The sequence below is a fragment of the Rousettus aegyptiacus genome, unplaced genomic scaffold (assembly GCF_014176215.1).
Source record: "Rousettus aegyptiacus isolate mRouAeg1 unplaced genomic scaffold, mRouAeg1.p scaffold_m13_p_11, whole genome shotgun sequence".
Taxonomy (NCBI): Eukaryota; Metazoa; Chordata; class Mammalia; order Chiroptera; family Pteropodidae; genus Rousettus; species Rousettus aegyptiacus.
The window spans coordinates 11,565,925-11,822,241 of record NW_023416286.1 but is presented as its reverse complement, the minus strand read 5'-3'; the positions used below and the strand labels follow the sequence as shown (position 1 = coordinate 11,822,241).

Below are 256,317 nucleotides of genomic sequence, written 5' to 3'. Positions count from 1 at the left end.
TAGAATATCATCGAAATTTTAAGCACAAACTTTACAAGCTAGGAGGGAATGGAAACAAATATTTAAACTATTAAAAGAGAGAAATTACCAGCTAAGAATAATATATCCAGCAACATTCTCCTTTAGATATGAAGGAGAAATAAAGACATTTTCAGACATACAAAAGCTAAGGGAATTTTCCACCAGAAGGCTTACCCTACAGGATATATTGAAGAGGGGGGTAATTCTACCTGACACAAAAGGACAAAAATATAAAACTGTGAGTAGGATGACTAACAGGCAGACAGAAACAAGAAAGTGCAACCCTTATGAAGAACAGGGTAAGCTTAAATATTATGGTTAAATAATGGTTAAAGGTCAAAAAAACACTTTAAAAGGAGACAACAACAGCTACTGAAACTTAAAAATAAACATAGAGTAGAAATAGAAATAATTTGAGACAACAAAAACAAAAAAGGGGAGGAAGTCAAGATCTGAATCTGCAAAGGAGAATGGAGATAAGGCACACACAGAAGAAAAAGGACTACATACTTTCCTTTACATGAATTTAATGGTATCCACACGCACAAAAAATCCAGAACTGAGACACATAACATAAAACAAGAAGGAACAAAGAGAAAAAACACAAGAAAAAAGAAACAATGTAGGCACTGAACTACTAGAAAATAAAAGATAAAGTGGCTATAGAAAAACTTCATATCTCAATAATCACTCTAAACATAAATGAAGTAAACTCACCAATAAAAAGGCGCAGAGTAGCAAATCGAATCAAAAAAACATATGCTGCCTTCAAGAGACACATCTCGGCTGCAAGAACAAATATAGACTCAAAGTGAAAGGTTAGAAAAATGATATTCCAAACAAATGGGAGCCAGAAAAACATTGGTGTAGCCATACTTATATCTGATGGAATAGACTTCAAGATTAAAAAGGTGAGGAATTTTCAACTAAGGAGAGACAATGATGGACACTTCATAACGATAAAGGGAACCATACATCAAGCTTAAATGACCATATTACCTAAAGTATTATGCAGATTTAATGCAATCCCCATCAAAATCCAATCAGCATTTTTAAAATAAATAGAACAAAAAAATCATCAGATTTGTATGGAAGCACACACACACAAAAACGAATTACCAAAGCCATCCTGAGAAAAAGAACGAAACTGGAAGCATCATTCTGCCTGACTTCAAGTTATACTACAAAGCTACAATAATCAAAACAGTGTGGTATTTGCAGAGAAATAGACACATAGACCAATGGAAAAGAATTAAAGAGTCCAGAAGTAAACCTATGTTTATGCGGGCAAAAATATTTTGACAAAAAAAGCCAAAAACATACTGTGGAGAAAGGAAAACCTCTTCAATAAATGGTGCTGGGAAAACTGAAAAGCCACCTGCAAAAGAATGAAACTAGACTATTGTGCATCACTACACACCAAAATTAACTCAAAATGGACCAAGGACCTGAATATAAGACATGAAACAATAAAATGCATAGAAGAAAACATAAGAATTAAACTCAAGGACCTTGGACTTATAGAAGATTTTATTAATTTAATCTCAAAGACAAAAGAAGTAAAAGCAAAATAAATGAATGGGACTACATCAAACTAAAAAGCTGCTACATAGCAAAAGAAAAGATCAACAAGGTAAAGAGACAACCATCTCAATGGAAAAATATATTTGCAAGCAATGCCTCCAATAAGAACCTAATATCCAAAATATATTTTAAAAAACTCATACAAATCAATAACAACAAACAAAACAAACATTCCAATCAAAAATGGTCAGAGGGTCTGAACACACACTTCTCCCTAGAGAACATACAAATGGCCAACAAATATATGAAAAGATGCTCAACATTGCTAGCTACTAGAGAAATGCAAATCAAAACCACAATGAGATATCATCTCACACCTGTCAGAATGGCTATAATCAACAGGAGAAGTAATAACAAATGTTGAAGAGGATGTGGAGAAAAAGGAGCCCTCATACACTGCTGGTGAGACTGCAAATTGGTACAACCACTGTGGAAAACAGTATGGAGGTTTCTCAAAAAACTAAGACTTGATGTACCTATGATCTAGCTATCCCTCTACTGGATATTTACCCCCAAAGACTTCAAAACTTATATACAAAAAGATATTTGCACACCGATGTTCATAGCAGGATTATTCATGGTGGCCAGGACATGGAAGTGACCAAAGTGTCCTATGGTAGATGATTGGCTAAAGAAGCTGTGGTACATACATACAATGGAATATTACTCAGCCATAAGAAGAGTTGAAATACTGCCATTTGCGACGATGTGGGCGGACCCTGAGATAATCATGCTAAGCAAAATAAGTCAGATGGGAAACGTTGAAAATCACATAATATCACTTATATGTGGGATATAAATCTAAAAGCAACAAATGAACAGGACAAACAAACAGAGACTCATGGACATGGACTATAGACTAGTGATTACCAGAAGGGAGGAGGAGGGGGAAAAGGAAAAAATTGAAAAATAAAATGTTAAAACGTATATATATAAAAGCTGGAAAAAATATAAATAAAGGAAAAAAAGAAAAAGAAAAAACTACCTCAGACTGGTATAGGAAGGGCAGAGACTCAGAATGGGTTGGTTCACACTTATGTGAGGCAGTTAAAAATTAGGAGTGCTTTCTTGGTTGCATGGACATAGAAAACATAAAAAAGAACTATTCAGAAATCAAGAATACAACCACTGAAGTGAAGAATACATTATAGGAAATTGACAGCATATTAGATGAAGCAGAAGATTGAATCAATGATTTAGAAGATAATGTAGCAGAAAACATCTAATGAGAACAATAACAGGAAAAAGAATCTAAAAAAATGAGGAGAGTTGAAGGGACCTCTTGGACAACATCAAACATACCAAGATGTGTATCATAGGGGTACCAGAAGGAGAAGAGAGAGAGCAAGGAACAGAAAATTTATTTTAAGAAATAATGAAAAACTTTCCTAACCTGGTGAAAGAAATATACACACAAGCCAAAGAAATACAGAGAATCCCAAACAAGATGAACCCAAATAAGCCCACACCAAGACACATTATAATTAAAATATCAAAGTTTAAAGACAAAGAGAGAATCTTAAAAGCAACAAGAGAAAAGCAGCTAGCTACTTAAAAAAGGAACTCCCATAAGATTGTCAGATGATTTCTCACCAGAAAATTTACAGACCGGAAAGGATTAGCATGAAATATTCAAAGTGATAAAAAGTAAAACTATCATTTAGCATTAAAGGACAGATAAAGATCTTCCTAGACAAAAAAACAAAAAAGCTAAAGTTGCTCATCAACACCAAGCCAGTATTACAGGAAATGATAAAGGGACTTCTTTAGGAAGAAAAAAATAAAAAATATTAATTATAAAATGGCAATAAGTATATATCTGTTAATAACTACTTTGAATAGAAATGGATTAAATGCTCCAATCAAAAGAAAATAAGATACTTCCATATACTGCCTACAAGAGACTTACTTCAGATCAAAAAGATACACAATGCCTGGGGGTGAGGGGATGAAATGATATTTTGTGAAAATGGAAACAAATAGACAAAAAAAGGTGGGGTGGCTATACTTTTACCAAACAAAATAGACTTCAAAATCAAAGCTAAACCAAGGGAGAAAGAATCCCACTTCTGGGCATTAATCTGAAGACACCCCAAACACTACTTTGAAGTGACATGGAATCTATATGTTCATCATCATAGCATTACTTACAGTAGCCAAAGTATAGAAGCAACCTAAATGCTCAATAGAAGGTTGGATGAAGAAAAGGCAATACAGATATACAATGAAACATTACTCAGCCAGAAAAAATGAAAATTTTTGCAACAACGTGAATCGACTTATAGGGTATTATGCTAAGTGAAATAAGCCAGAGAGAAGGATCAATATTGTATAATTTCCCTTATATGTGGAATCTAAGTAACAAAATAAATGAATAAACAAAATGAAAACAAACTCATAGGTACAGAGAAAAAAACTGGTAATCGCCAGATGAAAGGAGGAGTTGGGGTACTGAGTGAGAAAGGTAAAGATATTAAGAAGTACGAATTTGCAGATACAAAATAGTTTTAAGGATGTAATGTACTGCATAAGCGATATAATAAATAATATTATAATAACTATGTACAGTACCGGGTGGGCGCAGATCAGGGGAATCACTGAAAATTATATAAATATCTGAACACTATGCTGTACACTTGAAACTTAGATAAAATAATATTGAATGAATGCTAATTGAAAATTTTTAAAAATATGAATAATAAAATGGCAGTGCCTACATATCTATCAACAATTACTTTAAATATAAATGGATTAAGTTCTCTAATCAAAAGAATGGATAAGAAAACAAGAACTTTCCATAAACTGCCTATGAGACACTAACTTTAGATCAAAAGACACAGAGACATAAAGCAAAAGGATGGAAAAAGATATTTCATGACAATGGAAACAAACAAAAAAGCTGGAGTAGCAATACTTATACCAGACAATATAGACTTAAAATGAAGGCTATAACAAGAAGCAAAGAAGGACCCAGAAATCTCACTTCTGGGTATTTATCTGAAGAAACCAGTTACTACTTTGAAGGGATATATGCATTCATATGTTTATTGCAGCATTATTTACAATAGTCAAGATATAGAGGCAGCCTGGGTCCATCAATGGATGAATAGATAAAGAATAGGTGGTACATATATACAATGGAATATTACTCAACCATAATGTATTCTGTAGAATGAAATCTGCAACAACATGGATGAACCCAGAGGATATAGTCCTGAGTGGAGTAAGTTAGAAATGCCATGATTACACTTATATGTGGAATCTAAAGAATGAAATAAACAAACATACCAAATAGAAATAAACTCATAGATACAGAGAACATTTTGATGTTGCCAGATGGGAGGGGGTTAGGGAGCTGGGTTAAAGAAGAGAAAGAAGGGATTAAGAAGTACAAATTTATAGTTAATATAGTCATGGAGATGCATAGTATAAAGAATATAGTCAATAATATGGTTTCAGATCAGAACTGGATTTATGGGCTTGATCACTTCCTAAGTTATATAAATATTTAATCCTTGTGTTGTACACTTGAACCTGATATAATTTTGTATGTCAATCACAAGTGGAAAATTCCAATTCCAGTGATTCACCAGTGTTAATAAATAAGGTGCAAACCCTTTATTCTGACATTAAAATTTTCCTTTTAGTGCATTATAATATAAAAATGCTATGAACACTTCTAGAATTTTCTAATTGAGCAAACAAATAGGTGGCAGGGTATGTGTGTGTTTACTTTTCTTTGCTTCATATTTCTTTCCAGGTTCCCGACATACCCCAGACCTCTCACTCATGGAAGAGGAGGAGGAGCGAATAAATCAAGTGGCAGATTTGGGAGCTATAGCTCAGCCTGTTCCTCTTCCCTTTCTATCCTGGGTCTGCCTTCTTGCTGAGAACATGCCCTGTAGGCACCTTTTAACCTTGACCAGTAGGCTTACTGTGGAGGGCCTGCCTACTGTGAAGGGCAAGGGAGTGCTGGGGTTATTCAGGTTGAGGAAACCAATCTAGTTCTGGAGTTTGTTATCAGGAGTTCCGTTGCTGCTATACACTTGAAGTAGTTGAAAAACAAACTTAGAACATTTTGAAGCTAAGGCTTAATTATGTTTTGGGTCTTACATGCAAGTCTTTTATTTATTTATTTTTTATTGTGTAAGATAGTGGTCTAGTTTCTTTTCTTATCTTCCTTCCTTCCTTCCTTCCTTCCTTCCTTCCTTCCTTCCTTCCTTCCTTCCTTCCTTCCTTCCTTCCTTCCTTCCTTCCTTCCTTTCTCTTCTTTCTTTCTTTCTTTCTTTCGTTCATTCGTTCGTTCGTTCGTTCTTTCTTTCTTTCTTTCTTTCTTTTTCTTCTTTCTTTCCACTTATTCGTATCTTCTTTATTTTCTTTTATGAGTATCTTATAGTGTTTAGTGCACAGATCTTTCATTTTCTTGGTTAAGTTTATTCCTCGGTATCTTGTTCTTTTTGATACAATCGTAAGTGAAATTACTTTTTTAACTTCTCTTCTTGATAGTTTGTTATTAGTGCATAGAAATATAACTGATTTTTATATATTGGTGTTTTATCCTGCAAGTTTACTAAAATTCATTTATTATCCATGGGGTAGGTAGTTGGGAAGGGAAGATGGATGTGAATTGAAATCTGTGAAGCTAAACTGAAGCCCATGAGGAAGAACTAGAATTTTCATTGGTCACTTACTGCTTCCAAGCCTCCACCCTTGATGATGGGAGTGTCCTGTAGGAGAGTCTGCTGCCCTTTGTCAGGGAGCTAAACATGTATCTGACTCAGAAGCTGGAGAAGCTGAAGGATGCAGTAGGAACCCTATAGCATTGGCAAGCTACTGCTTTCATAAACAAGATAAGATAGTGTAGCTGAGTGCCTTGTGCCCTGCCCCAACCTTTTGAACATAAAAAGATGGCCCCCTACTTCATATTTGCCTTACACATTTCTAGGAAAATGTCTCTTGTTGTCTATGTCAACACAGAATGAGGCAGGGAAGGGAATCTAGAAAATACAGTTTCAGCTGACCTATCCACTACACTTTCTTATCCTCAAAAAATTAAGCACTTTCACTTAATTAACATTATTATTAGATGATGTATCTTTCCACTATCTTCATCTCCAATTAAAATGGTTTGAGACATTACACCTAATATGTCTGATCCAGTCTGCACTTTGTCATGGGCTTCAGAATGCTTAACACGATCTATTTACTCAGTGACTCTGCATTTTTCTATGTGAGGGACTTTTATTTTGAAGGAGAAAACTCTAGAGGCAGCTGTGTGCCAAGATCTTCGGTCCAAATTCTGCAGAAATCCAAATCAGAGCCAGGATTCTGGGATCTATGTTACACACAAGGTATTAGAATGTTGCAACGATGCCCCTCAAATTGCTAATGCTTCCCCTTTTTCATATCCTTGGGTAGTCTATTCCCACATTGACTCTGACACTGGCTGTGCAACTTGCTATGTCCAACAAGATGAGTGAGAACAAATATGACACAAAAAATCCTTTGAATTAGCTTTTTATACTGCAATGAAAATATTGCTAGACTATAATGTTAAATAAACAAGGCAAGGTGAGCAGTATGCTACTAATTGTGAAACAAGGAGGCAAATATTATATTAATTCCTATACACATAAACATGTTAGAAAGATGCATAAGCAAATTAAAATTTAAATATTTTATAAATCACTCCTTCTTGCAACTCATATTTCTTTTTTTTGAAAAATATCCTTTGTATGTTTTTTAGTGAAAATAAGTTGAAAACTTTCTTAGGTGTTGTTTTTCTGAAAATGTCTTTGTTTCGCTTTTATTATTAAAATATGATTTAATTGAGTATATATTTTAAATTGCAATTATTTTCTCTCTGAACTTTGAAAATATTATTTCACTATTTTCTGGATTCTGTTATTGCTGTTGAGAAGTCAGTTGTCAACCTACTTATTTTTTTGTAACTAATTTGTCTTTTCTCTCTGCTTGCTTTGCCTTCAGTATTCTGCAGTTTCCCTATGAAATGTCTGAATATAGAGTTCCTTGATTTGTCTTGCCAGAGAATCATTGTGCTTCCTGAACCTAAGGATTTATATCTTTCATCAACTTTGAAAAAGTTTCATTCATAACCCTTCAAGCACATACTACACACAATGTCTTTTCAGTTAATAATTTTTGTCTTGATAACTCTAGAAAATTTATACCACTTTTCAGACAATCCCTCTTTTTTTGTGGTATCACGTATTTTTTTACCCAAAAGCACACTAAATAAATACATTATAGGAAGTTATGTTTTAAATTTCTCTTTTAGGCAAAACATACTAATCAATTGGCTTGACGCAATGGTTTCTAATCTAGAATACCATATAAACAAATCTGAATCACACTCTTAAAGTGATAAGATCTTCTGTGACTCTCCAGTTTGCTGTACATGTAACTATTTTCATGTTTTGGAGCACTACTCAGTTTACCCATAATTTTGCATTACAGGTGTTTTATGGTGCTATATTCAGTGCAAGATAATTATGAACTTTTTCAAAGGTAAAGAAAACAATGCAGAAAGAATAAGGTCCCATGTGAACGTGACTTTTTTGCACCCCTCCACCATCAACTACCATCTTCTCAAAAGTCTTTTCCTTTTAGCAAATACAATAAAACTTTCATTACATTAAAGTTCATGTACAACTGTTGTTTATTTTTAAATTAGCATTTATCATGTGTATAAATTTGTCTTCACTGGTCAACTAACATAAGTAATTATGTGAAAGCTGCTTGGATACCTTCATTTAGAGTGAAATGCATCATAATATTATCCATAAACAGTAATGAAATAATTTTCATTTAATGACTTCACATTAAACATCAGCATTTTCAGTAATAAGTTACCTTCATTAAGTGAAAGATAAAAGAGCTTCCTTCCTTCATTTTTTCTATTCTTCCTAATTTTAACTAAATGTAAGTTAAACCTTCACATTCTGTATTCTACATGTAAATCAAATTTTCTTATTATTTATCTCTTTGTCTCTGTGTTGCTAGCTAAATAATTTATTGAATTTTGTCTTCTAGTTCACTAATTCTTTTTCAGATACAGATACTTAGGTATTCTGCCCTAGTCATTAAGTTTTTGAAATTTTATAATTATATTTTTGATTTCTAGATATGCTATATAATTCTTCAAAAAAATTTTTGATTTTTTTTTTGGTAATGTCTTGTTCCTTCCTCATGTTTTCAGTTTCATCTTTTATTTCCATAAGCATCTATTCTAAAACTCATAATTCTTTTGGTTGAAGTTCTTGGTGTCTATTCCGTTGTTTGTGGTTATTTCTGAGCACCACCCCAGAATTTGAGTTTTCAACATCTTTGGATTATGACTCATGTGTGAAGAGCCAGGCCTTTATTTTAGGAAATTTTCTTGTGTTTTTCAAAAAGACTTGCTTTGTCCAGGTGTTCTGAGGTACTACCCATCAAGGACTACTTTAAGCTTTTGTCTTGGGGGTTCCCAAATCACACAGGTAGTAGATGTTTAAATCCTAAATCCCTACGAAGGCAAGTTTAAGATTATAACTTTGCATAAAAGATATTTCCCCCATTTCAGCCTACAAGACATACAAATTTCCACATCATCTTCCATTGCTGATGGACAGTTTTTTCTTCCCTTTGCTTGAGGATATGACCCTTTGATATCTCTTTAATTTCTATTAAATCTCAATTCTACCTCCCATATTCCATAATGCATGGGTCTGAAACATTATCTTCTGCCCCTTGCATTGGCACAATTCAAACTTTTTTGGTTACATCAAGGGGACTATAGTTTCTGCTTAATTTTGGGGATCTTTGAAAGTTTCTCTTACTTTCTTGGAAGGTCAGCTATGCATTCAAAAGAGTAGTAGCTATGTTTTATACAGCATATCTAGATGTTTGCATTGAAATTTTAAAAAAGGAAATCTAGTCCACTATGTCGCTTATTGTTTCTGTTTGATCGCTTTTGACTTTTGTCAGTATTAACAGTTATAAGTTCATCTTTGCCCTCTCTTACCTTATTTATATCGGTAATCTTCTCTCTCCTCATTTTAATTTTATTTTCCTTCATATTCTGAGAGGCTTTCTTGATTATGTTTTACACATAACTTACTTAATTTTCTGCAATGTAAATACCAAACTATATTATCCTGAGAGTGGATCTAATATAAAGACTTTATTCCAAGTTTTCTGAGTTTTCCCCATTGCTCCCTGCTCCATTTTTGGAGAGGATGTATTCTCTATATATCAAGAATATCAAGCAGAGTTTTAGCTAAATTAATATCTTTTCCTCTAGAGAACTATTTCGGTAGGTGTGCTCTTTCATTAAATTTTCAAGGACACTAGTTCCTGTCCTTCCAGCCCTAGAAAATTTTTATAGGTATGTTTGTTGGCCAACAGACAATGTGGATTTAAATCTTGTGTGTGTGTGTGTGTGTGTGTGTGTGTGTGTGCACGTGTGTGTCCGTGAGCCCTAAGTTGCTGACAGATTTCCTCTCTCAAATCTATACCCTATGATCAGATTGACGTATACAAACCCTGGTGCCTAACAAGCATTTATCTTTGTTGATATGAGGAACTGTAATGAGTTCTTTTCCTGAACCGCACGCTATTATATTATAGAACCATGTTAGAATGTTAGAGGTAGAACCTTACTAGAGCTTTTACTTGATAAACATTTGCCTGCGACAATGATTCCCAAAGTGTGATCTTTCTACCATCAGCAAGCACATCATCAGGGAATTTGTTGGAATTGAAAATTCTCTGTAGAATTAGTAAATAGCTCTGGAAGTGAGACTTAGCAATCTATGCTTTAATCATTTGTCCAGGGAATTATTACTCTTGCTGAAGTCTGAGAACCATTGGCCTGCATTACTCTTATTGAGGAAGCTAAACCCAGTATGGAACCTTGCAGCAGTCTGACAATGCTTCCTAGCTGAGCCACTTGCTGGTTTCACATACAAAAGCAAGTAGAAAGAAAGGAGATTTGGGGACTGGAAGTTGGGGCTGGAGGCTGGATTAGAAGATAAACTGTGGAGGTTGATGAATGGTTAGTGACATCCCTGTATCCTAGAAGTAGGGATAGATGATGGAGATAATACAGTCTTTTCTTGCCATTCTGTCTTTAATGTCCCATTGCAGAGTACCAGGCACATGTAGAAATTCACCAAGTAATTCACTTATTAATAAGTATTTATTGAGTATCTATTGTATGCCAAACACTGTGGGGCATTAAGGATGTAATAGTTAACAACAAATATGTCATCATAGACCTTAAATTTTAGCAAGAGTGGCATATTTCTGAGAATAGACTTGTGTGAAGAATATATAAAAAACTATTCCAATGTAATAATAAGATCACTGACACAACTAAAAGTGGGCATAATATTTGAATGGACACTTTATCAAAGAGGATACATGAATGCCCATTAAACAAATGAAAAGATGCTCGACATCACCAGTCATCAGAGAAACACAAATTAAAATCATAGGCAGTAACGCTCACATTCATTAGTATGGCTAAAATTAAAAAGACAGATGATACTAAGTATTGGCAAGAAAGTGAAGTAACTAGAACATTTACCATTCACTCATCGCTGCTGGTACAGGCACTTTGGAAAATAGTTTTGTCATCTCTTATAAAGTTAAATATACACTTACTACACAACTCAGGAAATCCATTCTTGTTTGTCTATCTCAGAGAAATGAAAACATATGACCACATAAATACTTATACATGAATGTTCATAGTGGGCTCATTCATACTAGTCTCACAGTGATCACAATCCAAATGTCCATCAACTGGTGAATGGATAAACAGATTGTGGTATTTCCATGTAATGGAATACTACTTAGAAATAAAAAGGAATGAACTACCAATATATGCAACAACATGGATAAATCTCAAAAATATCATGCTAAATAAAAGAAGCCAGACACAAAAAACTATATGCTATATGATTTCACTTGCATAAAATTCTGGATTAGGCAAAACTATAAGGACAGAAAGAAGAACAGTGGTTGTCTGGGGCCAGAGATAGGGAAGAGAATTGGTTGTAAAAGGGCATGAAAGATTTTGGATAAATGGTAAAAATGTTCTATATTTTTGATGTAATAGTGGTTACATGACTACATATTTGTCAATGGTCAATGAACTGTACTTTTCAAATGGGGGTATTTTATTTACAATAAATTAAGCCTAGTGAAACTAATTGCACATATATTTATATACATATATCTATAATTATCATACATATATACTAATTTTAAAAAGAATGATAAACACATAATTTGGGAAATGCAAAAATTTATGGGACATGAAAAGGAAGTAAGGTAGATAGACTAAAAGGGGACAACAAAGATAATGCAGTAATATGGAAATTAAGGGAGAAAAGAATCTGCAGAATGAGAAGGGAGTCTCAAATGCTTTAGAGAGGTCACTGGAAAGGATTTTAACAATCTGGATGCCAGGCAAGAACAGGTTGTGCTCTTTTCTCTGAAATGTCTGTCTATAAGAACTGTATAGATGGAGAAGAGATGATGACCATTCTGGGCATTTGAGAAAAAAGCCTGCCTGAGGATGAAGCTAAATGCAGGGCTAAAGAGACAGAGGTAGAGTCCAGATGGTTTGAATTCCTGAATCCAACTGGCCAAATGTGCCTCTTGATTTTTTATTTTTGTGAACCAATAAAGTCCATTTTTGTTTTAGCTGGTTTGAGTTAAGTTCCTATCACTTAAATATAATGGAGCCTGATGAGTACATATTTTGACTCCCTTCTTAATGTCAGTCGTATCTTTTAGTGAAGGCTCGCAGTGCATAGAGAGGGCTAGGAACTGGGAATATAGCTGAGAGGAGCTTTTCCACTTCTCTGACAATTTTCCAAGAATCTTCAATATCATAAGCCCAAACTATGTATCAGCAATATCTATCTATAAAAGGAAAGCCATCTGCACTTTTGGGACAAACTCTCCATGGTAATATTTATATCTTTTTAACTAGATGTTTTAAAAAATTACCCTTGAAAAAAGTTAATGGGCCAAATTTTGAGAGTGTTAAGATTGAAAGAATCTCTTTGAAAAAAGCATGGGTTTGCACTACAGAAAACAAATCAACGCAATAATTGCAGGCATCTAGATGTTCCAAATATAAAATAACTTAATAATTCAGTAAGTTGCAGTGTGCACTATTTAATTTTTGATGGCTGGAGAGATGCTTTTAAGTTTGGGGTAATTCATTTTGTTTCCTATCTTGATTGTTGATATCTTCTGGTCCTCCCAAAAGACTCGTTAGAGGAGAAGTAAAATGATTATTTCAAGGATCTGAAGCCTCCTTACAAGCTGAGTCAGGTGTACATGACTGCTGTGGGGTTTTGGTAGAAATCCAGATGTGAGTAGGTGAGTGTAGGTGGGGAGAGCTGAAAGGTGTGGAATATGGTCATTACTAATCCTTGGTGCTGGTAAGAACAATGACCTATTATAGAGGACAGAGGAGAGAGCATGCTTGAAAATTTAGGCTATTAGTTATAGAGATAAACTTCCTCCAAGAAGTGTAACACCAGAAAACATGAAAATTGAATATTTGAAATACATGGAAAAAATGGCCTAAATGGAGGATGACATGGTCTTCTATATCATGTCAGGGGTTCACCTCCTTGTGAGCCATGGTGCTTTGTGTGTGCCATTCTCATTTTCAGTAGGTTATCATTAATTTAGAATATGATCTGCATATCGAGGGGAATAGGCTAAAACTAAATTAAAGTGCCTGGAAGACAACTGCCTGATTGAAAAGATATGGTTTATAACTATGTCAACATGAATATTCTTATTTTTTTGTCATCTACTCCTGGGGGAGAAGCAGCCATCTTAATGCCTAAATGATCAGGCTTTTTGCATTTCATAATAGTAAAACAAGGATACACTCTCTCAACAACTTTTATGTTTCTGTGTTTATTCTAGAACACAGCAAGATTTTTCTCCCTTCTCCTGTAGGTCATTCAGATACATCTGGGTTGTATCATCCTTTGGAGATTTATGCTCCATTCTCTCTACACAATGAGAGGCCTCAACTTGCCCTGGAAAGTTTTTGTTCTTTAAAGCCAGATAGTTTGATGCATATTGAAAAATGAAACATTAGAAATGATAGAACTAGAAAATTATTATACTCTAGTATATAATAATTGATTTAGGCAAGAATTATCATTGGGTACTAAAACTATTGGGAGAAAAATTGTTGGAAAACAAAATTGTCACAGTCTCAAAATATCCTCCCACAGATTATTTTTAAAAAACTGCTTTATTAAAGTATGATTGACATATAAAATTGTGTACATATTTAATATATACGACTTTATGAATTTAGAGACAAATATACACTCCTGAAACCATTACCAACATCTATGCCATGAAGATAGCCATTACTTCCAATAATTTCTTCCCACTCTATGTATTTTTGTTGTTTTTGTATGTGAGCATGATAAGAACACTTAACATAAGTTCTACCCTCTTAGTAAATTTTTAAGTATACATGCCATATTGTTGACTATAAGCTCTGTGCTGTGCAAATGTCTAGAACTATTCATCCTCTATAGTTAGAACTTCGTGCTCTTTTGACTAATGCCTCCTGGTACCTTCCAACCTCCTCCCAGATTCTGGTAACCACCATTCCACTCTCCACTTCTATGAGTTTGACAACTTATTATGTACCTTCCAAGGTTTTTAACTTAATGTGTTACTACAAAGATTTTCAGATCTTTAATCAAGCAGCTTGTTAATACTGTCATACCAAAATATTATGTTGCATTGTTTAAAATGTTTAAATTGAACACATTAAAAGGAAATTTTTTTAAAAAGGTGAGCTACTGTGGAAAATAATTTGGTGGTTTCTCAAACCCAAAGGGTTACTGTGAGGATAAAGTCAATTAACAAAAGTATAAGGGCTATAGCTATACTTATTACAAAGCAAACATTCAATACATGTTAGCAATCATTTCTCTCACTTAAATAAAATTCAAATCCTATGTCAGTTGCTTTAGAGTATTATCTATTTATGGTATTATCCATGCAGTTCATTTTTACTTCATGCCTCACCATCTTATATTAATGATTTCACACATAAAACTGTTTTTAAAGACGTTCACATTTTCTGACAATTTTTTTGTGTCTGTGTTTTCACTCCTATGATTCACAAGTATGAATAAGGAGTGCTGTAAGCAATTCAGATAAAATTACTTTCTTGGACTGGAATCAGCATTCTTTTGTAATTTTGTTCAGATTATAAAAGAGTAATGGAGTTGGCTTTTCCTCACAAGTGTGAAAACTTGCTACTATTCAAAAATTATTCATGTATTAAGATTTTTGGAGTTAGAAGGAACTTAGGAATGGTATAAAAGGTTTCAGAATAGCAAAACATGAAAAAAGTTCAATCTCACTCACAATAAAATTTATATGGTCACCATCAAAAATTCTAGGCTAAAGATATATAAGATGTTCCTATCTCTACAGAAAGTTTTCTATCTATTCCTTGATTCAATAAATAAAATTGTTTGAATCTTTAGTAGGAATAATAAATAAGTATTTGTGACTCACAATTTTAGTTTATAAAATACTACTGAGCAGACTTTACCTGAGAAGAAATTCTGGGATTATTACATGGAGCTGTGATTTTATCTTTCGTACCTGTTATAAATAGTAAAAGCAAAGTATCAGCTGTAACATGTGCTGGGGAGTGTGTTCTTGTTTATGAATAACCACTCTATTTGGACCTTTTTTGCTCTACTTACCATATTCTATAACATAGGGTTTTATAATTTCAAAAGCATTTCGACATGTCTCATTTAATTATCATAAAATTCTTCTGAAGTGTATATTATGTATCTCCATTGGATGGCTGAGAAAATTGAGGTAATCCGGTTAGGTGTCTTGTTCAATATTATAAAATAATAAATAGAATAGGAAGGGCTCACTTCTAGGCCTTCTTAATCCATCTCCAAGACTCCATTTTCCCAATGCCTCTCAGATATTATTGCCTTTTTACACTAAGGACATTTTGATATGCTCCCTTCAGTGTCAAGCTCAGTGCTTTGCCCAGGCAAATATAGCCGATAAATATGAAGGTGTAGATGAAGGAAGAAAAATGGTGGAGGAGACTTCTGAAGATTCTGGAAGAAGGGGACTTGATTAGAAAAAGCAATGGGACTTGTAGTGAGAACTCTTTCTGTAGCCTTTTTGCACTAAAATTAAAAAAAAATTTTGGAATGAAGGAAAAAAGCAAATACCTCTTCTAATAATATCACCTCTCCATCTAGCTATCCTTTCAGCTATTCACTGTCTTCTCCACCCCCATCAATTACTGTTTCTTGGCTTCTGTACATCTAAATAGGATGCCTCATATATTTTCCACAAACATCAAAGAATCCAAGTTTGCAAATAAAAACCACGGCTAGCCTCAGGTGGAATTATATGCAAAATTTCATCTGTGTATACAAATTGGCAGGGAAGGGATTCATATTTTATCAGATTATTTAAGGAGTTTATGGACATAAAAAGGTTAAGAATCATTGTCTTAGAAACATAGAAACCTTAGTCTACATTTGTAATGGGTACTACCTGTATAACATTCTTCATGGATACTACCTCCCTATGCTTCCTATGAACTAGGTAAACTTGTCACAGAGCACTTTTAATATGAGGTACTTATTGACAGGAAAATAATGAATAACCATAGAAATATGTAAAACAACAAACACTAAAACAGAAGCTTTACTGCTAAATCTCCAATTAGCTAGAAAACACAACAATTAAGGTAATTCATTACCTAAGCATCTTCTTTAAAATTTTTTTGTATTAGGTCATAACATATTGTACACTTGTTTCTGTTAAAAATTGTATAACTTAATCTCTGATTTTGACCTATACAAATATATTCACACTTTTGATAAACAGCATTAACTTTTTAAAAATACAGGATGAACTAGTATGAAGCATGATCAATTTCTTTTCTTTTCTTCCCTTTTTTTTTGATGAGAAGAAGACTCCATATGTAAATGAGAATCAATTTAAACTTGCCTCTGTTCTTTTATTCATTTGCTACAGGAAAGCGTCCAAAGAGATTTGCAGTAGGAGAATGCGTAAGCCTGTGATTTTATGCATTTTCCCAGCACACATCACCCCACCCCCAACACCCACACACTATACACTGAAAAGATGTGCATAGCCCAGGGCTTTGTGGTCCTCAGGTCAGCTTCAAAGGAAGTCAGTAATGGAGATATGTAATTAATGTTTCTCTGCATTTTATTGGCACAGGGAGACTGGGATGGCAGATATGCTTTTTATAAGTTCTTTGACAAAATTAGAAAAATCATACATTTCCATTCTTAAATGCCTTTAATAACAACCATAATGATGAAAATGGCCGAACACACATGTTACACTGCACTGCAATGGGTTCAACTTTTTTGGTGACTGGATATCAGGAAAATCAGGGTCGTAGTTAGGGCTTTATTAATATCCCATTAGACTCATTATGTTTCATGTCCCTCACTCCCATGATGATTTCTTCATTCTTGGCTGTGGATCTTAATCCTTACTCTGACTCTATAAATGTGTATAATAAACACCTGAGAACTGATCTTGGCATCCTATTGGTTTAAGAATAAATACAGAGAGACAAGAAAAAATGGTGTAGATGATAGAAACTTTGTTCATCCCTCTTGCAACCAAATCAAAGTTGTGACAGAAACATGAAGCAAACAGTAAGGAAAGTTGCCTGGGCTCTACATGAACAAAAGCACTACAACTAGGGAGATAAATAATTAATCACTCTGCAACAGTAGAAGGTAGGAAGGCGTGAAGATGTGAGGCTGCTCGGTCCTGAGTGGCAGAATGGAACAGAGGCTTCAGCAGCTGCAGAAACCTCTTAAAGGGACTGTGTCTTCAAATGGACTTTTGCAGTAATGGAGGAACCTCACCAGCTGTAGGTTGGCTGCATGGCAGATACCAGGAACTTATAGAGAGACAATGAGTTGTCCGAGTGAGGGCTGGAGGTGAGGCTCTCTCCTGAGCAGAAGTGCTAGGCGGTATGCACTATTCCTCTTTTGAGCCTGCCCCCCCCCTTGATCCCCGCTCCCCTTTGTGTGCATGCAGTGCCACCATAGCTGAGACATAATCAAACTGGATAACAGAAGTCGATCTGCCCAGAGGATTCCTGGAAACTCCATTTCCCCCAACTCACAGCCCCATTCAAGCCACATCCAGGTATATTCTCAGTGAGTCTGGTGCTCCTTGCTGAGCAGTGTCAAGACTCACACTGGTGGCAGCTGGCCTCAGTTTCTGGTGTGGCCAACTATAAGCACAGCATCTGTGGATTACTTGCTGAATTTTAACAGGAGGCCACAGAAGGGCAAGGGCTGGGGCTATATTTGGCCTGCAGCTGTACCCATCTCAGGACATGCCACTGGACACCTACTATACAACGCCATGCTAATAAGATCAAGAGACTTAGGAGCTTTGCTTAATACATAGAAACAGACACCGAAAGACAGCCAAAATGGGAAAGACAAAGAAGCAGAAACCATATGAGAGAGTAAAACAGAGATTCTGAAATAATGGAGTCGAGCAATCTAACAGATAGATACAGATTATAAAAATGTTCAAGTGAACTTAGGGGAAGTGTAGATGAATTCAGTGAGAACTTTAACAAAGAGATAAAAAACATAAAAATGGAAATAGAAATTATAAAAATGAACCAGTAAGAAGTAAAGAGCACATTATCTGAGATGAGGAGAATATTAGAGGGAATCAACAGAGTAGACGAAAAAGAAGATTGAACCACTGATACAGAAGATGGGGAAGCCAAGGACACTCAATCATAATGGAAAGAAAAAGGAAGCCAAGACTATAATAATAATTTAAAGAGCCTATGGGACACAATTAAATGTGAAAATATCCATGTAATAAGGGTACTTGAAGGAAAACAAGAAGTTGAAGAGCAATCTGAAGAAATAATGATGGAAAACTTCCTTAACCTGAAGAAGAAAATAGACATACAGCCCAGGATGCTCAGAGAGTCCCCAAAAAAGATAAACCCAAAGAGGATTATAATTATTATAATTGTAATGCATAACAATTAAATTATACATTATAATTATAATTAAAATGTATTATGATTAAAATGCCAAAGTAAAACACAAAGAGAGAATCTTAAAAGCAGCAGGAGAAAAGCAGTTAGTTACCTACAAGGGAGCACCCATAAGACTGGCAGACGATTTCTTGAAAGAAACTATGCAGGACAGAAGGGCTTGGCACAAAATAGTAAACATGATGAAAACTCAGTATTTACAACAAGCATGTTTTATCCAGCAAAGCTATCATTTAGAGTTGAAGGACAGATAAATAGCTTCACAGACAAAAATAAGCTAAGGGAATTTATTAACACCAAACCAGTATTACAGGAAATGTGGAGGGATTTTTTAAGAAGAAAGAACATGTATCAAAAACATGAATAAAAAATGATAATAACTATAATCCTATCAGTGAGTATCTCAGATGGAAAAGAATTGTGTTCCAATCAAAAGATAAAGTGTCTGAATGAATAAGAAAACAAGATTCCTACATATGCTGCCTGCAAGAAATTCACTTCAGATTAAAAGACAAACACAGACTAAAAGGAAGGGGATGGAAAAAGATATTGCCTTGATGGACCTAGAGGATATTGCACTGAATGAATAAGTCAGAGAAAGACAAATATTGCATGATTTCACATATATGTGTAACTAAAGAACAAAATAAACAACAACAAAAATGGAAATAAACTCATCGAGGGTTAATAGATGGGAAGGAAATGGGGGGACCGCAAAGAAGGGCAAAAGGATTAAGAAGTGCAAATGGATAGTTATAAAATAGACACGGAGATAAAAAGTGTTGCATAAGGAAAAGAGTTAATGATGTTGTAATTAATATGTAAGGGGGAAGAGAGGTACTAGATACAGTGGGATGATCACTCTATGAGTTATATAGATCTCTAATCACTATGCAGTACAACTGAAACTAATATATTATTGTATGCCAACTATAGTTGAAAAAAACTCATTGAATTTTACAATGTAAATACAAACAACTAATTGTCTAACATATTTCAATAAAGCCAGAAAAAAAAATTGAGCACTCGCAGGTCGTTGACTGCCTTTTTCTTTTAAAGGGTGAAATCTTAACTGCTTTGAAATGCCAGTGGATAAATGGAGTAGGCTTGATGTTATGTTCTTCAGAGTGTGATCTCATCAAGTAATGCAGTGCCATTTGGCTTCTCCTGACCATAATGCAGAAGAAATGGGTCATTATTTTGTGAAAAAAAAATGTAATGGGAAATAAGACTTTGTGATTATACTTAAAATATACGGAAAAGGCTAAAACATAGACTTTCTACCCTCTCCAGTGGCCATTCTATTCCTCACCATGCTTTATATGCTGTTTTCTCTCTGTCAACTGTTACATTATAGCCTGAGACCTAGCAATAGCTTGACAAAGGAGTCCTCACAATTGAAGCTTTCAGATTTTTGAAGAAAATTTGCTCTGCAGTAAGGTAAGTAAAGTCTCTTTATTTCATGATTGCTGTGTTTTCCTTCCTACAGTAAATCTTATTGAAAAGAGGGTACACAATCTATATAATGTATCTGAATGATTAGTAAAGTAATTGCTGCTGACTTACATTCTCTCCTACTCCCACAACTGCATGGTTACATGTGATTTTCAGGTATTCTCAATAATGAGAAAAGTTTCAGGAATGGAATGAGGGAAAAATCTGTTTTGAAATGTAAAATTTAAACCTTTGAAACATATCCAAGGAAGAGAAAAGAATTTCTAGTCCCAAGTCATAATGAACACCATTTCAGTATATCTCCTTGCAACTTGGAATCAAGATTTACACATGTGCTTGAGAGAAAGTATAATCAGGTACTTGTAAGTTGATATTAGATGTGACCATTAACTTAAACTCTCCATGTGTTAACAAGAGCAGAAGGAGTGTGATGCAGTGGAAAGAACCGTGGACCAACATTACAGGCTCAAGCCTTATCTTTCTAACTATTCAGCATTGGGAAAGTCACTTAAAATCAATCCATTGACCAACTCACTCATTTATTCAGTAGACACCTATTTTACATCAGCATTGTGCTATGTCCCTGAGTCCTCATCTGCAAGAGAGGGACAATAATCTGAGAATCAAGTGAGGTAATATGTGTGACAACATTGTTTACAGTTGAATGCCATTTATTTTGAATCATACAGTGAAAATACAATTAAAAGAAATAAAAATAAAAATACTTTTAAAGAGATATAATTGACTACTATAATGTAGCATTATCATGAAATGATATCTAATATTATTTATAAGGAAATATTAATATAGAATATAATTTTAAAGAAACAATTGCTTTCTGAGGTGATAGCTCCTTCTTTGGAAGCTAGACATATTTATAGCAGGGCAATTCACATTGATGAAACTGGGTGCTATTTTCTGAAACTGTGATGGTTCAGCTTCTGCTACAGTGATAGATAGCCAGAAGCCATCTTGGCTAGCAGCTAATGAATGTCTTTCCTTGGAATCCTAATTTGACTAAGGGGATAACTATGTGTATCCAAAATATTTGAAAATTTACTTCAGGAAACTCAATTGAAGCTTATCAGGTTACACAGAGGTAACAGTAGTGATCTTTGGAAGAAAAATATTCCAGAACAGACTCTGTCTTGCTTCACTCTCTTGGGCTGGGTTTGGCCTCATATCTGATTTCCAAATGGGGTGGAATTGTTCACTGACTTAAGTACACTGGACAGAAACAGGAGTCTATTGATCATTTAGGGAACTATTTAATGTCATAGTTTTATTTAATCAGGGCACAAGCGATTGCTTTTTGAACAGTGTTTTGGCAGGTAGAAAATAAAAATCTGTTCAAAAAGACTCCTGTTCTGAATTTTGAATTATGAAAAAGCTCCAGAACAGAGATTTGAAACTAACTCCAAAAGCCAGTAGTCCTGCCTGAAGATACCTGAATATAAAGACAGGCTTATAGGAAGTGGGACTGGCACCTACATCCATTCACCCCCAAAGGATGTTCGCACATGGTCTTGCTCAAAGGAGAAGCATAGTTCAGGCAGGACACAGCTGTGAAAGGATCAGAAGGAAAGGTCTACTTTGCCTTGTGAGCATAGTGCTAGCTCAAGTTAAGTCACAGTGTAGATTAGAGAATGTTTTTATGTCAACTATTTCCCTTTTTCACAACAACCCTATGTTGTAAATCAGGTATGTTTTCTTAATCTTTATTTTACAGGGGAATAAATTGAACTTCCTATTAAGTAAATGCTAAACTTTACACAGCTATTAAGTGGTGGGGAAGGGCTTGCTCTATGGTCAATTGGTGCTCAACTGTCTTTTAATCAACACAATCATGTGTTGGAAATGAAAGAAGGAAGCAACTCCATTCCCTTAGGGAGGAGCTCAGAGATGTTAGACATAGAAGCAGAGGCTTATAGGAGGAGAAGAGGTAGTGATCAGAAATGAATTCACCACCATAGAGAATTAGTTACTGATGGTGAGTGATTTGGTCTTGATAACCATGGGTTGGAATGATACAGATACACCTCTGAAATGAAACATCCATACCCCTTCTATTATACCTCTTCTTCTACAAAGGACTTAGTAGGTAGTATGTTCAGTCTAATCAGGGCTATACTAAGGATTATTTTTGGGAAAAGAAGCTCAGCCTAGACCTCAAAAGGGGCGACAAGATACCAAAGACTTGGAACTGAACAAATGAACCATGTGAGCATTTTTTTAATGAAAAAGAAACAATAGAAATGTCCTCTTCCTCAAACTGCATTGTTTTAGAGTATGGAAAGATGCTCATCAACTTTTCTAAGCCTTATAGTGGGAGGTATGAAACCAATGTACAGGCAGACAGCTAGAAATTCTAAATAGAATAGAACAAAAGAACGTGTTATAATGAACCTGTTGATGGGATGATGTATCAGACAACACGATACATTTTTTATATCAAATTTCTAGTCTTCTTTATGTGTGGTTATATTTTCTGTTCCTTTAGCTCAGGAGTTGGCAGAATCTATTTTGTCTTAAAAATATAATTGTGAAATCACCACTTTTCATCTATTGTGTTGTGCTAAACATCTTAAGGGGCAGACTCAGACTATACCATAGTGTTAAAATTAATACCAAAATTGCCCACTTTGTAAAACTCCTAAATTTGTGGCTCATTCTTAGATTTCTCATATTGAGAAATAACTTTATTGGGTGGTCAAATGTCTTGAAAATTTCAGTCCAGGTTTGACACTGAGGAGTTTAAAAATCACACCAGAAATTGGTCACATTTATTTCTCTTGAAATATAAGTTTCAATGCTTTTCCCAGACAGCTGACCTTGACCCAGGAAGGAACATTTCAGGATGAATTTTTACTAGAAATAATTTGCTTCTGGAGATGATGATGCTCATGAAGTCCCAACCCCTGCCTCTTATCATATCTTTATATTTCATACTGTGGCCAGCTTTGTGACATATATGTAGAAGATAAATGTTGTAGGTGTTGGACATGACCATAGTCATCATTTAATCCAACCCTTTCAATTTGAGGAAATAAGTCCCCAAACGTGCCTTCACTTATGAAGAGCTAATTTGGTGGAGAGCTAGTGATGTTGAGCATCTTTTCATTCACTTATTTATCATTTGTATGTCTTCTTTGGAGAAATGTTTATCCAAGTCCTTTACTCATTTTTAAATTGGGTTGTTTGTTTTTAGTTATTGTTAGTTGCAGGAGTATTTAAAAATATATTTTGGATATTAATCTCTTATCAAATATACCATTTGCAAATATTTTTTCCATTCTGTAGGTTGTCTTTATACTCTTTTGAGTGCACAAAAGTTTGTAATTTTAGTGAAGTTCAATTTATCTATTTTTTCTTTTGTTGCCTGTGTGTTAGGTGTCATATCCAAGAAATCATTGCTAAATAGCCATGTACTCTTAATTAATATAATGCATTTGTTTTTATTATACACATGAATCATGTATCAAACAGAAACAAAATTTAAAAAGGATGAGGCAAATATGAAATAATCATATTTCATATATCATTGAAAATATGTAATCGAATATGCTACATTGTTTTTAAAATTTTTGGTTATAAGTTCTAGTTCTAAAAATTCAGTTTCTTTCCATAATTGGCTCTAATGGTGGTTGTAGTGGAAAAGATCCCTCACAAAGACACAAATACCCACACTGAAGATGAGTATTGTTAATTGTGCTTGCTAGATCATGATTCTAGTTTTTCAATTTTATTCACCAATTGTGCAAAGATTTTTGTTAGAAATCATCCACCAGAACTCCATCTTCCCTGATATCAATCAGTTGTTTGTGCAAAGTCATCAATGAGTACTGAATTTTGTGTATTTTTATAAATGAATGTAGATTAACTGAAATTCCACATATGAACAATTTAAAAACAGGTTTGAAATATTTATTTTCAATTTTTAAAAAGTGAACACATTAGTGAATTGTTATAGGTGGCGTACATTGTTTTTAGTTTTATGATCATATAATGACAAAAATAATTTCAACATTCATTTAAAAAATATTCTCCTCAGAGTATATTTCTTTCAAGGAATAGTTATTTTTCTCATTATCAAAATCAAAATTATCAAAATGGCAGCTTTATTTTAAAGGAAGTGATTAAGGCTGTTTATGTCTTTGAAAATGTCTTCCAAACAACATATCCTGACAGCTACTTGTCAACCCAGAAAAAGAGAGCAAATTCGGAGCGTGGTGTTCTATATAATAAAGATGTGTAATACTTTTAAAAGATTCAAGAAATCTTTTATGTGTTTTGCCACAAATAGCCAAAAAATCCATCTGTATCTCTGAAAAGATTACTGTGATTATTCCCATGTCATTACAGGCTATTGTGAAAGAGCCTAAAATATTTTAAAGGTTTGACTTCATAGCTACACTTTTGACATCTCCAGCACTTGGCACACTTCTTGCTTCAACTTCTTTGTTGTAACATCTTGCTTATGAATTATGCGGTGTAGGATTTCATATGTGGAAATATCTCTGTGACTTTATCAGAATATTTTTATTCCTCTTAAAGTATCCATTCCATTAAGCATAATTCTTCATAACTCATTGTTTTTATTAAAGAAGTTACTGTTGAGAATATACCACCTTTAGTAGATGTTTTCATAAAGTTGTTTTAGTAAAGTTCATAAGAAAATGAGTTATTTTTATATTTCTCTTATGATCCAGACTGGTAATATCATAGTTGACTTGTTAGCAATATTTTAACTGTTTTCCATCTGTATAGAAAACCTTCTTTACTATATATTTTAATATTTATTTTTTTACATCTTCAGCAACGTTTCCTGAAAATCCACCAATTATATTTGCTGATGAATGCATTTCAACTTGTCTTCAGGTTTATTTCCTTATATTTCAAGCAGTTTTACTGTAACAGGAAGAATAAATATTTATCCAATAATACGTGGCCTTTTTATTTTTAATTTTTCAGTATTAAGCAAGCCAAAAAGAAGCTTCTAAACATTCTCATTAATTTTAGTGATGTTTGGGGAAATACTGGATTAACTATTATCTGACTTTACTCATGGCGTGGTTGGGAGTTCACCAAAGGGAGTAGGTAGAAGAGTGCTCTCCAGGCAGAGAAAAGAACAGATGCAGACATATGATGCTGTAAAAACAGTGTGCAGCCTGGACACCTGCCAATAAGTCTGCTTGGTTTGCCAAAGTTGAGTGTAGGGGACCATCAGGTGATGAGATTGAAGATGTCAGCAAGAGCCAGATCTAAGGTTTTCTTTAGGTACAATAAGCAATGAAATGAGACAGCTTAGGTTCTTTACCAAACAAAACTCCCAGCAAGGGTTAAATTATAATGCTTTTCTGGGAAGGGTAAATGACAGGGAAAGTAAAATGAGTCATAGAAGGAAAGAAGATAACACTAGGTCTTACATTATGAAGCTGGTTTCATTGTTTCTCAGCCACATAAAATATCTCAAATAGGCTGTACCAAAAGACTGTACTGCAAAGAAGTCCACCAGGGGGTATATGGAGAAGAAATTTATCTGTGAGCATCCTTCCTTTTTCTTGTCTCCCACTGAACAAATTTCATCTATGGAGTGTTAATTCCCTGTACTTCTGGACTGCATCACCTGGCACTTTCTGGAGAGTCTGATTCCACACCATGTAGTGTGGCACTTCATCAGAATCTGGGAGTATGAGGAGGACCAGAGACTCCAGGTGTTTGACTCAAGGAGCAGGACTGTGTGAGCCTACATGGAATTGGTCATTGTGGCAGTGGTTGAGACAGAACAAATGGCCGAGGGCAAATTAACAGATGAGAATGGGACAATCTGAGGCAGTACATAAAGTTTGCCCAATATAGACCACCTCTTGTGCACTTCAGATTTTCTTGTGACTTTCCTTTATTTGTGGCTCCCTTAGTACAATGTAGGGCTTCCACTGTTGTGAGACCAAGTTGTCCTCATAGATTCCCCGAGAGTGAAGGAATGAGTCAATCATTCAGAGTCCTTTTCAAGATGGTGTCTAGTCATGATTTTCAGAACCACTTAGGCAAGTGGGCTAGTGTAATAGGCCATAGTCTCTGTATTGGGGCTGGTCCTGAGTCTCTAACTGATATTTACCATCTCGTTTCTCTGTCACACATTCTATATTTCCCTTACCGTTGGCTAACTTTTGCCTGGTCTAAGTTGCTTTGCTGATGAAGTGACCCAGAACTTCAAGTGGCCTGACCCTTTGTTTGCTCTGTACTTTTTAGATCATGGTTGCTGCATTTTCTCATTAACTTTCATCAGTGGTCATGACAGTACTGAGAGAGACCTGGTGAATTCCCTGGGTTTCAGACATTATCTCCTATGACTCCATTTTGTGGAGGGTCAACACCAACTCCTTAATTATGTCACTCAGACAGTAAATCATTCCCTTGCCTGTTGGATTATTGGCAGAAAGCCACAAGGTGACCAGGTGTTAGTTATAACTTTAAGTTTAATGGAACTCTTATTATATACTTTGGCGGAAGTGTTTCTTCCCCGGGAACTAAGACCTCTAATTGAGCAAGATCTTAGATTGCAGGGAATAGAAGCACAAATACTATAAGTGGGTCCTTGTTTTTGATGGTGAGGGGTACACTTCTACTTAATTTGGTTCCAAGACCCATGTATTTTTATGATTGGAGGCATAGTGCTATATGTCAGCTATTGATTTGTCCCTTATATATAATTTCTTGGAAGACAGCAACCAAACCCTGCAAAATGTTCAACCCATAGCTTAGTCTATGAAAGGTTGTTTATCGTTCTGTTGTCTGACTGTTTCTAGGTAGGGAGAGATACCTAGTATTATCAGTGAGTTCCCTGGTGACAAACTAATTATGCACCTCCTTCGATATAAAAAAGGCCCATGTTAGAACAAATATTGTGTAGAATACTTGTTGAAGGATAAAGTGTTGTCTCAGAGCTTTGTTCGTGATACTGATAGAGGCACTACAGGTAGGAAGGGCAACCCCATATCCGGAGTATGTATCTATATTGATATGGGTTAATACTTATTGTCTTCTCCGATATAGAAAGCATCTGATATAATTGACTTGCCACTATGTAGGTCTTGGATGACATCTCAAAGAATGGTGATGTGCTGAGGGCTTCAGTCTCTGCTGCTAGCACATTGGCTACTCAGACACAGCTGTAGGTCAGTTGGCCATGATGACAAGAGGCCCTTGTTATTAGGATCATACATGGTCTTCTGATATCCTGGCCTTTCCACTCATTGGTCCATTGCAGAAGCACTAGGCTGGTCAAGGAAACTATTCAGTGTTATCCTATGAGACCATCTTTCAGGGTCACCCACAAGTTGGGCTATAATGTGGCAATAGCCCATTTCCAGCTATACCAACATAGCACTGGAATGAATCTGTAAGCCAGTCCTGTTTTTTCATCTTCTGCGAGTCAATCAATGGAAATCCATGGATTAAAGGAGAGGCATTGATGCAGTAGAAGTAGGTAGCAAGACAATCTGGGATAGTAGCTAATGATAATTTACTCATAATTTTGGATCTACTCCAGGCCCATCCTAAATGTGTCACTTCCATCATACAGTGTATTGCTGATATGTCTGTCCAACAGTATGATTTGCTAAGAACATTCTGTGCTGTACAGAGGCCACACTTCTTTCTGTCTTCCCCAAAGATTGATTATAGCAGAGATATTAAGGCAGATACATTCTTAGGAGAAAGGGGACTCCTCTAATTAGTGATTTTTAGCTTGAGGGCTCCCTAATAGTCCTGCCAAAATATCATTAGAACTGCACTGCAGTCTAAGATGCTTCCATCCAAACTTCCATCTATTATCTCCAATTATGATCAGATATGCATTGCATGTCTAATTGCATCTCTGCATTTGCTCTTCAGAGGACCTGGACTAACATGTGATACTTCTGAGCCTGGAAATGGTGGAGAGAGTTAGAAGCTCCAGGTCTTGGCTTCAGGCAGACGATCTCCATAGAAATGCACTGAGATGCTGGAAGTAGCTGTGGGTGAGGCAGAGACCTGGGAGACAGGGAGGATGAAAGACCTAAGGAGATGCATAAGGTATGTTTGATATGAAGGGTTTTCAACAACAGATTGAAACTTGAAACTTTAGCCAATCACTCTGGCAGTAGTAAAATGAAAGAGAGCAATTATAAGGACAGGGAAACTGGTTAAGAGACAATATTCCATAAAGTAGAACTCTGACATTGAGATTGGAAAGAAAGGGACAGGTAAGATGGGGGAAAGTCCATAGGACTTAATACTATTGAAGTTGGACATTGGAGAGAGGGAGGAGACAAAGGTAATTTCTTGGTTACCATTTAGAATAACTGAGAGGAATAAGACATACAGAAGGAAAACTTTTTAAAATAAATAAATAAATAAAACCTTTCTTGTCATATTGAGTTTGAGGTGTCTATTCAAAATCTATGTGAACTGTGGAATAAATAGACTTGAAGCTCAGGAGCTGGAGAGAGAATTTTGAACAGCAGATACAGACTTTGGAATTCTTAGCCTTAACGGGAAGCTGTGAACAAGGATGAAATTGCCCAGGCAGAATGTGAAGAGAAGGGGCCTCATGATGGAAGTCTGGGGCTCACAAAAATTTAATGGGAGGATTGGTGAAGAGGAAACCAGGGAATAGTGGAACTGAGATAGAGCAAAAGAACTGAAGTCCTAGAGGCCAAGGGAGTTGAGAACCTCAAAAGGAGAGGGAGTCGTCAATGGCACTGGGCACTATAGCAGTCAAACAAGGCAAGCTGAAATAGAGCCACTGTGCCGTCATTAGTGATCTTAGAAAGAGGAATATCATAGCTGAATCCAGACAGAAGCCAAATTATAATGGGTTTGAGAATAAAAGGGAAATAGAAAAGTGAAGTCATGAAATTGTGCTACTTTTTCAGTGAGTTGATTCATGAAGCAGATAGGCAGAATTCAAAGAGGACATTTTGAATTAACTCCTTGTTTAAGATGGCAGAGATATGTATATGCATGTAGACCAATGTAAAAGAGCCAGCAGAAAGGGAGGTGGAAGTTACAAGAGTGAGAAGAGAGTGATCTCAGATCCAAATCGATTCTGTTTAATGAGGATTTCTTAGATGAAGAGAGAGAGAAAAACAGAAATTTCTTTTGAATGAGCTCCTTGATGTAAGTAAAGGAACTGACTCGGAGCATTCATAGTCTCTGCTGAGCATAAATGAACTAATCAGGTTAAATCCTCATAACTCATTCATAAAAAAAATTCCTGCAACAGTTCTATCTTATTTCCATCCAAATCTCAGTGTAAGTATTTCAAACAATTGGACATTTTACTAATCAGAGAAAAAGGTGATTCAAAAACTCACTGTTAGGAGAGCTTTAGTCTAATCTCCCCTGTGTCACATTTCATTACAACAGATGTGTCTCATTCCAGGTTTTATTTACATAGCATGCAGACATATTTCATTACAGATAATTAATCTTAAAAGAATTAGCTTTTAAAACTCAAGTTTTAAGTTTTCTATTATTTCATCAACATGTTAAGGGAAAATATGCCCCTTCTCCATTAGGTTCGGTGATTTTATTTCTGTTCAAGTTCTTTGTCCTTCTCAGGTTTTCCAGTAAAGAGGATGCACTGAGGGAGCTCAGAAGAGCTATTGTTCCAGCATTCTAAGCCTGCTGGTGCTCTTTTCTTTGAAGATAATTGAATCACCAAATTTAATGAAATGTCCTTGAAATACCAGGAAACAGATTTTCTGTGGAGTCTATGAATACAAATATTAACAAAATACATTTTATAATCAACATGAAATAGCTTGGATTTTTTTCAGCTTGGCTGTTTCTTCACTGAGAAGCATGCAAAAATTAAGTATTGCATATTGACAAAATATATGATACATGGGGACCTTGCTGTAAAAGAACACATTGCAATATGAAAATCTAAATAATATAAACTTGTCTTGAATATTTTCTGAGAGATTTTGCTTAATAAATATACACTGGAAAGTTCTTAGCCATTCCATTTTACAGTGTATTTTTGATGTTACTCTAAGGAGTTACAGTAACAACAGTAAAATACTATACTATGTTAGTGAAAACTTCTTTCCCAATGCTGGGATTAGAAATGTCTAGATATATCATCATGTATTGAAGATCCTAGAGTAGGAAGAGGTAAAAACAAGTTGCCTATATCTGAATTACACTGAAGTTCTCAACTTCTAATGAACCTCAGAATCATCTGCAACACTAGTCCATAAACAAGCAGTAGCAGCTCTACTACTTCCAGATTCTAATTAGACTGGTCTAGGGTGGAGTCTACATTTCCAATAAGCCCCATAGACCACACTTTTGGGTGGCACTATTTATTAGTGTGAAAGTTGACTTCTCAGTGTCAACAATGGAGGCCCTAAGATTTAGAATAATATTTTGAAATATTTAAACAAAGAATTGTTTATCTGATAATATATACCTAGTTAAAATTTTATTTAGGACTAAAGGCAAAATAAAGACATTTTCAACAAATACACATTGAGTTTATTACCAACAGACCCTCATTAAAGTAACTTCTAAAGGACTTACTTTAGGAAGAAGAAAAAGGAAACCAAAGATATTTCTGAGATGCAAGAAGGAATGATGAGCAAAGGTCAACATATGGGTTAATCTAAAATGTTGAGTCTATGAAAAACATTAATTTTACAGGTGAAACAATTAACCTATTCACGGACAAGAAAAAGCTGAGAATTCATCACCATCAAACCAGTATTACAAGAAATGTTAAAGGGACTTCTTTAAGAAAAAGAAAAAAATATAAATAAGACATTTTTGCAAATAAATAAGTTCTCACTGACAAAGGCAAAACATATAATAAAAGCAGTGGATAAATCAACACTAAAGCTAGTACAAAGGACAAAAGGCAAAGGAAGAAGATTTACAACAGAAAATTAAGGGATACACACAAACACACACAAAAGAAGTAAAAAGTAATAACAAAGACATAAACATGGATGGGGTGAGTAAAAATTGTAGTAATTTTAGAACATGTTCGAACTTAAGTGACTATATATAGACTGCTATAAACATAGCTTGGTATATATGAAGCATATGGTAATCACAAACTGAAAATCTACAGGAGAAATATAAGAAATAAAGAAAAAGGAATTTAAGCACAACACTACACAAAGTCATCAACATACACGAGAAGAGATCAAGAGAATAAGAAGCAGAAGTACTACAAAAACGATCAGAAAATAGTTAATAGATTGGCAATAACTATGTACCCATCAAAATTACTTTAAATGTAAATGGATTAAATAATCCAATCAAAAGTCAAATTGATGAAGAAGGAGTGGTACACATATACAATGGAATACTACATGGCCATAAAAAGGGTAGAATCTTACCATTTGCTAACACATGGATGTATCTAGAAGGTATGCTAAGTGAAATAAGTCAGACAGAGAAAGACAAATAGCATATGATTTAACTTATATGTGGAATCTAAAAAACAAAATAAATGAACAAATAGAACAGAAACAAACTTATAGATACAGAAAACAGACTGATGGTTGCCAGATGGGAGGGAGGTCGGGGGGCCTGGGTAAAAAAGGTAAATGAATGAAGAAGTACAAATTGGCAGCTACAAAATAATCACAAGTATATACAGTACAGCTTAGGAACTATAAATAATATTATAATAACTATGTATGTTGTCAGGTGGTTACTAGACTTACCCGGGTGATCACTTTGTAAGTTACATAAATTTCGAACCACTATTCTGTACACCTAAAATATTATGCTGAAACTAACATAATATTGAATGTCAGCTGTAATTAAAAAATAAAAAATAAAATATTTACAAAATTAAGATAGAAGTGGGGTAAAATATCTGATAACCAGAGTGATTTTAGTTAAAACTTTCTAAGATCTTGTATTTGTTCAAGGAGGGTAAAGATACTAACTTTCATTTAAAGTTACATATAAATATCAAGTTATTGAGGGTTATCAGTAAAAGAGAAAATAAAATATAATAAAAATACAGTGAATAGCTTTTAAAATTTTAAAAGAAAATTAGGTAAATTTAGAAAATGAAATCAATTAAAAATAAGGGAAGGAGAGAAAAGGCATAAAAATAGTAGGACAAATAGACAACATAAAATAGGACAATAGAAATATTTTCAAGTATATAGCAATAAAAATAGATGTAAATAGATGTGAACTTGCCAGTTAAAAGAGAGTATCAAATTAGATTAAAAAATAAATTAAGAGTTTTCACTAAGGGCTGCAGCTGGGACAGATCGTGCAAGGCCAGATAGTCATGGTGTGGAGAGCAGCCCTCAATGGCCATGCAGGAACATTGCTGATAGATATGTCACTAGGGGTCATGCTGCTGCTTTGCTCATGACAGGAAGGTGTCCCAGGTCTGCAGTTATTTCCAGGGAGGCTTTTGCTTTCATGGAGATCGATGCATGTGTCAGGACCCACAGCCCCTGGTCACCTGGAGTTTGCTGCCGCCCTGCCAAGGCCCTGGCTGGGGCTGCCACATAGGGTCTCTGGGCCCACTACTTGCCCTCTGTGGCTGTGGGTTGGGGCTGGGCTTGGGCCTGCAGGGGTTGGGTAGCAGGGCGAGGAGATTGGTGGCCGTTCCTGGAAGTCCTGGAAGTCCCGTCCCACTTGTCTGCTGACAGCAATCATAGTTATTTCCAGGGGTCTCAGCCTAAGCCAGACCATGCCCAGAAGGTCACGGTTCCACTTCAGAGCCTGAACCTTGAAAAGAAGTAGGACAGTCAGGATGTCGTGTGTGACATCTGCATGAGCAAGGTATGGGACAAACCAGAAGCCAAGTAGATCTTTAGCATCCTGCCTAACTGCACCCTTGCCCACTGCCTGGCTTCCTGTGCACTTGGCAGAAAAGCCTGCAAGACTTCCCACTGGATGTCATCAAAGCCTGTCCCCAGTTTCATGGCCATTCCAACTACATCATTGCCCACAAATCCTAGGTGAGCAAGGGGACTGAGAAAGAAAAATTCATCAGGAACTTCAAAGCTTGGATCAGCCAGATTTGATTTTGGTTCTTCATGCAGGGGAATGGCCACTGCCCCTTCAAGTATGACTGCATTTACCTGTACCAGCTACCAGCTAAGGCCCCAAGGTTTTTTCTCACCTGGCCAAAGAATGTGCAGCTGGCCTATCGGAGTAAGATGCTGGAATCGACAGTGTTCTTAGGAGGTGTCTGCTGGGAGGACAAAGAATAATTCACAGACTGTGCCTTGGCCATAGCCTTCTGGGGTTCAGAACTCCTACTGAATTGTAACAGTACTTACCATGGCCTCCTGCAACCAGGATCAGTGTGTAGAAGATGGGCCAGGGGTCAGGGGTTGCTAGATTGTAGTCTTTTCTCTTTTGAGCTTGGTGGGGGATGAAAGTGAAAAGCCCTCCATCACCATGAACTGTAGCAGTGACACAGCCTGGGAGCCTGTAGTCATGGGGCTGGGTGGTGGAATCTCAGGAAGGAGGAAGGGTTCTCATTCTCTTACCAGGGCCTTGGTTTTTAACTTTGCTCTTTTGTAGAAGGATTCTGAAAGACAACCAATAAAATGCACCTAAGCAATCAAGGAAAAATCAGTTTTAGGCTGTTAATCAGAAACACATCTGAAAATAATAAGGATACAAAAAATAAAAGAATGGAAAAATGTATTCAGTATATTAATTTCCTAGGGTTGCTGTAACAAATCACCACAAAGTGACTTAAAACAACATAAATTGATTCTCTCACAGTTCTAGGGGCCAGAAGTCCAGAACCAAGTGTCAGCAAGGTTAATTCCTTCTGCAGGCTTCTTCTTATGATTGCCAAAAATTCTTAGCATTTCTTGGCTTGTAGACATATCACTCCAATTTCTGCCTCCATCTTCATATTGCCCTCCCCCATGTCTCTATGTCTAACCTCCCTCTCTTTCCTCTTATAAGGACACCAGTCATTGGATTTATGGTCTACTTTATACCCAGGATGATATTTTCCTGAGAGCCTTAACTTAATTACATTGGTAAAGACCCTACTTCCAAGTGAAGTCACAGTCACAAGTACCATGGATTAAAACTTGGTCATATCTTTTGCGGGGCAGTATTCAATCCATTGCAGTCTGTAGTCTGATTCCCCAAATCACATCTGTCCCATGTGTAAAATACATTCCAATTAGAATCTCATATAAATATCATCAGCTCCAAAGTTCATAAAGATAGATGCTCCTTTGTGCAGGATCTCTCCCTAAGTCTCTTCATCTGGCTGTTGGTGTTGAATCAATTTTTTGCATGCACAATTGATCAGGTGAGACCTTCTGGGGGTGGTGATAATGAGCAATTCACCATCTTACCCTTAAAGCACAGGCGTGAACTATTAACAGGCAACATAGCTGTTAAGAAAGCCTGCAGTTTTGGAGGAGGATAGAGACTCTGTTCATCCCTCTGGCGACCAAATCAAGGTTGTGACAAAAACAAGAAACAGCAGCAAAGAAAAGTTGCCTGAGATCTAGAAGAACAACCCATACAACTAGGGAGAAATCCAAGAAAGCACCCTGAAATGGCAGAAGGTAAAACAGGGTGAGGATGTAGGGCTACCCAGTCCCCAGTGGTGAGTGAAACAGAGGCTGTGGCAGCGGTAGTGGCAGATGTCTTTTGAAGGGGCTGGGTCCATGAGCAGATTTTCCCAGTGATGGACCTGCTTGCTCTGAGCATCAGTGCCTATTTGGCTGTGTTCAGGGGGCACCAGGGACTTAGAGGGAGACATTGTTGGAGCGAGGGCCAAGGCGAGACTCTCTCTGTACAGAAGTGCCAGTGGTATCCATTGTTCTTCTGTTGAGCCCTCCCCCTTCCCAGTGGGTGGACGCAGCATCACAATAGCCATGAAGTCATCAAACTGCATAACAGAGGTCACTCCGCCCAGAGGATTACCTGAAACCCCGCCTCCCCCAACTTGTAGCTCCACCCAAGCCACATCCAGGTCTATCCTCAGCAAGTCAGGTGCTCCTTGCTGAGCAGTGCCTAGACTCACACTGGAGGCAGTTTCTGGCATGGCCTTTTGAGGCAACTATAAGCATAGGATCTGTGGATTGCTTGCTGAATCTTAACAGGTGGCCCCAGAGGGGTAGAGGCTTGGGCTAAATTTGGCCTAGAGCCGAACTCCTCTCAGGACTGTGCCACTGGACACCTACTTCATAAATCCACTCTAATAAGACTGAGAGACTTAGGAGCTTTGCTTGGTACATAGAAACAGACACAGAAAGGCAGCCAGAATGGGAAGACCAAGAAGCAGAAACCAAATGAAAGAACAGAACAGGGATCCAGATATAATGTAGTCAAGTAATCTGACAGATGCAGAGTTCAAAACACTGGTTATAAAGATGCTCAATGGACTTTTGGAAAGTGTAAAGAACTCCAACAAAGAAATAAAAATGGAAATGGAAATTATAAAAGAGAATCAGTTTGAAATAGTGAACATATCTGAGATGAAAAGTATATTAAATGGAATAAACAAAGTGAATAAAGAAGAGTATCAAATGCCTTATTTAGAGGATGGGAAAGCCAAAGAAAGGCAATCAGAATGGCAAGAGATAAGATGCTAAGACTTTAAAAATAATTTAAGGAGAATATGGGACACTATTAAGGCTCCAAATATTTGTCTGATCAGTGTGTAACAGAAGAAAATTGAGATGTTGAACAGCTATTTGAAGAAATGATGGAAAACTTTCCTAATTTAATGAAAGAAATGGACAAAAAACTCCAGAAAGCTCAGAGAACTCCCAAAACCAGGGATTCAAAGAGGCCCATGCCAAGACATATCATAATTAAAATGCCAAAGGTTAAATACAAAGAAAGAATGTTAAAAGCAATAAGAGAAAAAGAAGTAATTACTTATAAGGGAACACCCATAAGACTAGCAGCTGATTTCTCTAAAGAAACTATGCCAGGCAGAAGGGCTTGGCAAATAATATTCAACAGGATGAAGACCCAGGATCTACAACCAAGAACACTTTATTCAGCAAAGCTATCATTTAGAGTTGAAGGACAGATTAAGAGCTTCCTAGACAAAAATAAAATAAAGGAATTTATCACCACCAAGCCAGTATTACAGGAAATGTTGGAGGGACTTCTTTAAGAAGAAAAAATATGTATCAAAAACAGGAGTAAAGAATGGTAACTACATTCCTATCAACAAGTACCTCAAATGGAAAAGAATTAAGTGCTCCAACCAAAAGATAGAGTGGTTGAATGGATAAGAAAACAAGACAGCTACATATGAAAAGGAAGGAGATGAAAAAAGATATTGCTTTGATGGAACTAGAAGATATTTAAATGGAGAAAGATAAACACTATATGATTTCACTAATATTCAGAACAAACTAATAAAAAGCAGACTCACAAATATAGTGGACAATTTGGTGACAGACAGAGGGGAGGAGGGTTTGGGAAGCTGGAAGAATGGGGTGAAGTACAAATTAGTAGCTGACGAATGGTCACAGGGATGGGAAGCATGGCATAGGGAATGCAGTTAGCATTATATGTTGGCTAGGTGGAGGGTAAGGAGAGGGAGGGAGCAATTGATGGGATTGTTTTACGAACTACATAGATGTCTAACCAACGTACTTTATACTTGAAACTAATTAAAATAAATACAAATTTAAAAAAAAGAAATATCATTAACTCAAACAGAGCCAAATCTCATCATCTAAACGATATAATTTAGGTGTGGGTTTGAGTCTCAGGATCCTGAGTTAAAATTCCTGAGTCATAATTCCTCTCTATCTGTGAACTAGAAAACACATTATCTGCTTCTAAAATACAATGGTGGGACAGGCATAAGATAGTTCCCAAATCCAAAATGGAGAAACTGGAAAGGAAAAAGGGATCACTAGTTCCAAGTAAGTTCAAAACCCAGGAGGGCAAGTTCCATTAGATTTTTAGCCTGAGAGTGCTTTCTGTGGCTTGAAGCTCCACTTTCTGGTCTCAGAGAGGCTTCATGAACCCTTGCTACTCTGTCTTCTGTGTCTGTATCTGACCTTTGAGCTTGGAGTCATTCTTCCTTTTTCTTAAGTGGTAGAAGATGTTTGTAGCTGTGTAACTCTGTCAATCTATTTCCTAGAGTTTTGGAGTCTGATAACCTTTTTTCATTTAATCCAGTCCTGTTCTTTTTTAGTTCAAGTTGACAATCTTTTGGGCCTCTAGTATGTGTCACAAGGAATAATATCATTAATGAGAGGGTCCATTACAGATCTTTTCTAGGTAACCTTATCTATATCTGGCTTCTGTTGAGATGGTTGATTGGATCCATGAGTTACATGCCTTGTCTCTCCAGCAAGATTGTCAATCCACACATTGGCACCCCCTCCCAAACTTATATTCAATTAATAATATGTCCTTATAGCACATAAAGTAAAATCTTGACAGAATTTCCAAGAGAAATGAATCAATTTGCTATTAGAGTGGAGTATCTTAATAAGTTTCTAACAGTAATTTATAGATGAATCAGAAAAAAAATGTAAGTATAAAAAAGATCTTAACAACAAAAATAACAAGCTAGAATTAATAAATAGATATAAACTCTTGAAAACAAAAGTTAAAGGGCATGCATTTTTCTTAAATGGAACAGTAATGAATATTTCACATAGTCAAAATATATAAAAATTTAAAATAAATAAAAACTTTGGGGTATATCATATAATTTTATAATATACATTAGAATTTTTATAATTACTTATCATAATATTCAGGAGATGGAAACCTTGTCTATGCTTATAACCATTAAAGAAATAGACAGTAAAATTTTACCTACCAAATAAAACCAGAGAGTTTTATATGTGAAATCTTTCACCATATTCAAAGAATACATAATTCAAGAAACAAATACCTTCTTCACAGTTTTAAAAAAGAGGAGAAATTCCTCAAATACTTTATGGAGCCAGTAAAACCTTGATACTCAATCCAAAAATTATATGTTATAGACCAATCTTACTCCTGAACATAAATGTGAAAATTTTAAATAAAATAATATCAAGTAGAATCATGCAATGTGTTTAAAAGTAATACCTAGTAACTAAGTTTATACCATCCTTGCAGAAATTTTTGCAAGGATATTTCTATATAAGAAAATATATTACTCTAATTTACTATATTAAGATTGATGAAGAAAACATATGATATCAATAGATTTCAAAAATGCATAAAGTTTACCATACTTTCAAACTAAATCTTGTGGCAAACTAGGAATAGACAGGAAATTCATTAACCTGGTAAAATGTGTCTACTAAAAACCTTCAGGAAATATCCTTACTGGTAAACCATTAGAAATAAGACCTTTAAAATCAGGATGCTTGTTATAACAGCATCTTTTCAACATTGAATTGAGGTGCCAGTTAATATATAAAAGATATAAAGATAAGAAAGAATAAAGTAATTACAGATAATGATTGTCTACAGTAATAAAGAGAAAATAAAGGTACAGGATTATAATTAACATGAGAAATCAGTAAGTTCACTAAATACACATATGAAATGAACACACATACATATACAATATAAAAATAAATTGTATTCTATACACCAAAAATAATATTTAAAATATGGTTAAATAAAATATGCCATTTAAATAGCAACAAAATATGAAGAATAAGAAGTAAATTAGACAAAACATGACCATGACCTTAGAGTGTTTTACTAAGGCATAGTGTACTTGCTTATGTTAAGATTTGTAATATATAATTCATAATTGTCTTCTAACTGCTTTGTTGAAGTTTGGTTGCCTATCCAAGTAAACTTTTCTCCACATTAGGAACTGTGCCTTCCACTTGCCACACTATCTTATTCAGTGATGTGCAATACAAAGACATTAAAAAAAATCAAGTTATTATTTTGAGACATTTCAAGTATGTTATTCCAATTGAGTTTGTGTATGTATGATGAAAAATAGTGGAACAAAAACAATGTTCTTGGCGCAATCTTTCTATTATATTATTTAAGAATTATTCAGAAAGATAGTCATACCTCTGCACACCACTCAAAGCTATCTGAAAAAAAGGTTAATATAAATACATCAGTTAACATAGATATAGTGTCCAGATTGGCAAAAAATTGAACACTTGCACAATTATGGAACCTGGAATATAAAACAAAACCCCTCCCCCAAACTCTCCCACATATAACCTTTAATAATAAGCTTTTTTGATAATCTCTAGGCTTTTTACAAGGTCTAAAGCTTTGTCTATGTATTTAATGGTCTTATTTCTTCTTTAAACAGCTTTGGGAATAGAGGTAGTATTAAAAATGAAGCTCCTTCAACTGATAATGGGCAATTAGTAGTTTTGGTTTATGTTTGATTTTTGCTACTCCTTCAACTGATAATGGGCAATTAGTAGTTTTGGTTTATGTTTGATTTTTGCTGAGCTGTTCTCCAGTCATCTTAAATAGAACTTTAAATTTTATGAAAGTAACAAATGAGATAATTACTTTAGTACTTTGGTGTGACTGCTCAGGATCGTTAATTGGAAATATAAACATTATTAGTCTAGAGAAAGGAAGTGAGATTTATTTTCTTCTTATAGTCTTCTCTTGTTTATTTCCATGAGATTTTGAAATTTTCTTGGTGAGGATGGTTCAGATGTTTTGGGGTTCCATCCCAGACTTGCAGTGTTCAATTTTCTCTTGTTGTTGGAGCTGACCTAAAAGGCACGATGATGTTAAGGGGATGTGACTGCCACACTGTGAGACTGGATAAAGGGCGTGTTTGTGTGAAGATAGTTACATCTGTGGCCCCCTGGTGAAATTATCCATCCTGGAGAACAGCAGCAGCCCCGCAGTGCCCAGTAGATTCTTGCCAGCTTGGGGGCCTTCAGAGGCAGATAGGCTTTGAAGGCACAGCAACCTTCAAACTGGCATAGTGACCTTGCCTGGCTGGGTTTCTCCCAGGAAGAGGCAATTGTGGTGAAGGAGCAGAGGAACTTGGCCAGTTACTGCTGATTAATAAATACATCCTTGCTCCTTTTTCCTTTTTTTTTTTTTTTTCGGTATCCACTGCAATGTGAACAATAGCTTACATATTCTTTACTCAAAATTTAAGATTATTTGGAAAGCAAATAAATAGTTTGAGTAGCCTCTTGGGTAATTTGAATAAAATTTAGTGCCTGAAAGATTCTTTAAAATGGAAATGGAAAATTGTTATTCACTTCTGATCAGTTTTCATTTTCACTTTTTTCACTTCAATTACTGAGCTTCCTTTCTCTGAAATCAAGAGTGTAAAACAGAACTTAATTATTCATTTTTAACTGTAGGAACATTTATTATTCAAAGAGCGGCTAGCAATCCAGAATAGATGTTATTTTGTTCATATTTTAAAGGGTTAATCAGAACAATTTATTCCAATGGGAATATTTTGTACGAAATGCCTCTAGATTAAAGATAAACAGCTGAGAAAATAAAGATTTAAAGTGAATCTATAACAGAGGAAGATGGCTAAATCTTTTGAAATCTTTAATGGCATGATCCCTATTGAGTAAATTAATCAAATTAACATAAATAGAAACAATCTTTGCACTCATACAGTATTTTATTTTCCAAGATTTTTTTTTTTTTTTTGCTTTATCCCTTAAATAAGTGATTCATCTAAGGTCAGTACTCTTAAGCTTATCTCATCTTTTAAAAAATTACCTAACCCCTTTTACGTGCTTTCCTAGAAGTGCTCTTCTTTATAAAATGAGACTTTTTGGATCTGTAGATTTAAAATAAAGAACTATATCTACCTTAAGGAGTAAAAGAATTATCTTTTTCCCTTTAGGTCTCTGTAGCCTTGTTTATAAAGTTTGTTTGCTAAAGAAGTTTAGGAAATTATTATTTCTGAAAGTCTTTAAAAGTAGGAGAGATCTTCATGTCTTTAATGATTTTAATATGGTTCTGCTGAAAGAGAAATGTAAAAGGTGGACACAAAGGTGTCTTTGGAAAAGAGATGATGAAAATTAGCTGTAGAGATCTCATCTCATGTTAGGCATATCTGTAGGTGGAAGTGTCCTACATACATACAGAAATCAGAACCAGAGCTTGGTAGAGAGGTCAAGACTTACACATAAGACTAAGTCATGCAAGCATGATGGTTAAATTTGTGAAAGTGAAATATCCAATAAAAGAGGACCAAGAACATATCTAGGGTGAAGGAGGAGGAGGAGAGGAGAGAAGAAATTCATCTGGTAGTCAGAAAGAATGCACTTGAAAATGTAGGAGGAATGCCAGGGAGTTGTAATGTCCTGAAAGACTAGAAAGGGAGCATTTTAAGAACTAGCAAAGGCCAGCTATGTTGGACGGAACCAGAAAAGAAGGCCACTGAATTTGGTGTCTTAATTTTTTTTTTTTTTTGGTTAGATAACCTTGGGAGAACTAGAGTAACAGTGAAGAAGGTGAAAGAGGAAGCTAAAGTGGGTAGTGGGAAAATGCCTTAATAACAAAATAGAGGCAATATGAATTATTGCTCACTGGAATTGTTGGGTGTGAATGTGATAAATATGATGCTAACTAGAAGAACACCAAAGTAAAGTGACTTCGGGTAGGAAGGAGCATATGTATATATCTGTAGACACAGTGGAAGATCCCAAAAGAGAGAGAAAAGGGTGATATAGTTTTACAAGAAGAATTCAGAAAACAAAGTACCTGAACTGGCTGGAAGGAATGGGATCCTCCTAAGTAAACCACAGAAATCAGAACCTTAGGAATTAAGAAGCTTCATTTTTTTTCATTAAAGCTTTAGAAGCAAAGAATTCATCCTTGATGGCCTTGGCTTTTCTCATTAAAGTAGAGGAGGAAATTAATTCTGGCATTGAAGATATTTTATCAGGAGGTGGGAGGTGAGGCTAGGGAAAGCAATAGAAGGAGGTGAAATTTGGGTCATGCCTCTTAGGTAGCATCATATGTTTAGCTATTTTAGAGCTAACGATCATCAGTGATTTGCTGATCATCGAGGTATTTCTCTACAGCCCCTTCTGACTTCCTTCTTTGAAGTTACTTCAAGATTATTTATCATTTATTAGGTAGATAAGGATCAGAGAAAGAGCATTCAAGAAAAGGTATTAGTATCACTAAAACAGTTGATAAATTAAAGCAAATAGGCCACTATGGCTGAACTATAGGATGTTAGGTTGAATGAATGATTAAAGGTGAGAACAGAAAAGTAATTTGAGAGCTCAATTTGGAAGGGAAAGGTCACATATTGGATGTCATTCTCAATAGGGACTGCATGTGGATTTCTTTTCTACAGGTACAGTGTACAATATTGATAGGGTTGATGATGCATAACAAGGTAGGTTCCTTCAGGTGTTTGAGTTGGGAATGGGAGTTTCTTGGTGTAGACGTAGGGTAGAGGTAGTAAGTACTCTTAGCAACTGAGAGTCACTCTCTCTACCTCAATAATATTGGGCTTGTTTTCCAGGGGAATCTGTTTTTTTTTTTTTTTTTTTGGAACTATGGACCATGACTTCTATCACCTCATTGCTGTAGTCAAATTAACACCACCAAATAAGTTTAACAAAGTGGTCACTGAGGGCAATAGTAGGCTCTGTATCAAAGGCAAAGGAGTGGGTGACATCGGTTAGAGGTGTAGGAGATCATTTAGTCTCCAGTTTTGCCTGGGACCTTCCAACACCTGCTTCATCGCATTCTTGATATCATTTTATTTAGCAGGTTTTTCTAGATAACAGTGCAGATCTACAGCAGACTCTTGGCAATGCTATTGGTTGCAAGAAGGATACTCTGGGCAGCACCATGATCACCAATCATAATTTGCCAGAGGGGCCACCTGCAGTCTCTGAGTGGCACTGATATTATGGATTCTGATTATAAGTTCCTCCATGATGTGAGCATTTCATGGATGATCTTGGATAGAACAGCCACATGTTTGGTGGTTTAGATGGTGATGCTGACAATTTTGAGAGAGTTCTCATGTTTCTCATGATTTACTCCCATAGTACTCATGGAGGACCAACAGAAGGGGCAGAAATGAGGACTTTTATAGTTTGACCTTCAAGTGAACCTCAGCCTTTGAAAAGAGAGTGAAGACAACAGAGAACTCCACACCAATAACACCCCCATTTGATGACAGAGGTGAAGCCTAAGAGACATTTTTAATGTAGTCTGCTAATTAGGACATTACTAATAACTAATGTGTTCCACAAAGTTGCTGATGATGGTGACTTCATTCATACGTGATGGATGAGGAGGAGAGTTTGCTTAGAGGGGCACGTATGGAGTTGGGCATGTGGCTGAGGCACAAATGTACAGGATATCACTTGGTAAGATTGTTCTGGCCAAGCTTTTTGTAGATGAATAGTTCAAGGGCCTAACAAGAAGCTCAAGTTCACATCACGATAGGCCTATAGAAACTCTGAGAGCACCAGCCAGAACCAGATCACCCATTCCAACTCTATTGACTTACAATATTTTTTCTGCCTAGTCCCATTCCTCTTCAAACTTGCTTATCCCAACCAAATAGCCTAATTAAAATCAAGGAGGATCATTGGTGCCGACTTATGCATTATGTACTTGGAATTATAGCTATATGCCTTCATCCTTCCTGGTCATTGCTTAACTGGAATGAACAATTCTCAATAGCAACCTGATTATTATTTAGGTAAGCAAATGCTGTTCCTGAGCATTTAAAGGAATATAAATAATGGAGGTGACAGCCCCACCATAAGCTGTCTCACAAAATAGAGATCACATAATGAGGTTCTAACCAATAGATTATACTTCATATATTTGATGGAAAAAAATAAAGATTTATGTCTAGTATTTAACATTATCCTTTCAGTAGTGAATTCCCATACCATCTTTTTGTTTAAGTTTAAAAAGTTAGTACGAAATTTTTTCAATTTTAAAATCAGACTGATTCTCTAGGAGTTTTGTCAGGTTGCAGTAAGATTTGTACTTTATATCCTAAGTTGGGTGAGAAGTGATGCAGAAAGAGAACATCCTCACATTTAGTCATTAAAAAATACAGTCTTTGGCTTAATCCTTGTAAACAGGTTTCCTGGAACAACACCTAAATGTTACCCAAAGCTTAGATAAAACAAGATATGATTTTGATTAGGTATAACGCATTAGTGAAATGTTAGTTTGTGTTATTTTTAAATGAAATTGGAAATACATGATGGCTGGTAAATTGCCTCTCATTAAAAGATCACAGAATAAAACTACAAGTCCTCTCTAGGTATTTATTTCTGAATTTGTATACTTTTGATGTACTTATCAACCACACTTATGTTTTTTGAGGAAAGGTAAGCAGTTTCAGAGAATGAAACAAATTATAAACCAATTAAACTTTGCTAATAGGCAAAATTCCCCTTTGCATTTTTCCAATGCTCTTCTTTGAGTTTCATAGTTATGTGGCTCTACCATTCTCCTCATCTCATCAGCCTTTCTTTATTGAAGATTTTGACACTTAACTCACAGGAGTCATGACTTCCCAAACTCCTACCATAATCACAGACAACATTAACTCTGATGAGCATTCCATCAAGTTTTAACTTCACCTCCTTAACTTAGAAAACTTAACTTCCATTCTATAGGAGCAAGCCATCTTCAACCTCATTCTCACCAAGAACAGAAACTCCAGTGTAAAAATAAGTTTCTTACTCATCCAACTTTCACCCAACTAAATGTTGCTGGATAAATCAAAAGTTGTTGTTACTACATATTTTTGGTCCTCAAATCTCGAGACCCTCAAAGAAAACTTTGGTGCTTCTCTAGGAAGCACCATCTCGCTTTGTACTCAGGGATTATTCATTTTTCCTTAGGTCCCAACCTCCCTGCCGCCATCTTCTTAATCAGCAGATGACACTGTGTCATGTTTATAGTGAAAAACTAAAGCATTTAGGCATGAACATTTTCATTCTTATTCTTCAGGGTCTGTATTTTTTCCTACTGTACCACTTGGCTGACATACACAATAAGATCTCAACTGGAATAAGGGAATTACATTAAACTGATGTAGAACCAGGGTCATTATGTCAAAATATTGGGAAAAATCTTTTTTACAGTTACTTTTATTTGGTTTTATAGCGACAAGCTTTTCAGTTCCAGATAATGTGGAATAACCCAGTTCTAAGTATGCTGAACCCAATGATATTATCAACAGTGTCTCATTCATGTTTCATAGACATTTATGGAATGAGTGAATTAGGTAAATTAATGAATAAATGTGGTGAACAAGTGAATAAATAAATGAAGAAGTATAAGAAAGTTTTTCTGCTCAGAAGGAGCTTATAATCTAATTTAAAATCATCTGAGTGAGGCATTATAGAATTAAAGTTTGAACTGTGTGGAATGGAAAATTAGAGACAAGGTGTTAATTGTATAGTCCAGGCAGGGTAACTGAGATGGAAAGTTAAAAAAAAGTTAATGCAAGAGAGATCGCAATTCTCAGCATGGCATGATCTATATTCATATATATCTCAGTAAAGAAAGAAAGAATGAAGGACTTCTTTAATTGCTTGGGGGTAAGAATATTGTACCATGAGATTTAAGGCAACATAGAAAGAAAAAGGGAATCCTTTCAAGGTAGAAGGACCAAAGGGAAATCATAAGTAAAGGCAATGAAAGGGGCCAGTGAAAATTGCATCTGGGGAATGACAAGAGGACCAGTTTAAGTGGAACATTAAATGTGATTGGCAAGGGTGTGTGTGTGTCTGTGGAGGGGCACAGTTCCTTGGAAAAGCTGTGCACAGAAATTTTAACTTATGGATTAGTTTGTCAGAAATTTATTAATATCTTTGGGAACCACTTTGAAGCAAATCCTATCATGATGCACTCATATTGGAAGAAACACTTTTGCTTACAATTCTATGCTAGGTACATGTGAAAATAAGTTCATTCACTCTTGCCCAATCGTTAGTAAAGAATCGGCATCCTTAAATATTATTCAACACACTTGCTAATTGTCTGCCTGATGGAGGTTAATGCCCTACATGTTTTGGAATATATAAAGATGTATTTTAAAAATTTTTGTAGTGGGGAAGGGAAGGAATGCATAAGCAGCTTGTAACACAAACACCTGACTTATGAGTATTTCATGTTTATAAGTTATGACCACTAGGGGGTGAATTCCTTTCTGAGTATAAAACTAGTTGTCAAAGGGAAGGAAAAAAGTGCTTCCATTAGAGCCAAAGGAAAAACCCCTGATCTGTTTTCCAGAGTCAGGAAAGGTATTGATAGTTTCTCCTTTTGCCCATGGTAGGTTTAAATAGGTTTCTAACATTAACCGTATTCCTCCATGGAGATAGTACCATAAATAAATAATGGTTAGGTTTTGCAGAATGATTCCAAATGCATATATTTTAACTAATCCTTGATGTAGTTAGAAAAAACAAGGCCCTCCTATATGTATAATAAATATTATTTATATGTTTTTATGGAAAATATCCCAAGTACAAACATCTGGGACTCAACCTGTTTGTATGAATGACTGCCTATTACTTCAAAGCATTATACAAATGACAAATGAACAGAGGTATGTATTTGCTCTCAATACTTTCCTATCTTCTGAAATGTTGAATTACTTATTAAAAACAATAAGGATTTACTAATACAGTTCAAGATAATCTATTTTTGCTTTTATAAAAGAATAACCATTCAGCTTTATTTGTGCATGTAGATAAAAAAAAAAGACCAGCCTCCCTTCCTTCACCACCATCTCCAAGCACTTAATCACCATTGTTTGGGAGTAAACTATGAAAATTGCAAGTCAGGTTAGAAATGAGCTGTGCTGTGCTTTCAAACAGCTTCGGGTTCTACAAATACCCTCAACTGCAAACACAAAGGCATGTTCATTGCACATTAATCTTTTTAACCTGATTTGTTCCCAAAGCTATCATAGGTAGAAATTCCTGTCATTAACATTACGTTCAAATGGGAAAGACAGACGCGATTAGCAAGACCCTTTACTCATTTTGCAGCAGTGCACTGACATCACAGTCAAATGTGACCAAGGTCCTTGGCTCTCTTTCTCCCTGGAGACTCAGTCCCTTCAGATTTCAAGATCAGTTGGGTGCCTGCTACTTCCTCTGTTCAGAGGCAGTAATGAGCATTTTAAGCCACTGATGAGCATTCTTTCCCTGGTTACACCAGTAGAAGAAACACAGTTCTTACCAAAAAAGTTTAACAACCACTAATCTAAGACAACTTATTTCTCATCTTTTTTTTGTTTTTCTTATTGATTTGACATCTGATTAAGAGTATCAACTCCATGATTAGAAACACAGGAGCTGAAAGCCTGATTATTTGCTGTGTAGTTGGGGCCTGTGGAGTTCTTTTTTCTTTATTATACAATTTTTTCATTTGTTAAATGGGGTTATAACTAATTATAACCTACAGGACAGGTGGAATGTTAAATGAGATATAACAGTGACTCTTAAATTGGAGAGTGCATCAGAATCATGGGAGGGTTTGTTAAACAGAGACCACTGGGTCCCACTCCAAGAGTGCGATGTAGCTTGTCACTACGAGCTTTCATCATGCTACTCAGAACAGCAAGCAATTACAGCAAGCAATTTAAAACTTATAAGTTGTTTATTTCTGGAATTTTCTATTTAATATTTTCTGACTGGAGTTGACCACAAGTAACTGAAACCATGGAAAGCGAAACTGCAGCTAAGGAGGAACTGCAGATGTGGTCCTAAAACGCTTTACATAAATTATAATTTTATAAACCAAATCACAAATGTCAATTTTCACAAATTGCACTGTTATTCTAATTTTTAAATGATCTTTAATTAGCGATGGCTACAAATTTAGCCACTCTACTCGTTAATTATTAATCTCATTTTCTTGCTGCTTCTTAATAAATCTCTTTAGTTAAATAGTAAACAACTATTTTAGTTGTAACAAATATTTTAATCTACCCAAAGGGATATTATTATAATATTTCAGTAAAGCTAAGAGATGTCTATAATGGGAATTGAATCCTTTATTTCATGTTTGGATGTCAAAATATTACGTTCGTATATGTAATCACTTTGCTCAGAAACCTTTAATAGGAACATGATTGCCTAGATTTGCTTAGATTTAACCTACTTCTTAATCTCACTGCTTTCCTGAAGACCATCAAATTCAACCATACCAGTGTTCTCATTTCCTCTCCTTCTTAATCCTCCAGTCAGGGGTGCTTTCTCCATCTTTTCTGGAACAAATCCTATTCTTCCTTCTAGGTCCATCTACATCCCAGCTCTTCCCCTCTTGATCTCATAGTAGCCATTTCAGCTTCAGGTTGGATTTTTCCCTTCTTTAACCTCACAAGGCCCTCAGTTATGCCACCTTAAAGTATTTGTTTGGAAATTTGTGCTCATATTATTCATTTAGTTATTAACTACACAAATATTTGTTGAGACCTGTGAGTCCCAGGCCTTGCTGGTCCCAGGTCTGGCTATGATCCAGGCTCATGGCTAGGAATAGAATCCCAGATTTAGAATGTGATATTAGTGTAGTAGGGGGCCTGTATCTAAAATATGTAAACATAATTCAGCTTATTGTATCACGCATGTGTGGCTGAATGCCACTATTGTACTCTGATATATACAGAGCTATGAAGTCCCCTAGGGAGCAGAATGGGAGCACAAGAAGGGGAGCAGAAGAGCTGAAGCAGAAGCACACTCCCCACAATAAAGTAAATACCTGCTGTTTCATTCTAATGTTGGCCCCTGTGCATTCTTCCAACTGGGCGTCTCACCACCAAAACCTTCCCTTCTCTATCAGTTTGGCACTGACAAGACCCCACTATGTACCAGGCACTGTGTTAGGGCTGAGGGTATGAACAAGATCATTTGCCCTCATTGAATTTGCAGGCTAGTTGTGGAGAAAATCATTAAATAACATCAGCCAGAAATAAATATCACAAATATTTGTATGATCACAATTATGACAGATGTAAGGAAGGAATGCACAGAATTACATAGACTAGAAATGAGGAATCTTAGAGAGACACAGAATAAACCACTGCATCCACCACAACATTTACTTGGGGAAAGAGGTATTTGAGAGTTAATGGTAGCTTGGAGTTTGCCAGGTCAGAGAGCTGGGAAAGCTATTGAATGTATAAACAATGACCAGGGCAAAGTCTGAGAGGTAGGAAGATGCTAGACTACCTGAAGTGATAGGAAAAATTTATGAACTCTTTGAGGCACAGTCTCTTCCTTAAATTGCTTTGTATACCTCTACCACACACATCTCTATTCACAATGGGTACATACTTGCAATCGACATTGTGATGTTGGTGAGTTACACCAGAATTTCTTGATCTAAGAATCGAGATGTAATTTTTTATCCTGATCACTTTTCAATCCTGGAAATAAGAAGACAATTTGTGATAATTTTTAAAAACATCTTGCCATCTCTTAACTAGTCACTCTTCAGCTTAAAGCATAGCAAAGGAATTTCTTGAGAATCTATGCCCAAAGTAATCACCTCTTTGTGTGAAAGCCTAACTATGTCATATAAATAGATTTTAAAAATAATTCTGAGAGAAGAAAGCGCATTATTTGTAAATGGTTACCAAATAGGATGCATTTTCTTGATTCATCAAATTTAGCAACAGCATTGTTCTAAAAGTTAGTGAGAAAAAAAAGCACTCCCGAGATTACGTTTGAAGATGCACAATATGTCCTACTAATAGTGATTATGTTAGAAAAGAGAATCCATATTTATTTGTGAATATTTTCCAAGGCTATCTCTAGGGATAGGTAGTGTTCAAGACAAAACCATAAGGTGCTGAAGTACCACTACTACATGCTTACTGCCATTAGAATTTCTTTATACTTTAAAGAGATTACTTAGATTCTTTATGTTGAGTTGGTTCAGAGAAAGAAATTAAACCCAGTTTTACAACCAGCGTTTTCGTTTAGTTGCCCATATTTCACTGTACTTCTTTACATGTTTCTTAAACCCTTTGATAACTACTCTGGGCAGTTAAGTAAGAATCCCCCACTATCTCAAAGCAAGGCATCATTTTCTCCTGCCATTGTCAATGAGGTTCACTCAGGCAAGAAGTTAGTTTAATTTTGTGCCATCTCAGAAAGAATTCCTAATTTGTGTTGAAAACGTTAAATGGATCTCTTAGATGGTTTTGCTCATGGAGAAGAAACACTTTCATGGATCCATAAGAGTTTTCTCTTGGGGCCCGTGAGTTCTGAGAGGTTTCAAGAGTGATAATAAATGAGCCATGAAGTTTCCTTCTTCCTTTTTACACTTTGGAGTCATCTTTGATTCCTCCCCATCCCTTTGCATTTATCAGCAGGTCCTGTCAATTCTGTCTCTAAAACATATCTCACATCTATCCATTGCTTCAATCTAAGTCCAGGCCTCTATCATCTTTTGTCTTGACTATTATAATAACCTCTCAGCTTGTCTCTCTATGTCTGCTCTTGACCAAAGGACAATTCCTATTTAATATTTTCAATACATTTCATCTTACTTCGAATAAATTCTAAGGCTGTAAATCCTAATGAAACTTAACTATTGATATGGTCTGGCTCCTGCCTCTCTCTCTCTAACCTCATTTTGTGTCACTCTCTTCTTTTGATGGAGGACAGGGTAAATCTCCCCAAGTGGAGATTCAGGTCCCGCACCAGGAGAGAAGGAATTCTAAACTGAGCACAGGAAAGAATTCAAGTGCACGCCAGAGTCAGAGTCAAAAGGAAAGTTTATTAGAGAAGGGATAATATTATATAGTGAGAGTGTGGTCTCTTATCAGAGACAAAGAGTGCCAGAGTTGAGAGAAACAGAAAAGACAGTGACAGAAAGAAAAAAAAAAAAAAAACAGACCAAAAGACAAAGACTGAGACCTCAAGTGTTCAGGCAATTCAGTTTATATATAATTCTTAGTTTCTATGAATTACAGTTTAAAGATTTTGTTTAACTGTTTTTCTTTGATAGTATGGGTAATACAGTGTGAAAGATAAGGGTATACAGCATGAAAGGCATGCTAACTTTTGTTTTATAGGTTCCCCATGGTTTTGGCTGTAGTGAATGAATGTAGCATACAACTTAAAGACCCTATTTTCCCTTCACAGTATGGGTAAATGGATTGTTAGTGATACCAGCAGGAATCTTCCTTTGTTCTGCAGGTTTCTTCATGGTATGGCCATAGAGTTGATCTTCACATTGCAGACTTTGAATATAGCTTGATTTAACATTTAGTTCTTAAGCTGGAGCCTCCTAGGTCTTTCTATTCCTCGAATATGCTAAGCTCTTGCAACGCTCACCACATGCTCTTCCCTCTGCCTGAAACACTTTTCTCCTTCATCTGGCTGGCTCCTTTCCTTTTTGATTGCTTTAATATTTCCTCCTTAAAGAAGACTTTCATGACATTCTGTCCAAAATACAACTCCAACCAATTTATAGATTTTGTCTGTTCACATTTATTTTTAGTTTGTCTCCCCATTAGAACCTAAGCTCTATGTGGGCACAGACATTCCTATTTTGCTTATCTTTATATTTCCATAGCACAAGGTCTCACATGAAAGGCCTGTAATTATTTGTTAAAGATGCGGAAATCCTCTGTCAGTTTCCACACATTGGGAGGGTGTCAGATGCTTACCTCTGAGAAACTCTGGCAGGACCTGCCTGCCTAAAAGTATCTATTCCATTACATCTATTATGGTTATGTTGTCCCTTTTACACAACTGGAAATGCTTCTTCATCAGCACTACTTCTTTTCAGAAGCATTGCCTTTGGGAGCTCATTGTTATAAAGCAAAATGATCTCAGAAGAGGTAGGATCTTACATGAGTTCTGTTACCTTCCTGCATTTGTCTATTAGCAGAGGTTAAGTTAGTTTACTGAGCTAGCTAACTTTTCTCCTTGGAAAGCCCAGAGTGTCTAGGGCAAAAATGTACCTGCAGGACAGGTAAGATCTGCAAGAGGGGGTGGAAGAATAGGACTGCGCCTGAGTGCTATGAGAAGCCCAGGAACAGTTTGGTAAGGATAAACATACTGAAAAGGGATGACAAACTTCTTCAGATTCACATTTGACATTGAGACAGCCTTATTCACCAATCCTCCCATCTCTGATTGGAATGTGACAAGGAAACTCCTTTTGACAGTTAAGAAATGGCAAATAGCTTTAGCTTCAATTTGCCTCTACAGAGAAGAATCTTGAAGCTCTTTTTCCTGGGGAGACAAAGAACCAAAATGTACTTAGCCTTATCCAACTGTCCTCCACAGTCCTCTCTTAATGACTGGCAGTGATACAAAGGTAATTTTAACCCAGGCTTATAGTTTTTCTGCTTTAAACTAGAAAATGAGGTTTTAAAAGTGGGAGCTTTTGTTAGAGAACGGATAACATTCCATAGTTACTTTTTGGTTTTTAGATGTTCACTAACCTTGGCCATTTTTACCATGGCTAACATTTTCTAATCCTAGACATGTTCCCCTCTTCTAAGGCCTTTTACCTCAGGGGAAAAAAAGTCCCATAAGAACCAAATGGAAGAAGGTTATAGTCAGGGACTCATGAAGGGAACATTCTAATGAATTTGGGCATGATGAGTTTGCACACATGTAACTGAAGCCATTTAAAGCTTGATTAGAATATATTCGCTGAAAGATGTAAACTTTATAGGTGGCCAAGGTGAACCTGAATGAAGTTAGAATTCAAGGGCTTTAAACTTTGGCACTGTAATTGGGGACACTCCACTGGACATTTCAACCTTGAGGTCTCCCATCAGTGAAGCTGCCCTTAAGAAATGTCTCTGTAATGAGCCTGAGTCCTGACATTGAATTCAGATGCACAGGGCATCTCATATTTCTGTTATTCCGTGTGTCACATCTGGTATAGTGCTTTGTTCACCAGTGCCTTTAACAAATCTTGCGCTTGTTTACTTGGAGTATAGGGTACCTATAAGGTAACCCCTGGTGCATAAGATCTGGTTCAAAGCTTTGTAGTTTTCTGGTCTCCAGTTTATGTTATTGGGCCCTGCTGCAAACCAGAGGATGGACTCCTGGGCTCATCCCAGGTTTGCCATTTCTTGTTACCCTACTCTGTGAAAATCTATCCATCTGGCATTTTGTTCCTCCTTGCTAGGTTAGAACAGCTGAATCCCTCCCTGGACCATTGGTTCCCTTGGGAAATGAATGACAGTTAAGGAAGTGAAGCCGTGGTAGCTCTCCTGGTGTCCAGGTGGTGAGCTCTATAGAGGTCCGCCCCTACTTTGGCTGTAACCTGCAGGTCCATGCCAGGAAGAGCATGACCATCTCAAACACACTCATGGAAGTTCCACAAAGTTCTACTAAAGAAATCTATAGAAACCTTGCCCTTACTCTGACTAACATGGTACTCTGAAAACATAGATGGTGATGAATTTGGTGTGGTACCTTTAAGGAATGTGCTCAGACAAGAACTGGTATATTAAGTATTCACAGCTTAATTTTCCAAACAGCCAAGTCTCAGCTACTCTGTGAATTCAAGCCACCATCCTCATTGCTCATCAGTTCCCTTGTTTTACCCTTCCACTCAAATACCCCATTCTGTCTTCTCTACATTTAATCTCTGTTTTTCTCCTGAATATAATTTTTTCTTTTCCCTCGACTCTGCGTTCACAGATAACTCTCAGCATAAACTCCATCTAATTCTACCTTATGTGTTTAATATTATCAATTCCCTTTTGGTAAATTATCTTTAAGCTAATTGTTTTTTTCATTGCTTTATTTTCCATTTTGCTTTTTAAGCAAGAAGATGAGGTAATAACGGTTGCATGGACTGCTAAAGTATAATTTTTGCCATAAACTAAGACAAGGTGGGAGTGGAGGGAACAACTTTTCACCTTAACATAGGCTTATGAGGACAGGCTTAGAGGCTTTTAAAAATGCTTAAGCCTATCATCCTGTAACTTATAAAAATCCTAGGCTTAAATCTTCACCTTTCTCTTCAGGATAACAGTGAACACAGTCCCAATGACAGCTCAGAATTGCTAGAAGATTAATATTAATAATAATGAATCAGGCACTAAATGAAGACCACTACTCTGTGATTAAACTTATAAAGTAACTTGGCTTTCTATAATTTGTATAAACACTGCGTAATACAGGGGAGAAAAATGTGGCAGAAAGGTTTACCTAATGAAGAGGTTCTCAGTATAAAAACATAAGGTTTAAATCAAGAAAATCCTTAAAAATAATTGACTTGCATTATGAATCTCACAGAGCAAGGTTAATCTAAGAATCTATAATTGTCATTAGAATTTGAAGTATGCCATATGGGATTTCTAAACACTCAAAAACTGAAAAATTTCCACAAACAGGACTTTGATATTTTTATGTCAGTGTGTAAGTCATTGTAGTAAAAAATATTTATAATGTCTTTACTGGACTCTAAACATGACTCCTTGAGCTCTGGTTAAACAAGGATGTATAAGGCGTACTTCTTGGAAGAGGACAGACATGTAAGCAAGTAATGACAGTATACAGGGTAATGAGTGCTTTGGGAGGTCTAGGGGAAAGCAGCAAATTTTAGTTTGAGGTTAAAGAGGACTTTAAAGAAGAAGTTACATTTAAGCTAGTTCATCAGGTATATGAAGTGGATGAAGATTATTCCAAGCAAAAAGAACAGAGACACAGAAATGCAAAAGAGTTTGGAATGGCAAGAGGGCAGAGCATGTGTGAGGTAAGGTAGAAGTAGAGTAGAGTAGAAGGTATAGATAGAGAGAGGCCAGCTTATAAAGGGCTTGATTAGTTTTCCAAAGGAATCTAAACTTGATCCCTCAGATAAAGGGATTCACCAATTTTAGAAATGTCACTAGGAGTAGTCTCAACTGGAGAAGAGTAAGACTGATGCCATGAAAACTAACTAGAATATTGTACTAGTCCAAGATAGAGATACTAGGGACATGAATTAAGTAATGGAAGTGGCAGGAAAAGAGAAAAAAATATTAGAACGGTTTTTAAGAAATAAGCAGACAACTTGGTGATTGATTGGAAAAAGAATATGAGAAAGGAGGAGGAGTGTAGAATGGCATTTTTATCTACTTCCTTGATGTAACTCTGCATCCTGGTGTGGGGGAGGAAAAATATTTTTCCTTCTACCCTTCTAAGTTCTCTTGGCTGGTCTCATAATCAAATTGACATGAGACAGATTAACGTGAAAAAAATGTATTATGTATGTACATTTGGGTGTTCCATAAAAATATGAGACCCTAGGACAGATTGAGCAGTTGAGGTGTACATGTCATCTGGAGCTAAGGAGGAAGGAGTGGGGTTATGGTTTAGGATTTAAAAGGGCAGGAATGCAATTCCCATGGAGATAGAAAAGCAAATGTTGATGGGCCATCTTTAACAATGAGACACAGAGAGAGCTTTTATCAATTGGGCCTTTCTAGGTTCCTCTCTAACTATCACATACTAGTTTATATTAAACTATAGTTATCTATGACAATAGTTGCCTTCTGGAGCAGGTCTTCTATCTAAATCCTTTTAGGTAGTTTGAGAGGGTGGAGGGGGGGGGAGATCAAAGGCTTTTTCTGAGTCTTGCTTCTCTTAAAAATAACCAGAATGAGACAGTAAGTAAAATAAAATGACATAGATGATAGAGGCTCTGTTCATCTCTCTGGCAACCAAATTAAACTTGTGACAGAAACAAGGAGCAAACAGCAAGGAAAATCACCTGGGATATAGAAGAACAAGCCATACAACTAGGGAGAAATGTAAGAAAGCATCCTACAACAGCAGAAGGTAGGACAGGTCGAGGATGCGAGCCTGCTGGGTCTCAGCAGCTGAGTGGGACCCAGGTGGTAGCAGTGGCAGTGGCAGAAGCCTCTTAAAGGGGCTGCATCCACGAGCAGACTTTCACAGTGATGGATCTACTCATTCTGAGCACCAGCACCAGTTCAGCTGCACACAAGAGGCACCAGGGACTTACAGGGGAACACTGAGTTGTCGGAGTGAGGGCTGAGGGGAGACTCGCTCTGTACAGAAGTTCTGGTGGTATCCATTGTTCCTCTGTTGAGCCCTCCCCCATCCCAGTATGTGGAGCGAGCCTGCCATAGCTGAGATGTCATCGAGCTGGATAACAGAGGATGTTCCTCCCAGAGGATTCCCTGAAACTCGGCATCCCCCAACTAGTGGTCCCACACAAGCCACATTCAGTTATGTCCTCGGCAACTCTGGTGCTCCTTGCTGAGTCAACTTCAAAACTTACACTGGTGGCCTCAGTTTCTAGTGTGGTTTCTTGAGGCAACTATAAGCAGATAATCTGTGGATTGCTTAATGAAATTTAATGGGTGGCCCCAGAGAGGCAGAGGCTGTGCTAAATTTGACCTGCAGCTGAACCTGTCTTAGGACTGTGCCACTGGACACCTACCACACAAAGCCACATGAATAAGACCAGGAGACTTAAGAGTTTTGCTTAGTACATAGAAACAGACATGGAAAGGCAGCCAAAATAGGAAGACAAAGAAGCAGAAACCATATGAGAGAACAGAACCGAGATCCAGAAATAATGGAGTCAAGCAATCTAATAGATGCAGAGTTCAAAACACTGGTTACAAGGATGCGTAATGAACTTTTGGGAAGGGTAGATGAATTCAGTGAGAACTTCAATAGAGAGATAAAAAACATAAAAATAGAAATTATAAAAGGGAACCAGTCAGAAATGAAGAACACATTATCTGAGATGAGAAGTATATTAAATGGAATAAACAAAATGAATAAAGAGGAGGATCAAATGACCTGTATAGAGGATGGGAAAACCAAGAACACTCAATCAGAATGGCAAGACAAAAGAAGCCAAGACTATAATAATAATTTAAGGAGACTATGGAACATTATTAAATGTAAAAATATTCATGTCTTATGTGTACTGGAAAAAAAAAAAAGATGTTGAAGAGCTATTTGAAGAAATACTGATGGAACACTTCCCTCACCTGGTGAAGGAAATAGACATACAACCCCAGGAAGCTCAGAGAGTCCCCAAAACCAGGAACCCAAAGAGGCCTACACACCAAGACACATCATAATTAAAATGCCAAAGGTTAAATACAAAGAGAGAATCTTAAAAGCAGCAAGAGAAAAACACTTAGTTACCTACAAGGGAGTACCTATAAGACTAGCAGCTGATTTCTCAAAACAAAATTATGCAGCACAGAAGGGCTGGACACAAAATGTTCAACATGAAGAATACCCAGGATCTATAACCAAGAATACTTTATCCAGCAAAGCTATCATTCAGAGTTGAAGGACAGATAAAGAGCTTCCCAGACAAAAATAAGCTAAAGGAATTTATCACCACCAAGCCAGTATTACAAGAAATGTTGGAGAGACTTCCTTAAGAAGAAAGAACATGTATCAAAAACAGGAATAAAGAATGGTAATAACTACATTCCTATCAACAAGTACCTCAAATGGAAAAGAATTAAGTACTCACACCAAAGATAGAGTGGCTGAATAGATAAGGAAATAAGACCCTACATATGCTGCCTACAAGAGACTCACTTCAGATTAAAAGACACACACACAGACTAAAAGGAAGGGGAGGGAAAAAGATATTGCTTTGATGGACCTAGAGAGTATTGTGATGAATGAAATGGGTTCAATAGAGAAAGACAAATATGGTATGATTTCACCTACATATGGAATCTAAAGAACAAAATCAATGACAACAACAACAAAAGTGGAAATAAACTCATATATACATGGAATATTTTGAGGGATACTATATGGAAGGGAGTTGGGGGAGAAAAAAGAGGGCAAAGGGATTGAGAGATGTAGGTGGCTGGTTGCAGAGTAGATATGGGGATGTAGAGTACAGCATTGGGAAGATGGTTAATAATGTTGCAATTAATGTGTGGTGGGAGGAGGGATGCTAGATTTGGTGGGGTGATCACTTTGTAAGTTGCTGTATGCTGATTGACATGCTGTATGGTTGAGGCTCGCGTGTTATATGCCAACTATAACTAAAAAAAGATCTCATGGAATTGAACAATGTAAATGCAGGCAACTAGTTGTCTATTATAGTTCAATAAAGATGGGGGAAAATGTTTTAAAAATTTTTTTTAAATGCCTGTTAAATCTAGGATGACAGACATATTGTCTTCCCCATGTAGTACTGCTGCCGGTGGTTTAGACTTCAGGACTTGGTCCTTTCTGGCTAGCAAATGGCTCAATAACCCCTTTCTTTCAGAGAATTCTAGCCCATTAAATGTTTTCTTTAACAGAACTCTCAGGGAACTTCCAGTAGCTTAGTATATATGGAGAGCAGGGTTGTGTGGAGGGGTGACAGTGACAAGAAAGGAAGGACTGGATCATCACAATGAAGAATCCAGATTTCAGAATGAAGGCAATGTGTATATGTGCTTGTACTGTTTTATATACGTGTGTGCATGTGTTGTGTGTGTGTGATCACTGAAAGATTTTCAGTACTAAAAGAATTTTAAGCAAATAAAGATTAGATTTGTTTTTAGAAAGATCGGGCTAATGATCATGTTGAAGATGGATTAGAATAGGAAGGAAACAAGCCCTAATACAGTTAGGGAGACCAATTTAGAGGTCATTAGTAAATTCAGGCTAGAAATGAGGAATGCCTGAATAAATTGAAGGCACTGGTAATAGAGATATAACAGGAAGCAAAATCAGGAGCTATTTCATTGGTTTTTGTTGATGGTTCAAACTCTCAAGCCTTCAAGCCTCTTTTTCCATTTATCCCTTAGTTACTCAAGGTTAGAAGTCCAAACAAACTCTTACACCTCAAAACCCAGCCCAGGTGATTGGTTTGCCCATCTGTGATGTTGCTTAAGCAGCTGCTCACAGGAACCAGGCCTCCTGTAGTTAATGGTATAAGTCATTCCCTGAGCACCTGCTGTGCTAGGCTTTGTGCAGAGGGGCATGGAAGTGAGTGAGACATACCGCTCATCCTCTGCAAGCTGAGTGAGAGAGGAAGACAGGCAATCGAACTTAGAAACTCCATAAAGAAAGTTATTTGTGACTTCAAGGAATCAAAGAAGTGCTGTTGCAATGCAATATGAAGAAGAGATGCCAAACTGCTTGGCTTAACAGAAAGAAAGACGTTTGAGCTGGGTCTGGAAGGGTGAATGTGTGGTTTCCAGGGAGCGCAGAGATAGCATTCAACAAAGACATGCATAGTCAGCTATGAAATTATTTTTCTTTTCGAAATATAGCTTAGGTCCACAGCTATACTTTGTTACCAAAATTCAGCCTTCTGATTAGGCAGGAAGGAAATGATTTCAGTTTGAAAGCAGAGACATAAATAATCTTGGAAAACCAAAAATATAAATGCTATTTATTTCTGGTTCTTCCGTTAATATATAATTAACGTTTAGAATAAAAATCCAGTGGGAAGCTGATTCTAATATTTGAAATGATTGAAGAAACAGATTGAGGAGTCTACAAAAAGCCTGGATCTCCTTTGAGCATATGATGAACAGGACTTTAATAGTTAAAGAATCTCAAGTTCCATTTCTTTCTACATCAGCCGTGTCTCTCCTAAATGAGTCAGAAGTATTTAAACAGGCACTAAATGTATGTCGCCCTGAAAAGGTGACTTTTGAAGTCATGGAAAGGCTTTCAGGCAGTGTGAGTGCATGAATTTAGTCCAGACTAGCAGATGAAATAAAGGAGTTGGGGATAACTGAAGCTTAAAGTTTCCACAGCCATAGCTTCCATACATTTCTTCTTTTAAGCTTTTTATCACACTTAAAAGAGCACATGGATTCCAAACCAACTGCACGTATCTTGAGAAAGCAGTGAAAAACTGCCAGAGGCAAACATTAAATTTTGGTTAACACTGAATGAAGTTATAGAAGCTTCTTTCTGACTCAACCAGTTATAGAGTTGTACTTGCTAAAGATGTAATGTGAGAATTGGGTTTGTAGAAAGAAGATTAGTAACTGTTTCTTCAGTTTCTTACATTGAAGTGGAGATAAACCACTTTGGCCTCAAAACTAACAGATAGGTTCATACTCTATAACCAAGGGCTTAGTATTCATGTCTTCTACCTGCTTTGCCCTTCCATGGATTATGTAGAGAATACTGAAACAAATTTAAGGTATATTTCCAAAGGGGCCACGAGGAACAAAGAACAATTAATTATACCTTACCCCTCTAAAATGTTACCTAGTTTTAACAGTCTGCCATTGGCAGAAGGAGTACTCAACAGGGACTGGTAGAGTAAGAGAACTCTCTGGAAGGCATAGAGCTCTCCCTGGCCCTGGAGGGATGGAGAAGGAGTTGGAAGAGAGAAGGAAGGCATTCCAGCTGGTAGGGGAATAGGGACAGGATAAGGGCCGGCATCAGAGCAGAGGTGAGAATGGCCTGTACAGAAAGGAGGTGGTTGTGTCCATGAGGTGGGTTCCTTGGAACACGTGAGTATAAACAAGTGGGAACAGAGCCCAGTTCTGAAGGTTTTAAAAGTTGTACAAAGGGATTAAGATGAGGTAAAAGGCAGTGGGAACCATAGTAAGTAAGGTATGTGTTTGAACGATTTATCTGGCAGTGTAGTAGAGAATGAATTCGACATGGAAGAAAAGTTTGGAATTGTAGCATTTTTCCAAGTTGTTCAATTCCAGTTGGCCATGTGGTGACAATCAAAATGGAGAGGGAAAGAAATTATTTTATTACCTCTTATTTATACAAATATCACTCTTTGAGGAAAACCCTGGTGGTGGTGGTGGGGGGGGGATTTGAAAAAAATGGTGTCTGATTAGGAATCTAGGAAAATAGCTAAACAAGTTTAACCATTGAACAATTTGGGAAATGTCACTATTCTTTAGTGTTCAATAATTATACTTTGTTACCTATACTTTGTTAAGGAGCAGATGTGTCCTTTGAAAATGGCTGGCTTTGCATTCTTGTCAGTGGAAGCTTAGGCAGCAATGTGATATTTCAACTGAAATATAGAAACTGATGTGCGTAGAAATGCAGACTTTCTAAGTCAGAGAAGGAAACTTAAATCCAGAGGAAATGAGATGTCTGGAGTTTCTGTGACAGCCGCGTCATGCAGAATCTGCTCTTATCTGGGGGCGATATCTAAATTCTCTACACATTAACATTTTTTGATGTAGCCATAGGATAATAGGCCTGTATAATTATACTTTAAAAAGAATTTCCTAACATTTCTTCTCTTTTCTTCCTATGTCCTTTACACTCACCCATTGGATTAACACCAAATTAGAAGAGCAAGTTTCCACTTTTCATTCTTATTTTTATATATCACACATTTTAGTTACCCATGAATGTATCTTATGTTGAAGCAGCATTAGAATTTTCATCATATTTGAAAATAACCTAATTTCTGTGATGCTCAGTAATCAACTTCCTTTTTCAGGCATAATATTAAACTATTGGCAGTGAAAGCTCATGCCATTCTCAGTGAAAAGTCAAGAGAAGGACATCTTAGCATTTCTAAAACAAATCATTGTTGATGGCCAAAGTTCACCTTAGTTTAGTAGACACTACCTTTTAAATACAATTTTATAACTATAAAATTAAGGAACCCTGATTAACTATATTTTGATAATACCATGAATATAATTTCATTCTTTTCATCTACAACATTTGAGTGGCTCCTCCTCTATTGTGAACAACATGTTCAGTGTTGGTGATCTCATTTGACAGGAAAAGGGGGCCCTCCTCTTGTCCATGGCTGATCTGAACCGTCTGCACTCTGGGTCTCCTTTCCTCCCACTTTCTCTGGGTCTTTTTTTTTAAAAAAATTATTATTATTTTATTCTTTATTTTTTTTTAATGAAGTTTATTGGGGTAACATTGGTTAATACAATTATATAATTTTCAGGTATACATTATTATTTGACATCTATATATTCTATTGTGTGATTACCACCCAAAGTCCAATTTCCTTCAGCTACCATATATTTGATCCCCTTTACCCACCTCCCCTGCCCCCTACATCCCCATATTTGACCGCCGTAACCCCGTCTGCCTCCCCTCCTCCCCCACTGCACTAGTAACCATTAGTCTATAGTCCATGTCCATGAGTCTCTGTTTGTTTGTACTGCTCATTTGTTGCTTTTAGGTTTATATTCCACATATAAGTGATATTGTGTGATTTTCTACTTTTTCTGTCTGACTTATTTCACTTAGCATAATTATCTCGAGGTCCATCCATGTTCTCGCAAATGGCAGTATTTCATCTCTTCTTATGGCTGAGTAGTATTCCATTGTATATACATACCACAGCTTCTTTAGCCAAACATCTATTGTAGGGCACTTCAGTTGTTTCCATGTCCTGGCCACTGTGAACAATGCTGCTATGAACATTGGTGTGAAAATATCTTTTCGGAAATGAGTTTTGATTATTGTCACTTTGTGGTATAATTTGAAGTCGGGCAGACTGACGCCTCCAGCCGCATTCTTTTTTCTAAGGATGGCTTTGGAAATTTGGGGTCTTTTGTGCTTCTATACAAATATGATGATTTTTTGTTCTATTTCTTTAAAAAATGCTGATGGAATTTCGATGGGGATTGCATTAAATCTGTATATGCTTTGGGTAATATGGTCATTTTAACTATGTTGATTCTTCCAATCTAAGAACACAAAATATCTTTTAATTTCTTTGTATATTCTTCGATTTTTTAAATAGGGTCTTGTAGTTTTCATTATCTATGTCCTTCACATGTTTTTTTACATTTATTCCTAGGCATTTTATTCTTTTTGTTGCAATTGTAAAAGGAATTATTTTTCCACTTCTTTTTCTGACGCTTCATTATTAGAGTATAGGAACGCTATGGATTTTTGAATGTTGATTTTATATCCAGAGACTTTACTGTATTTGCTTATTGTTTCTAGTAGTGTTCTTGTGAAGTCTTTAGGGTTTTCTACATAGAGAATCATATCCTCTGCAAACGGTGACAGTTTGACTTCTTCATTTCCTGTTTGGATGCCTTTTTTGTCTTTCTCTTGCCTGATTGCACTCGCTAGGACCTTCAATGTTATACTGAATAACAGTGGGGATAGTGGACAGCCTTGCCTTGTTCCTGATCTTAGAGGGAAGGTTTTTAGTTTTTCACCATTAAGTATAATTTTGGTTGAGGGTTTGTCATAGATGGCTTTTATTATGTTAAGGTACTTTCCTTCTATACAGATTTTGTTAAGTGTTTTGATTATAAATGGATGCTGTACCTTGTCGAAGGCTTTTTCTGCATCTATCGATATGACCATATAATACTTAGGTTTTAATTTGTTTATGTGGTGTATCACATTAATTGATTTGCGTATGTTGAACCATCCCTATGACCCTGTGATGAAGCCCACTTGATTGTGGTGTATAAATTTTTTAATATGTTGTTGCATTCGGTTCACTAGTATCTTATTTAGGATTTTTGCTTCTGTGTTCATGAGAGATACTGGTCTGTAGTTTTCTTATTTTGTGTTATATTTACCAGGTTTTGGTATCAGAGTAATATTTGCTTCATAAAATGAGTTGGGAAGTATTGCCTCTTCTTTAATTTTTTGGAAAAGTTTGAGGAGAAAAGGTATTAAATCTTCTTCAATGATTAGCAGAATTCACTGGTGAAGCCATCTGGTCCTGGACTTTTACTTTTTGGGAGGTTTTGATGATTGTTTCAATTTCCATATTGCTGATCGGTCTATTTAGATTTTCCAGATCTTCTTGAAGATTGTATTTTTCTAAGTACTGGTTTATTTCTTCTAGGTTATTATATGTGGTGTTATATACTTTTTTCATAGTATTCTTGCATGATCCTTTGTATTTCTGCGATGTCAGTCATAATTTCCCCTCTCTCATCCCTGATTTTGTTTATTTGTGTTCTTTCTCTTTTTTCTTTAGTGAATCTAGCCAGGGATTTGTCAATTTTATTAACCTTCTCAAAGAACCAGCTCTGTGTTGCATTTATTTTTTCTATTTTTTTTGTTTTCAATTTCATTTATTTCTGACCTAATTTTGATTATTTCTTTCCTTCTACTGTATTTAGGCTTCATTTGTTCTTCCTTTTCTAATTTTTTAAGATGAAGCATTAGGTTGTTTATTTGGGCTCATTCTTATTTTTGGAGTTAGGCCTGTAATGATATCAACTTTCCTCTTATGACTGCTTTTGATGTGTTTCTCTGGTATCTTCTAAGGGTCAATTAACTAAACTAATGACTAATTGAGTCATTCAGCAAACATTTCTGAGACTCTATACACAGCCCTCTGCTAGGTCTGGAGGTAAAGAGGTACAAAGAGAAACTCGGACTAGCCATGGTGGATGGAATTTGGCATTCGGTGGGGGAAGACTGTCCCATCTCTGGTCCATCTTCTATCTCTCTACTCCACCAGACTTCTCCTAAGCCCCACACAACCCAAGCCCTCACACACACAAAGTAAAAGGTGCTGCGGTTCTCCCTTACACCCACTTCTGCTTTGCAGTCTTTAGTCGTCACACCGTGTTCTCCTGCTCCTTCTCTTGCTTTTCGGACAGCTCCTTCTTCATCATTTCGTGGACTTCTTTAATGTGCATTTTTGTTGTTGTTGTTATTGTTGTTATTGGTTTACCCCAAACTTCAATCATCATCTTTTTCTCTTCTGGATTTGTATTTAATCCCTAGGGCTTTCATTCAGGCCTCAGCACTTTCCAAGTGCCCAAAGGAACGACTTACAGAGATGTTGAAATCAGAATCTCGGAATTCATTACCTCTGACCATGCAAACTTACTTCCCACCTTCCTAGTACTTCTCTCAGTTGATGATATCACCTCAGTTACATGGTCTACTCCTTCTCTGACTCTTAGCTCTTATCATATTGCTTTGCAGCAAGTTACTACCAGTATAATCTTGGAATTGACCTCTCTGAACCTCTCTTTCTTGCTCTGACAAACAGCTAATAATTCCAACCACCTAGAGTTATCGTAAAGATTAAGTGAAATTATATATAACATTTTACGTCATGCCTGACACAGAGCAGACACTCTGATGTGTTTGTTTCTTCTTTTTCATTTTTCCTTCTCCTTCTTTTCTTCTCTCCCACCAGACAGTGAGCAACCTGACAACAAGGTCTGTGTCTTCCTTCTTTTCTATGCAGAGTAACTGTTTAGTGAATCACAGAACCTATATGATGCAGATCCTCTAAATCTGTATTTGAGGCTGCCAACATTTCAGGTTTCTGTATTCTTAGTGTCAGGAAGTACAAAGAAGTGTAAATTTAGGATAAAGTCTATACAGTGATTGCAGGAAATATTCATTAAGGGTTTTACATTGGGTGTGTTTTCACAAACCATCTAAAACCTTTATTAATGTATTCAGAACACAATCGGCAGTCTACAAAGTTAAGAGTTTTCATGCCCTTAATTTTAATGGAGACTTATGTTTTCATCAAATTTGCATTACATCAGATGCCAAGGGATAAATTACTTTTGGTAAAATACCATCTTTATCCTGTGATGGTGGGGCAGGGGGGTGAGGGAGGTATCAAAGCCCTGAGTACTAGTAGCACACTTCCTTTGTGAAGAATTATTTGTTGTAGCTTAACATTCACTATGACACCATGGCCAAGCATGGCTGAACTGTGGTCTCTCCCTGAAGAAAAATAACTCTAGATACCTGCAGCTTATAAGCAGACACCTTCCAATTATGCAGAGATTTGTTTAAATTTTTTTTTTAAAAAAAATTTAATTGTTGTGTGGTGTGTAGCGGCTAATTGCATTCAGTCTGCTTTGAGCAAAAAGATCTCTTTTAAGAGGGCAGGTTGCAAGCTGCTGAGTCACAGAGCTTCCTTTGACTAAGAGAAAATGAGTTCAAGGGAGCATTAGTGGTAGCTGGGGGCACACACGGCCCATAGTAAGGGCATGGACAATGGCAGCGACCCTTCCGGGTCCTGCAGCATACATTCTGCTGCTACCAGCTACCTTTCCAGAACTTCTTGCTTGCGTTGTAGCTGCTGCACCCGCTGAGCTTGGTCCTGAACCTCTAGACTGGCCTGCCACAGCACCACCAGAAACATCCAGGCCACCCCACCTGCTGCTTCCAGTAAGCAGTCAGGACATTCGGCTCCAACATTTCCAGGGCTTTCTGGATGTTCTCCTGATGTGGCTTCACTCCATCCCAATCGTCTGGGGGCTTTAATGTAGCCAGACACACAGTTACAGGATACCACTGGGAGGCGGGGGGTGGGCCACATGTCCTCCACCCCGGTATCCTCCACTTGGGAACTGTCTGGAGTGCTGGGTAGTGTACACACCTCATCCTGCTGATTTCATCAAGTGTCAATGCTAAGCTGATCGAAAAGGGAAGGTTTCAGTGGTGAGATACCCAGTCGAAAGAATGCACAAGAGGCCGACATGAGAATGAAATGGCAGGCACAAGCTTTATTGTGGGGAGTGCAGTTTTACTGCAGGGAGTGCAGTTCTATTGTGGGGACGGCGCTTCTGCTTCTGCTCCTCTTCTGCTCCCCTTTGGCTCCCCAGGGGACTGTCTGGCTCCAAATATATCAGAGTACAATAGTGGCATTCAGCCACACACACATGATACAATAAGCTGAATTATGTTTATGTATTTTAGGCACAAGCACCCTATTATATTAATGTAACATTCTAGATCCAGGGTCCTATTCCTAGCCATGAGTCTGGTTCATAGCCAGACCCAGGACCAGTCAGGCCTGGGACCCACACCAGGGAGTTCCATTCAGAGAATACAGAGTACATTATAAAAAAAGGAACACCTTTAAAAATACTACTCTTTGTCCTGTTCATTTGTTGCTTTTAGATTTACATCCCACATATAAGTGATATCATGTGGTTTTCAGCTTTTTCTGTCTGGTTTATTTCGCTCAGCATGATTATCTTGAGGTCCATCCATGTTGTCGCAAATGTCAGTATTTCATCTCTTCTTATGGCTGAGTAATACTCCACTGTATATGTACCACATCTTCTTCATCCATCATCTATCATAGGACACTTCAGTCACTTCCATGTCCTGGCCACTGCGAATACGCTATTATGAACATTGGTGTGGAAATATCTTTTTGGATATGAGTTTTCAAGTCTTTGAGGTAAATACACAGTACAGAAATTGCTAGACCATATGGTAGATCAATTCTTAGTGTTTTGTGGAACCTCCATATTGTGTACCATAGTGGTTATACCAATTTGCAGTCCAACGAGCAGTGTATGAGGGTTCCTTTTACTCTGCATCCTCTCCAACATTTCTTATTATTTGTCCTGTTGACTCATGGATATGGACAATAGTCTAGTGGTTAGCAGAGAGTGGGGGGGGGCGGGGGGAGGTAAATGGGATAAAGGGGGTCAAATATGTGGTGACAGAAAGAAATCTAACTGTGGGTAGTGAATACACAAATGCAATATATATATAGATGCCTTACTGTTAAAATGTACAACTGAAACTTACTGGATTTCATTAACCAATGTCACCATAAAAATTATATTAATTTAAAAATAAAAATAAAAATGCTACTCTTCATACATGATGACATTCTTTAACTAAGTTTTTGTGTCAAATTGAGATACTAAGTGTGTCATTAACATAGGAAGAAAGAGTGATAACAAGATTGGAATGAAAATATGACTGTATTTTAGTTATATTTTGGAACAGAGGTAGTACTGAGAGTAAGAAAAAGTCACGCCATCGCCAAAGCAAATCTGATCATTCTAAATGGTTTTTGAAAAATTTATATCAGATAGTGAGGTCTGTCACAAATGATTAGACCATGAACATTGATTTCATAAATCAATTTCCTCCTTTAGTATTTTCTCATGGCAATGTAATTGAAAACCAGATTTTATGGAGAAACTTTCAAAGTTTGCTAGGATCACGAGTCAGAACAGTTTGAAGGAGCCCAGGATACAGAAGAACAAGCCACAGGTGTCACTGATTCTGAGCACGGCGCAGACAAGACCCTAAGTAAGAGCGCCGCCCACTCCTGCAAAGAGCTAGAGAAGTCAGTAGAATCCCTGGAGAAGAGGAATGAACCTTGGAGGTTAATGGAGGACGGCATCAGAAGGAAAAGGGAGAGAGGATGTAGTGGAACACATTATTCTCACAAGTTGAAGGGAACACAAACCAGGAAGCAGCAAAACCTCCCAAGTGGAAAAAGAATTCAGGCAGAACTATGGTTTTCATTCAGCCTCATAAAGAGTGTAGGATAAATTGTCTGCAGGGGCACTGAAGCAAAGAGTACAAATAAGCTTGAAACACTTTGATATTTATATGAAACAGCTGATTGAGAGCTGCACTATCACTGACAGAAAGAGATTTAAAGTCCTAAAGATGCCAGGTTTACTGAATTGAATAAGATTCTCCTTTCTGTTCAGCAATTTATTGTTAATTGGCTTATTACTACTTTCCTCATGTCCTCATGAACAGTCTCATGGCATATGGTATGTCCTGCTTTATAAACTACTTCTCAATTCAAAAACTCAGTGATGCAAACTGTGGTCACATCTATTCAGTCTGACTTCTTTCACTCACTTTTCTAAGCAAAATATTTGCTGTAGCGTCTGATGAAATAGGCATATGGGAAGATCCTTAGGAGGCCTTCGATTCAAGTTGTTCCCATCGAATGTTTAGATGATGCCAGTAAAATCATTGTGGATCAGTTCTCCTCACAAGTTTAGGGGTTCTAATGCCATCCTTCCTCCAGGAGTAGAAGGAATTTGCTCCTGCATGACCGGTCTGTCCTTTACTCTCTAACTCATTATACAAACATTACTAAGCCACGCCATGTGCTAAGAACTGGAAAAAATAAGACTTTAAAGTTTGCAAGCACTTTTGTGTATATTATTATTCCAACTTTAAAATAAACTCACGAAGTAGATGATCATGTCATTTCCATGCTAATGAGTGCTCGGCGGCCACCCCGAGTTACAGGACACTGCCCAAACCTAATGTAGCACACACAGCCTGGTTTAAGCCTCATCTCTGGAATAGCCCTAAGAGCAATTTTTTTGTTGTGGGGCTGTCAGCTGGAAGTTCGCACCTCAGATCCTCGGAGATGGAGGTGTGTGTGGTAAGGTGGAGAGGAGGAACGGCCTTCTCGGGCAGGGCCACTTGTCTTTGGTTTTGGATTTCAAGGTCCCTCTTTCCACCTTGTGAAAGTGCCCCAGGAAGTATAGAGTTACAGGCTCTGAGACGCAGGTCAGACACTAGGAGACCAGATGCTGCCCCTGGAGCAGAGGGCTGTGACACTTTGGAAGGTGGTCCTGTACTTATCTGCCTTCCCATCTGCATGTGAGGTGTCAGGGACTCAGAACCCTCCGTGACTCCTCACACACACTGAGCCCCCTTAAACCTCCACCCCTTTGGACTTGCTGCTGCTCCGGGAGTATCTTCCTCAGTGCCCAGCCACATGGCAAACAGCTGGCTCAAACATCCACTTGGGAATAGGCTTCTTTGTGGGTCTGCTATACCTTATTCTGGCCTCCATTAGAGCTAATTTTACAGCTAGTAAGTTCTAATAGCAGTATGTTCTCACTTCTAGCCATTTGGCTGAGGGTAAGTTGACATCAAAGTATGCATTCGTTTCCATTAAGTATAAAAAAATCACCAAAAATTTGGAATTGGATAGCAAAAGCAAATGGTTAATATTATTTTTAACTCACCAACCCTTGTTCTCATACACGTATCCACTGCATGAGTAAGCAGGGTGCCCAGACCACCTCAGTACATGGAAAACAGAGGAGGAAGAGATCTGTTCTGTGTGTGAGGAATCGTTTTTTTCTGTTCCTTTTTTTCCAAGGTAAATCTGTGAAAACTGTTTTGATCAGTGGTTTTATTTTGGCTAACTCTGGGTGATTGAAATAATGGAAGTTTAATAACTCTTTTTACACTGTAATCTTCAGATGATCATCCTTTGTGGAAATTTTCATTTTGGGGAAGGATGGCACAAAAAGATTCTCTTTGCAACTCAAATCCCATCTTCTCAGAAAGGTCTCCCTTTTCACCCATCTAAAGTTTTGGTCACACTTAATTTTTCTATCCTTTTTCCTTACTTTACTTTTTTTCCTGTGTACTTAAATTGTCCAACCTACTATATATGTTGCTTATTTATCTTGTTATTGTCTGTCTCTTCCACTAAACTTCTAGAAGGATTTTTATCTTTTTTGTTTACTGCTAAATCCCAGGAGCAAAGAAGAATGGCACATAGGTGGTTAGTAAGTATTTGCTACACAAATGAACAGCCCTTTTTTGCATCTAAATGAATGTGCCCCATGGAGGGGCACTGTGTGCATCTTTCCTGTGTCACCCATGCTCCCAGGCTACCCATGGAACTGGGAGGTCCCCGTGTCCACACCTAGAAGCAGGACCCCCACCCAGAGTTCGCAGCTTCAGCCTGGGCGTGGCAATGAGAAGGGAGGTTGTGTGGGACCTGTGCCTGTAGTTAGGTAAGAGAACAACAGCCTGTGCTTTTTTCTACACTTTTTGCCAAGTGCATATTATACCGATCTGAAACATATTACAAAGTTTAATATTTAGTTATAAATTTATTCTTCAACCTACCTTTATGAGTAAATATTTTCCCAAATGTATCTATTATAAACTACTATTTCTGAATAAAAGGAAGAAAGGAGTAAAGCATTGTAGTTAAGTTGTAGAAATTAGAGCCTGATTTTTCTGGGCTGGAGTTCTGATTCTGCAATTCACTAGCTTTGTGACCTTCCCTGCTCTCCTCTTCTGTAAAATGGGAATAATAATAGTGCCTGCCTCATGGAGGACTACGAAAGAGTACACGAAGTGCTTAAAAGAGAGCCTGACACATAATAGCAACTACAGAAGTGTTGGCAATTAAGAGCATTTATCATTATTATTATTCCATCTTGAGTAATTGTCTAGCTAAACCAGTTTGGTTTTATTACTAGTAGTATGTTTTATATTATTACAACTAATAATAATGAATCTGGCATTTTACTAATTAGAACTCCCTCTGGACTGGCATTTGTGCATATAGAGCAAAAAAAGATATTTATAATAGTAAGTCTGAGTCACTGGGAGATCTTAAATTTGCTTCTAAATTATCGAAGTTGCTACAGCTTTGGGGTTGAGTGGATTTTATTGTGAAGAAACTATAAACTACTTTTTTGAAACAATGTCCTCCATAAATAGCAACCTGCAAAACTCCTTCAGTGAGTTTACATTCTTGAGTGCTAGGGATAAGTAGGTACTGGAGACCACAGGTACTGCCCAGTTGGGCCAACTCTGGATGATTTGGGCAAATATACAGGGGCCTCAATGTTGTCTGACTGCTCCAGGCACCGTCTCATCCCAGCGCAACTTTCTTGGGCTCATTTCAAGTTTGACTGTAACCCAGAACCCTCCAGCATGTTTGTTATGCATCATAAGTCAGAAGGTGCTCACTGTCCATCTTTGTTCTTGATTTGTCTCTTCATCATTATTACTTGCATGATAACTTGACTTTGCCTTTGTCATCAACACCTGCAGCGCTTGGAAATGGGATAGGCAAGAAGTTTACAACAGAACAGTAAGGGCCAAATACATGAGAGATTAAGTTAGCAGTGTGAAAGGAAAAAGAATGGAAGAGGAATAAAGTTAACAAAGGCAGGGTGAGTAATGGTAGGCAGAAATAAAGGGAAAAATTTGAACCCTCAGGAGCCAAAAGTTCTAAATACTGATATTTGCATATGCAATATTACTCACCACGTGTTAAGCAACGTGGTGTTAGACGGTTTATGTTCCATTTCTCATATAATCCTCACAACCTGTAAGGAAGTTACTATTCTCTTCCAATTACTAAGATCTGGAGGTTCAGAGAAGTTACCTAAGGTGAGAGAGGTAATATTTAAGGCTTAGATATTTGAGCAAAGCTCTCTCTGAATCCAAACTCTGTGTTCTGTGGCACGTGGAATCAGTTAAACAGCGTAGGCAGAAAACTGAAAAGAAACTTCCCAAACATGTCACTATTCTCAAGAGGTAGAATCATAAGGAATGAGCCATATAGTGCATAAAGAATAGCTTTTTAGAAATGGAAATTTAAATAGAGCAAAATTTTAAATGCTGTAACTCCTGCAGTATTGGAGTTTTATTGGAACATTAGTCACACATGATGTTAAAAATACTGGAGTAAGAACACACGAACTGAAAAATGATAGAAAGACTTTAAAAAGGGATAAATGGGGACAAGTAAGGAGAGGAGAGAAGGGGAATTTAAGACGGGCGTGTATGTGTGTGTGAGAGAGAGCAAGAGCAAGAGAGAGAGAGGAGAGAGAAGAAAGAGTGAGAGAGGAGAGAGAGAGAAAGAAAGAGAAAGAGAAGAAAGACAGAGAGGGAGAGAAAGAGAGAGAGGGAGGTGAGTGGGTGGTGGAAAGGAGGGGAGGAGACAGGCAGTTGTGTGGTAATGATCATTGTAGCTAAAACCGTTTCCATGGCTAGAAGATGAATTTGTAGCTGGGAATTTGTAGCTGGGAGAACAACTTTTCACCCACTCCCTTACTCCACCCAGGGTGGATCTGAATAGAACATTTTGTCCATCTCTGGTCTATTCCACAAAGCATCTAGAGTAAGTGGTCGTTCTCAAACATAAATTCAATTATTTAACTTTTCTGCTTTAAAGCCCTTTGATGGAGTCCCAGGACACTCAGAATAAAACCCAAACTCCAACTCTAATATACTAGGCTCACAAAATCTTCCCCTGCCACCTCTCCGACTTCACCTCTGCTGCCAGCACAGCTGAGACTTGTCCTGTCACAGGATCTTTGCACATGCTAATCCCATTAAGAGAATCTCTTTTCAACATGTGTCAATACTTATGCATGATCATGCCAGAAAGGCCCTCTCTGCCCACCATATCTTAAGTGAGTTTCCTTTGTTGTCTATTATTTCACCATTTTAGTCTTTTTAAAGTGCTTATTGCAGTTGTAACCATGCATATTGTTTGTTCATTGATTTTTGTGGCTATTTTCTTCACTAGATTGTAAGCTTCATGAGGGCAGGTACTATATCTGTTTGCTATCTAGTGATAAAGGACTTATTTAATAAACGCCTGATGAAAATAGAGTCTGCTTATGTTTTCAGGGTGGCACACACCCTACCTCAGAATTGACCTGATCTAAGAAAAAGAAAAGCAGTTAGCACTTGCAAGGCTTTGATGAGGTCTCTGGATGGTCAGATGTGACAACAGGGGTCAGTGAACTCTGTCGCAATAAAAAGAGTATTACTAGGAATTGTCTCTTGCAAAATGTAGATATTTAGGCAAGGTTTCGAAGTGCGAGGGTGAACAGGGAGAACAAGTGTGTCTGCCTCACCATCAAAGGTGGGGTTAAATTGAAGTAAGCGGACTTTGAAAATTGAGTCGCTATCTTTGAATATTGAGGACTTTTTTTCTTGGCTTGTGTTTGCTGTTGTTTTTGTTCTCTTTTGTGTATGCTTGTGAGTTTCTGTATGTGCGCACACAAACACACGGGATCATGAGAGCCACTTGCCTACCGGACAACCAGGAAGAAAGAGAAGCACAACTGGGCTCTCACGAACAGAGAGGCTCTGAGGAGAGCTGGTCCTGGGCTCTCACAGCTGCCTCCCTCCCCCACCCACAAACTCACCCTTCCACATGCTCCCTTGGGCCATTCTACACTAACTCAGGCTCTGAGAAATGTGGTACAGAAGGCTTGGGCCCTATGTGTTTTCCCAACTGGGACAGATCCTAGAAGACAGAATGGTCTAAAGGAAAGTGGGGCCTGCCATGGGTTTGAAGTGGGAGCCCTGTGGGGAAGGCAGACCTCAGGCAGGGCAGCAAGTGTAGAAACTGGTGTTGCTTCTGATGATGCTTCATTTTCTAGTTGTGCTGTTGTTTTTTTTTTTAGGTTGTGAAAATAGTCTAGATATATACAGTGTAAAATATTTTCTCTCATTCTATAAATCCCATCAGGTACCCCCGATCCTCCAACCTAGTCTGTTATATGTGCATAATCTTGTGAAAGTGATGTTGTGGGGGCAAAGAGATATGACCTTCTCCACATCCCTCCTCCGCTGAGCTCAGTGTGATGGTGCAGATTTCCACTGAGGCGGGCGACCTGGAGTTCAGACCTGAGCAGGAAAGTGAGTTGGTTCTATGAGCTGTGTGTGTGGAGGGACATGTAGCTTGGAGAAATGGCAGTTATTTAGGCAGTGGACAAGAGGTAAGATCCCCTGTCCTCCATTCCTGAGGTTGGATCTGTGGCCTGGGAACATGAATATTTCCCAAGCTTTCGGGTGATTGTTTTAACCAGGGTAGTGTGGGACTCACTGCCCCAGAGAGAGGGGATTCTAATAGGGGAGAGGCTAATACTTGGGCCACACATTACTGACCTCACTTCAGAGAGGATGTGCAGAAAAAGGGTGATGGAAAAAGCTTCCTAAGGAGAGAAGATTGTGGAGCATGTCACCGAAGAAGATGAGAAGAACCAGGCTTTCAATGGGCTCTACTTCTTTATTTATAAGCCAGTCTTCTAACCTTTCTGTACTTCTTAAACAACATAAATTCATCTCAAGTTGCACAACCTGTTATCCTGGCAAGTTTGTCATCATATACCCTATTTTCATCTTCGAATGTTGCTGCTAATTCAGCTTAACCTTGAGAGCAAGAACCATCGCATCAGGGGTCGGAGGGGGTGTGTCTGCAGATTTTTAATAATAATTTTATTTTCAGAAGGCTTTATATCTCTTCTAGAGAGTATAAAATCCTTACTTAGAACAGATAATACTCAGATTGTCCTGTTGTGTGGCAAACTCATTTCTTTATTTTTAAATATCACTTCATCCATGTCCTTTCTTCCTCAGTAATCAAAATAACACAAGATGAATCAAAGAGGAAAAGTGATAATATAAATGCCTCTTTAATCCTGTTAGCTTTCACACAACTTTTAATTGGTTATTGTGAATATATACACGTGTATATATATATTCTGAGAATGCATTATGTGTACACACACACACGTTCAGAGTGCCGATAATGATCTAAAATAGCAGAGTTTTTCTAGTCCAGCATTTATACTACATAACACTCCAACACACTACTATGCTTTAAATGGCAGTAGAGGTAAATTTTTCACTAATTATACATTTTAGGGTAGTGACCATCTGCAGTTTTTATAGTGTTTGTGGGCATTATTGATATAGAAGTAGTTCAATGTGGTTTGATTTAAGTGAGACTTAGGGATTAAGAAAAAGGAACCTGATCATCATCACCAGGCCTCGTCTCTCCTAGCGTTTTAAAGTGACAAAGATAAACCTTGTGAAAATGGTGGATTCTTTACCTCATTCCAGTTAGTGGGCAGTGCTGCCAGCCATCAGTCCAAACGGAGTGTGAAGCTCCACCCCAAAAGACCAGCAGATGATCAGGACAAGATAACCTGGTTGCCGTGGGAAGTCACGGCGACGCCGATGCAGGCTGAAACCAGTTCAGCGTTTATGCGGAGGGGGGCATTTCTTTTTCAAATTAAAATTCTTATTTTGCGAAGTTGTAGTTTGCTTTTTTTATTCCTCTCCCCCATGGGCAGCCTGATTTTCTCCACATTCCATGCCTGTGCCCACGTGTGCGCCTCCAAGTCAGAGTGCGTGGCCGACCACAGTACGGTAGCTCCCAGAATCACCAGGCTCCCAGGAGCTACACAGCTTGAGTATAATTTTTAATACAAACCCATGTCCTAGAATTGCAATGCAGAGTATTATCTTCACATACAACAATTATCAGATACATGTAACATTCACAGTGTATATAATAACATATATTAGCAATGTAGTCTCTAAGTTTTGTAACCTAATGAGAGTAAACAAACATCTGACATCTCAGAGCCTTAATATAATTCTGCACTAAAATTATAAAGACTGTGAAACTGAATAAAGAAACATACATGACTGCTAATAGTATACTTAGCTCAGTAAACTTATACTTAGCCAGGAGTTATTGTATAAAACACAACTAAATGAATATTCTCCATATAATTAATTCACATTGATGGAAATTATAGGCATAAAATAAAAACTTCTTGGTGCCTTTTCTGGTTCTTCTCTTAGCAATAGTAACATCAATTACCACAATGAATTCTGCAACTCTAGAACATTATAACATAAGTGGGAAAAATACCTCAGGAGCAAGAAATACATTACAAACTGCATCACAATTAAAAGTTGAACTCTTCCAAAATTTTTCCAAATACAACCTAATTCATCAATAAATGTGATTCTCATTTGTCAATATGACATTAAATAAAACATTTAGCATACTTTTTTCTCTAGTTTTAGAAATATTATACATCAAATCTAAATTGACTCTTTTTTTTTTTCTATTTGGTGTTCCTACTTTATCTTTTAAATATGGAAAATATCTTCTAAATAGCTCAGACTTAATTTTGCTAGTTCCTGCTGACTCAGTTGGTTTCACAGTTTTGTAAGGGAAATGAAACGCAGAGTCCGCAGACAGCACCCACTGCGAGGCCCTCAGGGAACTGCCCCGGTTGTCCAATGGCTGGAATGAACTGATCCACCTTCAAGAAGCCAGCTCCTGATTCGTTAGGTGGTTTGTGTGAAATTATACACCTTGAGGTTTGCACACATTTTTGTCCTCATCAGCTTCTACATTCATAAATGAAAAGCCTCACGAATGGAAAAAGAAATCGCGAAGAAACAGTTCTAACTGGTTGAAAAAAACTAAAAGGTCATTTCTCTCATGAGGCAACTGCTTTATGTGACACTTCCCATAAGGGAAGACCTAAGCTGCAGCAGCGTTCAAGGATTCTTCCATTCTCATCACGATGAAAGGTTTGAAAAAGTAGACCTTTGAGAGGAAATACTACAGACTTCCAAATTGGTGAAGGAACTCCCCGCGTCGCTTGGATACTCGGGGTAGGAGGAACTGGAGGAGATGATATTTTTGAGCCTCTGGAGGGCAATGATTAAAAGCAGAAGTAGAAACGCTAAAAGGCTGAGGAATATGGACACATAGATGTAGACATTTGATAGGTGGCCTGAGGATGGGTCCACCGATGTGGACAGGGATGTGGGAAATAGCTCGAGGAAAGTGCCATTCTCCACATTTCCCGAAAACACAGATGAAGAGTCAGGTTCAGACATCTTTATGAGCGTCAGAGAATGAAAAAGTATATTGCAAGTCAAAGTTTCACACATGGGTTAAAAAAGGACAGAGTCAGCATTTTTCCCCCCTGTATAAGATCAGCAAAAATTTCAGGCAGTTAAATCAGTGGAACAAAAATTCTTGGTTTTCAAACAAAGGTAGCAGGAGATTAGATGTTCATTGATGCTGCAAAACACAAAAACAAAACAAAACAAAAAAAAAACAACTGAGTGCATTATTCAGAAAATATTACATTTAAATCTCATTGCTAGTCTTCATTTCAGAAGGTTTAATTATAAAACCCACAAGGGAGGAAAAAGAATGAAATAACTGCCTCAGGAACAAGTAATGTTTGTGTCTTTACACTATAAATGATGATACAAAAATGAACTTTTATTTTATCTCCATAGTACCCTACGTGCCAGGTTTCTTCAAGGAACTAAAGATAAGATAAAAAGGAAAATACATTTCTGATGTGCTCCATCTGCTGCGACTTCGACAGATGCTCCAAGTGGATGCTTTGAGAATAGGACCAAAAACGTTAGCTCCGAACCTCCCTCCTCCAGTAAATGAATTCTGTGCACCCTCCAGCCCACTAGCACAATCCCCAACCAGAGCTTTCCTCTATCCTGCTTTGGGGAATCATTGCACATATAACTCTGACTTTTTTGTTTTACACAAACCAATAATATAGTCATTTATCATCATTATCAAATATTATGTACTGTATATTATTGTATCATTGTATCATGCTATCATTTACTTGTTTGTTTGTTTGTTTCTATTATGGTGACATTGGTTAACAAAATCCAGTAAATTTCAGGTGTACAATTCAACAATGAGGCATATATACATTGCATTGTGTGTTCACCGCCCATAGTTATATTTCTTCTGTCGCCACATATTTGAGCTCTTTTACCCCATTTACCTCCCTGTCCCCTTCCCCCACTACCCTCTGGTAACCACTAGTCTATTGTCCATGTCTACGAGTTTCTGTTTGTCCTGTTTGTTTGTTGCTTTCGGGTTTACATACCACATATAAATGATATCATGGGGTTTTTAACTTTTTCTGTCTGCCTTATTTTGCTTAGCATGATTATCTTTAGGTCTATCCATGTTGTCACAAATGGCAGTATTTCATCTCTTCTTATGGCTGAGTAATATTCCACTGTATATGTGTACCATAGCTTCTTTATCCAATCATCCACTGTAGGACACTTTGATTGCTTCTATATCCTGGTCACCATGGGAACTTTTATTTTTGCCGAACATTTATAATTTGCTGATTTATTCGTAAAATTGTGCCTTCTTGAGATCAGGGGCCATTTCTATGTATTTATTTTCTTTTAGATACCTACATTCTTTGCAATGCATAGTTTAGTCATTGAATAAGAAAGTTTAGATTAACTTAGAACAAAGGTTAGATTCCCTCTGGATGGTAGAAAGAGCACTAGGTTTACTCACAAGACTCTTAAGTTTGAGGTCTAAATTCTCCTTTATTTTTGAGAAGTTGGGAAAATTTCCTACAGTTGCTCAGCTTCATTTTTCTCATCTGTAAAATGTACGACACCTGCCTTATGTCCTCACTGTGTTATGCAGGTATCATGATAACAGGCATGGAAGTAATGGAAGTACTTAGTGAATTATAAAGGGTTGGGTCGAAATGTGTGTGTGTGTGTGTGTGTGCATGTAAGAGGTGTACAGAAGGAACAATATTCTCCCAGCCAGGAGCAAATTGGACTGAGACAGGCAGGTAGCAATTGAGACAGAGCATGACTCCTCAGGCTCTTGGTGTGCATTCAGCTTGTTACAAACACCCTCTCCTCCATGACTGAAGAAGTCACAGCTGGTTTCTGACTGGGCCCCTATGTGGATGAGGGAAGCCTGAGGATGATTTCTCCCCATAAATGACTCTCTTTCTTCAAGTCCAGAAAAGATGCTCTTTCTAGCTCTTTATAGCATTAGATCATTTTGTTGTAAACTTCTAAATCTCTTTGCATCAGATGTAGTGAAATACAAATGTGGAAACAGCTACTCTGCCCTGGCTTTCTCTTTTCCTAAACTCTGCTCTGTATTCTATCTTGAAAACTTGCCTTTCCCTCTGCTCTCCAAATCTAATTAGATTCGAGGGGCTGACATTGGCTACTGTGGCCAGGGCTGAGCATCACAAGTGATTCCTGGAAAAGAGGGGACACTTCTGAGAGGGCTATCCCTGTCAGGTGTCACACAGGCTCATGATCTCAGTAGGTCACAGGCAGTGTCTTATGTGTAGTTACTAAAATAATTTGACTCTAACTCCTCATTAGGCTTTGCCTGGTGATTTTAATTTCATTAGTCTGCTACAGGCTCCCAACAAGCCTTTAAAAAGAAAGAGAATCACAGTGGAATTGCAAATGCTTTACACTGATTTGGCAATTTTGCCTTTTTATGGCACGTAAGTGTTCATCTTTAGGGAAAAGAGAAATCTAAGAGGCAGCATGAAATATAGGAAAGAAAAGTAGGTAGAACGCTCATGGACTGATTTGAAATATTCCAGACGTTCTGGTAAAACCTCCTAAATCTATGTGAGGAAACTGAGAAAGCTCATGGATTTGACAAAAGAAAGATATCTAATTAGAAAGCAAGCCAGGACTAGGTTTCCACACATCCTCACCCCTTATACCATCTGGTCTTAATTTTCCTGTCTTTCTGGTAGTAAGAATTTTGCATCCTCTTTTCCCAGCATGGGCAAAGAAAAAAGGTGTAGGGATGATGCATTTTGTGTGTCTCTCATACAAACTACTTTGTAAGGCAGGTAGAGCAGAAATTATTCCCATTTTGCCAATGAGAAAACTGAGTTGTAGAAATATTGTGATTTACTCAGGGGTACACAGCTGGACAGTGACAGAGAAGTGACTAGAACCCATGCCTGAACTGTGTTCTTACTTTTTCAACTATGACAGGAAGAGAAAAATTATGAGACTTGGGTAATTAGTTCCTATCTGCCATGTACTTCTGACAAGTTTACCTTGATATTTCAGTTTTCCCATTTGTAAAATGATGCTCATATTTTCTACCTCTACAGGAGATCCTGAGTTAAGATGTGATAACATTTTTATAATCGTACTTAGAAAATTGTAAAAGGCTATCCCAGGTAAAGCACTGGTAGAAAGAGAGTTCTCCCTGAGTGCCCAGGAAGACCAGAGGAACTTGCCAGTCCTACGATTTGAACCTGTGCGAATGTGTGCAGGTCATAGGTTCAGCTGCAAGTGGCTAATTTTTCTAAAGCCCTATTTGATATCCAAATCGGTATCATTTTCTGGGAGTGGGCTGGAGGCACAGATGATGTCATTCTGCAGCAGAGCTCACAGCTGGCTACCAGGACACTTGTTAAAACTGAGGTATCTCTTTACAGTATAAATATTCCAAAAGTACTTATACATTCTGCAACTCACCTTCTTTCACACAAAAAGCCCACTGTGTACCCGATGTCTATGGGATAGTTAATTGGCAATGAAGCCAAGATTTGGGGAAAGCTTCTAATCTTCTCCGTGGCCTTGGAAGAATGGTAAAATGAATAAATGAAACCTTGTGTCCTTATTTGACATTTCACAATTAAACATCTTCTTTAAATACCCCCCAATATTTCAGATTTAATATTATTTCCAGAATACTTTTTAATAACACGACAGACATACATATTTCATTTCATTGTTCTGCTCCAAAACAACAGAGTATATGCACTGTTAGAGATAATTTTAATTTGATGACATTGATTCTCATTTTCCTATTGAAATTTTAAAAATTGATAAATCTTTCTCTCTGGTAAATGTCTTGACTGTCCATGTACAATGCTCGGATGAACCAAATTGTACATGTTTAGGTGTCATGATAGTGTGAATGAAGCTCAAGGTGGCATCGAGGAAATGAAATCAAACAAGCGTGTTTTAAGATGATACTTCTTGGTCTGTTTCCCGCAAACACTCTTTGTTTCTTTTCTTGAAAGAACAGACTTCATCTCAAAGCATAACTTTGACCTGCCTTGGAGAAATGCCAGTAGATTCTCATTTCAGGCATGTAGGGATTGTGATACTTTCATTCCGACCCATTCTTAGAAAGTGATTTTTAAGAAAGAAAAACAAGATGGCTGGATCACAATACTGTAAATGATCTGTAGAAATGTTTAGGTCCATAGTTAGCCAGGTTTCCGTTTGCCTCTTGGAATAAAAAACTGTGCAGGGAAGAAATCTACAAAAGGCAGTCACCTACCAAAGTGAGGAAGAATGGACTTGTAATGTCGCCATGAGCCCAGTGGGGGTAGGGGATGAAGGGACAGCACAGATAAGGCAGACCTGGGGGTCTCTGGTTCTGTGTCACTCAGTGCCATGTCTCTGGAAGAATAAAAGCACTCCTTCCTGTGGGGTGATTATGAGAATTGTAGTTTTGGAAGGACAAAACTCTAGTGTGTACCTTCACAACTTGTAAAAGAAAGAAGAGCTGACAGGCCCTCATCTCTAAATCCTCTCACGTAAGCATCACAAGTCCATTGCGGCCAGCCTATGGGCAGAAGCCTGGCGTGGACCTCTGCAATATGAGTACAGTGGTGTATAAAACAGCCTACAGTCAGCCTCAAATCTAGCACAGCAATTTCTGAGTTTCTGACCTATATTCAAATACATTTCTGTGTGAATAACAACTATTCTTAAGGCTTTTTGTTGTGGAAAACTGGGACAAGCTGCTTTGTTCCCTTGCAGACATTAAAGAATAACCTAGCTATTATGTCAAATTAACGTTTTATCATCAAGCCCTGCTGTGTCATTCTCCAGAAGGTAGTCTTCCCAAACCATTATTAACAATTTGATAAAGAATTAACATGACATGGTAAAATGTTTCCTTTTTTTTCAGTAAACAAATGTCGAAAAGTTTAATACTATAATGTAATGGTTTTAGATGATAAACTGGATCTTTCTCTATAGAACACATAGAAACTACCATTTCCAGAATTAGGAAGGGACCTTCTCATATCTGAGCAAAGCTGTTTTTAGTTCTATTTAGAAAAACCTGTTTTATATAAGACCCTGAGCCTTTTCTTTACAATTTGCATGATTATCTTTCAATGCTTTCTCTTTGCCTAGTGTTGACAATCCATACTTCCCACCCACTCTTCTCTAAATGTAAATCTTCACTTGTAAACATTTACCTTTACACTTGCAATAATGAAAATAAAGTGTATTATCTTACATGCTATCTTTATTTAAAGTTGATTCAGTGCCGCAGGCCACAGACCTCAGGCTGTTTGACACAGTCACAGCCGAAAGTGGGGCTTCCCTTGCAAAGCAAGCGATGCTAGAGTCATCTGTGCTTGTTGCTTTCTTCTGTATTGTTTATGTTGAAAATTTATGCATTGCTTTTGATTACTGTTCTGTCCTTGGGAGTGGAGGGGAGTGTTAGAGGAAAAGGCAACTTTTCCGAGAATGGGGCACAAAGAAATATGAGTAAGAAGGAATTAATTAAACAACTTGATCAAAGGAGAAAGCAAGATTTGTTTTCTGAGCAGGCCATTGTGTCAGCGCTCAAGTGGAGGGCCCCTTATGAGAAAGAAGTCTATGGGAAAATTACACCCCTCTCCCTTACCTACTTTACCTTATACAGGAGCCTATATAGATAGAGTTAGAATGGTAGATGTAAAAGGAAAACGAGTGCGATATTATGATCTATCTTTTATGATGAGACTCGCCAGGCAGTGCCCTGCTAGTTGCCTCCTTACCAAGGATCAGCGTAATAGTCTTAAGAGACAGCTAAATCAACATTATAGGAAAATAAAATGTAAATACTGCCTTTATGATTATAAGACATAAGAGGAAAAAGTCTGTCTCTTACTTTGCTCTGTTTTGCCTCACACACTAACCACAAGAAAGTATTATGATAGGTCATAAGGGTAAGAAAATGAAAAACATTATAGGTTAAAAATTAAATATAAGGTTGTGGCTGTGTCCATGGGAACATGGGCTGTCACCCATAGGAACATAACATTCTAACAATAAGCTTTCTGCTTCTGTACCCCCGCTCTCACACCCAACCTGTAGGTCGACAGGTAGTGAATAGAAGAAAGATAGACCTTTGTGTTTAGACAGAATTAAGACTGGGATTTTGGGCTTAAAAACCTGTACCTCTACATTTCAGTGTGATAAAAAATAAAACTGCCTTGCATCAAGGCTCTCTCCTTGTCATTTTTCCTTCACCGACTCCATGTTTCCTTCAGCCCTGGAATTGGCTGGAGCTGGCCTCTGGCAATTCAGCCATCCATATATTTGCCTATTTGAGAACTGCTGTTACTTATCAAAATAATGCTTTGGGAGAATAGAATTTCGTGTGAAAATTAGTAGAATCTCACTGTGTATCAGCCCAATAAAAACAAAACAAAGTAAAAAAAAAAAAAAACAAATTGAGTCTATCTGCTACCAAATATTGACTTAGATGACAATCTTATGAGAAGAAATGTGGAAAAATGTAGATTCTGAATAATGCACTGGAATTCATGGACCTGAACTATATGATGTAAGGCAAAAAATTAACATTAACAGTCTGCTTTACCCACTGATCAAATAAATCTTCAGGAAATGCAACCAGAACTTTTCATAGTACTTTGGTGAAAATTAAAGAAATGACAAAGTAGCACTTGGCCTCAGAAATTTATTTTAAAATCAATTTCTAGGGAAGGTCATTAGGTTGCTTTGGATTCAGTCCAATCTTCTCCATCTCTGTACTTTAGTGATGACTTTTTTCTATCTGAATTAGCCTCCAGCCCAGCAAAGTAACTTCCTCAGCAAAGCAATTAAATTATACTCAGAACATTTTTATGTTAGACAAATTCTTTTGTTCAAATTCTTTAAAAACTAGTCACCCGCACAAGGCATAATTTACAGAATATTCAGAATATACTGTTGTTGATATATAAAAACAGTGTCGATTGAGTGAAGTTAAAAAAAAAAAACACAAGAAAGTGTTTCAAAAGGGGATATGAACATAATTGTTTTGATCATCTATCTTGTACAGTCTCCAAAGTAATTATAGAAATGAGTTCTCGTGCATTTATTTGGCACTGTTTTCCTGGAGAAATCAAACTACTGTATTATTCTTAATAAATTTTTGCTATATTTATATTCTATGTGAAAGTTTTATGTCCAAATCTCTGGCTTAGTAAGAACAATTATTTTTAAATGATACTCTCTTAGAATAAGATAGTTTAAGTAAATAATTTTCCAGAGAAAAAGTCAAATATAAAACCTCTTCTAAGAATAGCATTTTCATGATTCTTTAATGGTGTTAAGACCCTAGAACTGGCGGGGGAGTGTGGGAGCGGGCAGAGGGGGGGTGGGGAGAGGGGGCTCTGTATTTTGAAGAGACTAGACTCCTCTTAGCTAACACATTCGCCTAAGTCAAAATGAGAAAAGTAGCAACTTGAAGGTTGAAGAAAACATACCCTGGCTAAGTAGTAGCAAAACAATAAAAGCCACTTTTAGGGAGGAGAGAAGGTCATTGGCTAAACACTTGATTTAAAGAAAAGGCAAACAGCCAGAGAAATAGCGACTTGAAGATCATAGGCAAGTGATGAATTAGTGGGAAGAAAGAGGGTAGGAAGATTGGCCTTTGGAGATGCTACAGTATTTTTACGAAGGCTTACGGGTTCATTTCTCTCCCTCCACTCAGCTTTGACCTCCAACATAAGTGTATTAAGAAAAATACTTTTAATTCTTGGAGTAGCTAAAATTGGTTAAATCATAGGATTAGTATACAAAAGGTTTGCTTATTTTTAATCAGACTAGACATATTTTTAATAATTCCCATTAAACCATGCTTCGGTAGAATGCTGTTTTCTCCTTTTCTATTGTTTCTCATTCTCTACAGTTAACGTAATTTGTATCTAATATATTTTTTGTCCAATCAGGAAACGCTCGTAACAGTCTCCTTATAGAGTATGATAGTTGGAAAGATTTTGTTCCTATAAACTTAAGTTCATTATTGTCTATTTTTTTTTTTTTTTTGTAAACCTTTACAGAAAGACAACAAGGTGTCCCCACTCCAGGGGTGCTGCTAAAACTGCTCTAAGGGAATGTGGAAAAGCCTGGAAATTTGGCTTCTCTGTAACCATTTCATGAAGTCCACTCTAAATGTAAGTAGATTCGTCAGAAGTGGGTATCCATGGGCCATCGATGCCACTAGGTATAATAAGAAGAAAATGTGAGATTGTATCACTTCCTATCAAAGCCACTCTTTCTTTTATTTTTTGTTTCTACTGCTACTTCCCTTTTTAAATACATATATTCCTCAGTTCATGGGTTATTGTCATCATTGATCCCTCCTTCTCTCCATTCCTCAAATCGTTTTCTTCCATCTCCCATAGGCCTCCAAGCTAATGTGTTTAATGAGGACCTCTCTGTTTGTACATGTTTCTGTAAATGCCTTTTGGGGGAGTGGGGGGGAGGTACATTTTCTTGTAAATTCTCATCTGTCTCATAAATTTTCAATTTACAAGAATGGGTAAAATATTTCATTCATTCATAAGTTAAACCCCAAACTTCATTTCTACTTAAAATATCTTGATAATTGATGTATAGGGAAGAGAGAAATATAAATTATTTAATGCATCCAATTCTCTATTTTTTCACATAAGAATGCTGCAAAGACTAATAACCATAAAATTGCATATGCAGGTACAATTTGAAAAAAATGACATAGGTTGTCTGAAAAGAACTGCATTATTAGCAAATTAATTAAACAAGTCACTATATCTACCTCCATTGATAACTGCAGACATATATTCATTTAAACTAAGATGCTTTATATCCTATTCCTTAAAAATAGATTGAAATATCACAAGTATGTATGAATGTGTTAAGTCCTGCATTTCCCAGCAGGGACTCAAGCTCACAGAATCTTCTACATGATGGCATTTTTAATAAATGCATAGCATTTATTTGAATTAATAAACCATCATCCCTCATAATACAAGTACAAATATAACCTTTGTTGATTACAAAGTGTGTAAATTGCCCATCCCTTCTGGATATTAACTCAATGTTTAACATAACATATATGTAAGAATTTTGCTAAATAAGTTCTCTTATTCTTCTGGTTCTCTATGGCTGACAGTCAAAGCATGATGATGCTTTTCACAGTAAAAAGGGCATTTAAAAATAATAATGCTTAGTAATTGGCAGGCTAAATTTTGGATACATCAAGTTTTTATCATTTTATATTATTTAGTAGTCAGCTGAATACTCAGGACAAAAAGCAGGATGCAGATTTCAAGATTTATCCCCTAATGCAATGCAAGCTCCCTGGACCAGAAAAAGAAAAAGAAAAAAGAAAAAAGAATAAAGAATAAAACAGCTTTGTTATAAATGACTTTAGTAGAACTGGAGAAATTTGAATATAGACTGTAAATTAAATAATTGTTTTATATCAATATTAAATTTCCTAAGTGTGATATAGGAGAATGTTCTTGTTAATCGGAAATGTATGTTGGAGTTTATAGCCATAAAATGTCATAATATCAGCAACTAACCCTCAAATGGTTCAGCCAAAATAAAAAAAAAAAAACTAGTACTCTGTTATCTTCAGGCAATATGTTCCAAGACCCCCCAGTGGATGCCTAAAAGTACAGATACTAGCAAACTCTATATGTACTACAGTTTTTCCTATACGCACATGCCTTTGGCTTAAAGGAAATACTTTATTGCTTCTCTTTGGCATATCGAATTAACAGCATCACTACTTTTGCACTTTGGGGCCATCATTAAGTAAAATAGGGCTGATTTAAACACAAACACTGCTATCACTTATATGTGGGATATAAACCTAAAAGCAACAAGTGAACAGGACAAATAAATAGAGACTTATGAACATGGACAATAGCCTGTGGTTACCAGAGGGGAAGAGGGATGGCGGAAGGGAATGTAGACAGGATAAAAGGGGTCAAATATGTGGAGACAGAAAGAAAAATAACTATGGGAGGCAAACACACTGGGTAAGTATATATGTGCCTTTACCATTAAAATGTACAGCTGAAACTTATTAGATTTCATTAACCAATGTCACCATAAAAAAAATAAATTAATTTAAAATAAATAAATAAACACGAGCAGTGTGATAACCAAGACAGCTACTAGGTGACTAAAAGGCAAGGAGTATGGAGACACTGGGCAAAGGGGGTGATTTACTTTCCAGATGGGACAAAGAGGGAAGATGTGAGATTCATCATGCTACTCAGACTGGTGTGCACTTTAAAACTCATAAATTGTTTATTTCTGGAATTTTTCATTTAAGATTTTCAGACCATGGTTGATAGTGGGTAACCGAAACCACAGAAAGTGAACCTATGATTAAGGGGGACTACTGTGCACACACATCCATACACATAAAGATGATACAGTAAATATGTCAAAATGTTAACAATTGGTTAGTCTAGTTAAAGGATATATAGTTGTTCATTGTTATTATTCTTACAGCTTTTCAGTAGGTTTGGAATTTTTCAATATACAAGTTGAAAAAATGATTTGTCCCCAAGGAAATTAGAAAATACACTTGGTAAAATATGCAAGCAGTAACCCAAAATGTTAGGTGCTTCAAAAAAGATCAATGAGAGAAGCCCAATTTTTCAATGGGCATTGGAAAAGTACAAATAGTTGCTGCCATCATCAGCTCATGATGCCCACTGATACACACAGGTCCTGGAGGTGAAGCATCAGAGAATGAGTTAGAGGAAGTTTAATATGCCCAGACAGCTGGACCCATGGTGGCAGGAGATGCTGCCTGACGACCTCATTCAGGACTCCTGCCACCGCCAACTGGTCTGAATCCCCATCTGGGCCTCTAGTGTCATGAAATCCAATGATGTTCATTTTTCATCATCAGTCATCTTCAGAGGCAGCCAAGGACATCATTCCTGCTATTTAAATACCCAAAGGTAAGGGCTTTGGAGACACCTTGAGTCAAGAGAAAGTCATTTTCTTTCTTTCTTTAAGTTGAGGTTTAATTGACATGTAACATTTTATTAGTTTCAGGTTAAACAGGTTCAGATGCCAATTCCAATACTAGGGGGCAGTTCTCCACACCAAGTGATTCTCAGGACAGCTGGGTATCCTACAATTTAACTCAATTCTGATACTATCTGGAGAGAGCATCAGATTCCACAGATTAAAGGCTTAATCCTACAATACTGTCCCCCAGCCCCAAATTCAGCTGCTGGTCGCAAGCCCACATTGTTACCTGTACTTCTGACCTATAAAGAGGCTGTAAGTTAGAGGTTCCCAAACCCCCTCCTTGGGTTAAATTAATTTGCTAGAGCAGCTTACATAACTAAGAGAAGCATGTTACTAGATTACAGGTTTATTATAAAAGGATATAACCCAGGAACAGCCTGATGGAAGAAATGCATAGAGCAAGGCATGGGGAAAGGGCACGGAAGCTTCCACTCCTTCTCCAGGTATGCCACTCTGCCACTTTCCAAGCACCTCCATGTGTTCATCAACCCTGGAAGCTTTCTGAACCTGACCTTTGTTTTTATGGAGGCTGCATTACATAGGCATGATGGATTATTAAATCACTGGTCCTTGGGGATTGATTCAATCTCTAGCTCCTCTTCCCTCCCAGGAGGTCAGGAGGTATGACTGTAAGTTCCAGTCCTCTGATCACATGGTTAGTTCCCCTGGCAACCAGTCCCTATCCTTAGGCAGTCCAAACATTGCTCATTAACATAACAAAAGAAACCTTTCCGGCTTTCTTCTAGTCCTAGGGTTTTATGAGCTCTGCGCCAGGAATAGGGATTAAGACCAAATACATATTTAATTATAAATCACAGTATCACACAGGTATACAACATAATGATTTCATATTTGTACATATTGCAAAACGATCACCACAATAATTTCAGTTAACATCCATCACCACAAAATTACAATTTTTTTTCTTGTGATAAGAAATTTTAAGATCTACTCTCTTAGCCACTTTAAAATATAGAATATGGTATTATTAACTATAGTTACCATGCTGTACATTACACCCCCATGACTTATTTATTTTATACATAACTGGGAGTTTGTACCTTTGACTACCTTCACCCACCTCGTCCTCCACCTCATTTCTACCAACCACCAATCTTTTCACTGTATCTATGAGTTGGGAATGGGTTATGTTGTTTTTTAGATTCCACAAGTAAGTGAGATCTGTCTGACTTATTTCACTTAGCATAATGCCCTCAGGTCCAAGAGAGTAGTTTTCTAATGAGGACCAAGGAGTAGTAGACTCTTGAGAGGTACACTGAGAGCCCATAACAGCCAATGAGGTCCAGGTTTCACATAGGGACTATAGGAAAACAGTAGTAAATAAGCTAAGCACAGCTGGAAACTTTACTTAGGAAGCAAGTGTCAAACAGGCTTCAAACTCCAAGTTCTCCAGCTTAAGGAGTGCACTTGCCTTGCAATTCCTAAAGTAGCAACCACCTCCCTGATCACCCTACTTTGGGTGAGTCCTCCAGTGTGGTGAGAGGCGAAACCTGACCACAAGAACTCTCACAGTCCAGGGTCAGTATCTTTTGATATAGAGACCAATAAACAATTTAGAAATTGAATATAGTCACTGCAAAATGCAGCTGCAAATGAAAAAAATAGGGAGCATTGATATTAACAGTGCTTTTTGCCAGTCATCACCAATCGTATGACTGAGGATATAGGTAGATACCCTGAAATGATGAATACCAGATGAGTCAGGTTTAGACAAAGGTTATGTAAAACATTAATCCTACAAGGAGACAAAGTGCTCTCCCATGGCCCTGAAGTTATTCGCCCACCAGGATTCCCAGGTACACCAGGGAGGGCAGGAGACAGAAAAGTGACAGAAAAGCGGAAAGCACGTTCCCATGTGGGGATTTTGACAGTCCTGCTCATCCTGGGTATGAATCGAGTAGCAGAGTTTGTCTTAATGCGTGCTCTCTGTCTCTGACTCTGTCTCTGTCTCAGGCGGCACAGTGAACTCAGAAGTCTGGCTAACGAAGAGAATGTGTACATGTTCCTTGTAACATGGAACAAAATGATATGGCAGGTTATCAAGTGTGGGAGAAAATCAAGTCCTCATCAACTTGTTGTCATTTTAGATAATGAATCAAGACCAGAAACTGTTAAAAACAATATGGAAACAATAAATAAGTATAGGCTCAAATTTTCCCAGAATGTATTTCATCTAAAAAATGCAAGGAGGCAAAACTGAAAAATAATGAGGAATTATTTGTAGAAAACAGATCACTGCACTGGTGACCTATATAAAATAGCTTTACATTCTTTTAAAAATATAAATAAATATGGTTTCATTCAATGAAATCATGAGTATCTTTTATACAAGCTTTAACTGACCTTGACTTTGTCCTTTATCAAGATCAAGCTCTTCACCTTACCCTTTAGGTAGTGTGCTCTGCGTTTTATTCAATTGTAGAAATGGCCTTGGTCAGAAATGCACATTCACACATCTCTCACCACACTTGCATCTACTTTTAGTTCTCCTTTATTTTAGTGGGGTAGGCTGGGATGTAGTGGGAACACCAGACCAGAATAATGGCAAGAAGTAGAGAGGTGGGCAAGAGAGTGATGGGAGCATCCCCAAGTCATTGTGGAATGGGAACACATCTTCAGAACATGATAGGTAAGGGAGGGCAGACTCAGGATGCTTGTGCAGGAGAAAAGATGTCCAGCAAGCCAGTTTGGGGAAATAATAACAACAACATGAAAGAGAGTAGCCAATATTTATTAAATAAAAGCATATACTTGTCTTGTATGTGCTTGTGTGGGTGTGCAAGCATGACACTTGTGTATTTTCTCTAATCTTCAAAGCTCTTTAAGGTAGTTATTATTATCCCACACCTGTCTTTAACAGATGAGAAAATTAAAGATCAGAATTTAAAAGTTTGTCCAAGTTAGAGGCAGGGCTGGAATTTAAATATATTATTTCTTTGTCTCCAAATTCTGCCTTCCTTATATTCCTTCTCTCTGGGGAGGCCTAGGGTAAAAGAGGGATAATTTCCAGTCTTGAGGTCATTAGTGCTGTTCACGTGTTTCTGCTGTTCCTTCCTCCTTCAGGCATGGTGTGGGACTGCATGATGTCATCCCCTCTAAATTTAGGGCGGCCATATAATTCATTTTGGCCAGTGAAGTGTGGGAAAAATGACGAGTCATTTCTGGATAGAAAATGTAAGACCTGGTGTGAGATTTACCTCATCCTTCCCCTCTGCTGCAGGAACCATACAAGTATGGGGCAGCTTCTGTCACCCTGGTTCCTAGGTAACCAATGTAAGTCCCATCACTCTTGTTAGCCTTATTAATACTTATTGTAAATAATGAATAAACTTTTGTTGTTTTAAACCACAGAAATTTCTGGCTTATTTGTTATTGTAGCATAATCTAACTCTACTGACTGACATAAGATCTTACCATACTATGACAGCAAGAAATTAACTGTAAAGAAGTCAAATTCTAAATATAACTGAGAATTACATAAATTGCATATGCAATATGTTAAAACCCCTTATAGCACTGGTGAGAATGAATTGTACAGGATGTTTTAGTTCACTTTAATTTCACACGAGAGTGAGATTTAAAGATATCAGAGTTACATGGACAATGGACTAGTGGTTGCCAGAGGGTAGAGAGGAGGGGGAGGGGAGAGGTAAATGGGTAGGGGGAATTTAAATCATTTCTTCAATTAAAAAAATATCGTGAGTATTTAGTGAATCCTAAGAAAGTGATAGGCAGTATTGAGCCTCTCTTTCTACTTTAAAACTTAACATCCTAATTTCCCAACATAGTTGAATTTTAGAGACTAAGGCACAAATGATATATTTTATGCTTACATATTGTTCAAAATAAAGGAAAGGGTGCTTTAGGAAAAAAAAATAAATAGAAAGTGCCATATCAAAAAAAAAAAAAAAGAAAAGAAAGAAAGAAAGAAAGAAAAGAAAAGAAAGAAAGGTATGAGAATTAGCTACTAGTATAGTCAAAAAATATATTCCCTAACAAGCTGGAGCATAATGAGGACAGTCCTGACTAGCTGTCACTTAAACATGCATAAGTGGTTTCGAGTGAGAGTAGTTGAGAGATAGTGAAGATATTAAGACTAACTCATGACCCAAATGGAAAAAAACAACTCATTATACAAATAATGGGACAGTAGTATCACCTTTGGTTAAGAAAAACTATATACTCTGGTGCATTTAATTATTGATTCAACAAATAGTTATTGATTATATGCTATGAAAAGGAAGATGATTAAAATTATCATTATATGTATGAGCCTAATGTACAAATAATTTTCATCATGATCACCTTGCGTAAGAAATCTAAAAGACCTTTTATATATTATCTGTCTTATATGTTCCTTATTATCTGGTCACACGCTGTGTTTCATCTCCATTTTTCCATTGTTTCTAAGATTGGTGTTCCAGGCACATCAAACTGTTCTCAATTTCCCGAAGTTTTAAAAATTCCTTATGTTTAATCCTTATATTTCTTCTACATGTCCTCTCCCAAACTCTACCCCAAATCCAATTTGTTAATTCTTCAAGACACCTCAAGATTTCCCTCCTCTATCTCATCTAGTTACAACATAAATCCCCACCTACTTTCTTTACGCAAATTTCTTGCTTCTTCCTCTGCATTCTCATTGTAATTTCTATACCTTTTTACACCAGCACTTTTCACATTTTGTTATACTAATTATATTTGTTTACTTGTTGGTCAGCTTTGATAGACTGTGAACTTCCAGAATAGAGGGCTCATGTTTCACTTATCTTTATATCTGTGAACCAGGATAGTGTCTGGCATAAAGATACGGATTTGTTGAGTGGTTGTATGAATAAAAGAGTAAAGGAATGAAGAAACGTGAAGCTTGGAGAGTTTGTTCATATTTGTTCTGTTTTTAGATGCATGAAAATACTTATTGAATGAATAAATAATCTTGTAAAAATTATATCAATTACTCAAAGGGTAAATACTCAGTAGTAAAAAATAATGAGGCACACTCCCTAAATTTTATAAATATTTAAGTTATGGCAATAAAATTAATAGTTGCAGTTTCCAGAGCAAACTCTGATCATACTTTAATATCAAGCAATTGTGTCTTTCAACAATATTCGACAAAGATTTTATTTAGTTGTGTCTACTGGGATAACTGACGAAAGGATGGAGAAATATGCTATAAATACTGAAATTCATTATTGTGAACATAGCTAGGGGGTTGTATCAAATGTATTTCGAAGAGCACATTAAAAATCAAAAGAATTTACCCTAGTGAGTTAATGAAGATCTGCATGAATGTGAAGCAGCTGCATTTTTAATTTAAAGTGTTTAATTTAAAGTGTTCTTTAAGTTAAACTCCATGATAATCCCATCATTTGCAAATTACCGAGTTCCGTATAATCACAACCCTTGCCACTGTACTCATCTGTGGAGATAAAAAGGGTCAAGGACAATACCCACTTTCTGATTATTGTAGGGGAGGGCTATTATAATTTACTAAATTCAGGACTATCATATGCCATGGTACTCTGTTAGTCATCCTATCTCAAGGTTAAAACTACCCTCCTCTACAAATGAAAACAAAACAAAACAAAACAAAAGTTCAATGGAAAATTTGCACAGAAAGAGAAATGTTTATATTTTTATAAAAATTTCAATTTAACTACAAAGCCCCACATTGGAGATCAATGCTCCTGAAAGTGGTCACTTGGTTTCCTTAAAAATATGCAGCTTATGAGTCTTTGGGTTAAGGAATTTGCAAAGCACTTCTTTCTTCTTCATCAAGAAGGTCTTGCTACAAAACAGAGCTAAACTAAAAAGTGTGCTTAGTACCTTATTTGATGTATACTCTGGCTCGAGTTCCATATCTCATGGTGAATGAGTAATTAACAATTAATTCAAGGGCTAGCATTGGAGCATGAAACATATCTTGAGTAGCATTTTACCTGGATCACAGTCATGATGATGTGAGCAGTGACATCCTAAGGAGTATTGTGCTAAGAAACTAATCCAGACCTCAAGCTTCTTAGAGAAATAAAAGGAATAAAAACACATGGGCACAAAAAAGCACATATTTTCTCTTGTCATTCATTGTGGAACTAACTTAAAACATGTATGGTGTATCTAATTTATTCCTTCTTTCCTTATGGTCTCTTGCAATATTGACTTTCCTCTATAAAAAACAGAAACAAACTAAACAATACCAAAAAAAAAACAACCCACAAGCAACAACAACAAAAAGAAATCATTGTTCATAAACTTGGAGCGCTGGAAGTCTTTAAAAATCAGGAAACTGAGGTCTCCAAAAGTTAAGTGAAATTTGAAGGTCATTGTTTATACTCCCTCCAATAAAGGATGGAGGAAGGAGATAGCTGGTGACAGAAGGCACGAATTGGAAGCCCAGGGCCCCTTTTCCAACTCCAGATCTGCTCTATACTCAGAGCTGAGCTGGGTAGCCAATAAGAGGACGTCTGATGAAAAACAAATATTTAATTTCTTTTGTTATCTAGAGATTAATTCATCATAAGAATCAAAATATGTGTCTCTAGGATCCAATGGATAGATTTGAGGCCAAAACTGATAGAGATAATAAAGAGATAAAGGTACAGAACGAAGGATCTTAGAAACTCATTTGTTTGAACCAGGACAGCTTTGTTGGCAAGGAGTCTTTTTAAAGGTCTAAAATCCCACCAGTCAATCAATATTACATTGTCAATCTTAAAGGCATCGTGGCCTTAATTCAGCATTTGACTCATGGAAACAGAAGTCAACAAGCTTGACAAGAACTTTCTCATGAGAAATTGCTAGAATGATAGGTAGCCCAAAGAGCATGAGGGATGTGAAGGAGGGTATTGGCAAATGTATGTATATATATTTATTGACCTGCATTCCATTTACATGGGTGTGTTCAAATTGAACACATAAATCACAAATTATTTAGTGTAGCTAAATAATTTAGCTTGTGTAGCTTTCTATATGAATGTTAAACATCAATAAAAAGTTTTCTTAAGGACACACAAAAAAAACCATGTGAGTAATGTCTACTACTTGTTGAATAAATTGAGTGCTTCCTTTTTAATCCCAAAATATATGGCGTTATTAGGCTAACAATGTAAATAATAAATTATGAAAATTTATCCTATGGGGAAAAAAATCAGACAAGTTTAAAAGATGTATACACAAAAATGTATTATATAGCTAAACATTGGAGCCACTGAGATGTCCATGAGTCAAAGACTGGTTAAACAAATGATTTAAGAGGCATACAAGAAGGATTCTGATGTAGTAAAAGAGTATATTTTCTAACATGGAAAGATGTTAGTCTTATATGACTAAGTCAAAAAGTAAGTTTTAGAATTGTGCATTGTATGATTCCATTTTTTTTGTAAAGCCACAACTTCTAGCACTACTACTACTACTATGCATACATACACAATTTTAGAGGCGTGCAAAAGCAAACCAAAACTAAACTAAACAAGAGGTCATGCACCACTATTAACATATGTTTTTGTTAATGGGTGATGTTGTGGTATGTTCATGTTCTATTTTGTGCATATCTATATTTGAATTTTGATATGAAGAACATGTATTATAATCAGAAAATAAAGGCATTTTCATTAATAGAATTAAAATTTATTTATAGCATATGCAGTGAAAATGTAACTGATTTTTAAGCTTAGAAGTCTTTCTCCTTTTTCTCCTCATTATCTTCCCCCTCCTTTTTCTGTACTGTATATACTTAACACATCTTTTGAAATGGTTCTTGTGCCTTTCCTTTCAAAGTTTAAGACTCAGGATGAGGCCAGAAAGTCAATCTGCCCAATAGGGCTTAATTGCACTCTGTGCTCCAGTCATATTTTACCAGATGTTGTGAATGGTCTAGTTAAGAAATGAGAAGAATAGTTCTCTCTGTGATCATCCTGGTCATAGAGAAACTAAAAGCGAATAAGAACCAAACCAGTTTAATTGTTAACAGTTGATAGATTACCTGGCACTTCTAACCAGTACCAGACTACTGCGGCAAATTAGTCAGAAAAGCTGCTATTTTGGTTTCCCTGAATGAATGATTTTAGTGTTTTTATTGTGGTCGAAGTCATCTTCCTGTCTTTCTAAATTTGGAACAGTATTTTGTTGTTTCCTATCAAAAACTGTATTCATGTTTGTTACATTAAGCTACTCTTTTTAACAGCTATTACAGGCTTATTTTTAGACCCTTTCTCTATTGTAACAATCTCAGCATCAACAATCAAGCTCATAATACAAACCGTAAATCTCAATGGACAGATTTCCCATCTTAATGTAACTTAATAGATGAAAATCTAGAAGTTAGGAACTCAGAAAACATTAATGACAGTCTATCCTCTTACTAATATGAATTCAGAGCTTTGAAGTATCAGCACTATTTTGGCCGGATTGTGCCATTTTATGCGTAGCGATACTGTTAAATTGTCTATGGTTACTTGACTACTCAGTGTCTCCATTTTTTGTTGTTATTCTTGCCAAAACTTAGTATAGGCTAACCAACAACTATTTCCTGGTTTCAACTGTGAACATGAGCATGGATCTTATTGATAACGAGCTCTCGAAGGAGGTATTCTGTATCATGAGACTGAGAACGATATTCCCATTAACACATATGCCCCAAATCCAAATCAGAACTGAAGGGCTCCCAGAATGTGGCTCAGTAGCCTGCTCCTCTGAACCTGAAATGGTCAGTGAATGCACAGGTGGACTTGCTGAGTTCTACTTTCAAAGTTGGACCACATGTGTGTCTCATGGACTCTGCACCTAAGTCCCTGGCTTGATGTCTCTAGGTACATCTGTTAGCTCAAAGAAATTCTGCCAACTCACGCACTTAGTCTGAGCTTCTTCTTTGCTGGGTTCCCTATTCCAATAACTACCTTAAATCTTTAATATTATTTTTATTTTTATCTGTCATGAATAGAATGAAAGTCTATGAAAATTAAGCCCGTGATACTTTATATTAACATAGTATAATATTGTATTATAATAATACAATATGCTTCACACATATCTATTTGAAGAAAATGACATTTTTCTTCAACACTACTTTTCAGCACTAGTTTCATTTAACAAATGTTTACTGAATGGCACATGGATGCCAAAAGCCAGGCAAGCAGGACCTACACAGTGCTCGATGTCAAGGGCCCTTCGGAAATGTATTTCTCCAGGTTATTAAATGGCCATTTTAAAAGCCTAGATGAGCAAAACACAAAAATTAAGGCATAATTTTAGTTTTTGCTTCTTCCTAATAACTAATTACATGTAAAAATGCTTACAGAAACTCTACAAAGTTAAAAGTAAGAAATTAAAATATAAGTCCAGGGAGAAGCATATTCTTGGAGAGGGATATTATCAAAAGGGCTGAGAGTTGATCTGGAATAGAGGCCAATTTAAAGAATTTTGCTTGTGATGAGTTCTTCTTTCATTCTTAGAATAAATGTATGACTGCACATTCACTTAATGACTAGTATGATTAATCATTCTCACCAATCAGCTCTGTTATCCTTCATCTGTCCCCATTAAAAAAGAAAAAGAAGGAACTAGAGAAGCCTGCAAATAACCACCTGAATGATTTGATGCCACAAGTCATCATATCATTAGTTATCTCTTAACCCTTGGCAAGCCTGTGCACATCATGGACATCCCGTAAAATGTGCGGAAATGATGAGCACACCGCGGGGAGAACGTAGTGGTGATGTTACCTTACGTGAGTCTTCTTTAACGAGAGAGATAAAGGAGTTTTGAGCTCTTCAAAGCACTTTTCCTTATGTAGGAAAATAAAAAATAATAACTGTGGCAAATAAATAATAAGTTTCAAACACAAAAACACAGAAATAGAATATCCCATCATTCTGGGGAATTTAGTATCTCCAGAATATTTCTGAGGTTGGCAGATGGTCCCCCATCCTCACAATGTCCAGCATGTTAAAGGGAGAAGGACATGTCCTGGTGAGTGGTGCCAGTGTAACCCAGTTGCAAAGCAGTCTCACTAACACACACTTCAAAACTGCATTTGCATTAGAGATTAACTGTATGCTGATTATAAAGTGTGTACCTATGTGATGGTGTGTGTGGCGGGGGGGGGGGGCAAAATGCCTCTGTACTTAGCAAAATGAGGCATTTTAGTTACAAAATATGTTTAAAAACCCGTAGGTGCTAGATCGCAAATAAGCAAAGACACTCAGACTAATTGTATAATTTACGCTAGTTAAATATTATCTTTTTCTTTTTTTAAGGAGGGTGCATTGGGCTGCAAGACTACATTAAGGGGCAAACCTTTGAAGAAAAGAGTATTACTTAGCTTGACTCTTTTCCTGTTAATAGGCTGTCGTCTAACAATGAATCTGGAAACTCTGAAATGCAAAGTACCTGAGGTCAAACATCCTGGGGAGTGGTCCTTGGGCATGGGCCCGGGACGGAATCGCTGTCCCTTTGCATCTGCAATGTGGCCCTAACCAAGGGCGATGGCTTTGACACGTCCAGAGCCATCGGATCCCATTACCTGCCACAAAGAACCACCTAAGTACTTTCGTTAGTGGAACATTTCAGAAGGAAATTTAACGAGTAGAAGAATGAAGGATATTAATAAAGAGACCCTGTCAATGCAGTGTGACACAAGACCCCACGGAGGGCGGGCGTCAGGCATCTGGCGGCGTAAGAGTACAGGTACAGTCGTCAAACCTGGTCCTCAGCAAGATGTTTCTGTGAATGAACGGGTACTTCTGCAAGCCCGGGGAGGGCACGTTGTACACCTCGCTCCTGAGTCAGAACTTCAACAATCCACACACTTCGACAGGGAAACGCAAGATTACAACAATGTCTCATCAGACCAGGGGTAGGGAAAGGAAGCTAGTGCGACTCCTCAACAGGTTCCTGGGAACTCGGGGAACGGCCGCTGGGGAACCCGAGTGTTCAGAGCCAGGCAGAACTACCCCAGATTTGGAGCCACCGAAGACAGGTGAAAAAGCTCACGAGAGCACCGTAAGGGGTAAAGCGGGCTGTGGGCGCGTGCAGTGTCCCAAGGAAGGGACCGAGAACCCTATTGAGCCAGATAGGTGTAAAGCACACACGAGAATGACCGCACACACCACAAAGGGGGGGGGGGGTGGAACAAAAAAGAATGCACCTAGAAACGCCCTCTGCAAAACGTAGAACTGTCTACGTGAAGGAGTCGGTCTGTGCAGCGGCGGGCGTGAGGGCAGGTCTTCCCGGTTCCCTGCGTCTGCGACAGAAGCGGGTCATTGCCGGGCCAAGGACATTGCCCGGCCCCGCTAAGTTACTGTGAGAATCGGGAAAGCCAGGCTGCGGAGGTTGCTCGGGGCCGTAAGGACGCGGCCGGCCGCGAAGTGGGTGGATTCAGGGTGTCCAGGAAGGGGCCGAAACCTCTGGGAGCCCGGGAGAGACTGGGAGGCGGCTCCAGAGGGAGCGGAGCCTTGGGACCCGAGGCCACTCCAGGCTGGGAGTGAGGACGCCCCTGGCAGGGGCGAGCACCCCTCCAGCGCCCTGCGCATCCCCGGCTCCCCACTCCTCTGCCTTGGCTCGCGAGGGGCGTCGGGAGCGGTCACTGACCTGCGGGCCCGGACGCGCCCACCTCCCCAGCCTCGCTCCAGCGCTCGGGGTGCGGCTTTGGCCGCGCTGACCTCTTCGCGGGCGCCGCTGGTCCGGCGATGGGCGCAGGCGAAGCCGTCTGCGGTGATCTGGGGCGCGCTGCCGGGGCGCACCGGAGCGGCTGCGCAGCGCGAGTGAGCCCGGACCCGCGTGTCGCCAGGACCGCGCGTCTTCCCTCCGCCCCTCCGGCCCGCACAACCAATGGAGACGAGCCAGGCCCACTTCTCGCCGCCCCCCAGCCGCTGCTCGGGAGGGCGCCTGGCACTGGGACAGCCCCGGCTCTGGCGAGGGAGGAGCTCGCGCGAACGCTGGAGAATCCTGGGGGACGAGGAGGCGTTTGCCCAGGGAGCCCCATCTGGGAGGCAGGTGTGGTGCCATTAACTTGTATGTGCAACGGGGAAAGGTGGGGTGTGTGTGCAGTTTCATTGGAACCTGTCTCTGTGGGCAAAAGAATCTCCTTTCTGCTGAGTTTCTTCCCCCTTACATCTTTTAGGAGTCTCGCGCAGCACCCACAAACAGCGAGCCGCAGTGCATCGGTGCGAGCCCAGCTCTGAGCCGCGGCGGGGGCATCGCCTCAGCCTATGGATGAGCTTCGCCTCAGACATCTCTCCATCAGTGCTTCTCTTCTTTTCCCTCTGAACATTTTGCCCGATCATCATATGAGTGGAACAGGATCGCAGTTGTTAACATTGCCCGGGAGACAGACAATCACAAAACTCCCTTCTGGGTAATTGGTTTACACAGTCATAGATCTTCAAAGAAGTCTGGAAAGGGAGCCTTTCAGTGATATGACTAATTTTGGTTGCCAATCAGGCCTGTAACCTTCACCCAACGACTCTGCATTCCTGTTTTTCAACAGGAAAATGAGAAGTCTCTTCCATTCTGACATTCAACAACCCAGATGGCAGTCTGGCCTGTGTGGCTGCGAGGAGCTGATTCCTCGTCTTTGTCTAGCTCCCTTTTCCCAAGGCCCTCTCTGCTCTTCCCTGCTATATTCACCCTGTAAGTGCCCACCTGTGGCCATGAAAGCAAATCATGAAAATTAACATAGAAGGATGCTGCCCAAGTCTCAGTGACCATTAAACTCACACAGATAGTGCCACCTGTCATAGCCCAGCTCCTGAAATTGTGTTACTTGTGCCCATGTTCAGTAGTTCTCCAGGTGGAGACAGAAGCCGGCATCTGGCTTAACTCGGAAACCCTCTTGGTAAATGAGCAAAGGCTCTATATCTCTCCCCCTTTCTTTGCCAGAGGACTAGTGAGTGTATCTTAATCTTTTCTATGTGAATCTTTCTGTATGTGATCTAAAATGCGGGTGGAATGAGACGAATTGTCAAGAAGGTAGGTTCAGAGACCTGCTTCCCTCCCAACACACTTCCATTTGCATTCTGTACTTCACCCTTCACATGCCGCTTTCATGAGTTTTGTTACACCATCTACTGCCTGCTCTATTATGTACTTATTAATGTTTTGCCTTAGATTTTTACTTAGCCTCACAGTAAGCAGTAATATCCATGAAATCCTTGGCTTGTTATGTACCAATTGTATTTCCATATAAAATAAGCAAGTAATAAGTAATTGGTAAGGTTTTTCTTGACATTTCCTGAGCTTATTTTCTAGTGTTGCTGTAACGACTTACCACAAACTGTTACAAAACTGATATAGGAGGCAAAGCTTCTCTTGTCTTTATTATTATTTTTTAAATTTCAAAGACAAATGATCTCTAATGTGTTAATTGTCAAATTTACTTTCATAGGAAATCTTCAAAAGTAGGTCAGGTACCACTTCAGTTCTTGGGATTTTACAGGCACAATTTGGGGACATATTTCTAGCTTCTAGTGAATATGATCCGTCTCTGTCTTACTTAAGGAGAAATGGATTGTTTAAAAAGTGTGGGATTTGGAATCAGATGGAGAGTCATTAAATTCTGATGCTGTCACTTATTATCTGTGTGACTGAAGCCAGTCACTTAACCTCTCTGAGCCTCATTTTTCTTAGTATACAATGGAAATAATATTAGGTTGTTGTCAGGGTTAAATACACACACACACACACACACACACACACACACACACACACACACACACACAGAGTTCCTAGCATCCTAGCAGTTATCTTGTATGTTTAAGTGCTTAAAAATATTACCTCCATCTTTCCTTCTTTGCTGCCACCAAAGCAGCATTCAGCATTATTTTGCCCATTCTCTAATTTCCTTCAAGATGATCACAAAACATGTTTGTTTGTTTGTTTTTTCCAGTACTCCCTGGACTAATTCTCTTCTGCCTTTACTTAATTCCTTCCGTTTTGATGTTCCTTTCCCAAACTCTTCTTCTCTCTCTCATGCTGCAATTTCTCTTCTGTCCAGTTTTCACATTCCACCTGCCACAATTTCAGGGACCTGTGCTCTGTAAAGGAACTGAGGTAATTCTGAGAAGAGTGTAGGTCATATAACTTTTACTTATGATGTCAATAGCCCTTTTCATTTGTTTGTTTGTTTTAAATTCACGGTCTTCTCAAAAATAGAGTAATTTATGTTATCTAATGTTATGGAAAAATTCTTGGACAACAAGTCCTACTAAATTCAACAGACATTTCTGGAGTATCTGCTATATACCAAGGAGTGCCCCAGGCACTGGGGGGATAAAAATAATGATAAAGTATCTGCCCTAAAATACTTAGAGTCCAACTAGGCATACAGACATATAAATACCTACTTTGCATATAAACATGCCTTATGTGCTTCAAGCAAATAGTGCACATGAAAAAATTCTCTGTACTTTTTTTTTTTTTTTTTGCTTAGGAGATTGTCTGGGTCTCCAATCAAAATGCCCACTCTGCCCACAGTCCCCTGCCGAGTGAAGGTGTTCCCCGCCCCCACCCCCTACTTTTCTGAGCAGAGCGCATGGGCTCAGGATGGCCTTGTAATCCAAAGTCAACCACCCTGGATTATGTAATGGACGTCTGCATTCTTTTATTAGCTGCTCATCATCTAGCCCTTTTACTATATTGGAGGAATTCTCCATTGGTTGAGACCTGGTGGGAAGCAAAGCCTGTTTCCCATTGATAACATCTCAAAGGCCACATGTATATTTTTTCCCACTCTCTTTGTCCATACCCCAACCCCAACTGTAGCTAGGGTGAGAGCATGTGACCTATCCTTGGCCAAAGAATATATCTCCCTTAGACCTGGAATTAGAACTTGGCCATACAGAGGAGCTGAGAGGAGAAGAGCTCTTTGCAGCAGAGATTGAAACAACATTCAATTTCCAAGGCCAGCAGAGACAAGAGGACAAACAGCAATACCTGGTTGTTAGTGCCCAGGTGTAAGTTACAGGTTATAGTTCATACTGTTTAGTAGTGACACTAGGGTCTGCTCTCAGCTAAGTTGGAGGTATAATTTGGCTGTGATTCTGGCTGCTCAGCCTCCCTTTGTTGCTGTTTATTTTCTGAGCATTTCTCTGACCCACTATTCTTTCGATAAATTCCTTTTTGTTTAAACCAGCCAAATTGATTCTTAGCGACTAAGAATACTTTGTTTGAGGCCTGGTATAAAAGCTCAACCTCAAGAAGAAGAACGCTAATTAACTGATCCAGGTAACCTTTCCTATGATATTCGAACTGGAAATATTTGAGTGGGTCAGTTGGAATCCAGAACAGAAGCTAAAAACACACATGCAGGGACTATGAGATTGCAGGGGTTATGTATAGGCTGCAGTAGTGAGTGAGCAGAAGTTATGAATAAGCAGAAGTTATGAGTTAGCAGAAATCAAAACACATACAAAGGAGAGGGAGAGGAGGTTGTCTGACAGCAGCAAAAAAGCAGAAGCCAAGAAGAACTGAGTCCTCATGGTGACGAGGCAATGGATGAACCAACCCTTCTTTCCAGGGTACTCCAAACTAACCCATTCCCTAGATATGCCTTGAATTCCAAACTATTTTCCAATTTCTAAACTACATGTTTATTTCTATGAAGCTGATTAACCTTGGCTATTCCTAGGTTTCTTAGAAATTCCAGTTGCTCCCATTTTGATGTATATCTTTATAATAACTTTACTATTTTTTGAGGTAACCAGGATAAGACCCTGTTCTTTAGATCAAAGGATCCCAAAGATTACGGTGATGATATATATGGCCAGGACTCAGGAAACAATTGTCAGATGGTGTAGTTCAGCGGTTGCTGACCTGCCTCTCTAAAAATGTCCTTTCTTTTCTTATCTTTCTTCAAATTCCGAGCAGGAGAACCTTCCTCTTGGCTGGAAAATTGATGGTTTATAAGAAGCCTCTGTTTAAAATATGTCTATTTTGGGGAGGGGAAAGAAGAGTCAAAGGTGTTTTTCTCTGCATTAGCCATTAGCACTTGAATAGATCACATGAGTTTGTTCTTAACTTTAAACTCTTTAGAGGTCTGGTACTTAGGATGAGCTAGTTACAGAGCAGAAAAATTGGGCATAGAGGAGAGGAAAGCAGAGAGTAGATAGTGGGAAATGGCAATGAGAGTCTCTGGGACATTCTAAGGGATTGTCTCATAGAATGTTCCCATGAAAGAAGGTCCTGGTGGCAGCCAGTGTAAAGAGTGCCAGGGGGCAGTGGTGCCAAATGGCAGCCATACAAGAAGGTGGAGACCAACACCAAACATTCTCACTTCACAATCTGCCTTCTGCCAGCTCCAGAGTATGACCTGGCATAATTTCCATTACCCTTCAGCTCTTATAGGAGATGGGGCTGGGGTACAGTGGCAGAGGAAGCTGGTCATCGCATCTGCCCACTTTGAGATTCTGCTCAAAAATCACACCCTCATTAATTGGGAATCCATGGACTTCGTTTTATCTCCTGTAAGATCTAGTGCCTTCTCAGGGCTTGTGAAAAAGGAAATATCTATATGTTTTACTAGGGAGAAAAAAAGTGATTTTGTTAATGACACAAAAAGGAATGAATTTATACATGCGGTTGTGTTCGAAGGGAGAGAACATGCATTGAAACTGCCTTATTAAAGGAGAAGTCTAAAGTTAACACTAAAGAGTTTATTTATTTTCTAAAAATCTAAAATGTGTGTGATTTTTTAAAATAGTGGGTAGAAGTGTTCTTGGAATAGCAGTGGGTCACATCAGAGTGCAAGTAGGAGGAAAATATCAATGCCACAAACATCTTTTCACAGGGTACACACCTCAGCTGCTGGGTGCTATACTTGCCCATTGGCTCTGTCTGTGTGGCCAAATGACTTACTGTGGATTATAACTCGATGATGAGCAATGTAAAGAGCAGATGGGGAGTTTAATGCATCCCCCACATCTCTGTCTTGTGACTGGCTGAAGTCCATGTGCAATTTTGAAAAGGATGTTTGAAAAGGATATTCATTATTTTAAAATGCTCTGTGGGAGCTCTGCAGTTCATTATATGTGACTTAGGTAGGTATTTCTCAAAGACAGGTTTTCCTTGATATGGTTTACAATTTCCTAACAGCAAAAGGGAAACTTGGGATATTAAAAGCTAACTTTGGAGCAATTATCAAGAAAATGGGGAGAGCTAAAGGCATCTGAAATATTTAGGCTGAATTCTACCCTAAATATTCTGGTACTGGGAATTCCAGTATCTGCCAATAGCTTTACTCTCCATTCCTCAGTGTAATCCTCAAATACCATTGGGAATATCTATTCAGGGATGAGCCTTTAGATAACTAAAAATCTATTTGCTCTTGTGGAAAAACAGTTTAAAACCTAGCATTATAATAGTTTAACAATACTAGAGTTGATTATTTGTGAGAAAATGGAAAATAGTTACTAAAATGTTTCTGAGCCAAAACATCTGTTATATTCTTTGCTTTATTTTGTGGCTTTACATGAAAGGACCCCTCAGCAGTGCTGCATGTGCATGGTGCTGACTGACAAGAGGAGAGTTGATGTGTAGGCATCGCCTCCCCACATGTCCAGGTGAAAATGAATCAACTATCAGGAATCTGGCCAAATTTGCATCTTTAGAAAATGTGCTCTGGAATCAAGAAAAGAAGAAAACAGAATTGGAACTTGATTCTTTCAGTACAGTAAAAACGAGCAGAGTAATGTGAGCAGAGTGAGAGAGCATGAGACTCCTACAGACCCTGCCCGTGGACAGGAGGGCCAAGCAGCGGGCCCAAGAGGTTACTTTCACAGAGTGAACTATTTTTTATATGTTAAAAATGTCTTTTAGAAAAGCTCAAAAAGGGGTATGTATGCAAAGTACATGTAATTAAAATGTTCTGAGAAATAGTGCTACAAAAACTATAACTATACTCTTTTTCACTTCTGGCCTTGATATGCGAGGCAAATAAGGAGAGAAAATTTTGCTTGAATAGCTCCTTGCAGTCCAAACTTCACAAATGCATTCAATTAGTCAATATATATTTATTCAGCATCTCCCCTCCTCCCTGTGATGAGAATTTGTACACAGTTGTGAACAAGGTAGACTTCAGCAGGAGGAGACTTGGTCATCATGAGGATGTCTGAGAAGACAGACCTTCCAGAACACGCTGCTGGTAGGGGTACTTAGCTGCCACACCACCCAAACAGTATGCAAACTCTCCCATCTTGCCTTTTCTCTCGTGTTCTCTCCTTTTAAACACAAATTTTGTTTTCTATTCTTGTTCTTGTTCACTGCATTTTCCATTTCTTACTTCACTATGAGCTTCCACTTCAACTTCATCAAACCCTTCCATCCAGCGGCCCAATCACTTTTCATAATTGCTCATCCTCCTCTGCCCTTACTTCCCTCCTCAGCTGTCAGAGAGTCCACACTTCACCACTTAAGTGGTCTTCAAACTAGGTGCCAATAAGGTGCAGGGAGGTTTTCCAAGGGAGAGCTTGTGTAGAAGATAATTTTTTAAACTATGTTTAAAATTTTTATTTTTTAATTAGAATTTAATTCAATATTATTTTATATCAGGCATAGAGCATAGTGGCTCTACATATATAGATATATAAACTTTATGTGTTTTACAAGGTGATTCCCCCAATTAGTCTAGTACCCACCTGGCACTAAACATAGTTATTACGATATATATATATATATATATATATTTTTCCATATGTTGTACTTCACATCCCCATCACTATTTTGTAACTACCAATTTGTACTTCTTAATTGTTTCACCTTTTTCATCTAGTTCTCTAACCCCCTTCCCATCTGGTAATTACCAGTTTGGTATTTGTATCTAAGAGTTTGTTTTCATTTTCTTGGTATTTGTATCTAAGAGTCTGTTTTCATTTTCTTGGTCTGTTCCTTAGATTCCACATATAAGTGAAATCATATAGTGTTTGCCTTTCTCTGTCTGACTGATTTCATTTAGCATAAATACCCTCTATGTCCAACCATGTCATTGCAAATGGTAAGATTTCATTTTTTTTTATGACTGAGTAATGTTCCATTATATATAGGGACCTCTTCTTTATTTAATTGTGTATTGATGGGCACTTAGGTTGCTTCCATTTCCTGGCTATTGTAAACAATGCTGCAACGAATGTAAGGGTGCATATATCTTTTTGAATTGGAATTTTGGATTTCTTCAGATAAATACCCAGTAGTAGAATTGCTGGGCCATAAGGTAGTTCTATTTTTAATTTTTTGAGGAACCTCTATACTGTTTTCCACAGTGGCTGTACCAAATTGCTATCTCAACAATAATGCACGAGGGTTCCCTTTTCTCCATCTCCTTGCCAACACTTGTTTTTTAAAATTTACTGATGATAGCCATTCTGACAGATGTGAGGTGATAATTTGCATTTCTCTGATCAGTAATCTTGAGCATCTTTTCATATGTCTATTGCCATCTACATGTCCTCTTTGTAGAAATGCCTATTAGGTCCTTCGCTCAGTTTTTGATTGGATTGTTTGTTTGTTTGGTGTTGAGTTGTATGAGTTTTCTATAAATTTTGGATATTAACCCCTTATCAGATGTATCATAGGCAAATATCTTTTCCCATTAAGTATGTTGTCTTTTCATTTTGTTGATGGTTTCTTTTCTGTAGTCCCATTTGTTTATTTTTTCTTTTGTTTCCCTTTCCAAGGAGATATATTAGGAAAAAATATTACAAAGAGCAATGTCAGGAGTTTACTGCCTATGTTTTCTTCTAGGAGTTTTATGGTATCAGGTCTTACATTCGAGATGATCCAGTTTCATTTGTTTTTACATAAGTCCATGCAGTTTTCACAATACCATTTGTTAAAAAGACCATTTTTACCCCATTGTAGATTCTTGCCTCTATTAATCATAGATTAAATGACCATATAGGTGTGTATTTACATCTGGGCTCTCCATTCTGATCTATGTGTCTGTTTTTATGCCAGTACCATGCTATTTTGATTACTATAGATTTGTAGTATAGTTTGATATGAGGTAGTGTGATACCTCCAAATTTGTTCTTCTTTCTCAAGATTACCATGGCTATTCAAGGTCTTTTATGGTTCCGTATACATTTTAGAATTATTTGTTCTTGTTTTCTGAGAAATACCATTGGTATTTTGATAGAGATTGCATTGAATCTGTAGATTGCTTTGGATAGTATGAATATTTTAACATTGTTAATTTTTCCTACCCATGAGCACAGTATATACTTCCATTTACTTGTATCTTCTTTAATGATTTATAATTTTCTAAGAAGAGGTCTTCTACCTCCTTGGTTAAATTTATTTTTAGGTATTTTTTTATTTGGATGCAATTGTAAATGAGATTGTTTTCCTAATTTCTCTTTCTGTTGGTTCATTATTGATGTATAGAAATATAATCAATATATGAATATTAATTTTGTGTCATGTGACATTACTGAATTTATTTATCAGTTCTAACATTTTTGTGTGTGTGGAATCTTTAGGGTTCTCTCTATATAGTTCATGTCATCTGGAAATAATGACAGTTTTACTCCTTCCTTTCCAATTTAGATGCTGTTGTTTCTCTTTCTTGTCTGATTGCTGTGGCTGGGACTTCTAATACTATGATTAATAAAGTGGTGAAAATGGGCATCCTTCTCTTGTTTCTGATCTTAAGGAAAACTCTTAAGTCTTTCTCCATTGAGTTAGCTATGGTTTTGTCACGTATGATCCTTTTTATGTTGAGGTACATTCCCTCTATTCCCACTTTGCTGAATGTTTTTGGCATAAATGGATTCTGGATTTTTTCCAAAGCTTTTTCTGAATCTATTGATATGATAATGATTTTTATCCTTCAATTTGTTAATTGATTTGCAGATACTGAAACAATCTTGCATCTCAGGAATAAATCCAACTTGATCACGATGCATAATCTTTTTAATGTATTGTTGAATTTTGTTTGCTAATATTTTGTTGATTTTTGCATCTATATTCATCAGGGATATTGGCTTATAATTTTTTTTTGGTAATGTCTTTGTCTGATTTTGGAATCAGAGTAATGGTGGCCTTGTAGAAGGAGCTTGGGAGGCATTCCTCCTCTTGAATTCTAGGAATAATTTGAGAAGAATAAGTGTTAATTCTTCTTTAAATGTTTGGTAAAATTCACTTGCGAAGCTATGTGGTTCAGGACTTTTGTTTTTGGAATTTTTGATTATTGATTCAATTTTGTTGGTGGTAATTGGTTGGGTAGGATTTTCTGTTTCTTGACTCAGTTTTGGGAGATTGTATGTTTCTAGAAATGTATCCATTTATTCTAGGTTGTCTGTTTTGTTGGCATATAATTGCTCATGGTATTTTATTATAATCCTTTGTAGTTCTGTGGAGTTGCTTGTCACTTTTCTTCTTTCATTTCTGATTTTATTTACTTGGGTCTTCTCTCATTTTTCTTGATGAGTCTGGTTAAAGGCTTATCAATTTTGTTCATCTTTTCGAAGAAACAGCTGCTGATTTCATTGATCTTTGTATTGTGTTTTTAGACTTTATTTTGTTTCTTTTCACTCTAAATTTTATTATTTCCTTTTTTCTACTCAGTTTGGCCTTTGTTTGCTGTTCTTTTCTAGTTCCTTTAGGTGTGAGCTTAGACAATTTATTTGAATTTTCCTTGCTTCTCAAGGTAGGCCTGTATTGCTATGAATTTCCCTCCTAGGCCTGCTTTTATTGTGTTCCGTCAATTTTGAGTTGTATTTTATTTTCGTTTGACTCTCTCTATCTTTTGATTTTTTCCTTGATTTAATTATTAACCTACTCATTGTTCAGTAGCATGTTGCTCAGCCTCCATGTGTTTGTGTATTTTTCAGTTTTTTTCTTGTAATTGATTTCTAGTTCATATCATTTGGAGAAGATATTTGATATGATTTCAATCTTCTTAAATTTACTGAGACTTGTTTTGTGGGCTAACATGTGGTCTATCCTGGAAAATGTTCCTTGTGTATTTGAGAAGAATGTATATTCTGCTGCTTTGGTATGAAATGCTCTGAAAATATCAATTAAATCCATCTGGTCTAGTGTGTCATTTAAGGTAGCTGTTTCCTTGTTAATTTTCTGTCTAGAAGATCTGCCCATTGGTGTCAATGGGGTGTTAAAGTACCCTACTATGACTGTTAAACTACTGTTCTCTTCCTTTATGTCTGTCATTGTTTGCTTTATATATTTAGATGCTTCTATGTTGGATGCATAATGTTTACTAGAGTTCTCTCCTCTCATTGGATTAATCCCTTTATCATTATAGCCTATGTTTTAATTTGTCTGTTATATTTTGTCTGATATAAATATTGTTACCTCAGCTTTTTCATTTCCATTTGCACAAAATATCTTTTTCTATCCCTTTACTTTGAGTCTGTGTGTGTGTTCTGATCTGAAGTGCACCTCTTGTAGACAGCATATGTATGGTTCTTGTTTTCTTATCCATTCGGTGACACTATATTTTTTGATTGGAGCATTCACTCCATTTACATTTAAAGTGATTATTAATAAGTACATAATTATTGACATTTTATTACATTTGTGTTATTTTTCCCTATCTTTTTCTTAAAAAATGTCCTCAACATTTCTTGTAATTCTGGCTTGGTGGTGATGAATTTCTTTAGCTTTTACCTGTCTGGAAAACTATCTTGCCTTTATTTTAATTGATAGCCTTGCAGCATATAGCAGTCTTGGTTGTGTCCTTACTTTTAATCACTTCGAATATTTCCTGCTAATCCCTTCTGGCCTGCAAAGTGCCTGTTGGGAAATTACCTCATATTCTTATGGTTGTACCCTTCTAAGTAACTTGCTACCTTTCTCTTGCCGGTTTTAGGATTCTCTCTTTGTCTTTAACCTTTGGCATTTTGATTATGATTTGTTTCAGTATGAGTCTATCTGGGTTCATCTCGTTTGGGGATCTTTAGGCTTCTTGCACTTGTATGTCTATTTCCTTCATCAGGTTATGGACATTTTCAGTCATTATTTCCTCAAAGAGGTTCTCAATACCTTGCTCACTCTCTTTTCTCCTTCTAGTGCTCTTATGATGTGAATATTGGTATGCTTGATATTGTCTCAAAGGTCCCTTAAACTATCTTTTATTTTTAGATTCTTTTTCTTGTTACTGTTCTGATCAAGTGTTTTCTGTTACCTTATCTTCCAAATTGCTGAATCAATTCTATTTCATCCAATCTATTGTTGATTTCTTCTAGTATATTCTTCATTTCAGTTATTGTATTCTTCATTTCTGACTGGTTCTTTTTTTATGGGTTCTATGTCTTTTTAAGCTTATTATCTCTTTGTTGAAGTTCTCACTGAGCTCATCTATTCTTCAAAGTTTACTTAACATCCTTATAACCAGCATTTTTAACTCTGTATCTGATAGATTGCTTGTTCCCATTTTATTCATTCTTTTTCTGATATTTTCTCCTGTTCTTTCACTTGGACATGTTCTTTTGTTTTCTCATTTTTGGCTGCCTTCTGTGTTTGTTTCTATGTATTATGTAGATCTGCTACATCTCCCCATCTTAGCCAGGTGGCCTTATGTAGTAGGTGTCCTGTGTGGCCTAGTGATGCAGTCTCTCTGATCACCTACATCAGGTGCTCCAGGAGTGGCCCTTATGTTGTCGTTTGTGTCCTTCTATTGTAGTTGAGCCTTACTGTTTTTAACATGTCAGTAAGTAGGATTGATTCTTAGGCTGACTGGCCATGAGGATTGGCCATGCCCACAATGTATGAGCTGTTGTGTTGCAGCTCACCCTACCAAGTGCAGTTTGCGCCAGCAGGATCATGTGCCTGTTGAGACCATTCATTAAGTGTACAGCTTGTGGGGCTAATCAGGTGGTGCTTTATTGAGGTCTAATGCTAGCTTTTGAGTGTGTTAGTTTTGGGATTCCTTAGGAGAGACTCTCATGCAGGCCAACATCAGCTGCTATCTGTGATTATCCCAGAACTACCTACTAGGAGCTACAAAGCTATCTATGTTTAGTTATTGACTGAGCTGGACCTGGAGGTATGTGGGAGAGGCGAGGTGGGGAATTGAGGCCTTCTGCGATCAGTAGGGCCTGGGGCAGCTTAGCAAAAGGCCTAAGGTGACCCAAGGCCTGAGCCTACTTGCTGGCTACCCATAACACTCAGTAACTGAAGGAGCCTGGGGTTATCTGGATCGGATGAGGCGTGGTCTCAGGGAGTCACCAGGTGGGGTAAGTGGTGTTCCCCAGGTTGGTGCTGATTTATATATGTTGGCAGTGCTGAGACTGTGGCCACTTGTGAAAGTCTTAGCTCACATTGAGGCCAGCCACTGCCCACCCAAGGCCTACAGATTCCCAAGATTTGTTCAAGAAATACTGCGGCTCTGGCTAGAGTTGGTTGCCTGCCTCTGAAATTTTCTCCTGAGATACGTGAGTGAAGCCTGTTGACTGCTGCCAAGGAACCTCTTATTGAGAGCTAGGCAGGGGGGAGGCTGGTTGCCAGTAAGCACCCAAAATTGCCACTGGGCAATTTGCGAGTTTGGTGTGGCAGGGTCTCCAGGTGTCACCAGTATGGAGTGAGCCAATCTCACTGGGCCAAGGCAGATTCAGTTTTGGCCATATGGGGGAAGGCTCAATACAGGTAAGATGATGCTCGCCCACAGGCTGCACAGCAGGAGGACTCAACCAAGAGAAAATGAAATGATGTCTGTCCTTCCAGCCCCTGCCCTGCAGCCACTTTCAACTCAATCTTTCCCTGTATGTCTCTGGCACCTCCTGAGCCTCTGTTCCTCTGTGGAGCCCAGGGTTGTTGCCTGTGAGCAAGTAAGTCTGGCCATGGACCCTTTAAGGGGATGTCTGGGTTTCCAGGTTCCTTCCATCTCACCTGGGCAGCAGGAATCCTCACTATTTTGACTGCTTTTCCTGGCTTTGAAACCCTGGAATGGGGAGCTCAGGTGTGGGGCTAGGGCCCCTCGCTCCTTTGGTGGGTGATGGGGTTCCACAGCTGAGATATTCCTCCCATTGCTCAATCGTCACATAGGTGTGGGACCAGCTTATTTTTCATTTCCACCTCTCCTGCTAGTCTCCATGTGGCCTCCTCCTTTTATCCCCAGTTATAGGAATTGTATCCAGCTAGTCTTCAGATCATTATCCTGGTTGACTGTTTCATAATTTAGTTACAATTTTAATGTAGTCATAGGAGGAGGCATGCACAGTACTTACCTACCTCACCATCTTGAATGGAATCTTGCAAAAGATAATTTTAAAGATACATTCATAAGAATTATTTTTCTTAAATTGATCCATCTGAGAGCTCATATGCATTTATAATACCTTTTCTCTTACTGCATGTGAGAAGGGCATATGCCTCACTGATTCCAAATTTTAATATAATATATTCAACTGAGTTGTAAAACCTCAGGCTGCCCAGTAAGTAATAAATCAAAATATTAATTTTGGGAAATCAAAAAAATAATTAATTAAATCCTTAAGGTTTTTCTGGATTTCCTGTCTTATTTATGTATTTCGGTTAAGGGGAAACAGTATATTTGATCCATTTCAGGATGTTTTGAATGCAGATATCAGAAAGAATGGTGTGGTGGCATTGATGACAATTTTTGTTTAATGACTTTGCCTCTTTTTTTTTCCAATCTATTATCAGTGAATATTTCAGTCTAAGGGGATAATCCTAAAGAAATGCTGAAAGTTAAAAATATTTTTTATACATTAATTTTTTTTACCTTAGCTATTCAAGATACTTATCTCTAGTGCTTTTTTTGAGAATTAAATTTTAAATCTTAGAACAATTTAGATTTATAAAAATATTGTAGATAGTATAGAGTTTCTACATCCCCAAACCCAGTTTCCCCAGGTCGTACCATCTTACATTACATGGTATGTTTGTCACAATAATGAATCCATATTAATACAATATGATTAACTAAAATCTATATTTTATTTAGATTTTAAAATATTTTTACCTAATCTTTTTCAGTTTTGGTATCCCACATTACATTTAGTCATCATGTCTCCTTAGTCTTCTCTTGGCTATGATAGTTTCTCCAACAACTTTCTTGGTTTTAATGACTTTGATGATTTTAAGGCGACTAGGGAGGTATTTTGCAGACTATCTTTCCATTGGGATTTGTCTGACATTTTTTTCTCATGATTAGACTGGAATTATAGGTTTTGGGGAAGAAGGCTAAGGAGGTAAAGTGCCGTTTTCATTCCACGATATCCAGGGCACATACTATCAAGATGACTTATCACTGTTGATGTTGACCTTGATCACAGCTAAGGAAGTGTTTGTCATATTTCTTCTCCGTAAAGCTACTCTTTTCCCCACTTCTAGGACTTTATTAGCTGAAATAAAAAGAATCTTTGAATTTCCCAAGTAGATTAGGTTCATGATGTCGATTCTTACAAATATTAGTGAAATGCTTTTTAATGTATTTAAGGTAAAAAAAAAATCTGATTTATGTTTGTGTGCATTATTTAATAAGATGGTTAAAAACAAATTTTTACCAAATCACGAAATATATATTCTGATTACTGTTAATGCTCATCTTATTTCAGCTTATAATTTTGTTTTACATTCAGATAAGTCTCAATAAGGCTTTTTTGGTATACTTCCAAAAAATAGAGAAAATAAATGATATAATAATCATATAAATTTCTTTGCAATTAGGGGATTTCTAATTTTTTTGCTTTTAATAAATTGAGTGGTCAGCTGCTGGATTATTAACATATTTCTTATGATAGATATTTATGTGACTTTGGCTTTCAACCAGAAGGAGTCCAGAGAATTGAGTAACATTGCTATAAAACTTGTGCATATACATCTACTTAGTTATGAGGAAAAGTTTTCTCAGCACATATGTATAATAAAGAAAAATAAGAATGTCAATATTTTCTATATGTTAATCTAGACATAAGTAACATTAACCTATGGACAAAATAATTAATTGGAAAAAAATGTTCTCATTTACCTTAATAAGGGAAGAATGTTCAATAGAATGCTAGTTTGTATATTTAATAGTTATCAAATTTTAAAATACATTTATATTTTAGTAAAAATTCTCAATTGTGAATATTATTTTAGTCAAATATATCTTAATAATTGTTTAATAGTAATCTAAAAGAAAAAATTTAACACTCAGAGACTTATGCTCATAGAAAATATAAAAATTATATTAAACTTCAGCTTATATAATGTTTGTTGCAGAGAAATGTGTGAAGGTGATAAATAAACTCGTGAGTACAAAAATATATTATAAAATTCAGTTGTCATGGAGAGTAAGTGGAACGAAAGTAGAGGTTCAAGTAGAAATGAAAATATATAAAATTTCAATATAAGGAGCACTTTTAAATGTATTTTTAAATGGATTATTTAATACCAAATTTATATGGCATTAAAATTCATCACTTAATGTTAGAGACTAAATGTTTGTGTCCCCTCTAAATTCATAAGTAAAGATTATTACTCAATATAATGGCATTTGGAATGGGGCCTTTGAGAGGTGCTTAGGTCATGCGGTTAGTGCTCTCATGAGAGGGATTTGTGCCTTTGTGAGTGATCCCAGAGAGCTCCCTAGCCACTCCCCACTGAAGACACAACAAGAAGGCCCTCTATAGACCAGAAAGTGGGCCCTCGACAAACACAAAATCTACTGGTGCCTTGAATTTGAACGTCCTAACTTCCAGAACTGTGAGAAATAAATTCCTGTTGCTTATAAGCTATCTAATCTATAGTATTCTGTTATAGCATTCCCAATGGACTAAGGCAGTTAACATTTTTCAAAAAGTGACACATCAAAATGTACTATATATCAAAAAATATATCACATTTAAGCTCGAAATGAGAAATTTAAATGTTACCTTAAAAATATGTGGAGGGTTCATAATTTTTTGAAACTATTTTTAGGGAGGATACATGTCAAAGATTTTGAAGTCCATGTGACACTGTAATCACTCTTTTCCAAACATCTTTAAGTCTTTTGTCTCTCTCTGCTATCATTGCACTCATCAGGCATAGGTCCAACCCTGGTTAAACCCAATTATCTACTGATTCCATATCTACACTCAAGCAGCTCCATGTTTCTGGAGAGAAACATAAGCCCATGCTGACTAGTTTCATGTTCAGTCTATGATTACCACACTCAAAAGGGTATACCACACCACCTAGCAATCCTACTAGTTGGGCATGTTCAAATTCTCACTTCCAAGCATTGGTTTCACACCTTCTTTTTCCTCTCAAAGTTCTTATACCACTTCCTCCACATCTCAAGTAGCAACTTATAACTTTATCTCATACATCCTTGAGAAAATAGTTGAAATAAAATAAGAACTTCCTCATCTTCCTTCCAGCAACCTGCATTTGCACCCATGCTTTGCCTCTCTTCTCATTACTGTGGGTGAAGTCCTTTCTGTGGAAGTCCAACACTTCCTCCTATGCTCTGGATCCCATCCTCTCTCAGCTTCTTGAAAGCATTGTTTTTGCAGTTATTGCCTCTCATCTCATCATGTGTCCTCAAGGATATCCCTTTATGGAACATCATTTCCATCAGCTTCATAACCTGCTTTCATATATCCTGTCTTAACAAACCCTCCCTTAACCCTATATTCCTATCTCACTCTATTCATCTCTCTACTTCCCTTCATAATTAAACTTCAGAAAAGAGCTCTCTAGAGTTTTACTTTCTCACCTTACATTCTTGAGCCAGTCCACTCCAAATAGACTTCCTTCACATCACTCCATGGAGATGTATTTCATCAGAGACAACAATGGTTTCCATACTGTCAAATCCAATGTTTATAAATAATAATTTTGACTTAAATTATTTTCTCCGATTCTAGCATATCTGCACAAAGATTGGCTTAATACAATTCCTTCTACCCTTCTACTTTGAAGATTTCTATATCTTTACATTTTAGGTATTATTCTTGTAACATCTTTTGTCTAGTTGATAATCTTCACCATTCAACTGATGAGTTTAGTGCATTTACATTTAACATGATTATTAATATATTTGGCATTTTTTCCAAATATATCAAATGTGTGTTTAATGTCATTTACTTTTTTCTCCTTGTTTAACTTCTTTTAGAATGATTTTTTAAATGATATTCATCCACTACTATTTAAAAGATATATATTCTCAATTTCTAGTCTTTCAGATGTTATTCTTAAAATTTTAAGCTGCATATTTGACCGAAGGTCTAAAATTATTCAATATCTTTACCCTTTTTCTGAATATTTTAGATGACTTGAGCTTTGATTGCCCAGTATCTTATATTTAATTTTTTTCAACTTTAGTTTGTTTTTAACACTCAGTTTACATAGTTCTTCACAGTTTCATGCAGTCAATTTTTTCATTTTACTTATGTTTACCAACTTCTTTGCTTATAATTCTTTCTTCTATTTCAGTTACTCTTTTCAGAGGCAGTATTTTTTTTTCAATTTTATGAATGTATGGATTTAATTGCATCTTTCAAAAATATATGTTGAAATATATATGTTGAAATCCTAACCCCTACTACCTGCAAATGTGACCTTATTTGGAAATAGTTTGTTGCAGAAGAAATTAAGATTTAAGTTAAGATGGGATTTCTGGTCAAGATGGCAGAGTAGGTAAATATTCTGCTTGCCTCCTCTCATGACCACATCAAAATTAAAACTAAACTACAGAAAGATAATCATTGAGAATCACCTGAAGTCTAACTGAACAGAAGTCCTACAACTAAGGATATATAGATAAGCCACCTCAAGACTGGTAGGACAGGCTCAAGATGCAGAACAGGCTTGTCCCACACCCAGTTAAAAATCAGGAGAGATATTTTGGCTATGACTGTTCCCTCAGAGGACTGAGGGGTCATAGCCTTAAACCAGGCTCCCAGGCCAATGATTCTAGTGCCAGAAAGAGAAATCCCCATGACTCCTGGCTGTGAAAACAAGTAGAGATAGTGGCTGAGTGATACAGAAGGCACCTGGAATCCCAAGCAGTCCTCTTAAAGGGCCCATGCACAGACTTGCTGATGAAATCACTCATTCTGAGCTTCAGTACTTGAGAAGGAGCTATAAAGGAGCCAGGGACATCCAGGGAGGCAATGAATAGCCTGGCTTTAGGATGATAGCTGTAGGGGAAACTTGTTCCCAGACAGTTCTGGAAAAGGCCGTTGTTTCTTTGTTTATTCCTTCCCTCTCCCAGCATGCAGACTCCAACTGGGAGCCATGTCTGAGTGTCCATTGACCTGGCTAATCCTGTTCACCCTGCCCTGGTGATTCTGCTCCCTGAAAAAAGATATTCCTTGGAATTTCACTGGGAAAAATGAGTAGAAAGAGTGCCTATCGAAGACCATTGTTGTAATACAGGAGTAAGCAAACTTATTCTTAAATAACCAAATACTACCTGTTTTAAGCTTTTCAGGTTTTATGCCATGCAGTTTCTGTAACAACTCTTCAACTCTACTATTTTAGCCATAAACAGCCATAGACAATATGTAAACAGATAAGACCGTCCATGTTCCAATAAGATTTATTATGAAAGAAGAGAGCAGGCCAGATTCAGCCAACTTATGTAATCTAGAACCAGTGACCCACAAGAAGCCTGAGAGTGTACTGAGCAGTAAGTAAGTAGTCAAATCTCGAAGTCACCTAAAGAGAAGTCTTACTTTACATTGTCAGAATCCAGATGTCTAGCCTGATTCTTTGACCTTCCAGCCAAGGCTACAGTTCTAAAATCTTCTGGTGTTCTCACAACATGGCAGTTGGTTTCCCCCAGGCTCTCTGAGAGAGCAAGGAAATAACTACAATGCCTATATCATCTGTTGTAAGTAACACATTGTGACTTTGTCACATTCTAGTTACACACTAGAAGTGAGTCATTAAGTCTTGCTTTCAGAATACACCTTTTGAGAGAAGGATTGTCAGAGAATCTATGTACATATTTTAAAGCCACTATCAGTCTGTTGTGACATGTTGTTTTGGTTGAGATGTATTAAGAAACCTCTGCTTCACACAGATATGTACTTGGAAAGGAGGATATTTTAATAGTCTTCTTAGATAGTTGTAGCTATTCTTAGATCTTACACTAAATGATGATTTCTTAAAGGTGAGTTGCATTGTGAAATCTGAAACCATATAATGAATTTTCGAATTCCCTTACATTAAAATTTATTGGTCTATCTTGTATGATTTTGTAACATGATGCATGTCACTGAATCATGCAAATCTTTCAAATGTTGGCATATTTCATTATACAATATCAAATATTATATTTGTTAATATCACTACTAATCTCATCAGAAGTCTTGGAGCATTGGAAAGCTGTCAAGCTTAAACAATTTTTCTAAAATTCTAATTTTTCCTGCAAAGCTTGCATTTTTTTCATTGACAACAAGACTGTCAGTTGTTTTCTTTGAAGAGATAGTCTCACTCGGGTCACTGTTGAGAGAACGTCTGCCAAATATCCAAGTCTTAATAAATACCATTCTTCATCAATTCAAGTAAAAATGGAATTCTCTAAAAAAAGTGGCTGGTTCAGCTCACAAGTCAAATAATCTTTCAAGTGCTCATCCTTGAGACAACCATCATACCTCAGTTTGCAGTAGTTGTACTTTTTGCACACTTCCCATTTCATCAGGCAGAATATTAAAAAGATGTATACTCAAGGGCTGATATTTAATAAAATTAATAGTTTTTATTGCTTCATAACAGACATTAAAAGTAAAACTTTTCTCTGGCTTTTTTTCCAGCCAGTGAGTGGAAGTGAAGTACAGTGTATATTATACTAGTGCAATGATTTACCATGAAATAAGTACATTATGCTAGTACAGTTTGGGGCCATGGCCTTGATTTATGCTAAGCCACCAACAGTTTTACCTAACATTGGTTTTGCACTGTCAATATAAAGCAATACAGTGAAAAAGACAAAGAATGCCTTAGTATTATTATAAAAGTGGTTTTGAGTTTTTGATACTCTGAAAGCATCTCAGAGGCCCTCAGAAGTTTATGGCCTTTGACTGGGGTACTGCTGTCCTAAGGCACTAACTGGTACTCAATTTCTCCTGAGAAACTCAATTAATCTTCTCACAAGTTTTAACCTTGATCTTTTTTCCTCTGTCTCTACTTTCTCCCTACCCCTCTCACCTTCCCCATCTCCCACCACCAAATGATTACTACAGTAAGGTTAGTCATCTTTCGCCTCACATAATGACCATCTTTTTGTTGTGATGGTGAGAAATTTTAAGATCTATTCAGCAAATTTCAAGTATACATTTCAATAATATTAACTATAGTTGCCATGCTATACATTAGATCTCTGAACTTATTCATATTATAACTGAAATTTTGACCAACATCTCCTCATTTCCCCTACCCTGCAGCCCTCAGTCTAATTTTTGTTTATATGAGTTTGGTGTTTTTACATACCACATTAAGTGAGGTCATACAGTATTTATCCCTTATTGTCTGACCATTTCACTTAGCATAATGACCTCGAATTTCATTCATGTAGTCACAAATGGTGGAATTTCCTTCTCTTTTTTTGTGGCTGAATAATATTCCAGTGTGTGTGTGTTTGTGTTTGTGTGTGTGTGTGTGTGTGTGTGTGTGTAATATTTTCTTTATCCATTCATTCGTTCACAGGCATTTAGGTTATTTCCATGTCTTGGCTGTTGTGAATAATGTCACAGTGAACATGGGAGTGCAGACATCTCAAGATACTAATTTCACTTCCTTTGGAAATATACCCTGATGTAGGATTGCTGTGTGATATGGTAATACTATTTTTTAATTATCTGAGGAAAATTTATACTGTTTTCCGTAGTGGCCGTAAAAGTTTATAGTCCCACTAATAGTGCATGAGAGTTCCCTTTGCTTTACATTCTCACCAGCACTTATTATTTCTTGTCTTTTTGATACTCGCCATTCTAACGAGTGTGAGATGATATCTCATTGTGGTTTTGATTTGCATTTCTTTGATGTTTAGTTTTATTGAGCACTTTTTTACTTACCTGTTGGCCAGTTGTATGTCTTCTTTAGCAAAATATATATTTAGATCTTTTGCTCATTTTAAAATATGATTTTTCATTTACTACGAGTTGTATAAGTCTCTTGTATATTTTGGATATTAACCCATTATCAGATATATGGTTCGCATATATTTTCTACCATTTCATAGGTTGTCTTTACATTTTGTTGATTGTTTCTTTTGCTCTGCGGAAGCGTTTTAGTTTGATGTAGTCCCACATATTTACTTTCTCTTTTGTTGCTTGTACTTGTGATGTCATATTTAAAAAACCGTTTCCAAGTCCATTGTCAAAGACCTTTGTCCCTATGTTTTCTTCTAAAAGTTTTACAGTTTTGAGTCATGTTTAAGTACTCAATTCGTATCAAGTTATGTTTTTTGTGAGTAATGTGAGATATGGGTCCAGTTTGTTTTCTTTTTCATGTGCGAGTGTGTTAATTGATATGTCCACCTTCACCCAATTTTATTAAGATATAATTAACATATTACAATGTATTAGTTTATGATGTATGACATAATGATTTGATCTATGTATATATTGAGAAGTAATTACCACAATAAGTTTAGTTAACATCTATCACCTCTCATAGTTACAAATTTTTTTCTTGTGATGAGAACTTTTAAGATTTACTCTCTCAGCAACTTTCAAATATGCAGTACAATATTGTCAACTGTGGTCATCATGTTGTACATTACATCCCCAGAACTTATTTATCTTATAACTGGAAATTTGTATCTTTTGACCACTGTCACCCATTTTTTTCCATTCAGTTTTATTGTTTTGAGTGTGGATATCCAGTTTTCCATAAACTACATATTGAAGAGATTATCCTTTTCCCATTGGGCATTCTTGTCTATGTGACAAATATTACTTGACTATATTTGCTTGGGTTTATTTCTGGGCTCTCAATTCTGCTCCATTGGTCTATGTGTGTGTTTTAATGCTAATACCATACTGTTTTGATTATTATGGCTTTGTAGTATAATTTGAAATAAACAAGTGTGATATCTCCAGCTTTGTTCTTTCTCGAGACTACTTTGGCTATTTGGGGTCTTGTGTTCTTCCATATGAATTTTAGGATTGCTTTTTCTATTTCTGTGAAATATTGGAATTTTGATAAGTATAGCATTGAATCTGTAGACAATTTAGTATAATATGAACATTTTAATAATATTAACTTTTTTGATCCATGAATAAAAGATATCCTTTTTTATTTGTATATTTTTCAATTTCTTTCATCAGTGCCTAAGAGTTTTTTAGTGTATAGATCTTTTACTTCCTTGGTTAAATTTATTCCTAAGTATCTTACTGTTTTTAATGCCATTGTAAGTGGGATTATTTTCTTTATTCCTTTTTCAGATACTTCATTATTAATGTATAAAAACACAACTTATTTTATATTGATTTTGTATTCTGCAGCTTTACTAAATTTATTAATTCTAACAAGTTTTTGGTGTAGTCTTTAGGATTTACTATATATAAGATCATGTCATGTGCAAACAGAGACTATTTCTGATTTGGATGTATTTAATTAATTTTTTTTTCCCCCAACTGCTGATCAAAGCATTGAGTAACTAAGTGGATAAAAACTATATACTGCCTACAAGAAACTCACTTCAGCTTTAAAAACACACATAGGTTCAAAATGAAGGGATAAAAAAGACGTTCTACACAAATGGAAACCAAAAGGGAGCAGGAGTAGCTATATGTATATTATTCTGATATTAAAAAAAGAGACTAATAAAAGACAAAGAAGGTCATTATATAATTAAAAAGGGACCAAATCATCAAGAGGATAAAACAATTGTAAATATATATGCACCCATTGTTGGAGTACTTAAATATTTTAAGCAAGTACTAAAAATCTGAAAAGAATAATAGACAAAATATAATAATAGTAGGAGACTTTAATACCCTACTTTCAACATGAGAAGATCATCCAGGCAGAAAATCAATACGGAAACATTGGACTTGAACTAAACTTTCAACCAAGTGGATCTAACAGACAAATACAGAACATTCCACCCAACAGCTCTGGAAAACACATTCTTCTCAAGTGCACATGGAACATTCTCCAGGATAGATTATGTGATAGTCACAATACAAGTATTAACAACGTCAAGAAATTTGAAATCATACCAAGTATCTTTTCTGATCACAATGACATCAACTAAAATCGGTACTTGGAGAAAACCTGGAAATTCACAAGTATGTGGAAATTAAAATACACACTTCTGAACAACCAATGGGCCAAAGAAGAAGTGAAAAGGAAAATTGAAAATATCTTGAAACAAATTAAAATTGAAAACACAGCATACCAAAACTTGTGGTGTGCAGCAAAAGCAGTTCTAAAAGGGAAGTTTGTAGTAATAATTCCTACCTTAATAAAAAATATTTCAAATAAACAATCAAACTATACTCCTTAAGGAACTGGAAAAAAAAGAATGAACTAAACTCTAAGTTAGCAGAAGGAAGAAGATACCAAAGATTGCAGCAGAAATAAATCAAATAGAGGCTAGAAAAATGATAGAAAGGGTCAATGAAACTAAGAGTTGGTTTTTGTAAAGATAAATAAATTGAAAAACCTTGAACTAGACTTACTAGTAAAAAAGAGAGGACTCAAAAATATAAAATAAACTAAAGGGGAGACTTACAACTGACACTCAAAAATATAAAGGATCGTAAGAGGCTATTAGGAACAATTATATACCAAAAAATGGACAACCTAGAAGAATAGATAAATTCCCAGACACATACAGCCTACTGAGACTGAATCATGAAGAAAATTTGAACAGACTAATAATGAGTGAGAGATTGAATCAGTAATCAAAAATTTCCCAATAAAGAAAAGCTCAAGACCAGATGACTTTACTGGCGAATTCTACCAAACATTTAAAGAAAAATTAATGCCAGTTATTCTCAAACTCTTCCAAAAACATTGAATAGGAAAGAACACTTCTAAACTCATTTAATGAGGCCAGCATTACTCTAATATCAAAGCCAGATAAGGGGGGGGGGTGGAGAAAAAATCACCACAAAGTACTGACTATCATTCTACAGGCCACAACCTCCTTCTTAAAATTCTGTCTTTTTTGTGAGCTCCTCTACCTTTGTCCATCCCTTTGATGTTGGCAGAGACAGGGGCTTTATGCTTGGTATTAGTGTCTTCTCAATCTGTACACTCTTCCTGTGGTGTGTGTGTGGTTCATTCACATTACATGATTTAAACTACCATTACTAAGATGATGACTTATTAATTTTTATTTATATCCCTGACCTATGACCTAAATTAATTTTCCATATACAACTGTCTAGATGTCCTACATTTGACTTCCAAGTCAAAATGTTCCAAATTAAATTCATCATCTGCACTACGGGACTGCTTTTCTCCTGTTTAGATATCTAAAATCATGTTTATTAAGACACGATCTGGGTATTATTTATCAGTAATTATTCATTTTAATTATTTTCTATGCTCTGGGTATTATTTATCAGTAATTATTCATTTTAATTATTTTCTATGCTTTGCCCTATATTTCAGGGGCTGGAAACCTGGGAAATGCAGGTAGAATTATGGATGCAACTCATTTTCTATCAACGAAATGATCCTGCAGGCACTTGGGAGGGAAAAGGGAGGAAGAACCTTTCTTCCTTTAGCAGCAATGGTGGCTGATGTGTGGCTCTAGGAAGATATGAGTTTTGTGATGATTTGGTTCCACATTCCACTACCAACCATGGGTTTGGGAGCTGCATAGCACCTGTAACATTGACAGTACTGGTCTGCGGCTTGGGGGTTGGGGACCCCTGCTCTAAATTATCAAAATTAATTTAGTAAGACATAAATCTAAAAATATTCATAGATTTTCTTCCTCTTACTCTCCAATCCCTTCTCTCCTCTCTTCAAACACTAACTTGTTGATTTTCTCTATGAGATTCTCATTCCTTTTTAATCCTATTTCACTGCCTTGGTTTGGGTTCTAATGATCTTTCTCCTGGATTATTGTAGTTTAGTTTCCTAAATAGAATGTCTGCCTCCTTTCTGATCTATTCAATCCACCTTTCATGATCCTGTGTGGAATTAAAGTTTTAAAACAAAACCAATTTAACATTTTCTACCTAAAATCCTTTGGATGCCATTAAATGATGTCCAAACCTTTTCACCAATGACAATAACCCATTATGTTCCATCCTCTCTATCACTACTGCCTTGTCTGCTGCACGTCTACCTTCTCTTGGCCCCCAAACCCACACTACATTCTCCTTGTCTGTCTTACCTACTAAAGTAGGGTAGGTGCTGTGTCTTCTTTGTCTTCTTCTCATCTTTGAGCCTAACTCAATTCCTGGCACCTAATAAAGACCAATATATACTTAATAAAAATAATGGATGAAGAAAAACTTACCATCGTTGGAAACCAAAAAATTTTTCAGACTTTTGTAAAAAAATACTGAAAGGGGCTGAAAGAAATTTATTTCATATTAGAAACTATAATGATTTCATTAAAATAATGGAGAAACAAAGGTATCCTGGCTTAGTTCACCAAAGCTTGTTTTGGTTATTTTCTTAGGCAAGGCACTCTGCTTTCTTAATTTTTCAGCTTATTTTTCTTTCTCTTTCTAGCTGCTGACCTATAGAGTACTTTAAATATCACATTGCAGAGGGTTACATTGGAACAGTACTGGCAGCAGTTTGTTCTCTGACCACATCCCTTCTTACTGAATCATTGTTCAAGATGTTGTCTCTGTTTACTTATTTCTTACCCACTATACAGCATTAAGGAAATGAAATTGTCTTTTGCCGCAAAACAAAAATGTATACTCCATAAGAATAAATGTCAGCCCTTGCTTCTTTAACCTAGAATAACACAGAGTACTGTAACCCATTAAAGTAAATATTTGTTTAGCAGGTAGGATGTTTGAAAGTGGAAAGGTCCAAAAAAATGAAGCAAAAAAATTGCCTGAAATGGGATAGATGTGCTCTATAAGGAAAGCATGAGTCAAAGTCACAAAGGTATTTCCTACCGTGGTTAGTGTTCCAAGAACGGTTGCTGAAGTCAGGTGCCTGGGCTTGAATCCCATTTCCACCACCTACTGATGCATCAACTTGGTAAGTTAACTTCCTCAAGTTTGTTCTCTCTTCTGTAAAATAATAGTACTTGCCTCATAGGGTTGTTATGAAGATTAATTATGATGTAATACAAATAAAGCACACAGAACAGTATCTGACAAAGAAGTCAATAAATCTTAGCCTTATTATTGTTTTTACTTGAGCTTGTATCTGTTAGCATTGAGTTTGACTGTGAGTAATAAAGAGCCACGACAGGAGTGGTTTGCATAAGACAGCAGCTTGTTTCTCTTTCACATTGAGCTCCCCAAGTAGAAAACCCAGAGTTGGTCCTCAAAGTCCTTGGGGACCCAGGCTTCTTCCAGTTTACTGCTCTGCCATTCCTAAAGTATGAACTTTATCCTCATGTTCCAAGATGGTGCCAAGCACTCCAGTCAAGTTCTCAGCAGCAAGATAGAGGAAAGGATAAAGAAAAAAAGGGCAAATTATGGCATGTCCTACTAGCTGTCTTTTAAGGAAGCATCACAGGAGATCCTGGAGGCATTTTTGTCCATAATATATCAAAGACTGACCACGATCATACAACTTTATTTTAGACTTCTAATTTTTAAAGCATTAGAAGAGTTTAGCCTATAGTCTACTGTGGCTCACTATGATCATGGAATCCATTTCCGTTATATTTCAACAATGCTGATGAGCTAAAACATAAAATAGTATTACTAAATTGAATATTATTCAGTGTTTTGCATCAAGCTACCTTTGAAACATCATTGTTTCAGTGTTTGGATGTAAACGAAGTGTTCAGATTTTAAACTCTGCTTTCTAAAATGTGATTTTCTTTCCCCTTTCAAAGCCATTGCCAAGTTTAGCCCATAGGGTGAGAGTTACATTGTAGGCTGATTGCATAACAAATGCTTCTATCAGAAGTGCTTTGGGCAGAAGTGGCCAGAAAGGGAGTGTGACAGAAGAACAAAGTGATGTGTCAGAAAGATTAGTTTTGCTCCAGGAGTCACATGAATAATAGATGCAATGTAATGCAGAATGAAACATGGTAAAAAAAAATTAAAAACTCACTGAAATAACAGCAACTCAAGGTCACAGATCATGCTGGGTATGTACAGTGAGATGAATTACCACCATAGCGAAATCTAAAATGTGGATTCTGTGTTCCCCTTCTCTGGTAAATGATATTATCAGCTATTAATTAGCACAGCCTGTAGGATCACAGGATATAAGGTAATAATTGGATTATAATATCTCTTGGTCTATGGCATGTTATCTTTTAAAACTGATCAAAATGTTAATCCAAGGACATCTTATGCAATATTTCCAATAATAATAAAACCTCTGCTGATTCAGATTTCTAAATCCTAGAGCTACTGTTTTCCCATTGCAATCAGTAGATTACAGTCTTACAGAGTTGATGCAGAATTAGGTACATTTGGGAACTAAATACAAATTTGTTGACAGCATAATGGGACTAATTTTGAAAAGCAAATATATTAGTATTAAATATCAATTATAAGTGATATTTAGGATTTAGGAACACAAAATAATTATTCTAAAAAACACAGAATTATGTTCTTGGGTTGAGATGGTTTTTTTTGATCAGTTCTCCTAGATGTTATAAGAAAGAAATGGGTTGATGGCAGTTGACAGGATAACGGTTTTGTGAATACAAACTCACTACTCCTTTGGTTCATTTGAAGCAAGAGAGTAAATGAACACCATTTTGTTTTTATGTAATGTTTAATGAGTATTAATGGGCTTCCTTTGATTACCTAATATAATCAACTATAAAGCTTATAAATTTAAATGTGGCAGGCGCTTTCAGTTGCCTGCTAAATATTTCCACATTTAATCTTTGCTGCCAGAACCTGGGTTTTATTAAGAGCAGGAAAATTTGCCTAAATACTTACTTCCAAAGCCTCATTTACAGTTAGAAGTATGTTTTGGTTGTGGTCAGTGAAGCAAAGGTGGAATTTGGCTGAGCTTTCTAAGAAAGCATTTTCTCTCCTGATAAAAATGAACAGATATAGCTAGTATTGCTTGTTCCCTTTCTGCCTTCCTCCTTATTCGAAGGTGTAGGGTAAGAAAAAGTAATTTTCCTTTTACCTTTCTAAGTTCCTTTGTCTGGTCTAATAATCAAATTAGCATGAGACAGATAAACAAGAGAAAATGACCAAATTTATTATGTATGTATATACAAGGATTTCCTAAGACTGTGGGACCCGAAGACTCATTGGGAAGTTGAGGCTTATATGCCCTTCTAGTCTAAGGAGAGGGAGGCAGGGTCTGGAACTTCAGAGGGAAACTAGGCGATTTGCAGGTAGATGAGAAAGAGAAAACATCTAGGAAACAAATTCTTGCCAGGTCCACCCCAAAACAATAGGACACAGAAAGGGGTCTAACAAACAGATTTTGCTTCCTTCCCGTTTGCCACATTCAGTTTATATTTTGCTAAGGTGATAGATCCTTTAAGCAGGTTTTTCTACCTGAATTTCTTTAGGGAGGCAAGATGGGAGGTTCAAAAGTTCTGAGTCTTTTGTTTCTTTAAAAAAAAAAACAGTTTAAAATAATCAATATCCCAAAAAGCATATTTTAGGGTAGCAAATTCTGCTTCTAAACAAAGACATGATGTCTGGAACTGCAGCAACTGTCTTGCAACATTGAGGTGAAATGCATAAGGGAAAAGCCTAGAAAATAGCCGACTCTGGGTGTGATGCCTCTAAGTACTGACAATGCCAGCAGCCTACTGCCTCCAAACTTCTTATGAGTGAATCCCACTTATTTAAGTCACTGGAATTGGATTTTCTTATACTTACAGCCAAGTGCATGTCTAATCAAAGCTAGGTCCTTACAGAACTTTTTGTTAATTGGCATTGTCATAGGAATAATCTAGATTAATTGATCATATAAGTGAAGATTTATTTCTGGACTCTCTATTCCATTCCACTGATATATATGTGTGTGTTTTTATGCCAGTACAATATTGTTTTGATTATTGTAGCTTTGTAGCATAGCTTGATATCAGAGACCTTGGTACTTCCCACTTAGTTTTGTCTCAAGATTTCTTTGGCTCTTCTTGGTCTTTCGTGGTTCCTTATAAATTTTAGGATTAATTGTTCTAATTCTGAGATTATTTGAGATTTTTCTTTTTTCTTAAGGTAGGTCTGCATAGCTCTGAATTTCCTTTAGAACTTTTGTTCCACATCTCATAAATTTTGAAAAGTTGTTTTATAATTTTTATCTGTTTCAAAATTGTTCTGACTTTCTGTTTGAATTCCTTTTTGATCCACTGGTTATTTTGTAGCGTGCTGTTTAGTCTCCATGTATTTGGGTTTTTCCAGTTTTCTTCCTATAGTTAATTTTTAGTTTCATGCCTTATAATTGGAAAAGATACTTGATATGATTTCAGTCTTCTTGAATTTATTGAGACTTGTTTTGTGGTCTATCCTGGAGAATCTTCCATGTGTACTTGGAAAAAATATATTCTGAAGTTTTTGAATGAAATGTTCTCTAAATGTCTATTAAGTCTATATGATCTAATGTGACATTTAAGGCCATTATTTCCTTATTAATTTCCTGTCTAAATGATCTATGCATTGATGTGAGTGGGGTATTATGATCCCCTACTGTTATTGTATTACTGTGGATTTCTTGTTTTATGTTCATTAATAATTGTTCTATATATTGAGGTACTCCTATGTTATGCGAATAGATATTTATGATTGTTATATCCTCTTTTTGAACTGAACCCTTTATAATTATGTACTATTCTTTTCCATTTTTACATGTTGTTTTAAAGTCTCTTTTGTCTGATATGAATATTGCTACCCCAGTTTTTTATTTCTATTTGCATAAAATATCCTTTTCCATCCCTCTACTTTCTGTCTGTATGTGTCTTTTGATTTCAAGTGAGCTTTTTTTAAGTAGTATGTAGATGGATTATGTTTTTTAATTGATTCAACCACCCTCTGTCTTTTATTGGAGCATTTAATTCATTCATATTTAAAGTAATTATTGATCAGCATGTACTTACTGCCATTTAAAAAAATTTCTTTGTCATTTTTATAGTTCTCCTCCATTCCTTTCTTTTTCTCTTGATCTCTTCCCTTGTAGTTTGCTGGTTTTCTTTAGTGTTTTGTTTGTTTTTTCTTTATTCTTTGTATATCTTGTTTTTGGTTACCATGAGGTTTGTGTATATCATTTTATATCTATAGCGGTCTATTTTAAACTGATAGGGATTTTAAATATATTTTATGAAAACTACATTTTTATACCCCACTCCATGCTTTACATTATTGAGTAATGTTGTAGATCTTTTTATGTTGTATATCTCCTAATTTATTGTGGTTTGATTTGAATTCGATTCTTTTTTCTTTTGATCTTTGCAGAAGCTTTTTAAATGTCTTTTAAAAATATTTGATTCACTGTGTTTATTAAATATTTGGCTTTACCTGTGGGATTTGTCTTAATTTATGACAAAAGAGGCAAGAATACATAGTAGCATATGGATGGTCTCTTTAATAAGTGGTGTTGGGAAACTGGATAGATACATGCAAAAAAGTGAAATTGAACCATTTTCTTACAGCATATAAACTCAAAATGAATTAGAGACTTAAATGTAAGACTTGAAAATGTAAAACTTCTAGAAGAAAACACATACAGTAAACTCTTCGACATTGCTCTTAGAAATATCTTTTTGGATATGTCTCCTTGGGCAAGAGCAGCAGAAGAAAAAATAAACAAATGAGACTACATTAAACTAAAAAGGTTTTATTCAGTGAAAGAAGCTATCAATAAAATAAAAAGACAACCTACTGAATGGGAGAAGATATTTGCAAATGATATACCCCAAATCTATAAAGCTTAACATCCAAAATTTATAAAGAACTCATACAACTTAACAGCCTCCCCTCCTCTCAACAAAAACCCATTGAAAAAATGAACAGAGAACTTGAATAGGCATTTCTCTAAAGAGGACGTAGAGATGGCAACAGACATATGAAAAGATGCTCAACATTACTAATCATCAGGAAAACGTTAATTAAAACTAAAATGAGATATCACTTCATACCTATGAGAATGACTATCATCAATAAATCAACAAACAACAAGTGCTGGCAAGGATGTGGAGAAGAGAACCCTTGTACACTCTTGATAGGATTAGAACTTAGTGCGGCTGCTATAGAAAACAGTATGGAGATGCCTCTAAAAATTAAAAGTAGAGCAGCCATATGGTCCAGCAATTCCACTTCTGGGTGTTTATCCAAAGAAAACAAGAACTGGTTTTTGGAACCCCAATTGATGCTTAAACATTTCCACTGGGTATCCATCCATAAATCCATATAAGTGCCTCTATCATGGCAGTTATCACACTGTATGGTGGGAATTAATGTTATTCATTAATTTTAACCAGTTTCATTTGAGGACATTCATAGTATCATTTAAAAAGTTTAACTTAAAAAAATTAATTTCAATTTGTATTAAAGTTTTACACATACATTCCTTTTCAATTATTATTTATTAAATTTGTGGTGACCTTGATTAATAAAATAATATAGATTTCAAGTGTATAATTCAATAACACATGTATAATTCAATAATACATTATATATATGTATATATACATATATAAATATATATACATACATATATATAATATTGTGTATTCACCACCCAAAGTCAAATCTCTTTCTGTCACCATATATTTGACTCCCTTTATCTCCCTTCCCTCTAGTAACCACTAATTGTTGTCCGTGTCCATGAGTCTCTCTTTCTTTGCCTTGTTCATGTGTTGCCTTCAGTTTTATATCCTGTGCATGAGCGGAATCATATGGTTCTCAACATTTTCCATCTGACTTATTTGCTTAGCATGATAATCTCAATATCCATCCATGTTGTCGCAAATGGCGGCATTTCATCTTTCCCTATGGCTGATTAAAAGTCCATTGTATATGTGTATCACATCTTCTTCCCTTTATTATTATATGTATGTATGTATGTATGTATGTATGTATGTATGTATGTATCTAATGACTGACTATTTTTCAAGTAAAAAGTATTTACATCAAGTAAAAAAATTCAGAGCCAATATCTCTAACAATTAGTCACAGTCTTCAAGACCACAGCTCTTAACAGCCAGGTGCACTTTAGAAATTTTAGTTAATGAAAGCAAGTTATTCTGAGCCTACTAACATTCATGTCTTTATTTGGTTTTTTTTTAAGTCGTTTCAATGACTATTTTATTTTTTATATTAAAGTTATTGGGATGACATTGGTTAATAAAATCAAATAAGTTTCATGTGTACAATTCAATAATATGTCATATGTACATTACATTGTGTGTTCACCACTCAGAGTTAAATTTCCTTCCATCACCAAATATTTGAACCCATTTATGCCTAATTACTCCCCTCCTCACTCCCTTCCCTCTGGTAACCACTAATTCACTGTCTGTGCCCATGAGTTTATTTGTTTGTCATGTTCATTTGTTGTTTTCAGTTTTATATCCCACATATGAGTGAAATCATGTAGTTCTTGACTTTTTCTGCTGACTTTTTTGCTTAGTATGATAATCTCAGAATACAACCATGTTGTCACAAATGGCAGCATTTCATCTTTTCTTATGGCTAAATAATATTCAATCGTATATATGTACCATATCTTCTTTATCAATCATCTATCAAAGGACACTTCTGTTGTTTCCATGTCTTGGCCGCTATGAATAATGCTGCTATGAATATTTCAGTGCATATATCTTTGCAAATAAATGTTTTAAAAATTTTTGGGTAAATCCCCAGAAGAGAGATTGCTGGGTCATATGGCAATTCTATTCTTAGTTTTTTGAGGAACCTCCGTACTGTTTTCCATAGTGTCTGTACCAATTTACACTCCGACCAGCAGTGTATGAGGATTCTTTTCACTCCACAACCTCTCCAATACTTATTATCTGTCCTGTTGATGATAGCCATTCTAAGAGATGTGAGGTGAGATCTCACTGGGATTTTGTTTTGCCTTTTCCCAATACCTAGTGAAGTTGAGCATCTTTTCACATGTCTGTTGGCCATTTGTATGCTTCTTGGGAGAAGTGTCTGATCAGGTCCTCTGTCCATTTTCTAACTGAATTGTTTGATTGTTTTTGTTGTTGGGTTTTATGAGCTCTTTGTACATTTTGGACATCAGACCCTTATCAGAGGCGCTGTTTGCAAATACCTTTTCTTATTTGCATGGTTGCTTCTTTGTCTTATTGATGATTTCTTTTGCTGTGCAAATACAGTTTCACTTTATAGTTTGATATAATCTCATTCATTTATTTTTGCTTTTACTCCCCTTGACATTGAGGTCGAATTCACAAAATTCTCTCTAGAACCAAGATCCATGAGTTTAGTACTTATGTTTTATTCTATGCAATTTATTGTTTCAGGTCTTATATTCAGGTCTTTGATCCATTTTGAGTTAATTTTGGTATGTAGTGACAGATAACAGTCTAGTTTCATTCTTTTGCACGTGGCTTTCCAATTTTTCCAGCACCTTTTATTGAATAGGCTTTCCTTTACATATGGTTGTGGCTCCTTTGTTGAAAATTATTTGTCCATATATATGGAAGTTTATTTCTAGACTATGAATTCTATTCCATTGGTCTGTATATCTGTTTTTCTGCCAACTCCATGCTGTTTTGATTATTGTTGCTTTATAGTGTAAAGCAACAATTTGAAGTCAGGCAGAATGATACCTCTGCCCTTATTCTTTTTTTCTCAGGGTGGCTTTGGCTACTTGGATTCTTTTGTGCTTCTCTACAAATCTGATGGCTGTTTGTTCTGTCTTTAAAGAATGCCATTGGAATTTTAATAGGGATTGCATTAAATCTGTATGTTTGAGGTAATAAGGTCATAATAATTAAGTTGATTCTTCCAATGCAGGAACACTAAATATCTTTCCATTTCTTTGTGTCTTCTTCAATTTCTTTTAATAATGCTTATAGTTTTCAGTGTATAGGTCTTTCACATGCCCTATTAGGTTTATTCTTAGGCATTTTATTCTTTTCATTGCAACTGTAAAATTAACTTTTTTTTCATTTCTTTTTCTGAAGATTCATTATTAGAGTATAAGAATGCAATTTTTTTAAATATTGATTTTGTATCCTGAAACTTTACTGTATTTGTTTATTGTTTCTAATAGTTTTTTAGTGGAGTCATTAGAGTTCTCTCTGTAGAGAATCATATCATTTGCAAAAAGTGACAATTTGACTTCTTCATTCCCTATTTGGATGCCTTTTATTTCTTTCTCTTGCCTGGCAGCTCTAGCTAGGATTTTCAATGTAATACTGAATAAGAGTGGTGATAGCAGACAGCCTTGTCTTGTTTCTGAACTTTGGTTTTCAGTTTTTCACCATTGAGTATGATGTTAGCTGAGGGTTTGTCATATATGGCCTTAATTATGTTGGACTAATTTCCTTCTATACCCATTTTATTAAGTGTTTTAATCATAAATGGATGTCATATCTTGTCAAATAGAGGCTTTTTCTGCCTCTATTCATAAGAATATATGGTTTTTATTTTTTATTTTGTTTATGTGGTGTATCACATTAATCAATTTGCTTATGTTAAACTATCTCTGTGGCTCTGGGATGAAGCCCACTTGATCATGGTGTATCTTTCGTTCTCCTGCCTGAGGGACATGGACCTGGCTCCAAGCAGTGTAGGAGGCCTGTGATATGGGATCTGGGAGTGGGTTTCACATTTAGTCCACTTTCACCCAATTTCTGTTTTCATCTATGGTCACCCTACCCCCTGTCAGCTGTATGAGTCCTCAGTCCAGAATACCCAGGTCATCCTCTCTAGAAAGTAAAACTCTAGCCTTTGGCAAGGCTATTTTTTTAAATATTCTTTTAATCAATCTTGCTGTTTTCAGCCTCATTTTTATGCCTCTTTTTAAAGGTAATTAGTGCTGCTTATCTGTTTTGTGTTCTGTAGGACAAATCACACTGAGTCTTAGTTTTCATTTCCATAAACATAGATTTCAGCTATCTCTGGTTAAAATGTCAGCTATTTCTCCTTCATTTGCTTTTTAGCTTTTACATTTTCATGACTGTTGCTCAACTCCAGTTCTTTGCCCTTGTGGTTTATGTCTTTAATTCATTTAGCGGGAATTAAAGAGGGAGCAAACATAAATGCCTATTTTAAATTCTACTTCTTTAGCCAGTGTAGCCTTCAGTATTCTATTTCCCAGTATCAGGCCTTAGGAGATATGAAGTAAAAGTTTATTGGATGAATAAGTGAAAGCTGCTCATAGAGAGGAAGCCTCAGGTTGTATGCACATTTCCTGCTTATCTGTGTGTTCTATTTCCCAGAGAAAGTGCAAGAGGTGAAAGTGAAACTATCAAGGACATATAGTATTCCTGGACTTTTGGTGTTGAATCTGTGTCAAAGCCTATCTTGAAAAGTTTAGCGTTTTCTCTGAAAGTGGGCAATGCTGGCTGTTTAGAAGTTCATTCTCCTTATATCAATGATTTAATCTTGCAACTGGATGTGTTCTGATGGATACAGCCCTTGGCTCTTGAGCCTAGGCCAGTCTGTGAAATACCAGAATAGTGAGTGTGAATTTGAGTGTAAAAATTTCACATTCTTTTAAAACTCTAAGTCAAGATTAATTTTCTTTAAGGCTTCATCACACCAGGTTACCAGCAAATTCCATCTTAGTCATATTGGAGATACCCTTCCTTTATGCTTAGGTGGACAGAGGATTTCAACATCTTTCACTCCTCACTGGACTGTGTTCAAGCCCATGTTGTCCTGGAGTGTGGGCAGCTCTTCTGTTCTAAGCCAAAGTAGAGCACTGGGTTTTTAGTTACACTTCCATGACTACAGTAGCCAGTGTACCATCCATAACATTACTGACTCACCCCAACAGACGTTCTGCCACCTGTTAGTGTGTGGGCAAGGGGGTGGAGGGACTTGATAATCCTCCTCACTTCTAATTCTCTTTTCCAGTATGGAAGCAGAAGGAGCTCGTGGAATCATTTTTAAGTCTCCCTACTTCCAATGGCATCACCGCTAACCTCTTCTCTTCCAGGATTGCCCTACATGACCTCTGGTAGATTTCAAAATATAGTGCTGGTCTTCAGGTAGAAGTGGAGGAAGGAGAGTCAGTTTCTTGTTTTTTTTTTCCCCCTCATTGACAAACCTAGAAAAACTAGGTAGAAATATTTCTACAATTTTTCTTTTATTCTTTCTAGATTAAATTCTAGGCAGGTGCTGGAGAATGAAACACTAAGGGCCACTCTACTAAAGAAGCTGGATTTAATAAAGGCATTTATCTGGCAAAAGCTAAAAATAATATAATTATCACTCAAGTCCTTTTATTCTTTATAGGGTAAATTTTTCTTTCTAGCTTAAATTCCTTTCTTGTGAATCAGCAATATAGCCAAAAAAAAAAAAATTCAAGATCCATTCAGAAATATAATTACAGAGTTCTCCAACTTTTCCTTTGCTTAATATACTCACCTCTTTTTTTTTTTTTAAATGAGTTTGCTAGCGTCTGGACTACATATGTATAATGGTTAAGAGAGGAGTGTGGAATCAGATAACTGGATGCTATTTTATCTCCTGCCTGGCTCACTTTATGACTTTGTGCAATATCATCTTTGTGCCACACTTTCCTCAACTGTAAAGTGTGCATGATAGAAGCATGTGCCTCATAGAGTTGTTGTGAGAAGAAATGAGTTATTTGTGGGATTCTTAGTATGGAGGCTGCACATCGTAAGCACCATGTGTGCATTCACCCTGCAGTTACAGGGACAAAGATTGATTTATGAGAACTCACACACACACATTTCTCTCCCTTTTATCTCTTGCATTTTAGCAGCCTTCAGTCCATTTCACTGTTAATTAGCACCTCCATCTTGTCATGGACAGAAATAAAGACAATTGATTTTGGTACTAATTACCACCTAGTTAAAACATTAAAAAACTGAAGCCTTTAGTGAAAATGAGATTGAGAATCATCTACAGCAGGGGTCCCCAACCCCCATGCTGCAAACTGGTACCGGTCTGTGGCTTGTTAGGAATCGAGCTGCATAGCAAGAGGTGAATGGTGGGCAAGCAAGTGAAGTTTCACCTGTATTCACAGCCATTCCCCAGTGCTAGCATCACTGCCTCAGCTTCACCTCGGATTATCAGGCATTAGAGTCTCATAGGAGCACTGGTCTCTGGTGCCAAAAAGTTTGGAGACCGCTGGCCAAATTCAGTTATCTATGTTTTTCTTCCTGGTTCTTAAGTTCTCTATGAAAAGTTACCTAATAGAATCAATGTAAGCTGGTCATCAGCTCCATCTGGCTTCATTTATGTCCTTATTCAGACAAAAACAGTGTAGTTGATGACTTGAATCATTTCACCCTCCCCCTACTCCTGTATATTTGACCTCCTTTACCCTGTCTACCTCTCCTCTCCTCCCCCACCCCCTTACCCTCTGGTAACCACTAGTCTATAGTCCATATGCATGAGTCTCTGTTTGTTTATCCTGCTCATTTGTTGCTTTTAGGTATATGTCCCACATATAAGTGATATTATGTGATTTTCAACTTTTTCTGTCTGGCTTATTTTGCTTAGCATGATTATCTCAAGGTCCATCCAGGTTGTCGCAAATGGCAGTATTTCATCTCTTCATATGACCAAATAATGTTCCATTGTATATATGTACCACAGCTTCTTTAGCCAATCATCTATTACAGGACACTCTAGTTGCTTTCATGTCCTGGCCACTGTGAATGATGCCGCAATGAACATTGGTGTGCAAATATCTTTTTGGATATGGGTTTTCAAGTCTTTGGGGGTAAATACTCAGTAGAGGGATTGCTGGGCCATATGGGAGATCAATGCTTAGTTTTTTTGAGGAACAGTTGTAACTTGAATGAAGTTGGAAGCTTTGATAAATACCTGAGCATGAACTTTTTAATTTCTAATTTGAAACCTTTTTTTTTGCAAGTCTTTGTAAAACTGAGAATAACCATAAAATATGAGATTTCGACAGTTTTCAGCCAGAAAAATGAATTCAGCTGGGAAAAAAAACACCTCAGTTGAATAAAATTAAAGTAAGCAGAATTAAGATGCTTTGTGATTCTATCTACCAAGACATACTTACTTGAAGTACAAATTTACATGGAACTTCCTAGAACTTCATAATGATCCAGCTGGGATTACTTAGTTGTAAAATGTAAAATTCTAAGAAACTGAGAATTTAACTAGGTATAGCTGATAATTCTATAAACTAATTAGAGGCAGGGTTACCAGCTTTCACAATAACGTTGCTGGTTCTACAATAGTTGATAATAATTCATTTGTTTTTCAAATCATAGTGAGAACTTTTTTCCTTTGAAACTACTCTATATCATCAGTTTATTGGATCTTTATCTTTAGAAGCAGCACAGTATTACACATACTTGTATTTTATTAGAAAATAAAAATATTCTTAAATAAATTTTTTTTGTTTTTGTTTTCAATGCGATGTTAACAATGAACACTTCAATTCAATCTGCCACATATATCAATTCACCAAAAGAATTCCAGCCTTCTAATTTTCAATCATTTGTTAATCATCACGGTTTTATGATATTAAGAATTCCTTTGCTCACCATCATCATAAGCCTTCTTATGAAAATTAGGGTCCGAGTGAGAAGGTTTTAGATATGGGTAGAGACAATAAGAAATGGTCCATCATAAACTTTATTGTGTCAAACCAAGATTCCATAGCCTGATGACTAGATGTTTTTAAAATAAAAAACAGATAAACTATACTGTGTTTTTGCAGTAGTCTTATTCTTCAAAGTTTTATTTCTCAGTATTTCTTGAATGTTTATTTTATAGAGTCTTTGGAGAAACATAGGCCTTCCTCAATTCCTATTCAGCCAAATCTCAGGACAGAGATAAGTAGATCCACCACTCTGTTGAAGTTTTTAGTAAGGAAGGGGGCAGATATCTATTTGTGAGTGTCTGAGTATTCAAGTGAAACAGAAATAACTTTAGCTTGTTTCTTTTTCCCATTATCTTCTTTTCCCTCTATTCATGCATACAGTTCATAATTGACTGTATAATTAAATAATTCATTATGAGTCTAATTCTTATCATCTCTAAATGAAGTTTCATTAACACTAAAGATTACTGGAGCAGTTTCTTACATCAAATCATTGTACTGATATGAAAACACAGTAATTACCACAGGATTTGCAATTCTAACTTGAGCGCTATTAGACGGAAACACAGAATCTGGAGAAAAGTGACAGTGCAAATTAGAGTATGATGTAAGGGGATACAGGAGATGAGTCTGGAGTACATTTTATTGTCAGAAAGTAGGATGCAAAAAAAGAAGAAGCAAGGAGGGAAGGAAGGAAGGAAGGAAGGAAGGAAGGAAGGAAGGAAGGAAGGAAGGAAGGAAGGAAGAAAACACAGTGATGGGGTATGGAAAGAGACACAGGAGCTAACTGAAAGAGCTCCCAACGGGCAAAGTTAGAACAATTTGAGAAACAAAATAGTGTTGGATTATAGCCTAAAGTATAAAATAAATATCCATGAGTTTTTACTGATATGTATTATGAAGAAAGAAAAAAAGAAAGAAAGAAAGAAAGAAAGAAGAAAGAAAGAAAGAAAGAAAGAAAGAAAGAAAGAAAGAAAGAAAGAAAGAAAGAAAAAGAAAGAAAGAGTAAGAAAAGAGACAGAAGAGACACACCTCCTGTGCATAAGACTCCTAAATAATTTAGGTAAACACTTCACCTTCAAGAAGATAGAGCATAACTCCCCACTCTTTAAGTATAGACTTCATGTGGTGACTTCCTTCCAAAAAAAATATGGGATGGAAAGGAGAGAGAAGAAACATTCCAGTTGAGAAAACTGAAAAATACCTCTTTAATCAGGTTGTCAAGGTCAACATCAAAAATGATAAGTCATTTTATTTCTGAGCACTTTCCTACTTTCATACCCTTAATATAATCTGATGCAAATGGCATTTTAGCTCTAGAATCTTCCCTCAAAAAAGTCATAATCCCAGTCTAATCATTAGAAATCATACAAACCTCAATTGAGGGGCATTCTACTAGTAGTTCTCAAAATTGTAAAGGTCATTGAAAACAAGGAAAGTCTGAGAAACCATCACAGACAAGAGGAGCCTAAGAAGACAAGACAACTAAAGGTATTGTGGTATTCTGGAGGAGGAAAAAAGCATCAGGTAAAATCTAAGGAAATATGAAAAAAATATAGACTTCAGTTAATAATCATGTATCAATATTGGTTCATTAATTGTGATAAATATACCATCCCAATGTGAGATAATAATAGGGGAAACTAGGAAAAGATTTTTTATATGGGAACTCGCTGTACTATCTCGCAACTTCTCTGTAAGTCTAAAACTATTTTTAAAAAGTTTGAGAGCAAATTCGAGCATTATAGGTTTTAAGTATAACTGATGCAGTTCACTGATGTGTGCGGAGGGCAGGCTTGGGCCACTGGAATGAATGCAGAGGATTCCCAGGAGAAGAAGAGAGCATGGGCGAACAAGGAACATTACTCAGTGGGAGATCAGAGTAAAGAAATTCTTACATAATTATGTTCAGAAATATTCTGTTCTGCATGTCAGAAAAATGTCTCCAAATATACACAAAGGGAGAAGATTAAGGCCTCTAAAGGAGCTCTGGATGAAAGCTGGGTTTTCAAATTCACTTTAAAGAAATCTCTTTCCTTAAAGATGGAGCCTTATTATATTCTTTATTTTTTGTTTTGAAAAGCCCCAAAGAATGAATATCATGGAGGATAAGTAGGGGCTGGCTTCCCATGGTGGCAACTGAGCTGCCCAAGTGACCGTATATAGAGCAGAAGGCAAGATGAAATGATGATCTGGGAAGGAATGAGGCTGAGTCCTCTTTCTCTCTTTTTCTGTCAGTGATTTGGAAGAAGCAAGGTTAAAAAACAGAGGTTTGGGGGGAAGGAGATTTTGAAGGAGACCTCACCAAAAAAGCAAAACATGAGCTATTACTGGAGCCACATGGCAGAGCCTCTTCACCACCAACTGTCCATCTCCCACCAAAAAGAGTTATGTGGACCATAAGACTGGGAAGCAACACAGTTTACTACGGATCACCCCCTCATCTCCTGCAACCAGTAAAAATATCTGTCTGCATATTAAAGTTTCTAAGAGAAGGGGAGAGGGAAATATTCAAAGGGTACTAAGTTTCATTCATGCAGAATGAATGAGTTTTGAAGATTGAATGTACAATTAACAATACTGTATTGTATGCTTGAAATTAAATCTCAACACACATACTCATGCACACACACACAGAGAATATGTAGAGGTGATGGATAAGTTATTTAGCTTGGTTGTGGAGATCTTTTTATAATGTGTATATATATATATATATCAAGTGCATACCTTAAATATAATTTTTATATGTCAAATATATTTCATGAAAGCTGTTAAAAAATAAAGTCTCTAAGAAATGTTATAGTAATAGAACTATTTAACTAATCTACTTTTCCTCAAACTTATTTGGCCTTAGAATACCCACCCCTCTCCTCGGTATTCCTTTTTACCTCCTGTTGAATAGTGTTTGGTGGATTCTAAGTTGGTAAAACTTCTTTTAAATGCTATTATTTTATGACTTAAAAGTAGGCAAAGCTGTAAGCAGCTGTTTGGATCATAACATAGACATGCAAAGACTATACTCACTGGAGCCAGACAGGAAGAAATCCATGCTGGGTACTTACAAGCTGGTATTTATTACTAATAATTTCTTGCTTCGGTTAGTACTCTGAGTCTCATTTTCCTCATCTGTGAAATGGAGTAAGTGGAAAGAGAATTCTGTCTTTTCAGTGTTGTTTTTAAAAATTAGTGGGGAGGCAACATGGTGGAGTGAGAGACGTTCTCAGATCTCTCCCCCTGAAATAACAATAAGCTTAACATCTAAAACTCAACACCACCACCACCAACAACAACAACAAAAAACACACCAAAACTGCACACCAGCACATGTGAGCATGGGATCTGTGCATAAGAACTACCACAGGTCAGAACCCCGGGTGTCAGGTAGTGGACTTGGAGAAATAAATAAGCTGCATCCGCAGCCACCAGAACTCCTTGCAGGACGAGGGGAAGGAGTGAAGGTACGGCAGCTTCCCTGATCAACCTGCCTAGGAGTGCAGGAACTTCTAGCAGCTGGCAGCAGGGCCCAGTCATCAGGGCAGAAAGCAGAGAAATGGACAAGACCAGAGAAACAACAGTTGATTTTTACCAGCCCCGGTTTCAAAACTGACACTGAGCCACAGCCTCCAATTCCCAACCCAGAGGGCCCCTCCCCCTATACCTTCCAAGTCTGCACCACAGAGCCCCAGGGGAATCTGAGCAAATGCTACTGAAACTGCTGCTAACACTGACAGAGACTGAATCTGAGAGTAGCAAGTGTGATTAAATATCTACAAGAAAATAAAAAGGATAGTTAGGCTTTATATAAAGCAAGGATCCAAGAGGCTTAGATGCCATCTACTGGAAACCAAAAGAAAAGTGCCTTCTTTGCAGCAGGTTAAAGAGAGACCTTTATATAATAAATCTTCTTTCTGGAAAAACAGCAGAATACTTCGATTAATGCCCAGGTGCAGAAATAGTCCATTAAGCACCATGAATAACCAAGGCGACAAGGCATCTCAGAAAGAAAGAGAAAAATCTTCAGAAAATAAGCTTATGGACATAGAAATATGCGACATAAATGACAGAGAATTCAGGATGGTACTTCTGAAAAACTCAATGAGATCCAAAACAACTCAAATCAACAATTTCATAAATTGAAAAAACAACTAGATTTGCAGAGCAAGGAAATTGAAACCCTTGAAAGGAACTAAATAGAACTTCTGGAGATGAAGAACACACTGCAAGAATTAAAAAATTAAACAGTAAGCTTGGGAAATAGAGTTGACCAAATGAAGGAAATGATCAGTGATATTGAAGACAGAAATCTAGAAATAAATCAGAAGGAAAAAGAGAGAAACTAAAGAATGAAAAATAACGAAAGAGAAATACAATAACTAGCTGATACCATCAGGAGTGGAAACATAAGAATAATGGGCATTACCAAAGGTGAGGAAAAGGATCAAGGACTAGAAAGCATATTCAGACAAATAATGGACAAGAATTTCCCAAATCTAAGGAATGAGCTAGAGCTTGGAATTCAAGAAGTCAATAGAACACTCAATTATCTCAACTCCGAAAGGCCTTCACTAAGACACATTGTATTAAAGTTATCAAAAATCAATGATAAAGTCAGAATTCTCAGGGCAGCCAGGGAAAAGAAGACTGTAGCATATAAAGGAAAACCTATTAGATTATCATCAGACTTCTCAGCACAAACCTTACAAGCCAGAAAGGAATGGAATCAAATAGTTAAACTATTAAGAGGAAGGAACTATCAGCTTAGTGAAGGAGAAATTAAGACTTTTTCAGACATAAAAATATTGAGGGAATTCTCCACTACAAGCCTTGCACTACAGGAAATACCAAAAGGTGTCAGCTAATCTAAAACAAAATAACAAAACAAAAAAATACATAATTAGGAGTAAAGTGACTATCCGGCAAATAGAAGCAGAGGAGTGCAACCCTTACTATGAACAGGGCATTATAAGCTTAAATAATAAAAAGAGAATTGCTGTAACAAGATAGTAACGAATGTTCAGCATACATAGGGACAAATTGAGACAACAGTGACTGAAAACGTGAAGATTCAAAGATCCAAACTCACAAAGGAGATAGGAAATAAGGCATGTACAGAAGAAAATGGATGACCGTATGTATATAACTATATTTTTCATATTTGTAATGGTAACCATACTCCCAGTTGTGATCAAAACACTTAACAAAATCTGTATAGAAAGAAAGTACCTTAACATAATAAAGGCCATCTATGACAAACCCTCAACCAAAATTACACTTAATGGTGAAAAACTAAAAACCTTCCCTCTAAGATCAGGAAAAATGCAAGGCTGTCCACTGTCCCCACTGTTATTCAGTATAACATTGGAGGTCCTAGCAGGTGCAATTAGGCAAGAAAAGTTATATAAGGCATCCAAATAGGAAACGAAGAAGTCAAACTGTCACTATTTGTGGATGACATGATTCTCTACCATAGAAAACCCTAAAGACTCCACAAGAACACTACTAGAAACAATAAGCAAATACGGTAAAGTCTCTGGATACAAAATCAACGTCCAAAAATTCATAGCATTCCTATACTCTAATAATGAAGTGTCAAAAAAGAAGTGAAAAAATAATAATTCCTTTTGCAATTGCAACAAAAAGAATAAAATGCCTAGGAATAAATGTAACAAAACATGTGAAGGACCTATGTAATAAAAACTACAAGACTCTATTTAAAAAATTGAAGAAGATACAAAGAAATTGAAAGATATTTCATGTTCTTGGATTGGAAGAATCGACATAGGTAAAATGACCATATTACCCAAAGCATATACAGATTTAATGCAATCCCCATCAAAATTCCATCAGCATTTTTTAAAGAAATAGAAGAAAAAATCATCATATTTGTATGGAAGTGCAATTGCCAAAGCCATCCTGAGAAAAAAAATGAGGTTGGAGGAATCACTCTGCCCAACTTCCAATTATACTACAAAGTGACTAATCAAAACCGCATGGTATTGGCAGGGAAACAGACACACGGACCAGTGGAACAGGATTGAGAGTCCAGAAGTAAACTCATATTTATACAAGCAAATAATTTTTGACAAAAAAGTCGAAACACAGTAGAGAAAGAAAAGCCTCTTTAATAAATGGTGCTGGGAAAACTGGAAAGCCACTTGCAAAAAGAATGAAACTAGACTGCTGTCTATCACCACACACCAAAATTAACTCCAAATAGATTGAGGACCTGAATATAAGACCAATAAAATGCACAGAAGAAAACATAGGAAGTAAACTCAAGGACCTTGCACTTAATGAGGATTTTATGAATTTGACCTCAAAGGCAAGAGAAGTAAAAGAAAAAATAAACGAATGAGACTACATCAACCTAAAAAGCTTCTGCACAGCCAAAGAAACTTGTCAACAAGGTAAATAGGCAGCCATCCGAATGGGAACAGATATTTGCAAGTAACATCTCTGATAAGGGCCTAATATTAAAAATATACAAAGAACTCATACGACTCAATAACAACAACAAAAAAACAAACATTCCAATCAAAAACCGGGCAGAGGACTTGAACAGACATTTCTCCCTAGAGAACATACAAATGGCCAACAAATATATGAAAAGATGCTCAACATCACTATCTTTTAGGGAAATGCAAATCAAAACCACAATGAAATACCATCTCACACCTGTTAGAATAGCTATAATCAACAGGACAAGTAATAACAAATGTTGGAGAGGATGCAGAGAAAAAGGAACCCTCATACACTGCTGGTGGGACTGCAAATTGGTACAGCCTCTATGGAAAACAGTATGGAGTTTCCTCAAAAAACTAAGAACTAATCTACCATATGATCCAGCAATCCCTCTACTGGGTATTTACTCCAAAGTCTTGAAAAACCATGTCCAAAAAGATATTTGCACACCGATGTTCATAGCAACATCATTCACAGTGGCCAGGACATGAAAGCAACTAAAGTGTCCTATGATAGATTGGCTAAAGAAGCTGTGGTACATATATATAATGGAATATTATTCAGTCATATTAAGAGATGAAATACTGCCATTTGCGACAATCTGGATGGACCTTGAGATAATCATGCTAAGCAAAATAAACCAGACAGAAAAAGTTGAAAATTACATGATATCCCTTATATGTGGGCTATAAACCTAAAAGCAACAAACGAACAGGACAAACAGAGACTCAGGGTCATGGACAATGGACTAGTGGTTACCTGAAGGTGGGGTAGGGAAAAAAGAAAGAGGTAGATAGGGTAAAGGAAGTCAAATATGGGAGGTTTGGGGGAGAGTAAAGTGGGTAAGGGGAATCAAATATATCATAGCTGAAGAAAACTGGACTCCAGGTGATAATCACACAATAGAATACATAAATGTGAAATTATAATGTGCACATGATAATTATATAATTGTATTAACTAATGTTACCCTAATAAACTTAAAAAGAAATTAGTGGTATCTGTCAAGCATCTAATACATGCTTAATTTGTATGTGCTGCTAAATAAAAGGGCGACTGTCATGTTGGGCTTGTAGCAACTAATGAACTAAGTGACTCCAGTATTGCATAAAGAGGCTTTAAATACTTTAAATTAAAAATTCAAGACAAGTTTTCATAAAGTAGTAATTTTAAGATTGAATTAAGAAAGGTATTTTGGTTCTGTCTTAAAATCTTGCTTTATTTGTGTCTTAGGAAGAATACAATACAGTTTGTACATTGCATATAAGCCATAATTATGTCATGTATTATCCAAATTTATAACAGTGTTGAATGGGACTATTTTTTCTGTTTTCTTGAGGTTTTAGTTGAAGCCCTACACCTGAGAAAATAGGCGAAAAGGCTTCCAAATTCTAAAGAGACGTGCCGGCACTTCTAGGCCAGAGCCACTCAGAAATACCAGATCTGAAGCCATTAATTCTATTCCTCACCTCCAGCCACAATCAGTCTGTATAAGAGTAGATGGTCCTCAAAAACACAGAGCTGTTGTCCTAATAGGGTTAGCAAGACATTTCCAACCCTCCAAGCGAAATTACAAGCCTGAGAGACATGCTCACCAACATTGAGGATACCTGCGGTGGGGGGAACAGTGGCATATCACTCCTGGCCCTACACTCGCTGAGCAGCAGACACTCCCAGGCCCAGTAGGTGCACTAAATAAGTGGAGGGAGCAGAGTGCAGCAGGATGTTGGCATGGGTTTCCCACAGACTGAAGAATATGTGAACATAGACTGGTGGCTGCTTTCTGTCTGGAGCACTCTGCAGGTAGGAGGACAGCTAGAGAAGCCCTTTACCCCAATGTAAGGCAAGGAGAGAGCCAGGCCCCTCCCATCTGTTGTGGGAAGACATAAGTTCCTCAAAGACCAAGACGACGTGGCAGTTACGTAAGGTCACCAGCTGGAGCCATCTTGAAGGGACCTTGGTTAAAGGGCTGACTGCTGAGCTGAGCAACTGCAGCCCTGAGACAGGTTGGGGTTGGAGTGGGACTACCAGAGGTTAAAGAGAGAAAGAGGTCTCTAAAGTTCTGCTGAGAGCTCATTGTTCATGTCAGGGAATGAGAATGTCCCGGAGATATGGAGAAGGGACACAATGAGGTTGCCAAAGAATCCTAAATGATGCCGTGACAAATTGCCATGCTGGATGGGAGGCGTACCAGCCAATAGCATCAGCAAGAGAAGTGGTCTGGTGACATTAGTCTTTGGCTGCCTTCCTCTAATCCCTTTCCTTCCCCCCCCCCCCCCAACTATTAGGAGCCAAAAGATTAGATGAAGAAAGGACAAAAGTCATTATATCGGTTCTAACCTATTGCAGGGTTCTGAGCCAAGCGTGAGCCTTGATCTGATGAGGGATGGAGGGGAGAAGCTATGAACTGGCTACGGGCTTCAAATTTTGCTATAAGATAGGATCAAACCTTTCAATATCCAAAAAGTCAATTTGGTACTAAATAAGACTGTTTTTGTTTTTAAGTAGCTGGAAGTGATAAGAAAGCTGTGGGCTCTACATAACTATCATCAAAGGTAGACAGAAGAAATCTGAGAGTGAAAATGTAAAAGTAATTTGTGGTTTTATCCCACTGATTAAACTCATTTTAAAAACCAGTAATTGTCATTTTAAAGTAGAATTTTTTAATTGAAAAGACTTTACTGACAGGCTACTGAAATTACTCTGTCATACTATCTCAGATATGAGGAACCAGGGATTGATAAATTGAAGAATCATGCCTCCTGAACACAGAGCCTGCATGGATTTCTTCTGGAAGACAAGCTTTGCAAACCCCACTTGATAGCAATATGGTGTCAGTTGTTGGGTTGTCAGGGAAAGAAGCATGACATTTTCTGGAATATACATGTTTTGAAAAGGAAGAGAAAAGGACCTAGCACTGAAGGTTCCCTTAAATACTTGGCAACCTGGCCCTTTGATAGGCACTTTATGTTATTTAATCTTTCTTACAACCATAGGAAGTTATTATTCATACACTCATTTTGCTGATGAGAAAATTGAGCCTCAGGAATTTCCCCAAACTCTCATCTTATTTATAAATGTGCTTGATTCAAAAGCCATTTTGTTTTTACCACATAGAACTAGTAAAACTTGTGAAAAAGAATATCAATCTTATCATATTTAACATCAAAACCTAAAGAGAGAGATGAATGCTTCATGAAGGAAAGAAAAAGAATAACTAAGCAACATGAACTTTAGGCAATACCTCCCACTGTGGGCCTGATCCCTAACATGCTACGGGACTGGTACTGGTCCATGACCGAGGATGGTGGACCCCTGCTGTACATTCTCCTGGTCTGCGTGCTGAGTTCCTTTCTGCTGAGTTGAGAGCAGGACAGAGTTGGCAACAGGTGGTCTGTTTCTTTGTCAATGTTGCTGCCACCCATTTTCATTCTTCCTGACATTGGAGCAAACTTATGTTTCTGATAATGTAACTGGAGAGTAGGTTGTGAATGGGGGGCTTCTTGACAGAGTATTCCTTTGAGAAATTCCTTGAGCAGAAATAAACTGTTTGAATCATTAATGACTTTATGAGATTTCCTTCCAAGTTGCAGGTCCACCAGTAAAGTTCAGCAAAAGGTGCTGGTCCCCTCTACTGCTAGATGATGGTGCCACATTGCCTTCAGAAGGTCTTTAAGTTCTCTACACAAAGGACATTTGCTATGGGTCTTTTTTGTTATGATGATGATGATGATATAATATGGTCATATAATACGATGATAAAAGATGATACCTTGGATGCTTATATGATATAAACAAAGTATAGTTGGATACTATTTTGAGATACTAATTGATACATTTTTCTGTTTCTTTTACTTAAAGCCCTTTAGCAGGCTATAAGTAAAAGGCCTAAGGCCATCTACTTGAAAAGTAAAGGCAGAGTTTCCTTGCTCCACAGGACAGAAAAATAACCCTTATGAACAAAGGGTCAATTTTTTTGACTTTGAGTTCCAAATTAGATGCATAAAATTCAAAGCCAAACTATAAATTAAAAGCCAAATTCTTTTGATTTGTAAGAGCTGTACTTCATTTTTTTTTCTTTTTCTAAGAAAAGAAGCTGGAGAATTAGAGCTTTTTCTACCACGACCCTTAAGAACAGAGAGCTGGCATCTTCTTCCTTAGGGTCCTGTGCCGGCTTGAGAAGAGCAAGGGCCAGGTCTCATCCTTGCCAGAATACATTAGAAATCAAGCCCACTGCGGTCATTGGCCATAGAAACAACAGGGCATAGCCTGACTCCAGGGCCCGATGAGGTGTGAAGACCAGAGGGTGCTGTGGCATCACTTGTTCATCCATTCAACAGACATTGATGAGGCAATCGACTAAGTGTCAAGACTGTTCTGGGATACACCAGGAACCAAAGATTCCTGCCCTCAGGGCCTTTTGTAATAAAATGAATTCAGTAATAGAGTACTAAAGATAGATTTTGTCACATCCTAGTTTGCGAACTGATGTGAATGTATATTTAAAAAGCCATAGCAAAGTAGTGTACAATTCTTAAAGCTACTGTTAAGCAAGTCCAGGTCTTTTTGTAAATTTTATAGACAAAAAAGCTGAAGTAAAGAACTCTAACCAAGTATGGGCCTGCAGCATGGCCATCAGCTGGGAGCTTGTTAGAAGAGCAACTTCTCGGCCCCTTCCCAGATTTAGTGAATCAGGAACTTGGGGTTGGGGTGAGGGAGTGAGTCTGGTGATCTGTTAACAAGTCCTCCAGCTGATTCTGTTCTCATTAAAGTGTGAGAACTACTGCTGTGATAGATGGAGAGGACGCATGAAACTAATTAATTTATGTACTAAGCATTTATTCAGCCTAAGACATGGGTTAGCATGGAGGATGGGAAGGCAAACAAGACAAGTTCCCAGGACTCAGGTGGTTGCTCACAGACCTGGACAAATAATTACAATGTCCTGCTGTTGTTACACAGTGAAAGAGGCGTGCTTGGGTATGGTGGAGCCCAGAGAGGTTGGGACCTGGCTCTTCTCCATACACTTGCTTGCTGTAGAGGTCAGTGAGGGCTGGAAAAGATAAGGCTGCTCCTTCCTGAGGTTCAAGAGTGGCAAGGTCGTGAGAAGAAGTTTCCTCCACTCAGAACAGAGCTGCCCTGGCTGTGGAGCAGAGTCCCTGCACAAGGCTATGCCGTAGAACACAGGAGAGCTTATAAACACAAGCTCCTGATCTCATAGATTCAGTGTCAGTGCAAATGTACAATTATTAACAAGCTGAATTATTAATACTGAAGTTTGTTCTATGAGAGAAAGAATTAGCCTATGAACTGTACCGTTCCACTTTCCACTAGTGAACTTGTTGAACTGTGAGGACTAGAAATACTTTGCTCCAATTGTCCAGAATTATCCCTCTCCCACAACTAAATTTCTGTGAGGCAAACCTGGGGGGATGGGACAAGGAATGTCATTTCCCTGAGAGCAATTGCTCAGGGCACAGGAACTTCACCACGTATAATAGCTAAACTACTGCTGAACACTCATTTAGCAAACATTTTTTGACTACCAGCAGTTCATAATTACTCTCCCTCATAGGCGTTGGTCAATGGGAGTGACCACACGTGATCTTTGCCATAACTGAACAGAAGCTTTATATGCCACTGCATGAAGCTGGTCCCCAACATAATGTCTTAAATAATGGTTTTTCTTTCAGCCTAGATTCCAAAATAAGAAGAGATGTGATGCCAAGCCTTGTAGAGCCCAGGTGATCTGCAGATCACATATAATATATATAATGCGACCAAGAAATAAAATATTTTTTCTTGTAATCGATTGAGATTTTGAGCTTGTTTATCTGGCACCATAGTGTACAGAAAGCTGACTAAAGCAGCTACTCTGTACTTGGCATTATCCTGGGACTGTAAAGATGAATAACACAAAGTTTCCTCCCTCAAAACACTTGCTGTTTTTATAAGGAAATGAGACATTAGCCCATCCTGTCCTATCTTATCTCATCCTATCCTATCCTATCCTATCCTATCCTATCCTATCCTACCCTACCCTACCCTATTTTACTCATTCATCTATTTCCTAGCTTGTTCCAGAAAGTATTTCTTTTGGTCTTTATACATAACGTCTAAGTATTAGAATGCAATAATGTATATTAGAAGCATATGAGGAAAAAAAGGAAAATTAGAGGTCAAGGAGTATAATATAAAATGTACCATCTGTGTTTTTTCTAATTACCTAGAAGCCAGTTCATAAAAGTGACCCGATTAGTTTTATAAATCACAGAATCCATGATATTAAGTGCCAGCCAGAGAGGCATAGCTATGTCTGATCATAAAGTAACATGGACATTACTCTGAAAGTCCGCAAGATTTAAGCCATTAACATTTGCTTTTCGTGTTGTAATTTAAAATTTTCTTTTCTTCTAATATACTATATAACTCCTCAGCTTGATTCTGTTTTAATTTCAAAGAGAAAGTGGAGAGAAAATAATTTTTTCTTTCTCTTTTTCTTTCTTTTTCTTTTTAGCTAGAAGAGGGAGGAAAAAATATAGTGTGATAGAAACTAAGATCACACTGAATTGTATTTTTTACCTGTTTTGTTTCCTGAACCTTCTTCTAAAAGAGGGTCTGTTTTAATTTACTTTGGCTTCCTGGCTCAAACTTAGAATTTAAAAGTTCAATAAATGTTGAATGAAATGAGTGATTGTACATTGGGTTTATTTTTATTGTTGTGTAGTATTCCACTGTGTGTATTATTATATGTCTATTATTCTATTAATGGACATTTGGAGAAATCACATTTAGGGAAATCACAAACTAAGCCACTGTGAGCATAACTGTACATGTGTTTATATGTATCTTTCAACTTATTGTTCCCATTTATCTTCCAACCAACAGTAAATAAGAGAATTTGATTTTCCACATTCATGCAAAGACAAATGTCATCCTGACATTTTTGTTCATCCTTCTGGTCTCAGGGACTTGGGGAGAGTCTTAGGAAATTTTAAGGAAGACACCCCAGAGTGTAGAGGCCCCTACTTGCCCAGGTCTAAGGGTGTTGCTGCATACAGTAAATGCTATTCTCAATAGGAATCCACTGCAGGTTTTAAGCCAAGAAGTGACAATATCTGTTAGAAAGATTATACTGGCTGCTGTGTGGAGAATTACACTAGATCCACCAAAGGGAGAAGCAGGGGAATCATATATTTTTGTGATGTCCTCACTGTTGCCTTCAGCTAGGGAGAAGTTGTGGCTGTGATTAGAGTGGTGAAGGCAGAGGTGGAAAGGAATGGGCAAAACAGAGATCTTTTTGGAAGCTGCATGTTGCTTGTATTTCTTCTGCACTGAGGCCATGCATTCTGCCTTGTATGATGCCATCAGGGAGGCAACATGAAACAAGCAAGCAGGGACTATTCAGATCAACCTCATTCTGAATCCTCGCGCCACCTTTTTCATAGTATGTGACTCTGGGCAGGTGACTTCCATAAATGCAAGCTCTGTAGGATAATGATTAATCCCTAAGACTTGTGTGAATGCTAAAGGAGATTCATATAAGAAAGTCGTGTGCCCAGGTGTGACATACAGTAGGACTTTAATAAGGGACACTGTTCTCTTTTTTCATATTCACGTTTGTGTCTTCACTAGGGAACAAAGTATATGGCAAAGCAATGACTCAGTTATTATTTGCAGAATTTAATTAAATGATATCATTATTTGTTTGGGAAGCAAATCTTCCCGCAGAGCAGTGGTTCTTAACCCTTTTGGGGGCCAGAGACTTCTCTGAGTTTCTCATGAAAATTTAGCATAGTCAATATATGTGAAAATTTAAGTGTGATTTCAGAGAGTTAATAACTCCTCTCAAATATATTAATATACCCTTACTTTAGAGCCATGGGACAAACCATCAAACACATATGTTATTGTTCTAAAAGTATGCATTTGGAAAAAGACCTTCATTTAGAATCATTATCTCTTTAGCTGTATCTGTTGGTATTAACCCAACACCAGTTAAGAATTTAATCCTTTTCGCCTTTAAATCCCAAAAGTCTATTTACAACATAGAGATGAGGGAACCGAAGATATGTCCAGATTAATATCTATAGAACTGACTGGAAAGACAGAACCCTCTGGGATTAGAGTCTGCAGGGTCATTGGTCTGCCCTGATCCTCTATAGCTGTAATGCTGACCTGAGGTCAGGCCATCCTGTGTTCCCTCATAATCAGCTGTGATGAATGATTTAAAGCGGATTTTCAAAAGCCAAATGTTGAGACAGTTAAAGAGTTTACCAATAGCCTAATGACCTTTGAAGAATAAGCCCAAGTACTAAGCTTTCAGAGAAAAAAGTGATTTCTAAAGGGGAGATTGCAGAAGGATTTATAGTGACACAGCAAGCTAAAGTCCAGCCCTGAAGTGGATAAGGCCTTCATCTTCTTAGAGAGCCCCAAAGGATTTGGGGCTTAGGGTATAATTTTAAAATATATTCGGATTACTTTTTATTTGCTGTAAACAGTTTTCAGAAAATGTCATCTTCCATAAATGCAGGAAAAATTCACATGAGATCAAGACTTGTGTATAAAATAATGTAGAATTAATTTACAACCAACCCACTATGGCCAACTGCCTGACTGGAGGGACTGAGTCAGAACCCCAGTGGGAGCTGTGCTGGCCCAGAACCCTTTTCCCAGGGTCTTTTTCTCCCAATCTGTTTCTGCTCTTAGTGATTTTAGAATAACGTATACCACTAACTCCCCAGCCTCTTCAGAGAATGTATAGTGTGACTAAAACCTAATCCATTTGGGCATAAAGCTAGAAATTGCTTTGGTGTTTAAATATGTGCAGACATGAGTTTACTTGAGATCAGTGGAGTGCTTCTCTCTCCACCTACTTTCAGAATAACTTGCAAAATCCAGAAATTTATATAAGGGTTTTACGTACCTGCACATCATGGTATTAGAGAGATTAAATGATGGAAAACTTAATAGGCCATCTGGTCCTTGTATGTGCCAGAAAAGCATGATTCCTTGCAACATACTGTCTGGAGATCCATTCTAGCTACAAAAGCCTCTGGCCAGCCTACTAAGTGATAACAATGCTAGGGCATCTTCCTTGACATTGAGTGTATACTTTCTCCCCCAAATTTTAACCATATATTTTAAGAACCCTTTTTTTTACAGCCTTAATTTACCAACTTTCTTTCTTTATTTCTGAACTCTTTAGGAACGGGCTGCAAATAATAAAATAAGAGAAAAAATTTAAAATATTGCGAGCTTAATTAATGCCTTTTGAACCATAACAAATTTTCTCTGGGTTTAAGTCTCTACTCTGTACTAGTGTCTTAGTTAACTATCTAGGTTTTATATTTTTTTCTGCAGTAAAACCCCAGATTATCTCATATTTTGAACAGAGGACAGATATGATGAGCGCGTTAAATGTAGGAATTCTAAAATAGTTTTAGAGTTAAAATAAGACAAATAAATATGCCAGTTTAGAAAATTTTACAAATAAACAAGATGATTGACAAAAAAGATTTAAGACATGTGATCTCTGAGAATAGTTCATTCTGCAAACCCTGTTTTTGGATGTGATATAGTCAGTTCTTTCATGATTTTTTTTTTGTCAGAATTAAATCCTAAGATAGGATTTAAGAGGGCAGAGAAGATGTAGAAAACATTTTGAGGTTGCATTTTGCCTTTTATATTAGGATTTCAAATACTGACCTAAGAGAGCAGCATTGGAGGAGGTGGATGAGTGGAGGAGGTGGGCTGTGATCTTTACTTCAAATTTTGTTCTCTGACCAGTTTGCTCTCTTCTTCTATTAAGATGGGCTATGTGGATTTTTATTACTCACAAGTATTTATAGATTTTTTAGTACAGTGGGGAAATAGTGAAGAAGAGTAACTTTGTAGCTAAAAAATAAAAGATCAAAAGAAAAGAAAAATGCAAAATCAATGTGTAAATTCAGACTTAAAATATAAATCATGTGTTTGGCCATTCTGTTCACTATTTTAAGACCAAAGATAAATAAAAGAGCCTATCAACTTAATATTTAATAATTGACTTCACTGAAAATTTTCTTACTCTTTTGTAAAATCTGTAATAGGAACATTGAGGATTGAGTTGGAACTAAAATCTAAAGCTAAATAATTATTGTTACATTATTATATAGAACTTTTATTCAAATAGCTGTCTGAGTGTTCATTTTATCTGGTATATTTTTAGTTCTCTGAAAGTATTTTTAATTCTTTGGTAACTAAAGTTATTAAACTTCTATATTTCATGTTAAATGTCATTTTTTTTATTTATGTCCTTTCACCAGTATAAAAATTAGTTCGTAAATTCTAAGGTATGTTCTCAGTATGCCTGGTTGAGTGTTAAATATCTCAGTTGACACTGTCCTGTTTTTCTGGTGGAATGATATTTCTAACAGGCTAATTCATGGTCAGAAAGGTAATGAGAGAATCTGTGATAGGAAATGAGACCTGTGTCACAGTCTTGTTAGGTACCTGGTCTTGAGTCTGTCATTAACCTCCATGAGCTTTGTCCCCACAGAGACAGCAGTATTCTGCAGATTGTTGGAAAGTTAGCAAATTGAAAGAGAATCATTCAACTCTCAGTTCCTACTTTCAAGACAGGCTTTTCCCCCTATTTGGAACCATATCACCCAATATGTCAGATTTTCCACCTTTTTGTCTCATAGAAACAGCCTATCATTGTGTGTTGCACATTGTAGGAAATTTACAATTTTTTCCCTCTTGAATGAGGCAGCCTAGTTTGTCTTGTCGCTGTAAGTTTTGTGTTACCAACTTGGATCTGGTTGGTGTATATCAGTCTGTTAGTCATGGATTTCAAAAAGCCAGTGGTCTCTTATCAGTTCTATAAGTGAGTTTACTTGCTTTTTTTTTCCTGAGGAAGATTCCCCAGGAAAAAACTGCTCTTCGAAATCTCAACTTTTTATTTCTTGTCATGTAAAATCACACACAAGAAGGCAGGGGACATACTTTAAATTCCTGAAGCCTAGCTATTAAACCAGAGCTTATTGAGACTTGTTGAGACTCCACTCTGAGGGCCTGACCACCAAAGAAGCAGGACTGCGACCACCCCAATCCACCCTGCTTCCTTCCCCACAAATTAGACAGCACTCCTGGAAGTAGGTTGTGACTTGAGTGATACATACTTTTGTTGTTAGCATTGCCATCTCTGAGACACGAGGGCTGAGTAAATAGTATATACACCGAAATGTAGAAATATAGCTTGTACTTAAAATAACTGACTGAATTGCAAAACGACACAGAGATGAGTGGGATTACGAATATTGAGCACCCACTGTATTAACCATGTCTTGTATTTTCTGTTCTGCTGTTTTGACGTCTGGGGCCTTGCTGACCCCGGAGGGGTTGCCCGTCCCAGCGTAAGCCAGTTACTACAGATAGTAAACAGCAGGTCTTCAAGAACATCTTTCAAATACAAACCAACCAGTCCAGAGCCCATACCCCAACTACCTCCTTTATTGGCTCTCACACTGGGCCACTACCTCCCTGCTCCAGGTACCAGACAACTAAGGACAGCCTTTTGCCCCACAGCCTTTTGAAATAACTCAAACTAGCCAATCTTAAGACTGCTTATCTTGCCTTACCTGTTCCTTCCCGTTGAAAGCACAAAAAGGCTCCTGTCCATAGTTTCTTCCCTCTCTGTCTCTTGTCCTGGTGCTCCTTGTGGCTCACCATGACATGACCTGCCCGCTTCTCTCGAGAACTGTAACGAACTGTCTTTTCAAAGGCAATCATTTCCTAATCCATTGGCCTTACTATACCTCAAATTCTCTATTAATACACATTTTAAAGCCCCACAGCTTATCCATGTACTGTATGGAAACATGTTATCATACCTCCAAAATACCACCAGTTGATGATGTAGCATCAATCTCTACATACAGTATAAAGACAAGATATTTTTTGAATACCTTAATGACTTGAAAAGGGCAAGCCCTCAAAAAAATGTTTGATAGGGTGAATTTGTTACTGTTTGGGGGCACTTCTGTGTCGTTACCCTGTCCCCACCCCAATGGCAGGGGGTGGGGACAGGGTAACCACACAGAAGTGCAATTAGCATTTTTCCTCAGATTTTCCCTGCTGATGCAAGAAAGAATTACATATCAGCGAGATTTAGAAAAAGTAAGATTTATTACAGTACATTTTAGAGGGAGATGGGCCATGCTAAGGAAGACTGTAGCCCTGTGGAATTTGGGAAAAGCTTAAAAAAAAAAAGAGCACGCTCTAAGGGAAGAGCGAGTTTTCAGCAAAGAGAGCTGTAACCCCACAGAAGTGGGAAGGTTTGTATTATATTCGGGCCATGATGAGTGGCTGCGAAAGTATTTCTAGATGATTGGCACATGAGGTCATTTTGATTGACACTTGACTGTCACATAACCCTTTGCCTAGTGCACACCTGCTTACCTAGAATTCTACAACCAATGCAGTGGGCCTCAGTTCCTTTGTTCCCCTGTTGCTCATGTCTGACTAGCTAGCTAACAAATTGATTTGTTGTCAAGGGTCCTGGGAAGTTTAGCGAACTACACACGGTTTGTTTTTCCTTTTCTGCCAGTTTTGAGGCTCTATCATTATTTGCCTGCTACTCTGTGTGACTGGGATTACTGGTATTGAGTAGCTGATAGCTCAATTGGCATTTTTATTTTGATTTCATTTGTGCCAGATAAAAATCATTAAGCTTAAGGCATTACCACAAAACCTTTATAATTATGGTTTATAAGGAAAAAATATGAGATAACTATAGCTTATTTTTTCTCCTCTCCTCCACAAATACTCATAATAATAGAATAATGACAGGCTTTAGAATGAGAAGACTTGAACATGTGAGGGGACTGATTTTTTTTAATTCAGAACTTAGAAATTATCACAGAGCCCAAGTTTAAAATAATGATTTTGTTATCAGCTGTACTAAATATGGTTAAATATTTCATTATAAAATGAAAAAAAAATTACATGAACCCACGTGATCAGAGTTCAACTACTGGGCTTTACAAAGCCCAGGTCACAGATAGAAAGATCCCCAGGCTTTTTTATACCCCTCCGTCCTTATGGCTGTCACTGCCTATAGCCCCACCAAAAGGTATAGGAGAAGCCAGCTGGTTAGTTGTGAACAATTCTCTCATCCCAATCGCACAGAAAATGACTGACAGGTACTAAAAATGACAACTAAAAACCTAAGCAATGCAAACTAAAAGAAATTGAGATGCTCTTTTCAATTACTTAAAAATAGGCCAACATTTTAGTATTTTTAAGTAATATGAACTTTATCTCATTGTGAAAATGTAAATCTATACACCCTTCTGAAGGGCAGTTTGGCAATATAACAAAAACTCTCTCCACTGGCCACCACTCAACCAACTTACCAAATCAGTCAACTCACTTTCTCTCATCTATAAACTGCGCTGACTGATGCCCACTTCCTGTGAAGAACTCAGGAGGCCAGTCCCTAGTCCACCTACACGTTCTCACTCCTACCTGCTCAATTCTATGCTCAAATAAGCCAGCTTATTTCCTCTAAAACCTCATGAGGATGTTACTGGTCATGTTATTCATGATTTAATTAAGTTATGTGTATAATTATATGTATTATATGTATAATTATATATTTAATTATGTATATAAATTATGTATATAAATTATATGTATAATTTAATTAAATATGAATGAATAAAAAGACAGCTTTTTTTTCCTATGAAAACTAAATGCTTTGGAAAGACTAAAGAAAAAATTGGTCACTAAAACACATTGTTGAATAATATTCCATATTATATATTATATATTCCATAATATAATACTATATATTACTATTATACACACATATATACCAAGATATGTTAGTAATTCACCTGTTACCTACCTATGCACAATTGGGACATTTTGAGGTTTTGGCTATTACAAATAAGCTGCTATAAACATTCTTGTACAAATCTTTGTATGGATATATGCTATTTCTTTCTTTATTCTCGCATGGCAGAGAAAGTGGACGTCTTTGGGTGATATCGATAGTGTCATAAATGACATATTAAGTTTTGTCTTACACTAATTCTGAGAGCTCATAATTTCGGCATGTACCTCTCTAGAAAATTTAAAAAGGGTGTACCTATTTCCATTCTATCTTCCTTCTGTGATTCTTATGACCCAATGCTTCTGCAAATTTCTTAACTTCTTCACATTGTAAAATATTGATAACACACCAACTAGAAGTCAGAGCCCCTTTGCATTGGCGCAGCATCAGAAAATGCATCACAAATGACATGTGCCGATAATTATGGTTGTTTGCTAAATGTTACCCGTACATGGACTAGCTTCATGTTTTCCTACTTCAGGTGATTGCACACGTCTTCATTGCATATAATTTTCTAGAGGCAACTAATCACATAACATTAAAACAACTGTATCAATATCTTTAGCATTTTTCTTACATTTAATGCATTTTAAAAGAAAAAATATCTCTAGCATCAAGTTTGCTTTTCATTGTGAATCATCCATTGGAATCTCTTGATGAGGAACAGCAGATCTATTCCAAAAGAAATACTAAAGGAATTTTTCGGGCTGAAGGGACATACTACCAGAAGTAAATCTTGATCTTCAGAAATTAATTAAGAACATCAGAAATTACAAATATCTGAGCAAAAGTAAATGACTATTTTTTCTTGAATTCTCTAAAGATACATATGACTGTTCAAAATAAAAATTATAACATCGTCTTGTGGGGTGTTTAGTGTAGAGAGATGTGACACACATGACAACTGACTTATAAAAGCCTTTGGGAGATAGAGAGATTAAAGAGCTCTGTATAGTTGCAGGATTCCTAAATATTATGGAAAGTGGTACTATGTTAACTCTAAATAGACTATGAAAGGTTAGGCATGCATATTGTAATCCCTAGAGCAACTACTAAAAGAGAAAATAATAAGAGTAGAAGAGTTATAGTTAAAGATCCAATAGATAAATTATAGTGAAATTGTCTTAGGTCAGGCCACTGTAACAAAATACGACAAACTGGATGGCTTAAATAAGAAACAATTATTTCTTACAGTTCTGGAGTCTGTGAAATTCAAGATCAATGTGCCAGCAGAAATGATGTCTTCTTGGTTTGTAAACAGCTATCTAGCCAAAAAAGAGATCATCTCTCCAGTGTCTCTTCTTGTAAGGTCGCTAATCCCATCATGAGAACTGCACCCTCGTGATTGACTACCTCCCAAAAAACTTATTTTCAAATACCATATTGCTAGGGACTAAGTCTTCAACACATGAATATTTGGGGGACACATTTAGTCCATAGCAGAAATACTAATAATACTCAAATAATCCAAAAGAAGATAGGGAAAGGGGAGTAGAGGAACAAACAAGCAAGCAAAAGGCGCAAACAGAAAACAATAAATTCAAACCTCATAATTAATTACATTAAATATTAGTGACCTAAAACACTATGATTAAAAGGCAGAGATTGTCAGCATGGAGAGAAACAAGACTCTATGCTGCTCATAAAAAAAAGTACTTTATACACAGCTAAGTTGAAAATAGGTGAATGGAAAAAGATATCCTATGCGCATAGTAAACATAAGGAAGCTGGAGTGAACAAGAGGGATATTTCATTATGAGAAAAGGAACAAATCATCAGGTAGACATAATTATGGGTCTGAGCCTAATAACTTCACAATACATGAAGCAAAAATGGACAGAATAGAGGGGAAATTAGACAATTCCACAGCCATAGTACTGTATTTAAGACTCCTTTCTTAGGATTTAGTAACATATTTAGACTTTAAGAAAAAGTAGATATAGATTTTAACAACACTGTCAACCCTTGTGATCTAATTGAAATTTATAGAACACCATTTCTAGAACTGCGAAACATACTTCTTTTCAAATGTGTAGTACATTCTTCAATACTGACTATACGTTGGGCCATAAAACAAGTTTTAACAAGTTAAAAAAAATGAAATCACATAAAGTGTACTGTCTGAAACAATCAGAAATAAATCAGTAGTAATACTCTTATTTCAGAAGAAATCACAAATATTTGGAATTTAAATAGAACTCTTTTAAATTATTATAGATCAAAGAAGAACAAGAGAAGTTAGAAAATATTTTTAATTGAATAATAATGATAGTGCAACCTATCAAAGTCTGTGGAATGCAGCTAAAGTAGTGAGTAGAGAAAAACATAGTTTTAAGTGCCTATATTTTAAATATATATATTTATATATATATATGCTCAATAACCTTTCTAAGTTATACCTCAAGAAGTTAGAAAGAGAAGAATAAATTAACCACAAAGTAAGCAAAGGAAAAAGAATAATAAAGATAGGAACAAAACTTTTAAAAAGCAGAAAATGGACAATAGAGAAAATTAACCAAGTCAAGTAGTAGTTCTTTGAAAAGGTTAATTTCAACAAACCCTTAGATAGACCAATCAAGAGAAAATAGACCATTAATCATCAATACCAGAAATGAAAGACAAGCTATCACTTCAGAGTCTACAAACATTGAAAAGATAATAAAAGAAAGATCTCAAACTGTTTTTAGAAACTTTGTATCTAGGAAGTCATAAATGGACAGAAATCTAATAATATTCAGCAGAAGAGATAAGAATTACTCTGTAGATCCTTTGTTGAATGATAATATTTTTATTCTGCTATACGCTTAAAATTTAAACCAAGAAATTCAATTGTAAAGGTATATAAACCATAAGATCTAGATTTTAAGAGAACGAGAACATTTTAATTTTTAAGTTTTTAGGTGAGCAAGTCATGAAGGAATAAAATTAAGATTTTTCTTTCTCTTTTTCTTTTTTAAAATATGTAGCCTATGGGAAATTAATAAGACCAGGCTTATCTTGTACACTTTCACCCTCTATAAAGTTCAAGAGAAGTTCACGGAAGAATTGCAGTGTAAGTGTACACTAAACACATCCTGTAACAAAAACTTCCATTGCAGAAAAGAGTTGCGATGTTCCACAAAACTTCTCTGGGTATATATATGTCGAGTTTTAAAGCACAGGAAAAATATTCTTGAAAAAAGTCAGTCATATAATTAATTAATCAACCAAATAATCAGTCAAATAACTATGGTTCTATATGCAGTTATTATCAAATGAAGAATAATTTTGGAGTACTAGAGTTATATCCATTGCTTTAATTAATTTGGCACTATACTATAAAGAAAAATATATGAAAATATCTATTGAAAAATACAAATCTATATTTAGTAGTGTCTAATATGAGAAAATAAAAATCACTATTCTTATTCTTGTGAGGCCCAAATGGCCTTACTCTTATGATATTTCAAAATTTCCTAAAGCAAAAGTATAATAGATCTTTTTGTTTGTTTTTGCTTTTGTTTTGTGGGAGCTTGGCTTTTTTTCCATAGGTGCTGTATTTACTCCTTATTATCACTGAAAACAGGAACTGTTTGGTACATATAGTATTCTTAAAGAAAAAAATATTTGGTAAGTGGATTTGGACATCAATTAATATGGCTGAGTGAGCAACTAGAAAATCATTCCTTTTTTGCTCTCAAAGAATAGAAATTTGAATGAAATACATTTCTTAAATATTAAAATATACCTCATATTTTATTAATATACAAATTAAATATGAAATGCATGGAATATATTTAAAATAAATAGTACTGATTTAAAGAGACAGAAGAGAATTTTTTATGCTCCAGGAATATTAAAGAGGCTACAGTGGAGATTGAAGCCCTGGGGCCTGCAGAAAAGAGTGAACAGATGCAGAAAATGGGTTCAAGTACTAGGAGGCTCCCAAAGAAATGGCTGATGGCCATACCCCTCTGTGACAAAAGACCAGAATGAAGCCAGGTGCAGGATCACTTTCCTAAATCCTAGGACATGACCACAGTTTACCACTTCCTTGTGAGCTTGAAGAAGACAGTGGCAGACATGAGAACATCTTAGCCAAGATGATTTTGGGAATGCTGTCCTAACTAGTTCTGCTGCTGTGAATAAAGCCTACAACCCTCCAACTAAGGAGTGGTTTGCCTCTGTTCAACTTGAAGGGCCTTACTGAGGCAACTGAAAATCACATGAAAGGAAGACTTTGCATGAGAAAAAAAACTCTTGTTTGAGGAAATGAATCGTTAAGAAAGGTAGTCAGCTGATGTAACAAATGGGAGAATTCATGCCCAAGGAGATAAAAATAATGAAGAAATTTAAAAAATTATAAATTATTCATGTTGAACTGCTCATAGAGATTTTTTAAAAACACTACTAGCATCCCTCCATTGAAAAAGAAAGGTTATGCGGCGAGAAGAGGCAGATAAAAACAAAGAAAAAAAACACCATTGGAAATCTTGAAAATTTCAATAAAATTAAAAAATATATATGAGATGAACAGTGGATTTAATACAGTTGAAGAGGAAATTACCTAACAAGATGACAGACTGAAGAACAGCATAGAGAAGTAAAAAGGTAAAAAAAATATGGACAACGAATTAAGACAGATGGTAGATAGATTGAAAAGTTCTAACATATTTAATAGAAAATCCAAGAAAACATAAAAGTGAATTATGGCAAAAAGAAAATATCTGAAGAGATAAATTCTGAAAATTATCCATAATTGAAAAAAGATTTGAGTTGTTTGTAATAATTCACTGGCTTAAGGAAATTTAAAAAAAGCAAAGGGGACTCACGGTAAATAAGAAAATGAAGGAAAAATGGTAGAAATGAGTCCAAACATTTCAGTAATCAAAAATAATACAAATAGATTAAACTCTCTCATTAAAAGACTTTCAAATTTATAAGTAACAAATTCAGCTTTATGGAACAAAAGACACCAAAGAATAGATTCAAAATAAAAGTAAAAAAAAAAAAAGTCACAGGAAAAGACTAATCCACCAAGAAACCATTATAATACTGAATAACTGAGCCAAAAAATATCTAAAGCAAACACTGAGAAAAATCACAAAGAGAAATAAATAAACCAATAATAATTGTAGAATATTTTAACACACATTTCTTGGAAAATAAAAGGCTGAGCAGACAAAAATATAATCCAAATATATTACTTTGAATATCACTATAAACAATCTAGGTGTAATACATATATAAACTCTGAAATAGATATACATTCTTCTCAAGAACATCTGAAACATCTATAAAAATTGATCAGAACTCTGTGCCAAAGGAAGACTCAACAAAATGCAAACATTCAAGATTATTCAAGCTGCATTTCCTGATAACAATATAATAAAATTAGTTATCGATTTTAAAGCAAATGTTCAGAATTCCAATAATTAAGTCATGAAATATTTAGAGGTGAACAATAACAAAAATGCATATTAATTAATTATGGGATATGCATAAAGCATCCCATATATAAATTGAAAATTTTGAGATAAATATACTTATTAGAAAATAAGAAAGCTTGAAAAGAAATAATGTATGTGCTCAACTTGAGGAATTGGAAGAAATTAAGATCTAAACCTTAATAAATTATAATAAAATAATTAGAAAATTAAAAGCAAAAATTTTCTTAATAAAAATATAAGACTACTAACGTAGTCAACATAATAAAAGCTAGTTCTTTGAAAAGACATAGAATAGACTTCTGTAAAGACTGATCAAGAAAAATGAGAAGTTACAATGAACAATAATGTAACAGAACTACAAATATGATAGACAAAATTATGAGTATTATAAACAAATTAATGCTAATGTTTTTGTAAACTTAAATGTAAATGATTTAGGAAAATGTAAATGATCAAAATTGATTCAAAAAGTGGAAAACCATAAATCAAAAACTCTTTGACTTAAAAAGTCTTTCTTATAAAATTATACTCTCAGCAGATAATTTTATGGGCGAGTTTTATTAAGCATGCAAGAAAATGATTAGTCCTCTTTTATAAGATTCTTTCCGAAAATAAACAATAAATAAGAAAGCTCTCCATCTCTGAACCACTTATTAAAACTAACAAGATAGTTCAGAAGGTACTGGATATAAGATCAATTTAAAAAATTCTTGGCACTTCTACCAATCAGAATACATAACAAGAAAGAAAAAAAACCCCTATGTCCAATCAACAAGGAAAAAAAGTTAAGAAACGAATCTACCTAAAGATGTGTAAGAGTGTTCTGAAATATTTTTAAATTATTTAATTGAACTATATAAAATTCCCTTTTTGTAAGTCAAAATGACCAAATATGGATAACTTCATTTGGCTCAATCTAATATATTAATGAAAATTGGAAAACCTAAATAAATAGAGTGGAATAGTTTTGGTACTGTCCATCAGTACCATCAGTGTTATAGAAGTCAGGAGCCTGGTCCTTGGATTCTCCGTGAAAGATTTGCATGGAGGTCCAATGCTCAGAGAAGAAAGAGTGGATGAAAATAGTAAACAGAAAGGATTTTATTAAGTAATGGAAGCAAAATAAAGCACACTTGGAAGAAAGTCTGAGCAAGCAGCTAGATAAAAAATTGAGTATGCTGAGTAATTGGGGTTCTGAGTTTACATGGGCCATAGAATTTCTTTGTTCTCCTTTGTCCCTTCAACCTTGAATAGAACAAATTCCCTGCTCTTCCCTCAGATCCTCCCACTCCTGGCTGGGGCATCTGTAGTGTCTGCCGGTAGATGGGAAGTCATACACCTGCACTCTGAAGATATTGAGGGTAGGTGCATGCTCGGTGAACTAATTTTGCCCACACCAATCGAGTGCCCCCAAAGGAAAGTCATGGGATGGTCATCTGTAGCTAACTGACAGGGTTGAGGGGAGCACAAGGGGTGGGGTGGGTGAAGAAGGTGCCAGGTGCCACCAAGTGTCTTGCCTGCCTATCTGGCTTCTGACCTTGGGGTAACAAGGGAGGTTCCAGAAACCTGTCAAATATCTTGTTGTGTACATTCTTCTGCCAAGGTGGTTTTGGGGCCTCGTTAACTCTTCATTGTCCTTCTCTCTCTGGCTAATATCTGCCTACCCTGTCAGTTTTTTTACAGATACAAAGACTTGATATCAAAAAGATATATATTCACACACTGATTTACTAATCCCAATGCATATCATTCCAGAAAATGGCTTAGCATTTTATTTCACATCTGATTCTAAAATCCATATAGAATAGTAAATATCTAAGGATAAACAAGACAAATTGAGCAAAAAGAACAAGCAGGGATAGGGGCATTGTCCTGCCAGATATCAAAGAGTGTCTAGTGATGTATAAACAAACGAATCAAAAAAAGAGATCAGAAAGGTCAGAAATCATTATATGAAAACTTTGAATATAATAGAAGTGGTATTAAAAATCAATTGGAGAAAGGTACATCATTCAATTGATGGCATTGGGACAACTAGATTTTCATATGAAACAAAAATACACCAAATTTAAATAATAATTCCATAAGGATTTGAAAATCTCACTGTGAAAATATTTTAACTATAAAAACAGCAACAACAAAAATTTATAAACTTGAGATAGGGAGGGTTTCTTAAGACATAAATTCATAAGAGAAAATACTAAAACCTTTTTCTGTATAAAAATTACAACAATCTACATGAGAGACTTCATTGAAAATTAAACAATAAGACAACAGAATGAAGGCACATGTTCATCTCTACTACCTCTCTAAATCTCACTAAACAACATTTTAAGGATAAAAAAATGGATAAATCCCACAAGAACAAAGAAAGAAGGAAAGGGCACAATATTTCAGTATCATAGAAAGGCTCAGGAGTTGGTAGCACTGAATACGGAAAGCAGAAGGAAAATTGGAGGCCAAAAAAATAAGACCAATTGAAAGTCTCTTTAAGGAGAAAATAGATCTTCATAATCCATTCCCTGTTAGTAGCCTAGAGAAGGCTCTTTCCTCACCCTGGAGGAAGACTAGGAGATTGGCCCTTTGGAGAAGGAGCACCAAGACTCTGGACTAGGGGGTACACGGTCCGGGGGAGGGAAAAAGTACAATACTGGAAACAGAAATAAGGGAAAGTTCACATTCTGAGGTGTGAGTATCCCCTTCCCTCCCTTTCTTCCTGTGGCCAGGTTTATATCTTCAAAGCAGAAACTGGAAGATTTACTAAGAGCAAAGATCTAAAGATACTGACAGTGGTGTGCCATGGAATGAAACAGCTTAGCCAGATCATCTACAGACTCATCAATTTATCCAAAGGCTCCAATCAGCATTTCACTGTCCACTCTTAAATATGACCAGATCCAATCACCACCAGCTGAGGAAAGTTTCCAACATGAAAAACAGAAAATTTCCCCTATGCTCCTCACAAAAAAATTACTAACAAAAACTAGAAAAGAAAATTAAAGTAGAGACAAGATTGGAGAAGAAATGTTAAAAAAAATAGATAAAATGTTGCAGCCATGAAACAGAATAATAAAGAATTTAATTTTAATAAAGAATATTTGGAAATCAAAAAAGAATACTTGGAAATAAAAAACACATATATATGATAAGAGTAATAAAAAGTCGAATAGAAGGTTTGGATGATAAGAAAGATGAAATCTATAAAAACAGAAAATATATAAAAAGATGAAAAATATGACAAAGAATAAAATTAGAGGCCAATCCAGAAGACATGAATAATAGTGGTTCCTGAAATAAAAGGAAAGAAAGTGGAGGAGAAAATTAATTATTATAATTAAAAAACTTCCTCCAGACCCAGAAAGCATGTATCCTCGGACTGACAGAACCCATCTAGTGCCCACCATAATGGAAGAATAAAGATCCACAGCAAGACACATCATCACAAAATTTCAGCACTGGGCTGAAGAAGGAATTTTAAGATGCCCAAAGAGGAAAAACAAAAACAAAAATGAACACACACAAAAGATCATATACAAGAGAAATAGCGATATTGGAAACTTTTCTTAATGCAACTTTTTTTAGCATTTTGAGGTAAATTATTTCTAAACTAGAATCTATGCTAAACAAAACATTCAAAAAGGAGAGATGAGAATGGAGCATATTCAGACATGTAAAGATCTCAAACACTTTACCTCCCTTCTATAGATACAGTTGGGGAGTACGCTCTAAGAAAGTGAGAAAATAAAACAAGTGAAATCTTTGTGACCCGTGAAACAAGAAACCCAGCAGAGAGAGAGAGATGCAGGGAGATCCTGGGGTGAAAATGTGCAGAAGACTTAAGGAGAACTGAGGCCAGAACAAAAGACAGCTGACTGCAGGAAGAATAGCTCCAGGAAGAAGTTGGTTAGGTATCTGGGGAGCTGGAACATTGTGCCAGGAGATTTTTCATTTACAGTAGACAAAAATAAAGATGGACAGTGATGCACATTTGGGGAGTTATTGGTGTATAGGTGGTAGCGAATCTGCTAAACTGTATGTGATCATTTAGGGAGCAAGTATAGGGAAATAAGAGAAGAAAATGAGTCCCGGGCAGTGGGTTGTTTAGAGGTTGGGGAGGCGCAGAAAGAGCACCAGCGAAGCAAGGAGACAGTAGATGAAGCAAGAAAGTGTCATTTCGAAGACCAAGTGAGGAAGGTATTCAAGTAGCAACAAATGAACAAGTCTGTAAAATTATTCAAATGAATTAAGTAAAATGAGGACTTCAGACTGCTGGCTGGATCCGGCAACAGAGCGCGGCCACTGATGAGAGCTGCATGGGCGGAGTGGCGAGAATGGAAACCTACGTGAGAAACTCAGGAGAGTAATCGCAAACACCTGTGTCTGCACAGCTGAGACGCTGTAGAGGAGGATGGAGGGAACAGACAGGAGCTGGGGGGAGGGGCGTGCCTCAGACGACCCTGGTTTGAAGATAGAAATGTTTGAGCACATTTGTATGCCATTAGGAACAATCCAATAGAGAGGGGAAATTTGATTACACAGGAGAGACAAAGGGATAATTGCTGGAGTGAGGTCTTTGATGAAGCAAGAATGGGCAGATCCAACGCTCAAGATGAGGGTTAGCCTTAGAAACACAAAGATCCATCCATAGTAACAGAAAGGAAAGCCTGGTATGTGAATTTGAATACCCTTTAGGGACACATTTGAGTATACAAAGCTAGTAAGCATCAACTCAGAAACATACATCAAATTCATAATGGGGGATCTGGAATATGGATGGGGCCGGTGTAAGTGTAGGGTCAAAAGGATTTCACTTTCTCTGCAATGTTTTATTTTATTTCTAAAAGATGAAGCAAATATTAGAAGTTTAAAGTATTTTTTTCTGCTTCTATTTATTACCAAGGTTTCATATGGCATCTCAAACACTTATTCAACTTTTCTTCTAAAAGCCTAACAACTTTGAGTCTCAAAATTTTATGCTACAGTATTTTTAGTTTGTTAATATCCAGATATAAACCTAAGCTGCCTGTTGATCTTTACACTATAATTAGGATGCGAAGAGTACCAAGTATTTTAAGAGAAGGAGAAGCAAATTGTATTTCAGTGCAGATGGAAAGAAGGGCATATAACCAAGAAAAAAGACAATTGTGGCATCAACTTTAAGAATAATGTCAGGAGAGCTAAAGAACCCCAGCTCTCAAAGGACACTGACAATAACAAAGCATTTGTTTTTGAGACATGTCAAAACTAAGAGAACAAGGAAATACATCTATTACCTGGGAGACACAGAGGAAGACTCTTGGTGCAACTGTTTATTTATGTGCTTGTACCTTATCTTCTTCCATAAAGGTTCTGAGGTTACTTACAAAGACACAAAGTAAAGCAAGATCTTTTAAAAGGTGAAAAAATAAAGGGAAATAAGGATAAGAAAAATAAGATGAAGCCAGGTATACAGAAAGTATCAAAATACATGTCCTGCAATTCTATTCATTTTGCTAAAAATGGATCTCAAATAATCTTCTAAATGACAAGCATATCAGTTACTCAGTTCTCAGAATCCATGAGCTAAAAGGCAGACCTTTTGATTTGAAAGGCAGCTATTCTTCCTACTCAACCTCCTGAGGCTGGAGAAAAATTTCTGCAGTGCATCTTCTAAATGATAGCATTGAGGGCTTTCAAGGTAAATGCAAAATTAAAATGGCATCCCATATTTTTCTTTTCACAGTATCTAACAAAATGAGTGAAATATAGTAAAAACGAACACTAAAATTCTCCAATAGTATCCTCACAAGGAATGGGGGGAAACAATGCAATAAATTTTAAAACTTGGCAGCTAAGGAAAGATACATATTTTAAAGTGGAGTACAAAATGGCAGTAGAGCTAGGTTCCAAACTTTCCCTTTTTCTGGATGGCACACTGATATGTTAAGAAAATCCTGAGATTACACACAAATACTTACCTTATCTGGAGAAAAGCATTATGAGAGTATATCCTTATTTTTTTGTTTTCTTGAATGAGGAGGAATCTTGGAAGTAATAACTGAAAAGAAACAGATGCAAGTGTAGAGAGCTGACTCTCTGTAAGGTCCAGGAAGGCACTCGGTCTCCACAAAATGAAAAGCTTGAGAATATTCTCCTTGGGAATCAGATACATCCCTAGATTAAGTGAAGAAAACACATAGAGGACTTCTAACAAAATCTCAAAGAAGAATGCAGACCATAGTTTCTCTTCTGCCCACCATTTCCTCAGGCTTAGAAAAATAGAATATAGTATGTTAAGTCTGTAACTAGGTTGGAAGTAGGAAACATTCTAGTTGGGTATAGTGGGAAGAGAGACAAGAGCAGTAGAACACTTAGAATCACTCTAAAATGAACTGGACAAAAAGAAATAGAAAAGCAAATATGCAAAATTGCTACGTCAGTTGCTGAAATTAACAGAACTCAAAACACGTGATACAGAGAAAAAATCATCTAGAAGAAAACATAAATCAAGGAAAAAGAGGAAATATAACACAATTGCTTCATGCTGTAGAATAATTTAATGAAAACATTAATAAGCCGAAAAACAAGGATGTTAAAACACCTGCATGAGATAAAGAAAATATTGCAAACTAAGGAAATAGAGTATTAAAATGGATAGTAAATGAAATTAAAACACCAAAGAAGAGAACAGGCTCCATTAAAATTAAGTTCTGAAAATTAGAGAAAAGATTGAGATTATCACAATAAGTTAACATGAAAAATACAGACTAAAATGAGTAGAAAGAAGCTAGTTGATTTAGAGTACAGGGGGGTTCTACATAAAGATCACTGATAACCTTGAAGTATAGAAGCCAAAAAATGGAACAAAAAGATAAAATGAGCAGAACTGCCACAAATGAAAACTTTCAGATTGAAAGATTATTAGATTCTGGAAAATTTTGATAGAGAATCTCCAACAATGATACACATTTAGTAGCAAAGCTACTAAACTTTGAGAAGAAAGAAGAATGAGAGAGAGAGAGAGAGAGAGAGAGAGAGAGAGAGAGAGAGAGAGAGAGAGAGAGAGAGAAATCACCCTATAAGGGGAAATGATTCAAGCTGTCTTTAGACTATTCCACAGTGAAGACAGTGGAACAGTCTATACTAAGTCGTGTGGAAAGTGGTGTCGTCAAAGAGTGTCATATCAAGTGAAGATGTCATTCAAATATAGAGGAAACAGGCAGGCCTTCTCAGGAGAAAAGCTCATAGGATAGTATAGGGGGAAAAACAACTCGACAAAAAATCCAGACAATGAAAAGACTGAAAATGAAGAACTCAGGGATAGAAAGATCATGGGGGTCAGGGGTTGGTAACGAGCACTGAATTTGTTTAATTGTTGAGTGATTACTAAATCACTATGAGAATTACTTTTTATGAACAAAATGTAAATATTATCAACCTGAACAATATTAAATAAGAATATACAAACAAAATTTGGGAGGGGGCAGGGATATGGAGGTATAGAGTATTGGAGGAATAGATGGATTGCATACCATTCAGGTAATCCGTTACAAATATTATGTCTCTCAACTAAAGTTTTGAAAAGAATTGGGTGGCATCAACTGTGAGACTTTACTCCTTGACAAATAGCTGGAAATCGAGTTCAAAAAGTACAGATCCATTAGCTTTTGGGTTAGCAACACTAACAGATCCATATGCTTTTAGTATTGGAAAGGCTAACCGATCCATAAGCTTTAAAGTTAACATAGCTAATCTGAGTTAGTCAATCTCAGGAAGAAGGCACACCACTTACCTCCCATTTTTACTTTCAAGGGAAGAAAGAGGAATTCAAAAAGAACGGAAAATATATAGCAAAGAAACTATTGCCCAATGTAAGTAAGGAGTTGTAGAAAGGGGCTTGGTCACTTAAAAGAAGCATTCCCATTTCTAGAGTCAGAGCCAAGAAAGAACCACGGGTATGCCTTCAGCCATTCAAGCTCTCATAGCTAAATCATGGAGAATGAGGAAGAGCCAAAACACCGAGGAGGGAGAAATGTTATCCTAATTTGTAAAAGATGAAGTGATTGACCTCAGAATATAGACTAACAAGATTGAGGTCTGGAAAAATTCTTGAAGAGATGTCAAATGAACAAACTTTCAGGAGAAAGAAAACTAATTTTTAATAATAATTTACATATTTATGTAATTTGATCGCCATTACAATGTGTGAGGTATTCATTTGTTCCTACCACAATATAGACAAAGAAATTCAGTGTCAGAGAAATTAGTACTTGTTCAAGGTCTCCCAGCTAGTAGATGCTGAAACTAGGATTTGAACCCTGGACTGTACTTCCTGCCTCATTTTACAAAGAATGTGGTGATCACTAATGGTCCATGCAGTTTTATTAAGATAAGGTTAGTTAAATTAACTTTACTTTCTCTTTTGATAATAATCTAGGTATAGAAATCTACGAGAGACTTAGTATATCTTAGATGACTTAGGTTCTTGACCAAGCGTCTCAAGGTATTCTTGTGTATGATGTAATGGACAGACATCGAGTTTCATAGAGTGATTATTGCTTTAAAATCCTCACCCTAAAAATATTAATAGCATTGTACATTTATTAAATAAAACAATTCTCTAAAGTCAGAGGCCATATCTTAATTTTTTTTCAGAGGCCATATTTTATGTATTTTTTTAGTTTTATTTTTATTCACATAGTTTCTGGTCCATAATAACTGCTCAACTTATAATACAGTTATTGAAAAAAAACTGTGAATTAAAATTCTTCTCTGGGGTAAGGACAACTAAAATAATTGGCCATGAAATTATTTGACAAATATGTATGTATTTTTTCTCTCTAATTGACTGTCACTGAGTAAATTTTACTTTGCAAATGTCAGTTTTTCCAGAGTAGAATACTGGCTGCTCATGTAGACTCTTTACTCTCTGAAACATGATAGTTGCTTAAATACTAGGAATAACATATAGTTTTTAATCAAAGAAGTCAGAGAGACTACTTGAGTATTATATTTTATAACAGTAAACATCTCTAACTAGGGTTTCTTACTTTTCTATGTAGAATAAAATGAATTATTTCAACATAGAAAGTTGCTAACAACACTTGACCAACACCATGCTTAAAATCACTCACCATGTATTCGAGTCCTGGCTTCTATTCAGTAGGCATCGTTAAAAAGGAATGTCTAACTCAGTCCTCGGTAAAACTGAGTATAGTGCCAATTAGATTGCGTATTTCCTTGGAAGAACATTTAATAATAATAATCCTAATTTATGAGCTCTGTCATTTTCTTTAGGATAGATTACATATTTTGATGAAAAATTTAAACAGCTCAATTACCAACCAACTCTTTGCTCTGCCTCCTTTCCATCTATCTTTTCCCAGATAATTTCCATCCACCATCCTTCACCTGCAAAACAGACTGGATCTGAGATTCTGCCCTATTCATGTGTTTGTAGGAAGCATTTGTTTGAGCAGGTAGTATGTGACAGACCCTTATGTGCTTGGGCGCTAACTTAAAGTTCCCAGAATAGGGCCTATCAACAGTTTTGAGAAATGTTTTATGGGGATAAAGTTTATTTAATTCCTGTGTCAAACATGGCACAATAACTTATAGTTATTGAAAAAAAACTCTGAAATATAATCTGAATGTGGAGAAATATATCCAGATTTCAGTTCGCTGAATCGTTTCTAATCTAGCAGCAGCATACAGTTAGACTGGATCTAGTCACTGTGATATGGATGGCATTGCATCTGAACTTCTCTCTGCAGAGATAAAGCAGGTCCAGAATCAACATTCATGAGCTCTTACTTTGGTTTTCTTGACTGGCTGAAATCCATTCTCTTCCAGTCTGCATTCTTTCCCTAGGCTGTGTCAGATCTTTAACAAGACTGGAGACTGAATTCCCAAATACCCTTGATCTTCAGTAGGTTAAAACTGCTATTCACATCTGTCAGCTTCTGCTTACAAATTTATGTTTCACCTCCCTAGAGAGAAGCCAGTTATTTTGGGGCAAGGTGCCTGTCACCTTGAGAAAAATATTTTAAACCTATCAAGGAATCAAATAAAGGAAACATGTTGTGGAAACATAAGTGGAACAAGATGTTTTTAATAAAAAAATGTCTAACAACTTTAGTCACTGCAAGGGACTTTCGAAGTCAAAATATTACTTCAGAGTTTTTCCACCTGAATTTGAGATAAAACTTTTGTTTAACTAAAAAATACTAATTTCGTTGTATATTTTTGTGTATTGTGTTTCTTTAGCAAAAAAAAAAAAGAGTCCTACATTAAGAAATCAAGTGTTCGACCTTTGCCGCTGTCACCTGTAGTATCTTTCCAATTTTATCAGCAAAAGACACCTGATGGATCTGGAAGTCCCAATGGATTTTTAAGATTTATGTATAATATACATATGGTAAAGTATGTAAAATGCACTAATGTTTAATGTATAGTTTGATTTTTTACAAGCTATGCATACAGTCATATAGCCTTATCTGGAAGAAGATATAAGACTTTTTCTGCATCCCATGAAGTTCTCCTGTGTTTTTTTTCCCAGGGCACAACTTTTCAGAGGTAACCCCTATTATGACTTCTATCACTATTGATTAGTTTTGCCTGCTATTGAACTAAATGGCACCATCCAGAATTTTTAGGATCTGGTTCTTCTACTCAACAAGATACCAGTGAGATTCATGCATATTGCTGTGTGTACCAGTAGTTCGCCATTTTTCTTACTGTATAGTATTTCTCTGTATGACTATATTGTACTTGAACACAAGTTTGTATGCCTGACATGCAGTAAAAACACTGAGAATGCAACAAGGAGTTTGTTTCAAGAGGCAGTCAAATGAAGAGATGAGGAGAAAGCCCAAATATACCTTCCTGATCTGGGGTTCAGGGAGATTTTTTAAGGAGTTAGGGGAAAATGTATGTGGAAGCATTGGCAGGAAAGATTTAATTGAAGGACCTTGAAACTTGGCTATTTAGGGTAAGATACTTGAACACTAGATCTTCCTAGATCCTTTCCTTCTGAAAGGGTTCCAGTGTTCAAGTTCCAGTATTGTTCTGTTTCTTTGGTTCCGTAGGGAGGGGATGAGACTTTGGTTCTGGGTGCAGCTGGAGATTAAAGGTCTAGCCTCTGGACATGCTTCGGCTTCATGACTAATGATTTTTGTCTGTTGTCTCTGAAAAGCAACTCAATATCTTGTTAAAAACAAAACAGGACCATTTTAAGTTGGGTTTGTGGTTACAAAATCACAACTCATTTATTCATTCTCCAGGTGATTTGCATTTGGGTTGTTTCCAGTTTTTGGTTATTATGAACAAAGCTGCTTTGAACATCCTTGTATGTCTTTTAGTGGATGTCAGCACTCATTTCTCTTGTGTATTTAGTGGTAGAATTGCTCATTCATAGGGCAGGAAATGTTTTAGTAGAAATTTCTCAAAAGTTTTTCAAAATATTTGTGCCATTTTATACTCTAACCAGCAATGTATAAGCAACCTAATTGTTTCACATCCTCACCAAAGTTTGTCAGGTGCTTAAATTTTAGCCTATTTTCTAGGGGTGTAGTTGCATCTCATTGTTTTAATTTGAATTTCCTTGATAAATAATATATTAAGCATATTTTCATGTGATAATTAGCCATTTGGAGGTCTTCTTATTCAATTTGTTAGCCAATTTGCAAAGAACAAATCAACTGTAAAGAAATGTAATTTACATATAATAAAACTCACTCATTTTAAGTGTACAGTTTGATGAGTTTTGACAAATATATACACTTATGTAACCAGCACCACGATCAAGGTATAAAACATTTCTTTTACCCTGGAAAGTTACCTCATGCCTATTTACACTCAATGTCCACATCAAACAGCCTCAGCCCCAAACTAATCTGTCTGTCAGTATAGATTAGTTTTGCTTACTCTAGAATTTTATATAAGTAATATTACTCAGTATGCACTTTTTTTGTGTCTGACTTCTTTTATCTATATAATGTTTTTGAGGCTCATCTGTGCTGTTGGGTATACCAATAATTCAGTCCTTTTTATTTCTGAGCAGTAGCCTACTGTATGGATGTACCACAATTTGTTTATCATCTCATATATTGATGGACATTTAGTTTATTTCCAATTTTTAGCTATTACTAATAATAGCTGACTAGAACTATTATGAACATTTGAGTAGTTATGTCTTTGTGTATATATAGATTGTCATGTCTTTTGGGGAAATACCTAGGAATGGAATTGCTGGAATTATGTCATATAGTAAGTGTATATTTAATTTTATAAACTCTAAGCTATTTTCTAAAGTGGTTGTAACATTTTATAGTCCACCACTAGTATATGAGAGTTCCAATTCCTCTACATCTTGCAGCACTAGTATTAGTATGCAATATTAATAATTGTGTCCTCAACTTATTTAACCCATTTTTTAGTTAGATCTTTTCTTATAGATTTTTTTAAAATATGTTTTGGATATGAGACCTCTATTAGCTATATTATAGCAAATACCTTCTTCAGGCTGTAGCTGGCCCTTTTACTTTCTCAGTGATGGTTTTTGATGAACAGTAGTTATTAATTTTGAAGAAGTATCATGTATCTAACTTTTTTCTTTTGATTTGTGATTTTTATATCATGTTTAAGAAATCTTTACCTATCTCAAAGTCATTTTCGTATTCTCCAATTTTTTCTATGCAAGCCGGATTGTTATACCTTTCACATTTAGGTCTATGATACATTTTGAATTTATTTTCATGTATTGTATGAGAGAAATATCAAGGTTTGCTTTTTCTCCAAACACCAGAACCATTTCTTGTTCCCATTGGATATTAAAGACTGTTTTAACATAAACCCTCAATGCAGAATCCAGTTTTAGATTACAGCACTTAAGTAAACAGTACAGATGTTAGCAACTTTAATGCTCTGTTATTAAGTAATCATGGTTACACCTTGAAAGTTTAAATTATCTCTCACTACCTGTGTGTTGTGAGGAGTTTTCCAATTAGGTACTGACAGTCTAACATAACTCAAATTTATTTTGACCAGCCCCTACTCTGACTTTTACCTCTAGAGAGAGCCAAGTGTTGAGGTTCAGCCTCTGTTTGATAAGTATACACTCCTGTGAGAGTTCCACTTTCTCCTCACTCTCATCAACACTTAGTATGGTCGGTCATTTTAATTTTAGACATTATGGTATGTAGTGGTAACTAGTGGTACTTTAATTGTTTGTTAATTTTAAACTTTAATGAGAGTTTTACTGAGAACTGTCCTCAGGATGATATCTATCCCTGCTTACCATGCATTCTTATATGTTGCTGTTTAAGTCTCTAGACATTTAATATTGTTTGGTACAAGGTCATGACCTCATGATATAGACTGCTTCCCTTGTCCTTTTTATTCTTATTTATTTATTTATTTATTTATTTATTTATTTATAATTAAAAGGAAAATTTATTAGAAAAAGGGTAACCAGACAAAATGTGGTCTTCTCTCAGAGGCAGAGAAAATGAGAGGGACCCTGAGTATTCAGGGAATTCAGTTTATATATCATTCTTTAGTTCTCATTTCGTTTGATATAGACATACAGTGAGGAAGGGGAAATGGGTTGTTAGCAATCCCAGTAGAAATTTTCCTTTGTTCTGCAGGTATCCTCCTGGCCTGGCAGCAGGGCTAAACAGCATATTGCAGTCTTCGAATGTAGCTTGATTAACACTTTTTTCCTGGCTTTATTGAAATATAATAGACAATTAGTTGCTCATATTTACATTGTACAATTCAATGAGTTTTTTTCAATTATAGTTGGCATACAATAACATGTTAGTTTCAGTTGTATAGCATAGAGATTAGATATCTGTATAACTCACAGAGCGATCACGCCACTAAATCTAGTACCCCACTCCCCCTTTACATATTTATTACAACATTATTAACTCTTTCCCTTATGATACACTTTATATTTGCATGTCTATTTTGTAACTATCCATTTGTACTTCTTAATCCCTTTGTCCTTTTCCTCTATCTCCCTCAACTCCCCTCCCAACTAGTAGCCCTCAAAATAGTCTCTGTATCTATGAGTTTATTTCCACTTTTGTTATTTATTTTGTTCTTTAGATTCCGCATGTATCTATATATTTGTCTTTCTCTATCCAACCCATTTCAATCAGCGCAATACCCTCTAGATCCATCAGGAAATACCTTTTTCCATCCCCTTCCTTTTAGTCTGTGTGTGTGTCTTTTAATCTGAAGTGAGTCTCTTGTAGGCAGCATATGTGGGGGTCTTGTTTTCTTATCCATTCAGCCACTCTACCTTTGGTTGGAGCACTTAATTCTTTTCCATTCGAGGTACTTGTTGATAGGAATGTAGTTATTACCATTCTTTATTCCTGTTTTTGATACATGTTTTTTCTTCGTAAAAGAGTCTCTTCAACATTTCCTGTAATACCAGCTTAGTGGTGATAATTTTTTTTACCTTATTTTTGTCTGGGAAGGTCTTTATCTGTCTTTCAACTCTCAATGATAGCTTTGCTGGATAAAGTATTCTTGGTTGTAGATCCTGAGTATTCTTCATGTTGAACATTTTGTGTCAAGCCCTTCTGCCCTGAATAGTTTCTTTTGAGAAATCAGCTGCCAGTCTTATGGGTGCTCCCTCATAGGTAACTAATTGCTTTTCTCTTGATGCTTTTAAGATTCTCTCTTTATATTTAAACTTTGGCATTTTAATTATGATGTGTCTCAGTGTAGACCTCTTTGGTTCATCCTTTTTGGAACTCTCTGCACTTCCTGGATTTGTATGTCTGTTTCCTTAACCAGGTTAGGGAAGACTTTCATCATTATTTCTTCAAATACCTCTTCAACTTCTTGTTTTCTTTTAGGTACCCCTATGATATGGATATTTTTACATTTAATTGTGACCCATAGGCTCCCTAAATTATTATTATAGTCTTGCCTTCATTTTTATTGCCTTTCTGATTGGGCTTCTCCACCCTCTATATCACTGGTTCAATCCTCTTCTTTATCCACTCTGTTGATTCTCTCTAATATACTCTTCATTTCAGATAATGTGTTCTTCATTTCTGACTGGTTCTCTTTTATAATTTCCATTTCCATTTTTATATATATTTTTTATCTCTGTTAAAGTTCTCACTGAATTCATCTACACCTCCCCAAAGTTCATTGAGCATCTTTATAATCAGTGTTTCAAACTTTGCATCTTGTTAGCTTGCTTGACTCCATTATTCCTGGATCTCTGTTATACTCTCTCATATAGTTTCTGCTGTTTTGTCTTTCCATTTTGGCTGTCTTTCTGTGTCTGTTTCTATGTACTAAGCAAAACTACTAAATCTCCTGGTCTTATTAGCATGGCTTTGTGTAGAAGGTGTCCAGTTGGTACAGTTCTGAGAGGGGTTCAGGGGCAGGCCATATTTAGCCCCAGCCTGTGCCCGTCCAAGGCCACCTTTTAAGACTCAGCAAGCAATCCAAAGATACTGTGCTAATAGTTGCTTTAAGAAACCACACCATAAACTGAGGTCAACTGCCACCAATGTGAGTCTTGGAGTTGTTTCAGCAAGGACAACCAGACACCTGGATGTGGCTTGAGTGGGGCTGTGAGTTGGGGAAGGCAGAGTTTCAGGGGATCCTCTAGGCAGAGCAACCTATGTTATCCAGTTCAATGATGCCTCAGCAATAGTAGTGCTGCAACCATACTGGGAGGAGGGAAGGCTCAACAGAGGGATAATGGATACCACTAGCGCTTCTGCCTGGGAGAGAGCCTTGCTGCTGTCCCTCACTTTAACAACTCAGTGTCTCCTTGTAAGTCCCTGGTGCCCTCCATGTAGCCCACATAGCACTGGTGCTCGTAGGGAACAGGTCTGTCACTGCTAAAATCTGCTTGCAGACATGGTCCCTTTAAGAGGCATCTGCCGCTGCTGGCTACAGCTGCCACTGCTATGACCTCAGTCACATTCAGCCACTGGGGACCAGGCAGCCTCACATCTTCGCCCCCTTCTACCTTCTACTGTTGCACGGTGATTTCTTATTTCTCTCCCAAATTGTAGTGCTTCTGTTTGTCTAGATCCCAGGCGACTTTCATTGCTGTTTGCTCTGTATTTCTGTTACAATTTTGATTTGGTCACAAGAGGGATGAACAAAGCCTCTATCATCTAACTCCCCCCTTTTTAAAAATTGGACATATAGCTAAAGAAGTTGAACTCAAATATGCATTGAACAAACCTCAATTCATTTTGAATCAAAGATACGGAAAAATCAGGGAATGTGTTTCACACTATTAATTTTATTTCAGTCTTCAGGGCTAGCACGTAAAAGGGAACTTCTTTTGTGAAAATCAGAGACCCTTGGTGTTGTCTTATACTACTTACTGTTCCAGGAAGCTCCATGTAGTGCACAGACTGAACACTTGCATTATTAATGTGTATAGTACAATTCTGCCTGTATTTTGTTTCTAGCTTGCACTATTATTTATGACATTTAATGAAATCTAATTATCACCTCTTGGGGGCTCATTGGAAATAGTGTCAGTGTATTCAGAATTTTATGAGGCTTATGAACAGTAACTTGATGTACTTGCTTTTCTTTCATTAAAATATCATTCAGAGCTGAAAGTATAAAAACAGCTTGAATACTCAGTCATCAGTTCCTGTGAGAGGTGTTTTTTGAAAGAAAGAGGCTTAGCAGAGTGGAAATGTAAGACAGTGAAAATGTAACAACTTCTTCTGAAATTAAAATAGGAAACAATTACTTTGATAATTTAATAACTTAAGAGGTAAGTAATCAAGTTGTTGCATCCTAATTCTGTAATACGAAAATAAGTCTGGTGGAACCGTAGTACTTATGTATCTCAGATAAAAAAAATTTGAATTGTAAATACAAATTATTATCTGTAATAGTTAATTTCTGTGTCAGCTTGATGGGGCCATGGGATGTTTAAACATTTCACCAAAAGTTATTCTGGTTGTGTCTCTGAGGATGTTTCTAGATGAATTAACATGAATTGGTAGAATGAGTAAAACAGATTGCTCTTTTTACTATGGTGGGCCTCATCCAATCAATAGAAGATTTGGATAGAACAAAAAGGCTGACCTCACTGGAGTAAGAGATAATTCTTCCTTCCTTATGGTATTTAAACTGGGACACTGGCTTTTTCTTGGTCTCGGGCTTACTGGCCTTTGGACTGGAACTATACCATCAGTTCTCCTGGTCCTCAGGCCCTCAGATTCAGACTGGAATTTAGTAACTGACTCTCTTGGGCCTTCAGCTTGCCAATTAACTCTTACAATATTGGGAATTATCAGCCTCCATAATTTTATGAACCAATATTTTATAATAATAATATTAATATACATGTGCATATATATATTCTATTGATTCTGTTTCTCTGGAGAACCCTGATACATTACTTTTCATCATAAGGAAAACATTTGAAATTTAAATTTAAAACCAAAAAGTGTTTTTTTCAAATACTTATATTCAGCAAAAAGGGTACGAGGCAGACTTTAAAAGCTTTGCTTTTCCTGTAATTCAAGGTGAACATGCAATGGTTACCTACTGGTCTTCTCTCCCATGGCCACAGATGATAGCCATGATCCTAGGATTTATCCTGAAAGTATCCTTGCCAATAGAGATTCCAGGGAAGAGAGTGGGGATGAATCAGTTGGCCATAACCCATATTCATTTTTTTCTGGAAAAATAAACCAAACAGGTGCTTTCCTAGTGGGGAAGTTGGATTCTCTTGTGTTGTCTCACTCTACTTGGGGAGCACCGAATATCTATGTATGTTCCTCATGCAGCTAGGCTGGCATCCACTGCACTGGAGTGACAAGTCAGGTCACAGCTGCTCTGCGAGCCTTGGGGGCTTCCATTCAGTGATGGGAAGAAGTAGGAAGCCTCAGTGTGAACTTCAGGTCTCAAGTAATGTCATTTACATTTTTGAAAAGTTCTCCTTTAGAAATTATGGAATTAATAAAATGGATGCTTTTGTTATTTGGATCTCATTTGTTATTTTTTCTCTAAGGTAGCACATGATTGGCCAGAACGCTGGAAAGGAAGAGTGGTGATAGGCACAACAAATCCTTTTCAAATCATCACAAACAAAATACCCCAAAACTATATTTCTTTTTTATACTGGAAATTTGGCCAGGTTAATGAGGTGGGGGGTGGACCCAGTTCCTTTCTGTTTTACATCTATCTTGAATTCTGATCACTCAAATGGTGGCAGAAGACCACATAATGTGGGTGCTGGTGAAAGAATCACAACTTTGACAAAAAGTTTAGAGCAAGTGTGATTGTGTGGATGTGTGGATGTGGGTGCTGGAGGGTGAGGTGGAAAAAAGAGACAGAGAGGTATTCTCTCTCCAAGAGTAAGTAACACTCACAAGATCTTTACAGTTTCAAAAGTATTTTCACATATATTATTTTCATCCAAACTCATACCAAGTTTGTTAAGTTAAAATTGTTGTCCAGGTTTAACAGGTAAGAAAATAAAGTTATTATTGATGTAAGATCACATAGCCAGGCAGTACAGGAAGTGTCCCTCCACCTCACCCTCTGCTTCCCTAGTTTTTTAAAACAAAACTGAGTACTCACGAATCAACTCCAGGATGGTTTAGGCATACACTGAGGAATGAAATAATACGGTCTAATTTGTTTCCTCCTCTGTTCAAGTCTCATTGGAGTTGTCCTAGACACACTTCAAAACATTTTTTTAAAGCTCTTCTTTTTGGATTACCTGAATTTAGGATCATCGGCCTATATTCTTTGAAAAGTTCTCCTTTAGAAATTATGGAATTAATAAAATGGACATGAACAGGTAAGAGTTGAAGTGAAAAATGAAGAATCAACAACAAAGAACAAGTACTGTTTTATTTGGATTTATTCATTTCCAGTGGATAAAATGGCATGGAGTTTTAGGAAGCTGGAGGTCATCGTGATGTAATACACAAAATCGTTCGGAACTATTGTTTTGTCTTGGCAAGTTATAATATTTGGAGATAAGTTTCATTTAGCTTTTTTTTTTCAGTGAGCCATATTGAGTACATTCAGGATTAGACTGAATATACTCAATACTGTGTGTACCTACATGTACTTAGGAAAGCTAACAATTTAATGCTTTAAAAAAAATTCTATGCTTTTTAAATGGTTGATTAATACTTATTTAGTGGAGCAGAAAGCAAGTGCTTTTCTATATATTAAATGTACAGAACATAATATTTTAACTTATTTGGAGTTCTCTTATTTCATAATTTTTTGTTCATAATTGAATAATAATAATAGGTTAATATTTGCTGAGTGCTTATTATATGCTGACTATGAATTTCTTCATAATTTGTCTCATTCCATGCTAAGAATCTTCTGTGGTAGATACCATTTTCCAAATGATGAAATTGAGACTTAGGTTTTGTAACATACCCAAAACATACAGTTTCCACAAAGTAGCAAAAATGGGATTTGTATGATGGAGGTCTGACTTCAGAGCCCACACACTTTAGTAGAACCCCCTGCCTCTTTGTAGCATTAGTCTCTCAAACTCACTAATTGCAGATCTCGCATGATTGTAAGTTAAAAATCTCATTCAAAATATGTTTAAAGGTTATGTATAGCTCTGTTGTCAGTAAAACTTTCTTTCATTTTCTTTTGCTAGCTTTGAAATCAAAGAATATCTTGGAAGGTATATTAAAAGTTTTAAATTTTAGATATTACAATAGATCCCTCATCTCCAAAAAACAGCATTAGGTGCAGCATTAGGTGCTTCAGAATTCCACTGACCACAACTGCCTGCATGAGCCAGTTGTCAGCTGGGCTCGCGGCTGGTGGTGTCCCCAACAGATAAACATGCAACTTGCACAAGAGTAGGTCAGCCGAGGGGAAGGAGTATTATTATTATTTCTATTGCATTATTACTAGTTCTACTACTATTTTATTTGTTATTATTTCTGTTATTATTTCATCTATGGGTATCATCTAACTTAGAGAAAATAAGTCAAGTTAAAACTCATCAGAAATATGAATTAACAGGCACCATTTTAAAACACAGGGATGTTTGGCATCCCAGAAAATCTGCCCCACTGATTTGTCCTTAATTTAGCTCTGAAAAAATTTAACAGATGAGAAAAATTAAGCTTTCTAGCTCCTAATGAGACCTCTCATTATTCAAATGTCAAACCGAAAAATCAATAAAGCAAACCAAGGAACATTATTAATCTTGAATTTATGGATCTTAGCCTCTATAGGAAGGTAACTTTATCATTGTGTCTAATAATCTCATGGTCAGATTATGTGACTAGGAGACGAACCCTGTACATGCCTGAGCACTAAAGAGAAAAGGAGATCTTGGTGGTGATTTGAAGTGAAAAGTGGCAAATGCTAATGGTGATTTGTCTATACATTGCAAATCATCCCCAGTTTTTCATTCTGTGTCCCCATGACAATATAGTCTAGTGTTGATGAACATTATATTGAATAAGCATGCAGCAGCATTTTCAATGCAGAGAACAGAACATTGTGTTTCAACAAAAATAGTTTGCATTTATGTCCTGGCATCTGAACTGTTTACTGATGTGTTTCAGAAATTCTATTCAATTTTATAAATATTTATTGAACACCTATCGAGAGCTCTGCCAGACACCTGAGGCATTATATATGAGTATCATAGCCCTGGCCTGGCAGGGGAAATAAGACATGTGCAGGAAAAATTACAACACCAAACAGAATGAGAGGTTTGGGTGACCTCTAGAGAGCTGTGGACAGATGGGGACAGCCAGAGGGCTGGGGTTAAAGACGGCTCTTCCTGGAAGTGATAAGTCTGTAACAATGGATAAGATATGAGGGTCAGAGTTGAAAAGCAAGGATATTTCTGGTTCAGGAGAATAAAATAAAAGGGCTTCAATCGCGAGTTGTGCATAAAGCGGGGAAGAGACTAGGAAATAAAGCTTGAAAGGCAAGTTCAGGTACAAATTGTGGAAATCAGATTCTAAATCTCAGCTTCTGGACTTGAATTCAATCCAAAATATGAAATTACATTTAATCCTGAATTGATGTGGGTATGGAGTGTTCTACTTTGGAAAATTGAATATTTTGGCTTTTGGAGTCTTCTCATAAAATTAGATAAATGTAAAGTGTGGTGAAAACTTTTAAACATACTTATTGAGGTTTTTCTGGATTAAAATGCAGAACTACCAACATACTGAGTATTCTTCATTATCATTAAATATCCCTTTACATGTTTTTGAATGACTGCAGAATATTTCAACATATGGATGTACCTTAATTTTTTAAAATTTAACTTCCTATTTTTTCATATTTATTTTGCTTCTAATTTTCAGCTACTATAAATAAAACTACAATAAAATTTCTAATGACTAATCTTTATTAAGTGCTTACAATGTGCTAGAAACTGTGTCAAACACTTTTTTAAAAATTGAGGTGAAATCATCATATCATAAATGAACTGTCTAAAAGTGAACAATTCAGTGACATTTAGTGCATTCAGAATGTTGTGCAGCCACCACCTCTTATCTACTTCCAAAATAGTTTGAAGCAGTTTCATTACTTCAAAAAATAAAAACACCTCTACCTCTTAACAGTTATTCCTCATTCTTCCCTCTTTCGGCTCCTGGCAACCACCAATCTGCATCCTATTTGTGATTCATCTATTCTGGATTTTTCACATAAAAGGAATCATATACTATGATTCTGTCTTCCATGTCTGACTTTTTTTTACCTAGCATAAGGTTAGGTTCATCTATATTGTGGCATCTATCACTACTTCATTTCTTTTTATGGCTAAATAATATTACATTGTATTATATAACATGATTTGTTTAGTCATTCATCCAGTGATGGACATTTGAGTTGTTTCCAGTTTTTGGCTACTGCGAATAATGCTGTTATGAACATACAAGAGTATATATACTTGTTTGAATATTTGTTTTTAATTCTTTCTGGTCTATACCTAGGAGGAGAATTGTTGGGTCATTTGATAATTATTTCTATATTTAATTTTTTAAGAAAACGCTAAACTGCAGCTGAAACATTTTACATTTCCACTAGCAATGTATTAGGATTCCAAATTTTTAAAAATTTTATTTATTTTTATTTTTTGGTTATAATTATTTTAGCACGTATGAAGGGATATCACGCTGTGGTTTTGATTTCCCTAATGACTAATAATGCTGAGCATCTTTTCATGTGCTTGTTGGCCATTTGTATATCTTCTTTGGAAAAAAGTCTATTTATATTTTTTGCCCATTTTTAAAATTAGGTTACTTATTTTATTACTGAGTTGTAAGAATTTTTATATTTTCTGGATATTAGACCTTATCAGGTATATAACTCTCAATGATTTTCTCAATTCTGCAGGTTGTCTTTGTACTTTGTTGACAATGTCCTTTGATACACAAAAGTTTTTAAGTCCAATTTACCTGTTTTTTCTTTCTTGTTCACTTATGCTTTCAGTGTCATAACTTAGAATTCATTGCCAAACCAAAAAGTGAAGATTCATTCTTATGTTTTCTTCTAAAAGATTTATAGTTTTAGCTCTTATATTTCTGTCATTGATCCAGTTTGAGTTCATTTTTGTATATGGTGTGAGGTAAAAATTTGTTTGCATGTGGACATCCACTTGTCCCAGCAACCCTTGTTGAAAACTGTTATTTCTCCACTGCATAGTTTCAGTACTCTCATCAAATCAGCTTAACATATAGATTGATTTCTGGACCTTCAATTCACTTTATTGATCTATATGTTTGTTCTTATGCCAATGCCACCTTTTTTTGATAACTATAGTTTGAAGTGGTTTTGAAATCAGGAAATATGAATTCTCCAACTTTGTTCTTCTTTTTCAAGATTGTTTTGGCTATTAAGAACCCTTTTAAAATCCATGTATATTTAAGGATCAGCTTTTTAACTTCTGCAAAAAAAAAGAAAAAGGCTGTTGGGATTTTGATAGAGATCATATTGAATCTATAGATCACTTTGGATAGTATTGCCTTCTTAAAAATATTGTCTTGTAATCCATGAACATGAGCTGTCATTCCATTTATTCAGGTCTTCTTTAATATTTTGCAGCGATGTTTTGTAGTTTTCAATGTACAAGTCTTTAAGCTTCTTGGTTAAGTTTACTCTTAGATATTTTTTCTTTTGGATACTATTGTAAATGGAATTGTTTTCTTAATTTCCTTTTATTTATTGCTGGTGTGTGGAAACACAACTGATTATGTGTTGATCTTTTACTCTTCAACATCAGTGAATTTGTTCATTAGCTCCAATAGTTTTTTTTGTGTGTGTATTTATGTGTGTATATTCTTTGGTATTTTCTATATATAGGATTATATTTCCCTATAAGTACTGCTTTTGTGGTACAAAAATGTGATATGTTGTGTTTTAATGTTCATTCAGTTTAAAATCATTTCTAATACTCCTTTTTGATTTCTTCCTGACTTATAGGTTATTTAGAAATATGGTATTTTGATGCCAAATAGTTGGGGGATTTTTCGGAATTTTCTGTTTTAAGTTCTAACTTAATTCCTAACATTAGAGAACATACTTTATATGTCTTCAATTATTTTAAATTTATAGATTTTTTAATGACCCAGAATATGTTCTATCTTGGTAACTATTCTGTGTGAACTTGAAAAGAATACATATTCCGCTGTTGTTGGGTGGAGTATTCTATAAATTAGGTCAAGTTGATTGATGTTATTGCTTAATTCATGTATTTTTTTTTTGCTAATTTCCTGTCTTGTTCAATAACCTCTTCCTTTGTAATGATAATCTGTTGTTTATGCAATCCAGTATGTTTTTCATTTTAGACACTGTAGCTTACATTTCTAGAAGTGCTGTGTTGGCCTTTTTCCTATATCTCCCATATATCTAATTCCTTAGGTTCATTCTTAAGCATATGGAATATGGTTATAGTAACTTTTTGCATTATTGTTATTCTTGTTGTTTAAGAAGGTAAAGACGGCATTCCTGAGAACTAAAGAATGAATAGGCATTTGCCATGTGAAGCAGGTAGAAGAGGTGGTAGAATGCAGCAAATAAACAAACAAAACATCAGATTCCAGGCAGAATAAACAGCACATGTAAAGATCCTCAGGCAGGAAGGGGTTTAGAGTTTTCAAGAAACATAAAGTCAGAATGGGTGGCACAGAGTACAGTAAAGGGAGAAAGAGTGATGAAAGATGTGCTTGGGAAAAATGTGGGAAGCAAATCACGCAAGGCTTTCCAGTCATTTGTCTTATCCAAATAGGCTATACTTTGCTGCGATAACAAATATTCCCCAAATCTCAGTGGCTGACAGTAATGAATAGTTACTTCCTGCTCCTGCCAATTGTTCACAGGAAGATGACTGAGACTCTGTTCCACACCTTCATTTGGGATCCAGGACTGAGGGAACAACTCCTTAAGGAACATACAGGCCTTGTCACAGAGGGGCAGGAGCCCTGGTGAGCCACTACATAGCTTTCAAAGCACCTGTCTGGAGCTGGCATATGCCACTTCCAATCACATTTCACTGAGCAAAGCCTGGTGTCACCAGGATGAGAGGGGCAGCAAATATTCGGTAACAATAATGCAATCTACCAGAGAGTGTTAAAAATGTTAACCTTTATCTGAAGAACAGTGGGATACCAGCTTCAGATGAATGTTAAATACATGAGTGACATAACTCCATCTGTTAAGATTAGTCTTTATTTTTGGAAGAAAACAAAAGTCGTTTGAAGTCGAAGTCAGAGAAATAAAGTGGATGATCATACTAAGTAAAGTTATTTCAGTCAAAACACGACAAAAATTTTATAAAAGTAATGAAACTAATTTTTCTGTAAGAATTATGTAAAGCTATGATAGTGTCATTTTAGTGTTTATAACTGCCTGCCATAACTATTTTAAAAGGCCCTGTTTGTACATGTAGCTTCTAATGCTTGTTTTTAAGAAAGTCATTATTTTTTAGTAGTATCCTGAGCATTGTATTCTGATGACTACTTTTAAAGACTTAGAGTACATTGTAAAACTGAATTTTATACCGCAATTATCCTGAATGTTATTTAATCTTCCTTTGCAATACAAACAATGGTAGGTTTGAGAATGTGAATGTTTTTGTCCCAGCACCTCAAGGGAAGGGACAGAAAAGCACCAGGAGAGCTAAGCTATCCCTCAGACACAGCTGGATATGATCCTTTGAAGCTTAATTCTACCTTGTTCCAGAGTTTGAAAGAACACCAAGCCCCTGGGGAAGAGAATGTTACTCAGTAGGAATGGGGTATGTGACAGTGAAGGCAGAGAAAAAATAAATCCAAGTCTGACATATATTTTTCTCTGAGGAAACAAGTCTCACCTTTCAGTGACCATGTGTATGTGAGGTATGGGGCCATGTTCCACCAGAGGAAATTGCACTGGGACCAGGAGGCATCCAAGGCAAGGACCAGTGTCCATAATGCTCTGTTTATAGCTTTACTGTAGCACTTGCCAGATAATTTAAATGATCTATGAGAGTGACTTACTTCCCCACAGCCCATAAATTTCTAAAGAGCAGGAGCAATGTTTTAACCACCTTTGTATCCACCACCTAGCATAGTGCCTGGCAGACACTCAACCAAACAGATGCAGAAAGAGAAAACCATTGATCTTGCCATTTATTCCTCTGAAAAGCTTGGCAGGAGCTCCATCAGAAGGGAGAGACTTTCAGACTTCTTTCTGGTAATGGCCAGAAAGGGCTCCAAACGACTGCGTAGTGTGAAAGGGGCAATGGATCAGGAGGCCTGCTGGCAGGGAGCTATATCCAGAGACTGACTGAGAAAAGCTGCCAGAAGAATGGGTGGCAGAACACACAGGAATGACTCACAGGTGACAGCAAGAGAGCCTGAGACCAAACTTGGAGGATGTTGAGGACATTGAAAGAAAGGCATCGGACTCTGTCATTGCTTTTTGCTTGATATTAGATGTTTGCTTCATACCTTGTGACCAATATGTTTGCAAGGAGAAGAGCCTGGCGCTCTCTAGAAAGCTGAATTTTCCAGATTTTTAGGTGAAAATTAGAACCAAGAAAATTATGACCCCCTCTCTAAATGATTCTGAGCATATCAGACACTGAGCTCCTTACTGGGTGATTGTATCTCACTCATGGTCATCTCCACCATGAAATGACAAGAGAAAGTTTGCATGTAAGTTCACATGTACATATGGTGTATGGCCCCAAATTAAGACAACTTCCTCCCTAATTTCTCACATCTTACATAAATATAAAGTCATTCCCTGTTTAGTTCATACATATATACTCCATATTAACTTTATTGATAACTTCTTTTTTGTCTGTTTCATAAAAATTAAAGAAAACAAATCAGTTATTTGTTTGGATTCTAGGAAAACAGGGCTTTTGCTGGTTTTTACAGCATGGTGAAAGTGAGCCTTACAGAGCTTCAAGCTTCATTCTCCCTGCAAGCCTTCCTGGGAGCAGTAACCACCTAGGACTTCCACTTCTGGCTTGTAAATTCATTGTCTCCTAGCCTGTTCTACACTGACTCAGACCAGACTAGGCAGGTAATTGTTTATGTTAACAGGTTTTTGTCAAACTATTATCCTTCAGGTGGTGGGGGGGAATGTGGGTAAAACAGAGCTAAATAAATGCTGTGGGTCTTCTTAGAATCTCTAATATGCTAACATGCTCTGGAGAGTAGGTATACTACATTTCCTAACTTATGTGACCTCAGGACCTTTCCTTGCAGATCTCATAGAAATAATGTTCTGTATAGCCCCCTTTGTAAATTCTGGGAAGTGGGAGACAAGAGCTTCAAGTACTTTAAAATGAAGCAGCTCTGCCACTGAGAGTGACTCAGGCCACTGAGAGCTGTGGCTATGGCAGAGACCTTGTATCATCACCGTAGGTCACTTTGTGTGAATTATTGTATCTCTCTTGGGTTCATTTTCTCTTTTTGAAACATAAAGTCTAAACATAAGTTTAGACATAAAGATCAGATGGACCTTTAGACAATATCTAAGTTCTATTCAATCTATAGATCTATGATATTCCATCCTGTCCTTCAACGAGAAGGTATTATCAAATTTTGTATCTCAGGGATAACACATAAGAAAATTCAGGATTCCTTATTTCTATAGCAATTTCAGTAATTGCTTTACTTCCTGTGTTTTCTCCTAAGAAGCCAGAAAGAGGTTGTGCTCCATCTTGCTGATAGGATAAAGTCCAAACTTGGGCCCCTTACAATTGCCTCTGTCCTATTGTCCAATAGTCTTCCCAACCATTCACTCTCTACCCTTCTGTCCATGCTACAGCAAACTATTCCCCCTTGTCTTCTTGAAATACATTTTCCTTCTCTTCTGCCTCTGGTAACTTCTCACTTATTCTTCCAAATGTCATATCACCTATGAACCTTACCTAGATTTTTCTAGGAAATGTCAGTTTCCTGAGCCACCATGGCCTTTTGGGCATTTTCATAGTGTGTACAAATAGCATAGTACTTTTATTATCCCTGACTGCATAGTGGTAAGCCTTTGATCAATGCTTGTTAAATTTCCAGCTCCCTGGCTCAATGAAAAAAGTACTTTTCTGATCTCTCACCATCTGATTTCAGAGCACTGAGATCAGTCCCTTGGTATCTACAATTGAGTGCTACACTCTAACAAATGAACAGTCATAAGGTCATCTTGTCACATTCTCACCTGGAATTTCAATGCTGAGTCAATGAGCAAAAAGTCTGAAAGCAGGAGGAGTTAGTTAATGAAAGCCGCAGTGGCCTGAGCATACCAGTGGTAGACCAAGACTTATACCCTGTTTTAATAGCTGTAGTTATGGTTTCCTGAAACTGCTGGAACCACATCAATTCTTCATGTTTCTAAGCATTATTCTTTATTCTTCTCACCAGTGTTATGAACTCTCGATAAGCTTAAGACCAGAGTAGAGCATTCACAGTTAGAATAATGAGGGTCCTGGATTTGCATCTGAAACTGAGGGCTCAAATCAAGTAAACAAATATAGGAGAGGTAGAGAGAGCCCCATTTTTCAAAAGCATAGAGACCCTGTAGCGAATAATAAAGTTTTGTCATTACATTTTTTTTCCAATTAATAGATGTTAAAGAGTTTGACACCAATTCTCTGGGAGACTGCAAATAATTTTGACATTAAAAAGAGACCCTTTACATATATACGATGGAATATTACTCAGCCATAAGAAGAGATGAAATACTGCCATTTGCAACAACAGGATAGACCTTGAAATAATCATACTAAGCGAAATAAGCCAGACAGAAAACATTTAAAATCACATGATATCACATATGTGAGACATAAACCTAAAAAGCAACAAATGAACAGGACAAACAAACAGAGACTTATGGACATGGACAATGGACTAGTGGTTACCAGAAGGGAGGGAGTAAAGGAGAAGGGGAGGGGGAAAATAAAAAAATAAATGTTAAAAAAATATTGACACATAAAAAAAAATAAAGTAAAAAATAAAATAAAAAAAGACCTTTGCCTGGAGTTAGAGTTTTTATACAACACCAAAAAATATAATCTATAAAAACAAACAAAAAACAATAAATTGGGCTTTATCAAACTTAACACTTTTTTTTATAAAAGAATGAAAAAACAAACTATAGGATGAGAAAAAGACATTTGCTAATCACATATCTGACAAAAGACTTGTATCTAGAACACATAAAGAACCCTCGAAACACAACATAAGGAAATGAATGATCCAATAAAAATGTACCAAAAATACACAAAATTTAAATAAACACCAAAGGATACTCAACATCATTAGCCATTAGGGAAAGGCAAATTAAAACCACAATGAGATATCGCTATACTTGTATTAGAATGGCCAAAGGAAAAAGAAACTGACAGGCCAAGTGCTAATAAAGATACAAAATAACTGGAATTTTCAAACAAAGTTGGAGGGAATGCAAAATTCTACACCTATTGGAAATAGTTTGTCAGTTTCTTATAAAGTTAAACCTACACTTACCAAGTGATCCAACAATCTTTACTTCCAGGTGTTTACCTAAAGGAAGTAAAAACTTACATTCACATAAAACCTGTACATGAATGTCTATAATCACTTTTATTCATAGCTGACAACAGCTAAAAAGAACTCAGATTTCTACAACAGGTGAAGGAAAAATCTAATCGTGGTGTGTGTGTGCGCGCGCGCGCGCGTGTGTGTGTGTGTGTGTGTGTGTGTGTAATGGAATATAACTTACCAATAATGAGATATAAAATATTTACACATGGAACACATAGGTGAATCCCAAACACATTTTGATAAGTGAAAGAATCCAAACTCAAAAGGCTACATGTTATACGATTTCTTATTATGACATCCTGGAAAAGGCAGAACTATAGACACAGAGAACAGATCAGTTATTGCCAGAATTCTCAATTTTTTAAAAACCCCAAAAGAACACATGGTTTGTTGAGTATTATGTTGATAGTTGATCAAAAAGGCCCTATTTCTTCCATGTTGATCACAAACAAAATCCTCTCTTATAACCAAGAAGAATTCAAGATTAAATGTTTGAAGTTCTGTTTGCTTGATCTTTGCACTTGCTTTTCTTTTCTTGTAAAGATTTTTTTCAAATCGAAAACCAAGTCTAAAGTTTTAAAGATTCTATCTGTTGAAAGAGTCGTTTTAATGGGATTTCACTAAAGTGAAGCTGTTCACTTTTTTCAGAATGAAAGTATTTCTTCATGGTAAAAGCTTATTCATCAGAGCGACACATCTCCAATGATTTTAGAATGGTAAAATCATCTCGTTTTAAAACAAAGATTAAATCATTTTATTCAGAGACAGACATGCTACTGAGCATTTGAGGGTAAATTAAAAATTTGGCTCTTTTTGCTTTAATGAATAAATGTTATGTTTTTAAATCAATGAAAGGAAAATAGTTCTTTAGTGCAGCATGAACTCTCCTGGTAAAATCTGCAGGATGAAACCAAAGCGACTGATGGGTGAGTTTCCAAATTAGTAAGCAATTCTGTTAACGAGAACACACATTAGGAATGTAGTTTCTGAGGCTTTACAAATGTATTTTGTCTCAGCCTCTCAGAGCCAGCATGATATATATTCTCTAATGTCTTGGGCCTCATATGCTTCTGGAGTTAGAGCAATGTTTACTTTTTGGCACATGTAACTTGCCTTCTAAGAACACTCATTTCTGTCCCAAGAGAAACAATGCTACTAGGTCCAAGCTAAGAACTGAATTCATCTATAAAATAGGCTCATGCATTTTTTTAAAAAAAAAAACTTATTCAGCCAGATTTTGTTTGGGTTAATAGAACAAAGTATAGAGTTTTGAAAGGTACATTGATTTATTTCAGGTTACCTGGATACTTTTTGTCTTTGGATATATAAAGTGGTTTCCCAAAAGCTTTAATTTGCTGCTAAAAGCTGTGAACCTACCTTGTTGAAACTATGTCCTTTGTTGAAAGGCTGGAACAGTAAAGTGAGAAGGGACATAATATAAGGGTTATCCCCACAGCTGAGAACCCAAGGAATAGTTCTCACATTCTAACAATATACAAAACCAGTGGAATGAATAGCATGACGCTAGAGAGTAAAGGCTTCATCTGCAGTTCTGCTGTACTCCCCCAAACACCAAGATGCTTGTATGTGTTTAATAAATGCTTGCTGACATGAGCCTGTATAAATCATTCCTCTCATAGTCTGTACTTTTTAGAGATAATCATAATGGCTAACATTTATTGTATGCTTATTCTATGGTAGGCACTTCTGGTGCTTTATAAGCATTTTCTCTTTTAATACCCATATCAACACTAGAGAAATAAATGTTATTGAAATCCCTTTTTATAGATGAGAAAATGTGCCCTAGGCGATTAAGCAATGTGCCCAAAGTCAAAACATTGTTATGTACTGGAAACAGTATGAAAATCCCTGAAATCCAAATCCTACACTTGGACCCATCGCACTATACTGTGTATAATGAACAGCTGAAATGAAAATAAACAAGGAAGAAGGGAAAGAAAGAGACGACAATGATTTTAATAAGGAAGTGAATGTGAGAGAAACAAAAGATAAAAACTGAAATATGGCAAAACTTTTACTTTTGAGCTTAGAATTTATGTCCTGTTGCAACTTGATTTAAGAAAACCATCATGACAGCCATTACTCAGTAGTCTTTTCTAGTAGAAGTCATTGGTCATTCTCTATTTTTTTTTATCTTCGCTCATTAGAATGTGGATAGCCCTTCCTTAGCCCAAACCAACAAGGCTAAGGTAATGTTCCATAGCTGAGCCAAGAAACACTGCTTCCTTGACCTTGAGCCTCTCACTGACTTCTAGTTGCTGTGAGTCTGCTCACTAATTACCACAAGATGAAAGACACACTTGTCAGCGTGTTCAGTGCTGCACCATCTGGAAACAGACCTCTGATTGAAGGGGAGGGCCAGTGGTCACTGTTCCCAACAGGCAGCAGCTTCTGTGAACTGATTTCCACACTCCTCCCTTAAAGTTTCCAGCAGCTCCAGCCTGAGAGACTCTGCTCTGCTGTCAGGCTGTGTGGACACTTCGTCCTCAGAGTACTCAGGGACTAAAGAGAGAGCACACTAATTTCAAATCCGCTGTAAGGTAAATGATAGTGAAAACTGACTCAGGCATGGATTTGTACGCACACTAAGGAAAACTGAAAGGTCTTCAAGCCCATGAGTCTCTCCATGACTTCCATCAGCTCAGGGAGCTGATGCTGAAGCCACAAAACTAAAATCCTCTCCTCCTGCAGACCCAGTGCCAGGTCAATTCAGGTCAGGCTTGCAAGCCGTGTTTGGTCTCAACAAGTAGTTCCCAGGCCTTTAATTTCATGGACTGGTAAAATGACCACAAACATTATGGGACTGGACTAGAAACAACTATTTATTCTGCCTAGTAAGGACATTAAAACAAGCAAACAGACAACCTCCTATCTACTGTTTGTTTTCATCTCATAATAAGAACAATGTTTATTTTCCCCCAGAATTTGTATGTATGTATGTATGTATGTATGTATGTATTTTTCATGTTTAAATAATTTTTTAAATTACAAGCAGCATGTGTTATTTTATCAGTTTCAGTTGTACAAGTGATTAGACATTTACGTAACTGACAAAATGGTCATCTGTCTGACGCTGTACGTTATTACAATATTATTGGCTATATTCCTTATACTATAATTTATATCCCCATAACTATTTTGTAAGGATCAATTTGTACTTCTTAATCCCTTTTCCTTCTTCACCCACCCCCCATCTTCCCTCCCATCTGGCAAACATCAAAATGTCCTCTGTAGCAATGAGTTTGTTTCTGTTTTATTTGTTTGCTTATTTTGTGCTTTAGATTCCACATGTAAGTGAAATCATGTGGCATTTGTCTTTCTCTGTCTGACTTACTTCACTCAGCCCAATACCCTCTAGGTCCATCTACGTTGTTGCAAATGACAAGATTTCATTCTTTTCTGTGGCTGAATAATAATTTATTGTGTATATGTATCACCTCTTCTTTACCTATTCACCCAGTAATGGACACTCAAGTAACCTCCATATTTTGAATATTGTAGATAATACTGCAATGAACTTAGTGGATTCTCATGTCCCTCTGAAGAAGTATTTTGGGTTTGTTCAGATAAATGCCCAGAAATAGGATAACAGTCCTTTGTCTCTTGTTGCAGCCTTTGTTTTAAAGTCTCTTTGTCTGGTGTAAGTATTGCTACCCTAGCTTTTTGTTTGTTTGATTTCATTTTTATGAAACATCTTTTTCCATCCCTCTACCTTCAGTCTGTGTGTGTCTTTTGATCTGAAATGAGTCTCTTGTAGGCAGCATATGTGTCTTGTTTTCTTATCCATTCAGCTCCCCTGTCTTTTGATTGGAACATTTAATCCATTTACATTTAAAGTAATTATTGATATAACAGTTGTCACTTTATTATTTATATTTTTATATAGATTCATTTTTATTTTTCTTTTTAAAGGAGTCCCTCCAACATTTCCTGTAATACTGGCTTGGTAGTGATGAGCTCCTTTAGCTTTTTCTTGTCTGGGACGCTCTTATCAGTCTTTCTATTCTAATTAATTTGCTATTAATTAGAGTAATCTTAGTTGTAGGTCCTTGCTTTTCATCACTTTGAAGATTTCCTGCCAATCCCTTCTTGCCCACAAAGTTTCTGTTGAAAAATTGACGATCTTATGGGAGCTCTCTTGTAGGTAACTAGCTGCTTTTCTCTTGCTGCTTTTAAGATTCTCTATCTTTAAACTTTGGCATTTTAATTATAATGTGTCTCACTGTGGGCCCTTTTGGGTTCATCTCTTTTGGAATTCTCTTTGCTTCCTGGGTTTATATGTCTATTTCCTTTGCCAGATTAGAGAAATTTTCCATTATTATTTCTTGAAATAGGTTTTCAATTTCTTGCTCTCTCTCTTCCTCTTCTGGTTTCCCTATGATGCAAATGGTATGCTTGATGTCCCAGAGGCCCCTTAAAATAGCCTCTTTTAAAAAACAATTTTTTTTGTTGCTACTCTGATTGCGTGTTTTCTGCTACTTTATCTTCTAAATTGCTAATTAAACTCTCTTCATCTAATCTACTATTGATTTCTCCTAAGCTAGTATTCATTTGTTATCATATTCTTAATTTCTGACTGGTTCTTTTTTTATGTTTTCTATCTCCATTTTAAGGTTTTCTATCTCTTTGTTAAAGTTCTCACTGCAGTTATCTACTCTTCCTCTAAGTTAATTGAGCATCTTTATACTCGGTGTTTTGAACTCTGCATCTGGTTGATTGTCTCCATTTTATTTAGTTTTTTCCTTTTTTCTGGAACTTTGTTCTGTTCTTTCATTTGGGACATGTTTCTTTGTTGTCTCATTTTGGCTGCCCGCCCCCTCATCTTTGTTTCTATATATTAGGAAGGGCTGCTATGTCTCCTGGTCTTAGTAGAGTGGACTTATGTAGTATGTGTCCTGTGGGGCCCAGTGGCACAGTTTCCCTGCTCATCTGAGCCAGGTGCTCCAAGTGTGTACTCTGTATGGGTTGTGTGTGCTCTCCTGTTGTAGCTGAACCTTGGTTGATGTTTACATAACATCAGGCTATTTCATTGTGAGGACTGGCCAGTGATTATAGTAGAGGAGCTGTTTTATGACTCTACAGCACAGGATTTACTTTAGCAGGTCTCTGGTGCCTGTCTAGTCTGCCCTTTGGGTTTGCTGTCTTCGGATGTGGCTCTGATTGTGCTGTGTCCTGCAATTTTGGAGGGGGCAGGGTTTCAGGGAATCGCCTGCACAATGTTAGCCAGGTTAATGAAGAGTCAGTTATGGCACCCATCTGCATCTGCTCACTGGGTATGGAGTGCTCAACAATGGAACGAAGCCCTCTGCCAGCACTTTTGTCTGTAAGAAAGCTGCTCTGTTATCCCTTGTCCTAAAGCCAGAGAAATCAGTTCCTCCTTGTATGTCCCTGGCACCTGTTAATGTGCTGCCCCAGCACTGGATTTAAGAGTGAATGAGTGTGTCACTGAGTAAGTCTATGTCCATAGGTCACTTAGAGTAATATCTGTGATTCTAGAGGTCTTTTGTCCCACTCAGCCATAATCTCTGCTGGTTATTACAGCCAGAAATTGTGAGAACCTCTCTTTACAGCAATGGAACCATGTTTTGGGGACCCTGGTGTGGGGTCAGGAATATCTCTCCACAGTTGAGATATTCCTCCTGATTCTCCACTGCCACACACATTCCACATCTCTGCCCCTCCTACTAATCTTGAGGTAGCCTCTGTATGTTCTCAGCCATAAGACTCCTGCTCAGCTAAACTTCAGGAAACTCCCAATTATGGCTGTTTGGTAGTTAGTTGTAATTTTGATGTGGTCATGAGAGGAAGCTGGCACAGCATTCACCTACTCTGTCATATTGACTGGAAGCCAAAGAATGTTTTAATACCAAAAAGGAATTAAGCTAAATGATATCATAACACTAAAGTTTTATTAAGTCAAAGGGCACACTCAGCATAAGAGGCAGTCATTCCTGTCCTGTATACATAAACACTGACTTTTCTTTGTTTTCTTATTTTTGTCTTAAACTGATGCCACAGTCCAGCTCTTGGAAACTACTGTTTTAAACTACTCAGATCTGTTACTCTTTCAGAATCTTGGGAGATTACAAAAAAAAATATTCCAACTTGGAGGGATGTGTGGGATAAATGTAGGGACCATTTCAAGTCAAATTAGAATTTTTATGCAGTGGTCCAATTCTCTCCAGCACAGAGTCTAACAGAACTGGTGTGAGTCCAAGTGCCCAACACATATATATGCTGTGTGAACTACATAACTTCCCTGGACCTCAGTTTTCTCATCTGTAAAATGAGGAGAATAATATCCTAGAGGAAAGTGAGGGAATGAGTGAAAGCACCTGGCTTGATTCCTGGCTCCTATGAGCTTCCCCACCAAGGGTGGTGTTCCTGCATGCAGTGACTCAGCTTTCCTGACAGGTATTAGGACTGCAGCCTACTAAGTCTCAATAGGTATTTGTGAAGTAAACAAAAGAGTAAACCACAAAAAAAGGAAGAGAGGGGTAAATCCCCTTCTCTTTGGACAAACACCTTAAGAGTCATTTTTCTGCTCTCTGAAATATGGCCCCGAACCCTCTGTATCTCCTTCAGCAACAGTATTTCAAGAGGAGAATTTGTTTCCTCTTCAGCTTCCAGAAAGTAAATCCTCCAACCATTTAAGTTTCCTCCAGGTATCTGCTTACTCTCTCCAGTAGCAAACCGATCTCAACAATTGTTTGACCCTCATATTGACCCACCACTGTTCTTTAACCCTCCTTTTTTCTTACTTTGCTTCTCATCCAGATGATATTTCATGGTTCATCATTTTAATGACTCATTAGCATTCCTCTCCTGCATCCTTTCTTCTTTCCTGCTGTGGCATCTGAATGACAAAATCCTGACCCTCATCATACACAACCCTCTATCAACTCTGTCTTCATCTTTACAAATGAAAGTATGTGGAAACACATCTAGCCTTGTTGATGGTCTTGTTAGAAACTCATGACTTCTAACCTCAAGTGGGATCTAGTGCTGCTTAGAGTACTGATAAGATATTGGTCCAGTCCCTCTCCTACTGTCCTAGATAGTTATGTCACCCCTAGACCCTACCATGCCCTCTTCCACTTTCCAGACAACCTCATGTCTTCTTTTTCATACTCACCTTCAAACTTCTTCTAACCCCATCTTGACCTTCAGGTGGGATCCTGCTTTCTGTTCTTCAGAGTGAGCAGAAGAAACAAGAAGAGAACATCCATATGCTCCTATCACCTTAGCTACCTTTCTAAGCCATTGGCCAGAATCTTTATGTCTCCTCCTGCTCTGATGGATGACCTGTCCAATAGACTAAGCTACAAAAAAAAAAATTAAAAGCTGTGGCCCCTGATCCCATGGACCACATAATCCAAAGGGGAGACAGGCAAGTAAATAAAATGATAATAAGATTCATGCTTCCTGAGGGTCAGATCTAAAAAGCAGATGCAGCCCAAAGCAAGCAGCATTGGGTCTGACTAGATGGAGGATCAGGAAGGGCTTTGCATTTGAGTTGAATTTAAAGAGAAGTGATCATGCTGGGGAGAGGTGCTACTGGGAGAGAAAACGTGAGGAGAGGAAAGCTCTGCTGGAGGAAAGCCTAATTATTATAACAACACAGACTTAGACATTGCCCACCAGTAGCATCAAGTGGCTAAAAAATAATAAACCACCCAGAGAGTGCTAACTGTATAAATCTGAAACCTTCAGTTGATGGCAAGTATCACCCTATAAGTATTGTTCTTGCCTAGCACTTGCTTATAAGCAGCATGGGGCATCTTCTAACATTCATTGCATTTTAATTAATAGTTCCATTTTTCTGTCTCTATAGACGATGAGCTCCATAAAGACAGGGTCCTGTGTGCGTCACTCACTACTGTATCCTTAAAACTAGTATCACATCTGCCATATTCTAAGTGCTCTAGAAATACTTGTTGAGTGGAAATAAAATGATTTCTTTGCCAAATCTGAGTAAATGCATGAATAATAGTTGTTGGGCTCAGAACTCAGGAACTGACTGAGGCTGTGTCAGGAATTCTCTACCGTTGCTGAAGCTTCCTGAAAGAGAGCGTAATCTTATTTTTCACCATGATATTCAATTCCACACTCACATATTTTCACTTTAAAAACCCTGAAATTCTTCCTACAAAGCACAGCCTTCTGGTCTCCAGCTTTTTTCTTGGAGCCAGGAAACAAAGGCAGATGCAGGCACTCCTGCCCTCATCCTCCTCACTCACTGGCTTCCTTCTCCCTTCAGAGTTAACATGGCTACAGGGATCAGGTTTAGCAAGACCTCCCAGGTTTACTGCAAATCTGTATACATTCTTGGGAGACATTGAAAAGAAAGACCTCAGAACTGGGGACTGACCAGCAGGGATTTCTCCAGGTCACCTTGAATCTGTGGAGTCAGTCCCCTGGGGTGCCAAAGCCGACCAGTTTTGGGATAGTAACCCAGCAATTCCTCAGATCCCTGCAGGCCCCCCCTCATTCTTGGAGTTACCTGACTTCATCCGCAGCCTGAGGAAAGTTGAGTAGTGTTAGGGCTAGAGATAGATGGTCCTGAGTTTGAGTGTGCATGCGCACATACACACATATGCATGTATGTACATGGGTGGCAGTGGATGAATTGAAATAAAGGGGTGAGCAAGGGCTGTTTTTCCAAATGGCCCTAGGAAAGCGACATGATAGTCCGATGCCAATTTCAGAAAGATTCATCGTACCTTCGATCCTCTGTTTGTCTCTATCCTCTCCTCTCTTTTCTTAAGAAGAAAGTTGGTCCTAGTGATTTCAGCCCATGCATTAAACAGGAAACAATAATAAAGGTGTAGAATGTATATTTTTAAAGGGTAACAAAAAATTTGCTGTTATATGTTATGTACAAAACTGGTTTATGCCACATTAACTTAATTACAAGTTTGGCTTGGGTACTGTTTGTTCCTCTTTGTATTCAGTTGTATAGTACTTACATATTCAAAATGAGAAGAAAAGCTGTTCTGTATCAAACCATCTAAACAACAAATGTATTTAAAAGAAAAAAGAAAAAAGTGGGGGTGAGGATCCTGCCCACTAAAGCTGCTTTACTGTCTCTCAACTCTCAAAATTCATTGATGACTCATAAGGCTAAAAGTGAGCTAGCTATTGCTTCACAAAATGCTGAGATGACCAGCCCAGTGTGTACCATCATCTTCAAAACAGTATCTTCATAGCAGTAGCACTAAGAACCTATCTTAGAATAGCCGCCATCTCTAAGAATAGCTAAGAATAGGTGCTTGTTGAATACCCATTACGTGCTGCACATGGTACCAAGTACCTTACAGTCATTGTTTTATTAAATAGGTAGATATTGTTCATTCCCTTTTTACAAATGAGAAAACAGGCTCAGATCAGCCAGGCAACTTGCTTTGAGTAGCACAATTACTGAGAGGTTCTAGTGCTGGCTCCACCAACATTGACAGCATACCTGAGACAGGACATGGTCCCCTCAACAATCAAAGAGGAGAATAATGTCAGCCTGGCCAGTTTCAATGAGATCACAGGGACAAGTGATGTGAAAATTCTCTAAAAAGTACCAGGTGGATGATTTAAGGTGGCACTAGTGGAAATCTTTCTCCATGTATACCATAAGCTATTTAGGCAAATATCTCACATTGATTTGTCTGTGTCCTCAGAGTTGGTGCACAAAAACTTTAAGTAAACATGCAAGTGAATAAACACATGGTAAATGAACTTTTCCATCAGGTGGTTAAGGGTCCCTTTCCAATATAAATTCAAACTACTTTACATGAACAATTTTGCTTCAAAATTGCTTTCTTCTAAGGCCCTAAGAAACGCTGTTCAGTCTTTATCTTCCCTCTGAGAAAACCCTACCACTCGCAGGTGTGAATTCAAGAGGCTACCTTTCTGGTTCCTTGGGAAGAGGTATGTGTTTGCTCAGGTGGAAATGGGCAAAGGTAAGAAGAGCAAATATTTCATCTTCTAGGAACCAAAATAGGATCAACAATTTTTAAAATGAGATTTTTATTATGGTTCACAGTCTCACTTTTGACAATTATATTTTTGGGGATTCATACATACATTTATGTATACATATTTTATAGATAGACATTTGCATATATTCTTTTTAAACATCAGCTAGGACAATTGTACATGGATGTAGGAAAACACCTAAAACTGGATTCATGGGAAAAATGTAATAAATGGAAAATGCAGCTTTGTGTTTAGACCCATTAAGGGACCACCCACCTGTGCTCCGAATAGTCATAGCCTGCCCTGGCAGAAAGCATTGTAGTCGGCCATAGCTGGGGCCAGCCTGGGATGTGCCACTGCCACCTGCCAACTGTGATGGGAACTTGGCCCACACTGGTGGCTAACTTGACCCACATCAATATTTGGCAAATGAAGCATGGAGTGGAAATCTGCCAATTTTAATAAAATGGTGCTCTGTATATGCTGCTCCCTTTGAATCTCAGTAAAATAATCACCACTTCATACCTTTTATTGCCTTGTTGTTAATCTGATATGACATGATGGGGGAAGATATATGTAAATATCTTCCAATAGAAGAAGTATTTTAGTGGGTAACTGAAAACCAAAAGGTAATCTTCCAGACTGGTTTGAGGTGGAGGAGGGTGCTGGGGAGAGCCACACATTCTTAACTTAAGAGTGATCCAGACTTCCAGGTGTTCCATGTGTGGAAAGTCAGGGGTCAACTGTACTCAGTCTTTGCAAAGTAGCAGATGTTACATCTACCCAATATTACCGAAGACCAAAACCTTTTGGAATTTTTAAACAGCCCAGAAGATCAATGAGAAACCTCTTAACTGGGATCTGCTTGTGCTTCTCTCATAAAAGTGAGCAATGTGGTAGAGCAGGATCTTGTGACTAATTTATAAGTGTTAGAGTCTGTTAGTGTTGTCTTAGGCAGGGCCTAACCAAAGGACAAGTATTAGCATTTTAAAGTAATCAAGGACATTTTTATATGCTATAATCTTTGTTATCCACAAGTCTATTCATAATAAACAGTTTACATAAAAAAATTAACAAATAAAACTACTTGGAGATGATTAGCTTTGAAGCATGAAGTATAAATAGTTTGGGTTTTTTATATGTGTTAATTGTTTAACCAAAGGACAAGTATTAGCATTTTAATTGGAATAATTATTACTGGAGTATCTGGTGAGATTGTGCACATGAAAGTACTATAGATTGCTGGTCAAGATGGTAGAGTAGGCATCACGGTATTTGCCTCCTCCCATGACCACATTAAAATTGGAACTAAAATATAGAACAATCAACCTGGATAACCATCCAAAAACTAGATAAACAGAAATCTTATAACTAAGATTATAAAGAAGAAGCCACCTGGAGAGTGATAGGAGAGGTGGAGATGCAAAATGGGTTGGTCCCATACCCACGAGTGGTGGTTGCGAATCAGGAAATATGTCTCAGCTACAGAGGTCCCTCCTGAGGAATGAGGGGTCCCAGCTCCACACTGGGCTCCCTAGCCTAGAACACCAGTGCCAGAGAGAGCAGCCTGCACAATACCTGGCTGTTAAAATCAGCTGGGATTCCATCTATTTAGGTGAGACTAAAGGTGGCTGGAAATCCAAAAATCTTCTTAAAAAGCTCAGAGCACAGATTATTTTAATCTCAGACACTCACCCTGGGCTCCAGTGGAGAGGCAGCAGCTGGAAAGTCTCCAGAGACACAGAGAGAGATTGAGTTGTGTGGCTTCAGGGCAAGGGTTGGAAGGACAGCCATTAGTATCCTTGTGTTGAGCATTCCTCCTGTGTAGCCATCAGGCAGAAGCCATCTTTACTGTGTTGAGCCCTCCCCCTATACCTCCAACTCTAAATATCCCTGTTAATACCACCCTGATGAGTCCCTGGGTTTCTACCCCATCCAACTTGCACACCAGAGGCTTTTTTTTGCAGCTGGCAGGCAAACTTTGTTGACATGTGCTGCAGTTTTTCTTGGAAAACTCTCAGGGGTCCACAGGACCTAAATGGGTGGCAACGGGCCTTGGTAAACTTTGAGACTTTTACGAAATGGCCCCAGGCTCAGCACTTACACGTATCTGAATCTGCATTAATTCATTGAAAACTATTTGCCCCATGCTGGTGACTTTCTGAGGCCCTGCCCCATTCAAATATTTCATAACCTGTACCACTTGAGGCTCTTTCAGAAGCGGAGCCTTATGGATAGCTGGCAGGCAGTGGCAAGCCTAGGGTTTACCTGAGCCTTTTGCTGAGCTGCCCCAGGACTGGTACTGGTGATAGCTGGCCTGATATTGTACCTCCAGGTACAGAACAGGCGGTGACCAACTATAGATCACTTTGTAGCTTCTACCAGGTAACCACTGCCTGCAACTAGTGGCTGACTTTGGACTAGAAAGGAAACCCTTCCAAGAGACCCCAGAACGAGAACATTTGGTGGCTGGCTTCAAACTACAACAGAACACAACTTGATTAGCTCCTCAAGCGGTATACCTAAAGAATGGTCTCAGTAGGCACCAGAGCCTGCCGGGGCAACTCCTGCTCCATGTGATCAGCCCCCACACAGCAGCTCTTACACTGTAGTTATGGCCAATCCTCACAGCCAGTCAGCCTGAGAGTCAATCCTATCACTGAAATACCAACAGAAGCCAAGGTTCAATTACAACAGGTAAGTACACACAACCCACACAAGGGACACACCTGGAGCATCCAGCTCAGTTGACCAGGGAAGACTGCCTCACTGGGCCCCACAGGACACCTACTACATAAAGGCACCTTGCCAAGACTGACTTAATCCATAGAAACAAAGAAAGACAGCCAAAATGAAGTAACAAAGAAACATGTCCCGAATGAAAGAACTAAATGAAATGGAGACAAATAATCTACCTGAAGCAGAGTTCAAAACTGGTTCTGAGGATGCTTAAGAAATTTAGTGAGAACTTCAACAAATAGATAGCAAGCATAAAAAAAGACATAGAAACCATAAAACAGAACCAGTCAGAAATGAACAATATAATATCTGAAATGAAGAGTACACTAGATAGAATCAGCTATAGATTGGATGTATAGAGGATTGGATCAGCAATTTGGAAGCCATAGGTCGCATAAAACATGAAATCAGAACAACAAGGAAAAAAGTCTTTTTTAAAATGAGGGTAATTTAAGGGACCTCTGGGAAACATCAAATATAACAGTATTTGCATCATAAGGGTATGAGAAGGAAAAGGGAGAGAGCAAGAAGTTGAAAACCTATTTGAAAAAATAACAAAGGAAAACTTTTCTAACCTAGGGAAGGAAATAGACATACAAGTCCAAAAAGTGCAGAGTTCCAAACATGTTGAGCCCAAAGAAGACCACGCCAAGACACATCATAATTAAAACGCCAAAGATTAAAGACAAAGAGAGAATATTAAAAGCATCAAGAGAAAGGCAATTAGTGACCTACAAGGGAACCCCCATAAGACTATCAGCTGATTTCTCAACAGAAATTTTGTAGGCCAAAATGGTTTGGCACAAAATAGTTAAAATGATGAAAAGCAGGGAACTAGAATGAAGACTACTCTACCCAGCAAGGCCATTATTTAAAATCAAAAGAAATATACAAAGAGCTCCCCAGACAAGAAAAAGCTGAAGAAATTCACCACCACCAAACCAATATTACAGGAAACTTTAAAGGAGCTCCTTTAAGAAGAAGGGAGAAATGAAAAACAAATAACAAAAAAGGAGCATAAATGTGAATAATAAAATGGCAATAACTCTGTACCTATCAATAATCACTTTATATGTAAATGAATTAAACATTTCAATCAAAAGATATAAGGGAACTGAATGGATAAGAAAACAAGATTCACACATATGCTGTCTACGAGAGACCCACTTCAGATTGAAAGACACATACAGACTGAAAGTAAAGGAAAATGTATTTCATGCAAATAAAAGTGAAAAAAGAAGTTGGGGTAGAAGTACTTAGATTAGACAAAATAGACTTTACATAATAAAAAAAAGGGATCAATTCAACAATAGGATATAACCCTTGTAAACATGTACGTACCCAATGTAGGAGCACCTACATACATAAGAGATTGACAGCAGTACAGTCATAGTAAGGGACTTTAACACCCCCACTGATATCGAAGGATAGATCTTCCAGATGGAAAACCAACAAGGATAGTTCTGATCAAGATAGTGTAGAGGGTAGAGGCTTTGTACATCTCCTCTTGTGACCACACCAAAATTGTGATGAATCCATGGAGCAAGCAGCAAGCAGAGTCGCCTGAGGTCTGGATTAAGAGAAGCCCTACAACTAGGGAAAGAATTAAGAAATCACCTTGGAATGGTAGAAGGAGGTGGAGACATGAGGCTGCCCAGTCCCACGCGGGGTGAGCAAGGCAAAGGCTATGGCAACTGCAACCAACATGTTCAGACACTCATTTTAAAGAGGCTGAGACCATAACTGGACTTTCATGGGGACGGATTCATTCACCTTGAGCTCCATCACTGGGGCAGCTGCTCGGGGCTGGGCAGGGAGAGCCAGGGACATAAGAGGAGAAACTGAGTTGTAGGACTTCAGAGGGAGGGCCAAATGGGCTGCTGTCTACTGGGCAGAAGTGCTGGCAGTATCCATTGCTTCTTTGTTGAGCCCTAAACAGACATTTCTCCAAAGAGGACATACAGATGGCCAATAGATGTATAAAAAGATCCTCAATGTCACTAATCATCAGAGAAATGCAAATTAAAGCCACAATGAGATCTTAGCTCACACTCATCTGAATTGCTATCATCAATAAATTAAAAAACAAGTATTAGTGAGAATGTGAATAAAAGGCAACCCTTGTGCACTGTTGAGATTGCAAATTGGTGCAGCCACTATGGAAAACAGTATGGAGTTTCCTCAGAAAATTAAAAATAGAACTACCATATAACCCAGCAATTCCCTTCTGGGTATTTAATACAAAGAAATTCAAAATAGCATTTTGAAAAGATATATGTACTCCTGTGTTCTTTGCAGCATAATATACAATAGCCAAGATACGGAAGCAGCCTAAGTGCCCATCTGTAGATGATTGGATAAAGAAGAGGTGGTACAGTGGAATATTACTCAGTCATAAAAAAGAATGAAATCTCACCATATGCAACAACATGGTTGGACTTAAAGGGTATTATGCTAAGTAAAGTAAGTGAGACAGAGAATGAGAAATACCATGTGATCTCACTTCTATATGGAATCTAAAGAACAAAATAAACAAAGGAACAAAACAGAAATAGGTTCACAGTTGCAGAAAACAAGCTGATGCCTGCCAGGTGTGAGGGTGTTTGTGGGCAGGGTGAAAAAGGTGAAGAGATTAAGTATAAAATGTAAAGCATAGGGAATATAGTCAATAATATAGCAATAACTATGTATAGTGCCAGGTGGGTATTAGATTAGTCAGAGGATCACTTTGTAAATTATATAAATGTCTAACCACTATACTATACACATGAAACTAATATAAAATAATATTGAATGTCAACTTTAATTGAAGAATCAAAAAATGGGGCATGGCAATGGGAAGGAGAATAAGAGCTTCTAATTTCCAAGCATGAAACAGATACATCATGGGGGTGTGATGTACGTCACAGAGAATACAGTCGATAATATTGTGATAGCATCATTTAGTCTCAGATGGTCACTGGACTTCTCAAAGTGATCACTTCTTTAAATGTACAAATGTTGAATAATTATGGCATATACCTGAAACTAATACAATATTGTATGTTACTTACATTTTAACAAAAATCTTTTTTAAAAAGCAAGTATATTAAAGACTGTTACGTTGCATATACATGTGAGTGCGGTTATTCACAGTAATAACAGGAACTGTCTCTGCATACCCTTCCCTCCTGAATTTACCCTCCTCTCGAGATGGCACAGCCATCGCTGCCAGTATAAACACAATCAAACAGGCATCCCTAGATCACCTGGGGGAAGCTTTGCTTTTGCCTGTCATTTTTCTCTCTCTGGCCCTCATCCATTCCTTGCTGTTCTCTCCTTTGCCCCGTAACTACATAGGCTTTTCTCTGATAGCTCAGAAGTCTTCCTCCCTCCTACTCTTCCTACTCCGACCCAGTGTATTTTTCTGAATCTGCCTCCTCCTGTCCTTCTGTCCAATCTACATTTTATTTGTGATTGCTTTCCTAGATGAGACCCTATTAATTGTGTCCTTTTTCACCAGTAGGAAGTCCAGATTGCAGACACAATAAGACATTATATCTCTTCCGCACATCTAATTTGTACTAGAGTTAAATTTAGGGTCAAAGTGCACATAGGAGGATGAAGGGGGACAGGACAACAAGAGGCTTCTGCCAGGCAGAAACGGAAAATCAAGTCTCAGCTTTCCTGAGGTTGCTGACTGCTCAGGTATCAGGCTCAGTTGTCATCTGTCTCTAGTGTCCTGACTTTTCATGCAGCATTGCCACATCCTGGCTGCTTATTCTGAGCAAGTTATTTGATATCTCCAAGTGTCTGTTTTCCCATTTATAAGTGGGAATGATAAATAGTATCTGACTCAGAGGGTCACTCTAAAGATTAAATGAGATAGTTCTTATAAAGCAATTAAACATTTTCTCACACATATTAAGTACTCAATAAATACTTCCAATCGTGACTTTTCCTGTTATCACTTTGTCTGTGTATGAATATGAATTCTGCCATTTTCACGGACTTCTGAGCCTAGGACTCTAAGAGTATCCTGTGATAGGATGGGTGCTTATAAGCAAGTTGGTTGTGAAATTTGCTTGTTTTAACATTTTCTGTTTAAATAAAACTCAATTACCTTCCATCAGTACTCAGTCATCATATTTAAAAAAATGACAATAATAACAACTTTCATTTCTGGAAGGTTTAATTCTAATACACATTGTTTCATGTAATGACATCAGTGCCATTAAATGAGGGGCTGATGATCAAACCAAGATGCCTTTGATTTCAAACTCGGTAACTGTCTCCTTCCCAAGGAACCCGTGTCTGAGAACCAGGACACACAGCATGCCTCATGCTCTGAGCCATACGAGAAACATGTCACTGTCATCTTTTGAAAAATTGCATGAAGTTGGTTGTGGAAGCTCCATAAGTGAGCACCCGCTACACAGATTCCATATTCATTTCAAAAACTATCCCTAGAAATTTCAAGAGAGCTTCTTTCCCAGATAAACTCAGGCAGAAGTATATTCTGAGCCAAACCAACTGACAACCTGGATGATTGCAAGCTCATGTCTAACTTGGCAGAGCATCCTGAGTTACTTATAATGCAGCTTATATTTGGCTAAATATGAGCTTTCATTTTCCTCAAAGAGATGCAGGAGGATTCTTTAAATATAAATAAGTAAATAAAATTTAGATAAAAAATGAAAACTAAAGATATAAAAAGCAAATCACTTTCAGAGGTACTAGAATTTGGCAAAGAGGAAAACGTCTCAGTGTAGCCTAAAGATAGTGATGTGTTTTTATGTTTTGTTTTGTTTTGTTTTGTTTTGTTTTGTTTTGTTTTGTTTTGTTTGCAAATGCGGAACGTAATTCTGCCTGTTTGAGAAATCCCTTAACAGGACTCTAACCTGGCATTTCTCCCAAGCCTCTACCCACTATTCAGTAAGAAAACTGTTAAGTAATTGTCCAATCAATTTAAATTTAATCAGATTCGTTGTGTGTGTATGTACATCCCTTTGGCTAATGTTCAGGCAATTTAGGGAAAAAAAAATAGGTATTCACTTATGAGCCCTCTACCTTCCTCTTTCCCTGACTCTCTCCCTAGGACAAAGTCCAGTTGTATGTAAGAGAGGGTCTTTCCCTTCTCAGTTGCTGGGCAGGGAGACCTCCCAGACATATGCAGACCATGAGTATGTGCTAACTGGTGTCTCAAGTCTCCAGAGTGATGTTCCAGCCCCTCATAGGTACTGCTGGCCCCAATACTGGCTGACTTAGCTTATGACTTGGTTCCTCTTGGCTTGGCAAAGGCTCAGAAGTACTCCATGGATAAAGTGGCCTTTCCTTGACTCTGACTATCTGTGGACTCCTGCATGAGTGCTACATCTTTGATGCAGCCCAGACTCTGCTGCAGGGTTACCTTGAAATCAAAGCAGACAATTAGCAGGTCCACCTGTCATCAATTCAGCACGCATGCCCTCTGGGTACTGGCTAGTCTGGGAAGCTCTACTGTCTGACTTTTGGCCTGACAGTCGTTGGTAGTGGTCATCTTTCTTGAGTTGTTAATAATATCATTTCTTAGCCATCACAACTGCACCTCTCCAAACCCAAACCCCAGAAAGGCAATCAGGCTTCCTAGCTTTGCTGTCAAAGACAGAAATATTATCTTCTCACTAGAAGCATGTCTTTCAGGCATGGCTGTTGATGTATTGAAGGTGGGAATGAGTACGTGCGTAAAGGCATTTAGCAAATTATCTATCATGACAGCCTCCTGTTTTTCAAGCTATTCCACTGTCACAAAATCCTTATTTGCATGGGAACAGCTAAATATCATCTCCAGTTTCCTCTCTGCAGTCTTTCTGTAATAGTTCTCAAACCTTTTCCCATAGCTACATATAGATACCTTGGGCCAACCAAGACCAAGGGGAAGAACTCAAATAGCCAAAAAGAATGGATGCTTATAACTGTAACTGTTACATATAGAACCCGCACTCTCACCCCTTTCCACGTGCTCCAAAGTTGTTTCTAAAATCATCCCTAAATATTCTGAGAGAGTCTCTTTTCAAAATAAACTCAACCAGAGTCTGAGAACCCATTTTACATTCATGAGAAATCCTTTTTGCCATGTACATCCACGAACTCGTCAGGTCTGGAACTAAGTACCAAAACCTTTACTTTTTTTTTTTTAAGACAGGATTGGTGCTTTATAATTAGAGGTGGGAATCTCATCAGTAGTCTCAATACTATAAAATTAAATTGAGAAAGAAGACAAATGTTCACTTAGTATTCACTAAACACAGGGAACTGGGGAATGAACTAGTATTTGATTTGATCTAAATGAACGGTGAAGGTCAAAAAAATAAAGAACGAGAGGTCCCCCTGTGGCAGGAAGTGCTGCGGAATGAGCAGATATGAAAGTTCTCCATCACGGGAGAACACAGGCTTTAGATGTGTGTGCTCTGTCTTCTCCCTGTGTCTACCTGAGTCTTAGCTGTTGACTAAGTAAACTGAGAAACATTAATGACCCAGGAAAGAAAGAGGATCCCAGCAGCTGTGTTCAATCAATCAAAAAGAAATAGCCCCAGTGATTTGAAATGTGAAACTCGTTTTCATGAGCAAAACAAAGGGAAAGACATTGAAGTATGAAGCCACAGACCTGGCTGGGGAGAATGTCATAGCAGTGATTGCTCTTCGTAGGGCCCTGTTTGCTGAAAGAAAAGCTAGGCCTGTGACAGAAGAGCTCTTGCTAGCTGTAGATCATTTTCATAAATAGCAATTCATGACATGCTAATAGCTCAGTCTGTAATTAGGCACATTTATCCTTGTCCCTGTGATGTCTCCTGCATTTCTGTGCTTGGTTCTTCCTAAAAACAAACCACCCGATGAGTTATGAGTCTCCAGAGTGGCAGGTGTGTGTGCGTGTGTGTGTGTGTGTGTGGTACCGAAAGCACTTTCCCAATGTTCTAAATACAATCTTCTTGTCCGAATACATGAGCAGATACTACCAGTTGTCATGAAAAGCAGAGTCTTTGGTGCTTACTAGAACAAATAGAAGGAAAATACGTTCTCCTCTCTGCCACAGACTTGCCCTGATTATGCTATTTCTGCATCTTCCCATGTTAGGTGAAATTTTACTATTGACGTTGAGACTACTTGGAAAGAAGATAAATAAAAGCAATTAGTCAATTCACATTTAAAAAGTATTTTGAAAGCCATACAAACTATTGTAGGTTGAAGAGCTCGAGAGTAGCTATACACTTTTTTCCTTTTCCTTACTTCAGCGTATTTTGTACCAAAACAGGAGACATTATCATCAGTTGGGCTGATTCATTATGCATGGACAAATAAGGCAATCAGAAGAAAGTTGGGTGGCCCAGCATGTCATTGGGCTTTGATCATCTTGATTATCCATGTCTGAGAGATTCCCATGAGGTCCTCCTGCCAGAAAACACGCAAAAGATCACCCTTTGTACTTCTTTCCTTTTCCAAGAGAAGCTAAGGAATCAGCCACCAGCTGCCTGGCTTGTTGCTCCCTGGAATATAATGTTCATTCACGAATAGTATCCACCCTCTAAATTCCAACCCTTCTTTAGGGTTCTCACACTATCCTTGTAGCAAGTGTGTGGCACCCACCAATCCAGACCACCGGTCATAAGAAAACGCAATGAGTACAAGCCGTTTATATCATAGATGTTTTCTAGAAGATAAGAATTGCTTACTTAGGCACTGATATGTCATTTAATACTCAGAGCTAGTCTAAAGATGGATGTTTTCATTTCTCTATTTTCCAGATAAGGAAAGCATGGCAAGTTGAAGTTATTGGCCCCAGTACCCACTGTCTCGCTTGCTACCTGAGAAAGCTGACTCATCTAACAGAAAGGGAAAACCGTTGTTTACTGATATGGAAAAATAAAATGTTGGTCACTAATCCACTAATTTTACTAATCCACAGGCCCTATCATTTATCCAGATTACTGACCATTTTTACCCCTTCCTGATAAAGGCAAAGAAGCCTGGATTAGGTTGAATGTTATTCTTTGCAACCTCACACTCATACACATTACACACACACACACACACACACACACACACACACACGTATGTAAGATAACTCTCATTAAAGTAAATGAAAACATATGTTTAGATAGAAGCTCAGATCCATGACTCACACAATATAATAATCAGAACTACTACAATCAGTCATTAGTACTCATTTTGTAGATCGGGTCCTATGCCATCACTTTTGGGAGGCTTAAATTTTCTAAATTTCAATTGGCCATCAGACTATATCAGAAACTTCTGTTACTGAAGTCAAGCTTAGCCCAACATGCCTGATAGAAACCCTGATATAGCTGTACACACTCAGTAAAGTCTGATGTACCTGAGTGGGACTTCCTGTGTATGAGAAACTCTCTCATTTTTCATAGAATCCTGGAGCTAGAGAGGCTGAGAATTAAAAACTCAAGCAGTCCAGGAAACTTTGCTAAGATAATGGTGTCAACTGCCTTTGTTACATCCTTACCAGAGCCCTTTTCACCCATGTCTTAATGTGACTGGGCTGCTGAAACAAAATACCAGAGACTGGGGGCTTATAAACAAGAGACATTTATTTCTCACAGTTCTGAAGGCTGGGACATCCAAGACAAAAGCACCAGTAGATTTGGCCAATTCAGTGTCTGGTGGCAGCCCTCTTCCTTAGACTGCTTCCTTAGTCTTTTCACTATAACCTTACATGGCAGAAGGGACAATGGGTCTCTCTAGGACCTCTTTTATAAGAACATTAATCCTATCCCGAGGATTCCACTCTCATGACCTAACTACCTCCCAAAGGCCCCACTTCCTAAAACCATCATCTAGGGTAGAAGAGGGTTAGGATTTCAACATATACATGGAGAGACACAAATATTCAGTCTATAGCAACTCAAAAAATTTGTTCAAGTCTTATCTCCAGTTCTTTCTTCTCTAATACACTGTGGGCCAAAAAACAGACTGAGGAAGAAAGTCCACAAGAAAGGGAAGAACTCAGTTGAAAACACAGGGAGAAGAGTGTTGTGAGTCCTTTAAAACTATAAATATCTATGGGATTTAATCAAAGAATCATATGAGTGTGGGTAAAATAAATCATCTTTTAAAATAAATCATCTTTTAAAATAAAAGATTTAGCAACTCCATCAAAATTAGTTCTTCTTCTTGTTCAGCAAAGTGAAGGCACCCTGGAGATTATGTAGTTGAAGATTTAAATCTATCTAGAAATCAGCTAAATTTGCTAGTAGCCATGAAAGCAGCAACAGAATTTATTTCATCAGATGGTGAGTCAACCAATATTTATTTGCTTTGTGATTAAGATACCTCTTCATACGGACTAACATTGAAGGAGTTTGTCATATTTGTAAATGAAAAGAGAAAAACTCATTTATAGGAAATTTCTTTTTAATTAGGAAAGTGTCCTTCCTGAATAGTTTTAATCACGAAAGCAGCAACTCTGAATGTTTGGGTAAGGATCCAGAAACAGAGGACTTCCTTAGTGCAATAGCTTGGCAAGTTAACTGCGGTATCAGCTAAAATTGTGGGAAATATGGCACTTCACACCACAGATAAATTGAATTACTTATTTTTGAATTTTTTAAAAGAAATATAAGAACATGATATGTTTCTTCTAATGTATTAAGCCATCATGATTTTGGAATTTTGCTTGCTTCCCTTTTGTCAGTAGCAAAGCAAATTAAATGGTTAGTTGCCATGCATTCTTTAGCCTAGCATAGAAATTCCAAAGGAAGAGCAGAGCCTATTTTGGCCTTTATCCAGTGCACATTTAAACTTGTTTTCAAATGGTCTATCTTTCTTGTTTAACATAATGATAGTAAAACAAATTTCTTACTACATCTTTAATGTATGTTTATGAGTGTTGGAAAATTAATGAAACGTCAGCTAGCATTTAATGTTTGTTTATTTTCTGAGCAATGCTATCCATACTGTGGATGACAGTTCATCCATGGAATAAATTATCAGACTTCTTGAATTTCCTTTATATAAAAGACTCCAGTTTACATGGATAAAAATGGGTTTGAATTTAAGATTCTTATTGAGTTTTACTACATCCTTTTCTTTTCTTTATATGCAGCAAGATGATTGAAGAATAGAAGGAAACACTTTTAAAAAGTTCATGTTCATGCAGGCAAGATGTTTTGCCTTTCACTTCATCAACAGATAGACTTTAAAGTAAATCTTATGTAAACAAATAAATAAAGTTAGACAAAGCATTTTAATAAGATTCAAGGTTAGTAACTGATTAGCATTAACATATGCATATGAGTCATACTTGAAAACTAAATCAGTTTCGACCTAGAAATGGCAGTTGAGAACACCAGCATAAATTCAAAATGCTAGGATGCTAATTAACTGAAAGTCAAGTATCAGAAGGATTTGAATTAATTTGTAATTTACTATCCATGCCCTACATTCCTTAGTGGTCAAAAATAATTATTTTTATTTGCCTGAGATCACTCTTTTTATACTATAAAGCACTAAACACATGTAAGATATCTTTATGACTAAAACTGCCAATCTTTATTGTTTCACTCATTTTACATTTTACTCATTGCTCTGGTAATTTAATTTTTCCAACCAATAATGTTTGCCTGAAGGCTAGTGTTGTTGATAATTTTTGGGGGGATTGAAGAAAAAAAAAAAAACAGACCCTCCAGGAAATATTACAAATTAAAGCAAATGGTTTAACCAAAACTGGAGTAAATACTTTCTTAGTTAAGACTGCTATAACAAAATACCATAGACTGGGTGACTTAAAAAACAAACATTTATTTCTCATAGTTCCAGAAGCTAGGAAGTCCAAGGTTAAGGAACCAACAGATTCCAGCGTCTGGTGAGAACCCATTTCCTGATTTTCAAATGGTCATCTTGTTCTGTTTTCACATGGCCTTTCCTCAGTGCACATGATCAGAAATAGAGAGCAAGCTCTCTGGTCTTTTCTCCAAAGGAACTAATCCCACCATGAAGGCCCCACCTCAGGACCTCATCCATGCCTAATTATTGCCCAAAGGCCCTACCTCCTAACACCACCATATTAGGGGTTGGAGCTATGATGTTCTTGGAAGTATACAAGATCAAGGGAAAAATCAAGTTTCTAAGTGCCACCTAAAGGTCCAAACTTGTCCAAGAATATCATAGTGTGCGTACTTGCTAAGGACTGAATATTTGTACCCCCTCGAAATTCACATGTTGAAGTTCTAATCCCTAATGTGTCTTGGCCAAATGCAAAGGCTGGGTGACTCCTTTGTTACAGCAAACTCTGAATAAATTAGCTGTTGCCTGTTCTCATTTGGTCGATCGTCATTTATTTCATGCTGACCTCCAACCACTCCTTCATACCTTACGCTCTCCAGCAGGGAAATGTTCTAACAGAAAGACTATGTTATAGAAAGAGACTGAAGCACAGAAATTTGCACGGAGATGGTGAGATTTGAGCTGTGCCTTGAGTATAAGCAGGATTCAAAAAGTTGGACGGGGCAGAGGCTGGGGTGACCATGCAGAGAGAATGGTGTGTACAGGGGCAAAAAATGTTCCCATGTGCCCTTAGTGTCCCAAACCTCTTCTTTAGGGGACAAAAGGCTGGTCACAGTGTGTATGTTACTGTTGAGATGATTTGAACTTTCATGTCACCCCAACAGTATGGGGGTATAACTAACGGCATAGAGTATAATTGGCTTTTTTCCTCAGTTCTTTCTTATTGACACAATGAAGAATCACAGGTCAGTGAGATTTAGAAAAGATTTATTAAAAATATATTTTAGAAAGACAAAGCCCACTCCAAGGAGACACATGGTTTCAGCAGAGAACTTTAACAACAACAACAACCCAGAAGTGGGAATGTCTACATTACATTTGGGCTGTGACACAAGCAAGTAAGATGGTAATTGAAGGGTTTTAGCAAGTCCAATTAAACTCGATATCATTAACATAACATGGATTCCTGTAGTGCAGACAAAGCAACGCATGTGTGGCTTTGTCGCCTCCCCTAGGAGCAGTCTATGGCCTGCCCCATTGGCTTAGGGCTTGGCATATAACTTGCTCTTGTCAATGGACTCTGCCCATTGGGAAGATTTTCCCTCACCACTGTGTTTCAAGGAAACCCCTTAGTGGGAGTTTTGGAGCTGTGCTTGATTTTTGTCTTGCTTCTTTCCACTAAGCAAACCTACTGTTAAATGAATTAAAGCAGTGGGCCATTGGACTACGATGGCTCTCATGCTTTGTTGGCTAACAGAAGAAAATCAAAACCTAAGCCTGTAAATTCTTCAAGGTTAAGAAATTGAAACCTAAGGACAATGAATCACAGATTGCCAACTAGGCTTTAAACTGCAGCCAATCAAATAATTTCCTTTCTCTGCTTCTGCAACTTTACTGTGTGTCTCCCTAGCTCCTGTTGGTGAGGCACTCCCAACCACTTCTGGTTTGGCTCTGCCCGTTTCAAGAAAATTTTGCCTCAAATAAACTCTTAAAAATTTTAATATGCTTCATTTTAGATTTTGACACTATCCATGAACCAAGGTCAGCTTTTTGTCCTCTTCTGATGGGGGTCACAAGGGAGCTCCTATGTGGCCAGAGATGTAAGGTGAGGGCAAAGTTGAGCTGCAGTGCAGTCATGACAAGGGCTGCAGGCAACCATTCAGGGACTCTGACACTGGATGGCCCTTCTGGGTCTCCACCCTTTAGCAAGGGGCCCCTTTACACACCTGCTTCTATCAATCATTATATGCAGGCTGCCCCAAAGAAGGGGCATGGCCTTAGGCAAGAAAGCTCTCTTCAGCTGTGGGCTGACAGCTGAGGACCAACAGCTATAGCCAGCAGCATCCCGTAAGCTGGAGGAATAAGTCCTTGGATCCCGCCGAGGATCTGGGCAGCACAGAAGAGTAGCTACTACACTAGTGAGTCTCAAAGGGTGGTCCCCACACCAGCAGCATCAACAACAACACCTGGGAATTTGAGAGAAATGCAAATTATCAGGCCCCACCTGGACCTACTGAATCAGATACTCTAGGAGTGAGGCCCAGCAATGATTTAACAAGCTGTCTGGTAACATGAACACTGGAATATGAGAACCATGGCACTACACAGTGTTGGCAGACTGCTCTGTTGGAATGCATATAAGATTTGCTGGCTAATTAATTAACATGGAGAAAGCAGCTGCATTACTGACTTTCCAGGGTGGCCACTGGGAGAACATATGTGATATTACCATGACAAAGAGGCCCAGGTGCCCCAGCTACTGTCTTCAGAGTATAGTGCCTCCATACTGCTGTGTTGCTCCCAGGATGAAAACTGAGCTGCTCAGATATCTGTCTGGGCTGCAGTCTGAAGGAGTATGAAAAATGAAAAATCCATGTCCCCCCATGTGGGAATTTTAGTGCTATTTGTCTATTTGACTTTCTTCACCTACCTTTTGGATGGTCCCTAGAATCTTGCTGTTTTTCTCCAGGCCTGCTGTCAGAACCTTTGCATGCTCCTTGTGAATGGGCAAACTCTACCCTCCCTGCCCTTGCTTACTGTTTCCGGCTAGCTTATGACTTTGAGCACAGACTCTTTGGCTGTTAATGGGCCTCTATTCCTTGAAACTCCAGTTTCCCTGGAATCATTCTGTTAGTCTGATAAGTCTGTCTGTCAGTGTATGAGGATAAGTTAAATAGAATAGTTGTTGCTTTTCAATGACTTTAATCAGCCAGTGTTAAGCAGGACTACTATTCAAAACTTATCTCAAGTGAAGGGTCATAACAGATTGTAGGGGAGCAATAATTGCCACCCTAAAATGTGTCTTTTTGGCATTAGGGTTATTTTAGGCTGATAATTAAAAAAAAAAAAGGCTCAGAAAGAGCTTTAAAGCAATCCCTCAATACTGCCTAAAAGAATTTAGATAAAAAAGCTTAGTCCGGGAAGAGCTCCATCACCAGAAATATCTACAGAGAACACAGAGTAGACGTGATATGGGGAATTCAGCAGGGTATGGAGGCCAAAGTCCTCTCTGTGTCCCACTGTCTGTGCATGGCATAGAAAACATTTGTTTACCAAATATCTGTTTTTCCAGCTCCACATGAATTACTTTCCTTCCCTTTGACCCCTATTCCTTTCTTAGGTCAGAATGACATATAAGCCTCAATCACCTGACTGCCTGTGACAAAGTTAAATTTGATTTTTTTCTCTTGTTAATCTTTTTTATGTTCATTTGATCATTAGTTCTGCCAAAGAACCTAAGAGTAGAAGAAAAATTTTCCTGCTCCGAAAGTATACCTATCCCCATCACAAAGCTTGAATTCAAATAAATCCCAAGGAGACAACACAGCAAATTGTTTGACCACATAGGATTTAGAATCAAATTAGGTCAAATCCAAATGCTCATTCTACCACTTCTTAGCTGTGTGAGCATGGTGAGTGACTTACATTCTCAGTAAAACTGGAATGGTGAAAAGAACTGCCTTATTAGGTCATTGCAAAGACTAAATGAGACAAAGAATAAAGTTCTTAGCATAGTACCAGACACATTATAAGCATGTGTGGTTACCTTAATTCTTAATATCATGATTATTTTTGTTGAACTTAAGACTTTCATATAGTGTTTTTGAGCTTTCCTTGCTTTATACAATAATATTTAGAATTCCTGCATTAATGGGAACTGAAGAGTTAATAATGTAATTTCTTGTGTACTATTTTATTTTATTCTCACAACCACATAATGTGATAAAGTTTTATTATTCTCATTTTAGAGGTAAATTAATCTTATCCCCAATCACACAGACTTGGCAGAGATGGGAGTGACATTGAAGCTGGCTGAATTCTACTCGTGATTCCTCAATTGGAGACTATAAAAGACAAGAATTCTAATACATGTGTAATAAGTGTCCCAGAAATACTTTCCATTTTCTCCCAGAGTTCTCTCTTGTATCTCTGTTTAGAACTGGAAGCTCTATAGATTATGGTGGTACGTCAAATTGTTGAAGCCGCCAGCCCCCAAAAGACACACGGACCACTAGAACTCAGTGAGTGAGTTATAGGAAACACTCTTTATTCAGCCAGCTGGGTCTGCCAGGGGTACGCAGATCCCAAAGTAAGCAGTTCCAAAATGTAGAGGTACAGGGTTTTTAAACCCAAAATCCCATTCTTCATTCTGTCTAAACACAAAGGGCTATCTTTCTGCTATTCACTACCTGTCAACTCACAGGTCAGGTGTGTAAGCAGGGTTACAAAAGCAGAAAGCTTGTTTAGAATGTTATGTTCCTATAATCAAAGGCCTACATGCCCATAGCGATAGTCAAACAGTAATTTTCAGTAAGAGTCAATTTTTCAGCCACCACATTCCCCACTGGCCTTAGCAGACAATCAAATCTTTGATTCTTTATATAGAATTTGCTTATAGCTTCTATTTTGTAATACTAAAAGACTTATAGAATTAACTCTTTTTCTTATATATGTAAACAAGAAATTAAGGAAACATGGGCCAAAAGTTAACAAGAGATGGAAGATGATTAAGGGTCCAGCTACAGCAGATCAAAAGGGTTGTTAGCCATGGTGATCAATTGAATATCCTATGAAACCAGTTATTTGATTACTGTCTCTGTCTTTCTCTGGCATCTAAATTTCTCTGTACTAGTCATAAGCTTTCTCTAATTACTCTAGAGTTATTGGCATAGAAGCAACAGGTTTCACCTAGAGCCATACATAATCTATCTTGTTCTAAGAATAATAGATTTAAACCTCTTTTATTCTGAAGGTCTACTTCTGCTAGTGAATTGACCCAAAATTCTAGCCTGCTGAGGTCAGTTAAGTTTAGGGGAGTTCCTATCCCGACATAGTAGGGGGGTTTTGGGTTTAGACACAACCAGCAATCCTGTCCTATGTCTGGAGTGGTCTTATTTAAGACCTTATGTATTGTCGTTAGTAAAGTTATTAATGTTCCTTCTGGTTCTGGTTGTGGCTGGTCAACTACCTGGGCTAAAGAGGAAAAAAGGAAGAAACAGAAGGTTATACTTATGTACTCTTGAGTCTTAGTCTTAAGGGCCCATCTTCTTCATCTGTCCACTCTCGTGCTGCCTTCACATGGGAGTGATGAATCCACGATGGAATGCCATCTACTTTAATTGCAGTGGGCATCGTCAGGTAGACAGTGAAGGGTCATTTCATTTGGGTTCTAGTCTCTTGGAAATGAACTTCTGGATCCACACAGAGTCTCCAGGCTGAAACTGATGGGGAAGTCTGTCCCCCGGGGCTGAGTGGACAGCACGAACCCAGGGCCAAATCTCCTTCTGTACACTTTGAGGGGCCTGTAAAAACTCAAGTAAGACAAGGTTACGCAGTTCTGCCTTTTTTTTCATCTTCGATTCTAAGTATTAAAGGTGGGGGTTTCCAAAGAAAATTTCAAATGGGGTGAATCTATTAATATATGGAGTACGCCCAGGTCCCACCAGTTTCTAATCCTAACTTGACTAATGTCTATTTTAGGATCTGATTCATTCACGCTACTTGGCCTGAACTTTGGGGCCAGTAGGTGCAGTGGAGTTTCCATTGCAAATTTAGGTAGCTAGCCAATTGCTGTGATACCTTCGCTACGAAGGCTGCCCCATCATCTGACCCTAAAGTTCTGGGGAGACCAAATCAAGGGACGATTTCTTGTAGTAGTTTCTTAGCAACTACTAAGGCAGTCTCTTTCCTGGTAGGGAAGGCCTCTACCCATCCTAAAAAAGTGTCTGTAAAAATGAGTAAATATTTGTAGCCCCCCCATAGTCAGGGTTACCTCAGTGAAATTGACTTCCCAGTGGTCCCCTGGATAAGTTCCTCTTTCTTTATGCCTAGGTTCTTCTATCTTCCCCTTGTTTGGATTAACTTGGGCACAAGCCAGGCATCGTGAGGCAATCTCCTCTGCGGTTCTTCTCCCTTCTGGAGCATCTTAGTTTGCCCTAGGTGTGTGGTCTGGTGTAGTTGGTGGAGGAGAATCCTTTCAAGGGCCCGTGAGAGCCCAATTTTTCCATCTGAGGTCGTCCACCAACCTTTTGGTTCCTAGTGGCTCCCTTATCTTGAAACACAGGCAGTTCTGGGTAAGGGACAACAGTCAGTAGATGTGGTGGGGGCCCCACTGGCCTTGTGGCCGCTGCTCTTGCCTCTGCATCTGCTCATTGGTTTCCCTCAGCCTCAAGACTATTTCTTTTTCGATGCCCTTTACAAAGAACAATAGCCAGAGCCTTAGGCATCCGTATGGCTTCAAGTAAGGCTAAGATCTCTTCCTTGTTCTTAATGTCCTTTCTAGCTGAAGTCAGAAGCTCTCTTTCCTTATAGATAGCTCCGTGTACATGTGCAGTGGCAAAGGCGTATTGGCTGTCAGTGTATATTGTGATTGCTTATCCTTTCCCCATCTTAGTGCCTCAGTAAAGGTGATGAGTTCTGCCTTTTGAGAAGAAGTCCTATGGGGAAGAGCATGTGACCAGATAGTGCCAGTTAGAGTTACAACCCCTGCCCCAGCATACCTCCTTCCTTCCTGCATGAAGTTGCTCCCGTCCGTGAACAGAACTTCATCAGCCTCAGGCAGAGGGGTGTCTTTGAGGTCTAGCCGCAAGGAATACACAGCGTCTGTGAAATCTATGCAGTTATGAATGGGGTTCTTGGGGTCTGAGTCTGGCAACAGATTGGCTGGGTCGATGACAGTAGCTTTGGATTTGAGCCATACGTTTGTGGTTATCTGGTGCCTCCCTGTTGTTGAACACCTCCTGGGGGATCTCAACAAGTTGGGACAGATTCATCCCTGCAAAACCTTTTAATTTTTTGCAATTTACACTGGGTATCAGAGGCTGCCTGAGTAGCAACGTCTATATTAATTGCCTGTTGGTTCTCAGGGGCCTCAGGATCAATGGGGATATATACCTGGTAAGCCTTGTTCAAGAGACGCTCCAGGGGATTCCTGAGGTCCCTCCCTGTATAACTTCAGTTACCTTAGAAAGGTTAGTTGGCTGGTGAGCAGCTATCCTCATTCCCCCAATTAGCATCTGGTGGTACCGATCTAATGCCGTTCTCCCTGCCCGAGAATTGTGTCTCCAGTCTGGGTGGGTGGAGGGAAATTTCTCCTCAATCTGTTCCCCTGCTTCCTTAACTCTCCTCACTCCTGCAGAATGCATCCACATTCTTCCGAGGGGTAATTAAAAGCTGTTGGCAATCATTCCAGGTGGGGCAGTGAATCTGAAAGACACTTTCTAAGAGTCCTATTAATGCCTGGCATTTTTCAGAGAGAGGTGCATTCTGTGCCTTCCAGTCATACAGGGCACTAGTCAAGAAAGGCATGTAAACAATAAAGGGCATGTCTGTGTAATGCCCCTGGAGTGGTGCTTCTCACAAGGGGAGGATGGCCGGGGTGGTGGTATCAGCTGGTGCCCCGCCCGGAGCGGGAGCAAGAGGCCCATAGGGGTTACCTCCTGGCCGTCCGAAGAGGTGAGGGTTACCTTTGGCCTCTGTTGTCCTGAATTATAGGGTAGGGGAAGGTCACTGTTTTCCGGTGAAGATTGGAGGACTGAGAAACTGGGCTGTCTAGGAGATTCAGTTGCTGCATGTTTCAGGGTTCCCACAACTAAAACCTGCTCCCCCAGAGAAAGGGCAAACCGGCGGAGCCAAGGAGGAGGGTTCTGAACAAGGTTTAACCATTGATCGATGTAGGGAAACTGATCAGGATGTCCTGGGTCTACCGTGACAACCTTCTAAACATTCCTCACCAAACCCTTGTCAAAAGAGCTCTCCAGAGGCCAGTTTACATCAAATGACAGCCACTCAACTTCACACAATGTCCTTAGTCTGCCTGAAGAAAACTTTATGTCATAGTCAGCTCCCTCTACAAACCCTTCTTTGAAATGTCGCAGGAGATGCCCCAAGGGTGTCTTCTGTGAACTCAGGCTTCCCCCCATCGCTTGAGCAGAAAATACAAAACAGAAAACACAAAACAGAAAACACAAGACAGACACTCAGACGAGAACAATTACTGAGGTACATGTGGACCCAGAGAAGTCCGCCACTTACAACCTAGACAGGACCAGAGACAATAAACAGAACCCGACAACAGGGCACAGGAGGCAGCGTCCCACAGCCTGGCCATGGTCCGGGACATATGACTGCGTCCAGTCTCTCCGCAAACCCCCAATAACCAGTCAACAGAACCAGGAAGGTACATTTTATCCAGACGCCGAGGCCTCGGAGATTCCAGATTCCCGTCGGGACCAGGAATAAAGAGCGTATCCTAAAAGTTACGTCCTTGACAATTGCAGTAACTCCGTCACAGCATTCAAGGGCCTTCGAACATCTCAGGTTGGCTACCGCTTTGAATCTGTAACAGGGACAGCAACCACTTCGGAGGCCAGTCTGGTCTTAGATCTCAGGGGCACTCCCTGAGATCTCGCTGGGGCCTCCAAATGTTGTAGCCGCCAGCCCCCAAAAGACACATAAACTACCAGAACTCAGTGAGTTAGTTATAGGAAACACTCTTTATTCAGCCAGCTGGGTCTGCCAGGGGTATGTAGACCCCAAATTAAGCAGCCCCAAAATGTAGAGGCACAGGGTTTTTAAACCCCAAATCCCATTCTTCATTCTGTCTAAACACAAAAGGCTATCTTCTATTCACTACCTGTCAACTCATAGGTCAGGCATGTAAGCGGAGTTACAGAAGCAGAAAGCTTGTTTAGAATGTTATGTTCCTATAACCAAAGGCCTACGTGCCCATAGCGATAGTCAAACAGTAATTTTCAGTAAGAGTCAATTTTTCAGCCACCACAAAATCACCTTTTGAAGCTAACTGATGACCTTATAACTAGTAAGTTTTCTTGGCAATATTTTGCAGTCTGATAGAATTAGTATCACACTATTGAGAAAAACTCTTCCTGCGTGTCTCCTGTGTCTTCTCTTTCTCAATAGTCTATTATAACAACACTTCACTTCTGACACTTCCGTTTGTCAAATGTGTGGGATTTTTTCCCACATCAAGCAATTCTGTAACACCAACTGGGTGTCTAACAGTTTAACTCAGTTCCAGCACTATCTACCTGGAGTTAGTGTATACCCTACAGGTTCAGGGCTCAGCCCTATAAGACTGCTCCCCGTCACTTTATATACCAATGGCAAGTCTAGTTTGTCACCTGTGCCTATGACTGACTGGCTATAAATTGGAGGTTCCCATGACCCCTTCCACAGGTTTGATTAATTTGCTAGAGGGGCTCCCAGACCTAGGTATATTATTCCCTAGATTACTTGTTTATTATAAATACATGTAATTTAGGAGCAATAAAAGGAAGAGGTGCACAGGGCAAGGTACATGGAAAGGGGCACAGAGCTCCATGCCCTCCCTGGGTAAGCTACTCTCCCAGCACCAGCACATGTTCACCATCCAGGAAGATTTTTGAGCCTGCGCTTTTGGGACTTCCTTTCATTAAGACATCTTCACAGTGACATAATAGATGAAATTACTAGCCATTGGTGATTAATTCACTCTCCAGCCCCCCTCCCCTTCTCAGAAGCTGGGAGTGAGGCTAAAATTTCCAGCCCACTGATCACATGGTTGGTTCCCCTGGCCCCCATCCAGAGGGGCTTTCCAAAAGTCCCTTCCTTAACAGAAACTCAAGCTGGTTGAAAGGGGTTTGTTATGAATAACAAAAACACCATTTCTTCTTTATCTCTCTGGAGCTATTTCAGGAACTGCAAACAAAACTAAATATTATTACACAAAATGCCCCAATGGCTCTCATGTAGGAAATTAACAGGGTTTTAGGGGCTATGTGCCAGACGAGCAGATGGAGATCAAATATGTATTTCTTATTTTAAATCACAATAGTACAGAAGCAAAGGTCAAGGAACATTGAGATAATAGATGGGAAAGACTGAAAAAAAGTAGAGATCTATTGAAACTGAAAATCTGACCCTGCCACTTCCCTGCTTCTGACTTTTTTATCCAATGGTTCTCAATCGTACCTATACCTCACCCAGAGGGCTTTAAAACATGCTAATTCCTGGCTTTCCTCCCATGAGATTCTAATGTATTGAGTTGGTAAGGCCTGGGCACAGGTTTTTTTTTAAAATCTGGGCTACCCGCATCAGAATAACTTGAAATGCTTATTAGAGCAGCAAGCTCCAGGGCCTCGTCTGAGTTCTAGAGAACCAAATTCTGAGAATGAAAGCAGCTTTATTTTTCAACAAGTTCCCTAGATGAGTTTGAGAACTTTACTGTTCATATATGATCATCTTATGAAAATGCATGTTCTACTTCAGTGTTAAAACGAAAACCACAGGCCCCAAATGGTATCACTAGTGCTGTGGATGAAAAAGTACCACATACTAAACCTGGCAAGCTCAGGGAAGGCCAGCATGGCGGGTCCTACAAACACAGAGACTCAACTTAACCACTTAGAATGGTCTGAACATAAAAATTCCTAAGTAAAAGTGGGTTGTGGTGGATATTCACATCTTGAGCCTGTAGCTTTGTCGATAAAGGTTAATGGTTACTTTAAGTGAGCCAATCTATTGTCTTGGTGCATCTAAAATGACATCTCCTCGGAATGTCAGAGGAATCCCTCTTGTCCAAACCCCCCAGGGTACACCCGATTGCACCAGAGTATGAGACCACAGAACTCCACATTGTTATCTTATTCCCAAATACCATATCTGTGTGCCGTAAATGTTAATTATTAATTTTCTTGTACCCACCAACGTAAAAGAAGCTTGTGCCTCTCCATTTTACTTTTTATCCAATCCCAGAGATTTCCCGGCTTTCTCCCACCTCCCTAATCTACCACCTGTGATTCATGTAACCCTCCTTATGTCTCCTTTGATTTTAATGTGTAAAATAAACTGTAAAACTGCCAATCTCTGAGACATTTTCTTAATCAATTGAGATTTTGCTTTCCGACAATTGTTATCAGTTTGGCTCAAATAAACTCATTTAAATTCTATAGGTTTGGACGTTTCTTATGTTGACAGTGCTAAAGCCCATGATACAAAACCTAGAATTAATACTTGGCCAAATTTCTGTTGCAACCTCTTTCAGAAATATAATCTTAACCAACCCGACTGAAATTTTTGGGTCAACACCAATCTGTCAGGAAGGCCCTCTCCAGTCCCCATGGAAAACAGGTAATCTACATGATAGAAACCCTTGCCATTCCCTTGCCACATCCTGGTCTAAAAATAATCCTTTTCAGCTCCCTTGCCTCACCCTACTATAAAAATCTTCCATTTTGTACAACCTCTTGGTGCATCCTAGATGGGATACTACCTGATTCATGAATTCCTTAATAAAGCAATTAGATTCCAAATTTACCCAGTTGAATTTCACCTGTTACAACAGTGACAGTGTGGGGGGTGGGGCTGGGGCGATATTCTTCATTTCTAATAGGCTCTTATGTTATGCCTAGGTTGCTGCTCTGGGGACCACACTTTGAGTGGCAAAATTCTAAATGATTCTTTTTTTTCCCATTTTCAGTTTTTTCCCTTGACAGCTTTGAGCAGTACTGGTCAGGTGTTTTATAGCTGTCCCTCACTTTGGATTCGTCTGGTGTTTTCTCATCATCAGACTGGGGCTATGAGATTTGGGGAAGAAGATCATAGAGGCAAAGTACCATTTTCCTCACATCATACCAAAGGTACATACTACCAACATGATTTCTCACTGTTGATGCTGACTTTGAGCACATGGCTGAGGTCCTGTTTGTCAGGTTCTAAATGATTCTAATGTGAATGAATTTTAAGGTCCTCTGGTGTACCAAGGAGCCAAGACTGCCTAGCTTGGCATAGTGATGCAGGACAGGGTGAATACCCCTGAGTGGGGACTCAAGTCCTGCATGGAGAGAGAGGTGGTCCTTGAAAGAACTTAAGTGCAGGCCAGAGTTAGATACAAAAGGAAAATATATCAGAGAAGAATAACTTTCCATAGACAGAGCCTGATCTTTCAGACAGAGAATGAGAGATGCCAAGTACTCATGAAATTCAGTTTTTATGTGATTCTTAATTTCTACGAATTACAGTTGAAGGTTTTATTTTCCTATTTTCCTTTGATGGTATGAGTTGCAGTGTTAAATGCATGTTATTAATCTCAGCCTTTGTTCTGTAGATTCCCTGTAGGGAATGAATGGTTGGGTTTATTTTGTGTAAGGTACAACTTAAAGGCTTTGTTCTTCTGTTTTCCTTTCATGGTATGGGTAAATAGTTTATTAGTTATCCCAGCAGGAATCTTTCTTTGTTCTGGAGGCTTTCTGTGGTCTGGCAGCACATTGTAGGCTCTAAATACAACTTGTCAATTTGCGTAATTCTCATGCCTCTTCCCTATATCAATAGGAAGCCCATGGAGACACACCCCTTCTTGGATCTCCACCTCTAAACCCACCACTTCCTGACCTGCACTGTAGGCTGCATAGGTAACAATTTTTTTTGCATAGGTAACAAATTGCTTGTGGTCCATCCACCATCCCCTACACACACATACACACACACATACACACACACACACGCACACACTGACGAGAATGCCGTTACTTCCTTCTGTAAAAATACCAGGATGGACTTCAGCTTACAGCTCATCTGGCCTTCCCTGCTCTTACTACATTTCATTTCTCACTGCTTACCCTATCACTAACTCTGATTGAAATTAACTATTTATGCTTATTCTTTTATATTAAAATAGCAGCACCAACAGCAGATAGCATAATAGACAATAAATGTTTATTTAATTATTTGCTAAATAGAAACCTTACCATTATAAATATCAAAGAAAGTCATCCATCATTTGGATGTCCATTTCTTCTATTCCAATTTATGAGGTGTTTAGAAGGCTGGCATTCCTTAGAGCTCTGCACTACCGCAGCCTAATTATTACCATGCATTTTCATCAATCCTCTTACTGGCTTTTTAAAACTATTGCTCTTGAAGTCAATAATTTGCTCCAAAACCATAAAACAACACTCCAAAGGCTCCTGTTGTCAATTTGAATTCCAGAACCACTTTCTTCACTGCAAGGGAGGACATAAGCAGGCACTGACATGTGTGCAATTGGGTGGATTCACTGGCAGTGACTGTCGAGGAATTGAATTAGGAGCATCGATCACCATGCTGTCCTTTAGAATCTACTCTCCAAGGTTACATTCAAACCACCTAATGGAGCAGTACAAAGGGCAGAGACAGCACCTTTGTTATCTTCATCCATCATGTTCTTAACCAGCAAATAGAGACTCATGAAGGAGGTTGGGTGCAGCTGGGACAGGACTGTTCACACTCTGCTTGCTGTGCTCAATGCCTTTCTCATCATCCTCCAAAGGTTTCCTCTGAGATATTTGCTTTGGAGGGCAAATATTGATACCTGTTACCTTTTTCATTAAATATTTGGCCCTTTGATACACATTCTTTGCTTAATTACTTTCTTTCATCTTCCATCTAGTTTGAAATTAAGGAGCGAATTTAGCATTGTGGAAATTCATTTTGATTATAGATCTTCTTTCCCAGGTAGTGTTCTTAAATAAATATAGAATCATCTGGTATTCCAAATCTTTCCTGGCTGAGCCAAAGGCTGAACTGGGCCAGAAAGTCTGTGTGATTCACAATGGCATCCAGCCTGGGGAAGGCTCTTCCTGCTGCTGCCTCCCTCTGAGTTTCTTGAGCAGACTTCCTGGGCTCTTTGGAGGGTTTTGCCCAGCTGTGCACACTGGGACATCTCTTCTGTCCTAATGCCCAAACCCAGGCTGCATTCATCCTTCACCCACACAGCTCATTTGAGCAGAATAGTGAGTCACCTGGGACAAATGAAGGTGAGTTTGGGTGGTAAGCTTCGGCTCCCTGGAGCTGGGATTAAGCTTACACAGCTAGCTTACTCTCCCTTCTTCCACTGCCTTGAGAAGAGAGCTTTTATTTATCATGAAACAGTATTCGTCAAGTGTGAAAAAGTCTCACAGGCCTGCACCATGTTAGGCCTTTAAAAATGGCAATGGGTTACAAGATTATTTCTGCTGTTTCTCAGCAGCTCTGGATCAGAAAAATGCCAAACTTGCTTAAAGCAGCTGTGTCCCAGCACCTGCCCACCATGATATCTAGAGCCCACCTGTGTCTCATCTGTAGCTGCATTAGATATAATTCAGTAGTTTGTGATCCCAACCACACATTAGAATCACTAGGAAGATTTTAAACATAATTCAGTTCCAGGAACTTTGACTGACTTGGTCTAGAACAGAGCCCTGGCAATAGTTTTTGAAAGCTCTCCAGGTGATCCTAATTGAAGCCAAGGTTGAGAACCACAGAACTCTGTCCTTCCCAGAAGTTTCTAGAGTAAAAACATTTCTCCTAGTTAATCCCCCAAGTCATCAGCTCCACTTAGATTCCACACCTATACTCTCTTTTCTCATCAGAAACTAGAACTTTTCCAGTTAATATGACTTTTTTCTTAAGAGAGTTGCCTAGTTTCTGCTCTGTTCCTATATTTGGTGAATTCTGCCTCCCCTACCTTCAGCTCACGTGAGTTTTAGAAACAATTGGGGCTTACCTCTCACAGGGAAGTTGAAAATGCAAGATATTCATTTTCTCAGTCTCCCTTGCAGTTAGGCACCAGACTCTTCTGGTGACAGTGGTAGTAGGTGTCCAGAGTCCAGGGCCAGTGACAGCAGGGTGCAAGTTGCCCTGTCCAATGCCTGGCAGCTACAGAGCACTGCTGCCATTAGGCCATGCTACAGTGTGGCTTCGGGCCTCATTTATGGGTGCAAAGTCTCAAGCCTGGTTCTTTCAATAATTCTGTGAGCATGCAATATCTATTTGATAAATTCCTTTCCAGAGTCAGTGTCTGTGTTTATAACTAAGAACTCCAAGGGAATGTCACAAACTATCATCAGAGGAAAAGATGCCTCGTTTGGAATAAGAGTTGTACTGCCTAGCCCTTTATATGAGTCCAGACATTAGGTTTGAAACTTTCCATTTTTATTCCCTTAATTTTTACTCTTCCTTCCAGTTCATTGAATAGATGACCTGGCCAATTGACCTTCAAATTTTATCCTCCATCCACAGCAGAACCTAGGTTACGCCCTACCCAGTGTGGCCTCAGCCACTGTACCCTCCATTAAGCTGCCCCTGGTATTTATCACGAGATCGCGAGGTGGATGCATCATCAAAACAGCAGCCCAATTTGGTAGACTTTATACTTCGACTGCACTACACCAAGTGGAAATAAAACCATGGGTAAGATTTACTTAAACTCTTTATCCACTTTAGCTAAGAGGAAAAGAGGAAATGATGTCTGACTGCTTTGCGAGGGTTGTCGGTGGATGACCATATATAGTGCAATATAGCTGGTGGCAGCTATAATTGTGAGCGAAAGCCTGGGATGCAGGAGCGAGGAGGGGACTACTGTCACATGGTATATCTCAAAGCCTTCCTCCTTCCGTGCCTCATGGTGGCTGAATCATACAAAGCATGGAGTAAAACTTCGTAAAGTACCGTTTTCCTGGGGAAGCAGGCTTTCACCATGAACAGGAGCAATTTGGGGGCTTGTACCCCATTGCAATACCTTAATTCCAGTGCCAGAATGAATTGTCAGCTTGTAACTCAAATAAATATCTAACAAATATTAAAACACTCAATATATATGATATTAATTCCAGTTAAGAAAACTAAAAGTGAAACATTCTGTGATCAATCCACCAAAATCTTGGCATTTTCATTTCCAGATTTCTTTAGAAAGTTTGGTAAAAGCTGGGAAAAGAATTCACTCCAGTGACAGAAGTCCTCTGTTTTGCTATAGTTCCTTTACATGGAGTTTTGGCAAGCATTTTCAATTACTTATAATTCTAGGAAATTCTATTTTTCTCAGAGGTTTCAGTTTCTGGGTGTTATGGCTAAATGTCGATATCTCTCCCCACCCCCATTCCCCCAATTCATATGTTAAAGCATTACCCTCCAATGTGATGGTATTTGGAGATGGGCATTTGGGACCTAATTAAGATTGGATTAGGTTTTAGGGGTAGGGCTCTCATGATGGGATTAGTAGCCTTAGAAAGAGAAAAAAAGAAGTTACTCTTCACCATGTGAGGACACAGCAAGAAAGTTGCCATATGCAAGTCAAGAAGACAGCCCTCAACAGAACTTAACTATGCTGGCACCCTGATCTCAGACTGTCAGACTCCAGAACTATGAGAAAATAAGTTTCTGCTGGTTAGCCTCCTATTCAGTCTGTGGTATTTGTTATGGCTAATATACTGGATAATGACCTGATAGACATATGACCTTGTGATCCAAAAGCTGGTCTTCCAGAAAGAAATGACACTTTAATGCTCACAGGAAAAAGCTAGACTCCACGTTTCTTGAGAACGAAGACACTGTTCTTTTAGTATTTGAACACCAAACAATTGGACCAATGCTTAGCCCATAGAATACAGTCAACAAATATTTATGAATTAAACAATAAATAAGTGAGTGGATGCATGGATGCATGGATGGACTGATGAAATAGAAAGAATAAGGCAATAAAGGAAGGAGTGGAGGAACAAGACTGACCCTGACAAGAATGTAATCAATTAGGTGTGAATAAACATGCCTCTTCTGGATTTTGACATGATAATTTTAGAGACCAAGCTCATGACTCTTCATGTTCAGAACTTTTAGTCTTTTGATATATCAAAAATATTACTAGGCCAGGAGACAAAATGGCTAATAATGCTGTATCTCCTGAGCCATTCATTTCATCTCTTAGCATATCTACCTCTATATTCATAAAACAATTAATATAAATTAGCTAATGTCTCAGATTCCTTTCAACATTAATATCTCAAAATTATATTAATTACTGCAATTGCAAATTGAAAATGCAAACTTGTAAAAAGTATAGTATTAGAAATTAATATCATTATTTGAAATTTGCATTTACACATATTTAACTTTAATTTTTATTATTGTTTGCTGTAGGCTTGACCTTTTTAACAATTTGGTTTGCTTTTGAAATATAACCTTAAATGCTATTCATCTGGAAAAGAAAGTAGAACTAATAATGCCAATAATCAGGAATGGAAATCTTTTCAACAAATGATGGTAGAACCACTGAATATCCATACAGGAAAGAAATGAACTTTGAACTTTATGTGGTAGTTTCAAACATGTCTACAAATTATTTGATACTCCTCCACTAAAAAGATGTAATTAATTTTTCTTCCCTTGAATGTGGTCTGGACTTTGATACTCACTTTTAATAAATACAATTAAGTACGAACAATAGTGTGTAGCTCTAGATACAAGGTTATAAAAAAGACACCTTGGTTTCCTTCTCACTCATTCTTGCTTAGGTCATTTACTCTGGGGACACCCAGGCAGCTCTTCAGACAGTCCTATCTGATGAGGAACTGAGGTTTTCTGACAATAGCCATGTGAGTGAGCCATTCCTGGAAGTACCCTCTCCAGCGTAGTCAGGCTTCTGATGACTGCAGCCAGGGCCTATAGTTTGATCGCAACCTCAAGAGAGATACGAAGCCAGAATCACCCAGCTAAGCCATTCCCAGACTCCTAATCTTTAAAAACTGTATGAGATAATAAACATTTATTGTTTTCACTCCCAAATTTTATAGTAATTTGTTATACAACAACATATAATTAATGTACCTCACAACATAAATAAAAATAAATCAAAATGAATCATAGACTTAAATATACATATTAAAACTATAAAATTTCTAGAAGAAAATGAAGGAAAACATATTTGTAATTTAGGAGTAGGCAAAGATTTCTTAGACTACAGAAAGAATGAGCATAAAAGAAAAAGTTCATAATTTAAACTTTATCAATAGTAGTATCATATGCTCCTCAAAAGTCACCATTAAAAATAGAAACATTAGCCACAGTGTAGAATAAAATATTTGATTTTTAAGGACTTGTATCCAGAATATATAAAGAGCTCTTACAACTCATAAGAAGACAAGCAACCTAATTTTTAAAATGTATAAATATATCAAAGAGACACTTTATAAAAGATAATATATAAGTGGCTAATAACCACACAAAAAGAGTCTCAATGTCATTAATTATTAGTAAAATGTAAACTTAAACTATAACAAGATAGCTCTCATACCTACCAGACAACTGATGATATTAATTGTCCATGAGATATGGAGTAACTGGAACTTTCTAACACTGCTGGTAGGAAGAGAAAATGGTAAAACTACTTTGGAAAGCTATTTGAAAGTCTCTTAAAATGGTAAACATACACCTACCATATGACCCACTCCTAAGTGACTGGGAAAATTATAAATCTTCCCAAGCCTCTCTTTTTTCTTCTAGACAATGGGGATACTCATGGTGCCTATCTTGTGGAGTTATTATGAGGATTAAATGAGATAATTTACAAAAATCTTTCAACAATAGAACCTAATGCAACTTTGATGTATATTGTCATCTCAATCATGCATCCATTATTCACACTTCACATTTATAATTGAGTTATTTTATAAACAGGCAGGTTTTAATTCATTTATTCAAAAATATTTATGGATCATGTAGTATATGGTGGGCACTGTGCGAGGTACTGAAAGCTAAGGGAGATGTTTCTGTCATAATTGGTGAAATACTGGCATTTAGGAGTCTGCATTGTGTAAGTTTTGGGAGCTCAGTACTTGGATCCCCATGAAAGATTTGCGTGGAGGTCTGATGCTCAAAGAAAGATAGCAGGCAAGGACTAGCAAGCAGAAGTGATTTATTAAGCAATGCACACTTGGGAGTAGTCCAAGCCAGCAAGAAATAAAGGACTGAGGGCGCTAAAAAGTCGAAGTGGAGGTGAGGGGTTTATATGAGCTATAGAGTTTCTTTGTTCTCCTTCTGTCTCTCCTACCTGGAACCAAGCATATCCCCTGCTCCTCCCTTAGACCATCCCACTCCAAACTGGGGCATCTGTAGTGTTTGCCGGTAGATGGGCACTCACTTGCCTGCACTCTGAAGGTACATGCTCAGTTACCTAATTTTGCCCACACCAGTCAAGCGCCCCAAGAGTAAGGTCATATGACGGCCATCTGTAGATAACTGACGTGATTGGGGGAAGGGAATGGGGTGGGTGAGGAAGGAGCCAGGTGCTACCAGATATCTTGCCTGCCTATCTGGCTTCTGATCTTGAGGGAGGAAGGAAGGCTCCAGAAGCCTGCAACGTGGCCTCCTTAACCCTTCATTGTCACTCTCCCTCCAGCGCCTATCTACCTGTCTACCTACCCTTCTCCCTCAAGGATTGGGAACTCTGAAATCTTTCAGGTTTAGGGGCGAGGACAACCCTCTGTAACTACTTCCTGCTGAAAGGGGCAGTGGCCTTCAGAGTTCCCGCCCTGGTTCTCTGCCTGAAGGGAGGGAAGAAGAGGTTATCAGAAAGGCTGGTCTAGCGGAGTCTAAGAATCCCAGCAAATCCCCAGGGATACAAGTTGCTAAGCCAAAGGTCAGAACCATCTGGAACTTGACAGTCTCTAGGTCAGAAGAAACACATTTTGCTATGAGATTAAGAATACAAGGCCCAAAGAGGAGGAGGGGAAATGAGAGTAAAAGTGGGACTAGGGAAATGGTAGTATGCATGTGAAGTTGGAAAACCAGTCTGGTGAGAAGGGATTGAGCTTGAGAGAAGAGATTTACTAAAGAGTCAAGCAAGTGTTGGGTTAGTTCTTGTAAGACTAAAGTATAGAACCTGTCAGGGCTAGAAGATATTATCTGTTTGTGTTGTAAGGGACAGAAATAGCTTCTCTGGGGAGAAGATCTGGGTAACATAAGAGGATAAGTAAGAGAGTTAATAAAATCTCAAAGCCAATAGCGACTCCTATAGCACTCATTCCTTATCTTGAGGTGTAGAGGAGACCCCTCAGTTTCTTTTGAAGAGTAGTCTGGAATCTAGTGGCTCACAGGTGTAGTTGGTTGGGAGAGCAAAGTATTTCAAAGGCACTGAGTTTTAGGGTGCACTATGGATTGGTTTTGAGCCTTAGTAGAGCTATAGGAGATAAGTCTAGCTAGGGCTTAGATATCTCCTGACATAGTTTTGTTAAGGTCCTCTTAAGGGTTTGATTGGCAATTTCTACCTTGATAGAAGCCACTGGGCTGTGTGTAGGTGATACTGAATATGCAAATCTTTGGACACTTGTTAAGTGATCTGGGAAATGAAAGAGGGCCCAATGGAATAGGTCAAGGCAGAATAGGTAGCACTACTATCTAGTAAAAATTTAGTTTTCCTACATGCTGTGTCGAGGGTGACTTGAAGCTCCTCTATCATGATGGCGATGGCTCTCTCTAGTGTGGGGCTGGCAAGTGCGTGGGCCTTCCCATCAGAGGAAGCAGTTCTCTCAGTTGAGAGGCTAGCCAAGAGGGGAGAGGGCTGAGGAGGTCCACCCTCCCCAGCTTCCCAGGGCTGGATGGACACTCGCCCTTCCAGTGCCCTTCCTTCCTGCAGTGTACACATTGGTTGCACCTCCATTCCCATGATGCCAACCAAGGCCAAGGCCTTCCTGGCCCAAGAGGTTTTTGTTGCCTAGGGTCACCTCGAGTTGGTCCCTGCATTATGGCAGCTAAAATTTATGCTTTTTCCCTACACTTTCTTTTCCTCCTCTGCTTGATCCTGGTGATTGAACACTCTACATTAAGGCAGCCTGAGGGGTTTGGGGTCTGGCTTCCAACTTTTGGAGTTATAAAATATATAGATAGGACTGTTTGGCCCTCATCAAACTTTGAATCACTATTACTATATATTCTAAAAGCCTCAGAAAACTGGTTAAGACAACAGAAAACTCAGAAAATGATTTTGAAGAAGCACGGAATCTTTGTTTTTTATTCAGAAAACTTTCCCATGATATCAGTAGCAGGCCAACCGTCTAAGAAACACTATCTTATTTAATAGAGAGAATAAAACCCAACTCTAATTTTGTATTAGCTTACTTTCGATACTTATATTTATTTACAATCTTGTTTAGCTTAACCATATGCAAAATTTCGTCTTTTAAGATTTTTCTTCACAAACCTTCTACAGCGTCCCTTCAGTTTGCCTCTTTTTACTCATTCAGAAACAACCAACATCAGGATAAACTACTTTCCTTCAAACTATGTCTCCATATCTTATACCTCTATTACTAAAAATATACATTTTCCTTTCTATCATAAGAATTTTTAATTCTTAGTGACCTTAATTTCTAATGGCAGCCGAAAAGAAAGCAATTAACATTCTTTAGATTGGAAAATTTATGAGTACATTTCGTAATCTCTAGAAGTATTTCATTTGCCCTTGACAGTTTGAAGGCAGCTGGGAACAAGGCAGGGAGCATGGTGCAGCTTGTGAGACCACTGAGGAGGGGACCCTCCTTGCCAAGAGAAGTTCAATAAGTTTGATGTCCAAACATGGCTTGGCTTCTTGCAGTGAAATGGAGATCCCTACTCCTGACATTGACATGTATTTCCCACCTTATTGTGTCCCAAACTTCCCTTAGAATGACCAATCCAAGCAGTCAAAAAAGAGCTGCTGCTGTCAAAGGCAAAGGTTGCCTCTGGCATTCACAGATTTCAGCTCTCTGAGAAATGTACTGTTGGATGATGCTACAATTACATAGAGTCCAAATACAGCCCAATTCCAAGCTCCCTCATGCTTCCCACAGGTAGAAAGGAGGTGTACGGTGGAGGAGGTGAGACAGGAGACAGGCAAAGAAAGAGAAGTCTTGGTTATCGGGATCAACAAGAAAATTTTCAAAGGAAAATGATCAGGGATATAGCCATGTAGCTGCATTCCAGAGACAAGCACAGCCAGTAACCCCATATTCTAGGAGATGAGAATGACAGACCTGATGAGCCTGGCAGCAGTATGAGACAGAGAGAAACTTTGACCCCAGGGGGATCCCAGGAGAGTTTGGAAGCATTGCATGAAAGAGGAGAAAAGATCGGGAGAGGGTGAGGGCTGGAGGAGAAAAAGAGAAAGAATCATGTCTGGAGACAAGAAACTGGAGATGAAAGTTGAGAGATTTGAAGAGAGTGAAAGTGCAGAGAGCTCAGAAATCAGATCAGACATGCCTCGGAGCTGTGGCCATAGTGCAGAACACTAAGCACAATCCAAGTCACACAGCCAAAAACATCACCAGTGCTTAGGAGTCTGCATTATGTAAGAGTTCAGGGATTCCCCATGGAAGATTTGCATGGAGGTCTGATGCTTAAAGAAAAACAGCGGGCAAAAAGTAGCAAGCAGAAGTGATTTATTAAGCAAAGCACAGTTGAGAGAAGTCCAAGTGGGCACTTCAATAGAGGATTAAGAGTGCTGAGAAGTTGAGGATGAGGGTTTATATGGGCCATAGAGTTTTTTTTCTTCTTCTGTCTCTCCTACCTCAAATGGCATGAATTCCCTGCTCCTCCCTCAGACCCTTCCACTCCAGGCTGGGGTATATGTAGTGTCCGCTTGTGGATGGGAACTCATATGCCTGCCCTATGAAGATTTTGAGGGTAGGCGCATGCTCAGCTAACTAATTTTGCCCACACCAGTTGAGCGCCTGCAGAGGAAGGTCATATGATGGCCATCTGTAGCTAACTGATGTAGTTGGGGGGAGCACAGGCGGTGGGGTGGGTGAGGAAGGTGCCAGGTGCTACCAAGCATCTTGCCTGCCTATCTAGCTTCTGATCTTGGGGGAACGAGGGAGGCTCCAGAAGCCTGCCAGATACCTTGATGTGCACATGATTTTGGGGCTTCTTTAACCCTTCATCGTCCCTCTCCCTCCAGCTCATATCTACCTATTCTGTCAAAATCATGTCTAAGTCCATAAATGTAAGTGTTTTAAATGACTTTAAATGACAAAAGATGTTTGAAAAGTGGAATAAGATAGGAAGATTAAAGGTAAAAAGAGTTATGTGGTGGGGGGAGAGAATTTTCTGGGTGTAAAGTCTAGTGTGAAAACAGATATTGAAATAAGACAGGAAGGAGGAGACAGGAACAGAAGGGACTCAAAGCTTTGTTTTCCTGGGATGAATGAGGCAGAAGAGCCAAGGATGGTGCTGAGAGTTCTCTGTGTGATTAGAACAAGATGCAGAGGAATAGCACATGATTTTAAAGGACAACATAGAAACAAAATGTAAGAAAGTCCCAAGTTCCCTAAATGCAATTGAACAGCCAAAGGCTTACATCAGGATTTTGTGGCCACGTTATTCCATACTTAGGATTAAAATCCAAAGCATATCGAAGGCAGAAATCTTGAGAACAACCCAGTACTTGGGCAGCTGTAACATTTCCTAAGTTTTTTGTAACATAAGATAAAATAGCATGCCTCAGGTACTGAGTTAAATGTCATGTACAGGATTCTCATTCTTCAGCCACCAAACCATGTCTTTTTTTTCCCCCAAATGGATTGTGCTTTTACACTTCTTGACTCGGGACCAGATACTCATCTCTTCCACAATGTAAGAACTATTTTTGGAAAATCGTAGGTTGAAAATCTGGTCCCCAAAAAACAGCTCATCAAGTTCCTTGGGGGAACATGGTGAACAGCATGGGTTCCCTTGCAAGGGATCCAAGGGAAGAACTAATCAAAGATATCAAAGAGCCAAGCTTGGATCGGCCATGTTTTCTCTTCCTTATTGTTTATGTTAAAGAGTGTTTGTTAAACACATTGAGTGCTTGTTAGAGTGAGAGCAAGGCAAACTGACCACATCAAGTCAATCCCTTATAGGCTTCCAGTCTATGTAGAGGACACTTAGCCTCCTCAGGAAGAGAACAGATGAAGGAAGACAGAATTGTACAGATGTATGAAGACACGGGGCTGAGAGTGTGTCTACATCTAAACTCCTCAACAGAGTCTTAAATTATCTCTTCAGTGTCCTCAGAAGATGTCTATGAGCGTTCCTAGTAAATCAGTGGTCACAAATCATTTTGGCCAGGGTTTCATAGAAGATAATTTTGCCATGAACAGGGGGAGTAGGTAGTTTCGGGATTATTCAAGTGCATTAAATTTATTGTTCACCTTATTTCTATTATTATTACATTGTAATATATAATGAAATAATTATAAAACTCACCATAATGCAGAATCAGTGGGAGCCCTGAGCTTGTTTTCCTGCAACTAGGCAGTCTCATCTGTGAGTGATGGGAGACAGTGACACCCAGGGTGTCTGTCTTATGTACAGTCTACTCTGCAATCTTGTTTTGGTTACTGTCACTGCAGAAAACCTTGCTCCGCAAAGATAGGATACTGGAAATGGAAGCAGCCTTTTCAGTGCTTTTATGGTAGTTTCAGGATATTCCGCCTTGACTTTAATCCAGAATGTATGGAGAGTTAAAGTTGTTTCGAACATACTTTTAAAGTCACCATCATTTGCGATTTCAAGCAGTTGATCCTCTTCTAGCATGGACAAAGTTGATTCACATGGCTTATTCAAAAACAGGTTGCAGATACACTCCTTACCTGTTTGGGGGTCTTTTGTGGCTGGGAGGTAATGCTTAAGCTTTTCTGAAGGCTGAGACAGGTGATCATGCACCAGCTGGGAGAAAGAAGGCCCTGGCTCTTTCAAAATCTCTGCTAATGTTTGAAACATGTCGAAAATCCCAATGTGTACTCGTCATCCCCATAATCCCAGTTTGGCTTTGAATGCAGCCACTTTATCTGCCAACTTGAACACAGTTGTTGTTCTCCCCTGAAGTGACAGATTGAGCTGGTTAAACAGATTGAATACGTTACACGAGTAAGCATTTTTTGTGACCCATTCTGTGTCACTGAAATGTGCTGCTAGTGGTAACTATTGTTCTAAAAGAAATCTCTGGAGTGACTCTCATAACTCAGAAACTCTGTCCAGTGATCTACCGACAGAAAGCCATGTCACTTCTGTGTATGAGAGGAGACATGTGTGCTCTGCATCCATCTCCTCACAGAGCTGCATGACAGACATGAGTTAAGGGCACGTACTTCAATGTGGCTGATAATTTTAATCACATCCTGCAAAAGGTTTTTAAGTTCAGGTGTCATTTTTCAGCTAGCCAGCATTTCTCTATGGATGACAGTGCATAGACTCACATACAGAAGTGACCTCTTTGACCTGAGTAGTGAAACCAGAAAGCTGTCCAGTCATGTCAGTCGCTTTGTCCATGCATATACTGACACAATTGACCAATTTGGTTTTCCTGATAGGTAATCATTCAAAGACTTGAATGCAACCATGGTGTCAGATGGCAACAAAAGTGCACATAACATATCCTCATGCACATCCTCCTGAAAAATAAATGGCATGAAAACAAGCATTATCACCTTGTCATCAACATTGGTAGACTCGTCAACCTGGGTTGCATACCACAGTAACTCATTAATCCTCTAACAATTGTGCCTCCATGTCCTCTGCTATTTCATTAGTTCATCTAGTAATGGTGCTAGCCGAAAGAGGAACACATGCCACCTTTTGAATTGCAACTACTCTTAAAAGTTCATGACGAATGTCCTTAGCAGCAGGCAGGATCAACTCTTCAGCAACAGCGAAGGGCTTCTTAGCTTTAGCAATGCTGTTAGCCACTAAGAATGATGCTCTCAGTGCAGACACGTTTGATGAAGTGGCGGCCTTCAATAACTGCTTCTGTTCTTCGTGTTTGCCATTTTTTTCTTTTGAAAAACTCCAAAGGCTTATACTTTAATACAGGGTGCTTGGTTTCTATGTGGCAAAGCAGTTTTAAAGGTTTCATGGCTTCGTTGGATAGGCGGTTGCCACATGTTATACGATGCAGGCTTGGAGAATGCGAATCATTTTGTTGCAATGAACCATACATAATTTAAGTCGGACTCCCTGTATTTTCTTTTAAATGCAGCTTTCTTTTTGTTGACAGTCTTAGAGTCTTCTGTTGTCTTATCATTGGGTCTTTCCCCCTTTTCAAAGAAGCTCTCCAGTGATATTTGTTTTTTACTCATTTTGGTGAGGGTTAGTTTGTGGGCTTACCAAAACTGTGACTGAGACAAGGGCACAGTGCATAAAAGAAGCGTGGATAGAAGTGGTAAATAAATAACGGGCGGGCCATGCGTGGACTAAAATAAGTGTCAGATTCTGACTTAAAGCTCGCTACCAGATGCAACTTAATTGAAGTACAATTGAAGTATATCACCTCACTTGTCACTTGTCACCTCACTTGTAACTATCATGCCTGCCACCAGATGCATCTTAACTGTCACTTACCACTCAGTGATAGGGTTTTGATGAGTCTGCATGCAATTTATTTATTATAGTCTCTGTGAATGCTAATCTGCTGTTAATCTGTATTTGCAGCCACTCCCCAAGGCTAGTAGCATCACTGCCTCAGCTCCACCTCAGATCATCAGGCATTAGCTTCCCATAAGGAGCAGGTACCCTAGATCCCTCGCATGCACAGTTCACAATAGGGTTCAAACTCCTGTAAGAATCTAAAGCCTGATCATCTGAGGTGAAGCTGAGGTGGTGATATATGCTCTGGGGAGCAGCTACAAATACAGATGAAGCTTTGCTTGCTGGCCTGCTGCTCACCTGCTGTGACCCAGTTTCCAATGGGCCACATACCAGTACTGGTTTGTGGCCAAGGGGTTGGGGACTGCTATAGTAAAGCATTGTGCATCACAGGGAAAGAAATCGAACATATTTTAACCTGCCAGCTCACATACAGTGCCTCAGGGCCTGTACCAAGCCCCTGGATACAGAGGTCAGCTTTCTGAACTGTTTCAAATCCCACATCTTTAATTTTAATTTCAATTGGGGGTATTCTTAAATAATTAGAGGTGGCCTGAGACTACAGGCTGCAGCCTAGCTTTAGTCCTTCCCTTCGAAACAAATATGTAAGATACTAAGAACTGATCTCTTGAGAATTAAATAAATTGGGATAACAAAAGGTTTAAAGGGAAAATGCTCAGATTTAACCTGGGAGTTGAAAGAGTTTAACATATTGAAATGTTGCAAAATAATCTGACATACAAGAACAGGAAACTAATCCTTCTCCTCTACCTGAATTTAGCCAAGCTTGTACCCTAAGAATTGTGAATACCAGGGCTTAAGACAATGAAACAGAGAGCAAGCTCGAGCTCCACGCTGTTCCCTTGGCTGCCGAACCTCAGCACACCCCCTGCCTTACCTGCGTCCCTCATCTTTGTACCCAGGCAGCCTGCTCCTTTAAGTTCTTGAAAAACCAGCAATGAGCCCACCCAAGGGATTCAGTTAAACCATTAAATACTATTTTGGCATCAAAGCTTAACGCATCCTCTATAAGCCCTCCACTGTGTCACTTGGCACTTGTCTCCTAGACTCAGCTATGGTTAGTGTCAACTCTCAGCTTGTTCCTGCATCTCCACACCCCAGTGGCTCCATCCTTCAGGTCATGCTTCCCTGGCCTCATACAGACTCTTACCCAGCTGGCTACCTCTATGTAGCTTATGAAAAGGAAGGAGGAGAAACAGACAAAGCAAGTAAAGGAAAGAGAAATAGAATGAAATTGAAGACGAAGGAGAGGAACTTAGTTGTCTGACTTATTTTTCTATACATCACACATCTTAATATAGAAGAACAGACATATAGAAATAAAAATAATCCTGAGAAAGATAGAGAGGGTAAGAGTTTAAAATTATTTGTTAAAAAAGACTTCAATAGAGAACATAAGCTTGCATTTATCATTTGAACATTTAATTTTAATTTTGAATCCTCAAAATGATCCTTGAGGTAGCTTATAGTGAACCAATTTTATAGAAAAGGAAACTGATGCTCTGAGACTTAATGTACCCAGAGTCTTACTCAGCAATTTCACTTTCAATTTTCTATCCTACTGAAGGAAATACTGGTATATATGAAGAATGTATGCACAAGAATGTTATGGAAACAGTGTAATATCAAAATTCAAAATAAATATTCATGTTTAGGGAAGTGTTTAAAATATGGCATATTCTAGGAATGCCATTTAGCTATATATAATTTTTAATACAGCAAATCTATTTTGTAATTGCTTAGCTCTTCAAGTTATATTAAGTAAAAAACATTACTGGACAGTATGTGTAGCATGATTCTATTTATGTAAAGAAAGATTTTTAAATATATTTTATCTTTACATATATGTATACAGAAGCTTATAAACACTATGAAAGGATGCACCCCAAAATTTCAACATAAAGGCAAAAACCACCTCTCGCATCACTTCAAGTTCTATTTCTTTTCCCAGGGGAAATTATTGCTTCTATTATTTCGATATTTGAATTTTTAAATTAGAATATATTCATGATTCCTTGTATAATTATTAAAACAAAGTTTTTTTAACTATATGATACTTTGCAAATATAATGCTACAATTTATTACTTTTGCACAGGAAATATCTGCTACTTCACAAAAGCCTAGAAATAAATTGGCTTCTTTTTTTCCCCCCTTTCTTTTATGTCAGCAATAGCAACAAATTCCTATGAGACCTTTAGCAAAATAGAGTACCCTACATTCTTGCTTCTGACAGATGGAGAGATTTAGTATGCAGACTAGAGACAGAAATGTGGGGTCATCTGCAAGCTGTATTTAAGAACTGTAGGCAAAGTGATGTTACATTCCACGATATACTCAACAGCAGCTGTCCTGATAGCACCAAATTATATTTAATGCAACTTTGCCTCACCAGTCTAGACGCAGGAAGGAACAGATGAGAGCAGGATCCTTAAGCAGCTTCTATACCCTGAGCAGAAATGAAATGACCATTAAAGGCAGCACTGAATGTGTCTAAAGGGGCGGACTGAAGTCATTAGCAGAACCATCAAGGAGCAGGCCTATCCCTTTATTAATATTGTGAAGAAAATCTGTTTCTATGTAAATTTTAATAGATGTCAGAGTTCTCTCTCTTGTGTTTCCAAATTATTCCAGGGTAGGCAGTGACGATGTTTCCTCAGGGGAGGCAACTGAGACTTGGGGAGCAAAGGTGACTGAGTCAAGAACACTGAAGGGGCAGGAGATAGTTGCCCCTCATGCACTTCCAGGCACAGTGTTCACATCACCTGAGAGGCAGAGCCAATTTCAAATATCCAATTTCAGGCGGGTATAAGAGAAACTTAAGCATCCCTTTCTTTGCAGGCTCAGCAGGCTGCCTTAAATACATCTTCCCGGTGAGCTTAAATATATTTTTTTTCCTGCTAGGATATGCTCTTAGAGCTCATTCCCTCTCTCTCTCTCTCTCTCTCTCTCTCTCTCTCTCTCTCCCCCCCCCCATTCTCTTTCCACCCCAGGTAATTCTTAGAAAAAATCTCAAAATGTTATTGAGGATAATTGTAATTTGGAATTTCTTTGAAAATTTTTCAAAATTTGTTTCTATATCAAAGCACAGGTTTTAATATATTATGTTCTCTTACACTAGTAAGAGAAGAACATCCAGAAAGATAAGCTGACAGAATGCCCAAATTAAGATAAATACAAGCCAACTGGCAGAGGAAATGGAGGACAGCCAGGGAAGGATAGAAAACCCCGTAGACAGGACTGAGAGCCTGGAAACAGGTCTGCTTTGCTAAACCGACCAGTTCTGTGGTCCCAGGAGGGGTGGGTGATGATTTTGTTCACACAGTTGAGGAACTCTGTTTCTTAGTGATCTGTTCTCACTGTCACCATCCAGAAAGACACTGACAACAAGATTTTCAGAGTGCCATGAGAGTACCTCTAACACAACAAGAGCCTCCCCTTGCCCCATCTATGCCTTCTCTCATTTTTTAGCCATGTGACCGTAGTTAAGTCACATTTTTTAAACCCCTTTCTTATCTATGCAATGGAGATCACTGGACTGTGTGCTCTGCCCAACTCACAGAGCTGTTGTTAAGACACAAATGATTTCTGTGCACTAAGGCACAATACAAGCCAAGGGTTTCAATTCACATTAGCATTGCCTATGGTTGAGAGAACAATTCACTGAGTTTAATTAAAGTTAAACCCACAGAGCTAAGAGATACCAGAAGGTTATTAAAGGATGCTAAGGTTATTTAGGGAACAAAAACAGGACAGGATGGTGACATGGATGAATTGGGTATTTCCCATTTTAATTTTTTTCTCTTATTTGTCCAAATGAAAGCAATTGTAATAATTAAAGCTATAAATTGAGAGTCAAATGCTGCACACATGATTTGTGAACATCATTCACAGTGTAAATCCTGGTGGGAAACAATGCTAATAAACAACATGTGGCTTTTTTTACAACAGGTTATTTGTTCTTTCACTCCACAAATTTTCACTGAGGGCTACCAAGTACTGGACCTCTGCTCGGCTGGATTGGGGTAAATACTATGAAAGAAAAAAGAAAGAGAGAGAGAGAAAGAGAGAGAAGAGAAGAGAAGAGAAGAGAAGAGAAGAGAAGAGAAGAGAAGAGAAGAGAAGAGAGAGGAGAGAGAGGAGAGGAGATGCTAGCCTGCTTGATATCTCTGCTTCAGCTCCTCTCCCTCTACCCTCCTCCCGCAGCCTCTCTCTCCTCGCCTCCTCCACTCTCCTCTCCTCTCCTCTCCTCTCCTCTCCTCTCCCTCCCTCCCTCCTCCCTCCCTCCCCTCCCTCCCGCCCCTCCCTCCCTCCCTCCCCTCACGCTCCCTCCCCTCCCCCTCCCTCCCTCCTCCCCTCTCTTCGCTCCCGCCTCCCTCTTCTCTCTCCCTCCCGAACGAAAGAAAGAAACGAGAAGAAGAAAAAGAGCCAGAGAAAGAAAGAAGAAAGAAAGAAACAAAGAGACAAAACAGTACAGGACATTAGTGGGGTGGGGGGAACATCTTTTTTAATAAAAGTGAAAGAAGCAGTATTTGAACTGAAAGCTGAAGAATGAAAATGAGGTTTTGCAGAGCTGAAAGAAGAACATTTCAGGCAGAGAGAGCAGCAAATTTAGAAGGCATGAGGATAGGAAAAGGCTGGACATAATTTGGGAACAGAAAAGAACCCAGTGATGCATGGGCTCACCTTGAGCACAGCACTCGACATTTTCTGCTTTAACTCATATTGATCAGTGTTATAGCCATCGATGGCCTGAAGTTTCTGTCCAGTTAAAAATACCACTGAAAGGAGGAAGTGGATTGTCATTGATCCACTGTTATAGAAGACTTGGATGATCCCTCTGGCCAATGAAATACTTACTATTTGTCATAGCATTGTATAAGGTGTCATTTTTACTTAATTAGTAAGATGGGAGAGTAATTAAATATGACTTAAAAATAAAATCGTCAGAGGAGTGCTAAAAACCCTTTAGAATTAAATCAATTGACAAATATTTAATTGCTTCTACTATATTAGGCACTGTGGAAAATACAAAATAATAAAAGAAAAAGCTGCCACCCTTAATGAATGTACAACTTACCTGTGGGAAAATATGTATTAAAATAGAAACTTAAAAATAAATTGTATTTCATGAAATACAATATTCTATTGTATAGCAATTCTTTAGGACTGATGTCAATCTCATAAAGTTTCTCATTGTTCTGTCTTGTGTACATAGAAGATAACCCTTAAATAAGTGAGGTAGATTTGAGTTTCGATTTCAAAGATATGTATAAAATTAATTAGCAATGAGAAATGAGGGGATCTCAAGGCAAGGGGACCAGCATGATCTTATGTATAGGTGAGAATTAATATGACATACAGAGAGGCAGTACAGAGGCAGTCTGTATGCAGAATATTGTGCCGGTTGACAGAGGATTCCAAACAGCATAATTAAAATTTTGGATTTGATTAAAGAAGCAATTTTAAGTTACTGAGAAATATAGGAAACACTCTAACAATTGTATTCAAGGGAAAAGAAACAGAAGACAAAAGGACCAGTTACAAAATATAAAAAAGACATAGTACGTATATACAATGAAATATTACTCAGCCATAAGAAGAGATGAAATACTGTCATTTGCGACAACATGAATAGATCGTGAGATCATTGTGTTAAGTAAGGTAAGTCAGACAGAAAAAGTTGAAAACCATGTGATTTCTCTCATATATGGGATATAAACCTGAAAGCAACAAATGAACAAGACGTGTAACCCAAAACTCACGGACACAGACAACAGTTTAGTGGTTACCAGAGGGAAAGAGGGGAGAAGGGGAGGTAGATAAGGGTCAAGGGGTCAAATATATAGTGATAGGAAATTTTACTTTGGGTGGTGAACACACAAAACAACATACATATGATGTATTATTGAATTGTACACTCAAAACTTACATAATTTTATTAACCAATGTCGCCTCAATAATTTAAAAACATTTTAGAATAACACAGAATATAAATAAGTTAATAAAGTTATACATAAGCCAAAAATTGTACAGTGTATGTAAGATAATAGTAAAAGGATGGGCAATGAGGTTAGCAGTCATTTACACACTGGGAAAGTCCAGAGTGTACCCTTATGTCTGAAACACTACCTCATGTTGCTTGCATAGGCACAGGCCATGAGCATTCCTGCCTGAAGGCATTTGCATTTGGTGTGACTTCTACTTGAAATGCTCTTCCCCACACATCTGAATGGCTCACTCTTTCACTTTCTTCAGTCCTCTGTTTAAATATCACCTTCTGAATGAGCCTTTCCAGAGCACCTGCTTAGAAGTCACAGTCCTGGTATTCCCTGCTTTGTTACATCATAGCACTTACTACCATCTCGCATTCTACATATTTTATCTATTTATTTGTCTATTGATGACTTCCTCCAATTAGAATACAATCTCTGTGGAGTGAGGGATTTTTGTCTATTTTGTTTATTGTTTTATTTCCAATGCCTGGAATATAACAGATAATAGTTTTTAGATTAATAAATCAGTCTCAAGCACGTGTCATTTTCTAATGGAGGCACCGAAAAATAGAACTATTCTTTCGGGTAGAATCAATTGTAATAAAAATTTATTACCAGACTTATGGCCCAGAGAAATTGCCACATCAAAGCACATAATAGCTTTTTAATACTAGACAACGGTCTGAGATATAACACTATAAATCAGCAAACAAACTCTATCTTAATAAATATGAATTAAGCAGATAAGTACTACTTGTATCTTTAACTAGAGATGAATTTTTTTAAAATATGCTTTTCTTTTAACATTTTAAGTTGTATGGGACCAATAATCTTTGCAAATGGAAAACTGCTCAGTGTCTCATTTACTACTGTCAATTCTTAACTCCACATGTAGAAAAAGATGAACTTTCATTTCATAAGCATGAAATCACAGTGACATTGCATCATCCTGTCAGTTAACTGGCACACCTCCTGAGTGCTCCCATGGAGTGCATTTGACCCAGGGCCATAACAGAATAGTAACTGGACACAGCCTACAGAGAGCTCAGAAACCATGTTGCTGACATGAGAAAGAAAGCAAGATTTCTTCAAATTAATTCTCTTGATCTAGCAGAGAGCCACAAAGACAGAGTAACGGTCTTTACCTCAGCATCAAGCAGTCATTATCAGGCATGGTTATAGAAATACTCTCTAGTCTCAAAGTTACTGGTCAAAGAAGCAAGTTGCAGTGAGCTGTCTAATGTACTATTTCTCTCGGTATATCTCATGAAAACAAATCACAGGCTTGTTCCCCTTCAGGTGATTCACCTTCCTCATTCTCTAGACTGTTCTGTTCAATAAGGAAGCCACTAGCCATTGTAGCTATTTGAAATTAAAACTAAATTAAATTAAAATTTTAGTTTGAGTTTTATGTTTTTTGCTAACATGGAATAATAGGGAAATGAATTTATTGCCTTGCCTGAAACAAACAAAAAATGAACAAAATGTAAGAAACAATGATTTTTAAGACATGGGACAATTCAAGTGAGAAGGCAGTGAAGGAACACCTTTAATATACTGAAAGAAAAACAATGGCCAGCATGGTTTCTACGCCAAGCAAGAATTCCTTTCAGAAGTGAAGGCAAAATAAAGCCCTTCCAAACTTATGAAACTTTGAAAATCATCAGCAGTACATTATTAGAAATGTAAAGGGAAGAAATGTTAAAGCAAGTTCTCAGTCAGAAAGAAAATGATAACAAATGGAAATATAAATCTACACAAAAGAATGAAGAACACTGGAAATAGTACCTAAGAGGTAAGTATATACTTTTTAAAAATTACTATTTAAATGTCTTTAAAGACAATGAGTTTTCTAAATAAAATACAACAACAAAACAGTGCAGACTTTGCAATATATATAAATGCATGGCAAAATAGCACAAAAAATGAGAGTGGAGAAAAGTAAGCATAGATTGTAAGTATTTTTTACTATTAGTGATAAGTCACATGATCTCATTTGAGGCTAGACGTGATAAGTAAAAGATGCACACAATGGAATACTACTCTGCAATGGCATTAACTCTTGATATGTTACAGCATGGATGAATCTAAAAATAATTTTACAGAGAGGCCAGACAAAAAAGAGTATATACTTTAGGATTCCATTTTATATAAAATTCTAGAAGATATAAATTAACCTTTAGTTTCATCAAGCAGATATGTGGTAACCTGAAGATGGGGGAAAGAGGACAGAAGGATTAAAAAGGGTTACAAGAAAACTTTTAGGGTTGATGGATATGTTCATTATCTTAATTGGGAGATGTTTTCATATATGTATTCATGTCAAAATTTATCAAATTATACATTTAAGCATGTGCTCTTTATTGTATTTCAATTATAGTTCAATAAAACTTTTTGCAAAAGTTCGTTCCTCTGCCAGTCACACCACCACCATTTCAAGTCTCAGTAGTTACATCTGTCTAGTGGTTCCTGTATTGGACACTGTTGATGTAGAACCTTTCCACTGTCACAAGAAGTTGAATTAGATGGTGCTGCTCTAGAGTCTTGGAGAGGGGCTTTCTGAGAACAGGACAGAGGGAGGTAAAGAAAGGGACCTGTGAGGAGGGACACCTGCAGTCTGCAGACACAAGGCTGTGCCACTTGGTGACCCTGTAATGCAGCTGAAAAGTACAAGTTACAGTGAGTCAGCTCCAGGACTTCTGGGTCCTCCTGTAATTTCTTATAGCCTAACATCAGCTTTTATGCCAGATACTCTTGGTCTCTAAAGGTACGTTAGCTAAAAGTACAGCTATCACAACCACTGCAGAAATAGACAAAGATTGTTAGGTAAATCTCCATTACCTAAGAGACCATAAGATGTATAGGGGAAGAATGTGGTGTCCTAAGACCTAGGGAGATAATCAGACTCCACAAATTGATAGCTCTTAGAAGATATAGCTTAAACAAATACTGTTGCTATTCACTGAAAAATGAATGTTCACTATCAGGAAAACCTGTATAAACTTTCCCTAGAAACAGAATTCCAAGTTTCTTAGACCTCATGCCAGGTGGCACTCATCAATAAGCTGACATGCTTAAAGACTAGGAATAGCTCAGCTTTTCAATGTGCGAGTGATATTAATAAATCAGGATTTCTGGGCTGGAGACTTACTTTGGTGTCAGGTATGCCACCTCTCTTCAGTCTCATGCATGTTTGCTTTTTGCTTGTCAGTACTTTTTCCCACTACACCCAACCATGGAAAGTTTCACCAAACCATTGCTACTTAAGATCTTACTGGTGTCAACTATTGTTGGAGAGGTATATATTTTCTCATCAGTGTAGAGTCATGTAAACACATTTATTTATTCCCTCTCAGAGTGTAACCTTCTCTCTGAACACTAGTACTTTTAGAACCCCCAAATCACCATAACCTCTGCTCTGACCCCCAATCACCAACCTGAGAGCTAAATCACCAGTCCCATGAGAAAGAAGGATAAATGATACCTTCAGCTCTAATACATTCTCATAAAAAAGTACTCACTCTCATTAACCAACAATAAACATATCTGGATGTGAGAAATGATATGGTCTATAAGAGATAGGGTAAAAGGAGACAGACAAGAAATAGATAATCAGGATTTTATCTTAGCATAGATAATAAACTTCAAAATTAAAGTTCTCATGTTACCTTAAAGCTCTGCATCATTAGATAAGAATTCAATTAAAGGATAAGTCCTGTGCTTAAATTTAATAAAGAGATGGAGCTAGATTTGGCTCCTTTTGCTTCCTGGGAATACGCATGTCTGAGAATGTGAATATATTTCTTGTCTCCTTAAGTCGATTAGAATGCTAGAGACTTGATTGCCTGCTAATGGAAGGGAGAACATTATTTGACCCTGCCAATCAAGATGAAAGCTTTCTCACCAGTGGGAAAACATTAGGAAAGCCTTAAACCATTAGGAAAACATTAGGAAAACCTTAAACTATTAAAATTATAATACTCAGAATATTTCTGAATGTTATTACACTGAAGAGTAGATTCAAATTTTTGCTCTGTGACTTTACTACAGTCAACAAGAGTAGAAAGCACATACTAATTTTTGAGGCATCTGAGGTAAAAAAAAAAAAAGTTAAATATCTGTAACTAACATTTACTGAATAATTAGTTCCCTCTTATCCATGAAGGATACATTCTAAGACTGCCCAGCGGATGCCTGAAACCAAGAATACTTCAGAATCCTATATAAAGCCTATTTTTCCCTATACATACATACATACATACATACACACATACACACATACATACATACATACATACATACATACATATATACATACATACATACCTGTAATAAAGTTTAATTTCTAAATTAGGCAATTTCACAGATAGAAATTCCTTCTTTACCTTAGATCTTAGCAACCTCAGCATATGATGTTTTGTTTTTTCCTTATTAAGTCAAGAACTTTCACCTTTTCACTTTAAGGAAACACTTATGACTTCTTGTTGGCATGCCCTAATTGCCAGCATTACTACTCTCATGCTTTGGGACCACTGTGAAGTGAAATAAGGGTGACTGTAATCCAAGCACTGTGATTTCTCAACAGTCAGATAACACAGAGGGCTGAGGAATGACTAATGGAGCGTATACAGCTTGGAGACGCTAAACAAAGGGATGATTCATGTCTGTGGGCAGGACCAAGCACGAAGGTGCACAATTTGAAACTTATGAATTACTTCTGGAATTTTCCTTCTAATATTTTCAGACTGAGATTGACCATGGGTAACTGAACCTCAGAAAGCAAAATTGCAAATAAGGGAGGACTACTGTAGTTACTAAGTGCAAGGCATTGTTCTAAACACTTCATATTAATTTATTAAATCTAATACTTACTATTATTATTATTGTCAATACAGAAATGAGAAAAACAAGGCACAAAAAGTTTTGACTTCCAAAATCACACAGATGGTGAGTAGTAGAGCCAGAATAATCTGCCCAACTGCCTTTCCACCCTGCTCTAAAGGAGTGAAAAAAGGAGAGAGACGAGGAGGGAGGGGGGAAGGGAGGGAAGAGAGAAGCTAGAAAGGGAGGCCATGGCAGAACTCTTAACTGCACTGTCCTCTAACCTTTCTTTCATCCACACATCTTTCCCATTTTTTTAAATGGTATCACCACCATCTACCTGTTCAAACAAATGCTGGAAATCACCCTTGAGTCTTCTTTTTTTCTTGCATGGTGTCTTCCTAAATGTATCTTGAGTAAGCCTACTTCTCACCATCTCCTGTTTTCCTGCCTCTGTCTCTTGCCTGGATGGCTGCGAAATTCTCTAAAGTGGTTTATTCACTTTAATTCTTGCCTCCCTGAAAGTGTTCAGTTTTTGGTTTAACTTCAGGTATTAGAAATGTAATATTATAAAGGATTCCAAAAATGAATTAAATGTGCCAACAAGAAGGAAGTTTAGTATCTTTGCCATTCCAGAAATAAATTGCTTTCCAATAGGGTACACTCTCCAGTAAAATGTTTTCTCTTATGTCTGAATAACATGAGAGAAACTCGTTTACTATCTTTTCTTTTCTTTTCAAGTGCATGTTTGTTTCTGTTTAAATAGCTTTATACCAGTGGGATAAAAACCTAAAGTAATGGATCAAAAAAATAATTTCCAAAATGCAACTAAAAACAATCTGTTCATAAAGAAAAAATAGGTGTGTATATCAGTTTTAAGCACACATTAAATATTGCAGAATGCAACCATTGTTTCTTATGCTTAAGTTCTCTTGTTAATGTTGATTTATTCCATTAATTTTTTATTTACTCTATTAAAGTTATACAGTTTCATGAAGGGAAAAAAGAAAGGTTCTATTGTTCAAATAACAGCAGATCTATCAATTTTTTAGTCTTCCTTAATTGAAGCTCCCTTTACCTCAAATAAAGTAGCTTAGAAATTAATGATATTATTTGTATACTGGATAATAAACAGAACAGATATTTCTAATTTCCTCTCACAGTACAAGCACCCTACTTTTGTAAAACTTTGGAATGCCTTCCTTCCTTCTTTGAATGGTGTTGCAACGTTTGCACTATTAGTCTCATCATCTTATAAGACAACCTTCCCCAGATAGTATTTATATCTGGCAGCATGATGATAGAGATCAGCATTTAATTAATCGTGCATATTAAGCAACTGTAGTCGCTCACAGATTCTATTAACCTGGAGTGCTGCTGGAATGCTTACTTTTTCAGAATCTTAGAATAAAGAGAATGAACAGATGCTCCATTTTGTTATCTTATTTTCAAAGATAACTTTTGAAGTACTTTTAAATTTACTAGAAGTACAATGTGTGAAATCAGATCAATTTTGCCCTTATGATGCCTGAAATGAACAAGGAAAAGAAAAAAGAAATCTGGAGCTCCTGGAATACAAGCTGAATGCTTGCCTTTATCTCAAGATCTAAAATGTTTTCAAGAGAATGATAGAAGCTTTTCCTGAAGAGGCATTTTAATTTTGTCGAAATACAAACTGTTCTTCTGTGGCTATGGTGGTGGCTTTCTTACCTCAAGCAATTTTCTCTGAACAGCCACATAAGCTTTTACCAAAGCTTTCAGCAGATTTTGAATTGAATTACTATGATTT

General features: G+C 37.3%; 2 protein-coding genes across 2 annotated transcripts; both read right to left on the bottom strand.

Moving 5' to 3' along the window:
* Positions 1–73,775: 73,775 nt before the first annotated feature.
* Positions 73,776–78,072, bottom strand: SERTM1 (serine rich and transmembrane domain containing 1). The gene has a single exon (XM_036228485.1). The coding sequence runs from the start codon at positions 77,281–77,283 to the stop codon at positions 76,906–76,908; it is 378 nt and encodes a 125-aa protein (XP_036084378.1). The 5' UTR covers positions 77,284–78,072; the 3' UTR covers positions 73,776–76,905.
* Positions 77,312–237,978, bottom strand: LOC107503950. Its single transcript, XM_036229003.1, is given in 4 exon segments — positions 77,312–77,416; positions 99,865–100,180; positions 100,183–100,476; positions 237,735–237,978. Coding segments are annotated over 4 exon segments (930 nt in total). The 3' UTR covers positions 77,312–77,340.
* Positions 237,979–256,317: the final 18,339 nt, after the last annotated feature.

Excerpts from the sequence above, each read along its gene's own strand:
- SERTM1 (XM_036228485.1), bottom strand. The coding sequence starts at position 77,283 with ATGTGTGAAACTTTGACTTGCAATATACTTTTTCATTCTCTGACGCTC.